This window comes from Accipiter gentilis, chromosome 10, assembly GCF_929443795.1.
Source record: "Accipiter gentilis chromosome 10, bAccGen1.1, whole genome shotgun sequence".
NCBI classification, from domain to species: domain Eukaryota; kingdom Metazoa; phylum Chordata; class Aves; order Accipitriformes; family Accipitridae; genus Astur; species Astur gentilis.
The window spans coordinates 22,853,102-23,133,632 of record NC_064889.1 but is presented as its reverse complement, the minus strand read 5'-3'; the positions used below and the strand labels follow the sequence as shown (position 1 = coordinate 23,133,632).

The 280,531-nt window shown below is 47.3% G+C and overlaps 12 protein-coding genes across 27 annotated transcripts in view; 6 read left to right on the top strand and 6 right to left on the bottom strand.

Annotated features, from left to right (window-relative positions):
- IGDCC3 (immunoglobulin superfamily DCC subclass member 3) overlaps window positions 1-99,673 on the top strand; it is a 106,181-nt gene extending 6,508 nt beyond the window's left edge. Inside the window, exons 2-14 of the mRNA XM_049811576.1 lie at window positions 5,172-5,477; window positions 56,217-56,361; window positions 59,053-59,183; window positions 64,741-64,878; window positions 71,763-71,921; window positions 79,716-79,881; window positions 91,076-91,323; window positions 91,711-91,875; window positions 96,854-97,042; window positions 97,318-97,422; window positions 98,498-98,636; window positions 99,132-99,339; window positions 99,443-99,673. Of these exons, the coding sequence (XP_049667533.1) occupies window positions 5,172-5,477; window positions 56,217-56,361; window positions 59,053-59,183; window positions 64,741-64,878; window positions 71,763-71,921; window positions 79,716-79,881; window positions 91,076-91,323; window positions 91,711-91,875; window positions 96,854-97,042; window positions 97,318-97,422; window positions 98,498-98,636; window positions 99,132-99,339; window positions 99,443-99,607 (2,264 nt within the window). The 3' untranslated portion in view covers window positions 99,608-99,673. The remainder of the gene's footprint in view (window positions 1-5,171; window positions 5,478-56,216; window positions 56,362-59,052; window positions 59,184-64,740; window positions 64,879-71,762; window positions 71,922-79,715; window positions 79,882-91,075; window positions 91,324-91,710; window positions 91,876-96,853; window positions 97,043-97,317; window positions 97,423-98,497; window positions 98,637-99,131; window positions 99,340-99,442) is intronic.
- A 36,562-nt stretch (window positions 99,674-136,235) lies between these two features.
- Window positions 136,236-141,934, top strand: PARP16 (poly(ADP-ribose) polymerase family member 16). Its single transcript, XM_049811580.1, has 6 exons — window positions 136,236-136,532; window positions 137,232-137,369; window positions 138,178-138,384; window positions 139,523-139,694; window positions 140,459-140,600; window positions 141,225-141,934. Exons 1-6 carry the CDS (start codon window positions 136,341-136,343, stop codon window positions 141,367-141,369), a joined length of 996 nt encoding a protein of 331 aa, XP_049667537.1. The 5' UTR covers window positions 136,236-136,340; the 3' UTR covers window positions 141,370-141,934.
- Window positions 141,935-143,267: 1,333 nt separating this feature from the next.
- LOC126043349 (gonadotropin-releasing hormone II receptor-like) lies at window positions 143,268-151,560 on the bottom strand. 3 transcript variants are annotated; one of them, XM_049811578.1, is made up of 4 exons: window positions 151,278-151,560; window positions 149,510-150,022; window positions 148,745-148,946; window positions 143,268-148,472 (listed from the first exon to the last, which is right to left on the bottom strand). In XM_049811578.1, exons 2-4 carry the CDS (start codon window positions 150,014-150,016, stop codon window positions 148,063-148,065), a joined length of 1,119 nt encoding a protein of 372 aa, XP_049667535.1. In that variant the 5' UTR covers window positions 150,017-150,022; window positions 151,278-151,560; the 3' UTR covers window positions 143,268-148,062. The 3 variants fall into 3 exon arrangements, with proteins under 3 accessions (XP_049667535.1, XP_049667536.1, XP_049667534.1); XM_049811579.1 differs by having other exon boundaries at window positions 149,510-150,019; XM_049811577.1 differs by lacking the exon at window positions 151,278-151,560 and having other exon boundaries at window positions 149,510-150,113.
- A 10,327-nt stretch (window positions 151,561-161,887) lies between these two features.
- CILP (cartilage intermediate layer protein) lies at window positions 161,888-173,839 on the top strand. 3 transcript variants are annotated; one of them, XM_049811572.1, is made up of 9 exons: window positions 161,888-161,943; window positions 163,679-163,805; window positions 165,057-165,140; window positions 166,128-166,181; window positions 167,621-167,806; window positions 168,963-169,277; window positions 169,385-169,493; window positions 169,958-170,115; window positions 170,750-173,839. In XM_049811572.1, the coding sequence occupies exons 2-9, from the start codon at window positions 163,745-163,747 to the stop codon at window positions 173,089-173,091; spliced, it is 3,309 nt and encodes a 1,102-aa protein (XP_049667529.1). In that variant the 5' UTR covers window positions 161,888-161,943; window positions 163,679-163,744; the 3' UTR covers window positions 173,092-173,839. The 3 variants fall into 3 exon arrangements, with proteins under 3 accessions (XP_049667529.1, XP_049667532.1, XP_049667531.1); XM_049811574.1 differs by lacking the exon at window positions 161,888-161,943 and adding an exon at window positions 161,987-162,099; XM_049811575.1 differs by lacking the exon at window positions 165,057-165,140.
- Window positions 173,840-180,249: 6,410 nt separating this feature from the next.
- On the bottom strand, window positions 180,250-186,220 carry MTFMT (mitochondrial methionyl-tRNA formyltransferase). The gene is made up of 9 exons (XM_049812585.1): window positions 185,982-186,220; window positions 185,176-185,388; window positions 184,622-184,744; window positions 183,748-183,850; window positions 183,083-183,158; window positions 182,435-182,526; window positions 181,825-181,906; window positions 181,120-181,202; window positions 180,250-180,712 (listed from the first exon to the last, which is right to left on the bottom strand). Exons 1-9 carry the CDS (start codon window positions 186,218-186,220, stop codon window positions 180,512-180,514), a joined length of 1,212 nt encoding a protein of 403 aa, XP_049668542.1. The 3' UTR covers window positions 180,250-180,511.
- Window positions 186,221-190,639: 4,419 nt separating this feature from the next.
- Window positions 190,640-199,602, top strand: SLC51B (solute carrier family 51 subunit beta). 3 transcript variants are annotated; one of them, XM_049811583.1, is made up of 5 exons: window positions 190,640-190,839; window positions 194,512-194,612; window positions 196,456-196,599; window positions 197,446-197,536; window positions 198,373-199,602. In XM_049811583.1, exons 2-5 carry the CDS (start codon window positions 194,573-194,575, stop codon window positions 198,587-198,589), a joined length of 492 nt encoding a protein of 163 aa, XP_049667540.1. In that variant the 5' UTR covers window positions 190,640-190,839; window positions 194,512-194,572; the 3' UTR covers window positions 198,590-199,602. The 3 variants fall into 3 exon arrangements, with proteins under 3 accessions (XP_049667540.1, XP_049667541.1, XP_049667538.1); XM_049811584.1 differs by lacking the exon at window positions 190,640-190,839 and having other exon boundaries at window positions 193,982-194,612; XM_049811581.1 differs by lacking the exons at window positions 190,640-190,839; window positions 194,512-194,612 and adding an exon at window positions 195,409-196,177.
- A 200-nt stretch (window positions 199,603-199,802) lies between these two features.
- On the bottom strand, window positions 199,803-203,433 carry RASL12 (RAS like family 12). Of its 2 annotated transcripts, none has more exons than XM_049812453.1 (6): window positions 203,373-203,433; window positions 202,967-203,083; window positions 202,808-202,864; window positions 201,597-201,670; window positions 201,312-201,502; window positions 199,803-200,485 (listed from the first exon to the last, which is right to left on the bottom strand). In XM_049812453.1, the coding sequence occupies exons 2-6, from the start codon at window positions 203,073-203,075 to the stop codon at window positions 200,059-200,061; spliced, it is 858 nt and encodes a 285-aa protein (XP_049668410.1). In that variant the 5' UTR covers window positions 203,076-203,083; window positions 203,373-203,433; the 3' UTR covers window positions 199,803-200,058. The 2 variants fall into 2 exon arrangements, with proteins under 2 accessions (XP_049668410.1, XP_049668411.1); XM_049812454.1 differs by having other exon boundaries at window positions 199,803-200,443.
- Window positions 203,434-205,535: 2,102 nt separating this feature from the next.
- Window positions 205,536-207,467, top strand: KBTBD13 (kelch repeat and BTB domain containing 13). The gene has a single exon (XM_049812583.1). The coding sequence runs from the start codon at window positions 205,722-205,724 to the stop codon at window positions 207,102-207,104; it is 1,383 nt and encodes a 460-aa protein (XP_049668540.1). The 5' UTR covers window positions 205,536-205,721; the 3' UTR covers window positions 207,105-207,467.
- A 2,563-nt stretch (window positions 207,468-210,030) lies between these two features.
- On the bottom strand, window positions 210,031-228,671 carry LOC126043850 (ubiquitin-associated protein 1-like). 3 transcript variants are annotated; one of them, XM_049812747.1, is made up of 8 exons: window positions 227,887-228,671; window positions 226,728-226,866; window positions 226,172-226,408; window positions 220,330-220,481; window positions 217,747-218,499; window positions 216,290-216,499; window positions 212,073-212,174; window positions 210,031-211,118 (listed from the first exon to the last, which is right to left on the bottom strand). In XM_049812747.1, the coding sequence occupies exons 1-8, from the start codon at window positions 228,655-228,657 to the stop codon at window positions 210,984-210,986; spliced, it is 2,499 nt and encodes an 832-aa protein (XP_049668704.1). In that variant the 5' UTR covers window positions 228,658-228,671; the 3' UTR covers window positions 210,031-210,983. The 3 variants fall into 3 exon arrangements, with proteins under 3 accessions (XP_049668704.1, XP_049668705.1, XP_049668706.1); XM_049812748.1 differs by lacking the exons at window positions 226,172-226,408; window positions 226,728-226,866; window positions 227,887-228,671 and adding an exon at window positions 223,156-223,243; XM_049812749.1 differs by lacking the exons at window positions 226,172-226,408; window positions 226,728-226,866; window positions 227,887-228,671 and adding an exon at window positions 220,884-220,947.
- Window positions 228,672-228,894: 223 nt separating this feature from the next.
- Window positions 228,895-250,939, bottom strand: CLPX (caseinolytic mitochondrial matrix peptidase chaperone subunit X). 2 transcript variants are annotated; one of them, XM_049812152.1, is made up of 14 exons: window positions 250,812-250,939; window positions 246,510-246,670; window positions 244,885-245,002; window positions 239,963-240,117; window positions 238,972-239,131; window positions 237,712-237,753; window positions 236,343-236,519; window positions 235,296-235,460; window positions 234,864-234,952; window positions 234,137-234,301; window positions 232,816-233,115; window positions 232,209-232,301; window positions 231,852-231,958; window positions 228,895-230,704 (listed from the first exon to the last, which is right to left on the bottom strand). In XM_049812152.1, exons 1-14 carry the CDS (start codon window positions 250,879-250,881, stop codon window positions 230,614-230,616), a joined length of 1,893 nt encoding a protein of 630 aa, XP_049668109.1. In that variant the 5' UTR covers window positions 250,882-250,939; the 3' UTR covers window positions 228,895-230,613. The 2 variants fall into 2 exon arrangements, with proteins under 2 accessions (XP_049668109.1, XP_049668110.1); XM_049812153.1 differs by lacking the exon at window positions 237,712-237,753.
- Window positions 250,940-252,573: 1,634 nt separating this feature from the next.
- Window positions 252,574-264,590, top strand: SPG21 (SPG21 abhydrolase domain containing, maspardin). 2 transcript variants are annotated; one of them, XM_049812635.1, is made up of 10 exons: window positions 252,574-252,702; window positions 254,675-254,902; window positions 256,086-256,179; window positions 260,058-260,219; window positions 261,073-261,153; window positions 261,775-261,920; window positions 262,435-262,543; window positions 263,025-263,132; window positions 263,514-263,654; window positions 263,990-264,590. In XM_049812635.1, the coding sequence occupies exons 3-10, from the start codon at window positions 256,117-256,119 to the stop codon at window positions 264,110-264,112; spliced, it is 933 nt and encodes a 310-aa protein (XP_049668592.1). In that variant the 5' UTR covers window positions 252,574-252,702; window positions 254,675-254,902; window positions 256,086-256,116; the 3' UTR covers window positions 264,113-264,590. The 2 variants fall into 2 exon arrangements, with proteins under 2 accessions (XP_049668592.1, XP_049668590.1); XM_049812633.1 differs by lacking the exon at window positions 254,675-254,902.
- Window positions 264,591-264,877: 287 nt separating this feature from the next.
- On the bottom strand, window positions 264,878-278,951 carry ANKDD1A (ankyrin repeat and death domain containing 1A). 5 transcript variants are annotated; one of them, XM_049812907.1, is made up of 15 exons: window positions 278,843-278,951; window positions 276,372-276,475; window positions 275,603-275,701; window positions 274,929-275,027; window positions 274,363-274,467; window positions 273,412-273,510; window positions 272,893-272,991; window positions 271,644-271,742; window positions 271,194-271,292; window positions 270,849-270,947; window positions 269,805-269,903; window positions 268,333-268,428; window positions 266,907-267,108; window positions 266,028-266,159; window positions 264,878-265,788 (listed from the first exon to the last, which is right to left on the bottom strand). In XM_049812907.1, exons 1-15 carry the CDS (start codon window positions 278,874-278,876, stop codon window positions 265,727-265,729), a joined length of 1,527 nt encoding a protein of 508 aa, XP_049668864.1. In that variant the 5' UTR covers window positions 278,877-278,951; the 3' UTR covers window positions 264,878-265,726. The 5 variants fall into 5 exon arrangements, with proteins under 5 accessions (XP_049668864.1, XP_049668862.1, XP_049668863.1 ...); XM_049812905.1 differs by having other exon boundaries at window positions 264,878-266,159; XM_049812906.1 differs by having other exon boundaries at window positions 264,878-266,159; window positions 271,194-271,289.
- Window positions 278,952-280,531: the final 1,580 nt, after the last annotated feature.

Sequence of the window (280,531 nt, the reverse complement as noted above, 5' to 3'; positions counted from 1 at the left end):
TTGCGATGGATGTCACCGCTAATTAGAGCAGTGAGATTAGCTGCTGTATTTTTCAGAAGCACAGGGGGGAAAGCCAAAATTGTGTTTCCCAAATGGAAAAGGACAATGCTAGGGTATGAGCAAGTTCTTTCAAAGCTTTGAACATGAATCACAGTGTCAAGTAAAAAATAATTAAACTTATTTTTTTTTAAATGTACTTCAAAGTGTCTTTTAAGCTTCCCATTAATTTGAAGTTCTTTCTCTCAGCACTAAATAAATCTCTTGGTTCAAAAGCACAAGTGCTAATTGGTTTCTCTGAGTATGCCTGTCTGCTTGATCAATAGGGGAGGTAGTTTTTGTTAAATATTTGCACATATAGTCACATATTGTATTGCTCAGGGAGATGGTAAATGTTTCTCAAAAGGAGACTTGTAGAATGAGGATTCCAATAATTTTCTTGTGGCCTTTATGTCAGAGCTAATAATGCTTCCTCCCTCCATCCATTCGCAGAAAGCAAAGCAATTTTCCCTTGCGCGTTCCTTGGCGCAGCCTGCCGGTGTTGAGACAAATGGTCTGCTCAGCTGCCTGCAATAAACCCGTGCCTCTAACTCAAAACTCAAGCTGCTGTGAGCAGACTTTTACAGTTTCTGCATCAAGCAGAGAGTGGCTGTGAGCCACACTGCCGTGCAGTCCGTACCGGGAGGTACCCGGGACGTTGTGTGGGATGAGCTCAGTTTGGATATGCAGCCAGCCATTGGAGAGGAATGGAGCTTTCAGGCTCCCTGAGTGAATGTGCACGGCCTTGGCGATTTCCTCTCTGTCTCTCATTTAATTGCACTTTTACTGTTTCCATGTGTCTTTGGAGTGTCATTTATTTCCAACTTTGCAGCACCGTTTCTGTGCCTCACTGCTAACTACAATCAGTTATTTATGCTAATGGAGTTGGTTTCCCCTCTTCCCTGTTAACTCCTTGCTTTGTACGTGCTCTCCCTCTTGCCTGTCTGAGCTGACCTCTAGAGCAAACACCAGGAGCCTTTCTGTCCCGCCACAGAGATTCCTCTGTGAGTGTCCCTGTCCCTTTGTTTCTCATCCTGAGCATCCAAGGGAGGCAGGGCTCTGTGTTCAGAGTCCGCCTTCAAGATCTGGAGCCCCACAGTGCCGATCTTGGAAGGTCAAATCACAGTGTCCCTGTTTGAAGCTTGGTCCTTAAGAACCATTTTTAATATGAATAATCCTGTGGTTACAGCGAAATGGATGAAGGGAGGTAGTTAGAAAGGGACGAAGAAGATGTAAGGTGCCCAGTTTCTACCATGCCTTGCACCCAGTTCTCTCTAGACCAGCTGTGCATTGGCCATGTGGCTCTTTGGTTTTGACTGGGATAGACTTAATTTTCTTTCTAGTAGCTGGTATAGTGTTATGTTTTGGATTTAGTATGAGAATAATGTTGATAACACACTGATGGTTTTAGCTGTTGCTAAGTAGTGTTTAGACTAAGTCAAGGATTTTTCAGCTTCTCATGCCCAGCCAGCAAGAAGGCTGGAGGGGCACAAGAAGTTGGGAGGGGACACAGCCAGGGCAGCTGACCCAAACTGGCCAGAGGAATATTCCATACCATGGGACATCATGCCCAGTATATAAACTGGGGGGAGTGGGGCTGGGGGGGGTGGTTCGCTGCTCAGGAACTAACTTGGCATCAGTTGGCAAATGGCGAGCAATTGTATTGTACATGACTTGGTTTGTATATTCCAATTCTTTTATTATTATTGTAATATTATTTTCTTCCTTTCTGTCCTTGTAAACTGTCTTTATCTCAACCCATGAGTTTTACTTTTTTTCGATTCTCTCTCCCATCTCACTGGTTGGGGTGGGGGTAAGTGAGTGGCTGGGTGGTGCTTAGTTGCCAGCTGGGGTTAAACCATGACAGGCTTAGGTTGGGCTGTTTGTGGGCCAGTTTCTCATATCTGTTCCTGATGGTGTGCAGCATCCCAGGGCCTCATTCTTTTTTGAGAAAACCTGCAGGAACATGATGGCCTGTAGAAGCATGGTATTGAGAGGGGTATCCTTCACACCAAGCCCACTCTGTGCCCCCAAATTAAGCCGTGAAGCTGAGGGCCATAGGGAATGGGACTGGCTTCAAGGTGACCTTTGGCTGGAGAAGAGCTTGTGGCTGCTTCCTCAGAGCTTTGTGCATGCCAGGGACCTGCTGTGCTGCAGTGCCATGGTGGTGCAGAAACAGGTCAGCTTGCCAGCTTGCTTCTTGCCGACTGTGCCACCAATGACTTAACCTGTTTGCGAGACTCAGACATTTACCCCATGAAAGACACAAGTCTGTGGTTTTTGCAGAGTGGGATACTGAGGCTCTTGAGGACCAAAGCTCTTTTTTTTAAAGGCAATTTCAGATCTGTCTCTTTAATGATGCAGATAGGCAGCTTTAGGATGTCTAATGTGCCCATGGTGCCAGGGAAAGGCATAGGGACTTTTGAAGAGCAGGAGATGCCTCCCTGCATCTTTCAGCATCTACGTATCTTGGGAGAAGAGGGACTTTTGGCTGAGTTTGCATTGAAAGCCCACGTCAAGTTGAAAGATATAACTTGTCTTCTCCCAAATACTCAGATGGGGTGGGCTTGCTTCTCCCCATGCATCTGGTTAGTCGGTCACCTGGCCCTGAAGCCCCATGAAAGTGTCAGTGGGATTTCTCCAACATTGGAAAAGCATCCCATGATAAAAGCATCCGTTGAGGAGGAATTTGGTTTTTTTCTGGACACTGCGGGGTATTTGTAGGTTATGAACCAGTTGCACACTGTCCACTGCCCAGTGTCACACCTTGAGGCACAGTCCCGCTCTTGACTACAGACTGAGGAGACCCCAGGACCAGCCAGTGTCCGTCCTCACCCCGGCGTGTGTCTGAGGGCACCAGTCCTAATTCTAAGTGTCATCACTTCTGCTGTTTGAGCAGCCTGGAGTTAGGACGCAGACCGAATGTTTATGGAGGTAAACATCATTATCTCCAATCACAGGCCTTAATGATGGTTATTATAATGACAGCTATTGTGGGAAGGGCATGTAATTATGTTGATTCTTTCTTTTATTGTACATATAATAATAAGCTGTTTTATCTAAGAGTACAGTGGAGCTGGGGGAAGATGGGACATTTATTTCATTAGGGATTTTTTCTGATTGCCTGTTAGGCTAAATCCTGAAGTCTTGTTCAATCTTTCTGGAGTCAGAAGTCCCCCTTGGTTCAGTGTCAGGACGTGAGGGTCCTTATCCTACCTAACTCCCCGGAGTGCCCACGCAGGGAATGGGGCCCCAGCATGGTAGGTGCTGTTGAGAATCTGGCCACTTTACAGAAAAATGCAGAGCATTCATCTAATTCCTTAATTTTCACAAAAAAAAGTAATTGATGGGTTTGTGCTGGCTGTAGTCTAACTTGCTGAGAGGACCCCAGGGCTATCTCATAAAAAAGAAGTCACAGTGAGCGATAGATCACTGAGATGGCTGGAGCTAGCCTGACATTTTAAGACTTAATGGGTTAATAAAGTGTGTGTTTTAGGTGTCTGTCACTAAGCAGAGTTTGTCCATTCCCTGCACACACATTCATACCTTGACGGCAGTACCTTTGACCTGCCATGCACTACCCCTGCCTTCTTTGTCTGCTCTGTCCATCTGCCTCGGCTCAGGTTGCACTCAATGTTTATCCCCCATAATCCAATTTAAGTTGCCGTAGAAAGCAATGGGGATTTACAGAAAGAAAGAAAAAAAAAAATCTCTCTGGGTTTTCAGAGCAGAAAAGACAGACTTTTTTCCCCTTCTTTTTCTTTAGGATAACTGCCTCTTCTCATCTCTTTTATTTTTACCACAAATCAACGATCTGCCCTCCACTGTTTTTGAGTCTACTGCAGTGGGATCCTGTCCTTGGTGGGGTCTATATTAGGGACAGACGTTACAAAGACTGTGCTGTGGTTGGTTTTTGCCAAGAGAAGTTGCCTGTGTCTGTCCCAACTCTGCAAGCAGCTGTGGAGTCGGTCCCCCTGAGCCCATGAAAGAGGGGAGAAGCTGTATCGTAGGTTTGAGTAGCTGGAAACCTCCATCCATTGAGGGGGAGGGGGTGTTGCACAAGAAAACTGTTAGAAAGGCTTTTCAGATGAAATTGTAGTTTTCTTACTCTGCTTGAATTTCTTCTCCGTTGCTCTTCTTTAAAATAAAAAATATGCGCCTCCATCCCTGCATTTATACCCTTCAGATATTTATAGGACTCCTGTTTCCTGGTTGCTTTTTGTCTTCCATGTCAGCTGTATTTTGGGCTAATCTTTAAACAATAGCTCTATTTCTGTCATCTTCTGTAGCATCTAATCATGACTGTATGGCAAATTATACCCTCAAAAGGTGTGCTGGACCAAGTGCAGCATAACATGCCAAAGACATAGTGTTTAAGCGTTCTGTTGGCAAAGGAAGTAAATTAGGATGTATCTGTATGATGGGAAGCGAGGGTCTGCCTATTGTTGGTACAAATTCTGCAATAACTTATCTCTCATGGACATCATTTAGCGTAATTGCTTTGCAAGAAACCTTTTGTGTCACTGAGCCAGAACATTGTGCATTTGTATTTTGGTGCTTAACTTCCTCTTCATTAAGGGCTGAATAGCACCATCCTTTGCCTGTTACAGCATGAGAGACACTAAAGAGACAGAAAAGCATGGTGTTACGTGTGAGGGGCAAACAGCCTCCTGGTCTGCCAAGCAGAAGTGTCATGAAGATGCTGGTGGCAATATGGTCTGAATTGGGAGCTGACGAACTCCCTCTTCACCCCCGCCGGCTGTGCTGCAAAGGGGTCTGGGGCATGGTGCAGCCCCCTCTTTGCCTGGTTACATGGGGAGAGGAGCGGATTTCTTGAACTGGTGTAAACTTCTGTTCCTGGGGTGGGAATGGCTGGAGTCTCCAATGGCAGCCTGGAAGGTCTGTACCTGTGTTTGTGCCTTTGGAAACTGCATCCTGAGATTCTGATAGCAAAGCCTTGGGAACCAAAGCATGCCCAAGGGTTTCATGTTTCTCTGAAACACTTGCACCTTGTAGTCCTATCATAGCCCACTCCATCCCAAATGTTTTCATCATCCTGTTAGCTGCTGTAGCAGTTGACTCTTGTTGCTTCTTGTAGACATGCTGCTGACTCTGTCCTTCTCTCTTCATTTTAGATTTTGGCCATTCCTCCGAACTGGCATTCGTTGTGGAGCCTAGCGATGACATAGCTGTGCAGGAGCAACCCTTGATCCTCTACTGCCAGGTGGAGGGCATCCAGCCAATCACCATCACATGGCGGAAAAATGGCGTCATGATCGTGGACAGCGAGAATGCCTTTATGTTGGCCAACGGGTCGCTCTATGTGTCCCGCTTCCAGAGGGTCCGGGGAGATGGGTCCTCGGATGAAGGCGAGTATGATTGCATGGCGCAAAACCACTACGGGCTGGTGGTGAGCCGGAAGGCGAAGATTCAGGCAGCGAGTAAGTACGGGCATCGTCCCACCTGCGCCTCATGGGGCAATGCCACAAGGGGCACTGGCTTTGCCAGGAAGCAGGAGGGCAGTGTGGTGGGTGCTGGGTGTTCAGGGAGGGATGATTAAAGAGGGGGAAGAGAGAAAAGAACCTGGAGCTGCTGTGGGGATCTGGCTGGCATCTAATCTGTGCAGCTGTCCAGGTGTGAAAGGACAGCTAATCAGTTTTCTCAGGGAGAAAACTAAAAGCCACCTTCTAGCAGTAAATTCCCTGTCTTGGAGGGATAAGTTACATTAAAGTCATGTGGTGAAGTAGTCTGTAGTTTATGTATCTCCTGCGGTGGGTTTGGAAGTCCCTTTGCTGTGCAGCATGGCTGGGCTCTCCTTGGCAGGCAGTGCTTCCCAAACCATAGGCAAAGACCTTCTGAAGGTCATGGTTTCTTTCATTTTGTTATTTAAGGCAGGCAGCGTGGAGGCAGCAAGGTCTTATTTACTACCCAGCGTGGCAGTGCCTTTGGGGGCAAGGCTAACAACACCAGACAGATTGTCTGGTGGGGGAGCCCGGAGGAGGAGAGAGATGAAAATGTCAGTGAGGGAATGAAATTTAAAGGTGGGGGAGGAAGAATTACAGAGCAGGCTGTGACTCCAGCCCTACGCAGTACCCAGCTTAGCCCGTTGCATTGCCATGGCCAGAATGGTTGGTCCTGTTGGGTCTCCTGGCATGCAGGCTGCTGAGTTCCCCCTTGACAGCTCTGGTTGCTGGTTTATGTTTGTCCTGGGACCGATGGCAGAGCTGAGGTGTCGTGGTGGTTTCTGTCCCCGTTGTGTTGGTGGCCAGCTTTGCCCACAGACTGTTTGTGGGCTCTGGGGGTGCAGCCACTGATCCTTTCTGCATTCAACCAGAAGTCGCTGTTGGGTGTACTTTATACATGGGTGTGAGGACAGGAGCCTGGTATGGCCCCGAGACCTGGCCGAATGCTGGTTTGTTAAATAAGTTCTGCTGAAGGGTTCTTCGACTTGTTTGGGAGATGGCTACTGCTCTCCTTTCTGTGCAAGCCACTTACTACCCGATTCTGTTGTGTTTGCATATTACACTGTGATTTTTTTGGTGCAAAGCAGCAAAAGTCTATGGCAAAGTCTGGGCCTGAGGTCCCCTGGCTGCAGTCTCCAAACTGGGGGGCCTTTTGGAGCATTGCTGCCCGCTCCCCGCAGCGCAGGGGCCGGCTGGCAGCCCACCAAGGGAACACTCCAGCCCTTGTGTATAACAATTCCTGAGTGCATGAAGTGGCCATCTGCAACCTAGCTTTTCAGTAGTGTAAGAAGTGACATTGTCCAGGAGCCAAGGGCTTTGGGTCTGTGCCAGATTAGCAGCTGGATCTCAAACTTGTCAGTCTTGTGGTGCTAAACCTTGGAGCACTTTTGGTGAACAGCTCTGGCACTTATGAGCTGGGAGCTGGCTGATGCACAAGCACAATGTCAGACTTCTCGGACCTGTAAACAGGAGACATGAGAGCCGGAGGAATTACCTTTGGGATAGTGGATTGTCAATAAACACTGTTATCTTGGCTCCTGCATCAATATGTATGTGATGTGCTGGGTGTCCCTGAATAGCATTTCCTTTTGTACCCATAGTTTCGTGTGAATCAAAATGAAAAAGGGATCGTGTTGAAAATGTTCTGGACTCCCTTCTGGCTTCAGGCTTGGTTTCTTGCCAGCCCTGAGAAGAGGTCTGGGTGAAGCCAGCAGAAAACAGCGGGCACCTGGCCTCAATGCCACAGGTGCCTGTGGATAATGGGAATAAACGGGATGTTGTGAGCAAATGTAACCTGCTGCTCAGGGCGAGGTCCCCCGCCGTGTCTGAACCACAGGGGACTCGGTTTAAAGGTTTAAACGTAGATGAAATCTCCTAAGAATGAATCACAGTTGTACCTTCGAGCCCCCATGTCTCCGGGTGGTTACACACAAGTAGCAGCATTTTTCCTTGCCCCAAGTCCTGATAAGCAAGTCAAACAAAGGAGAAGGGTAATTATCCCCATTTTACAGATGATGGGACCATTGCATGGAAGAAATGGGGGCTGGCTGCCTGGAACGAAAAAAAAAAAACAAGCGCTAAGCAGACTTTTGCAAAGCAGAGTAAATACTGCCGGTGGGTAAAACCTCATCCCAATGCTGATCTCTTCTTCGCTCTGAGCCTGACATCTGAACACAAAAGCAAAGGAGAAATAAAAACCTTTCACAAACAAAAATCTTGAAAGTTGATCAAGGCCGTGCTACTGAGGAATAAAAGGGATCTGACAGACCAGAGCCCCTCGAGAGCTCTGCTGCACTTTTCGCTGTCTTCAAAGGCAGGCTGTTAGTCTCATATCACCGTTACAGACCCTGGCTTTGTATTATTGCTTGGAATATAATCTTCTTGGCTCAGAGGAATGTACATATTTGCATTCAGGAAATGTGGGCTGGATATCATATTTTTATGTTTCAAATTTACTTCAACACTTGGCATTGAGTAAAATTTAACTGGAAGAATATGCTGCTGTCAGCCTCTGTGCTTGTGGCCCCAATGGGCTTGAGATGCATGCAGTTTCCCCACGGAGCAGGCACTTCTTAAAGCCTTCCTCCTAAAAATTGACTCATTAAATTTATTTAACTGAAATTCAGGGGAATTTCTGTATGTCATCATTATTAACCGAAGATACTCTGTGGAGGGAAGTGGACCTTGGCTAGTTTGTGGATTGTCAGGTCAGGTGCTAAACACATTGATAATATTTTTGTAGTGTAACTTTCTTTTGACAAGTACAAGTGTGCAAGAAGCCTATGTGTGACTGAGTTGAGCAGAGGCGCTCGTCATTTCCACCCTCTGCCTAACATGCTGGTTGGAATTTTTTTGGTTGCTGTTTCTGCGTCTGTTCAAACCCTGGTGTGTTAGTTTAAAAGCTTGTGCAGTGCAGCATGTTTCTATAATCTAATCAGGTTATTGAATACAGATATTTTCTTTTTCCTAATGACAGCTTCATAATTTCGCATGACTCCAAGCTGTCTTAATTAAAATCAGTTTTGTAGGCAGAGTGTTCTCAGGAGGCACTGCTTGGCTGTGTCTTCCTGGGTCTCTTTGAGGAGCTGTATTTCCTTTGTGCATGCCAGAAGCTGATGCACGCCTTTGCTGTCTGTGGATGGAGGTATCCTCTGAGCAATAGTAACGGCTAGAGTCCACTCCTTTGGAAGGTGAGCTCCCCAAAACACAGCTGCCTTCCTTCTCATCACCACCCTTTGCTTAACTTGGCCTTACTGATCGTGTTGTCTCATGGCATTTCCAGCCCTTTTTGCCGATGCTGTAATTTGATGGAGCTGCTTCCACATCATCATAAATCACAGCCCGGCCGGTGGAGTAAGACCCATTGATTATATCACTCAATAACAAGCAGTTACCACTAATTGGAAATCACCATCAAACTGGGTATCGGATCAGGCTCTGCACGCATCCAGCCTGAGAGTAGCAATTTTCCCTGTTTGATCTGGTGCTATTAAAAAAAAAAGGAAAGAGCGAAAATAAGTAAATTGTGCAACTTAGAGCCAAAGAGGTTTCCTGAAGTTTGGTGAAATGGACCTGCCCAATATTTGAAGTACTGTGGGACCTGAGAATAGCTCTGGAGAGATCTGAGCTTGTAAAGACGCTTTCCTCATTGTATCTTGCTGCAGAGGGAATGTTTTGTAGCCAAGCATAGCAGCACATATCCCTGTGCCCTTCTCTGCTCCCTTACCCCCTTCCCTTCTGCATCCTGCCCCAAATCCCGCTCCTCTATCCCACTGTGCCTGGCCATCCATTTCACTTACCCTACCGGCAGGAGAGCAGGATTGATAGCTTGGGCAAGGCAGATGTTTTGTCTCTTCTCTGCATTGATCCCTGCGGACAGCAGCAGCAGCTCCTCTTGCCCAGCCTGGGGCCAAGGATGCTCTCCCTGCAAACACGCTGGCCGCTGCAACCTCCAGGCCAAGGGTCTCAAGGTCATCTGCAAAATATGAAAAGGGGTGAGATCTGGTGCATATGCATGCCTGCAAGTTGTTTTCCCTGCCAGGCTGTGCAGTCAGGGGAGGAGATTGGGAATCACGGGGTTTTTAAAGCAGCAAAGATCTTCCCATCGTTTCAGCTCCTCTGCACAGAATATATTCAGGGTTTAACCTGCAGCCCCCTTTCCAGGCTCTGGGGTGGTGGGAAGAGCTGCTGAGCCCAAATAATGGCAGCATTTATAAGAGTGTAGAGACAAGAAGGAAGTCTAAAAGGATTAGGGAGAGACAAAGGGGGCTGATTATTTTATGGGTCACAATACAAGGCATTAGAGTGAGATCACAAAGGGATGTAATTACAAAAGAAGGCCATACTGGGGGGATCAAACCAGGATTAGAGTGGGAAATGTTTTTACACAGTTTTGTTCCACTCATTATGAAGTTAGCATTTTAAATTAAGGTTTAAATAAGGTGGCACCAAAGTTGTCACCAAGGTATTTCCTGGGCAATGCCACTGTTTAGATGCAGATTGTGAGTCTCAGCTCAAAACATGAAGGCAGACCTTAAACACGTGGGTTTGCTGTCAGTTTTTCTTGTGCGCGTACAGTATCTGTATTGTCAGCAGAGCTGTACCTATAGCTTGTGCTTAGATCAATTCAACCTGTCTCCGCAGTTAGAAGTGGGATACTTTTGTGATGACATGTTTTAGTGGTGCAAAACACATGCTGGAAGTAAAGGTATGCTTTTAAAGCAAGTGCCCTGGTGTCGGTTTGCGGCTCTGGAGACATGGTCGCGTTACTCCCAGGAACTTTTGGCTAATGGTCGCTTGCATTTTATTGCAGTTTAACCCCTGCTGTTGCATGCCAACTTTCCTCCATCCACAAATGAGATTTTTTTCTTTTTTCAGTTGTGGCTCTGCTTGCATTTAATGGCCTTTCTTCTCAAATGCTGAGTAGAAAGGCTCGGTCCTGATGTCAGTGATGTTTCTTCATTGTCTATGCTTTGAATGCTTACGGTTCTTGGTAAGCCCAGAGCAAGTTCTGGGCTTGTAGCAGTGGGTCTCAGAGGGGAAAAATACCCATGAGGAATTACTAAAGGAAAAAAAGGAAAGAAAAAGAAATTAAGTAAAGCTAAAAGACCGTGAGAGGTTTCTAGGGGATGGATATGATGGGTGAGTAGGTTATTTCCCTCCATCAGCTCTTTTGGCTGCCTCTAGGACATGACTGGCTCACGTGATGCTGCCTCTAAAATCTGTACTATTGCAGTATTTGGCCCTGTGTGTGCTGCAAAACAAATGTACAAATATAGGAGTCACTGGTGGGAGACCAGAGAGATTTGACTGGGAATTTTAGTATATTTGTGGGATTAAAAGAGTTTGTCACTTACCCACTCACTGCATTTCAGTGTCTGCATATAACAACCAGGATTCATCCTGAGACTTGAGCACATTATAAGACCATATTTCTTTTGGCTGCTCATTTCTTAGCAGTGTGATAGTTATTTAAATATCATCTTGCACTTCTTTGCGAGGCTTCTAACGTGGACGCGCCAACCTTAGCTCTGGCAATGTTATCTCTCATATAGGGGGTTTGCACTGCAGGCAGTAATGTCACTTAGTCATTTATAGAAAGCTCAGGGGAAATATATCAGAAGAATTTCATTAATGGTAGCACTGTTGAGTTATTTGTCTCAATTAACTCTTGGAGCACAGCTGAGGAAGTTCTGACATCCCTGCAGCCTGCACCTGCAGCATGAGGCTGCTCCTGAGTTTGCTGCTTGCTTTTTTAACATGGGGTGATGCTCTGCTGGTACCTGCTTGGGCAGCTCTGTGGAGGCAGCATGGTGCCCAGCCTCACATGCTTTTACGCTGCTTGTCCTTCTGGCTGCTACTTTGCTCCAGCCTCTCCTTGAAGTGTGGGGCCACCCTCCTCTGTTATTTTATTCGGGAGGGCAGGTCTCTGCTACCTTAGTCTTCTGCTTGCAGTCATCACCCCAGGATCTCTTTGATGCTGTCACCTAGAGCAGCTCTTTATCTACTCAGGCTTGTCTCAGCTTAAGGATTTGTAATGCCACTAGTTATACGGTTGTTTTTCCAGCGGGCTGGTGGTGGCATGATGGTTATATGTGGCTCTTGCTCTCATTCTGCCCTATGAGGGTCCCAGCTGGCCAGTAACATCCATGCACCAGCTCTGCCTCAGTTTCCCCTCTCTGAACTCAGGGTAGGTTTACTGTCAGTGCCATCATTTGCACACCCCTGTGAGCACCTTGGTGGGGCAAACTGCTATTTTGTGTTTATTAGGGACCCACGTTAGCTGGGTACAGTGTTTCATTTGCACTGTTGCCTCCCTGCAAGCCTGCCAAGAGGTGATGGGTGCGCAGTGCTGGGGAGAGGCTGGTGCCCAGGTGAGAGGGGCTGCTTTTCTGCTGCCATTCAATGGCAAGACTGTGAGTAGGAATTCATTTTCAGGGGCATTTGACCAGAGCAATCAATTCTCTTGATCTAGCGGGTAATGAGTGAGTTAAAGGAAAGCATTACTGCGTTTGCCTCGAAGCTCTGGTCATGGCTGTAACCCACAGTTACTGAAAACAGCAAAATAAGTAAATAAATAAAAGGGCACAGAAGCAGTAGAGAAAGATACCTGATTGTGTCAGGGTTGTGTCTTTTGTGCTGATCCCTGCCCACAGGAGCCTGCCTGCTATGAGACTGGGATTTGGGTACCTTGTTTTGAATGTTTGTGGCCTTTGGGTGCTGTAGCGAAATGAGGAAGGGCAGACCTCACAAATCCCCTCTTACATGTGAGTCCCTGCACGGGGACCAAAGCTGCTTTCCCAGGGCTGGCAGGATGAGACCTGGGAGAGCTCTTGGCCGGAGCCCCCTGACACCAAGGGATGCTGGATCCTAGCTCCACGCACCGCCTCTTCTGCTCCAGTTTTGGCTCTACCCGCCATCGCAGCCCTGTTGCTGGGAAGGGAGTTTACTCCCACTCCTCCTAGGCACAGCATATGGTTTTCAGAGAGGTTCTTGCTTTAAACCCAATTTTACAGTTGGGTTGACTGAGGCAAAAGGAGGTCAAACGATTCGCCTGAGGTCACTCAATAAGTGGCTCAGATTAAATCTCAACCCACGACGCTGCCCGTTCCCAGCGCTGGCTGTGCTGGCCAGACCAGATGGCCTTCTGAATGCAGCGTCAAGATCCTCGGCTTTTTCTCTACCTCATTGTTCTCCATTGTGGGCTTCTGAATGCAGGACCTTGAAAGTGAGAGTCGTTTGGATTTGCCCAGTCCAAGTTATTCTGTTTAATGACATGCATTTGTAGGAGAGCGTTTAGACACACTGCTTTGCTATGGAGGTTTGAATTTTGCAGAGATTTACCTCTTTGCTTTGATTTTCTGATATTAAAACTCTCTCTACCCCAACCAGCTAAAATTGGTCCCTTACCCTTTCAGGTCCTCCGCTGCTGTCTCACTGGCTGCAGGGCTGCGCTGGCTGCCCAGGTTTGTCCATGGGGCTCTCAGGCCCTGATCCCTGGGATAATTCCCTGCGTTATTTTGCTGCAGTTTCTGCACCACTCTGGTCTGTCTGTGCCGTTTGTGCCTTCTCCCTTACCTTGGTCCTGGGCTTGCACAAGGGCATCAGTGCAGAGTGCTGTTGGACAGATAGTGTTGTGTGTTTGGCTCTGGGAGCCTGTGGGCTCTCGTGTTGGCTCTGGAAACACAGATGGAGATGCTGACATCTCCCTCCTGATTTGGAGTGGTGTCCCATACATCACTCCTGACAGTAGTAGGGGCCACAGACGCAGTTAAAGCAGTACATTGGGTATCGTGAGACAATTTCCATCCCCAGTCTCTAAACCAAGCAGCTGCCTGGAAAAGCATGGCTCCGTAACCTCTTTTGGAAAAGCAGGTGGGCAGATCCTCGGGACTTGCAGAGCAGAGACCATCTGCCCAGGGAGCAGCAATGCTGGGGTAGCTGCTCCTCCCTGCATGCACCCGCCTGCCTGGGGCAGGCTGCGGTCCTTGGGGTGGTGGGGAGTTCTTCTGCACCCGCACAGCCCTCTGCATCCAGCCTCCCACAGGAGGGCCCGCACTCGGGACCACTCACATGCCTCAGTAAGTTGGCACCTCTTGAGCATGCCTTGATTAATGGTGTTTTTTTGTCAGTCCTAAGAGGCCCCCATTATGTCCCTTTGATGCTGCATTTCGCACTTACCACTGTCATTGAGCTCAATGACTAATTTTCACAGGTCATGGGAGAGGGACAATGGATCAGGCCACATTTGGAAGAAACAAATGAAATTTTGCTGCAACTGAGAGCACTAATTAAGAGTAAGGATCAATTTGGGTGTACAAAAGAGATAGTTTTAGGCTGCTGGTGTGTAAATGAGTGGCGGTGTTGCGGTAGCAGAAAAGGCTCAGTGTGTGCATACTTCAGCTGCAGCATTGTACTCCACTGCATTTGATCGATCCTTCTGCACTCATACATCGAGGAAAAACCAAGCGTTTTCCTGCCTGCCCTGCCTAGGAAGGGCAGGAAGAGCAAACTTGATGGATCAAGTAATGGTTGATACCTGTGAGATGTTTTTGGCCAGAAGCAGGAGCTTGTGTTTCTTCAATTGTGTTGCTCATCTTGGAGGGTGGCACTGCAAATTGGCTGGTAGCTTTTGTGTGCAGTGCATTGCATTCACTGCCCATCTCTCTGGGCAGGATGATGCCCATCCTTATCTCAGGCCATAGCTCGCCCTACCAAGGATCGAACTGCTTTGCCAAGACTGCAGAGGAACACTGACTTAGAGGAGGTGTCAAAGAGGGAAGGGGGGACAGTGAACTCTCATCAAGGAGGATGTCATGGATGCAGTAGGAGAGACCAGGAAAAGCCAAAGGTGCGCAAGCTGGGTTCATGGCTTCACTGAGCACTGAAGAAATGTGATTCAGGTTTGCCCAAGCCTTCACGTACAACAAAAAGTCAGAGCTAATGTGTGTTTGGGATGAGCAGGTTACAAATGTCCAGGTCCCAAGGCTGTGCCAGTTCAAACCAGTTTGCAGATCATTTTGGTAAAATCATGTCTATTTTTGGTTGGGTTTGCCTTGGGCAGAAAGGTAGGAGCATCAGCTGGAGCATCCTTTCACCAAGAAGGTTCTCCAGGGCCTGTGGCGTTCCCATGAAGCAAAGGCTAAATGGATTTTAATCCAAGCAGATTTGTGGTACTGAGCAAACCTCCAAAACTATCAGGCGGAAGGGGCAGTACCCTGTTTTCCCTTGTTCCTTGATGTGATTTGCCCATTACCATTTTTTTTTCCCCTGCAGCTCAGCATCTTTCCCAGAGGGCAGTGGGATATTCAGCCTCGGTCCAGGGGTTTGCTCTTGTCCTGAGCTCTATGTGGTGATATTGCCCTGAATGGCCAAGCAATGCAGCTGCATCCCTTGGGTCCCCAGTATGGTGGCTCCATCCAAGGTGAGGGGGCTCTCCAAGACACTTTGTTTGCTTGAAGCAGCATCCGTGTCCAGCTCACCATGGTTTCCCATGGCAATGTAAAGGAGTTGGAGAGAAAGTCCTGAGTGTGTCTTTCATTAGTGATCCTAATGCTCAGGGGGAGAGGAGAGGCAGGACCCCAAGGGGTCAGTTCGAACTCTCTCTCAAAAAAAAAAGGGAGGGAAGAGAGAAGAAAAAGTCTTTGCATGCTGGACTGGCCATTTGAAAGATGACAACAAAAATAATATTTTCTGGTTCTTTTATGGTAGCCAAAGAGAAAACAGCTTCCTTGTCCCTTGGAAAACCCATGGGTGCTCTAGAGCTTTGCGAGGGCTCAGACTCTGCAGGTGCCCAGCACCTCTAAATGACAGGGACTGGTCAACATCCTAACTAGAGGGCTTGGGTGCTAGTCTTAAGGATCAAGACTTGACCGTTTTGGCTGATGCAGCATGGTGTTTGATGCCTTGGGAAGCTCAGCTCCTCTACTGCCATCCTGTGTGACCTTGGGCAACTCTTCTGATGCCCTTATATCTCCAGGAATCGGGGACGGAGGCATTGGTGCTCCCCAGCTTCTCCCTTTGGGGACCCATCGCCTGCAGACTGTCTGCATCAGCCCGGTGTGGGGGGCCCTGACCCCGCTTGAAGCTGTCAGAGCTCATTATCAGCACCAGCAGCTCATTCCCACCACAGCGGGTCTGGGGAGGCTGGTTCTTGGCTGGTTCCCTCCAGGCGTACTGCTCAGCGCTGATTGCTCTGCGGCTAATCGGGGTTGAGGATTTGGGGCACTGAGTGTACCTCACATCGCTGCTGGCTGTTGATTTGCATGAGGCTTGTGGGTCTGGCTTTTCTGAGACCTTTGAGCCTGTACCCAACCATCCAGGAACCAGCCAGAGGGTTCAGAAGTTCTTTTAGGGGAAGACAGAGGTCCCTGCGTTGTGTATTCGTATGCAAAAGCCTGTTGGACAGCCAGCGTGGGTATAGGTACATAGGAGGTGTTTGTGTTTCTGTGCTGGGGAACACGTACAAGCCTTTCTGTTTTAAAGTGTAGTTTGCATACGTTTGAAGCACCTCTGTGATTCATGTTGCTGCGTCCCGCAGGGGAAACAGGATTTGTTCTTGTACAGCTCCCTGCCCAAGGGGAGCCTGCTTAATTTTTCTTTTGCTAACTAGGTTCCCCCAAGAATGAGAGATTACCTGATCTTCCAAAAGCATTTCCAATGTGTGGAGAAGTCTGGATGACTCACAACTTTTAATTAGCTCTCCTGACCGAGGCAAGGATCCCTCCCTTCCTCCCTCCCTCCCTTACACTGAGGTGGTGATTAGAATTACAATGAAGATAATCCAAACTGTATGTGTAGGGTTTTCTGTAAGCGGAGAACAAAGCAGGACATCCATCTGGTGAGTGTGAGCCCATAATACCTTTCTGCTCATTTCTCCAGTGCAACAGGAGCTGCTTGGGACGGAAGCAGGCTCATTATTTTGGAAAGGCTTGCTGACACGCAGAGCAGGGCTGCCTTGTAATCTCTGAGGCACTGAAACCGCTGCTCAGGAAGGAGCATTGCTTTTATTTTTAAGTCTACCTTTGTATTTCTGCTTGTTAAAATCTGCAGCGATGAGGGATACCAACCTCTTCTGAGCCCGCCATTAATTAGTGTATGAATGAGAGATGCCCTTAGTTTTAGTAAGGCCAATCAAAGCTGTAAGGGAGTTTTAAAAGGCACTACCCAGCAGCAGAGCTAAGCCTGTCCTGCGACAAACATCCCAGCAGCAGTGAGGAAATGAATTAGCTGGAAACAACCTCCTTTTCAAGTGATGCTATTTGCCCTCACTTAAAATTTTCTTCTCTGTATTGGACAGATCTCATGCCTCAAAACTTTGGCATCTCTTTACGTCCTGTCTTTGCAGTGGGAGGCTCCCCTTGTGCTGTGGGGTCTGCTTTCCCATGCTGTGCCCTGCAGCAGGCAGGAAAGAGGCAGAGTTTGCAGCAGAGAAATGCGATGTTGGGCCCTCAGCCACAGTGCTACTTGTGCTTTCCGGTCAGCTGGATTTTGCCAGGCTGCTCCAGTGTGGCAAGAGGATGGGTGCATTGCGGCAGGGCTGCCTTGGTGAGAAAGGAACAACAAAAAGCCGTTGTGGAGGAGCAGCCGGCGCTTCGTGCTGCCGCTCGCCGCCATGCCAGCAACGCAACGCATGCTTTGACTCCTGCCATGGCAACAAGTTCATCCTTAGGCCAGTACAACGGTTGGCCGCAGTGTGGCAAGGCGGCCAGGAGCCGGTCCAGCCAGCGGCATCCCCAGAAGGACTCAGTGAGGCAGGAGGGATGGGGTTAGGTTTCATGCCTGCAAGATGCTCTGTCAGCTGCAAAATTCAGGCTTCTAGTTTCCTACCCAAAAAGGACAGAAGAGGCACTGGGTGATCCTTTTGGGATCCTAAGCTGAGCAGCACCGGTGTGCAGAGTCATGATAGCTTTTTCTCTCCAATGCGAATAGCTCGAGAAGCAAGATGGACAGCCCAGATCCAAGGAAAAGTTGGTCAAACACGAGGAATCTGTTCCTCTTATTAGTGCTTCAAGCACTAAAAAAATACCCTCTGCATCTCAGAGCTAGGTGCAGCCTTTGCTTTGAAAGAAATGTCTTTTCAAGCCGGGATCCTGGGTGCTGAACTTGCCCAGCAGCCCTGTGCGAGCCAGGCGTGCCAGTGGGGTGCAGCTGGTGCAGCTCAAAGGGAAAATATGATCAGCTGTTGAATGGCAGAGATTTGAGACATCATGCCAAGGCTTTGTGTTTTGATTTTTTTTCAGTGCATGCTATGAAATTCATAGGTCGAGTATTTCTAGAGAGCCGCTTGGCTTCCTGTAGGAAAAGAGGAAAAAACGTGGAAAATAAATAATGTACTCTATCGGCAGCTTCCAGCATTCAAAACCTGAGTCGAGCTATCTTTCCTCTCCCAAAATCATAACACTTGTTCTGAATTCTTGATATTAAAAAATAACAAATTATTAGTTCCTTTAGGTCATCTATTGACTCTTAGCTGTTATGATACACTTAAGTCATGTTTCTAGCATTTGTGATTTGTGGAGAAAAGAAAGCTTGAAAACATCTCGCTTTTAACATAATGAGAGCTAAGGTTGACAGAACTGCGAAACGCTGAAAGTTGGGGCTTCATGGCATTGCCAGACATCACAAGGTCCTTGATGACATGATGAGAGCTGGGAGAGCTGAATAAACTGATGAGCTTCTTCCATTCTGGTCCCTTGTCATGTAAATAGGCTCCAATCTGCATGTCAGAACTCTTGGGTAATAACATTAAAAATAAGGAAGCAAAAACCCCAAGGTGTGTGTGTTAGCAATCTTTAAACAGGCAAAAAATATGCTTGGAGGAGTTTGGATCAGGTGAGAGGGCTCCTTGTTACTGCTGTGCTTCTAATGCAAAAAGGTAACTGCCGTGGCTTAAAAGAAAGTACTTTAATGCTACATAAATATAATTGCTTCGATGAAATGTCTTTAGCCTCCTGAGGGAAGTTGTAGTCTGGTAAGCCTTTAGATATGAATGGACGACTCTGTAATTGCTATTGTTTCTGAGACACATTAGGAAGGCCTAATGCTGATCACTTCTGGCATGTTATGGAAGCAGCGTAATGGCAGTCCCACGCAGTGTGCAGGGGAAGAGGGTATTAGTATGCATTTTGCAAGATGAAAAACTGACAAACGCTTCAGGACTGGAAGGTTTTTTCCTAATTAGATTGTGGGCTTGTGAATTTTATTCGATCTATTTTTTTTTTTTTTTTTTCTCCTGCTGGTACGCAGAGTGAAAGTATCTAATTCTTTGCAATTTAGGCTTTGGATAATGAGCTTGAAGGCAACATCTCAGAGGAGTGCAGAATTGATGGGTTAGTACATCAGCTCTGGTTAATGCAGTCTCCTGACACTGACAGGGTCCAAACCAGCTGGTTCACAGAAAAGGGCAAGACATGGGTATTGGGAATAAGTATTTTTTATTTTTTTAATACTGATTAGTAAAACATGGGATGTTCTGATACATGGGATGTGCTTCCATCTCTGGATTGGGAGCAGCTATCTTTAAAAATCAGAATCTGGGCTTAGACATAATTTCTAAGAGATATCTTGGGTTGTCTCCTGCTTTTAGATACTGTAGGCATCATGTTTTCCAGCTTTTCTTCATGGCATAGGGGCCAGAAAAGCTAGCAGACTGCTCTGGCACAGTAAGCAACTAGGCAGGAGCTTGAAGACCTTACCCCATCCTAGCAATTCTGGCTTAGGTGGCATTTTTCATGGAAGCTAGTAAAACTAGGGTCCTGAGAGGCAGCAGTGTAGCCAGGAGGATTGGCGCTTCCTTTGGGGTATTGATATAATTCTCGTGCTGTTGGTCAGACACAGGGTTATTCCTTATTTTCTGCTGGGCAATGTTTATAAGTGCTTCTCAGTGCTGTTTGACTGCAGTCTTCTTCCCCGCCAGAGACAGGGGCCTGTTTGCAAAACCAGGGAGGTTTCCAGACCTGGGTGGAAGAATTAAGGCCAGCACTACAGCCGTGTATGACAGGCAACTGAGATCTCCCATTGTCGCAGCACTCACTCATTACAGATTAAACCCTGCATGTGGCTGGATGGTCTGTAGAGGTTAGTCCATCTCCTGTGTCTTACTGGAAGTGGCATTACCTGCCAGCTTTGCCATTGTTTGCTTTGCTTTTCTATTAATGTGCCTTATTTCCACGTCTGTCCTCTCAGAAGTAACATTACTCAGACTAAGCAAGACATAGTCTCTGTTTCCAGAGACTGGTCTGCTGATCCCCAGGGTGTGAACCTGGCCAAGCAAAAGCTGTGGGGTTGCCCATTTTAGCTCTTGCCTCTGTGTGCTGACCTGGACCTTGTCCATGCCATTGGGTGCATGCACAGCCTGACTGCTGGATGTTTCTTCCTTCCATCGGCAGCTCATATACTTTGTCATTGGTGCTCAGAGCTGCAAATCTCTGTTTTTTCCTAGCTTTGTTAGCACTGACTTCTGTTTAGGAGTGGTATCAGTTTGTAGTTATTTTGTTGCTTGATCCTGCAAGAATATCTGTCAGGTAGTAGCCAAAAAGGAGATGAATTTCTGCCCTTGGGTTTCATGGGTGTCCTCTCTAAAATGCTGCTGTCCTCTCACCATCCCATGTGCAGCTCTAGCTTGTTTTCTGAAGTCGGTCCTAAAACGTTTGGGACCTGCTACCCGAAAGGCCTGAGAAGAGAGCCTAGAAAAAGCTCTTCTGGGGACAAAACAGAAGAGATGGGGTTAGGTCCTTTATCATTGCCCTGTCCTTGTGTAGGGACTGATGTAAACGCAGTCCTCATCTTTGCTGCACCATTAGCATTCTATTATGAAACAAAAAGTAATAACTTACTGATGCTTTCCCTTGAATGTTTAGCCTCAAGTGGTACATCTTGGTCTTACTTGGAATTTATTTTCATTCTGGAGATTTTTACTGCCTTCAGAAACTTCACTTAGAAGAGCTGGATTTTATGGCTTTAAACTGTTTGGTTTTAAAGACTGTTTTTTTCCCCGTGGGCTTTTTTTTTTAAGGAAAATGAGGAGTCATGTAATCCTTGACACACAATAGATTGTCCCAGATTAATAACACACTATTTTTCACAGTGAACATGACACTGGCCTGCTGTAATTTAGTCTCCATCCTGGCATGCTCTTAATTAGGATGAACACCTCTGTGAAAACTCCACATATGGCCAGTGCCGGCTTTCATAATAAGCTGCCCCAAAAATGCAAGGAACGAGGGGTAGTGAGTCAATGAAAATCCTGACATAAATTGACTTTTTGTGTCCTGGCAGTGCTTGGCTGAAAGCCAATGACAATAAGAGCCCGGCATGCCAGAATTCACAGGCAAATAACACTTTTCCACTACAGCATCCTTACGAGACACCCTCCCAGCAGCCGTCCTTCCTTCCTGCCACTCATTCGCTTGTGTCCAAAGAGGCTGCCGATGGGGGGGGGGGGAAATGTCTCAGTGTTGTGACGGGGTGCAATGAAAACATGAGTGACAGAGTGACATTTTGACAGCTTGACTTCAGGTTCCTACTGCAAATGTAAATATGTTCATTTGAATCCAATTTACACAACCAGGAGTTTTTAATGGGAAATAAATGGAGGATTGCTTAAAGGTAACTTTTAGGGATTTTTTTTTTTAATCCAGGATATTTGTGGACTTTTTTATGGGTTCAGCTGCAAATTTCCATGATATTGTGGAGGTCAAAGTAGTGTCTGATCCACTTTGCTCCAGTCATGTGTTTTTCCATCAAATTGCTTTGTTTTCTCCGGTTTGATGCTAATTCCCGTCTGAGTCAAGAGACTGCCAGCAATGTAGTTCATTAAATGTACCTATTGAGCAGCTGATAAAATTGAACCACAATCCCATCCTCCTCAAATCAAGGACTCTTAAACAGCCAATAGTCCATTTTATCTGTTTCCTAAGGGGTCTAATCTATTGCTCTTTCTCACTTGAAAACTTGCTGTATTTTCACTGGAGAAAAGTCGCTGAGTGTCTTGTCAGGTGGGAACAAGAATGGCTGAATCACGCTTCGAAGCATGATTTATTTAGACAATCTCGGCACCTTGGGGATTTCTTATTCCTTATTAGTCCTCCTTGTAGTAATTCCTCCCTGAGATTTGGGTGAGTAGTGCTGGAAGATGCAAGCTCTGGTTTGCATTCCTGTTGCAGGAGCAATACACCTGTGGCTCAGTAGAAGGTGGCGTGAGATGACGGCCAAAACGACCTTCTTGTCTTTCTGGGGTCTGATTGCAGTGCTGCTCTGGTGCCTTCCTTCCAGGGTCCCTTCCCTCCTGGCTTTCTCGAAGAGATACTTTTGTCTCTTCCTATCTTCCTTGGAGAAGCTGGATAGCTCCTGATGGCTACAGTATTTCGGGTAACGCAACTTGACCAAAGAGTCTATGGGGACAAGGTGGACCATGGCAAGATATGACAAAAGCGCAGGAAAATGAAGCTTGCTGGAGACCAGACTGTAATCCCAATGTCTGGCATAGCAGAGAGGATGTGAAGCCTGCTGATCCACACAAATGTGGGTCTGAGTGGGCAAACAGACTGGGCTCGGCACCAGTTCCCAAAAGGACCATTTACTTAAGAGGGTTTAAATGATATTACGAAAAATTTCTTCACTGAAAGGGTTGTCAAGCATTGGAACAGGCTGCTGGGGAAGTGGTTGAGTCACCATCCCTGAAGGTATTTAAAAGACATTTAGATGTGGTGCTTAGGGACATGGTTTACTGGTGGACTTGGCAGTGTTAGGCTTACAGTTGGACTTAAAGGTCTTTTCCAACCTAAATGATTCGGTGATTTCCCTGGGCGCTGCAAAATGTTAGGAAAGCACAAGGGGTGCCAACAGAGCTTATAGGAGACTGGCTTTGCATGTAGTTATGTCCTTGGACCAAGCTAGCATACCTGCAAACTGCTTCCCTGTGATTGCCTCCTAGCTGAGAATCTGTCTCTCCTACAGGGAGGACATGGGGAGCTCATGGTTGTGTTAAATCCAGCTTGTCCTTGTGGGGTAGAAAAGAGACTGGAGCTTTCCACTAGTTGTATGTATACACATCATTTATTGTTTGGGTCCTATAGGCTATGTCAGAGTCACCTTGTAGCTGCTGGCCCTCAAATGAGAGGCTTAAACCCTGGGTATTTAAAAAATTTTGAAAACAGATCTGGGTTTTTTAGGTATTTTTGGTTTGGGTTTTTTTTTTTTTTTTCCTGTTCTTTTTTTCCTCCTGAAACCTTTCAGTGCTCCTTGATTTGGAAGTTTTGGAGTCCATGGCAGGAAAGTCTCAAGCAATAACAAAGAAAGTGCTCTGTAATCCAGCCAATTTAGCTCATTCACCACACAGCCTCTCCCCAGCTAATGGGAGTTTATGCATTTCCATTAGCATATGGGGACTGTACAATTCTCCATTCCTGGGTCCTTAACTGGAGTAGATGAGTTATCTTGGCTCAGAGCTAGAAAATCTTTAAGCTTATCCAGAGATACAGAGATCACAGAGACCTTGTAGCTGTAGGTGTTTGACTTGGGCATCTGGCTGCCTTGAGATGTGGAGGTGAGAGATGGGCTCCTAGAAAAGCCCTAGTTTCACACCTGGAGTTTTGTCCCTCTGTCCCTCCAGGGATTTCAGCAGCATGCATCGCTGCAGGTGGATGGAGGATGTCACCCAGGGTTTCTAAGAAGTAGCAGATTGCTTGGTCCTTACACCGAGACCTGTGAACACCCATGATGGATGCTAATTAAGCATCTGCTTCCTTCTCAGTTTTAAGTGAAAGGGTGGCAAGGTAAAGTGACAGTCAGACCTCATTTATCTTAATGAGAAGGGTCAGGAGTTTAATGGAGTTTTGCTTAGTGAGGGTGTTTCAGCCTACCCTGTGTTTGTTTGGGAGATGTCTCTACATTTTGGGTCCACAGGGCTTTTTAGCTTGGGTGATGTGGCTAACTGGGATTTAATGCTGATGTCCTCTGAAGTCTTTCCTAGGGAGATAGGTTTTAGAAGAAATCCAGGAGACTTTCTAGTATGTCTGCTGAGACTTGGTAAATGATTTTGATAATGATATAGTGAATTTTGCAGACAACTTTTCCCTGGCTAGCATGGTGCATGGGGCTGTGTTGCATACATCTCCGAGATGTGTGCTGTGCTAAGCAATAGTCTCTTTGAAGCTCTTTCCTATAACAGTTTAGACATTTAGCCAACGTATTTAGCAGATACCAGCAAAAAATGGGATTGTTTTTACATCCCAGACTCTCACCTTGTAGTTACTGCTTCTGACGTTTGTTTGACAGGATGCTGACGTATTTACATTGTAGCCTTACTGTATATAGACGGAGTAATCAGCCAGTCACTCAGGGCTACATCAACTAGGCAGAAGTAAAGCTCTTCTTACTAGTTCACGTGCAGCACCATGCTGTGTACATAACCTCATTTCTCAAGCCTGTTTCCTAGGTATTGAACACAGACCTGAGCAACACCTACCCCTTAATGGGACAGACCTCCAGCTGGCCTATATCAGCACAGCTCCAGCTGAGAACAGCCCTCTATCTACAAAGGACTATGCCAAGATTAGCCAGGGAGTTCTTGCAGGGCTAGCGAAGCAGGTGAACGCTATCACTGTCATTTTTTCAGAGGGGACACAAAGGAATAGAGGGGTAGGATGAAGCTGAAACAGTTCAGAGCTCTGTTGCAGAGTTGGTGTGGAGCAGGAAAGTCTTCAGTCTCTTGGCGGGGCTGCATGCCCTGCCCAGAGAGGAATTCAGACCTGCTCTGCTGGAGTCATTTGTGCTCATTCAAAGCCAACATCAAAAGGTCCCATATTAATTCGAGGCTTTTAAACACACAGATGGTGATAAAATCATTAATTATTGCACTTAACAAACTTCAGTGATTAAATGCTCTGTGTTTGTGAGTGTCAAGAGCTGGTGAAATCTTTCTGGCACCGTAAGTGAAGAGCAGGGATTTTGCTGGCTGGTGAGGTCAGATGGTGCTGCAAGCAGGCAAGAGCTACCTGCTCTTCAAAGAGGCACGTCTGTGCAAGGGTATAAACTACATTTGGCCCAGAATATTTTCATGTCATGCTTGATGGCCTGCGAGTGGTCTCTGCTCCTGCCTTGCTGCCCAGGTAGGTAGGCAGGGTCATGGCTTTTGGAAGAGGGAAGCTGTGGTGTGAGTATTTTGTGCTGTGGGAGTGTGGAGCACCTTGCCTCATCAAGACAATTGTCTCTGAGGTCTCCTGCAGATAAACCTCTGTTGGCTTCTTGATTTCCAAGGTGTTCAGCAGCTCTAATGGTGTTACTTTTTCTCCATCAAGCACAATGCGGTGGGGCTGGAGTGAGGACCATCCCCTGGGGACGTCTCCCTCCACCCTGGGAGGTGTTGGCTTGAGGCAGAGATATGTTGGCCTGAGCTCTTCCCAAGGTGAGGAATTCTGCAGACAGCTTATAGCTGTTTTTGCAGAACGTGGCCAGTGGGCAGTTAGAGACCCCAGTGGTTATTTTCTGTCCAGCCAGGTCTTGTCACTTATTGCTACCCATGGGGAGAGAATTTTTTCCCCCTTCCTCCAGAGTACGAGATCTCATTGTTCCCAGCACCTGAGGCATGCAAAAACCCCCTTGCCATCCTGGAGGAAGGGTCCAAGGATAGCCATGGCTGATTAGTGAGCCCTGAGCAAAACATGGCCAAAAAGCTCATGCACATTACTGTGCAGGGAGAGAAAGTGGACCCTCCAAAAAGGGTGCAGGTCCTGCCCCAGACCTCAGTGGCTGCAACAACCTCGGTCCTGTGGGCTGCGAGCACCCCATGGGGCTGCAGCATTTGTCCCCAGAGAGAGCCTGTGTTCAGTAGGGCTCTGTGAGAGATGGAATTCGGAGGCTTGAATTGGACCTGGGATAATCGTGCTCTCTGGCTTGGCTTGCATTCAGCATGGGGGGGGGACGACATGTCCCTTGCTGGACTAATGAGACTAGGAGTATGTGACACTTTTGTGACGCCTTCCCAAGCTATTTCCTCCAAGTTTTTAGTGTTAAATTGGATTCCTTCCCCGCCCCCCCCCCCCCCCCCCCCCCCCCCCCCGGTGTTGTTGGGAAACCCATCTGCAGACAGAAGAGTGATGCAGAGATAATGCTACTGGGAGTGGGTCTGTCTTGACTTTATGGCTCTTGCATCTTTCCTTTAGGGTTTCTCTGACTTTTTGCCAGGCATAGATGCATCTCTCTGGGCATTTACCATGGCCCTGCATTAAGTGCTGCCCAGCCCGGCACCTCATTGGTGCCGCTCACCCCACAGCCCTCCCAAGGCTTTGTTGCAAGAGGTGTTCTGGAGCAGATGTCCTAAATGAGCATTTCCCAAGTTCTCACCCCACTAGAGATAGTCTCAAGAGAAACATGCTTCAGTTTTATAATGTAGATGAGCCTCTCTCTTCCCCCCCCCCCCCGCCCACCTCCAGTTTCCAGCCCCAAAAGTAAGCGGTGAATTCTAAGGCTTGAGGGAAGCAACCACACAAAAGCCTATTACAATCCAGTCGCATTGTGCAAGGTGGGGATTTGCAATTTTAAGCGGAGGGAGAGGGAATCGTCATGATAATTACATGTAATACCTAAAGTACCTATAAATACAGCTGTATATTTATATAAAGCCTCTCCCAGCACACGAGTCCCCTGTCTGGCCAGGGTTGCCAGACCACCCTGTCCTGCACAAACAAATGAGTTAGAAAGTCCGAAATTCCATCCCTGCCTTTCGGGGCTTGTCTGGGGAATTCCTGAGTAATGGAGGTTGAATTGGGTCACAAGGGCAACGGGGAATAAATCTTCAAAGGTTAGCTCTGGCATGAAGTCTCCTTTTTTAGGCATGTCAGGGATTCTTTTGTTTTGCTTTGTTTTCCAAAGGCCCCCCCGGCCGAGGAACAATACCTTGCTGGGGCCAAGCCTGGCAGGGCACAGCCCCGCAGCATTGTCCGGGGGGCCAGGGAGGGGGCTGGGGGGAGAAATGACATCTTAAAGAATGGTGCTTCTTCTTATGGACACTTAGTAGATCAGTGTGCATTCAATTAACCCTATAAACCGTGCAAGGTCCAGGGAAAGAGCCTTTCAGGCATTATGGATTGAAAGTATTAAGGGGGGTGGGGGGAGAGCTCTTGGTGAGTCCTGTTTAAATAAAGCCTGTTAGGCAGGAGCGGTGTGGTGGGGGTGAAAAGAAGGGATGGGTTTTTTTCTGAAAATTAAATTCAAGCGCAGTCTCACGTGCTGGCCCGGATTCTTTAAAGAAAGTTAGGAAATCATCGCACAGCTCAGGCTGGGTGTCTTGGTTAGAAAGTGATGTTCGGTCCAGCCATCTTTGGGTCTGCTGGCTTGGGAGCAAAGGGATCCTGTAGACTGTCTTGGGTGCAAAAAACATTTTACAGGAGTATTTTCTTCCCCCTCAAATTTCTGTTCAGCCCTGAATTGTGTCCTAAGGCCTCAGCTATAATAGCCTGTGGGACATCCCCGACCTGCCTAAGTGCATGTTTGATGGTCCTCTGGGTATGAAGACATCTAAATGCTTCTGTGAAGGACCAAACCACTTTGTTTTTTCCAGTTGTATGTCTGACATCTTGCAGGCACACTACAAGACCCTGCCGTGTTTTGAAAATACAATATTTATTCCTATTAATATTTGGAGGACAGTCAAATTTTGTAACTTTTGTGTGCTGGCAACCCTACCCCCACCATCCACCCCAAAATTCCAGTGCCAGTTGGGGCTAAGTAGCTCCTCCTGGATGAGAGCAATATTGTGAGCAGAGAGATGGAAACAGCCAAATTTCTTTCGCTGCATATGGCTAATATTCACCTGGAGAAATCCAACCCATTTGTAGATATTAAACTAGACACAGTAATAAGTTCAGTATGTATTTCAATTTACTTTGCTGCAGATAGATTTAATTTACCAACTGCAGGGTTTTAGATGGAACTGCCTGTATTCCTGCCATTTTATGCGACATTCTGAATATATTATACATAAAGTTGTAAATTAACAGGCCTGTTTCTGATTTGTTGCACATATGACATGGGCGTGCAACTAAATTAACAGTGAAGTCTTAGTGTTGCAGAGTTTAATTATATTTGCAGATGAATTAGCATCTAATTCTTCTATCCCTTCCTTATTGAAGTACACTGGAAATGTTTTTTTCCCCAAAGACATTGGTATTTTGTATTATTTTGAGAGGAGGTCTATGAGATCTGCTGCATTTCCAGCTTATCTTGGAGCTGCAATTTGAATTCACAGCGCAACCGCTCTACATACATCTATGTCTATCGATTGTTGAGTGATAAGTGGCATTTCTGGTGATGCTATTGCTTTCTGGACATGGTATCACCAACAATCCCATAGTGCTAGAATAAACGATGTGTGTCCCTGGGACCCTGCAACACAAGTTGGTTCCTGGCAGGTTGCTATGGTCGTGGGGAGCTGGTGGACTTCACGTGGGCTGCAAGTGCAGGCTCACGACAACACTTTGGAGGTGGCTAAAGCATAGAAATGGCCTCCGCCTTGGAGAAGAAGGAAAAGAAGTAGCTGGGAGTCATGCAAGTGGTTTGAGCTGTCAGTCCTTCAGCTGGGAGAGGCCCACAGTAAAATGGTGGTGGTGGTGCAAGGTGAGATTTTTTTCCTGTGATGATTGTTTATGGAAAGCATCCCTAATCAGGACAGCACCAAGGTGTAGTCTGAAGATCCTTTAAGGCCAGGCTGAGCCTGTTACTTCGCTGTTCTTATGTGGGATGTTTCCCAAACTGGGCTCAGATCAGGCAGTGTCAGCTATATTAATTCAGTCTTGTGAGATAACTCCTAATTGCTGGAGGCACCATCATATTAGCGAGCCAGGAACATGGACTTCTGGAGCTGCTCTGCTGATGGTTGAAAAAGTAAAATGCAGTCTGATTTTGAACAAAACACAGTAAAACAACAGTGAAATGACAGCAGCTATGGTGCTGCTTGCTAGTGAGGTTTGGTGGTGCCTAGTTTGATGTCAAACTAGGAGAGCATCCTCCCATTCTCCCTCTGCTCTGTATTGGTTTCCTAAGGAAATAGCACCTACTTCATCTTGGGAAGAACTCCAGAGCTTGGCAATAACAGCTTTGTACCCTGTGCACCTGAAGATCTGCAAAACTGTTGGGCTTCCTGCAGGAAAAGAGCTGATGCTGCTGGGCCTCATAGTCCTGCCTCAAATTCTTCCTTAAAATGCCCTGTTCCCTCAGAGAACACAGCTACCTCCGGGGCTGGAAACTCGTTGAGAAGATGTGACTGCGGAGAGTGGCATCTGTGTGGGTTCCTGCCAGCACCCTGGGGCCACAGTGTGCCAGGATCCCCCTCCCTGCCATTGCTTCCCCATGTTTGCAGAGGACCTCCATAGCATCAAGACTTCGTTAATACGATCTGTTACTGAAAAAATAAAACCAGCAGCTCTTGTCTCTGCTATCCTTCATAGGCTCCAATCCAACCTCCTTGGAGGAACATGCACAGCTTGGCTTTCCAAGAGGGCTGTAGTACCTGTCTCCTTGGAGTCTCCAGGAAAGACTTTTTCTAGGATCTGAGCCACAAAGTCAACACTTGGTGGCATGACTCTTGGCTGTAAATTGAGTAGGTGCTCTACTGCTCTGCTGGATTGAAGACTCTTTACACAACATCTTTGAAAGCTCCCTCCACCCTTGGCATGTTAGTAGCATCTGTTGACCTTTTTTGAGGAGCAGAGATGAGATAATGGTGTCTTGCTTTATTAGCTCTTTTAAAAATTATTCTGACAAAACTAATGGCTTGCTTTCTCCCTGCATTGTGCTGATTAGCCTTTTACATAGCATTGTGCCCTTCCCTTAATTTAAAAGTAGCTTGTAAGTCAATTGCAGTGCAGATCACATCCTAGGAATAAATACTTCTTCATTCTTGAGTGAATATGGGAGGACTCGGCAAATATGAAGCATCTCTTTTTCTTATTGTCACAAAACTCTGGCATTCCCAAGATTGATTTGTGCTTGCTCGAGGGTGTGCTTTTAGCAGGAACACATTTGGGATATAAAGTGGGAAAGTTTCTCAACAGCTTTTAATTGGAGTTGTTGCTTTTGACGGGGCTACACTAATTTCCAGTGGCTTCAAATGTGGCGGGGGTCAAGGAAGGCTGGTGAAATCCCGGCACCATCCATGGGTGGTGGCAGGTTTGCTGTTGCCTCAGAGGGATAGCCGCAGGTGTGACACTGCTGCATTTTGGGGAAAAATTAGAATTAAACCCAAATGACACCGATCCACACACCGGAGCTGTGTGTATGAACTGGAATTTCAATTTGTGTCTGTCACTGCCTAAAAAAGAAATCTGGGCCGTGATGAGAGTTTGTAAGGGGAAACCGAGCTATTCCCCCCAGAGCTGCTTTCCTAAGCCATGCCTGGTTGCCACTAGCTTCCTGTCTGTTGTTAGTTTTTCTTTTCGAATACGGTTTAGTTTCTGCAGGCCAGTGGCTTTTAATGATTTCCTTTGAGTCCATGCATCCTCTGGAGCAGCCTTCTTCTCCCTTGACATTTGATGTGGGAATGTGTACATCAGTATTGTTACTTAAACAATACCCTTCAGGCACCGATGCTGGGCCCTCAGATAAATCACAGATTAAAATGAAGCAGAATTGCTTGATAAAAAGTCTACAGTGTTCTGGCATGCAGGGAACAAACTGCACAGACTTCAGGTAATGGGAAATTGTGTGTATTATCTGAAGACCCATGTAATTAATGAACAAGAAACCTGTTTACTTTGAAAATAAATGGCAGAGTTACTATAATGCTTTTCTGTTTTGAATGCTGAATGAGTATCTCTGGAGGAATAAAAGCCCTAGCAGCTCTAAGTCACATCTCAACCAGAAAGGCAGTTCGGAAACGGCACTGAGAATCAGAGCTGTTTTGCTTTTATAAAGAATATGAAACCAGCCTTCCTTCTAATAAACACCTCATTTATTTTCTCTCGGCTCCTAAGTGATCTAGTTTGCAAATCGTGGTGCGGACGGAACAATTAGCAGATTCGATTCAGTGCACATTCCATTGCCAAGCAGGAAACAAGCACGCCGGGCATGAATAGCATCAATCTTATTTTCAGGCATGTGCAAGTATCTGGCACTTCAGAGAGCTTTGCAAACAGGCTGTACTTCTGTTTTTACCCTTGCTTTCAGCCTGATCATCCTGCTGCTGTATTCATGTGTATTACACCAGGATCCCAGCTTCCCCCCTTAGAGCTGCTGGAGTGCTGATGGCTTGGTAGGCTTTTACCGTGCTCTGTATTTCATCGCAGCTATTTTCCACGCGTGGAAAAACACGGCCACGCAGGAGTCAGCATTGCAGCGGGGTGCTGGGGAGGGGAGAAGGGGAGAACTGTCCCTTTAACCGTGCAGAGCATGTGGCTGGTTTTAGTTAGAGCTCTTTTAGCAAGTTGTCTCAGCACATCAGGGCCCCACTTTCATCGTGCCTGGCTTTTTTTTTCTTTTCTTTTTTTTTTCCCTTTGAGTCCTAGAAGTCAGAGGCCACGGAGGGGGGGTGACAGAAAGCAGTGACCTCTGCATAAGCGGGGGACCAGATGGCCACTCCTCTTCCTCTGAGCCTTTTCCCCCTGCCCCCAGGGCACAGATCTGTGACCTTCGCTTTAACTGAATGCCCAGACTGTGTGACTGGGGCTTTGACATGCTCTTTAATAGGCATACATTATCCCTCCGTTGCTAAAAGCCCAGAAAACTGGGTTCATTTAGATGGAATTTAAGTAAAACTGTTTGGATTGGTCTTGCTATCCCCTAGCCGCCTCCTGCTAAATTGTTGATCTTGGTGCTAATGAAGGGAAATGCACTCACAGACAGGCTGAGAAGCATTTTATTTTCAAAGCTTTGCAAAACCCAGTGTTTTCTGACGGATGAGGTGTGTGCTCACGGCGTAAGCCTGCTTATGTGCCCACCCACAGCACAAGCAATGCTCTGGTACTCGGACCACGTCAAGCCCTTGCCCTCTGCCACTGGCTTGGGCTCAGTTTTGCTCTAAGGTCTGTCTCTCTCCCAGTTAAAGAAATCTTCTGATGTTAAACAGTGGCAGAACTTGGGATTGTAGCCTCTTGCAGAGTTTGCAGGCACAAGGGGGAGATCTAATCACTAATACTTCAATAATTCTCAGTTCCAACCATAAGCGTTGGTCTGATTTCCAAGTGTGAGCCAAGCTAGAGCATTGCAATGTGGTAGCACCCCATGGTATTGAGCACAGGATCTGTAAGAATGGGCAAAAATTCCCCATGAGGAGGATGGCTAGTGCTAGACCAGCTGAAAATGGAGAAAATACTTTATTCTCTGTGAATTAGAAGTTATTGCATTTTTCTCCAGTACCCCAGTAACTGAGAAGTTCATCTGATATTTCTGTCTGGTCCCGTAGCTGTTATTAGAGGTGGCCAGGCTCTCGTTAAAGCAATTTGCGTAATGGTAGCTGTGCTCTTCAGGAATGTCCTCAGGAGAGACTGGAAATACACTCTTTTCCAGCAGAATGGAAATGCGGAGGTGTGTTTTTCTGCTAATGACCAGAAAACATCTCTGCCGATCAGGCACGGATGGCCTCCAACCTCTGCCAGGCAAGCGGATGCTGAGGGGGGACTTTATTAATGCCTACCATTTCCGAAGGGTTAAGCACATGAAAGTTATTCCAGGAATTTCCTTTCCAGGGCAGACCTAGGGAGGTAGGTATAGGCAAAGGCCAATTCAGCCCTGCTGAAAGTGATGGATGCAATTCTCTTTGAAGTTCCCGGGAGCTGCACTTCCTCACTGCATGGCTGAATTGAATCCAGAGATCTTCAACTGTGAATCCGTAGCCACAAAACACGGTTTTGTGACATCTGCCGTGGTTCACCAGCTACTGAAGGTGGGAAGGGGAGAGCAAAAAACTGCCAGGAATGCTGGTGCGGATGATACCGGAGGTTTTGACTGCTTGCAGCCTGTGTTCCTGTTTTCAATTAAATTAGAAAGTATTTGTGGATGAAGTGACCCATTAGTTGGGTAATAACACTACCTTACCACGCCTGCTTATCGGTATTAGTTATGCACTATAAAACCCATACCAAAGCCCTTGGGGGAATCAATTAAATTGAAGCGGGCAGCTTTGTGTATGTGTGTGATGGAGTTGTCGTGAGATGCGTAGCACATTTGTCCACCAAACTGTTGCAGGTTTGGGCAGACGATATTTCTGAGCTTCCACACCAGCCCTGCCTGTAAGCTGTCAGCATCACACATCTTTGTTGCCTCTACCAATTCCTCACTGAACAGAAGAAACAGGCCATAAATTTGCTGATTATGTGCATTTAGGCAGACTAGCTCCCTTAATGGCCTTTACGATGGTTGCAGCCGCCAGTGATGGAGTTTTTGCATCCCCAGCTTCTAATAGTAGACAGTTGCTTGTTCATGCTGTACATCCCTTTAAATAAATCTGAGCCAATGGTAACTGATTGCCGATATTAAACTGCAGAGGGAGAGATTAAAAATATTTTCCCCGTCTGCTTGGAAAGCTTGGGAGGGCTTTGTTCAAGTTTTGTGGTGTTTTGTGTTTTTTTTAAAGAGGAGAAAGAAATAGAAGAAGACTTTAAGAAATAGTCTCATCTGTCTTCATCAGTGTCGGAGCTGAGAAGCAGGTAAGGGGAACCTAATTTAATGACATATCAAATAGAGAGCTAGCTCTCATCTGATCCTGCTTTGAAACACTGCCCAGGAGTGATCCGTACCCCATCTGCATCAGTAATTAGGCCTTATAAAGTATTTAGACTGGTGGCACAGGGAACTGTGGTGGCCGATTGCCTGGAGAGAGGGCTTGGTTTCGGGTAAAAACTCCCAATGTAGTGATTGAATCTGCTAACATTTCAGCTGGCAAAAAGGAGCCAGAGAAAAGCAGCCTTCTCCTGAGTCTTTCAGGGTCACAGTGCAAGGAAAAATGTGGTGGTGGTTTGCAATGTCCATTAGCGTTGCCGCCCCTGGGGCTGCAAAATGGGCAGTTTCCTCTCGGCTGGCGGCGAGGAGCAGTTGGAGGGGAGAGCCAGAGCGCGGGGCGATGTGGGCCTCCTCCTCCTCCTCACCACGGCCCCTTCACCCCCCGCCGCCAGCCCCCTCCCCGAAGGCAGCGACACCATAGCTGGCTGGGGCTCAGCTCCGAGCATCCTCTCTCTGCTTTGAACCTGAGGAGCCATCACACCTTAAGGTCAGGCGAGGGGCCCCGTTAGCGGGCAGGGGGAGGTGGAGGGAGCAGGATGTCATTTTGTCATTAGCCGGGCTTCAAAGGCAGGCAGGCATTGGGGAGGGGGGAGAGGAGCTGTGGGGTCATGGGGGGCTGTGTGCCCCTTGCCCAGCCTCCCCACGGCCGGCTCACCTGGTGCACAGCTGCTCCGGGAGGAAGGAGCCCAGGGAAAGTAGAGGGATGGAGGAGGGAGTGTGGGGAAAGCCCCATCGCCGATGCCTTTTACCCCTGTAGCCTGCCAAATTCAGTGTGCAGGCTGCAGGCTGGGGGCACAATCTTTAGCGGTGCCGGGATGATGGTGTGAAGCACTGCCTGTGTGTTAGAGCAGCTCTCAGAACTGTAGCCCCCTTGGAGCAGTGCTGCCTAAAATGATTTAATGGAGTCCTGTATGTCTCCTGGAGTGAATTTGGCTTGCTGGGGGTGCTTGTGTTGGAGGCTGGTCACAAGGCTCCATGCCCTTGTGTTCATACATCCTGCTTTGGATAGCCTTAAGCTTTACTGAACCACATCCAACCCCCCAGAATCAGGAGAGTGGGTTAAAAATTACAAGATTGCCAAAGGAGAAGAAAATCTCCCTTATTTTGGGGTTCTGTGAATTTGCGCTCTGGGCCTTGAGGATGCTTTGGGGTCCCCTGTCAAGGGTTTTCTCTGCAGTCATCATGGATGGGTTTGTTTATTGCAATCCAAGCCAAGATCCTCCTGCAGATCCCCATAAGCGGGGTTGGGGAGGAGCACCAGCCGCTATGAGGCTGGAGATCAAAGCACATGTGTTGGCAATACTGGGAGACTTCTGGGATCAGATGGTCTTTGACCTGAGCCTACAAAAGCTGAGTGTCCCGATGCATGGGACATGTTGGGAGGTGATGGAGGAGCTGGGTGATGAGATGAGGGGCAGCAGCTCTGGAAGCAGCCAGGCACTGCATGGAGCAGCATTCGGTGTAACCCAGCCAGAGCCAGCAAAAACATGGCACAGCTCTGCTTCACAAGCTGCTTCCATCCTGCAGCCTGATCAGGCTTGTGTGCTGGTAATTAGGATGTTTGCTGTCACTTCTATGGGCGCGACAATGCATATTCATCAAATATGTAAATTAACACATTAAGCTATTTGCATAAATCTTCTGGATCCGAGAGGATGATGGAGATGAATTGCTGCGAGATCAGCTCTGTAAATGATTCCCTGATAATGCAAGTCGCACTAGGGTCCTGCACACTCTCTGTGGGTGCTCTGGTGATGCAGAGCAGGAACTCGTTTGGGTTAATTAGTGCAAGGAGTCCAGGCATCATTACCTCTGGAGCAGGATTACAGCTGTGTTTGCACAGACAGCTCTCAGGTGGCCTTTCCTCCTGGGGGAGCATGGGTTGGAGGGGTAGGCGGGCAGGTGAAGAGTTATCAATGGAAAGAGCAAAGCTGCCTGTGCACTGGATATGCCAGAGGTCTCCGGTGAACAGTAACACACAAAAGTTTGCTTGGGCTTGCTCTGAGCAGTGAGCTTCCTAACAAGCCCCCAGCACAGCCACCGCCTCCAACACATCTGGTACTACCAAAAGGAAAATACATAAGACCTGTAACCCTTGCCTGCAGTAGCTTAACAATACCTCTGAGTATTGCTTCAAATACATATAATAAGTCTGAACTAATAAAGTAACGAGTTTATGAGCTTTTTAAAGATTTTACTAGATAAATGGAGGGCCTAATAACATGATTCGATTTCTTAATATAAACAACGTATTTGCTGAGGCCTCTTAAAATATTCCTAACTTTAACTGCAGAAAATGCAGCGTATGATTTATATTTCTGGCTGCTGGAAGCTCTGGCTTTCATTATCTGTATACACCGCAAATCCAATTATGTAATATCATTGAGATAAGGCATGTAATGTTTCATGTCTAATTGTTCTAACATGCAAATTCTTTCCGAAGCCAGCGTATGTTAGGATGAAAGGAAGGCAGGGGCCGTGTTTCATGGGTGTGAGTGTAATCAGGCACTCTGCAGGTAGTGGGATGTGTCAACCTGTTTCTGGTTGGGTGCATTGTGCTGCAAGGTCTCTGAGAAGCTCTCCAGGAATCATAAGGTGATGCTAAGCAGGATGCTGAGTTTTGGGTGAATAAAGTGCTGGTTAAATGCAACCAAACAGCAGCCCTTGCCTGGATGGGGAGACCTGTGCATGGCTGCAGAATATTTCACTGACCCAAGCATTGTGATGCTTTTTTTCCCTATGAGGCCCCTACCACGGGGCTTGATAATCCCTGTGCTTCAGTGTGAATGGGACAGCTTGAGTCTACAGCCTCCTTCCCCTCCCCAGCAAACAACTGTGAAACCAGTGTGTGTGCTGAATGTACCCCTGGCAGACAGACTGTGCCTTGCCTGACTGGCAGTCCAAAGCACCTGTTGATTCACTGTATTGGATCCAAATTTCACACTTATTTTCTAGGTGGTTTTCATCCATAGGTAGGAAAGAGACCACAGACCTAAGGAAGATCTGGTACATCTTGTTAAACAGCAGCTTACACTCTTTGCCCCTTCTTTCTGGCCTTGGGTATTATCATTGCTGTCTCTGAACATCTTTGCACATGTGTGTGCTCATCCAAGACTGTGTAGACTTACCTTTTGAGCTGGTTGTGTCCTTTTCCCTTCCCATGATGGGGTCCCATGTGGGCTGCACACCAACATTTCACAGCCAGGGCAAGCGAGAAGGCAGGCAGGGCTGGAAGACACTCAAATCTCCCCTGTTGCATCTTCAGAATGCAACCAAGGAGCACATCCTGACATGGGAAGAGGATCTTGTAAATGGATGTCACATGGGAGACCCTAATCTTCATCCTTGGGACCAGCACAGACACTTACATTAACACTTGCCCACATTAAGTGAGAGGCCTGGTAGCAGCATGCTGTAAATTAGGGGTCTTCATGCAGTCTGCTGATCTTTGGCTTGTGCTCGAGGAGTGCTCGGTTTCTCTGGAAGGGAGTGGAGAGGGGAGGCATATGGGTTGGTGGCTTTTGATGGCTTTGCTTCTTGACCACAGCACAAGGGCACATGCAGATGTGTCAAAAAAATAGCTTTTTTGCTAAGATTTCTATTGCTTATGGTGGAGCTGACTGTGGGAATTTAAAAGAATTTAAGCAAAATGTTGGGTGTTTTTTGGCCTGATCCTCTTGCATGCATGGAATTCTCCTACACTTTGGATGGGAAGTGCAAGCAGAGGTAGCTTCCTCCCTATCAGCTTCTCAGCCTTCTCTTTTCCTTTTGGCCATGCACACTATCCCTGCTGGGTGTTGGTGCTGCAGTGATGTCAGTGACACCATCCAGCCAGTGGTTCTGGTCCTGGTATTTGGCTCATTTGAGGAAGTTTCCCACTAGCTATCTTACAGCTACTGGGCATTGTGCTCTGGACGTGAATAGGTCCCATTCAACCTTGTTTTATTCATCATCAGCAAAGCATGAAATTACAGTGGAAATGCTAATAGATTTCCTAACAACTTAGTATCTACTTGGGCGAAACAGTTATTTGTTGACTAATTAGTAAGTTAATTGTTTTATACTTTATTGAGGTCAGGTTGCTATTTTAATGTAGAGGGAGGTGGTGTGTGCTCTTCTAAACAAGACTCTGCTTTAATGAGCAGTTATTATCATCGGCTGGGCTAAAGAAGTATAGGGAAAGGGTAATGATATCTCCAAAGGGAGCTTTTCCCCAGCTGTTTGCCATGTGCCGAGCCATGATCTGAGCAAACTTGTGGTCCAGGCCAAGCGTAAAATGTACGGGTGTCACATGCGTAGCCTGCAAATGCCTTGGACCTTTTGGCAGGTGAGGTGTGCCCAGTTGGACCTGCAATCGGGTATTTGCTCTTAGCAATGTTCAGGCACGTGCAGAAAGCTCTAGCCTGAAGCTAGAGCACTGGGTGAAATGCCTGTTAGGGGTCTTTGTGCTGACTTCTGCAAACCTTCCAGAAGCAGGGAGGAAAGGGCTGGTGTTGCTCAGAGCCATACCTAGAGTTTGCTGCAGAGCATGGGTGTCCCAAGAAACGGCAGGCCTTTGGAAACCTGACTCTCTCTCATGACATGAACACCTACCTATTCTCCACTTTCCTGCCCACTCTCCCATTTGGAGCCAGAGAGATGAGCTGTCCCTGGGAGCCTGGATGAATCCTGCTGGGGTGCTCAGCTTTCTCTGAGACCATTAACAGGGCAGGCTTCTCAGCTCCCAGAGCTGCTCGCAAGCTTTGGGCATGCTAATTAAAACCATTCCTGACATGAAAAAAAGAGCATTTTGCAGAAAGAAAGAAAAGACCTCTCCTTCCTGGAGTTTATGATTGAATGTATGAGTAACCTGGCCTTGGGTTTCTGGGGCATGAAGTCTTTTCCCTGGCTTGACTTTTGTGATCTAAAAAAAAAAAAAAGTTTCCTGCCCTCCTCCTCAGTAGCTTTCTTCCCCCTCCTTACCCCGTGTTATGGCCAGGAGAGGTTTTCTGGTTTTAGAAACAGTCTTAAACGATATCCATGTGTGGATGAAGGCAGTAGTGGACTGTCAGGGAAGGCTCTTCCAGGGTGGTTAAGCCATATCGCTTTGGATATGTTTTTCCTCTTCCATGTTCTTCCTCTTCATCTTCCTCATTAGGGCTTTGTGGTAATTATCTGCTGTGGCCAACTCTGTCCCTTCTCAGCACAGCCTCAGAGCTGTGATGTGTCAGTGGGTTTGAGCCTCTTCATGCTCATCCTGCTGGGCTTGTCTCCCACTTGGGAAGGGATCATTTATAAAGTATTACTCTGTGTTGGGCAGCATCCCAGGGAAGACCGAGAAAGATTATTGCTTGGAGACAGCCTGTTTTGTGCTGATTCTTTCTCCTTCCAGCTGGAAATATAGTGTGGAAAATACTGATACCTGTTGGGTTTCTTTGTTGTACTCATGATCCTATGCTTTTTTGGAAAACTTGCTGTCATCTTCTGCCTCCAGGTATCTGTAAGCCTGCTCTGTAGTCTCAGCAGTTTTGCGCCTAGACTTACACCAGTTTGGCAATCCTGGAAATGCAGAGATACGGGTCAAAAGAGCTTTGTTTCTGCTGTCACACAGTCTGTCCAGTAACCAGAGCAGTTTATCCTGGCAGCAGCGCCAGCGTGGAAGTGCAGCTGCAGGCAGTGCCAAGATCTGTGGTTGTACAGAGGGATGTGCAGGTAGACTTGTCCATCCCATGGCCAAATTTGCCTGTTTTTTGACTCTTCCCCTAATGTAAAATCAAACTGAAAATGGCAGGACAGCTGCCAGGAAATACAAGCTGGTACCAGACCATTGCAAAAAAAAAAAAAAAAGTCAGACAAAATAGGATTCAAACCAGCCAACAAACCCCATCTTAGTTGCTTTTATTTTTTTAGTTGCCTTTATTTTTTTTTTTTCCTGGAGTGGCCAGATAGCTTTCAAATCTTGGCAGTGGGACTTTTGCTGTGCTGTGCCCAATAAAGCCTTCTGCATGCATTGACTGGCAAGAACAATCCCTGGGCAGCCGGTGAAGGGGAGTATTTTTGCAGCCTGCATCCAAGTGTGACTTCGACGTTTCATGCCACCACCTGAGCTAGGATGGGCTGTGCATACAGATCATGCCGCTCCTTTCCCTGCTTATCCCAGGCTTCTCATTGGGAAAAGGGCCCTTGCTCAGGGGCTGTCAGGGAAGTGGGTTGTAAAAGTTTTATTAGTGAAGGAGAAAGATGTTTCCAGCCTTATTGTTCCTTGGGAAATAAGAAGAGAAAAGACAGATCATGTTTTGCCTCTTTATTAGATTGGAAAATCATCTATAAAGCAGAAGTGTGTTTGAAACCAAGCCCCTGTGTCTCTCATTAATGCTGAGTCAGCAGCAGCCAGCCGGTTGGACAGAGGGTTTGCATGATGGGGGGCTTTGAAGGGGTCCTGTTACAGTGAGATGGGTGCTGGAGAGCCCTGAAGGAGCCAGATGTGAAGCGAGAAGACCAGAACCACCAGCCCGGGCAGTCCTGCACTCAGCCCCTTGCAGTTTCTTGAAGCAATGCAGCCAAGTGCTAATATTCAAGTGTGACAATCCGCAGGCTGGAAAAACTCAGCCTTGGGGGAAACTACCTGCCTGGCGGGTAGATGAGAGCTTGTGCATGCTCAGGGATTGTTGGTAGGACACTGAGCGGTAGCAGTGAACCGTAAAATGTCCTTAAAAGTAGCAAGTCCAAGTAAAGATACTGGGCTTAAAATCTTTCATCATGTTGTACGCCAGGGCTATTAGTCCCCTTCTGTGCTTCCGTCAGGCAGCATGGCAACCAGCAGTGAAGTTTTATCAGATATTAAAACCTGCTTTTGAAATTCCTCCTAAAGCAAAATGCTAAATCAACCTCTTCACGGTGGTGTTTTTTGTTTGGTTGGTTGGTTGGGTTTTTTTCTCTTCTTGTGCTGTTTCCTGCCTGGCAGCTTTACCTTTACTTCCATTTCTCTCTCAATTTCCGTCAGCTCTATCTGTAACCATTTTGTGTTTTATTGAGCATGAATGAATGGTGATGCCTTTTAGATGAATGATATTTTCATCTGAACATGCTTGTTTAATATAAGCCTCTGCTCAGCTGTTATCCTAATGGTGCTTTGTGTTTACCAACAGATTATTTCAACTAGCTTGAATTTGGAGGCAAATTAATTGTGTAGAGAGGTTTTCTCCCATTCTCCTACCCCAGCAAAAAATTCTGCTTCTCTTCTGGTGGGACGTTACGAACATGAAATGCAATTTGGAGGCGGTGTGAGCTGTGTAAGAGCTACAGCATTGCTCCTGGGGCTGAGTGTAACCTACGCTTACCATATGCTACCACCCTCCCCTTCAGGTAAAATGGGGGTGTTTCTGCCTCCCTGCAAATGATAGCAGCTCCACAGAGCAGAGACCATAATCACTCACGCTGCTGCTGTGTGGGTCTCTGTGCATTTGGGAATAAAATTTTCCATCTGTGGGAATAGGTTATGAATCCAAAGTCATTAGAAAGGGTCTGCGTTTACCCTTGGTGCTGTAAGCAGGAGCTCAGCTGTCATGACAATGACGGATCCCCAAATACCTGCTTGTTGCAAGGCATCGCTGCCACCCTGAGAGGTTCCCTGCGCTGTGCAACAGCAGCTGTACCTAGGGATGCTGCAACGTGCCTCAGTTGTTAAAGATTTGTGGGTGTTGTTTGGCCCAAGGTTTGTCACTGCGATTCCCTGGAGGTCTCTGCTGGTTGAATTCACCCTGGAGAGGTATATGGCTATTTTTTGGCACTGGCAATAAGCATGCTGCTGCTTACAGCCATGGCAAAGGCATCCAAAAAGCCAGCGAGGACATCGTTTGCCTCTGTCATGCTGGGGTGCGAGGCAGTGTAGGGGGGACCAGCTGTGGGCAGGAAGCGCTGCTTGCCGCATGGCACATGCTGTAGTGAAACCACAGGAGTGAGAGCTGTCTGGTGTGCTGCGCTTGTGTGATGCTCTTTTGATCATCCCAGGCTCTTCTTTGCCTGCATCTGAATTAACCTTGCTGCCTCTGGTCCTTGGCTTGGGCCACCGCAGAGATGGGTTCCCATCAGTTCTCTGAAGCTGGTGATGGAGGGGAGAAGCAAAATCCCTTCCTGAAGGCTGACTTTTCTGTTTGTGCCCAGATGGAGGGGGCAGACCTTTTTGCATGTTCCAGCCAGAGCTGAGTCCCTTCAGAGAGCTGTGATCTGCATCTTACACCATAGAAACAGCATTAGATACCGATCAGCATATCCAGACATCCCCAGGGTAGCACCCCAGGAATTTTCAGAGGCACGAGTCTCTGCATTGGCCCCAAAGCCCACTGCCATGTTAGGTAAGAGCAGGGGAAGAGGTGGATCTTGTGTCCCCCACAGGTTGGAGATGGGCTCTCCAATACACATTTCCATGCCTGGGGAGTGTTGAGCATCCTTAATCCCCTGTGGCTTGTTCTCTTCTCGCTCCTCATGCAACAGCGTGCAAGAGAAGGGGCTGGAGCTGGACATCGTGTCCTCGACAACATGCTCAGACGACCCATTGCTTCACCAGGACAGCAGGCTCTGGCACCCTTATTCTGTACCATAGTGCTTAGGGAAATCAGATATTCTTGGCAGTAAACGTTCCTTTGGGGCAATGAGTCCTCTGGGGTCCACCCTGCCAAAGTCAGTGGGGTTGCTCCTGGGGAGAGGTACTGCTGTCGAACCTGGCCCCGAGCACTCATATCAACATCTTCATCCCCTTCGCTGCATATGCACAGTGATTTCCTAGCTGATCTGCTCCATTAGGGCATTACAGGAACATTAGTTAATGAGGCTGGTTTTGAGAGCGACGTATCGGGCAGGCGGTGTTAATCTGGGCTGTCCCTACTGCTGCAGGATTTGCATCTGGCTGGTGTTGTGCATCTTGCAGTTGAGGTGCAAGCGCTTGGTAAAAAGGGTTGCGCTTCCAGATCCCCTCGCCAACAATTCATCTTGCAAATGAACAAGGGTGGCTCGCGCCTGCCCCGGCCCCACTTAATACGATGGCTGGTCTGTAACTCAGGGCTGGCATGGGGTTCATGGCACGCTGCAGCCAGCTCACGCCGCTGTCTTTGCCGCCGTTCACCAGCCAAATTTCTCGTGAGCGGGCCACGCATCTGCATTAATTTAGATGGCTTAATGTGGGGAGCTCGTCAGCTTGATTTCCCCTGTGGCTCTGAGAGTCAGCTGGGGCGCCGGGGCCTCCCATTAGCGGTCCAGCCCAGTGCCAGATGGTGGGTGATGGCTTGCGGAGGCTCCAGAGCTGACGTGCCCCATTGTGCGAGAACACAAAAGCAAGCTGGGCTAGATTTTTTTTCTCCCCCCCCTTCTGCTTTCATTTTCCTTCAGCGCTGTCACCCTTACAGCTAATTCCTGGAGCTCTCTTTATTTATTTATTTTGTTTCACAGTGGGGAAGGCTGTGAAGTTGCTGGCGATGTTTTCCACGTGGATGCTCCTGCCTTGTCCCACGCGAGTATCTTACAGACTTTGCTATTTCCCATCTTTTATTCCCCACCTGAATGTGCATGCACACCCACGCAAAATCTCTTCTTGAACAGTTTTGTTGCATAAACAAGTTATTAGGGTACCATAGTGGGTCTCCTGGGGGGCTATTATGTGCCACAAGGTTTTGTTGAGATAGATTTAATCGCTGTCCTGGATATTTCACCTGTCCCAGCAGTTTTTCAGGTCTCTAACAGTCTGTGCTACAATTGCCTGTTTGTTACTGAGTTTTCATCTCCTTTGTTAATACCAGAGAGGTGCCTGTTTTGGGGTGCATGTGTTTTTTCTGATGAAGATGCACATTTCAGTAGAGAGAGGAATGATTCATTAGGCTCGGTACAGGAGAGGCTGAACATCCCTTTGGAGGCCTCCTGAAGATCAGGCTTATGGGGCTTTGGCTCTGATTTCCCCAGTGTGCTGCAAACACTGGGGCAAAGCTCAAGTTCAGAGCTCAAAGTCAGTAAAAATGGCCCCCCTGCAACCCCACTGTTCAGGCGCAGCATTTGACCTCTGCCTGCTCTCTAAAACCCACATCACTTTGTTCCTTGATGTTTTGCATGACTCTAGCCCAGGCAGGTTTCCAGGCAGATTTCCACACTCGTGTGTGCATCCCAAACCCTTAACAAACCTTAATTAAAATGAAATTTCATGATGACAGGGAGCTTATGTGGCTAAATGTTGTTAACCCTGGCATCTGGATGGGGGATGTGGCTGGGAAATGAATGGGGACAGCAAATGCGTGAGCAGGGATGGGGACAGAGGAGTCCCAGGTGCGCAAGGTGAGATCACACTCTCCTGCGGGTGCACCCAGCCGGCAAAGCCAGGGAGCCTTTGCAGAAGGGATGTGGCTGCATCCCTCCTCTGCTTGAGCGTCCAGCCTTTCTTCTAGCTCTTCTTCCTTTAGCAGGAGCTGTGGTGCTGAGCCCTTCTCCAGGCTGGGCATCAGGTGCTGGGTTTCTTTTCAGGATCTCCTCTTGTCTTTTGTCCATGACACTGAATTTTGCTGTCAGGCGTTATTTGGAAGCATGGGTGGGGAGTGATGGGGGGCATAGGGGCTTGGTGCCTTTGCAGAGGGCTTAGCTGATTGTAGCCACAAGCCACAAGCAGGAGAATCTGTGTCTCCTAGTCAGGGGACCGCTGCTTGGGAAGTCTGGCAGCCTGCCCACCCCAACACACCCAAATGAGTTTCAGGGTGCACAAACACATGAAGAAGCACAAATATTTGGGTAAAATATTTGCAAATTCCACAGTAGGAAATAGCACAGGCTCTTCCCATCTCTTCTCCTTCCAGCAAATCAATTGAGTCCCTCCTTGTAGCCCTGTGAGCTAATAGTTATTCCATCGGGGAGCACCCCTTGGGAATTATGCTCTTCAAAGGCTTCCCGAGCCTCACTGCCCTCTCCTCATGGTACCCCCGGCTTCTCGTCATATCCTGTTCCCGTAAATAGTACAAAAGGTCTTTGAGAAGAGAGGAGAGACACCACCTGAGGTTACTGGTGTTTGTCTAATCTGTGATAAAAAAGCAAAAATATCTTAATATCTGAAGTATATATCTGAATGCCTGAGCAAAGTGTTCAAAGCTGAAATTTTGTTTTGCTTGGTTGATCATTTTAAAAATTCGCTGTGGAAAGGACTTGGTTATTTCTTCTTACCGGTAATAGATGCATATATGCTAAACACTGTATTTGGTTGTGAGACAATATGGAGATTGGATGATGGCAGATCACCGATACATCGCTCTCCCATAGGCAAGACAATGTTATCTTTCTACCATATAGAAACCTGCTGTTGTAAACCATGTTATAGGCAGAAACCACACCCAGCAAGTGCAGCCTTGGTGTGGCAGTACGTACAATAAACTGCAGAGCCATATGTCAGCCTTGCAGTAAAACAGTGCATCTCATCTTTCTGATCTCTGTGGTTTTTCTGCCTCAGTGTGACACTCTGGGATGTTTTGGTGCTGGTGGTGATCTCACAGGCAGTGTTGTCCAACTGGCCACCACTGCTTGGTATGTGCTAGTAAGGATGTGCTGAGCTGGGAGCCGCACAGCGGGTGGTGGGAGCGTTGCCTCCTTGACCCACCACTCTTCTGCAACCTGTTTTCAATGAGTCTTCAAAAGTAATGAGTTTAATTTGATAAACTCAGCCCAGGGTGAGGTGTCACTGTGATTTCGGGAGATAAGCCTCCCTGCTTCTTATCAGCAAAAAGCCAGTCCTCCCTGGAGACCTGTGTTTTCTGGAATGTATCCATGCTCTTTGGGTTTGGTGATGGTCTGGTTATAGTGAGAAAGATAAGGATGGCGAGATTTGTGGTTTGTAACTCTGCCATCACTTCCTTCCTCTGTGTGACCATCCTCGACATCCTTCTTATCTTTATCTGTTCTCCTGTGTCCTCACTTGTGTTTGTCTGTCCGCATGCTTCAGGATGGTGATGTGTCTCCCAGTCAAATTTAGGGTGCTGTGGGGTATGCAGGGAGGCGAGAGGACCCACTGTGGTTACAGCAGTGCTTTCGGATGGAGTGGCTGCTTCACGTGGACCTGGTGTGAAATGTAAGCTCTCACCTTGTCGTGGGGATGGCTGTCTGGAGGGACCCTGGCTCACGGAGTCCAGCCTGTGTTACCACCCGAGCTGTGTCATACATGCACATATGTGCACGTGTATGCAATCCACTGCGTATACGCTGACAAGCAATGCTGGGGTACAACCCCAAGTACAACCATCCCAGCAGAGGCGCGGGAAAGGAGTTAACACTCACTGGCTCATGCACAGAAATACAATCCCTGTCTCCTCTGAGCTCCCAGAGAGAAATCGGTGAAAACATCAAACCACACGTCCTGTACAGTGGGGCTGATATGCTGGAGCTATGAACTTTCTCTTTGAGGTGGTAATAGTTTGGCTAGCAGCCAGGAGCGGCAGCCACGAATGGAAAGGGGGACTTCCAGAGATAAGCTATTTTCAGCCAACGGGGCTTCTTGCTGTGAAATAAATAGAAAAAGGACGAGCTCTACGTCTGCGGTCATGTGTCCTGCTTTCGTGGATTTGGCCTATTTTCTGAAGAATGGCTGTAATTCAGCTTGAATTTCCCCTGGATCGCTGCCAGCAAAATAGGAAGCTGTTGCTATTGCCAAGGAGCGAACAGGAATTTATATATGTAACTCAGCCACAGGGATGAGATGACAGCTAACGGCTTAGCCACTGCTAGGAGGAAAAGCAGACCTTGGAGGAAGCTGGATTTTCTCAGTATCACAGTGGTTCAGTCCTTTCTACATCTTTGACATTATCACCTTCAATTGGATCAGGCAACATCGTAACACGGTATCTGTGCTCACCACCAAGGGATGGGAGCAGAGAAGCACTCAGCATTTTGGAAAATCACCTGCATTTGAGTGAAATTCAGTTAAAATGAACAGAAAGGACTTTTAGAGCAGTCCTTTGTAATGCTAACTCTGTGCCCAACTTGCTCTGCATCTGTGCTCGGGTCCTTTGGCCTCTCCTCTCTCCTCCCCATGTGCACAGGGGATGCTGAGTATTTCCCTTGCAATGGTGTGACACAGCTCCTCTGCATCAAGCAATGGAAATCCAGCCTTTCATGATTGTTTTTCTATTTGAATAACTTCTTCAGTCAACGTATGCACCAATTCCACTTCTATTTCATTCCTTAATAAAGAAGGGGGCAGTTTACCATGCTCGGCACAGAGTATAGACGTGGTGAAAGACATACTGTTCTGAAGGATTTAAAGTTAATTTCCGTTGGACAGAGAGACTGTTGTTCGGGTTACTCCCTCTTGAAGGCAGGGCAGCCGCCTTTCTCCTGCGCTGTAGCTGCCTTGGGTCTACAGGGAGCCTTTTCCTTGTGTCTTTGCGCAGCTCTTCCCCTGGCTGGACCCTGTGCTGCTGGGAGGTTTGCAAATCTGTAATGTTTTAGAGTCCAAGGAATACAGCTGGGACTCAAACCTGCTGCCCAGCCCATGCTGTGTCATGGGACATGGCAGAGAGATGTCTCTAGGTACCACGGAGTCCATCATGTCTGACTGCCGGCTCCTTAACAAAAGCCTGAGTCTCTCTCCATGCCATGCTTGGGGTTTTGTTTTTACACACTGCAACACCTCGGACCACCAGATTTGATCAAGAGATGCAGGCCATCATCTTGGAGGCAGTCCTACCTCTTCCAGGCACTCATCCAGCCACTGCTCAAGGGAACACCTCAGTCTGTACAGCTGACACCATGGTACACAGGCAGAATGGGCTGCAGCTCAATTTTCTATGGACTCGGTCATCCCAGCCGTGCAGGAGCAGTGTGACGGCCATGGCTCAGCAGCAGTGGGCACTTGTTATGCTCCCTTGCCCAGGCAAAACTCCCACCACGGCAGGGCTCACCCCACTGCAGCAGAAGGGAAAATGAAGAGTGAATTACCAGCACTGGTGCTGTTCGCTGTCAGCCCGATAAAAATGGCACCTTGCCCAAGTCTTCCATAAATCACAGGTTCCATTCAGAAAGGAGTTTTCTGTGGTAATTAATGAGCCAGTATAAAGACATTAAATGGAGAATGTGTGGTGATAGAACGGCTTGTCATTCACTGAGCCATCTTCCCCCATGTGAATAACCATGAGGGAACAAAGGCCAAACTCCTTATAGACTGAAGTGCACTATCTCTGATAGCTGGGAATGAAGTAATTCTCTGAAAATAACAAAGGCGCAGTGAAATACATTAGTAAACTAATTACAAGAGACCTGGTAAAAACAGATGCTGAAAATTTAAAGCTATTATTGGAATGATTGCTAGCAGAAAAATGGGGGCTGACAACAAAAAATTAAAAAATGCATCTCATTTAAAATTCATTAGCCTGTAAATCAGGACAGCTCCCTTTCTGAAAGCGGGGCTGATGGCATTTCCGTGGGCAGTCATGATGAAAAGCTTCCTTTCCTTCACCTTTCGGAATTCCACCATCACCTCCGGAGATGCCAAAACGAAGTGTGTGCTCGTTGGTGAGCACAAAAAACCAGGAATGGCTGCCGGCTTTGTAGACCGGGAGGTCTGAGCAAGGATGTTTCAACCTAGAGGTGTTGCAAGGCTGTGGCGGGGCAGGAGAACGCCTTGTGCTCGGATAGCTCACTGCCTCTCAGAGCTGATAAAAAGCAGGATTGCTCATCTGCGCTCAATATCAGAAGCAGTTGGCTGCAAACAAAGCGGTCCAGGGCCAAAAATGTCTGCGTGGGAGCTTCCTCTTGTACCATCTCCATCAATATTTGGGAGAGGGATGGAAAACAGTGTTATTGTGCAACAAATCAAAATGGTAACTATGTAATTTGTCTTAATTGCGTGTGTCGGAGTAGGAAAAACACGAGGAGCTCCGGATGGGAATCTGGCAGGAGACACCTGCCTGCTGGCAGCGTGCTGCATGCTTTGCTTTGCCCTCACTGAGCCAACCTCTCCTGGAGGCTGGCGGGACAGCTTGCCCTTCATTTTCTCATTATTTCAGGGGTCTGCAGGGGCACTTGAGTAGGATAAATCATAGGTATTTTGTGAAGAGCAAATGTGTGTTTCAGAGGAAAGCCTGGAAGGCAGTGGGATCCTGAAGAAGCTGTTGCCCGAAGCAGGGTGAGCTGTGGATGCAACAGGAGGGAGCATGTGGAGGGAGCATCTACTTGCAATGCTGGAGAGGAGCCCTGCTTTGGGGTGGGGGAACCTCATGTGATGTTGGTGTTCCTTAAGAAGTCACCCCACAGAAACGCAGGAGCCCTTCATGGTGACCAGTGCCACTGGGCAGGTGTGACAGCAGCCAGTGTTGCCTGGCCAACATCACCCTTGGTGCTGGAGCATTGTAATGATGATGGATAACCTCCTCCTGCACTGCAGATCGCTAGCCCCATATGCAGTCCACCCAAGGAAATTAAGAGTTGTTTATGACATTTAATACTCCCCCTTCCCTCCAGCAGCAGGGCAGCAGGACCACAGGTTTGGCTTCACAAATGGTTGCCTCAGGATACACTAAATGCTGTCATGAGCCAGAGAGCAATTTTGTCTTGAAAAATTACTGCAATAGCACTCCCTGATAAAGGTCTCTCCCAGTGATGCCTCCCTCTTCACCAGAAACTTCTTCTCTCCCTGAAACGAATTTGATATCACTAAAGGGGCTGTTTATTAGTTGATTCCCCTGCAAAACAAGAGGGTGCTGGAAGACAAATAACCACATTGGGCTGTCTGCTGTGCTGCTCTGCATAGCAGGTAATGCAATGGGATGCTGCCGCATGCTCTGAACATGGAAGGAAGTGAGAAATTTGGTCTGTGAGATTGCCAAGATGCATCTTTTGAAGTGATTTATAAGGAGCAGCATTGCCTCGCGGGTAGAGTGTGCCATTGGTACTCAAGGGATGATGTTGGATTTGGGTTGTGACCATGGATGTCACTTTGTGTCCCCTGTGCCTGTCTCTGTAAAATGACCGATAGGTTTATAGGAAAGGTTTGAGGATACTCAGACAGCCCTGGCTGCTCCCTGGCTTCAGAGAGGGCATTTGTGCTGATGCAGCGGGACTCACTGCTCCTTATTTCCAGGCTGGGATGATTTCTGGCTGCAGCCATGTTGCAGGAGGTCTTAGGTCTGAGCAGGCAGCATTTGGGCAGTGCTGCTGCATGAGGGAGAACATGGCGAAGGCCAGCTGCTTTCAGGGGTTTCCTCTGGCATGGGCAGCTCCCCTGGCGCTTTCTGTCCTCCCACGTCAAGATAGCAAGGGTGGTGGGATGTCAGATGTTGGGGGTGCTCCTTGGCATGCTGTACTGGGACAGTGTGGGCGCAGTCTCTCTCCAGAGGGATAGCACTTTGTGAGCTTTATAGAAATGGTGAGATACTTCAGTATAAAACAGCCCTTGCGAGTGTATGGCCCCTCTTTATTTCCATGCAGGGTGCAGAGATTGCATTTATCCAGACAAAAATCTTTCCCACTCATGGGGGAGTGCCCCTGCATCAACAATTGATGGTGTTGTAGTTATTTTTCCAATAAGTGAGCTATAATCAATACCACAAATATACTAAATGTTCTTAGGACTGGGAGACAAGCTTGGAGGCGCGTGTGATTGTGCAGGAGAGGCTGGGTGTGCTGGTGATGGAGAGTGCTTTCAAGGGAGCCTCAGGAAGAAGAGTGGAGCTGCAGCACAGGCGTTCAAAGGTTTTCCAGGTGCCACAATAAAGTCCCTGCAGTGACCTTTGCAGGGATAACCCATCCTGTCCCTCCCAGCCCTGGTCCTTCGCTTGTGCAAGGTGGGTAGAGCAACCAGGGACCCCCCAGCATATTACCTCTGACCCCGGTCTGCGTGCAGTGGAGATGTGTTCATTACTTTCACAGGATATTTATCATCCCTACGCAGAAGCAGCCCCCGTAGGGCCCTGTGCTTTTTTTCCTCTTGCTTCTCAAAGCACCAAAACAAACAGTAAATCATGGGTCGGTAGAGTCTATTGGTGTTGCTCGTTGCAGTGCGGCAGGGAAGTGACCTGAGCTGGATTTGGCTTGCAGTCATTTCACATGTTATGCAAAAAATTAATAAGCCATAGTCCCAGATCAGGCAGCATTTTGCCTCCTGGTGGACTTGAGTCACAAAGTGGTAGACTTTTTTTCCCCCTCCTCTTGTAAAATATCTGTTGCATGTTCCCTCCTGTGGGCAGCTGCTGTGTCCCACTGTGAGGCATTAGCTCGTTTATCTCCCTTTCATCCCTGTCCCAGTGGCTTAGGGCAGAGGGAAAAAAAAACAGTCCAGGTGGAGACTTTGTTCCTCAACCAGAGAAGTCCATCAGATGGGGCGTCATCTCAACCTTGTTTAAGTTATTTCACTCAGCTTTGATTGAGTGTGACAACAACAGAGACATGAGGATGCAAAATGCAGAGGGCAGAGAGCCTGAACCATCTTCCATCCCTGCTCTGAACAGTCATATAGGCTCCAGGTGGAGAAAACCACAGCCAAAACAAAAGAGGAATAAGCACTTGTTTGCAAATATTGCAAATAAAAAGCATGCAGGACTGACTCTCTTTTGCTCTTTGTCTGCCCAGCACAGAGCGAGATGGAGCTTCCTCCCTCTCTCATCTCACCATGTATTTTGGTTCCTCTTAAATGAACTACGTTCCTCCAAAATGTCTTCCTTGCTTCAAACTCTCCTGAGTCTTGCAGCCCATTTTCTTTTGATATCTGAGGCTCAGCATGGACAATAGAGATTTGGGATTTTCACCCCTATGATTAGTGGGCAGGGGCAGAGGGGATTTTCCTCTGTGCTGGGAGAGGCATGGCTGGTCTTTAATATTTCCCTCCCCTTCCAAAGCCAAGAGAAAGGCCATTTTTCTTCCCTTTAGATGTGAGCGAAGGCCCCCGCTCCTGCTACTCCTGGAGAATTAAATAGATAAATGGGCGGCGCTGTTGTTCACGCTTCACTATGCACAAAGCAACTTGCATTCAAAATTGGGCTCATGGCAGTTCAGCAACAACCTCGCACAATAGCATCATTAGACACGCAGGGCCGGCTCGCAGGCACAGAGGCTGCTCTGCAGCTGGAGTAGCCACCGGGCTGTTGTGACATGGGCTTTTTTTATCTTTATAAAAATGCATCTTTAAAAAAAAAAGTAGAGAAAAAAGTTGCGGTGTCTTTTTCTTAAAGACTTGGGAAAGCATCCCTGTTTGAAAGCAGGGGGAGGATAGGAGAGGATGGGATTTGTGGTGTCTGTACGCCCCCCATCTTTTGTGCTGGCTCTTTCTTGCAAGGACATCCACCATTTCCAGAGTATGGAGAGGAGCAAATATGAGACCTGTGTCTGCTAAGCCTTCACCTGATGACGTCCTTGAAAATACTCCCTGGCAGGTTGCTAACTTCGTGGTGAAGGTCTCCTAAGCCAGGAGGGAATGGAAGAGGATGTAATCCCTCTGCTTGCTCTGGAGCAGGGAAAGAGTTTGGGAAGGAGTTGCAGTGCCAAGGAGGATGGGTGCTTAATAAATCTTACGGATACCAAGGGTTGGTTCTGCTGGGGCTGTCAGCCTGATTTGGGAGTGGTTTAGGTTTGGGTTTAATTGGCACAGTGGTCATTGTGTTTTAAAAATGACCCTGACTTCTGCTGACCTGAGGGGAAATTCAGTTTTATTAATAAACTGGAAAATTCAGGGTGAAAATCAGCAGCTGTCACCAGCATCAGGATGGAGCCACTCTTGGAAGGGGTTGGCTCTGCCAATGGCTTGTTCTCTTACACTGGGCAAACCATTTGACTCTCAGACTTCACCTTTATCAGTTGTAACGGAGCTGACAGATCTTGCCCTCCCTGGCAGGGGTCTCTGGGAGCCCAGATACTAGAGGCACGTGTACATTAAGCTCTTGTTCCTTGTACTGTGTCAGCTTTGAGGCATTTTAACCGCGTGCCTGCATTGGTCTGAATTTGACAGGTTGGTGGCAGAAATGTGGAGAAAGGGTCTTTGCTTCTGGACTATCATTTGTGGACTTCCTGGCTTCAGTGGTGGTGAGGGTGCTCAGCTCCTGTCCAGCATCCCCTTGTGTCAGAGCCAACTTGGGTATCTGTTTCCCCATAAGTAATTTAAAAGCAAAAAGCAATGTGATTGCAGAACTAAACTGGGCTTCCCAAATACTCTCCTAACACCAGGCTTGACACTGAACCTTTCAAATCTTCTTCCTCCCCTTGTGCCTGCAGTTCATAATAATGTTTGCGTTTTAATGATTCTAACAGGCCTGGGATTTGCTTTGACATACCAAGTTAATGTTTTCTTTTTCTATATCAAATCTAGGTCAATCTCTGGCTTAGCACTAATGCTGTACTGAGCAAAAAAGGATTGGCCACTAATGGTTTCAATTTAGTTTTTCATTGAGTAAAGAAAATTTCACTCGATACCTATTTTCATTTTTATTCCATTGGCCTTTCCACGGGGCCCATTAGGAAGGAGAGAGTGTTTGCGCTTTGATCAGAGGAGACCCAGCAAATTCATTTGCCAGAACGAATCCTCTGTGAATATGGGTGAGGATAAGAGTTGCTGCTCACCTGCGCTGTGTCCATAGGACGTACCTTCGGGGACTGCATCCCAATGGGGGGTTAGATGGTGGAAGATCCCAAGCATGGGGTTCTCTTTAGGGAAGAGCCTCATCTGTGATCCAACCTCATCCTAGTTGAGGTCCTCCATGATACAACATGGGGGAAGGAGAGATGAAGCACAACTCCTCTGCCTCATGTGTCAGTGTGGCTGTAGACAACTCAATCTGAATCTAGCCTTGGCCAGCACCTTTGGGAGGAGATTACCCATGCCTGCAGTGTGGGAAGGCTGCTAGGATCGTTCCCCATCTGCTGTGTGTCCATTTTGTTTTGTCTTTCCCAGCCTTGTGCTGCTCTGTGTGTACCATGGCCAAAATCCAGGTGTGATGATAAGCAGAAGCACTGAGACACCATGACTTGGAGCATCAATATGGAGCAATGAGTGTGCCTGTGATTTAGGTTGATTTTATGGCTTGATGACTACCCCACACTCACTATGTATGTGGACAGCACCATGATATGCAGGGAGATGGCAGAGGGAAGTTTAATGGGAACAGGGCTGCACTCACCCCATCTGATGACAGCAAAAGGGGCCTGGAGCAGCACCAGTCCCTCTGTTGAGAAGTGGATGCTGCATTGCTGGACAATGGAGACTACGGGCAGATGGATTAGAGGGTGCCTCTCCTCTTAAGAGCTCACTGGTGAATATTGTGATTGCATGTATTTATTTTTAAAATTATTATGGCCATTAGCATAGAAATGAGGTGCAGCTTCCTGGCTGCTGGCCAACCCCACCTGGGCTGGCTGGCATGCATCTCTTCTCTGTGGCGGCTGAAACAATAGCGCCCGGCTGATAACAGGGGTCCTGGCGTTTGCTGCTTGAAAGACAAGTGACAAACAGGAGCAAGCACTCTGCTGTATGAGTTTGTCCCAGTCATTTGGGATGTATATAAAAATCTCACATTGGTCAGCAGAGATTTAGCCACGCTGAGCAATGCCCTGTAAAGCAGTTGTGCTCCTATCCCTCTCTTTCCTTACACCCAGTGATTTATTTCCAAGCTGAAAACATCATCCCAGGTAATCACTCACGTTCAAGTTTTGTTGCTGTTTTACAGGAGATGCTACAAAAGCTTTTGTCTCTGCAACTGTAAATAAACTCGTAAACCTGTTTTAAAAATAGCATTTTGTAGCTCAGTGCATGAATTTTTAATGCATCTTCTGCAAACCAGCTGGTCTTGGCAAGGGTCACAGTATTTCCTAGGCATTTAACATAAAACTGTGCTTCAAAGCCACATTATAGGGTCGCTGAAGAGTAATATTTTACTTAACATCCTCATAACTGAATTATTTATAACTTTCCATGTTTTATTCATGATAAATATTAATACTAGTGTCTTTAAGAGTAGAGGTTATTGCTGCAGTTTTACCTATAAGAGATGATATTATTGAAATAAAGGAATGGCAATGAATTCTGTAGCTAGCAGAGCAAAGTCTGTGCTGGGGCTGTTCTCATTCACACCTCCTTCTTCTTATCAACCCTGTCAGCCACTGAAAAACCTCAGCACTGAGCATCTGTACATTTGAAAGGAATTTTCCTGCAGGCATCTGAATCTGCTTTTCTTTTTTTCATTGTTTTTTTTTTCTTTATTAAAGAGCTTTGTGTCTTTCTCATTAATTCTTGGATTCCTTTCTTGGTGAGAGTTCGTAAGATTTGGTTGCAAGATGCTCACCCTGGCCTAGGTCTTCAAATGGCAGCGTTGAAATACTCTGCAGACTCCCTCGAGCTCTCCTGCCATGGGCACCCCTAAACCTCCCATGTTTTGAAGCATCCCTTGCCACCTTGGAAGGGGAATCACCCCGTGTGGGAGACCTCTCAGCAGCCTTTGGGCTCCTTCCACATGGCTGAGTGCTCTGGGCCACAAGCAGTCTCACTTCAAGGCTAAATCTGTGTGAATTGGGTAAATTGCCATTCCACCACTGGGCTCCATTGCTTACCAGGGAGGATATTTGCATTAGCTTTCATCTTGGGAAGGGAAATATAATTTTGCATGATCTTTCGCTTGTGCTGATGTGTTCTCATCTGGCTGGAGCATTGCACAGCCACCTCCCGGTCCTGCTCTCATCAGTGCATCCCAGTGTGGGGCTGGCTGCCCATCCCAACCTCACGGTTGCCCAACCCTACAACCGTGTGGGGCTGGGGCTTTGCTCTATGTTACTCAATCAGCTTAACAAATCTGCAGTCAGCGGGTTGAGAGCGGTGGTTGCGGGAGCAGTGCGGGTTAATGCAACACATATTTAATGTATGATTGCTAATGGCCATCTCCCATCTGCCTGAGCCCAACTGGAGTTTGCAGATGAATGATTAAGCTGCCCTGACACATAGGCAGCTTGTTCCTTAGCAGAGGTACATTCATTACACTTGACGCATGTAAAAGGGGACAAGGCTTTCTTGCTGGCGAGAAGGGTATTATCGGGCTGGGGTGGCAGAGCAGGGGGCTCTCTTGGAGTTTATATTATATGACAATGTGAGACATCTTACCATGGATGCGGCACTATAAATGAATCATGAGCTAAATAACCACTGGGATGTTTATTAGCTTCAAATATGTTTATTGCAGAGTCAACAGGCAGCACCTTCCAATTAATTAATGGTAATAATTACTGTATTATTTATGTAGCTCTAACAGCATGCCAGAGTCTTTCCACACAGTGGTTATAGCTGTGGCTGTGCTGAAACGGGCTGGTCTGTATTCATCCTGCGTGGGCACACTGAGGTTTTTCCTTTGCTGTTGGGTGGTCCCAACCCCAAAAGCCTCGGTTTGCTGAGCTGCTGAGATATTGGCAGCTGCTTTTTCTATCGGCTGAAGCCTGTTGCTCCGCAGTGTGGGGGTGTGACTGTTCCTTCTGCAGTGCTGGAAGGCAGAGTATGCAATGAGCTGGAGCACCTGTCAAACAGAGATGGAAATCAAGGGCTGTAAGTTTTACTAGGGTATCTGGGAGCTCTTTTGGTCAAGGAATTTAAACAAAATGAGTTTAGGAGTCAAGCTATGCACATCAGAAGTATATTTACAGCAGATAAGACGTTGGCAGCAACAGAAAGGATAGACATCTCTTTTCTGATACAAGCTTGGATTTGAAGCCTGCTGAAGCTGTTAAGAATGACCTCTGATAAGTGTCAGTGCAGCATCTGTGTATCTCGCTGCCCCCATAGACCTTGCTGTGGAGCATGTGGGTCATGGTCCACTGTCTCCTGTCCTGGTTGAGTCAATCAGTTCAATGTGCAGAGGCAGATGTATAGCAAGAGCTTGCCACTAGTCATGTTTCTCCATGCAGGAGGCTAGGCTGCAAACCAGTCTTCCATTCTTGCATTACAGTCCCATTTGCTAGGTCTGGGAAATCGTGGTGTTTCTAGGTCATATGAAGATGTTGGATCACTCTTCACATGTGAATATTTTTGTTTCTCTTTATGTCTTCCAGCAATGTCTGACTTCCACATCCATCCTCAGAATGCAGTGGTGGAGGAAGGTGGTGTAGCGAGATTCCAGTGCCAGATCCACGGCTTGCCTGAGCCGGTCATCCTCTGGCAAAAGAACCGAATGCCTGTCAACACAGACAACGAAAGGTAGGACATGTCCAAGCTAGCTACTGCTGCCCTTTCTCCAGGTGGAAAAAGGTGGCTAGTCTTCTTATTGCTCTCACAGTTGTGCTAGGACACAACTAACCTGGGCTGAGTGTCTTGGCCAGCATTTCTGCCATGGAAGACTCATTCAGTTAATGTTGTGGGTTGTCTGGGCTCCTTCTGGCCAAACACTGTGCAGAAATATTGCATCTCCCAAGACAGCTAGATAAAACCTGCTAGCTGATTTTTGAGGGAGCAAGGGCTTGCATTGACCTTCCCTGCAAAGACCAGCCCTCCTCCAGGTTGACTTTCCAGCATGAAGAGCCCAACCAGCAATCCTAGCAGAGCCAGGCAGCTTTGGCATCCATCATCCCTCCATGGCTCCACTTTGTGCAACTCTTGCCAAGCCACATCCATGACTGAGGGTCTTTCACGTGGGTCTTGAACTCTTGCAAGCACTGAGTTACACGATGGCTTTCCTTCCCAGGTGGACTCCCATGTGTGTGGCAGCAGGGGAGCTCTGCAGAGAGCATCCCACAGTGCCCTGGGCTGGTGTTTCCCATGCAATCATCCTAAAGAGAAACCCCAGCTGCCCCCCTTCTCCAGCCTAGACCTGGGACGGCACGTCCTCGCTTCCTGTGTTTGACAGGCTGCTCCCATTGCGTCGGAAACGTCCCTCATCATGCTTTGATCCTCCAAGCAGCGGTGGGGCCCGGCGGAGGACAGGTGGCAGGAAACACGTGCTCCGTGCCGGCAGCCTCCGGTGGTCCCAGCTGTGGCTCAGGAGCCGCATAGCCGATGGTGGGAGACAATCGGTCGCAGCACACCTCAATCGTGAATTGACATCCGTGCATTGGGAATAGGCGAAACCAGGAAGCTGTAAATATTTTCCTGAAAGCCCCTATTCTTAAAAATGTCAGTTGTGCAGCAGAACGTGGTTGGGCTCTTTGGAGGCAGGAGAAAACACAAGGGCTGGAACAATGCCTGACCTTTTCAGCGTTACAGTGAACTTACAGTAGAAGGACCCAAGAGGCCCAACCCTGCTGTGGAAAACTGCAACTGTCAGGTTTTGTTTTTCCTTGTGTTTTTCATCTGAGTTTTTTTTAGCCCAGCACAGGGTTGATTCGTTAAACTTGATCTCCTCTGAAGGCTCCTTGCTCACACAAGTGCTAAACTGGGGATGTGGTGGAGCTGGGCAACTGGTCCAAGGTGGTATCAGTAGAAGTAAGGGATGCAGAACTGGGCCTGATGCCTTGTGTGCCTCCCAATGAGACATTGCAGGACAGGTGAAGTTTCTTTGAAGTCCCTCATGCATTATTGCCAGTTGAGCCCAGGGTCACAGGTGTGGAGATAGTTGGAGATGTGGCAGGGATTTGAGTGTGACTAGGACTTCTATCCTCTAAGACTGAGGAGCCAAGAGTTTTGTCCAATGCAGAGAGCCCCAAGCCGTACTCATCCCCACTGCTTCTCCACCAGGGAAGGGAGCTTGCCCAAGCCCGGGAGAATGTGGACTAGGAGCAGTTTCCCTATGTTTAGTGTCCTGATTTTGGCTTTTTGTAGGAGTAAAGTTATGGGGAAGGTTTTTATTGTCAGCTCAGTAGATTAATCTCTGACACCAATGGGCCTGGGTTATGAGGGTTGCTTCTCTAACTGAATTGGATTTCTGCATTAATCATGCTTTGTGCATTTCTGCGTATAAAGTGTATATAAATTTGTATGCCGAGTCTTGCACTTGGAGGCTTTGAAGGCAGAATAATAGCTTTGGAATTGAATCTCCTAATGCTGTGGGCAGATTGTTAACAAAAATGAAAGCTTCTTCTGGTATAATTCATCCAAAACAATGGGCATTTTAAAGTCCCAGAGAGATTGCAATCAACTTCGGGACGTGTAAAACTGATTGCTGTCATACTGCCACTGACGCCGAGCTGCGGGTTTGGAAACCAGCTCAGGGAGCAGGTTATAGGCACTTAACCATATGCTGATATGGAAAAAGATATTGTTCATCTTCCAGACGGAAATGGATTATTAACACATCATAGTGTAATGACTTACTACCAGCCAATTTAAACACATGGTTGCCAAGCAACCTGCAATGTATGTATACAAATATCTGTGTATGCAAGCACGATTTAAATGCAGATATGTTTTAAATATATAAAATATTTATTGATATTTATGTATGCCCACTCAGTATCTATTTTAAATGTGCTTTTCCATGCATTTGAGGTTTTAAGGTCATGTGGATTTGAGTCCTGGACCTGGGAGTGTGGAGCACACACTTCCCCTGATGCTTGTCCATGGTCACTGTGCTTCAGCTGATGAGTGATAACTCCCATGTCAGCTGTGTTCAAATGCAAATGCACTACGAAAGCTTTTCCACAGGTTAAATAGGAAGCATCTACTTTGTAGCCTTCCAGCAATAGTCATCCTTTCACAAGGATGCATCAGAAGATAAAGAAAGGGAACATGGGCCCTATAAAAGAAGACCAGAGGCTCAAGTATCCAAAAAAATAAAGCAGTGATGCAGGGGTAAGCATGGGCGCAGCCTGCCAGGGGCTGCATCTCCTAGGTGGTGTTGATGCCTCTGCACCAGGATGCAGGGAGCCAGCCTGCCTCACCTGGATGGGTGTGTAACCTGCTTTCACATCATGTCCTGCTTTGCAAGTTTTTGTTTCTGCTTTTCTCTTCCCACAGGTACACGCTGCTTCCCAAGGGGGTCCTCCAGATTACAGGACTGAGGGCAGAAGACAGTGGGATTTTTCACTGTGTGGCTACCAATATTGCTAACGTGAAGTTCAGCCGGGAGGCCAGACTCACTGTGTCAGGTTAGTACCAGTAAATGCTCTCCTGACTGTCTTTCTGTCTTCTTCCCACTGCTGGTCTGGCCCACGACTGTTTAAGAGAGCTTTAGGCTAACAGCACCGAGAAGCATCCCTCTGTCCAGCCATAGCACCTTCCTTGTTCTGGATTGTTATTAGTTCCTGCCAGATCAGTCTGTTTGATAGCAGATAAATCTGTCTCTTTGCCTGTAAATTAGTGCCAGTTTCTGGGTAGAGGGAAGACGGTGAGAAAATGAGTTACAGCAGCTTTACAATAAATAAATTCTTTTGGAAATGTAGAAGATTCATCATTTCCTTATGAGACCTGCCCACTCTGGAAGTAATTGCAGCACACAGGGTGATCAATTATTTATCTAATAGGGAAATTATGTTCTGTAGGCTGTTAGCATTGCATTGTGACTGAAGCAGGCTAACCTTTCTTTGGAAGATGAGAAGGAGAAGCCCTGAGCACCCCAGGCTGAATTTTGACTTGGTTCTCCATCCACATTTGAAGTCAGTGGCTGAAACAGGTTTTCACCTCTGAAAGCTCCAGCTGAAGAAATTACAAAGCCCTATGGTCTCCTCTCCAGAAAAAGGGGCCAAAATCACATACTTACTGTTTGATTTCAAGCTGCCGGAGGTAGGATATGATGAAGCTATAAGGGCAAACCAAAGCAACCCACATCCACTCTTTGCATGTGCACAAGTTTGGTCTGTTTGTGAAAGCACACAAAATGGCATGTGGAAGTGACGACCTCAGGCACAGTGAAGGAAGGATTAGGGTGCAAATACACTATCACTTTTCCATAGCTGTGCTGCCCTTCACTGACCTGCCCATTGCTCATCCTCCATTAGCTGTCCAGGTGGGACCCAAGCTGATTTCTTGGAGCCCCTTTGAGCAATAACTCATCGGCCAATTTCTTAACCTGATGTTAGATTGTCACCTTCTAGTTAGGCTTTCTTTGTTTGTCAGGCTTTTTAATTTAAAACACTTTTAGCTTCAGAAGTCTCCCTTGATGTTTCAGTAGCTGCTCCTAGTATGAAGGAAGTGGGATGTATTAAGTCAAATCATCCAACACAGCCTGATCAAGAAGCCAGGAGTGAATACCTTTGTGCGCTCTTAGAAATGCCTTTGATATGCTCAACCTACTTGTATGAAAACAGGACAGCTTGCTTCTCCTGGACTTCAGAGCATTTGTGGGTTACCTTCAGAGAAGATAAGAGTGCCAAAGAAGTAGTCACCTGCAAATTGTGGCTATGTCCTGCTGGCAAGGTGGCCTCTGAGATACAGGACTCCATGCAGGTCTGAACCCCCTCTGAGATGCTGGGTACCCACTCTGGTCCCCTGTGACAGCAGTGGTGATGCATCTGTGGGTCTCCAGTAGGGGACCATCCCAGATTCCCTGTGGAAATGGAGATAAGAGGCAAGGGAAGTCTGCACAGGGGTAGTTGGGTGTGTGTTTCTCTTTTAGTTTTTTTTATATGCAGCAAAGGGTCTTTCCCCCTTGAGCTGTGATCCTCCTGTCCATCAGATACACATAATTGCTGGTACCTGGTGGCTGGAGGCTTGCCAGCATATGCTCGTCTCTCACAGCCTGCCTTCACCCTCCAAAAACACCTGCCTGGCCAGTGGTTGTGGAGTAGGAGACATAACGCTTGTATCAAGTAGCAGATTAGCCTCTGCCAACTGTAAAAAAGCAGCGTGTGTGAAATGGGGTGAAGCTGAGGAGAGAGTGATGCTGTGTATATCAACTCTGATGAGGAAGGAAAGCAGGTTAACTGGTTCTGAAAGACTGTGAGCTTTTGATGCCTGTTACTTATCTGTTTTCTTGATCTATGTGAACAGTAGCCACGTGGAGGAAGAAAAGAACAGTAAATTATCAATATGGTGAAGTTCTTTGTGTCAGTTTACCAGTCTGAATTATTATTTCTCACAGGGCAGAAAGCACTAGTTGTTCTCATCTGACCATCCCTCATTTCAGATGGATATTTTCCAGGTTTTCTGTCTGTGAAATGTTTGTGGTTTTTCTCTTCCTTAAAGCAGTCAGATGATGAATACGGGCACCATGTGTAAGTGTCTGCTGAAGGGCTTGGACTGTGCTTCCGTGACTGCATGGCAGCAGAGCTGCTGTAATGGGATGTTTGCATGCTCTCAGTCCATGGAAAACCCATTGCACTGGGTTAAACCTCAGTGAAGAAGGTTTAGGCTCTGTGGTGTTTGCTAAGAGCTCACAAGTATCTGTTAGACCAGGACAGTTGGGTATGTGCTAGCATGTTAACCCTAGGCTTTGGCACACTGGCAAATGCTATGGCGTGCCACAGAGGTAGCACAGGGATGTTGCTTCACTGGTGTGGGGGTTTTATCAATAAATACTGAACTAATGTGAGTGCCGTTGTGCATGTCATTAGGCATGATGGGGTAAGCAGTAATCTTGCAGATCTTTCCATGGCCTCCCTCTTTTGTAGAGGGGTAAAGGCAATGATACTCTCTGCTCTTCATCATGGCAGGAGGGTTCCCTCTTCTCTTAACAGGGCAGCAACTTCAGCCATTGCTTCACCCACAGAGAAGCACTGGGTCTGCCTCACCAGGATGTCCAAACCGAGCCCAGGCTGGGGAAGGAGGAGGGAGAGGAGGGAGATGGGCTCTGGGAGTCTGTGCCCTGCTGGGCATTGCCACAGCCCGGCTGGAGAGGAAGAGGAGGGTGGCTGCTTGTGGGGGACGAAGGACCCTGCTTGCAGCACTTTCCTTCCTCTCCCTGGCAGCGGTGGCAGGGCTGCCAGCAGCGAGCAGCACAGATATGTCTTCCAGTCCTACTGATTGATTATTTTCAAGTGCCTGCTTAGTGGAGATGCTCCTGAGAGGCTGCCTGCATCTCTGCACTGACACCTTTTCAGCACGAGCTGCGGCTCTCTCTGCTGCTGTCCTTTTGATCAAGATCTGACAGCCTGGGCCGGCGACAATCCCATCCCCGCTAGAGTGCCTGCCACTTCCAGCGGTGCCGGGGACCTCCCCATCCTCGCCGTGGTCATTGCTGGCAGAGTCCCTGGGGACCACGTGTATCATTAGAGCCTTTTTCCTTTTCAAAATAAATCCCTGCCGTGTTGCCCTGAACCCTGTTGTGCTCCAGCAGCACTCCCCTACCATGAGTCCCTTGTTTTGTCACTCCTTCCTTCCCAATCCCACATCAAAGAGCTTTTCTCGTTGGGGAAGGAAACCTCCTCCTCAGTGGTCGGCCATGGTCAGCCCCTTTGCATGGTGCTGGTGTCTGACCACTGCATCCCTGCTGGGTCACCATCCCTTCTGGCCCTGGAGCTGGCACTGCCGTGGGCATTGGCTCAGCATCGAGGAGGCAGCAAGGCTGTAAGGGACCATTGCGTGGCCTTTGCAGGGGAAGGTGAGTGGTGGTGGAAATGCCGCTTCCAGAGCAGGGCAAGATTTCGCCAAACTCGGGGAGCTCAGCCCACAACTGAAAACCTGAATGCATATTTAGGAGTCAGAGCATAAATCAAAGGCTGTGATTTTTTTATTTATTTACTTTTTATTGCCCAAATAGAGTGGTTTATAAATTCTGGTTTGGTGTCAGCTCCTGTTTACTGACATTCTTGGGTGACCTTGGACAATTCATTTAATTTCTCTGTGTTTTGAAATATTGAAATCACTATATAATATGATGATAATATTGTATTGTTCTAAGCGTGAACATTTAGTATTGTGATTTAGAACAATAAATCTACATGGGTTTTAAAGGCACTCCGAGGTACTGAGGGGGAAGGTATTGTTTTTCAGATCTCTTGGGGTTAACCAGCCGGTCATATGAATTTATTGCACATTCTGGTTCTCATCAAAAAATCTGCATTTTATGGCTTGCAGTGAAATGCGTTTAGTGAGAAAGTCAGCTCTTAAGTCACACTGACACGGTGATTTTTCTTGGATTTTGCCCATTTAGACACAACCTCTGAGTCGCCTTATGGCTCCGCGTTTAGCCCCTGTAGGAATGATTAACAAACGAGCCGCTCTGATCTGTGCTTGCCCTTGGACCGCTGCAAAATCCCAAACTAATGCCCTGACCTCAGCCCCTGAGCTGCTGTGAAAGGGTAATGCTAAAAAGTGCCGGAATAAAAGAGGTTTTTTTCTTGAGGAAAAGCCCTTGTAGATGGATTTTGGTGGATCACTTCTCTTTGACAAGCTTTTTGGACATCGGGAAGTCCATGTACAGGAGTCAGCGTGGGATGGCCCCTACAGCAAAGCCCGGCGCATGGCAGAGCTCAGCTCCCCAGCCCTCCCTGTGCCCCTCTCCTGCTCAGGGGCAAATGACCACCCAAAATATTTCTCTCTGCAGGTGTACAGAGCATTTTTGCCAGCAACAGCTGTTAGACTGTTGAAATTCCTAAACACTGCTTGACCTCAGCATATCTGGAGTATAACCCAGCTCTTGTTGGAAAAGGGGAGAAGGCTAATGCAGAGATTATCAGTGTTCCTGTTTACTGATGGAGAACTGAGAATATCTACTTTTTTCCCTCCTCTCCTGCTTCCAACAGATGAGAGTGAAGGCTGATGGGACCTTTGGCCCAGGGATAAGGCACTTTTTAGGGACTCAGGAGATGCTGGTTCAGCTGTGGTATACCTGACACAGGATGATGATTTTGTCCCCTGGTCTCCTCCTGTCTGGTGAAATGTGGTTTCTTTTGCTTGTCCTGTGCCTGTCTGGTCTCCAGAGTCCTTGTGCCAGGGCTTGATTTTATTATGGGTCTGTGCATCATCTTGTACAATGGGTTTCATTCTTGGTTGCTGCCACTTGGTGCTACTGTAGTGCAAATAAATGATTAGCAATTGCATCGTGAGCAATGATTGTATCATGATTATATCAGAGCAATGGGATGCATCCTCTCCCTGCACCCAGTTAAACCAGAGTGGGCCAGGACAGGGGTGCTGTAAAAGGCAGGGAAATGACCACCCTGTGGGCTGCAGTCATCAGAGGAGTTTCCTTGAGTTTCCTCTCAAAAAGATGCTCAGCAGGAGTCAGGGACTGGCACCTCCTTCGCTTTCTATGTCCCAGGACAGGACTTTTGGAGCAAAATGACACCAGCAGCAGGAGAGAATGCTCACAGAGAGGCAGATTTAGGCACTGTGGACTGCATGGATTACTTTATGGCTTGAGATGCTGAAAGATAAAGGAACTCCTTCATTTATTTGCATTCCTGTCTGTGCGAGCCATCCTGCAGCTTGTGTCCTCCCTATATACCATGTTTTTCCGGCACATCTGCTCTCTGCAGTTCACAGCGTGGTTCCTTCTTTGTGCTGCCCATATCTGGGTGTTAACTGGGCTGCTTTTGGCTGGGACAGTTGGCTGAGGGGTTTTCCCCAGGAGTGCACACTTAAAACACATTCAGACAATGTGACTGTCACACAAACATTGTGCTCCTTTTGTTTCATGTACATCTCAAATTTATTGATGATTACACCAGCCACATCATTTGTACTTAGAGGATGCATGAAGCCCTTGGTGTTTTCATTAAACAAAAGAGGATCAGATGCGTTTTAACTATGATACTGTCCTTGCAGGCTCCCACTCCACCGTTTACAAGGACCCCATGATTCTCGTTGGTCCAGAGAACCTCACACTGACGGTGCACCAGACTGCTGTGCTGGAGTGCATTGCAACAGGCAATCCCCGACCCATCGTCTCCTGGAGCCGTCTAGGTAAGCCCTGGTGGTGACCAGGATTTCCTCCTCCTCCTCTCTATAACTGTCACCTGGGAAACAGGTAGGTGCCACTGACCATTTTATGCAACAAGTGATTCACCCTTTCCCTTCCCACTGAAGTTGTAGGCTTGAAGTGCTTTGCATCCTCGTGTCTACACTTTGGTTTTTCTTTCTGCCAAGATCCTGTTATTACCTGTTAGAGAAATGGGTTGGTTAAACCTGCAGACATTTCATGAAAGGTGATAATTTTATCTTTCCTCGAGTGACAGCATCTTCTTCAGCTGCATCAAAAACACCACCATTGTTGGCCTAGAGAAGCAAAATCCTACACAAACACATCTTTTGCATAAAACAGACTTGAAAGAAACTCGCTGCCTGTCCAGGGAGTTTTAAAAAAATTTTGAGGGGAAGAGAGTGTTTAAAGTAGCGTGTCTGAAGCTGTGAAAAAACAAACACTTGCTGCTGGGGTCCATGATATTTTTTTAATCAGCATGGAAACCAAAGGCAGTGTCTGATGGCATCATACAAACAAGGAAGGACAAAGTGCTATCTTTCTCCCAGTCTGAAAGCAAGGGTTATTTTAGGTTCTAACTTTGTGATAGTAGCTCAGAAACGATTTTGCTCAGAGCAACACTTCCATTGCCCTACAGAAATCTGAGCAAAGAGCTAATGGCTTTTGGTTTGTCTTCCAGAGCTTGTAACTCCACCTGTGTGCACTGTGGGGTTGTGTTCAGTTAGTATCTCCCAAGCCCTTGTGGTCTGCGAGGTCACATCATTTTGGGGATGCTAATCTCCCCGAGTCCCCCAAGGTGGCTGTGAAGCACAAACAGGGGTAATCTGGCCTCATGCAGCTGTGCTGGATGTGGGACTTCACCCCCATGACTCTCCAAGGGTCAGGGTCCAGCTCGTGGAAAGGGTGACTTCCCACTCCAGAGCCATCTGCCAGGGGACAAGGACACATATCCAGCATCAATTCCACGATTTCTCCATGTTTGCCCTCCTGCTTGCATCCTTTGGTGGCTTGTAAAATCAGCTTGTGTCTGCCACTAGCTGGTTTTTTTTTTCCTCCAGAGCCATAACGGTCAGATTGATGCTTTTTTAAAAATTCCCCAGGTACGCTGTATCACTGTTTTGGTTCTCTTGGACACAAGGCGGCTCTACGTTAGCGCTCCACTATAATAAACTACTTTATAATTGCCTTAATTATAAGTGCTTATTACCTTCTTCAAAACACTTGTCTCTATAGAGCAGTGCAATAATGAAGATGTAGTAGCTTCATGTGATGTTTGTCTGGATGGTCTGAGCTCAGCATTGCCTTCCACCAAAAATAAATACCCTCTCCATGCTGCTTTGCAGCACAGCAGCAGAATTGGAGATATTGAATGGGAAAGAGATAGCGTTATTTTCCCTCCCCTTCAGCAGGAATGTTTCCTGTTCAAAGCATCACAAGATCTTGTTTAGTATTACACCAATCTCAACAGCGATGTGGCGTACAGGCTCTCTGATGAGTTGGTGGGTTTGTCATCTCTTTGTAGCCATTTCGGAAGTGCTTTCATGTCTCCATGTCTGTGTGATCAGGAGAAGGGAGAGGGGTTTATGCTGGACAGGGAGGTCCTCTGAGCATCTGTCATCTGTACATGTGGTTTCCTCCTGTGTAAAGGTAGTCTTCCTGAAGTTCCTCCTACAGAGCTGGTTTAGCTTAGATACCCAGTTAATTTACTCAACTTAGAAAAAAAACCCTTTATCCACTCCCAGAAATAAAAAAATCGTGGCCACAAAATCTTAGAGAGATGCAGCTGCTTTAGCAGTAGGCCTGACTTAATTTAAACAAAAAAAGTCATTTTTATGCGAACATCTTTCTTGCCTGGTTGAAATAAAGAAGAGTCGTGGCATTGCCGTGGTGCCAGCTCTTTGCACAGGGATGCTGCCGTTTTGGAGTGTCTGTCTGAACCCCATTGCTCACAGTTTTGATGTTGTGGCATTTCTTCTATCAGAAAGGAGCGAAAGAACAATTTTGCTTTCACAGCTTTCTCGTGCAGGGGAAAGCAAGCCATAAACAATATTTGCAATTTTTGCTTTGGCTTTGCTAAAGCCTCGGTGGTTTTCAGTGGTAAAGGCATCTATATTTTGCTTGAAGGAAATCATTCAAATTCTGGGCCAGTTTTTGAGTGTCACACAATCAATTTTGAATTTAATTTCCTTGGGAATATGTTGTAGCCCCTGACCACAAACAGAATTCCTGTGTCTCACCGTGCATGAAATGTCAACATTCATTAGAGAGCAGGCTCTGAGAGAAATGTAAAATCATTAAGGGTTTGTTCAGGGAAGATAGGGCTTTTCCTTTCAGAGCTACGCACTTCAGGCTTGGACCTGTATGTGTGCACAAATGAATATCCTGGGCACTTACTGCAAAGCCTTTTGAATGAATGACGATTTTAATGTATCCTTACCCTTTAACTGACAGGCCACTGAGCTGGCCTCCATAAAAGGTACCAAGGCAGAATAATAAACTATTTAGAGAGATACAGAAAAGTGAGGCGAGAAAGAAAAGACAGCGATTATCTGATAGCATTATACAGAAGTTGTCAGAAAGGATCACACAATGGGAAGGAAATTACTAAAGAGGGAGCCATTCAAGAAGTAAACTATACAACAATTGTAGGAGCCAATTAATTGGTAACTTATTGGACACAGAAGCTTGCAATAGGTGGCTGACTGGTTGACAGGAGCACGGTTCCTGTAAGTGTTTAGAAATAATAGAGTAAATTTCACCACTTCACATACTGAATAGTCAACTGTTGCAATGTACTCTAAATATGCTAATCCACAGTGCCCAGTGTCCGCCGGAGCAGGAGACCCATGTGTCTAAAAAGTGGAAGGCTACTATGGCACAATACAAAGAATTCACAAAAGACCTAAATGATCAACATTAGAAAGTTGTTACTTTCTTTCTACTTGCTACTTATAAAAGAAAGGCATTCGTGTTGTTGCATATTCATATTGCCTGGCATGTTTTAACAGGTCTCCGTAATTGGTGCCGGTGTGCCAATCACTTGGTTAGCAGGCGGGAATGGACTCCAGAAAGCATCACATACACCTTGGAAAAATAAATAATGTGGCTCCCAAACCGCAGGCATCTTTCATCCAGCCTTCACCCCAATGGGGAACCTGGAAGCTTCTACTTGTCCATAGCCAGAGTATCTTTTGGGAGCATCTCCCATTTGGAGAACAGTCTCCTTTATTAATGGGTTGCCTGGCTGCTCTTCACAACCAGCTGAACCTCCCCCTTCTGCCCTCATCAACTGAGGATCGACAGAGAGAATCTGTCAGACATTTCCACCCAGACTGGCTTGTTTTCAGCCCTCAAATTTTCTGATTTTGACTTCGTAAAAGGAAGTAGAAGGTCATGTTAAATGAGCAGCAATTTCAAGCCTGTGTGGGTCCTGAGAGCTTTGGGAACTGAGCAACAGTGTTAGCTTTTGCAGTCTTTCAGATCTCCTCCATGGAGAGATGACTTTGTGATGGCAAGTGATGCCAGGAAGGTGTGTTTTCAGGGTTTGGATCCGTTGATCCAAGACACTCTTCAGGTCTCCGTGTAAGGGAAACAGGGTTAAAATAGATAGCAACCTTTGCAAAGCAGGTGTGAGACATCAGTCCCCCTGCACAGCACTTCTGCAAAGTGCTGAGCTTTCAGGATGCAAGGAATTTCTTGTGTAAATACTCTGTATTATTTATACATGTTGTCAGTGTTACTAAGTTGGACTTAATATTAGCTGAAGACCTTCTAACTGAACACAGAATGGCTCAGGTTGAGTGAGGCACAATACAGTAAGAAGGATGGAACAGTCTGGGAAAGTAGAAATATTTCTCTAGAGGCCCTTTTTGGTGCTTTTTGGAAGGGAGGAGTTGAGTAAGAGGCACATAGGATGATCTGGCACAGTGATCTTTTCTGGCTGTTAGAGGTGGCCACAGTCTCTGAAACAAATGGCAGATCTCCTGAGGTTTCTGAGCTGGAGAGCTTTGTTCTTCAGGGAAATGAAGGATGCTTGGTTGACAGGAGATGTTTCTTTAGACCACCACACCTCTAATTAATAGTTGCAGCTAGTGAGATAACTGAGGACATATCGATGCCGGTATTTGGACCCAGCTGCAGGCTGGGTCTTTGCATGCTTAAATTATGTAGCATGTTATAAATAATACAGTAAAACTACTGACATTCAAGTCACATTTCTGTGGTATTTCTTAAGGCAATGATGATATGAAGCATCCAGGTATGGCCACTTTGCATCTTCACTGGTCCCATCCCTCCCTCGAGAGACAGATATTTGATTTTTACGCCTGTTGTAAATATGGACTTCCAAAAGGTCTAATTTAAAAGATGAAATCAAGTTCAATTTGAATTTAATTCAGACCTCTTTACACTTCAGTTCAAATGATGTTTGAAAGGAATGGTTCCTTCTTATTGCTCATTAAATGTGGGACAGGTCATGTTTTACTGTCCTTTTTATGGCTGAGCCATTTACCGCTGCAGTGGCTTGGCCAGCTATGTGATCATTTAATCATTTAATGACATTGTTTTTCTCTCTCTGAAAGACCTGAGCATTTTTCTTTGCAATGCAAATAATGAAGTACTCTGGCATTGCCTGCCTAATGAAGCAAGGAAACCTTTAAGTTTAAAAATTTCCTGAAAAACAATATATAAAGAGCATAGCAGGAGATATGTTTGTGAAGTGCTTTGTAGCTTTCAGTCCATGTTTTGCCGCTGTTTCCTAGCAGGATGCTGCCGTTAATCTGAAATGGGATCCCTCACTTCTATGGCCCAGGCTTGAGAGCTGATGAATGTGCGCTGCTTTCACTAATGCTGCCAGAGACACTTGCTCTCCATCCCATCACATGCCTTTCCATGGGGATCCAAGCACGTGCTGAGCAGCAGGTTGCAAAGTGGCATTTCTGGGTTGATGGTTATTTTGTCCCTCTCCTTGAATGCTGCTTTGCCTTCACATTTTTCCAATCTATCCCAGAACCTGTTGGTTATGAATGGCCCAGATCCTCATAATATTCTTTATTATGCAAAGCATGATATTACAGCTAAAGCATATGATTGCAAGATAACTTTTAACTAGCCCTGCATGCCTGTCTTTGTTGAAGCATGAAGCCTGCCCAAGGTCAGGGATGAGCCAGGTCTCTGTCAGGGGCTGTGTTGTTGTAAAGCAGAGGCTATGAAGGAAATCCTTGGGGATAATGGGGTGTCTCAGGGTGACTGCAGCAACCGCGTGGCAACTTGCATTTCCCGCTGCGCTTTTCATGAAGGTTTCCTATTGCTGGATAACAGCAGAAGCAGCCACTGAAGTGGTTCTCTGCTGTAAATATTGGTAACCAGCCTGAGTCTGAGGTCCTTCAGCACTAAATGTCCTTGGAAACTGTTCTGCCCACTGGATGATGATACATTTTAAAGCAGGTTGAACAGCTATCACCTAGCATCTCTCAGGAGGTGGCCTACAGGAGTGGAGACCAGCTAGAGAATCTCAGGTCTTTCCCCATGACCCACTGCTTCCTACAAAGCAGTTCTGGTTTTATTTGGCTTCTTCCATTTCCTTAGCAAGATTATGGTACAGACCAATATAGCTCCAAGGAGGAATTTTTCAGATTCATTTTTCCTTTTACTAGCCACAACTTTGAAGCACAAGACACAGGCTCTTCTGCTGTTGCGGAGCACACATGTATGGAGGGCTTGTGGCATGGTCAGGTGGGGAGATCACCAGGGCTGGTGCTTGCTTATCCCATTTCTGTAGGTTCTTTAGCCTTCTCCATGAGCAAACACAAGAAAGAAACTGGATTGCCGTTTCCCATCTGATGAAGTGTGCTCCTTTAACTGCTCCTCCAGTAAAACTACACCCCTGCCTTGCCCCTCTGCTCAGACACCCTGACACATGCTAGGACTGATTTAGAGCTGCCTTTGTCAGACAGTGTCTTAAAACACAAACCAATGAAACAATAAAAAGCAATAGCCTGATACTAATGAAACACATTGTAATTAGAGCTGGCTAGGAATTTTCCAGTGAAAACAGACTTTGTTGGGAAAAGGTGAATTCACTGATACTGAACTATTTCACGTTAAGCGCTTCAATTTTGAAGACCTTGTGCTGGAGCCCAGGCATGTTTTTTTGGAAACTTTGCTGCTCTCCAGCCAGCCTGCCTCAGACCCAGCACTCAGGATGGAGGCAGCCCTTTCCAGTTGCTCTTCCAAGCCAGAGCAGCTGAGCAGATCTAACCACCAGCTCAGAGTTTGGCCCCTTGGCCCTGAACTCTTGTGTGTTCAAAAGCTAAGGAATCAAAAATCCAGTGTTCACCTAGTTTCCAAAGCTGCAAAAATCCATCAAGGGTTAGAAGGCAAAAAGGCATAACTTCTGGCTCAGGAAATCACCAAGTCATAAATTGCTGCATCAGGGAAGTACTGCTGTAGGTTGGCTGGTCTCCTCCCCAGAGCACCTCTGCTTGGAGCAGGCTGTTGAGCTGGTTGGATCCCTGATCAGTTCAATGTAAGAAGCTGATGTGATTTAACTCGATTTAACTGTTCTGTTGAAAAGTGTTCTGGGTGCTTCATCTTGATCTGTACGGGTAGCTGAAAGCTTTCACATGTCCTGTGATGATGCCTTGGTTTTCCAAGCAGCACAAAGTGTGGGTTTGGGCAAACACCTGAGGATCCTGTTTTTTTCCAGAAGGCAGTTCTGCTAAGAGCATCAGCTAAAACCCACTGACTTTACCTGGCAAATCCCAGTAACAGAGCTTGGCACCACTCTATAAGTGCTTAGACTGGGCCTCAACGTGGACCTCACTCAAAGGTCCAGCATGTCACTCTTACTCTTTTCCCTTTCTTTCAGACGGCCGACCAATTGGCGTGGAGGGGATCCAGGTGCTGGGGACAGGAAATCTCATGATCTCAGACCTCACCGTGCAGCATTCTGGCATCTATGTATGCGCCGCGAACAAACCCGGCACTCGGGTGCGAAGGACTGCGCAGGGCAGGCTCGTTGTACAAGGTGAGCAAACCCGGGCCTTGGGGAGTGGTGATGCCCACTTCGCTGTGCCCTCTGCACAGGCCCTACATGTCGCCTGGGCGCTGTGATGGGTTGGACAGATGCTGACTTTGCTTCTCTGATGGTATCAGACAAAGGACTTCTTCTCTAGACACATGGTTTTCCAGGTGGGTGTATGTCTCTGTGTCCCACACAGATGAGTGGCAACCAGGTATCAATCAACTGAGGCCTCAGCTGCACGGGTTGCAATGGTTTCCCACCCCATCACAGGCATTTATCTGGCTTAACAGACACCAGTTGTTACTTGTTATCATACTTGTACATCTCCGCAGAAAGCCTGGGCTGAATTAATCAGCCAAATTCATCTCTCACCTCTGCATGGTCCTTAGTGATATGGGGACATGGGCACTGCTCTCATATTGGATCCTTCTGCATGATAGATATCGCTCCTGCAGTGATATCCAGGAGTGGATGTCACTCACAGAGTATTGCTCTCCAACTAAAATGGCACCAGTAAGTCTAAAACCATTGCAAAAAAGTCAGTGAGAATGTTTTCTTTAGCAGTCAACACTGTATCTGAGTCCCTTGCCATGACATGAGCAAAGCACCGTTTGGGGGCCGTGCCCCAGAGATGCAGGTTGCTCCCCTTCCCCATAGCAACTGTCCTGAAATGCCACTTGGAAAGGGTGATTCAGACCAGAGTAGAGGTCAGCACTCAAGAAACCAAACAAGTCCCCTCCACATGCTCCGTGTGACCAGTCTCCATGTGAGGGGAGCCAGGCAAGTATTTCAGAAGGCAAGCCCAGCTGGCAGTGTGCTCTGAATGGCAGTAATCCGCCCCTGATTACAGGCACTCACCTCCTCTTCAAGCTAGTCCACTTAAAGCACCTCGCGCTCTCATCAGTTCACTCATTAACCATTGACTGATGATATCCTGAATCTAAAATTATACACCTCCTGCCGGAGTGAGCTAATTGAACCTTTCATGCTGGTGATGGGGAAAGTGCCCTGCTCCAACCTTGATGCTCACCTGACAGGTCCCGGGAGTCACTGGCGGTGATCTGGCACCACACCGCTTGTGCAGCAGCCGTGGTCCCTGGGTGCTGGCATCCCTTTCCCCCTTTGCCTTGGGAGCAGCAAGGAGCAATGTAGAAAGGGTGCTTATACAGCTGCTCATGCCTCCTGAGTCCCAGGTGCTGATCAGACATGAGAGGAGGTGAAAACTCACTGTTTCTTTTGGCATTGGATTTCTGGGTGAGCAATGCAACGAGGGGGCCTCCCAGCTGACTGGGGATGGGCACACCTATAAGTCCCCTTATTAAGAAACACCAACACAGGCATTAATAACAACCTCACTGTACTGACACAAGTCCTTTAGAGCTGCTGCAGGACAGCTCTGCATGTGGTACATGTAGCAGAGGTCTACCAAACCCAAATGCCAAGCTCATGTCCAGGACGCAGGCAGGCAGACCTGAAAGAAATTACTTGGAAAATCTATGAAGTTGTAAAAATAAAGCTATTGAATACTGTTGACTGCCTCTATTAGCAATTGGATGGGAGGGGAAAAGGTAGCACAACTTCTTGTTGCTACAGATCAGCAGTTTTCAGTCTCTTCGGAGATTTGAGCATTAGCTCCTGAGCAGCTGGTCTAGTGCTGGAGTTCATCTGGGGTAGAATTACTGTGGATCTTCACCCAGGGAACCAAGATGAGAATTTGTCCCTAAAATGGTAGTCACAGGGCCATTGGAGCCCAGCCTTGCTGTGGAATGCTTCTGCATTTAGCATTAGCAGAGAAGTTGGCAGTGGTATGGAGGAGCGTGGCCGCTGCATCCTTGGTGTAGCCCTTAGACATGAGCTGCAGCGTCCAGGACCCCAACCAGTGTTGCCCATCCATAAAATGCTTCATGTTTTTCAGGGGCCTGCCATTTCCCACAGAAGGTAATGGCAGACCCTGGCCAGGCAGCTGGGCTCATCTCAGGTTTGTTCAGTCTCCCTCTGGAAGCAGCTTTTCCTTCCTCTGAATCTCATTTTGCCTAAATTTTCCAGCTGAGAGGTACAAATAATTGCTGTTCAGGTTCGGGAAGAAAACAGCAATAATGACTGACGTGGGAGACTGTGGGTTTTATCTTTGTCAATATGTCAGGGATGCAAATTACATCCGTAAAGAGAATAAAAGCAAAGAGCAGGCTATCAAAAGCCTGGTTGGAGAGGAAGTTAGCACAGGGCTAGGACAATACAGCGTCTTCAAAGCACGCCAGGCCAGGTACTTGCTGCCTTTATGCAGGGGCCCTTGAAGTGCCTGGAGGCACAAATTAACTTGCCCCACGTCTTTTGAAGGAGGCTCAGTTTTATAGGTGGGAAACTGGGGGAGAAAGGGCGATGTTTCCTGTTGTAAGGCAAGGAGTTAGCGGGAGGCTGGGACAGAGACCACGTCCTCCCTCCTGCTGCCAGCGGTGGTCCTCGTCGCCATCCCAGCAGCCACATGGGCAGAGGTGTCCCAGCGCAGGGCTCTGCTCTTGCTCTGGCAGTAATGTCCTTTCCCATTGCAGGCTCTCCTTCAGATCATCTAACGCCATCTTATTATCTTCCTGGGAATTCCTCCTCCCTTCAGAGGAGAAGGCGTCAATCCCCCACTCCCTCCCTTCCTGCCCTCCCCTGGCCATTTAGGCTCCTTTGATCTCTTTTGTAAGGTTCTCACACAAGAAAGTTTCCATTTTCTCTTCAGATCCCGACACAGCCATTTGAATATTGCTTTGTGCTGGGCTGCAAATGAAAGTCTCACGGGGGGAGTTGTCGAAGGGCCGAATGCATCGCCGGCTGAAACGGAGGGTGTGCGTGCGTGTGGTGCAAGGGAAGAGCAGGCTTCGGTGGCAAGGAAAAAAGAAAAAATCAAAGCGCTTTCTCTCTACCTCCTGTGCAATCTTTTGTGCTTTATTATGTGTTTGGTGTCATAACAAACTGATGGGCTGTGAATGGCCAGATGGTCACCAGTGTTCTCCACTCCACGCTTCATTTCCTCCTGAAAGCTATGCAGAAAAATGAGATCCCATCTCATAAATGAGTGCCCATCTTAAGGACATGTTTTTGAAGGCTCTGCTGACAATGACTGCCTTGTTCGCCTTGTTTTCTGCCAGCAGAACCGGGCAGCGCTTCTTGGTCCAGCAGATCCGGGCACCGCTGTGTTTCCTGATGTTTCTTCCATCATTCTTGCTCGCCAGCATTGCAAACCTTGGCTGTGATGTTGAATTCATCAGCAGATGTATTGCAGTTGCTGTGTTTTAGGCTTGGCTCTGTGGTACTTGGTTTGTCCTCGAATTTAGCCCTAAACTCATGCTGCAAAAACAGCTTTGGTACATGCTGCACGCGTCAGTGTGCCCCATGGAGCAGTTCCCTTCCTGCCCATGTTTTCCTTCTCAAGAAAAGCCACCACACAGGGACAGGTGGGCACTTGGATCTCATCCATTGGGATGCTGGAGTGAGCTGGGCTGCCTGAGCCCTCTGGAGCATCCTCCCAGGAGCATGCCAGTAGGTGACATAGGAACACGTCCCACCGCTGCAGAGCTCCAGCCTGCACCTTGCCGGGACAAGAAGTTCATGATACCTACTGAGGGCTGATGGACAGCCTCCATGATGGCCTCCTTGAGTGGTCTCTGCTTGTTTCCCAGCGGACAGTCGCGGGTTCCATCTTTGGCCCCAGCAATCCCACCAGCTCTACAACATAACTATTTAAGTTACTTATGTAAGCATCTGGGCATCCTCTGTAGTCAATGGAGAGAAGCCAAGTGGGCAGCAGTTCTTTTTCTTAAATCTCCTGTCATCCGATGCTGTGCTTGACTGACTTCCCTGTTGATCTCTCTTCTCCTTTATACCCTTATTGTAGGTTCTGGTAGCCTCATTCATGAGGTTTTGTTGTTTCCGTGTTATTCTTCCTTCTCCTCACCCCAGCCTCCCTCCCTCACCCTGCCACTCTGGCTACTTGAGAATTAATGTCAGCTTCATACTGAGGCGCAAAGGGCAAGGATTCGTCTGGCACCGGTGTATCAGCTGTCAGTGCTCCCTGATCCTTAGGACAGCCTTTCTCAGTGAGCTGTCGGGTGCTGCAATAAGCACTGCACTGGAAACTCATGGCAAGGGCAGCGAAGCTTGCTGTTATCTTGCGGGACACACTGGTGGCTGATCACTGCTGAGATGAGATGTCCCTAAAGAGATGGAGCCTGTCCAGGTCTCTTACAACCCACTGTTACGGTGCATCTTCATGCTATCACAGTTTGTTGAACACAGTAAAAGCTACTGAAGCTCTTCATTAATGATTCTGAGAGTGGTATTAAGCGTTATTGCTTTTTGATACCAATGTCACGCCTTTAAATATTCATTAAAACTGCATGATCCCCTCCCTCCCATTAAGTCCTGAATAATCAATGCTCTGGTTTCTTCATACTCCACAAGCCAGGGCTAGATCCTGCCAACTCCTCCTTGCCAGGTTTGAATCCTCTGCTCTTAACAGTGATCTTCATTAATATCTTCGTTAAGATCTTCACAGAGGACTGAGAACTGCTTCCTCTTGCTGCCTGTGTTGGCCTTTTGGCATGTGGTGTGGAAGGGGGAGAGGTGTTCTGGCCAGTGTGCCTCCGTGCAGGGTGAGAGGAGCACTGACAAGGTGCTCTATTAATTATGAATGACAAGGGGAGTAGAGGGCTGGCAGCAGACAGGGCTTGGCTGAAGGCAGGGGATTGCTTCTGCTCCTTTTCCACTAACCCAGGACAGAGGTGGCAAACTCTCAGTTCCTGTCAAAATCATTTGAAAAGGCAGGGAGATGACCTAGGAGGAGGGGAGCAGACGTTCTTCTGCCCAGGAAAGGAGCCATTCACCCCAAGACCATGCACCAGCAGCCATCTCAGGGTACCCTGCCTGGGGATGCTGGTACGAATATTGAGTCGGGTACACCCTGGTCGAGGGTAGCAGAGGGGCATCTCCTTGCAACGACGTCTGTCCCTGTGTTAAGACCCTGGTGGCACCTGGACCACGTCCTTCCTCTGATGCTGTTGGAAGCTGGTGATGGGGACAGGAGGAGCAGGAACAGCGGAAAGGCATCCCATGTCTTGCAGCAAGGGATGCCACTGAGCATGGACAGCTCGGCATAATGGAGGTGGAAGCCATTCAAAGGAGTGGCCGCCAGCTCCCCAGAGAGTTTAAGCAAGTTAAACAGGGGCTGGGGTTTTGATCTGGTTGTGTTTAGCAAGACAGCGAAGAGGAGGGACGGCGGAGGGGAGCAGGGACCCAAGGAACCCGAGGGGCCGCGGTCCTGAATAGCATCGCTGGCACTGAGCCAGCGGCCGCAGCTGCACGTTTGTTACCCCCGAGTCACACGCGACACCGCTCCAATTACTCCCTCTTGACACGGGCTAATAAGGGAGGATAAGGAGAGCCGGCGATTCCAGAAGGGTTACGCCGGATGCTTCTTTCCATATTTAAACTTTGTTTCTGCTGGAACAAACGACGGGTTTGAGATGTGGTGAAGCAGGGGGGAGGCAGAGGCAAAGAGCCAAGTGGCAGGATCTTTAATGAAGCTGCAGCGAGGAACTGGAAGATGGCCGTGCCCTTCCTTGGCATTGTGGGTTTGCACCTGCGAGTATTGCGGGTGCAACTTGTGAGCCCAGATGAAAGCAGGGAGGTGCACAGCCACTTGCAAAATAATTGCTCCTGCAAAACTGCGCCAGCACAAAGCGGGGGGCAGGAGGTTAAGGAAGTCTTGAAAATCAAGTCTCTAATGCTCTCACTGTATGCCACAATGGGACCATTCACTGCAGGGAAGAGGGGTTTTTCCCCCTGTTTATCCATGCTTCCAATTTTTATTGAACCCATCCTGAATTTTATTTTAATTTATAAGTCAAGAGGGGGAAAAATGTAGGAGGGAAATAAAAGGACAAGGGATCGATTGGCACCTGGGGAAGTTTAGCAGGAGGTTCTGGAAATATGTGTCCATTAGGTTGCTGAAATCGGGTTCATTAGTAGGCCTGAGTGCCGATAGAAGTGGCCTGACAATAAACTCTGCCAGCAGATACCTCCTGCCGCTAACATAAGTCAGACCTGCCATGCACCACTTCCCTTTGATTATTAAAAATGAAAGAGGGGGCTCCTTCGAGGTAGAAAGGCTCTTCAGTGAATTTCTGTGTCTTTCTGCTTGCAGGACTTATAATGTGCGTGACTTCGCTCTTACACACAAGTCCCTTTGGCTGCAGTTTGGCCTTGTTACAGAGCAGCGATGCTCTTCCCTTGCATGCGCACAGCTGGGGAAGAGCTTTATCACCCCATGCTCCTGCAGCAAACCCTGAGGGGTATTTTTGGCCATGAACCACAAAGCTCAGCTCTTAAATAACTGCTCCTGCCTGCAGGCTGGCCACCCCTCAACACAGTTTGCTGGATCAGTTTGCTCCCTTCTCCCATCCCAGCATCTCTCCTGGTGGCAGAGCCCACCAACCCCATGCTTGGAAAATGCCAGCGAGTGGCACTGAGCGTGTCTCCCTGGATAATCTTGCTTTTGTCAGAAAAATTTAACACCAGCCATCCATTATGTGATGCTAGTCGGTAAATTCATTACAGGCCCATGCTTCTCATCAGTTTGTCTTCATTGCAGCTGCTGCTGGTTCCACCTGATTTTAGGTTTCAGCACCAACATGGAGTATATTTATCACTTTGCCCTTTGAAGCGTAACTACTTGTATAAACTCACCTATTTGGCAGTGTCTTTCAGGCCCTGCTTTCTGTAGGCTGATATGCTGGTTTATTCTGATAAATTATCTTAAATCTATTTTGAATTGGTGGAAGAGGGGAAATCACTTTCCGTTTAAAAATGTTATTGTTAAAGGTCGAAACATTTGGTTATGAGGTGAGCAGCAGATTCAGGCGTGGTGGAGTCTTCTGCCAGGCTTGGCAGGACCCCAGGGGTCCCAGGCTGCAGATCTGGGGTAGAAAAGGCTTCCCTGTCTATTGCTACTGGGACAGTCTGCAGCGGATCTGATATTTACTGGGGAAAGAACAACCTGACGGATTGCTGTATGCACATCCATACATTTCTTTCCCTTTTCAAGCAGTTTGCTAATGTCATATGGGTCCTTTGGGCAAAGCCAGGGCGTTGCCCTAGCTCTGGCATTGATGAAACAGCAGATCTCCACAACCGCAAATACTATAATTGCTGCATGTAGTTGCAGTCTTCCTTCCTCATCACTCTTCATACTGTCAATATGTGCTGATTTTTGCAACCCTCCATAGTAGAGGGCTTGTTTCTGACAAGGTGATGGCCCTGCATGGTGCCACATGCTATGAAGGGTTATGCACGCTTTCCGTTTTACATGTGTGCAAACAACCGGAGACTGCTGACCTTCCAGCCTGTTCCCCTCAAAGGCAGGATGCATTTTTAAATAACCTTGGTTATCTTGCAGCATTGGGGTTGCTTTCAGTGGGAGACTGGGGAGAGGTGGTTGGGCTTAGACCCTGTTGCTGTTTGCCTGAACCCTGCAGGACTCACCTCGGCTCTCCATACAGCACTGAGATGACCTTCAGGTGCCTTGTATGAAGCCATGACTGCTAGGATGGGCAACCAAATTGCAGCATTGCGTTGATTACGGACACACCATCCAAACCATAGTTATCTGCTGCCTATGCTGTGGGTTGGCCAAGTATTCCATGTTCCCAGACAGACGAGGCTTATGGAAGCCCAAGCTACAAGGTTGCTCTTCATACCAAGATAAAGTGGCATCATCATGACTTTTCTCATCCTGCTTCTCCTTCCTCCTTGCAGCCCCTGCAGAGTTTGTGCAGCATCCCCAGTCCATTTCCAGGCCCGTGGGGACTACCGCCATCTTCACGTGTGTGGCCCAAGGGGAACCCCCCCCCCAGATCACGTGGCTGAGGAATGGGCAGATCCTGGAGACCAGTGACCACATTAAGCTGAAAAATAACAACAGGTAAGTCCTCGTGCACTGGCCGCTGGCACTGCAGCGCGGGGTGGAGGGCAGTGTGAGACACACAGCTGGGTTGTGCCATTTCCTCAGCATCAGTCTGGAGGATTGGCATCACCTACCTGATGGTCCAGAAATAACTGTCCCTGCAGGTGTAGTTCTTGGGCAAAGAGCAAGTTAGCTTGCGCAGGCTTCAGCTTTTGCGCAGATAGCAGATTTGAGGCAGATGGGCGCAGTAAATTTTGGACCAGCTGATGAAGGCTGGCAGAGAGCAGTGGGGTCTGCAGCACGTCCTTGTGAGCCGTGTAAGCCCTGCTTTTGCTGTAGCACCATTGCACTGGGCAATGGCTAACATGCTCGAGGCCAAGAGGGGCATGAGTGATCCCGAGAGACTGCAGCCCTGCTGCTTGAGCACCTTGAGAAGGGAGTGCTTTAGAGCTGGCTCGGCTTCAGCAGGTGAGGTGGGTTTCTGTCACTCATCCCTCTGGCTGATGCAGTGCTCCCTCAACCTGCTTTTGAGGGAGGCTGAGTTAAAAGCCATTATTTTGAACTATCTGGACTCCAGTGGAAAGGGAAGTGAGAAAGATCCTGGCTTGCTTTCCACATTAGCAAAGAGCTAATGTGAAGGCGGTAATGTTCAGAAGCAGATATGTGGATTCAGCTTGGGCTTGCTTTGATAAACTAAAACACTGCTCCAGTCCTACTAGTTGCACTTTGTAGGCTTACATTTCAGCGCTTCGTGCTTTATTGTGCCAGGACATCAGCATTACACTTTGATGATGCAGGAACCCAGCAAAAGTTTGTCTTCAGTCCTGATCATCAGCTGGGTATTTCTGGAAAGACTAAATGTTATCCCTGGAGTTGGCAGGGACCACACTCACTCTGCAGTTGAGGAACCACGCTTTAACCCCTGACCATTGACCTGCCTGAGTGTGCAAATGCAAATACATTTGAAATAATATTTGCGTGGAAGCTGATTTTCACTAAACTTCAGCCTTTTATCTCACTGGGGGAGAGTGTTCTCTCTGAGTACTAAATAACTGCATTTTTGTGCGAGGGGATGGGGATGTTTGTACTGAGGAAATGATATGGTGGGATGCACTTAGTGGGAAAATTACAAGTTGACAACATAGTTTCTATGGAAATAGCATGGAACAGTATACTGAAAAATAATACGACCTGTGTCGTACACCTAAATTATTGGTAGAGATTTGTACTCTCTGGTGTCATATAGCTGCTATCTGTACTAACAAATGCGTCTCATGAATGCAACTACCCAACATCGCTGGAGGGTCCAGACCTTCAGTTTAGACTGTTGGGAAATGCTGTGCGGGCACCATGGCTTGTTCCTCAGGAGATAACAGCAGTTTTATTTTTCTAAGTTTCTCTATAATACGGCTTTTTGTTTTGAGGTTGGAGGCTTTTTTAGAGCTTTGTTATGTGGAGGAGGGAAGGATGTGAGTTGCAAGAAGGATAAGGTGTGAGTTGTAATAAAATCAATCAGTGGAGGTTTTCTCTGAGCTGGAAGTTTTTAGAGCTTCAGGGAACTTTGTGTGTGCACACAGAGACACCACTCAATCCAGGCTCATGGTCTTCTAGTTCATTGCATGGGTTTCTGAGGCATGTCTGCCCTTACGATATGAACAGAGCAGAAATGGGAGAAGGGAAATTAATGCATCCCCTTTTATTGGCCAGGAAGCAAAGTCAGAAGTGACCAAACACTTTACAAATGGTCATTAAATCCATGACAAAACTCACACTGAGTCCAGCTCTGCATCTCGCGCAGATTTCTTGCCTGTGAAATCATTCCTCTTCACTGTTTGAGGAAGGTAAAAGTAGGGTCTTTGGTCATGGTCATGTCTCCTGGCCAGGTTCCTGTGGCTGGAGCTGCACTACACGTGCATGTGAACTGCGACTTGGCGAACATAGCTGTAATCGTTTTCTTATGGCAATCATTTAAGGCAATTTAGCGTCAGCCTTTTCCACTGCAAGTTAAATGATCAGATTACATTGCATCTGGCACAGGCTGGAAGAGCTCAGCCAGTTACTGGGGCTCAGCTGACACGTGGCATCTTCTCAAGCTATAGTAACATGATTGTAAAGCTGAGCCCTAAGGCCATTGTACTCGATGATGTTGAACTTTTGGCTTTTTTTTGCGCTAGTCTTGGTCTATTCTGACCCCCAACTTCAGGCAAGTGGCCATGCCTGGTGGTTTGCAAAGCTATCAGTCTGAAAAATGCCCTCGCTGGTACAGCAGGGCTGGGTGCTCCATGAATTGGAGGAAACAGATCAATGGCTGGTTTTTTTCCTGAGCTTTTTCAAGGTGTCCTTTGTTTCATTCTCATGGGCATGACTAAGTGCTGTAAGCCATTTAGTTCCAGGCAGAATCAGTCTGTAATTATGCCTTGGATTTATCAGTCTATTGCACTTGGAAAATATTTGTCTGTGTAACGATGGATCTTGAATCTACTAGTAATGAAGCTACTAAACTGCACTATGAGCTTTTTAATTAGATTACATGGTTTCCTAGAAAATTCATTTGGATTAAACTCTGCTTAATATGGCAATAAAGGTCTGAATGCCCCCAAAGGGTTTTTTAGAAAAAAGAGTAAATCATCCCAAATCATATCATGTGCTAATTGATTGCAAAATGTATCATTATGAGCAACTTCATTCTTGTAAACGACCACAGCTAGAAGTAAGGTCCAGACCTGCAGAACACGGTGCGTTCAAGATGCCACTCTGCTCCTGCAAACTTGAGGCATCACTCCTGTGGGCAGCAGCATGTCTGCACAAGCCCACAGCCGATAGGAAGATCTGTCCATCAAACTGTTGCTTCACAAAATTATGAAGGGCCCTTTGGCATCTCTGTCACCCCATGCTGTCTCTCATGTGCAGTAACTGCAAACCCAAGGAGAGCAAAACCCTCAAAGTCAGGGGACGTCAGAAACCCATCATCATTGAGATGGGACAGCAGCTTCAGGACTGGATTCACTGCAGGTTGGATGCGGCTGCTGGTACAACATCAGATGATCACTTGCTAAGCAACTTCCAGTCTTTAAGCACAGTAAAATAAGCCTCACAGGCTGCGTCCAATAAATACCTCTTCCCTTGCGGTCCCTCAGATGTGAATTCTCATCACCTGATGTGTTGACAGTTTCTGGGCACATTAGCATTAAAGATCAGCCTTCTGCTGTGCCCTCTCCAGAGGTGGTTGTTATGTTTTGAAAATGCCAGCTGTGTGGGAACAAAATATCCAATCGATGATTAGCAAAAATCAAAAGCAGTTCTGGGATAGCGGATAATTGTTAATGAAAAATGCATGAAGGCTCAGGCGTAGGGAATTGTGGGGTTTTCCATTAAAAGCTGTGAATAAAAATCACTGAAGGAGCTGACGATGGGGCTGCCTTGCCATGCAGTTCCTGGGTTGGGGATGGAGCCGATAGCTGTTGGGGTGATGCTGCACTGAAGTATGCTCTCGGATGGAGAAGCTGACGGAGTCTTTTTTACCTCGGTGGAGCTGTCCCTGTGTCCAGCAGCCGCACAGTCTGTCCCTCTTTGTTGATCAGAGATGCCATTTTGCCCATATTGTTCCTGGGGTGATTCAGATCGATCATGATCCAAATGCCTGGGAGGTGTAATGGGCACTTCCAGCAAAATTCCCAGCTGGCATCACCAGCCTGGCCCAAAAGCAGTCATATTGCTGCAGGAGGAAGGGGCGGTTACTGGCCGAGTTAATCATGGGCTTGTGTAAAATCATGCTTTCTAGGTTATTACTTCAAAATTTACAAGGAAGCATGAAATAGTACCCGAATTACGGTTCTGAAAGGTTTATTGCTTTTCTTCCTTTGACCCAATCAGGTTCAGGGGGGTAATTTTCAGCCTAGAAGTATATCACACTATGGGGTTTATATTGCCATAATAGCAAGGAACAAAGGCCAACATCTTCAGAGAAGGCAGGCTCTAAATATTGATTTTCCAAGAAGATTTTATTTACAAAATGGTAATTAAGGGACTTCATTTATTCCACCGGAAAAAGGCTTCGTTAGAACCTGGGCTCAGGTGGCGTTTGCTCTCCTCAGTGACCTTTGCTTATGAACTGTCTCTTTTTTTAAATTCTTCTTCACTGGTTTGCACTTGTTTTAGTGCTCTGGGAATGACTCACTTCAAGGGCCGTGAATGTTCAAGGTTCATCAGGGAAAATACTCCTCCGTAAATAAACTTAAGGACAACTTTGCTTTTCTTGCACTTGTCATGCTGCTTAATCCTGGCACAGATACAGAGTGACCTTGAAGCGCAAACACCTAAGCACTTGGGACCAGTGTCATTGGAAACTAGAGCCTGTCATTCACAAAGTGGCTTTTTTTCTATAAAACCCATGTTAGCTGGGTGCGGAGAGATGCAGATGGGTTTGTGCATCCCTTCATGGTGCACACACCCCACAAACTCTTGAATTTGTAGGGATTTGGACACCTTAGAAGGGAGGACAGGCAAGCCTACAGGTTATTTATGCAATGAGTTTGAAGACCGTTGGTGATTATGGGAAGGGTACCATATAGCAAATCATATTTCCATTCCTGGAAGCCTGACAAATAAGTACTTGGGGGACTGGGATGTGAACCAGCTGCTCCTGATTTAAGAATAATTTATGCATTTGACTTTGTTTGGAAGACACTTGGAAATGTCCTTTGCAAGGACGGTCTCTGCACAAGTGTCCAAAGCCCTGCTAAACAGCGGGGCATCAGCATGATCCTACCTTCCCTGCACTGAGCAGGGATCCCGTGCTGGGACCACGCAGCTGTATCCCATGAAAGGGATCTGCAGCAGCCCCGGAGCAGCTGATGGCAATGGGCATCAGTCTCTCCTGCTCATGTGGCTGCGATTATTTTGCTACCAAGTTGCCCGTGTAATTTTTCTCTGTGTGCTGCTCTGCTGAGCTGCTCTTGAAGTACATCACCAGTTCAGGGTTTTAAGTGTTTCTTCAAACTGTTGCATACAGCAAAATACATCTGCAGACCAAGGTCCTTATACAGGAGCCTTCAAGGCAGGACAGAGCCCATCACGGAGAAGCCCAAAATCAGCCTTCCCTGGATTAAGCTAGCTCTTTTTCCTCTCCAACACCTGTGCCCCTTGCTGGGAAAAAGATTTGACGGGCTTTCCATTTAGCAGCAGATAGCTCTCCCAGCTGTCTGCATTAGCAGTCCTACCAACATAGGCATCTGCCCTCCCTTCCAGTAGCTTTTCCTGAGATCCCTTGTGCTTGCCTGTGATCCTGCAGATACAAAGACTTTTCTGCTCCCTCCCTGGGACAGGATTTGGTTAAATCTGTGATTGCACTCTCTGACTCGTGAGGACACGTTGAGTGGCAGCCAACGTGTTCACCAGATAACCAGCAAGTCTTGTAACACGGAGCAGCTGGCTCTGGCTGCTGTCTCCTGCCTGTGACAGGGTGCACTTCCCAGCTCTGCAGGGATGGGAGGACACAGCTCCACCACTGTCAGTGCAGTTGGACCTTCCTGCCTTGGATGTGAGGGAACAGACCTCTGAAAAGTCCTTTAATTATACATGGGAAATTGGAGCCACTCACTTGCTGAAGGTCTTCTGCATGGAGCTCAGTGCTCTGCTGGGAGGTGCCCCAAGCCAGGGCTGCATTGCACCACCTGGGAAGGATCAGACCACCTCTGATGTGGACCAGAACTGAACCAAGGGACCCAGAGCCTCCAATGCTAGAGACTTTGGTGTCAGGTTGGATTGTGGAGCTGAGCCTGCCACTGCTTGTCCCCAGTGTGGCACCTGAGCAGTGGCAAGTTCCCAGAAGGGCTCAGCACATGTCGTGTCAGCACAGGGCTAACGCAGGTGTCATGAAGCCAGCAAAGAAGGGTCAGCATTTCAGGATGAAGTGGTGCCACTGCTGTGCCTCCTGTAGCAAATGTGACGCTGCTTACAATGTCCCATTTGCAGAAAACACACCATACAGCCAAATTGCCATCCTGATGGACTACGTCCTCTCCCAGGGGTGTGAGAAGCAGCAGCATCTCTAACCAGCTTTGCAGGCTGAGTGTCTGCTGGCCCTTTCATCTGGCACAGGTGGGGAGGGTGGGGTGGTTCCCCATGGCACCATGCGCCCCACTGGGACCATCAGCATCCCTCCAGAAACTGCGCTCGGGTGAGTCTGTAACCACAGAGTCAGGCTGGGATCCTGGCCAGCGGGCTGCAGTACCTGCTAAATATAAACCAGTTTGTATGGAAAGGGTTCCTTCTCCTGCCTAACATGACCCAATTTCACCTAGGAAGCCCTGCATATTTAATTTCTGGAGGTGTAAGAACATGCTCATAGAGGGCTGGGGACGATATGCAGTGTCCCTCTGGGCTGCTGAGTGTCACACTTCAAGTTTTGCACCTTATTCTCAGCCTGTACGAGGCAACTTTCAAAACACAGGACATTTCTGCAAAGCTGCCAACAACCAGCACTGGAGGGGAAAAAAGCTCCTTTCCAGTGCTGTACCGGCCGGCAGCCCAGGAGTAGTTCATTTGGCACAGTGCGGCACAATATGACCCATAACAAATGGAGGCAGAGCGAGGCATGGGGACAGGGCATCTGAATGTGGCGCTGGTGGCTTTCTGTAGCTGCTGGCACTTAAAATGCTCTCCCTGCTAGCCACAGCCTGCTCTCTGCATTAATTTCATCACACTCCCCCTTTTGTGTGCCTGTGTGCGCGCGCATGCTGATATCCTTCCAGATGGGCCCCTCTTCTTCTTTGTGCTGCTGAATCGATGAAGAGGCTTCCTTCAGTTCTCAGACTTTTTCAGAGGAGCCTTTGGAAAGCCGATCTCCGGTCACTGGCCCAGACCCCTGACCCGAGCCAGATCAGTCATCCTGATTGCCTATGAACTGGGAAGACAGCTTGGGAATACCATGGCTTTCGAGTAGCGGAGGCCTCTCATTTCAGCTCAGCCGGGTGTGAATCTGCAGCAGCTCTTCTCCCCACTTCCATCAATGCCTGTCAGGGCATTGTGTGGAGATGTGATGGAGCCCTCGGCTCGCTGAGCGGCTTTGGTGACCAGCAGAAAGCCTTCTGGCATCTCGCCTTGTCTGACGTGCTCGCGGCACTGCCAGTCTGGCACTCGCGGGAAAGTTTTCCAACAGCAGATGTCCCAAAGTGACAGATTTTTTTCCTGTTGACAGGAAGAAATAAAAGGACGCTGCATATTTCAGATGGCTGACGTGCAGAGACGCTCTGCGCCTCCTTGCACGGCAACTACATATTTTCCTTTTGTCTGAGCTTCCTTAAGAAGAAGACGAAAAGCAGCAAAACCTGGGAAAGCTGCTGGACTGAACACTGACCCTGCCTCGCTGCATCCTCCGCATCCCTGGGGGGTGATGCAGTGGGCAAAGGCAGGAAGAATTTGTCAATAGTTAAGATGAAAATAGATGCACAGCAGAGGCATCAGCTGGGATGACGCTGGGGTTCATGTAACTCACTACCAGCTCCTGCCCTCCTCATTGCTGTTACCAGCATGCTTCAGAGCTCATGCCGGGGCTTGCAGGGAGCTTGGCAGCCTCCTTTAGAGGCCTGTGGGTGTTAGAAGGACTGACAGAAAGAGAGAAAACCCTTATTCTCATGAAGCTGATGTTTAGATGCTGGACATGATGCTCACCAACTTCTCCACACTCAGTTTCTGCTCCCTACCCAGCTTTATAGGCATAACCAAAAATCCAGGTGTTTTATTGAGCCCGTTGCCTGTGCATCATTGCAGGTAACGTGGTAATGTCCTTAGGTAATGGATGGCCAAGGCTCTTACTGCCTTTGGCACAGTACGTCCCAGCATAGCCTTGTAAATCTCAATGAAAATTACCTTTCCAAAGCAAGACGCCAGTTTCTGGTTACTTGCCATGTCCACTTTGTGGAAATTTATTTTATTTATTTCTTCTGACTTGACTGTGCATGACAGTGTTACTGGCCACCCTGGGACCTCTGCAGAGAGGCAGCTGGGATGTCCATGGCTCTGCCCAGCTCTGGCTCCCAGTGGCCAAGTGCTGTCCTGCTCCAGGACCACTGGCATCCAGCACATCATGTGTCACATGAGAGGAGCTTTGCTCACCCCCTCAGTCCTCCCAGGAGAGAGATGACTTTGGCCCCAGCATCCTGCTGTTGCCATCAGGCTCCTTGCGCTGCTTTCCAACCAGGGTCCCTTCTTCCCTCCTCCACATCTTTTCCTCTCTCCATGTAAAGCAAATAAATACACTTGGAGGCAGCGGAGCCTAAATACTTCTTGTTGTTCCTGGGCTGCTTTGTGCTTGGAAAGCTTAAAGCTGCTCTCGACTTGTATGCCAGCCCAGCCTGGCTGCTCAGATGCACAGCGGCCACGTGGAAATAATCCCTGCATTGATGGGGCAGAAGGAAGCACTGCTGCTCCTTCCACACATCTGCTTTGTGCAGAGCTGCAAGTACAGCTTTTGGATGGCGTGATCCTGCCTTCTGCCATCTGTCCTCACAGGAATCAGCCCTTGTTGACACAGTTGAGCCACACATCGGGTCCTTCCTCCCCATGCCCCTCTCCCAGCTCTGCCTTTCTCCTCCCATTTAATCAGATACATTGAGCCCGTGGCTATGAGAGGAGCTTAGGGCTGATTCTTTAAAATCACCATATCAGCTGAAACCATCACATTTGATATTCCATTTACAATGTTTCCAAGGAAACAAAGGCACAGGACATAAATAGATGACTGTTAAACATTTGCTCACTCACCATGGCCCCAATAATTTGCAAGGCAGAAATATGAATGTTAAATAAACAGCAATAATAAATTTTAATATAGGAAGACCAATATTTTGCTGCAATTAGAAGAAGCATTCATTCCGACATACAGACAGGCAGTGGCAGGCTATTCATCATTTCCACTTTCCATGTACAATTTTTCATTTACATAAAAGGCAGCTTTGATTATGACCCCCAAAAAGCCATGAAGTGCCCATTGTATCAGCAGGGGTGCTTGGGATTTACTCGTGTGCAGTCAAGTCCCAAGTCCACCTGGAATTCACCACAGGAGAAGAAAATAATTTATTTCTTCCTAGAAGCAAGCAGAGGGTATGGATTTGGTTAGGTTCGGGTCATTTCTTACAGAAAAATAGCAACCAAAAAGCTCATGCAAGTTTTGGTGTAAGCCAATGAGATGATGCTGAAGCTTGGAGGCATCATGGTCTCCCAAGTATTCATGCCAAGCCAGAAGCAAACCACAGTTCAAATTAACTGGGCAGGACTGGAAATACAGATGCACAAAGAGGGATTAATCCAGAGTGCTGTACATATGGGTGATGCTCTAAAGTGGAAGGGGAGGCAGTGGTGAGCGGTGTTTTATTGACACAAATTGAATCACATTGTTCCAGACTTGATTTTTGAGGAAGGGAGCAAGCCCTGGAGAGAGCAGAGTTTTCACTGATGGGTCCCTGTTTGTGAACAAATGGCATTAAGAAAAGCTGTTTTGCACACTGAATGGCAAGATACAGCTAATGTGTTGCACAATGATTTCTGAGTCAATATTTGCTGGTGTTGTGTCGTGGTTTAACCCCAGCCAGCAACCAAGCACCACGCAGCCGCTTACTCACTCCCCCCCATCCAGTGGGATGGGGGAGGAAATCGGGAAAAAAAAAAGCAAAACTCCTGGGTTGAGATAAGAACGATTTAATAGAACAGAAGAGAAGAAACTAATAATGATAATGATAACACTAATAAAATGACAACAGTAGTAATAAAAGGATTGGAATGTACAAATGATGCGCAGGGCAATAGCTCACCACCCGCCGACCGACACCCAGTTAGTCCCCGAGCGGCGATCCCCCACCCCAACTTCCCAGTTCCTACACTAGATGGGACGTCCCATGGTATGGAATACACCGTTGGCCAGTTTGGGTCAGGTGCCTTGGTTGTGTCCTGTGCCAACTTCTTATGCCCTGGCTGGGCATGAGAAGCTGGAAAATCCTTGACTTTAGTCTAAACACTACTGAGCAACAACTGAAAACATCAGTGTTATCAACATTCTTCGCATGCTGAACTCAAAACATAGCACTGCACCAGCTACTAGGAAGACAGTTAACTCTATTCCAGCTGAAACCAGGACATGTTGTTTTAAAGATATTGGGCAGTGCAACCCTTGGGCTGGCCCTGAACTTGCTCCTGTTGTACACAACCATTGCTGGACAGTCATGCAGCTCAGAAAGGGCCTTCAGTTCAGATGCTACACGTACAAGAACTCTGGTTGTCCCTGTGTCCACCAAGCCACTAAACACCCCTCCCAGAGGTGGTGCAGAGATGGGCACCATGCTCAGGAACACACTCATTTGGGAAGCTGGTACAGCACTGGCTTATCCCCCCTCATTTAGGGATGTTTTCCATCAGGGTAGCCAGTGCCTGTCCTTATCTTGGAGGCTGAAAACAGCATCTAAGCCTGGTTTGGAGGCCCCTGAGAGCTGGCTGGAAGAAGTGTTCTGGCTGCTACCCTGGGAGAGCAAGCTTTGATGCACCAGCATCAAAAACACGCTCAGAGGTTTTGCACACAAAACCTGCAACTTGCTTGTAAGCTCTGGCTTTTCGCTTGTGGTGCTCGTGTTTCTGAAGATGCAGAAGCAGGAGCTGAGGCTGTAACCCTGCTGGATAAGTCAGCTAATCCCAATGTTACCCTAAGACTGCTCTAATGTGCTATAATGCAATTAGAGCATCACCAGAGGGCTTTCTGGCTGTGCTTGATTAGATTTAGCTTACCAACTGCGTGTGGTGCCTGGATGGGTCTCACTGGTGTATACTGGAACTAAGCCAGTTAAAGCTGGTGTGGGTGTATGGATGCACTTGCCACAGAGCTATCTCTGTAGCGTGGCTGGGATCTTCCTGAATTCAGGGCTTCAGATCCTGCCATTCCCCATCCCACCCTGTGTCCCCACCTGGCTGTACTTGAACCACAGACTCTGCAAGTTGAGACAGAGACAATCTGCCCAGTCACAGAATCTAGGGAATGATGCATCCACCTCCTGGGCTTTTCCTTCCCGAAAAGCCCACAGCTTCCTGGAAGCTTTCTGTGGAAATAGAGGCACATGGGATGCCCTGCCATCAGAGGCAGCACAGGGGCCATGGCATGGCTAGAGGGGAGGGATGTCTGCTGCAGAGCGCTCAGTGAGATGCTTGTCCCTCTCATGTACCCATGCAGCACTCTCTCCATCTACGGGATCAACCAGGCGGATGAAGCCATCTACCAGTGCATCGCCGAGAACAGTGCTGGCTCCACGCAAGCCAGCGCTCGCCTGACAGTCCTGTGGGCAGATGGGCTGCCCGGTCCTCCACAGAGCGTGAAGGCTGAGACAGTCTCTGCAACCACCATCCAGGTGTCTTGGGAAGAGCCTCTGCAGAACACCAAGGAGATCATTGGCTATGTGCTGCACATTCGGAAAGCTGCAGGTACGGTGCTCTACCCGCTGCCCAAAGCATCCTCAGCCTTCACATAATTCAGCAACGCGGCCCACTGGATAAAACCAGGTCTGAAATCCCAGGCAGTAGACAGTGCTGCCACACATGTTCTCCATCATCTATCTCCATGTTTCTGAAAGACAGAGATGAGGCAATAATGCTGATGTAAATACCAAAGGGTGGGGAGGGTGAAGCTGCGTGTTCAGATCTTGCTGCCCACTTAGGTCTCTGGCAAAGCGCACAGAAATGTAAGCAGAAAAGGATGTGGGCAGATATATAACCACCTTAGGGACCAAAATTACTGCTTGCAACATCTGTTCAGTCTCTTTACCTCTTGAAGCCTAACGCTGCTCTGTTCTCTCTTTCTTTGCACTTCAGATCCTGTAGAGATGGAGTATCAGGAGGCTGTTAGCAAGAGCACCTTTCAGCAGCTAGTGACTGATTTAGAGCCCTCGACCAGCTATAGCTTTTATATAAAGGCTTACACCTCCCGGGGTGCCAGCAAAGCCTCAGAAGTCACAGTGGTGAGCACGCTGGGAGAAGGTAAGGAACGCTTTGCGCTTGGACCATCAGATGCTGAAACCCGCTGTGCATAGCAGCAGCGCCGGTCACCCCGATACCCACTTCGGAGCGCTTTGGCACATAGCCTGTGGTGTTGATGCTCCTTGTTCCTGCTTCTCCTCATGCTCTGGGATATTGTGTAAAATTCACTTGTATCGTTACATGGGGGTCGACTGATTGCCTTAAAAGCGGCATTGCCTCTCACAGCTGATGTTGTAGCAGGGGGTGAGTGCAAGTCTGGCTGGTCTTGTGCATTGCAGCTGCTCTGGGTTCTTCCTAAACTGCTTGCTAAATGCAGACTTCCTGCTCACGCGGTGTCTCAGCATCCTCCAGCAGCTCTGGTACGTGCAGCTCTTACTTGATCGGTGCCACACTTTTTTAAATTTGATTTTTTTCTGCTCTACCCTGGAGAAATCACACTAGAGCTGAGCTGTCCTGACGTATAAATCCCTGTCTTGGAGCAGCCTTCTGTTTCAGTGGGAAGTTAGGGCAATCTCCAAGGCTTTTTCTCTGACTTGGCCTCCCAGATGTGGCCACCAGTTAGCTTCCTCAGTAAGAAAGTGGGTGCTCTAATGCAGGATCCTTGCACACAGACACCAGACAGAAACCACAGCCCCAGTGTGATCTATCAGCCAGCATTTTAGGAATGTTTTTGTAGAGACTCATGTACCTCTCTGGCACCTCTGAATCCTGGCTTGTCTCACATATGGAGCCTAATTTCTTAGGAGCATTGCAACATTCTCATGAACACTCAGTAATTATGAATTTGCAGCAGAGAGGGCCTTGGGTGTGAGGATGTTATTTAGGATCACATGAAAGAGTGTGTTGACTTCCAGGTGGGGGATCCAGTTCTTATTCCGTTTTCAGCCCTTGCAGATGTTTACTACAGCATTTAAGCAACAACACCAATAAATCCTCACCTTGCCGGGTTGTTACCCAGTGAGTTTATTTTTCTTGGTACTATGCAGGGAATCGGTCACCCTTGGAGTTTGTTTTCCTTTCCAATTTAGAGGCAGAAGGATGGACTAAGGCAAAACTTGAAACTCCTTGACCCAATGCTCTGAGTTCAGCTACTGGAGCTAGAAGCCAGCTATGCTTCATAGAGCTTCGTGTTTCTGCAGAAGTCTGGGTCAAGCTAGAGAGGACTTTTTGTCATCATTACCTTCAATCACAACAGAAATAGTTAGGTATCTGGTAATGGGATCATAAATTTCCTGGCGCTCTGAAGTTTCAAGGCATCACTGTCCTGCTCTGCCATCCTTTAAAAAAGGCTTGTCCTCTGTGACAAACTCCAGCATTTAGCTCCATGCTTAGGATGGACAAGCTGGCCTGGTTAAGATCACTCAACCCCAGCTTGCGTTTGCCTTGTAGGAAGAAAAAGAGAGATTTAAAAGCCCCAGTTCTGGTTTGATTTATTTGCTTTGCTTCACTCGGGTGCCTGTTGCCTTCTGCCCACAGAGGAGAAAGCGGGTCAGAGCCAGAATCCAGTGGCTTTTGACACCAAGTTAAGGTTTCACTGCCGATTTGCCTCTTCTCACAGCCAAGCCATTTCACACCATGCCTTCCCGTGGTGCACTGGAGAGCTGTGACTCCCCCGGGCTCGGGGTGCTAACAGCCTCGGAAAGGGATGGCATTTCCCTGACACACCGTGTCTCGGTTTTACCATCCTGGCTCAGTGAAACGCGCGCGAGATGTGCACAGCGATGTGCACAAAGCCCTGTGGTGGCAGGGCCCTCCGTGTCACCACGCTGCCGTGTCCTGCCGTGCATGGAAAGGACACGGTGGGTGAATCTGGCAGCCAGGGACGGCTTGGCAGAGCCGGGCCAGCGCTTGTCGGAGTGGCCAGCCAGAGATGCTGCCAGGCAGAGACTGGCCTGAGTGACCGTGTTATACTGGAGTTGTCTGGAGTAGGAATATGGTGAAGGTACTGAGGAGCAGGGCTGCTTTCAGCTCGGGGAGGTCAGCTTTTCAGGGCTAGGAATATGCTGAGAGTGCATTTGCCTGAAGTCTCCAATGCTTTCTAGAAGAGTGATGCTCCTTCCTTTGTGCCAGTGATAATTTTAGATCGAAAGTAGAAGGGAAGATGCCATAGAGAAACCACGCAAGTGAACCTTGTCCTCCATAAACCTCCCTCACTAGGAAGGTCCTCCTGTCTCCTCGCTGTCGTTCTCCTTTACGCCGTTTCACAAATGCCATGGTATTTTAAATCTCAAACTCTCTCCACTTCATTAAGCAGCACACACTCCTTGTTCTTGTCTTTTAATGCTTTTTAGGGTTTTCTCCAGGACTTTTTGACATTTCTCTAGGATGAAGACTGTTCCTTTAGTCATCTTCGGCTAAAGACGCCTTCAAGAAGAAAGTTGAAATGACCTGGGGAAAATTCCAAACAGCACGGAAGAGGAAAACAAGTATCCCAGCCCTTAGCATGAGGGAGATGCCTCACTTACAGTAGATCCATATTATGTCTTATATATACTTCTGTGAAGCACTTATACACTGGTGTGTGTACATATATTTATACACACACGCAGATATACTCCATCTGTATACACTTATTTGTGTAATAACATTATAAACGTCACATGCATTCTGCGAGTGCATACATATAATCAATATTATACATATATATACTCAAAGTTTGAATAAACACTATATATTCCATACTTTGAAGGAGAGATATTCTTGTGGTTTTTATTAAATGTAAGGCTCTGCAACCATAAAATAAAGCCAACTCTTCACAAATCAGGATGGCCCACATCAGTGTTTCTTTGTCCATGGGATAATGCGATTTCCCTTTCTGTGGCGTTTTCACCCATGATTTGGAAAATGATGCTTTAAGCAAGAGTCCAACTTCTCAGAGGGGGGATCCAGACTATTTCCTAATTTTGCCCTTAAGGGAATTGGGAGAATTAGAAAAAAAAGAGTATTTAATTGGATTGCAAAAATATGCAGCCTTGGGAAGAATGGTACGTTCTGGTATAAACAGAATTTACTTTGTGTTTTGCACCCAGAAAATGCTGAGCACAACCTTCCCATCAATGAAATGCATATCAGAATAAATACTAGTGAGAAGATGTACTTCAACCCATTTTTTTCCCATTGGCAGCACTCAGGCAGGTTGGGATCTCATTAGCCTGACCCAGGACAGCTGCTCTCTGAGTCTTTCCTCCTGAATCCTGAGATGCTCACCAGTCAGCAGGGACTTGTTCCTCTCCCCAGGCTTGTTTGGAGGGCATCAGGCAAAGCCCCAGCAACCTGAAGGAGGGCATCCCTTTGAGAAGAGACAGCGTTGCCCAGACCCTCCTGCTCACCAGGAGAGATGTCGTCCCTTCTCCTAAATCTCCTCGTGGGAAAGCTTGAGCTCTCAGTGCCTGGGAAAAGGCAAACCGTTGCGCTGTGCGGTTTTGCTTTTACTATTAAATTGGGGAAATGCCCTTTTTAGCTCTTGTCAGTCTTAGATTGACATGGCCACATTTCATCTGCTTCTCACCGTCGCTCACTAAATGGCTGTGCTGAACTCTCTGCCAAAGGCTGGGTTTGCACTGCTCAACCTTTAGAGACCCTTTGTGGAAAAAGAAGACAAAAAGCAGCATTGGTCCAATGCAAGCCTAGAAATCCTTATATTTGGGAACTTCTAAGCTTGTAATCATGTGGGATTGGAAAAATAGCTCCTGGAGGCTGCTGGAGAAGCAGGGCTGTTCTGCTCGGTGCTTTTGCTGCAGGGTTTAGCTGAGCGTGCTGCCTGGTACAGCAGTGCCCAAAAACCCTTCCCCCTCCCAGTGCTGGAGCAGAGCCCTGGGCAGGGCAGAGCCTGCAGCGCCTGGTGCTTTGCACCTTCTGGATGGTACCAAAGGCTGGGGAACTCATGGGAGCATTTGCCCTGGGGGTGTTTTGTGGAAATGAGGTGAAAAAAAATCATCAGTGAAATGTCCTGCTGAGACACATCTCTGCGTTGGTATGATCAGTGTATGAGAAAGGGAGGGAGAGGGGAAGGAAGAGGCTTGGGGGAAATGTGGTCCTGCGTGCCTCAGCGCTGCACAGCGCTCCAGGGCAGGGTTTGGTGCAGAACCAGCTTTGGAAAACCGAGATACCTGTATCACAAGAAAATTGGCTTTGGTTTGCAAATCTTTGCCTCTCAGCCCAAGGTGATGGGGCTGCTTTTTGGGGACCTGGGGAGGGAATGTCTGTGACCCCCCTGCTGCAGCACACCCTGAGAACGAGGGCAGGGTTTTGGGGCATTGACTGGAGCAAAAGGTGTCCTGGTGGACTTTGAATCAGGCCTTGGTGACAACGGGCAGCAGCAGGGACATCTTCCCAGCTAAATCCCCACACGCCCTTAAGGCCAGGTAAGTGCCTGCCTACCAAAACAAGCCAGCCACAGCTGTGCAGGGATCTCGGGCTGCTCAGGTATTTAGGGCTGTTAATAAAGATGCCCCAGTTCTCTCCTAAGTCCCCAGCACAGAATCACAAACCTCCCTCCTAAAGCCGACAGGGAGAGCAAGCTCCTGCGCACCCTGCAAGCCAGTGCAGGTACCTAGCACACTTTTAAGACGGATGTCTCCAGCTCCATCCCTTCTGGTTCCTTCCTCCTTGGGGGATTAATCACTCTGAAAGGTCCTTGCTACCCTCAGGGCAAGGGCAAAAAAGTGGAATTTGGGAATGCATTGCCAAAGTCGCTGCATTCCTGCCCTGACCCGACAGGGCTGAGCATCAGATTGCAACCAGAGTGTAAAAGTAACCTCTGCTTGCTGAACCAAGCAGAGGAAACCCTTGGAAACTCCTGCAGCTCCCTGAAAAAGTTCAAAGCTGTTAAACCAGGATCTGGTCTGATCTGATTTTTCTCAATCTCATCTAGCATGTTCTTTGGTGCAGTGACCACAGGGAAAGGCTGCTGGGGAATTTCTCATCATGCAGACTAAAAAAGCACATGCAACCCACTGTCTTTCTCTCTCTGTTTCAGTCCCAGCCATGCCATCCCTCTTTATTAAAGTCATTAACAGCACCGCTGTCCAGGCTATGTGGGAGCCCTCCATCAAACTGGGCCAGCACGAAGGCTTCAAGCTGTATTACCGCAAGGTCCACCTCTCCCAGTACACAGGTCCGGTGCTACTGCCCAGCAACGTAACAGCATACAACATCACCCACCTGGGTGAGTATGGTGACAGCTTGATCCATGTCCCCTCCTGACCCCGGGAGGGTCTGTCATGATTAGCAGGAGAGAGCTCAGATGTGTTGCACAGCCACTAAATGAGAGATGCTGCAGCTCTCCCCCAGGTGTTTGGGGTGCTTTCCCAGTAACAGGTACTTGTTTGCAGCACCTTGTGTGTATTTGGTAAGATGTCCGTTTCCTAAATAAGCATCGCTTGGGGAGATAATGCTAATGATTAAACCCGAAATGCCCTTCTTGTGTCTCCTTCGAAACAGATGCGTCAGTGGTGTATGAAGTCAAGCTCCTCGCCTATAACCAGCACGGGGATGGAAATTCAACTGTCCGCTTCGTGTCCTTGAGGGAAACTGTGGAGAGGACAGGTGAGATGGGACATCAGTCTCGCTAGTGGTTTTTGAAAACTGCTTTGCAGGAAGGTGGTGAGGCCAGACACCTCCCCCAGACAGCCATGGCTCTTCCCCCCATCTCACCTTCAGCCACTCATTTGTTTTCAGCATCACAAATAGTGATGAAGCAAAGCTCTGCGGGGCCAGGACCACCTGGTGCTGGTAGGGGTGGCTTCTCTGCCACGTGGTTTCACCAGCCCCATTGGCCAGTCCAGCCCGGTGACTTTTTTTTTTACTAAGGGGGAGAAGACAAACCAAATGCTCCCGTAATTGCCAGTTTTGGCACCTAAGCTCAAGCCAGAGGTGAGGTCATGAATGTGAACAAACCCCCATGCAAAAGCTAAGAGCTGCCATCCTCGAGTGAGACATGGTGCACTGAGCATCTCCGCTCTCCTGGATATTTTGACCTTCACTGGTGCCAGAAAGGGAGGACACATGGCTTTGGAAAGGAGAAGAGCTGCAGAGCATGAGCACTGCAGTATGTGGCAGAAAAGGGGAAATCTCTAGAGGGAATGTCTAACTGATCACACCTTTCATATTCATCTACGTGTAAAAAACATCCTGCTGCTCTTGGAAGCCTTTTAAGCCTTCCAGTGGGAATATCTTCAAGAGATAGTTATTACTCCTCTGTCTGTGTTGGAGTAAATACTAATCTCATTGGGATCTGCCTACTCAGTGCTTTCCATCAGGTATCAGCATGCTCTGGCGTAGTGGCTGCCTCTCACCTCCCATCTCAGACACAGGGTTTTGCAAAAAATTCACATCAGAGCCTTTTTCATTCATTAATTGTGACTAATAAGAGCAGCCCAGGTAATGGGGCTGGCTCTCTACGGACCTTCCAGTCCTATGCTTGCTGTGACTGCCTTCCTGCAGTACGGGGAGCAGCTTTTGCAGGCAGTGACCCTACTGAGCCCCCACCCTGGTCTCCTCTTCCCCCTACACAGCTCCCAGCACCACCCAGGCTCTGACTTTTGCTCTGGGCTCCCCAAAAGCTGGAGGAGCAGTAGGAAACCAGCACCGCTGACCCCCTTCTCCCCCCTTCTTCTAGCAGTGCTGAATCCCCCTTGCGACTGCATGAAGGATGAGCAGAACAATAAAACCTCCACGACAGGCATCATCATTGGGATCCACATCGGTGTCACCTGCATCATATTCTGCGTTCTCTTCCTCATGTTTGGGTACAGAGGAAGGTAGGGGTTGCTCGCGCCGCTGCTCATGAGGGGCAATGGTCCCTAACGCCATGTGGGTATCCCCACGAGGGTCTCGCAACCCCAATGAGATGATGGGCTGTTTCCCACGCACATCTATCTCAGGACGCACATCCCGCGGCGTGCAATTGCGCAGCCTGGCTCCCGTGAACACCGGGTGCTGTTTGCAGCATGGCTCCTGCCTCCCTCCCAGGCACGGAGACCCAGCAGGCTTCTCCGAATACACCCCATCAGCTCCGGTCCCCATTGAGGGACCTGGTACTTCCTGGGAGCATCGCTATTTCTGCTCTGGCAAGCCTTGACCTTGTCTGTAAAGCAAAAGCCCTTTCATGGCGGGGGGAAGAGACGTGACTTTATAGGAGAGATTTAAGGAGTGAAGGAACGTAGGACAGGGATAAGGCAGTCTCAGGCTTGGGGGAAGGAAGGGGGGGAAGGCACCAGCTTTGCTCACCCTCAGGCTCCATCTCTATTTTTCAGGCTGCTGATGTGCAAAAATGTGCAGGAGCAGCTGTCAACCCCGCAGATCCCCAGGAGCCAGCGGAGTGCCGCAGGCCTTGTACTGAACGGGGCCGCTCGCAGGGACAGGGATGACCGGGACTTGAATGGAAAGCAGCTGGATATGAACGAGCTGGAGAGGTTATTCCCAGCATCCCCATCCCAGGAGCCGCAGGATAAGGGAATAACGGTAAGTCCGGCAGGATGGGAGCACACCTGGGAAATGCAGACACGGCTGCATGACTAAGAGCATCGATGACCTGTCACTGCATTGCCCCCTTCTCTCTCTCCAGTCGGCACATAGCCCACCGGCCACCCACGACGACACCCAGATATCCACACTCCCTCTGGATGAGTTCAGCATCATCGAGGAGCAGCCAGACCCCCTCCCAAAAAGCCCCCGCGGTGGCAGCCCCTCTGCTCTGGCTCCCGACCATGGTCCCGCCAATGAAGGATAAAACTGCCAAGACTCAAACCCTCTTGTAGGAGTTACCAGAAACCAAACCCACGGCTGGTGATGTCTTTACAACGAGTCGTCAATCTCAGGTCAATTGAAGATTTCTACGGTCTGATTGTTATTTTTTTGTTTTGCTTTATTTTTTTATATATATATATATATATAAAAAATATATATATGTATACAGCCTTTTGGAAACTCTGTGAAGTTTATCTTTCTGACCTCTCTCAGGCATCTCGGTGTGTTTCTTCCGATGATGGCTTTAGTGAGATTGGTCACGATGAATTTTCCCTGCAGCTGCTAAGTTAAAGACTCCTTGGCAGAGTTTGGCAAACTCTCCTGCCTCTGACAGACTGGGGATACGGTGGAGCCTCCTCTTGGCATCCCAGACTTTTTCCTGATCAGCAGCTTTAGGAATACTTTTTGAATCTATTTTTTATTTCCAGAAGACTGGATTCGGAGAAATCCTTCTAACTTGACTCCAAAAATAGAGGCCCGGGAAGGCTGTCTCTCCATGGATTTGAAGATTTTGTACACTTTTGCTATTTCTCAGGATACTTTTTTTGCTGATTGACTCTAAATAGTATGAAAAAAAGAAAAAAAAAAAAGAGTGTGTGTGTGTCAAAGGATGCCTGCCTGAGGGCTACTGAAAGACTTGGACAGACAACCCGAGTGAACTCAGAACCTACCTCAACCGGAATGAATGTCTTCTGGGAAGCAGAAATACCTGTGTCTTCCTTCACGTTCAAAAAACAAGTAGCATAGCACTTGGTCAGTACAAGCTTGGTCCTACCTCAGCAGTCACGCTCTGTACCTGCCGCCTTGGTGGTTTTGTTGTTGTTGTTCCCCTGTAAAGCACTTCCAAACCTTTGAAAGCAATGTTCTACCTCAAGCATGATAGAAACTTGTGTGTGCGTGTGTGTGTGTGTGTGTGTGTCCCCTCTCCTCTCTCCCAATTCCTGCCTCTCCCACCCAGCCCTGCATAAACCAAGATGCTTCACTAGTGTTATGAGCTTTACTTTTAGGCATGTAGCGGGGCTCTGGTGTGATTTGTAGAGATTTGTATCGTGGGGGGTTTTTTTACTTTAAAGATTGTTGGGGCCGTCACAGACTCACGGCTCAATGCCCTGTGCTTCGCCGGCACTGTTGCTCTTGCAGGGCTGATTTGGGCACTGGTGGTGGCTGCCTCGGTCCATCCTGGTTGTATTTAGGATGAAACGGGGCGCGCAGGGTGCTTGGATGCCAGTGCGGGGGCTAGGGCACCCTCCTGCCCCATCAGCATGCTGCTCCCCAAGGCTGATTCCCAGCAGGATGATTCATGGCATGTGCCAGCATGAGCCGCATAGCACACCCCTGGGAGGTGGGAACCTGGATGTCACTGTCTTGTCCTTTCAAAGCCCACCCTGCCGTCAGGAGCTGCTACAAGGCAACTCTGATACAGCACTTCCAAAACCCCTTGAGATATTACTGAGCTGCTCCCAGCTCCAGTGTATTTCCAGCTAGCAGGAGATTGTCCAAAGGATGAGCTGGGCCGAAATGGGCTCGCTTCCCTGGGAGGGACGAGGCGAGGAGGGCTCCTGGGCAGTGATGCAGAGCGGGGCCCTGCGCCGAAGGATGCTGGGGGCTGCCGGCAGCTGCCCCTTCCCCGTGCCCAGGGTGGGCAGAGGAGCTCCCGACACCAAAGAGAAGGTTTGTGCATGACCCCCCCCCCCCTCCAGGGACCAACCACCAACCTGCCACCATGGTTTTTGGATTGTCCTGGTACGGTGCAGCCTTGTGAGTCAGTGTGTGACCGGCATCGTCCGTGAGGCGAGATGGGGGCACGCATGGGGGATAGGGACGTTGGCCAGCCGGTGCCAGAGGGCAGCCCTTTTTCCTGCCACGTGGATTGTTTAAAACTGGGTGAATGTGAAGGTTTGAACTCTTTGTATAGGTGGTGGCAAATCAAACATCACTGTATTTGCAAGGACAAGTGAAAGGAATCAGGAAAGGAAATGAGTTTAAGTTTAAAAAAAGTAATAATTTTATTTTTTTAAGTGGTACCAGTGGGAGAGTCCCTTCTGTCAGAAACATCCCCCATCACTTTCCCATTTGGCAATGGGATGCTACCGATAATTGTGTAAATAAGACAATATACAGGACGATAATGCAAATATCTCTTCCCCTGTGCTCTGTCGTGGTGCTGGGCTGGGTTAGCTGTGAGCAGGACTCTGTCCTTCCAGACTAAATCATCTAGCTTGGCCCAAGCAGATGTAATGGCATTGATCTCGAGAGCGAGGAGCTCTTGAGGCTTGGTGTTCGTAGCCCTCTCCCATTAAAATTCCTCCTCCTGTAGACATCTTGCAGAACAGAAAAAATGTGAAGGGTTAACCTTACATATTAAACCCCCAAATAGCCTCTCTCCACTCCACCAAAGAGGCTAAGTGGGCCGTCAGACCAATTCCTGCTCAAACATACCATGAGGGGAAGCTCCCTCCTGTACGATGCTGGACCTGGAGACAGCCTGGGAAGGGACTGTGGGGGAACAGTGCTGGTGGGACCATGCAAGACCGGTAGCCCAGCCCAGCCCATTGTGGGAGCCGGAGGATGCCGGGGCTTGGAAAGGGCAGGAGGGAGGAGGAGATAGCAAACGGCTCGAGTTATAACCTCATATCAAAGAAATCCCAATCTCCTCCTGCCATCCCGCTCTTGTTCCAGCCCAGCTTTTCTTTTTATTGTGGTTTTTTTGGTGTGTGTAACGCTGACGTTCACATTGAATAAGTACTGTTGCCAAAGTGAACACAGAATTTAGACTAGCTTTCAGCTCAGACTTCCTGGAGCTGTGAACATGCTATTAATTTAATATCATATTATTGTGATATTGTAATAGTAACAAGTATTTGTCACTACTTCCTTTTATTAAAGGGAAATGCTGTGCCATTTGACTAGTTAAAATACAATAGTATGTCAAGAATAGAGCTTTTCCGTTTTTTTTTTTTTAATTATGCAGAAATGTGATGGCTTAAACCAATGCAGACTATGTGTCGGTTTGAGACAGTTGAAGATGGATGTAAATCTTTAAAGACTATTTTTTAGATGTTTAGCTTTTCCTCTTTTTTGGGGTTTCTTTTCTGCTCTTGTCAATCTGTACTGTTGGGACCTAACATAGATGGTTGTGGCACGTCAGCCTCCTAAGTCTGGAGATCCAGCAGGAGGACGTGGTCTTCCCTGAGTTACCCAAGCCTCCCGAGTCCACAAAACTGGGCAAAAAAATACTTGAAATGGGACATTCTGGCTTTGTGCTGTGGAGTACCTCTAGCTGCCACTTAGCTGGAGAAGCCAAAAGTAACAGCCCCTCCTGCCATTCATTGATGCTTAAGCCGGGCGGGAGGCAAGGCTGTGCCGACCAAACTTGGGAAAACACCACCTGGAGTATGTCTGGCCTTTAATCTGTAAAACAAGAAGGAAAAAAGAACAAAAAAAAAGAGCTTGTGTTTGGTTTCAGCATGGGGCACAGCTTCAAGTCTGTACTTGGTTCATCCAAACTGCTGCCCTCTGTTTGAAGGAAACCACTGGATTTTTATTCTGTGCTTGGGCTGCAGTTCTACTTGGGTAGAGAAGTTGTACTTGGGTAGACATGTTGTACTCGGGTAGACATGTTGTACTTGGGTAGACGCGTTGTGCTTGGGTAGACATAGGACTGCAGGTCCCCATGTGCTGCTGGTGGTTTGGATTCATTTTTACAAACGCCCCTCCCAGGTATTCTGTGCGGACATACCTGTTTTTATGGAATCAGAGGCTTCTTCAGAGGAATCGCCTTCAGGCTTGGGCCTGGCTGTTGGTTGAGCAGGAGCATTGCTGCTCTGGGAGTGTGTCCCTGTGCCACGGGCAGCCATTGTGGCAGCGTCCCAGGAGGGGTGAGTCCTCCTGAGCCTCGAGGCAAAGCTCTGCTGTGTCCACAGTACGAACCCACTGGCCACCAAAACCACCAGCTGGGGCCAGAAATGGGACAGGGTGTGCGGACGTGGGGCTATGCCATAACAAAGGGGTCTGGGCATCGTTTTATCTACCTGGACCAGAGGGCTGAACCAGCCGGACTGTCCCAGGGGTTGTTACTGGTGCGTTGCACCCATCCTCGCCTGCCCACCAGAGATCAGCTAAAGGCAGGTGCTCCTTTTGTCCTGATAATTCATTTATACACCTCAAACATTTCAGCAACAGCTTGCCAGATTTCTTTCTTCTTTTATTTCCCACCCTTTTCTTGATGGGAGGAATTAGAGAGTTTTCTTCTGGAGATAAAACTGCTGGATAATGGGCAGGTGTTGGATCTGGTGCAAGCCACTGGCGAGCGCCTGTGTTTGGGGCAGGAAGCTCATCCTTTAGTATTTTTCCAAGCAAATGATTCCACTAATTCAACTCACTGCCTTTTCTGGGCAGATCCCAAAAACCTCTTGCTTTTCTGGCTGTGGTGAGATGAAATTACAGCAAGGAATAAAGTACCCAAAAGCTGATTTTTTTTTTTTTTTTTTTTTTTTTTTTTGTAACCCATAATGGGCACAACCTATTCTTGGAGCTCTCAAGTTTACCAGAGATGGCTGCTACCTCAGGGATAGTATCCACATTGTCTTTAGTTGAACAGGGAATAGTTTTATGCTGTGACAGGGTATTTTCACACTGTTGGATTCAGGTATTTATTTGTCTACCGTATCTTTCTTCTTCCTTGTTTTGTAAAGATGCTGATATATTTAAGTGCTGGACCAGTTTGGGAATTTTAAAGCTTCCACCCAAAATTATACCAAGGGTCTGTACATTTTAACTTGGCAATAGAAGAGGAGAGAAGCTACAAAGCTTTGTGGCTTCTGGATGGTGAAGGGAAGGTTTTTGCTGCCCGTGGGGGTGTTCCTCTGGGATAACCATCCCACGGCATTTGGGGGGGGGGGGTGTCAGTGCAGTGTCTGAGCCCTCTCTGAGCTGACTGACAGCACTTAAGTCTGGGAAGATCGGTTAAAAAAAAGGAAATTAAAAGCTTATGAAAACAAACAGCAGCGGTGTGGAGGGAGCCAGTTAGTTACTTCATCTGTGCAAACAGTATTTGGAAATCTATCCCTCCCCATGCTGCACCACTGAAGGCAGATTAAAGATCCTATCTAGCAACTTGATGCCTGATCATTTACTTCCCTCACCCACCAAATTAAAAAAAGGGAAAGAAAAGGAAAGGAAAGGTGTTTGGGCTGGAGCTGCAAGCAGGGAGATGGTTACGTGGGAAGCACCAGCATCCCCAGCCGAAACCGCTGCTGGTGCAGGGCCACGGCACTGAAACCCACCGTACTACTGGAAATCAGTGAAACAGATCCAGGTTTCCGAGAGCAGAGTCTGAGCTTCAGCATCAGGTAACAAGAAGGGACGGGGCTGGTGCAAAGCCCAGCAAGTTGGGAAAAAGCCTGATTTCATGGGGCTTTGGATCAGGGTCTTACTTACAAGGCAAAGAGGGATTTTTACTTTGATCCTATTTCCATCATTTAAACTTGCAATATCTTTACGTTTGTAATAAAGTAATAATAAAGATGATGCTAAACCTTTGTCCCAGTCCTCTTCGGGAATCAACTGTTAAGAGTAATATTAAAAACCCAAATTGCAAAGCACTTTTCTACTGTTTATTTTCTACCTTTCTTACTTTGAACTGTCTTGATATTTGAAATCCCACTGATCCTACGATTGTTAGCTCTGTATAAAAAAAATAATTATAAAATAAAACCCAGTTTTTTTGTAGTTTGCTCTGTTTAGATTTTAGCCTGTGGCTACTTGTACAAGAAAAATAAAGCTAGAATAAAAGAGCTCGAGTGGTTCAGCCAGAGTGGTGCTTTCTTCGTGCTGCAGTACATGCATGGCTGCAGCGTGGGGATTGTGCAGAGCGGCTCAGGGCACTGCCACTTCATGCAGAGGACTGCTGAATTTAGCTCCTCTCAAAGAGCAGCTTCCAAAATGCAGTTTTTAAGGGCTGAAGAGGGGGTTGGTTTTTTTGCTTCTTTGTTCATAAACTTCAGGCTAAGCCATCAGCAGAGGCACACTGAAGTGGCGGGGCTGCCGAAGGCTCTTTGGCAGCTGGGGAGGAGGTTGAGATGAAGACTTCCAGAATCACGGTATGACACCTTGTGCTTGGAGGTGCAAATTAATTTCCAATTAATCTTGGCTTTTGCTCAGGTATTGTTGCCATCTGCTTTTCCCACTGCCTTGGGCGCTAACAGAGCATCACTTTACTTGGTGGCTCTTTGCAGAAACCCCGATTAAAACCATGCTCTGGCCTTTTCCAGCCCAGCTGCAAACTGGTCTGCAATGGCTGAGGTGGGAAGGGGCATCCCCAGGAGCGGGCAAAGCCGAGCTGCGGGCACAAATCTCGGATCTCAGGCAGAGTCATTAAGCCCAACATCGGCATCTCTGCAAGGTACCGATGAGCTGGGTATGAAGCCCAAAGCCTAGTGACACAGCAGCATCCATGGGACTGATGGAGAAGGTGCCCCAAAATGGGGGCTGTGAACCATGGGCCACCCTCTTGCAAGTGTCCCATGTGCTGCAGCGCTGCATGGAGAAAGGACGGTGTTGATGCTGGTTCAGAGCTAGGTCCGTTTTCTTTATTCCACATGAAGAGATGGCTGGTACAGGGCTAATAGTGATTTTTTGGGGGGCCCCAATTGATCCTGAGGAGGATACAGACACAACCCTGCAGGGACTGAAGGAGCCTGGCCAACTCACACCAGCCAGAAATCCAACCCGGTTACGATATCCTTTATTTTCGGACTGTTTCAGCCACGTTCTCAGGTGTTACCTGCACAGCGGCAGGGAAGGGAGCTGGAGACGATGCCCCTCCATGCAGCCCAAGCTGCAGGACCTGGCTGCCCAGCTGACCATAAGCATCAATTCACCACCAAAACTGAAATATTGCAATGCCTTTGGCCTTCTCCAAGTCCTTTTAGGTTTTTTCTCGTTTGACTTGCACCACCCACAGCCAGAAAGTCCCTCCCAAGGGCAGCAGCCACCAGCCACTTTAGAAGTGACACGAGCTGCAGACAAGCCCTTCTTTCACCGATGAGTTTGCCATGTCTCTACCCACACCGCTGGCATCCTAAGCCATGAGGCGAGTCCCCCGTGCACTCCAGGCGATGGGCTTTTAACGAAAGCCAGCATGTACCCCGCAATAAAACCTAAACACCCAATGCTCAAGCAAACCGTGCATCCCAAGGGATGCTAGAAGCTGATGCAGTTGATGCTTTGAGCATCTTAACAGCAACAGAAATACCTTCAGCCCCCCCTAAAAGCTCGCCTAAGCACGCAGAGGGATTTGATGCTGTGTGGGGGATGCAGAGGCAATTAGCTGCTGCCGAAAGTAATTAACTGCCTTGCAAGCAAGGACCAGTGCATGGGACTCCTCCGGAGAAGCCAGCATCTCCCTGGTGTTTGTGGCAAAGCAAAACCCAATCCCAGCAGCCCCAGGACAGGTTGCTTTGGGAAAACACCATTTATTGATGAGTTGGCCAGAGGAACAGCCCCATCCTCTCCTCCTGCTGCTGCTCTCGATGCCAAAGGACAGTCAAAGTGAAGGGCTGCGGGGAATAAATGAGTGAGACTGAGCCCAGCAACACTTTCTAAAGAGGGTTTCAATAAGTGGGTAAGTGAAGAGTTGCTTCAAACAACTCCCCAAAGCTCTCGAAACTCCTAAATTGCAGCATGGACTGTCTAAATATATACTTCATAATAAATACAAGCATAAAAACTGAATTTATTTCCCAGAGGCAATGCAAGAGGTGAAAAAAAGATCAGAGTTGGCTCACTTGGGGGATTTTCATGTAAGTTCAGTGGAATATGGTACTTCAGATAGCAGCTGAGGAGTCAAGGTATTGTATAAAGCTCGTGGCTTTCATTAAAGAAGGACTTTCCCTGCCTTCATGGCAATAATAAAAAAAAAGGTTTGACAATATTAATCTAAAGTCTTAGAAACTAAGGAGATAGAAAACCCTAAGCAATATGTTTAAATCGCTTTGATTTTTGGCTGTTGGAAATAGCAGTAGTCTCAAAAAATCCCCCTACCTCAGTGTTCAAGACTCATCTTTAATAAAAGAAATCTCCTTTTGAAAGTGCACATTCAAAATTCTGCTGCAAACATCTCATATCAACTCTTCAGCTCCAGAAATACTAAAAAAAATTGACTTGGATATTTTCAGCTCCGAACACCAGGTTCCTGCCTCGAGTATTGCTGTAGAAGATGTTACTGCTAATGTCCTAGTTATAACCCTGCCAACACAGGGAGAATTTATAATATCCCATAAAGCCCTAACTATCTGAAAGGTCATTTTAGCACTAATACCACTCGGGCATCACCGTTTCATTTGCTGACACTTTTACGAAGCCATGCTTAATTCCAGCACGGCTGCTGTAAAACCTTTATAGCGACAGCCTCTGCCTCGAAAAATAATCTTTAAAAATCAAGTGCTGGAACATCTTCATCAGCAGGTTCAGGCAGCCCTGAAAGGCTGCACTCACTCTCAGTGCAGGGTCCCCCAAAAACGGGGGCTAGGCACCCCGACCCACTGCAGATCTGATTTGGGGAGGGGTTAATTCTCAAATCAGGGTCTCCAGCCCCATTATTCACGGCTCCATCAGAGCCCACCAAGACTCCCTGCCTTGGCTAAATTAAAAGTCACCTAATTTCATACAAAACTATCAAACCCTCGTCTTGCCCAGAAAGCCATTTCCTTAGCGCTAAAATAGCTAAATTAGTCTTGCTCGGCGTTATAAAGGAGCTTGTCTTGTTTATTGAGCGATAAATATAAAGGTACAGTAACTAAATTCATCAGTCCCTAAACACAGCCGCTGGGAACGGCCATTTCCACCATCCAATCTATGACTGCATGAATATTTCAGAGTCCTCTTTCCCTTGGGTGCTCGCCTTATCTCTGGAGCCTGGATATTATTTTCTGCTTTTCAGCTTTTTGGATGTATTGGAGGAAATGTCATTATTTGGACCTGGGTGGATTACAGTTGACTTTCCTAAGCCAATTTATATTGGCAAGCTGCTGTTTTTAAAAACCCCTATAAATCACTCCTATGAATTTTAATAATATAATGTGGTTTCAAACATGCTCCCTTAATACGTGACACACTATTACAGCCGGCAATAGCACCTCAGGTCGCGAACTCCGTTTTACCACCACCTTCGGCGAGCGCCGTGGGGAGACGAGCGATGCCTTGGCCTGTATTATGGAAATACCCACTCCTGCCCCAAATAGCTTTTTGCGGGGATTGCGATTTAACAGCATGCAGAAAGCACACTTCTGCTCACGCTGCCCCGCTGCATTTGATGATATCTGTCTACCCAAAGCATAAAAGGCAGAATTAAATCTTAAGTGCATGAAACCCTCATCTAGGGGCTTACCTAGGGCATTTGAAGCACTGGAGGAAAGGAACAGGGCTGCTGGGATTCAGCCCTGGTCCCCTCGCCTGCACTGAGCAATTGCAAACTCATCACAGCTGCCCACCCGTCACAAAGGGTTGTCTCTCTGAGGATGGGTCTGAAAGCACCCTGCTGTGGGGGGGCACCAGCATGGCTCCCCACCGAGGGTGCCCTCCAGCCCACCACCACCTGTCTGACCCCATCCTCCCCCAGGGACGACGGGTGCTCTCCCAGCCCCGCATCACCCTGTGAGTCTCAAACCCTCCTTAAGACAGCTCTCGAGACAGCCCCCATCCCTCTGCTAGGTGTCGGGTACTGGCCACAACACGGTCACCCCAGGCAATAATACGTTTGAAGCCATTTAACCCATTTCTTTATCTGAAAGTTTGTTTGGAAGATCAGGAATTTCGTCCCTCCTTGCCAAGACCCCGTTCCCAAGGCAGAGGCAGGATCCAATGCTTGGGGTGAGACCTTAAAAGATGGTGGTGCAGAAATCACTGAGATTATTTTCTGTATTTCCCTTAATAAAGGGAACTCTGGATGTGTGTCCAGAGTGTGATCCCAAACTGGGATTTGCTGCTCTAAATGTTCCAGAAACTCTCCCATGCTGGGAGACAAGGCCAGACTTCCTGCTCACCTCTTGACTTACTTTGACGAGCCCTGTCCTCGTCTTGTGCAAATCATATTAACTTTTTTCCCATCCCTGTTGCAACAACCCCACGGTGTCTACCAGCTCTCAAGGGGTGCCCGTGTGGTGGGGAGTGGTCTCCTGGTCAGAAGAAAAAGGGCTAAGAGGGATGGGGAGTAAAATCCAGGGCAGAAAGGAGACCTTGGGAGACCTTCTTCAAGGAACCAGGCCATGGAGCATCTCCTGTGGTCCCTTTGGAGGAGCTGATGGTGGGGTTTGATGTCCCAACGGTGGCACCAGTGACGTCCCCACCAGAGGGGTGATTTTGCTTGTCCACGTTCCCTGGTTTTAGTTGCACAGGACCAAAATATAAAAATATAATACACACACCTGCAGGGAAGAGGATCATTAAGGGATGGACTAATTGCAGGGGAAAAAAGTAATGAGCCAGACTTCGCTTTTTGGCTTCCGAAGGCAGCGAGGGCTCCCCAGCACAGGATGCAGCAGAACAGGGGCAAAGGTGTGCAGGCACCTCCCCAGACCTTGCTACTGCTTGCTTGGCTGCAGCTGGCATTGCTGAGCCTCAAAGCAATTGCTGGTTTAATTTTCTCTAGAGAAGAAAAAATAGCCAGTTTGTGCAGAGACCATACAAGCTTTTCAAAGGCTTTCACTGTGATGATTTACCCTGAAATGTTGTCACGTTCATCATTAACCTATTTTTTCCCTTTTCTGTAACTTAACCTGCGACAAGCCGACATTGTAAGTGCTTGATTTTCCAAGAATAAATTACAGTTTCATAAATGGTATTTTGCTTCGCTGCTCAATTTGCAAGTGAAATGATGCCAATTGCTTTGTTCACAGGATTTTATCCAGCATGAACAATACCATCCTTGAGATTATTATTTTTTTTAACCCTCAAGTTATTTTTGTATCCTATATAACAGGAATACACAGAAAAGTACACGACAGCCCACATGTTTTTGCATTATGGACTAACCATGAGCAGATACAAGGGCACACATGCCTATAAAACCCCACGTACGCAATCTAGAAATGTCACACACAGAGCAATCCACTTCCTAAAGAGAAAATAATCCTTTAGATTAGAAATATTTACAGTTGCCGCACGCTGGTTTTGAGATCGCCCCGAGTGACTTTTTACATGCGTGATTTGTGATTTATTATTTGGGAAACCAGCCCCCCCGCTTCTCCCAGGGACCCCCAGGTTGCCCTATGGACCCCCCGACTGCCCCACGGACCAGCATAGCCCCGATGGCATCTCCAGCATACGAGGTTGCTCAACGCCATTGAAAACAATGCTGTTTTCACAGCAGTTTATTCTTTTCTCTTTTTTTGGCCATCATTATAAAATGATGAGAAAAAGGAAAAAAATCATCTTCCCAGCTATTTACATTTTTAAAATGGGGAGGGGTCGTCCCTGCTGGGGAGGCAGGGCTCTGTCCAGGGACAGCCAGGACACCCTGGACGTGGGGCCAGGCAGGTTGCGACATGCCACCGTTAAACCTGGTAAATCTTCTCATCACAGGAGGAGACCCCAGGAAAGGTTTTTGCTTTCCCCTCTGAAAATGGATGTTTCAAGACAGTCCCAGACCCTCGAGGGCTTTGGGTTTCTTCCAATGCTGAACAAGAACAAACTTCCAACCCAACAGCCCATCACAAAACAGAAGTGTCACCTTTTGGCTAGTCCCACGAGGCGATGCCAAAATCCCAGCAAAATGAAACATTCACAGCCAGACAAAGTGCAAATTGGAAGAAAGGAAAAAAGCGGGTTCGTGCAATCCCAGCGCAAATCCGTCCTCCCCGCCTTTGCGCATCTTAGTGGGCAGAGACTGATTTTATCAGACATCAGAGAATTCGCACCGAAGTCTTTGACCCTAGACCCTGGGGATGCCCAGCATCCCTGCTAAGGACATCACTAGATTTTTACTGATGTGTAATGAGGAAAACAAGATTAAAATTTAAATTTAAAATAAATGAGGGGCTACCCACTGCAGGTACCAGGAGGATGGGTCCCTCCCAATGCTGTTTCACCATGCACAGGGCTGCTGGCCATGAGCTACAGGCTACATGGGGCCAGGCTGCTAATGGCTTTAAGCGGCTGCTAATTGATCTGTGCAGTCACTGTAATTACGGATCTGGATATGGTGGTAAAACACTGGCAGAGCATTAACCGCTGCTGGAGGAGAAATCCAAATCATGGGTTAATTGACCTTCGGGCAGCTGGCACTGAAAGCCCTGCATGGCCCTGTCACCCATCGCTGAGGATATTCCATCATGCTCAGAAAAAGACAAGGTTTTCTGTGGAAACATGCTGATTTCAGGAATATTTGCTGGGAGGAATAGTGGCCGCTTTGCTCTTTCTATCTATTTCTTTGCATTTTGCCTTCAAACCCAGGCTGAGCCATTGCACAGTTCCCTGACTTTGCCCACGCTGCACTGGACCGCCACGGCAGTCCCTAATAAAAAGGTAGCCAATGGAAAGCACTGGGTATCTTTGCAATTAATTAATTAGACTTAATGACAACCTCCAGCAGCATCAGTGCCTGCAGCCAAGTGTTGCAGGGTGTTGTATGAGCCACCACGAAGAGCTGCATTGTGTGTGCAACAGGGACCTGCTCTGCAAAATGAGTGCAACTCATTTAATTATCCTAATTAAAGCATGCATTGGTAGATAATTCTCATGGTGAGGGACTGCACGGGGCTGAGGGGGAGCAGGCTTAGCCCCCAGCTCCTGCCCGTGGCCGCAGGCTCCCAGCAAGAGCCAGAGGATGGAGAGGGGAACAAGCAAGGGAAGGAGAGGGAGTTTGGTTCTGGGACAGCACTCAAAGTGACAAGATGTAGGAAGATGACACTGTTTCTCAATAACCTCCTAAACTTCATTAATACTTCTGTCACAGTGTGGACGTGCTGCTTTAATTAAAACGAATGGTACATGACAGAGTGGGGAGGAGAGGTGCAATAATGCCATTATTTCTCCATGCTTGCACCTCCCCGGACTTCATCCTTGAGGAGCAGGGCAGGGCGTGCAGGGGACTGGGGTGCTGGCACCCATCCTGCTGGGACCGGGGCGGGGGGGGGGGGGCTGTCTGAGCACCCAAAGGTCCCCTGACCTGCTGCCTCCTGTCAGGGTCTTGGTGCCAAAAGCAAGGATAGTCGAGGCTCCGTGGTTGCTGATCCCCTCCAGACCCTGTGCCGCTGCTACGGCAAAGCCTCTGGGGCCACAAGGGTCCATGTGCCACATCCATGCAGGGACACGCTGAGGGCAAGGAGGTCCCTGGGGTCGGGAAAAGCATCCAGCAAAGAGATGAACCCTTCTCTCCCACAATCAGCAGCCCCGAGCAACAGACAGGTACCGAATGATGGCCAATGAATGGGCTTGCTAAAATGCCTCATCTGCAGAGGCTCTTCCTCCCCCCTCCCACACCTCTCCCTGCCTCCATCCAACACCATTCCCAAAAGACTAAACACCTTTGGTTTCCATGGCAGCCTGATTTTCAATGAGCATCCTTCAAGTCCTAACCAGAAAGAAAGTGTTTCATTAATGCATACAGGACACACTGGCATCTCCCCGGGGCAAAAGTATCCTTCCCCCGCAAACTAGCACCTTCTGCCCATGTGTTTTTTTATTTTAGTGGATTGATGGGAGCCAGCAGCCTTCGCTCCTGCCAGAGCCGCGGGAAGCGGCTGGCCAGGCACTGCCTCTCACTCCCAGGGATGGAGTTTGCTTGTTGCCAGGAGAGGGAATTGGGCTGCTTTTTCTTGGAGTAGATTAAATAAATAAAGCACTGTTCAGCATCAGGAGGAGGCACGCAGAGGCTTCTCTCCAGAGTGGCTGCCTCCCCTCCTTTGGGCAGGGGACAGTGACACCTCCCCAGCTGTCCCCTCCCAAGCTGTCCTGGATACAAATCACCTCATTTCATTTTGCCTCTTACCATCCAGGCTCTGCTTCTTGTCTCCCAATTAACATAAGCCCAGCAGTTTGCACACTCGTGGTTTGCCATTTCTTTCAGGTTTAACCCCATTTAGTGGCTCTGCTGGGCAGAGGATGCCTGGACCTGGGGAACGGGAAACTAATGAACCCACAGATTTGAAGCACGGCACTTCAGTCCTGCAGGATTTTATCAGAAAGTGCCAATCTAAGAGCCAAAGGACTTTCCTCACCAGCCCCGTGGTGTCCAGGGCAGGGCAAAGCGTTAAGTTTTTGCTATGTAATGTGCAAATTAAGTAACCATTAAGCAGAAGCAGGGAAATTTTTTTGCAGAGGATGCCTGGGAGAGGATGCGGAGGACACACTGATGCAGAGCAACCCAGCGCTTCACTAGCCTGGGACCCTTCAAAGATTTCTTAAAAGACTCCAGGTCACATCGCAGCCTTGGCCCTGGCTTTTCACAGCCTGGGGGATAATTGCTGTCCAGCCGTGACGTACCCTTTCACTGACCCCACCGAGGTCCCAGCCACCCTCCAGGATTTGGCAAAGACGATATATGGCTAGAACTCAGGAGACTCCTAAAAGCAGGTCACACTGAAACAATAAAGCTTTGTCGGAGGCAAAGAGGGAACGAAGACGCGGTCAGCCCCGAACGCTGCCGCGGGACTTACTACCCGCAGATGGGCCGGTGGCTGCGGATGATGCACCGAGCATCGCCCCAGGGCAGCCCAGGGAATGGGGAGCTGGGAAAGTCTCCCCGCAGTAGGGACACTCGGTTTGGTTTTCTGCTTGCATGTGCAGCAACATCTTTAGCTGCAGCAGAGGCTTCTCTCCAGAGGTCTTAGGTGGGGAAGGAATGGGTCCAACACTTGGCTGATGTTCCCTGCCTGGACTCATTCCCCCTCCTGCTGGGATGCCTAAATCTGGAGCTACCAGAGATGAGCTGAGCCCCAATGCAGGGTTTGGTCCCCAGGGAGGTTTGCTCTCCTTCGCCACATCACCCCACCACAGGGTGAGCCTGGCCATGTGGATCCAAGTGTCTCAAAGGGACCTGGACCTCAGTCCTCCATCACTGAAAGGAAAGAGGGACACTGCCATGCCAGAAGGATGTATTTAGCAGATGTATTTATCCCAGAGGTTAGGAAAGAGCCATAGGGACATGATGAAGAGCTCATCCAGACACCAGGGCGTGGGTCAAAGAGCATCAAAGGTAAATGCAGGTAAAGATGCTGCATAGGATACAGTTGAGATGATAGGAGATATTATTTTGTAGCAAGGCAAGTTAATTTTAGTGTATAATGACTGCCTGCCTTAGCAGCTCCTCCACTTTTCTGCTTTTGAGAGGACACACAATTCTTCATTAAGACTCAAAAGCTTCAAGCACCAAGAAACTCCCCAACACATTTTCACTTGCCCAGTGCCAGTAATGCCACCTGCACTGCATGGGACTTTTTGACAGAGAAAAGCATATTTTCGTAATCCTGCAAAAACAGTGCAGTTTTCATAGCTGAATTTCAGACCAGCCTTGCAGACTTTCAGACCAGCATTGCTCTGCCAGGCCAGACACATTTCTAGGGCACAGGATAGCTCACAAGTGCTTGCAGCAAAGCCTCTGGCCCTTGCATGAGGCAGCTCTCTGCCCGGATAGAAAAACCATTAATGTTCCCAAGAGCAGAAACACATTGGAAGCCGGTAACATCATTAAATGAATATTCATAAATTATTTTGCTACATAACCAATATTAATATCACACCTTCCACCTTCAAAAGCCCATCGCAGGCATGGATTCATTAAGACCCCAGACTTCCAGAAAAGACCACTTGCAGACTTTTGGTTACATTTAAACTCGGCGACTTTATTAAACACTAGCAATATATTTATTTTAATAGAGTACAAAGCCTGGATTTGGCCACCCTAAAACACCACTCGGAGCGCCGAATCTCTGAATAACCCGATCAAACAAAGCTAATGTGTGCAATATATCTTGGGTGAGTAATATACAGCCACATTTCCTGCTCCATTTACCCAGTTTTAACTACACCTGACCTACTCTTATCCTAATAGAAAACGGCTGCTCTTCTCATTGCCCCGTCCTCCACACATGTTTTTCTGATAATGGCCAAACCTAAATCACTTCCCTTTCTCCTAAGTGCTGGGCACCAGCTGTCTTGTGACATTTAACTACAAGAAGTCCTTTTGCAGGACCTCCAGGTTAGTTCCTGGGGTTCTGGACCCCCGTCCCTGTGTCCTGTCTCCATCCTGCATCCGGGCATCGGATCTAAGGCATTAGGCTCAGTGCCAGGTCCTGCATTTGGACCACAACAACCTCATGCAATGCAACAGGCTTAGGGAAGAGTAGCTGGGAAGCTGCCTGGTGGAAAAGGACTTGGGGGTGTTGGTGAACAGCCAGCTGAATACGAGCCAGCAGTGTGCCCAGGTGGCCAAGAAGGCCAACAGCATCCTGGCCTGTATCAGAAACCGTGTGGCCAGCAGGAGCAGGGAAGGGATCGTCCCCCTGTACTCGGCACTGGTGAGGCCGCACCTCGAGTGCTGTGTTCAGTTTTGGGCCCCTCACTACAAGACGGACACTGAGGTGCTGGAGCGTGTCCAGAGAAGAGCAGTGAAGCTGGTGAAGGGTCTAGAGAGCAAGTGCTACAAGGAGTAGCTGAGGGAACTGGGGTTGTTTAGCCTGGAGAAAAGGCGGCTGAGGGGAGACCTTATTGCTCTCTACCCGAAAGGAGGTTGTAGCCAGGTGGGGGTCAGTCTCTTCTCCCAAGTAACAAGCAATGGGACAAGAGGAAATGGCCTCAAGTTGCACCAGGGGAGGTTTAGATTGGGTATTAGGAAAAATTTCTTCACCGAAAGGGTTGTCAAGCATTGGAACAGGCTGCCCAGGGACGTGGTTGAGTCACCATCCCTGGAGGTATTTAAAAGACACGTAGATGTGGTGCTTAGGGACATGGTTTAGTGGTGGACTTGGCAGTGCTAGGTTAACAGTTGGACTCAATGATCTTAAAGTTCTTTTCCAACCTAAATGTTTCTATGGTTCTATGACCCCAGCTCCATAGAATTTCCCTGCTTGGCCTCACCCAGGAGGTACATGGAGGAAAACCTGGGAAATGCACCAGTTCTTGCTGCCGCTGGCTTTGCAAGCCAACATCTTGCTGCATCAGCAAGGCTGATGCTCGCAAGCGTGCATGCTGCATCAGTTCACGGTGGGGTGAAAGGTTGCCCCAAACCTGGGAGCATCACCCCACAGAGCAGGTTCAGTTTTGGCAGTGAAAAAAATCAGGGAAAAAATGTGCTTCCAACAGTGGTTTTCTCCCCATGGAGCTTAATTCGTAGTGATCCATCGAGGTGGATTTAAAGCTTCCTGAGCAGCATGCTTAAATGGCCAGTTTGACCAGAAATGTGCTTGATTCACAAGCGCTGGCTGCATTTCTCCAGTGCTGAGAAATCACAGCTATATTTCATTATTGTTACTAATTGCTATAAAGTATTATGGGGAGGTGATGGCACAGGCAGAAAGAAATATATACCATTTGCAGTATATTGACCCTGGAGAAAATTTCCCAAGCTTGCTTAGGGGTGCAGAAATTGGTGCTTGGTGCAAATAAATGAGCAAAAGCATTTTCTGAAGGAATTAGCACATGGCACAAGCAAATTGCAGCAATTGTCTCTCTCCTTTCTAAGTGCTGAATTGCCTCTATAATTCCCCATCATTTAGTTGCATAATTCTTGCACAAATAAACCGACAATTTGCATATGCACAGAAAAGAAATTATAGAAACACGAGGAAAGAAGTTATATTTTTCCTGCTCAAGCTGGAAATAAATATGCATTGCTTGCTGCCTAAGCTGTGTTTGGCCCAGCTTGGAAATAAAAATTTAGGAAACCCTTTAATTTTCGATAATAAATACATATCAGAGGATGAAAAAAATAATTTGTGGCATACGCAAGCCTATAGTTTCTGGGCTGTTACATCGTGAAGTGCGATGGCTGCAGCAGCAGAGCCGTGCGTGCGTGCAGAGGATGCAGCGTTACAGGCGATGCTGATGCTCTTTGTGAGTGTGGCCAAGGGACACAGCTTGCCAACGGGGTAGCACAGCCCCATGGCTGATGGGAAGAACAATGCTGCGGAGCGCGGATGCCTCTGGTGTGGTTTGATCCAGCCCTTACTGAAATAAATAGAGAGGTTTTGGGGGAAGCAAATGTCTCTCGAAGGCAACAGCCCTTTATGAATCATCTTGATTTTCAGTCCATGAAATGCCTATTCGTTGCAATTTCTATGGAGGACTCCGAGGTCTTCACTACTACAGAAGGCCTAGAGTCAAGCCCAGAAGTAATTAAATTATATCTCTAAATCATTGAGCCATAACGCACTGGCTGGCCTTAGACCCCACGGGTGGAAGAAGGCACCAGCGGGCAGCAGGCAGTAGGAGCGACTCCAGTAGTCCGACTGTTTGTCATGGTGGTGGAAGCTTCCCAGAGGAGCAAAATAGCTGTTTCCGATTAACTCCCCGTGTGACTGATCTCATTCTGGAATAAGAGGGTGTTATTCCAAAACACCATAATCCTCTTCCAAATGACTTAATCGCATTTGGAATAATGTGCTTTTCTTCCAAAACATTCATATAGGGAAAAAATCAGGGGTGAAAAAAATCAATCAGAAACAGCCGTTTGGAATAATATCTCATGCAGAAGAGCTCTCAGTGGGGACGTGTGATACTGCACTGGTTTACAAAGATTTAATAAATCACTATTGGCAGTAATTCCTGCAGGCTGGGAGAGCGGCGCGACCAAGAGGCACGTGGCATCTCCTCATTCCTCCCTTTATCTCCAAAGCTATGGGGCTCCAAAGCAATCCTGCTATAGATATTTTTTAGCACTGGTGCTTCAAGCACCCACCCATGTTCCTCCTGGTCCCTATGGACTATATAATGTGGCACCTCTCCATGCCACATGGCTGGAGTGTAGCCGCAAACCTGTTGCTCAGGGATATGTCAGTCAGGCCAAGTTAGAAAGCTAAAAGAAGTTGACATTTTAGCCTTGGAGGTGAAATTAATTATGCTTCTTTAAAGTAAAAGGTCTTTGGAGAGTGGGAGAGAGAGGGAAAATTCAATTTAAACCAATAGATCTTTACCAAAGCTGCTCGTTAGCAGTTTCAGGTGGTATAATAACACCACTGTTGTGTGCAGAATAAACATCCCATTTATCTGTCTGGTCTGGAAGGGCACTGCTGGAGCGACGTTCATTGCCCTGCTCAGACTGTGGTGGTAGCAGGTTTGGCCAGAGCTGCAGGGGCTGCATTGCAGTCGAAAGGGTTGTCTAAGCTCCAGGGCACTGGTGGAAAACTGGAGGAAGACTTTATTTCATCAAGGGGTCATCCTGTGTCATCTCCTGCAACAGGTCCTCTTGGTTTCACCGCCATGGACCAAAGCGGCGTTTCATTTAACCTTCCCTCTCCCCAAAATCCAATTGTCAGCTGTGGCAGTGCCACCCAGGAAGACCCAGACTGCATCTCCTTTGCATCTCCCACACTGCTGGGGCAGGAAGGGCATCGCGTCAAGGAGGAGGAACAAGCAGCGACCCAGGATGAAAGGACAAGCTCTCACATCTTTCATCCATTAACTAATCATTCCTCCTCCATGACACATGCGCCGATTCATCATACATGATCAATATCTTCCTTGAGGCCCCAGGATGATGAACGTCTCTGCTGATATTCAAAAGACCTTGAGAGAACAGGGGCAGCTCCCCCAGGCACAGGTCAAAAAGCCAAGACTAAAACGCTATGTAAGATGATACGTGGTCCCAAGATCTCTCCATAAGGCACAGAGAAATATTTTTGGCTAGAAAGCTTCTCCAGCAGCATGAGGGAAGATTTTTAGATCATGCAGAGGCTGAAAGCTGATGCTGGACCAAGAGGACCTGGATTTTGTGTGCAAGGCTGGAGCAAAAAGCCGTGACATCAGCCTGCAAAAGGGCAATGTGATTTCCCGTCCCATGCTCTTGCTCTGGGCTTAGGATCATCCCACAGCATCGTATTGAGTGCAGCTAGAGATGGAGTCAGACATGGTGACCTCCATTCTCCTGTGTTCATATAGACCATGAGTCCCATGCGCTCCTGCATGGCTCTTCGCTTGGGTGCAGTCCCTTGCTCAATCCTATGCCTGGCCTAAGGTCATATAATGAGACTGTGGCAGGGTAAGGGCAAACTCTCAGCCTCTCCAAACCACCGTGCTAACATTCATCTCACCAACCCAGCAGGACCCAGGGGCTGCCCTCCTGCGGGAGGAATTTCTGTCTTCAGCCACGGCTCTCCCCTCTGCCCGTTTCCAGCAATGTCAGCAGGAAAATAAAACCCAGTCCCTCTCCATATGCAATGCAAACAAGGCTCAGCACCACAGGCTGCCCGTGGACTACGATGCATAGGGCTTACTTTTCTCAGAAAGGGGAAAAATAAAAGCTAACTTAACCAGCATCCCCACTTTCAGACTCTGGAGAAAGTGAAACCCAACCCTTTAAGACTGCTGTTTGTCCTGCAAAGCTCGACATTTTGCCCCCAAAATGATAATTGAAAGAAATGTTGAGAACCAGGAAAGCTCCTACAGTAATTGTTTGTGTGATTTAGGTTAAAAATAATTGCTGTCCAGGCTTATCTGCCTGACATAAGTAATTAGATAACAAAGTACTTATAAGCTGTCATTTCCTATGAGCATGTTTTAACATGGCCTTTATAATTTGACCTTTATATCTGCAGCAGCTTCATCTGCTCCTTGCTCCTGTGATGGATTTATTTTTGAAGATCGGACACAAGCTTGCCAGTCCTCAGGCTAGGATGCTGCACAGGAGACATGTTACAGACCCAGTGGTTTCTGCAGCGAGGAGGAGAGATCATTCTCCCAGCTGCTCATGCCTCCAATGGTGACAGACGTGCCAGACCCAGACCCTGCTGCAGATCCACCAAAATTAATCTACAGGGTTAAACTGGGGGCTGCAGGTTAAACAGGGAAATTACTGATGGGCACTACAAAAGGTTGGGCAGTGTAGAACTGGTGGGACACGGCAACACACCACTGGAAGGGAAGGGGCCTCATTATATGATAATATATTCATATATCTCATAAATTCATACTTTTCCCCCAAAGTATTCATACTTTTCCCCAAAAAACTGGAGAAGCCTGAAGATCCCTTCTTGTACATCTCAAAGAGCAGGAGGTGTGCTTCACAACATGTGGGGGAAGCACATCCCTGCCCCCCCAACGCCTGGAGGAGGCCAAAACCAAAATGCCGAGAAGGAAAAAGACCCAAGAGACTTAGATCACCGTCACTATTTTCAGACATGAAAACAGCTACAGGGAGACACTGATGCCCAGGCACAACAAACCCTACAGATGCATAGCAGGGTCTGGAGTCCTTCACCGCTGAACAGCTCTGAGTAAATAAAAAAAACAGGACAACAGACTACTTTCTTCCCTTTTTTATGAATCCCAGACTTGGGTAGGCTCCCTCTTCCCATTGACATCCCTTGAGAAGCAATTTGACTTTGCTGGAGTTGTCAGATTTCTAAAATAAGAGATTTCATTTTTACACCTCACTCAATATTTTTTATCAAATCTTCCTTCCTTTTAAAAAACATTTTCAAACTCTCCTCAAGACTGATGGATTTGTTTTTCTTTTATTGTCATAACTTCCTTAACAACATAAAGACCCTACATTTGAAGAGTAAGCAGGGATTGCTAAAAAGATAGAGTTTGCATTTATTGCAGTGATGTCTGGGAGGCTGCTGCCAAGACAGTATTTCTTTGCATCTTAAAAATCTACATGTTGACCACAAGGTATGAACCTGCTATGGGAAACCAGTCAACACATTGCCATTTTCAGATTCGGTACTCAAAATTAAGTTCTCTATTTATTTGTTGTGCCACTAAGAAGCAGCACAAAAAGATTAAAACAAGCCCCCTCCAGTTAAAAAGTAAACCACAGGAAAAACCTGGGCTAAACCCCACACCACCACCATGCAAAGGGCTCCAAGGCTTTCATGTCTGAGGAGGTGTAGTAATGCAAAATATTGTGATTAATAATAAACTCCTGACTTAAGCAGGGTACAAAACTGCACTTCAAGGAAATGTGGATCCTAATAACCTTTTCTGGTTCCCTGGAGCCTGACCTCTACCGTGTATTATTAAGCTTCCTCTCTGCAAGGCTCCTCTTTAATCCCAGGCATAGGAAAACGTGGGTATCTTTAAAGACAGAGGTGGCTTTTATCTGAGTTAGGGATGTTTGTTATCGATTTTATTTATTCACAGGAAATCAGCACCGCTGTGTCACTACATTTTTCTACAAGAAAAAAAAAGGCAACATGTTATCAACTCAAGAGCAAGAAGGCCACCAAGCACCCATCAAGGCAGCAATCCTTTTTCCTCACAAACCAAGAAGTCGACCAAAGATGACAACATTTGCACACGCAGTTTTTGATGGCCGATGACGTTGCCCCCAGGTATGTGACAGGCACCAAGCAGCCTTGTCCCAGCCATGCTCAGCATCTCCGCACGGTCTTGGCTAAATGTGCTTTGCATCAGGCTCCTCTGATAGGAGTCAGAGCACCAGCTCGACTCCCACCAAGGTTCACCTCCCAGTTTGGCCACTGAAATGCTTTTCATGGGGTTTGCCGTGGCACCCCTGGGTCCTGCTTTTGGTCTGCACCCGACAAGGCAAGGGTAAGGATTTCACTGCTCCTGTTTGGGTGGATGGTGCTGGCGCGCATGGTTGGGACAGCTGCACTGGGTGCATAGAGCTGGGGGGGGGGAAGGGAGGGGAGGGGGCACAGACCAAGCTACCCATGTCATGAGCTGTGGAGGGCTCAGCGTTGGCCAGGTTCCTGGTTTTCACATTTCCTCAGCCATAATAAGCAGCAAATATTCCCTCTACAGCCCCTTGCCAAAGCAGAGCTTCCCAGGGTGGTTTAGAGGGCCTGAAACATTAGGTCTTACAGTGGCTTTAATGTTTGCAGAGCCATTATGCATCTCCAAGGATGGAAATCTCTATTTTATGGAATGTGAAAGCTTTACAGAGCTCTGTCCCTCTCTTCATGCAGATAAAATCAGACACTGAGGTCAGAGTTATTTTGGGAGAAGGACACATAGACTAAGAGGTCTTCTTCTTTAGGGGACCAGGCTGAAAATCCTGGAAGCTGACAGCCAGGTGCTCCTTCTGGTGAGACTCCCCAAATGATGAAGCAGAACAATAAAGCTAACCTCACCTCCGGCTAGCAATGGTGGGAGCTCTCCTGCCCAGCTCCTCTAGCACTCTACACCTTTGGTATATGTGGAAAATCCAAGCGAGCAATTCGTCTGATTGAAAAGATGCGATATCACCCATTCAACCAGCCTTTCCACCAAGTGCTGCCTTCCTACCACATCTCGTGCAAGCCCGCGATGTATTTGCCATGGTTGCCTGCTGGTAGCTCAAGGTGGATTTGATGAGCTGAGAAGGACCATCAGTCCCATATAAAAGCCAGGGCTGTGTTAGATCTTCAATTGCTTTCAGAAGTAGTACAGACGGAAACAGCTGCTGCAAAACAGAGCTGTTTCCCATCAGGTAGACAAAGCTAAGGGTCTCTTCCGAGACTGCCAGGAGTTTGTTTCATCTGCGAGTTTGTCTCTTTTCAGGGGAGGCAGAATAGCTCTTAATAGGATTTCAGGACTGGTTTATCTATCAAGGACAAAATCCCACAATGAGACAACATCACAGAGAGATTATCCTGTGTTCTCTGAAGGAGAGATCACAAGATTATCCCACAACGCTTGTTTACGTTGAGCTAATGACAGATAATTGGTAACCCCCTTTGCATAGCTGGGTGACTGACCCAGTGAGTGCTCGGAAAGTAGAAAAGCAGCAGCATTTCCAAAGGGAAGGAATCCAAGGTCTGACGTGGACTCAATCTGAAAGAAAAACTTCTGGAAAGGATCAGGGCAAGGCCATGAATTTATGAAGTAGTTGTTTGGCTGACTCTAATTTTTAAAGCATTATTATCCTTTTAGCGGGGCTGTCGGGTAGATGGAAGCCAGAGCTGGCGTGATGAAGAGCAGCTGAATAGTGATTTGCAGCAATTCCTCCCTTCCACACTTTTTTTGCAGATTGGGAAGCCAAATTGCTTGTAAACAGCTTACTGCAGCCCAAAATGCTGCAAAAGGGGAAATTTCTGGGCTAGGGGTGTGAGGAATGAAGAGGGAGAATGAAAAAAAGAAGAGAAACACCAATGTTAAGTCCTGAGATCCACTGGCATTTGAAAGCACAAAGCCAGGCAGAAGATGACGGGAACATTTGCTTCAAATCCTTGGAGATTCCTTCTAGACTGACCTAAATGGGGCAAACCAAAGAGCCATTTCTGCAGGTTTAAATGCACTCCTTGTGCCCTTGCAGCAAATCCTCACCTTGCTCACAGCTGTATCATCTGCATTTCTCCTGCATTACGTTCGTGCAAAAGCAGCTCAGTCAGATGCTGCATCTCTCTAACCTTCCAGTTACTCATCTGCCACCTTCCAAGTAATGCAATCAAAACAATCCAGCTAAAAGCATTTCATCTGGCCTAGACTGACATGAATTGTTTCTAATAAAACTAAAGCTCTGTGGGACAACTAATGGGTGCTTATTAGTACAGGCAATGGACTATTCAATCAACCATATAGGGAAACTAATGGGGATTGATGGCCAAAATACAAGATGAGGACTTACCTCTTTAAATAAATAGCTGATGGGCTGGTGATCGGATTAATCTTAGGTTTCTATGGGGAAAGTTTATACCTAGCTAATAAAGAGAAAAACAAAACGTGTGGAAAATAGCATCACCGGGTCCCTGGAGGTTTTAATGTTATTGCCTTTGCAGCCGTGGCAGCAGGTGGGTTTCCAGAGACACCCATCTTTCCAAACAGCACTGGTTTGGGAGCGGGTTAGCAGGTGGTGTCTCCCAGATGATGTAAAAAATTCACAGAGCAGCTGGAAAACCTCTCCTAGCTATTCTAGGTCTCTGACCGTTCTTTTCATCTTCACTTGCAACAGTCCCAGGAGTCACTACCGCAACCTTTGCATGGGAAGCATGAGCAGCAGGTGCTGGAGATGTGCTGGCACACAGCATGCTGCAAGGGCAGCCTGGGGAAGGCAAGGTTTAGCCTTGCTTCATTTCAGAAGTCAAAGCCTGATGGGAGCAGTCTGGAAGTGGGGCAATACCCCCTGTCCAGGCAGCACTTTTAATTTGCTTTCTGTACTGCGGTAGTTTGCCCCAGACCTCGGAGCTTGGTTGATTCCCTTCAACTCAGACAGCCCACATCTAACCTGGAGAGTCCCTGAGCACAAAGGAGGCTGCAAAGCACACCAGGAACACCCTGCATGCCTCTCTACTGCTTTATTCTTCTCTGAACATCACCCTCATCTTCCTCTGGGGAGAGGGTTCAGGTCTGGATGAACCTTTGCACTCACTCAGTATGGCCCCTTTTTTTTAACCACCTTGCAGACAGTCCTAACTCTCCCTGCTTCATCTCTTCCCTTCAGCAAAGGTTTCCCAAGATTTTTCCAAACCCCAAGATTTTTCTACCTTTGCCCTCAAGCTGATAGAGGAATGGAGTGATTTGCAGAGCTGAAGGAAGGGCATGTGCACCTCTGGGGCTTCCAAGTCACTCTTCCCTGCAGCAAACCATTCCTTGATCTCCACCCTCCCATTTCCTTCCCTTTGAAAGGCCTCTGACCGGATCACAGATGGCAATTCCTATGTGACAGATCCTAATGTCATTATTGACGACAGACCAGATGTCCAGGGAGGCATATTGCTCGTTTTAATCCAAAATTCATCAAGAGCCTCACCTTTGTAGTTTAGGGTGAGTGTAAAGGTATCTTCATGGGAAGGGGGGCACACACATTTTTTTTCCCTCTCGCCTCATTTTTCCTTTTCCTTTGAGGAGGGAAGAGCTTCACACAGCATGGTCGGGAGAGACTAAACCTGACACCAAAGGGCTCCTGTTCTGAACAGCAGTGTCATTAAAATGCTACAAAAATCTCTCTTGAACTTTACAAGGACATGGGAAGGGATATGTTCTATGTGATAGCGTATGTATGAGCCTCAAGCTGTTATAGCATGCTGGCCCTGCTCATTGCTGCATCTTAGGTACCTAATTCCTAGTCAAGAGAAAGAAATAATTCCTATTTTGGGTTATGGAGCAATCCTGACTTCTAATGTATCAATTTTTCTCCCAGTACTCGACAATATCTGACCGCTCTCAGTTGGATGTAAATCAGATCTAACACTCATAGACACTGATTATGCCAGTGCAAAACTGCTCAGAGAGAGACCTAATCTATGCAATCACCCAGCATGTTTTTTCTTCTTTAAATCACACAAATGCAGTTGTTGTGAAAGTGCAGACTACTGACCTGTCTCATTTTGTCTTCACCTGTCACCTAAACACTGCATATCCTTCCTATAGATTAAGTGCCGTGTAGCTCTCCTTCTATAGGGCATGGCAGTTGGATACAAAGGAAACTACACAGGATCAGCCATAAGTGGGAGATGCGGTGCAGATGGCAGCGAGTTTGCACCAGGTAAAAAAAAACACAGGTGACTTGTTTCCGCTAATATTTTAAAGCAAGAGCTCTCATGCTCGTTATCTCTCTTGGAGACAGGGAAAAAATCCCAACAGCCTTTGTGGCAGTGAAGACAAAGCTTTGCTCCGTGGGAGACGTCCTATATGGCATAATGTATGCCAGGAGCAATCCTGTTGTTTTATGGGCCCGGTTAGTGTGAAGTGTAAAACAGGCTTGGGGCTGAAGCTGCATTATTCATGGGGGAGCGTAAATATTTCAGTGTGAGGCTGAGGTGGGGAACAACATAACAATAGTGTATTGTCCTTTTTCTTCCTCTAAAATCATTGTTTGTGTTTAAGAAGGCAAGAGGGGAATATTCTTTTCCTTTAAACATAATGCCATGCACTGACACATCCCAGGGAAAAAGCAGGATAACAGCGGGGCAAACCCCACGGCCTCTCCGAGGGGGAGGGAAGCATCCCATCACATCCCTGCTCCCAAGGAAGTATTAGTCCTGTCTTTAGAAGAGAAACAACTCAGTGCCTGGCATTTATTTTTGGAGATGATTCCTCGGTTGTGCTGTGCTTGACGGGGACAAATCAGCAGGTGGGTGTACAGACCAGGAAAGTTTCCTGCAGTTTTCCCCCTCTGAAGAGCAGACTTCTTTCCATGCCACTCTCCGGTAACTCTCCAGTGCACGACTTATTTGATCAGAGGCAATGGCCGGTTCGCAGTAGGGCAGTGGAAAGCTGCGTTATAACCCCAAGTTGCAATATTTGGGGTCGTGTGGTCACAGCAGCAAAGGGAAGAGGCAGGGGAGCAGGCAATGCTGCCTGCCCCAGCCCAGCCGACTGGAGCTGCCTGCTCGGTCCCTCTGTGCAGATGCACTGCTGCCATCAGCCGGCAAATGGAAACCAGCACAGGGCACGATCCCCTCCCTGGTACAAGAAAAGCTAAAGCAGGCACAACTCACACCAAACTCTCCTTCTGCTGTTTTCACTCCGAAGAAGCACCCTCGGGTGCAAAAAAAGAGCAACGCAGCAGATGGGATGTTCAGACGCAGGGGAAGGCTGGACCTCTCGGAGCAAAAGTTGCCTTTAAGTGCCTCTTTATCCTCTCCAACGCCACAGAGCCAAGAATTGCAGAAGCTTAAGGGTGGAGTGAGGGTGTGGACAGGCCTCTCTGGGTCCTGGGTTGGGTATTTTGGAGCTTAGCAGAAGTGGGATTGCTCGAGCAGCTCCCTACATACTGTTCATGCCGTGCTGAAGTTGCACCAGAGATATACACCCCATTCAATACAGAGATTAAACAGTCCTGAGAAGCAAGAAGATTCATCCATCATCATCATCAGTTCATGGACCTTGCTTTTAGATGTTTTTTTTTTACATCATTCACATTGTAATTTCCAGTTCCTCTCCTCTGCCACCTCCTGCTAAGGTCCCCAGGACCCCACTGCCCCCAGGAGCTGGCTGCACCGAGCTGCCTCTTGCACAGGCTCGTGCCACGTGAAATTGCGTCTCTGCAGCGGTTCCCTGACCTCCTGCTGGGCAGATTGCTGCCGATCTCACAGCTCATTGCCTGCCCTCACCTCTAAAGCAAAAGGCTTTGTAGCCTTCCTGCCATACACATCAGTCATATGCTGGTTTGAATCATGAAAAAATGTATAAAAGAGGATGACAGGTGTTTAAAAGGGAAGCAAAAACTGACCGCAAAAATGCTACAGGCAGAGGCTTAATGTTTCCCAAGCTAGAGCCCAGTCATTTCTAGGTAGTGGTGTGTGACCAGTTCCATCTCCACATCCCACCCCGTGCCCAAGGGGGGCTCTGGGCACACTCAGGCAGGAGGTGCAGAGGGGAGGACTGGGGGCTTGAGCCCACCTGCCCACTGTGCCACCCCACTGCCCAGTGTGGGCTGGCACCTCCAGCCAACAGTGCTCCTTGCGCTGGCCAGTCAGCAAAAGGGCACACCTGCCACCACTGACTGCATCGAGACCTTCAGCTCCAAATGGAGGCAGTCCAGACTGCTCTTCTGGGCTCAAACCCCCATTTTTTTAGGTGGGCAGTCCCCTAGCAGACAGCCTGGGTCTTGCTATTTATCCCTGCAGCTCTTAGTCTGGCGCTGAGAGTCTTGTGTAGAGTGAGGTTTGGCCAAACTTCAGATAACTAGTTATTTCAGATAACATGATTTTGGCCAGAGCTACATGAGATTCCAGACCTTTCTCACTTCTGTTTCCCCTCCTGCAAAACACCCCACAAAGATAAGCCTTGGCAGCTATCTCTTGTACGAGATAAAACAGAACCAGCTCCCCAGATCTGACACAGCTGAAGTGCAACAAAATCCCTGTTTCTGCTCTTTTTGGAAGCATCAGAAAGAAACTCAAGTGGCTTCCCCAACAGTGCGAAACCCCGAGCTTTTCAGTTCTCACATTTAATGTCTGCTTCTCTCCCATGTTCATTCTCAACACAGATTGAGGTTCATAGCCAGAAATTCAGATTTCATAGCCAGAAAACCTTACAATAGTCCACTGTAAGTGCCTGCTGTGAGCTCAGTTTATTTGTGACCTGTTACATGTGCTGTGCTTCCCACGTGGAGTTATTTGCATTCAGCCACTTCCAAAATGAAGCTGAACAACTCTTCCTTTGGAATCAACCCTTGGAAGGTGGGGAGACATAAGGCCCCAAATATTTCTGAGATAACAGCCCTTTCTGATTTGTGTCAGGGTCATGGAAAAACAATACTTTAAAAAAAAATACCCTGGGGTTTTACGCAACATCCTCTGTTTAGGGTGTTGGGCAGTGCCACACTTGGAGGATGGGCAGTGTGGCCATAAGCCCCCTTTGCAGCCCCCAGCCCTGGACCTGCAAAGCTGCATTTCCCATATGGACACCTGGACCATCCAGGGTTTCCTGGGCATAGACAAGTCCTTGCCACATCTCTTTGCCTCGGCTGCAGCAGGAGCAGGTGATGGAACAGTATTTATGGTTATCCGCATATGTTGCCAACAGTAGGCTGGAGGGGCAAGTTAGGCAACCTTCAAAGCAGCTTTGTGTTGCTGGACACTGCAAGCCGTTTTTATCAGACGTCACCTTGTGCCGTAGCGTGGCCATACTAGACTAAAGCGCGATGTATGGAGCAGCCTGTCTTTTGCCAACGAAGCAGTCAGAAGAGCACTTTTTTCCAGGAGATGTTGCTGCCTCCAGGCCAACTGGTGCATGACCCCACAGGTCTCTTCCTGCAGCACTGATACAACTACTTTGAAGACATCTCTTTTGTTTAGATTACCTGATAAGTAACAGGCACAGCTCAATGTTGCCTTTTTGAGAAGCTGGAGGAGAATAGAGAGATTGCAGCGCAGGGCTGGGCACGACCTGCACGCACCCCATGCCAGAGCACTCAGCTTCCTCCAGCAAGAGCGTTCCCAAGGGCCAAATCCTGATGCAGCCTCTGTGCTGCCCTGGGGATGCCCACACTGGCTGGCTAGGCACAGGATCATATCATTTATCTCCTTGGAAATGCTGCAAAGCTCTCATTTGGGAACAAGGGAAGAAGCAATAGGTTCCTCCTTCATTGCTGGGTTTTGTGGTGGGTGACAGCGGCCGGGCGGCCCTGCAGACCCATGCTCTCCCTGTGCTCACCACACAGGTGCAGCACAGACATCGGGGGTGCTGCCATACCCAGCTCCTGCCAAAGCTGACCCGAAGGCTTGCTCCTGACCTGGCTTGGATTGGAGCCTGTGACCTAGAGATGAACTGCTCTATATCCCATATCCAGTCTCCCACTGAGTTTATTTTCTAATGTGGCAGATCAAAGACTGCTGTAAGGAGCAAATCTATCAAAGGCTCAGCACCCTAAGATAGATCCAGCTCGCTTTTATGTTTACTTTTAACAAGCATACTCCTTCCTATTGTTCAGCAATTGCTTTAAAATGGATAATTATCAGATTTCCCTATTAATGGGAAAAATCAGGCAATCATAAATCTTAAAACCTGCTACTATCTGCACACTGCATGTATCACATTAGGGAAAAACCAATCTGTGGAGCAAAGCTATTACCGAGTGACCATGTCTTGGCTCAGCAGCTGGTTTTAATTTCAGCAAGAGATCCCCTCTGCTTCCCAGCAATGCCACCAGCCCTGCTCTTCCCACCACTTCTCTGTAAGCACTGCAAAACTCCAGCGTCAGCCTCGCACATCACACGCTCCAGCAATTCAAATCAGGAGAACCTATGCATCTGAGACAATGAATGCCAGCTCATTACTGCGTCTGCCTTGCCCTTCTAGATGCTGTAAGCCCAGCTCTCCTTACACTTTTTTAGCCAAAACTATACTTGCTTTAGTGAAGTTGTTCCTCAGTTTCACCCAAATAACTGAAAAGGGTTTCTCTGGCTGCCTGATCATAGGCATAAGCCATCAGACACACCTGGAAAAGCTGCCATCTAGTAGGAATTAACTGACAGCACTTTGTATCCTCTGACGTGTTTGGAAGAAGTGAAAACCTCCTTTATTTCCCCTATATAGTGACCTACACAAAGCTGGACATGGACTTAAATGACTGGTGGACACACCACCTTCCAAGTCCTGATATCTTCCTTGTTGCACAAAGAGCAAAAGAATAAGGGAACATGGGCCAGAAGATAAGGGTCAGTCTTGTGGTTAAAGCAGCAGACTGGCATTCAGGAAATTCGAGGTGAGATTCTGGCCCTCTCCCCCAAAACTGTTGGAATCAACTGTAGCCTTGAGGACTGAGTTTTGCTACAGGTTATGAGTGGCTTTGGGTAAATTACTTAACCAACCTCATTTCCCACTCCCCATGCTAGCTGGGATACTTGTGCCCATTATGCTGCGATGTTGCATGAATTATCTCATGTAACTCACATGTAACAATTAAATATGGTCCTGCTTTTAGATTAGAGCTACAATAATTGAGAGCTGAGCACATTTTGTTTTGATTTTCTTACGACTATATGAATTCACTGACAAATGACAGAGAAATACGATTCATCATATTCCTATGAGTATTTCCAAAACAGTTCTTACTTTTATCTGGGCAATTGGAAAAATGTTAAAGGCAAGACTATTTTACCCAGCTGACTTAAGAAGGTTGCTTTATTCCACATTTCTGTTTTCAATAAATACCTCAGGACAAAAACATCCCCTGCAGCATATACACGCAAAGGACAAAAAGGCGTTAAATCCTAAGGGGAGGGGGGGAGAGGGGGAAGAGATAAATAGTTTACTTCTATTATCTTTACCATATGTTCTATTCCAACTGGATACACATAAACAGCATGTAATCTTCAAGCTCAGCTTTAGACTCTTTGAAGTGACCTGACCATACTACTGATTTATTTCAGACTAACCTTTCTCTTTGAACCCTAGGTCAAGGTTAATTCTATAATAAAACATACCTTATACAGCTGGCTTTTCCAGTGGTGCTAGCAAGTAACGAACCCCTCAGTCATAAGCATTTGTTTCACTGAGTGTAGTATTGTATTTCTATTTTCCCTTCCCTGTATTAATTTCCTTCACAGACCCTAGTTAAGGGGAAAAAAATCTCTTTTCCGGTCCATGAGATCAATTTTAAACACACTGGAATTAAATGAAGACATTTAAGCCACATTTCTTTGCTGAAATGCATGCACTAACACCAGAAACTATTTTTATTACAGTCTATGTTAAATAATCAGATCTTCAATTTCATAAGGAGCCATACAGCTACGTTATTCAAACTCCCCCACTGGCAATGACCCTTTCAGAACCTTTTACAAAATCATCTTTGCACTGAATCATATAGCAAACCACTAAGGATAGCTTTTCTATCGAGGAAAATAAAATTGGAAAAGGGAAATATATTTGAAGGGCACTTCTCTCAAAAAAAAAAAAAAAAGCGCTCCTTGCAAGTGCCCCCAGCCAGTTTTGCCTGCCTGTAGGTATCGAAGGGTAGAAGCACTCCAAGCAGGGGTAGAAAAGTGCACAAGCTACCTCAGCGGTCTGGGATGCAGTCATGAGGAGATGCTGAGGTGCATGCCATATTGTTCAAAGGCTGCTCATCGGGTTGTTTTTAAGAGGACTGGAAAGATGCTTTTGAATATCAGCCTCCAGCCCACAGCACATACTCGCAGAAGTTAATTAAAAAGCAGCGACGCACAAGCTAAAGCAGCAGCTGTTAAGTATTTCTTCTGACTCCAAAGCCTGTTAGAGCTGTCGGGGAGGGATGAGATAAAATCTTCTGGGTTTGGGGCTTCCATGAGGCACAGGCTGGAAGACCTTACCTGCCATAGCTAACATGAGGGAGGAATTGTGCTTCCCCTCCAAATGAATGATGACTTTATCCTGGCTTATCCTCACACATTTTGCAGGCCCAAGTCTACAGTGGGTTGATGTTCAGCATCACCAGCACACAAAGGTGCATCGCCCTTAAAACTAGCACCAAAAGCTTTCAGTACTTCATCTCTGGCTTAGTGGGCGCTTTGTAAAACGGGGTTTTAGTCCAGTGTTAGATGAGTTTGACCAGACAGCACTCTCAGTCAGCATCAATACAGCAAACTTGTTATCTCATCAATATCTGTCACTGCCTAACACAGCTGAGCTTGCCGTAATGGGAGCACCATCCATTTGAAATCCCAAAGGTAGGCATCGGTTTTGGATCAATGCTCTCAGAATCTCCATTAACCATTATGATGCCAGTGATGTTTTAGATCTGTTCTGGGTTAATTTCTTCATGCTAGGACAAGTCAACAAAAGGCCTTCGTTTGTTTGAGACTCTCTTATAGTGAGAGAGTGGTGGCACGGTGAGCCCAGCATCTCCAGAATTGACATGGTTCCAAGGCAACACTTTTGCCTCCAGCTCCCCCATCCCATTTCAGCATGCTGTCCTTCTCTTCTAGCTTCTCCTCAGGTGCTACTGCCTGTCCCCGCTCCTTCATCACAAGCCAGGAAGCCCCATTCGCCACAGCAGAGCCCCAGCTGGCAGTGCCGTATGTGTCCTGCCCTCTGCACCATGCTCTGCCCCAAAATCACAGCCCTGGGCATGCTGTGGGATAAAAGCTACAGCATGCTGCCCGTCACATCAAAGTCCTGATTGGGAGACCAACACACCTTTTGCTAAATGAAGTGTCTTTGCCCATCAGGGGTATCAGGAGCAGTACTCTTCATCCCTTGTCTACCACAATAAGTAGTATTTTAAATGAGGGCACTGGAGTTACACCAATTCAAGACCTCAAAATAGCAATGTAAAATTCCACTCAGATGTGTTGACATATCTCTACCATTTTCTAATATTGTTCTTTAATGGGCACCAAAAATTATTACATCTAATGATTTAATAGTGAATGAAATCAGCCAATTAGCGGACTGATTTTCAAAGGGAACACACAGAACAATTTAATGTAATGCAAGATAATAAAAATGTCCCAAGCCGAATCACTGAATGATGTTGCTAACAGCCTGTCAGAGATATCAGATATTTACAGCAGAATAAGGCACCACATCAGATAAAGTAAAATACATCCTCTCAAGGATATAGAAATACGGAAAGGAATCTCTCCGGCTGCATTTCAAGTCTGGGTAATTTCCATAACTCCTGAGAAAAAGCTTTGTGTGGTGCCAGACCTCTCCTCAAAAGTCACACATCCACGCTGCTGGTGTGCGGGAGACCCTCTGGACCAAGCACAGGGTGGCTGCTACCTGGTCTAAGAAAGCCAACAGCAAAAAATACAACAGGAATTGAAAATGTGCTCGTCATGACACTCAAGACAAACCTCTATCAGTGTGAGAAGTTCTGCAAAGACCAGGCAAAATCTAGATTTCAAGGTTTCATCCAAAACCTGCACAATAATAGTCCATTACCAGTATGTCAAGAAGGAAAAAATAGCATGGACCTCACAGGACAGATAATGTTTTAAAGATAAAAACATGTATAGATATCTAGTAAATTGGGTAACCTAAACCAAAGGTACCTTTAAAATCATTTTGACTACATGTTGCCATTAAATATGTCAGACCTAAGCAAGTATTATTTGTGCTGTCCTAGAATTGATGGCTTCATATTGCAGGCTTTTTCATGCAGCTGTTATTGAAAGACGCATTTTTGATAAAATGGTAAAAAGCAAGTAAACAAACCTATAACTCAATTCAATTTATGTACGTCATTGTGAAATCATTTTCAATTTAATGTAACTGTGCACAATCTACATCTATCTGGTTCTATCCAGAATTACGAAACGTCCTTATACTCCCGAGCCATTCAAGTGGGTGATTAAGAATATGAGCTCTGCACTTAGGAATGAAGTTCCCATTTTGTTTGCTTTAATACCAGTTTGCCCTTAGACAGTATTTAATACAGCTGGTGTTCCTGTTCACTATAAGTAAGGCTGCAAATTGCAGCTCCAGCAATCTCTGGAGATCCAGTTGTGAGATGAAAGCCCAGTAACAGGTATCCACAAGTGACCTTAACATTGTTCCAAGCATCTGCAATAGTCTACATGTGCAGCACCTATATCAGTTACTCCATGGATATGTGCAACACCCCTCCTGAATGAGGAAACCAAGAAAGATGTGAGAAGACATCTAATATGGCTATACATTTCCAAAATTGGTCAAAGTAACTTGCACTCAGGAGAGCAACAGAGTTTGGGCTGAGGAGACTTCCATTCTGCCAATGGTGGCTTCTAACACATCTTGGAACTGGAGAGATGCTTCACAGCACTAACACTGTGCCAGTATTTCAGAGAGGAAGACTGAGCCCCAGTCTCAAGCAATGTCGTGAATGCAAGCTGGTGAAACCACTGGTAAGAGGTTCAATTAAAAAGTAAACTCCTACCGCTTAATTCTGCAAGACCAGCCTGCAGGAGATGACTCAAACAAAGCTGGATTCATTCTTCGAGGCTACAAGCTTGGATGATAAAGGGAACTGCTAAGGAGTAACGGCATCTACATGCTTTTGACTTACTATCATGTAAGTCCGTTAAACTCAGAGCTACATAAACCCAAACTTTACACAAAAAGCAGTCTCCCTGGATGACCGTTCCGACTAACCAGCGCTGCTGTTTCACATGAACGGAACGCCCAAGCTGGGAGTTCGCATCTGCTGTGCCCCAGCAGCCGAAGACGAGGGCCTGGGACCCTCCCGGCCCTGTGCAGGGGACAGGGCACAAGCTGTCTGACAGGGCCACCGTGCAACTCGCATCCCAGCATGCTGCCGCCGTCCCCTGCCTCGAGGTCACGACGCACTGGTGGTGTGGGTGCAAAGGGCTGGGCTCCCCCTCCACCTCCCTGCCCCACGGGCCACGGACCCGTCCCGGTCTTCTGCTGAGGGGAAGGCGCCATTTCCCCCCTGCACCCTCTCCAGGTCTCTACCTGAGGGAAAAGCGCCATTTCCCCCCTGTACCCTCTCCAGGTCTCTACCTGAGGGAAAAGCGCCATTTCCCCCCTGTACCTTCTCCAGGTCTCTACCTGAGGGAAAAGCGCCATTTCCCCCCTGTACCTTCTCCAGGTCTCTACCTGAGGGAAAAGCGCCATTTCCCCCCTGTACCCTCTCCAGGTCTCTACCTGAGGGAAAAGCGCCATTTCCCCCCTGTACCCTCTCCAGGTCTCTACCTGAGGGAAAAGCGCCATTTCCCCCCTGTACCCTCTCCAGGTCTCTACCTGAGGGAAAAGCGCCATTTCCCCCCTGTACCCTCTCCAGGTCTCTACCTGAGGGAAAAGCGCCATTTCCCCCCTGTACCCTCTCCAGGTCTCTACCTGAGGGAAAAGCGCCATTTCCCCCCTGTACCCTCTCCAGGTCTCTACCTGAGGGAAAGGCGCCATCTCCCCCCACCCCGTTCCCGTCTCCAGATCTCTACCTGAGAGGAAGGCGCCATTCCGCACCCCCGCCCCGGTCTCTTCCCGAGGGGAAGGCGCCGCTCCCCCAAGCCTCCCTCCTCCCCGTCCCCGAGGAACGGGAACAACCGCCGCCGTTGCAGCCCCAGCAGCGCGGCCGTGCAGGGCAGGAGAGCGCCGGAGCGGCGCGGGGCGGGGAAAAGCGGCCGCACGGCGGCGGGGCGGAGCGGCGGGGCCAGGCCGAGGCCGCGGCGGCGAGGCGGAAGGGGCGACGCCGGCCGGGCGGGAGCTCTCGCCTTCCCGGAGCGGCCGCCGCTCGGCAGCCCCCGCCGGGCATGCCACCGCCCGGCCCCGGCCCCGGCGAGGCGGCCTCCCGCGTCAGGGAGGCGGCGGGGAGGGACCCGCTGGCCGCCGACCTGCGGTGCAGCCTCTTCGCCGCCGCGCTGCAGAGCTACAAGCGGGACTCGGCGCTGAGGCCCTTCCCGGGCCGCTACGCGGGCGGCGACACCAAGGACTTCGAGGGGCTGGTGAGTGCCAGTGCCCCCGGCCCGAGGGTGTATATCCGAACCGGGAATGGGGTGTTCTGCCTCTGGAGTGAGGAAGCGGCCTTGTGAAAGGGCTAGGTAGATGGGGGAGCCCAGGCCGAACGTGCCTGGGCTGTTCTGGGGGAGACGTGAGGTTGTACAACCTCTGAGGTGAGGGCAGCAGCGCCTCGGGGTTACGAATAAAGCCGAATGAATTGTTTATCCGGTCACGGAATCCAGGTTTTAAGGTACATTTGGGATTCTGACCAATAGACCCACACGTGAAAACTTCCAGATCCCGTGCTGGGATACAGGGCGTTTTAAGAGCTTGCCCTATCTGAAATTCAGATCAATTTTGAAGGGTTTGTATTTTACACGGCCTGAACAGGCCCTCTGTGTTTATCCCACTGCAGATCCTGTATTGTGACAGGTGGTTTTCTTTCAGGAGCTTGCCTGATTATTCTTGTGTGTACCTTATAGATATTCTTGGTAAACACAAATATTTTATGACTTGTCTGGTATTTGTTGTTAGGATGAGTGACAAACTTTCCCACAAACTGAATACAATTGTTTATATGTCAGAACAGAAACTGCTTTTCAGTTTATAACTTATTAGGTTGAAATATTGTTTTCTTTTCACTAGAGGTCTCTCTTTAATCATAATGAAAATAAGGAGCTTGTACTAAATGCTTGTCTTGTTAGCTTGCAGATACCAACGCTCTACCAAGCCTGAAAGAACTTATGGAGTCTGCTCCAAACACAGAGAAAAGGACCTGGGATTTGTTTAGTTGGATTTTGTCATCTAAGGTCTTCATGATACAAAGTACTAAGAAACAGGAGGTAAGTTTTGAATTCTGAAAGTCTTGATTAGAATTTGTCTTTTAAGGCAAACTTGCACTTCAGAGATTATTTCCTCCTGCTGGAAGTTAGTTGGTTATTGTGACAGCTTGACAGTTCAACATGAATGCATTTTTTTCTGTATATAGAGAGGGTTGTTTGCTATGTTTTTTAAATAAAATTTTCAGGAACACTGGTTGGAAGAAAGTTATCACTGTCAGTAGTTGATGATGGACAGTGATTGTAGTTGGTTACTCCTATTAACGTAGCATGTACACATGCATGTTCTAGACCAAGATAGTCCAACTCGAGTGTCATGGACCTAGGTCCTGCTTCTCACTGAGAAAGCCAACTTTGTACTTCTGCATACTGCCCCAAAAATGGAAAGGTTGAGAGCCACTGAGGTACTTTTGTAACAGGGATCAAAGTAGTTTGAGAGATTAGTAGCAAGATGAAAACAACTTCTGTTTTCACTTTTTTTGCCTCTTCCAAGATCAGCTGATGAATATATCGTCTTAGTAGCCAAAGTAGAATTGTGATATTGCCCTTACATCATCAGTTAATTCATAATCACAATTCAGGGTTTTTTTTCTGGAAAGAAGAATTAAGATTTATCTTTGATAGCAAGAAACCGTCAAAATTTTTACTGTCCGCTTACTCCTTCTGAATTGTGATAGTATTGAATTCTAACACAGAAAGCATAATCAAAACACATAAGGCAACGTGAAAGACTAAGGCACGGTAGGCAAAATTTCCAGTGAGTAATCTAAAGCACATATACCAACACTCATATTCCTTCCTGTTTTTTAAGTACGAGAAGATCCAAGAACTCACAGGCATGTCTGGGGCTGTGGTTCCTGCTCCGGACTACCTCTTTGAGATCGTGTATTGCGATCAAATGAATACCAAGTTTGCTGAGACCAAGGGAGAGCGGGACCTCATCTATGCCTTCCACGGGAGCCGCCTCGAGAACTTCCATTCCATACTGCACAACGGCCTGCACTGCCATTTGAACAGGGTGAGGCTCCTGGTGTTGGCACCATCTTCTGTTGGTCACTTGCAGCTAGTGACACTTTTTAAAAATAGGCCCAAATTCCTTTAGGGATATGAAATGTGCTGATGATCTTATATTGCTGTTTTCACTTCACTGTAGGCCTTTGTGGTTGGTTGTGTTGGATTTTCTAGTGCAGCCTGAAGGTAAAAACTGGAAACGGCACAAACCCCTTTTCTCTGGTGTGATGAATTATGGCTATCCTTTGCTTCTTTGTAAGGAAGTGTAACACCTCTGACTGGCCTATCTGACAGCCTGCAGCTGGAAAGTGCCTGTGCGTAGAGGAGGATAGTGGCCCAGACAATGTAGGGAGTCTCTCTTTCTGCCTGGCCTCAAGTTTAGATCAACTAAGTTTTAGGTGCTATTTGCAAATGGAGCCTTCTTTAAATGGCCTGGTTAAGGGAGACATCCCATAGGATTTGCATCTCTTCTGATTTGCACGGAAAGGCAGTTGGGACTCCTGGCTTTTTGTGTCATTCGTAACGCAGCTTTACGCAGCAGCTGCTTAACCTTCCAGTCAATCTGGACTATGTTTTTCCCCCATGTTCCTTATAACTAATGGCTTATCAGGTACATTGGACTTACTGGATTAATAATTTTAGCCAGTGTGGCAAATCCTGTGATTCAAAGTTATTAAAACACTCAATATTTGAAAGGAATTCACAACTGAGAAGTAATTCCGTCTTTTCTAGTAAAGCGTGGATTTAAGTGCAAGTAAAGCATTGCCTTGTTTGTGGAGGTTGGATTATTTGAATGATGGCAGTCTCAATAAATCAGTGAAATGCCTCTAACAGCAGTACAGTCATGTTGATATAAAATACTTATGCTGGCAAACTAAATCCAAATCCGGGAAGGCATGAATCTGTCCACACCAAGGGCTGTGCCAAGCAGTTAATTTGAGGGATGGGAGAGGGCAGCTGCCCCACCCCGAGGAAGTTGTGCCAGGACAAAAACAGTGCATGGACCAGGCCCAACACAGGTCAGAAAAGCCTTTCTTAATTTACCTTCAGAAAGAGAACTGCCAGTCTGAAAGTAATGAACACTTTGTATGTTTTTTATAGTTTGCATCTACAGGATTTTAGGATATATTTCTGCTCCGTTTCAGACGTCCCTGTTTGGTGAAGGTACCTATCTTACCAGTGACCTGAGTCTGGCTCTCCTTTATAGCCCGCATGGTCTTGGTTGGCAACGAAGTGCGTTGGGCTCTATCCTTAGCTGCGTAGCTGTTTGCGAGATCATTGACCACCCAGATGTAAAATGTCAGGTGAAAAAGAAAGGTGAGTCTATTGCGGTAATAACTATGTGTAGTTCACCTCTTTCTTAGCACTTCTCATATTTCAGCTCTGTGCGTATATGCTGTCATATAAACAGTGCAGTATATGGAGCGTGGATATGCTTCAGCAGAAACTGGCTACAGGCTCATTTTCTGATTGACCCCTCAGCAAATGCACAACAGCCTTGTTGTCTGTGAAGCTTCTCTTAAAATAGTATATTTAAGGGGTAGAAAATATTTTGGTGGCATCACCTAGTTTCAGTAGCATGATAAAATCATGTTCCATAATGCCTGATCATGTCACCTGTGATGGTGGAACAGAAGCATCACAAATATATCAGTAACTAGCTTTATTAGATGTCTAGGAAGCCTCTGCTCAGATTGTCCTTCTCCTTTGATTGCTTCCTGCTTACAGGGCTCAATCAGTCCTTCAATGTTGTTTTTCTTTCCCTGTTAATATTAGCAGGTCCTCAAGCACTGCATGGGAGACCCGCCTCCTTATCATCCTGGTCTGGGCCATAATGCCATCCATACCAAGGATGACTGGGAGCGGTATAGCCTCAAGCAAACTTTTCAGTCTATTCTTGGATGCTCAGGGATTCAGGGGAATACCAAGAGTAGGTCTTTGGTTATCTCATTCCCACTCTTGGGGGTGGAGGGGGGGGTGGCGGGGGGTGTTGGTTGTTTGCTTTTTTACAGTTACTTGAAGTGCATCTTTTTTTGCTTTTCCGTTCCCCCAAAGACCTCTTCTTTTCTCTTGCCATTCAGATTCAAAAGAAATAGACAGAAAAAGAGCAAGAGTGAAAAACAGCGAAGGGGGTGATGTACCACAGAAATACTTCGTTGTCACAAATAATCAGCTTTTACGAGTTAAATACTTACTAGTATATTCACAGAAACAGCATAGGAGGTAAGAGTTCAGCTATCTAGATTGATGAGCGTGCTATAACAGCCAGATAAACACATCTCATGATTGAAAAACAACAGAAAACAAGCAAGAAAGATATGCTGCACTGCCAGAATTTGGTTTTAGCCTATTTCCTGTGGAAGTAAGGCTTACACCATCATGTTGTCTCTGTCTCAGTCTTTGAGACTCCCAGTCTCAGCTAAATATGTTTTTTTCACCAGACATGTAAGCACTTAGTATCTTTGAGAGCTCTAATAATCTGTTTGTGGCAGGAAACAAAGGGTAAAACTGATGACTGCAGCTCTTAAAACTAGAGCAGTTTTAACCCTGCCGTTATCTGTCCTAAGTGGCAGCATTCACCCAGCTAGTCAACATGGGTGTACAGGCTAGACAGTTACAGCTCCAAACCACAGAGAAAGATACGAGCATGGGGAGAAAGGACTGGATTGTACATGGAGACTTAGCAAAAAGGGGTGGGGAATCAGGCTTTGTTAGTTACAGAAATTGTGGGACAACTGTCTGGTTTTATTGCATTAGCTTAACAATTTAAAATAACAAAACCTAAGACACTGTTTGCCAAGGTATTTGTGCATCTCTGACAGAATTCATGTATTTTTCCCTTTTCAGGCCTTCTAGTCAATCTTCCTGGTTTTACACCCACCGTTTTGCCGTAATGATGATGCTGTACCTACTGCTGCTAATAGTGATAGGGGCCAGCAACTCGCCAGCCTTTGTCTACTACTGGCACAGAATGTTTGACTCGGAGAGATGAATTGCCGGAGATGATAAACTGTTATTTTCACCACGTGCCTTAATAATAGCCAATCTGCAATGCACTGCATCTGTTCCAGAGCTCTGGAAATAAAGGTGCCTGGAGCTTTCCAGTTCTGTCACCAATATATTATCCTCATGGCAACTTTCCATTTATTATTATTTCTGTGTTCCTGTGATTCATGAGGATGCCCAGTACAGCTGAAAAGGATCACAATGGTGCAGCTTAGCATGAACCAATTGTTAAGGGTCCAGGGGAAAAAGTTATTTAAAATTAATGAAAACTAAGCATGGAAACACTCAGGTGTTAACTATTTTCTGTCAAACAGGTATGTTTGTACAAGTTGCAAAGGAAGATTTTTCTGTATCTTAGGCAAAGCAACCTGTAGGGAGTCTTACCAGTTTGTTTTCAGAAACTGAATTTAGTGATGTTTAGCATGTATCAATGCAGATGGGATCACTTCTAAAACTAACTTTGACTTTGGCTAGGAATTTTTATATTTGAGCACAGTGATTGTAAGAAAACAACAAGAAATAAAACAGCAGCCAAAATGGAACAAGTTAAATGGTTTCTAGTATGGTTTTTTCCCCACCCCATAAAACATCTATAAGGTTTGTGCTCTCAGCCATGATCTGTCTTGTCCTTGGTTAGTGTGCAGATCAGACAAACTCAGGCCCTTCAGCATACTGAATAAGGATTATTCCTATCAAATTGCCTTCCGCTTGTATTTTCTGCACCAAGAAGAGGGAGGGTGAAGGGTTCCACTTATGCTGCCACCTAACAGGCTTTTGGGAGTTGGGGCTGCCTGGATTTTGGGATCTGGTTCAACATTTTTACCCGTATTGAATTGTTTTCAACCTCCCTTTATGAACAAATGGACTAACTAACAGTAACTTGCCAACTATTTCCTGAAACAGTTGTAAGAAATGGAGTAAAATGGCAGCAGAAGTGGTAGGGTTGTGTCTTATGTCTGTGAACATTTGTAGGACAGCTAACTTCATGTAGGCTCCACTTAGGCCTCCACGTGACAACCTGTGCACAATACTACATGTCTGTAAGATAGACTGGCCGCACTAAGTTCTCACAAAGAGGTGGAGTTTTCTATGGCCAGAACTGTGGCTGTTAATGCTGTTTGCAAAGTGCTTTGGCTTAATGCTGGTGTGTAAAACCTCAGTATCTATGTCCTGGTTTTGGCTAGGATAGAGTTAATTTTCTTTCTAGTAGCTGGTGTAGTGTTACATTTTGGATTCAGCAGAGAAGAATGATCTTGAAGAAGGGCATTTTGGGGGTTTGTTTGAAAACACACATTTAGTTGTGCAACATAAACAAGGCAACACTCTCCCCTTCCTCTCCAAGTCCTTTGCATTGCTGTTGTTACAAAGCAACCTACAACTACCTGAAACTTAAAAAGGAGCAAAGGACTGTCCTCTGATTAGTGGCTGGGCATCGCATAAACCTGATGAAGAGCCCAGGGATTGTAGGCAAAGAAAAGCTAGATATGTGCCACAGTTCAAGCTTGCTGTGTAGCTTTTAGTAATAGACTTGATAAATGCAGGTTTTCATTGCACAGTGAACCCTAACCACAAAAAAAAACCACAAAAAAACCCCACCTCATCACATATTTCCAGCAAATGAGTCTATGATTACTACCTTACTCATTAAATATTTCAAAGAAAATCTCTTCTTTCTCTGATGTTGTTCTGGTACCTAATTGCCAGAAATAATGACCTGGTAATCAGGTTTTCTAACTCAAGGCTGAGAGCAAGTTCATTTACAGCAGCCTGTCTTCTTGGTGGATGGAGCTAGAAGCATTTATTCCAGTTAATTTTGCTGCCAGAACAAATTTATTTATTCACCATACAGCTTGCAAAACAAGAACATTATAATCCAATTCCCCATTGCCTTTTACAGTCCGTTAATAATGCTCACTGTTAAAAGCATATTGCGTTACCTCAGCCCAAGAAATGTACATGCTAATTATAGCGTTGATTTGCAATTAAAATATACATAAACTAAAAATTTATTGCACAACAGACTCAACTACTTTATAGTAGTTTACTCCTTGATATTCCAATTCAGAAACTTGGGGTTTGAGACATGCATGGGGTTTTTGGGAATGTTTGCCCATTTTTGGTCCACCTCATCATGTTACATATAGTGTTGGGCCATATATGTGTCAGTTTAGGGTAAAACCAGCCAGAAAACCTAGACATATTTGATGCTATCTAAAGGGTATTGTGTTGTTAAAAGGCTTGTATGTCTGCAAACGAAACTTCTTTCGGAACAGATGGGCTATTGGGGGCCCTTTGGAAGAGGAGGAGGTTAGGCAGCAGTTGGGGGCTGGCTGGCTGTTTGTACTGCAGGGAAATGCACAAACCTGGAGTCCACGAGTCAGACTAAAGAAACAGATGGGGAGGAACGCAGCAGGGTTTTGAGGTTCTCTTCTTAGGGTTTCTTTGCATAGGAAAGTTTCTGAAGAGTAAGCAAAAGGAATGAATGCATAGCGACTGTTCAGCACTATCTCCTAATGTCTGCCTGGGCTTTATTTTGCCTTTAAGCCATTCAGCTGAGCTCTCTTCCCAAGTGTGGGGCAATAGCATCCGTGTAGGGAGCTAGTTCCCAAGCTGATCTTCTACACCAGCTGCTCCAGGCTATAGCCCCAGAGAGAAAAGTGTTGCAGGGGCTCTCACGGCAGATGCACGCAGTCCAGCACTGCAATTAAATCAGCAGGTATCAAAGGAAAAAAATCAGCTTTTTCTGCTTTGAACAGTTTAAATAGACCCAGAAGAAAGAGGTGGCTGCAGGTGGGGTCTGAGTCCTGATGGACATCTCAAGTGCCCCTCAGGACGTCTCAAGTGCTCCTTGCAGGGCTCGTAGCCCCATCCCTCATGCTCCCAGGCATGCAGGGATGCAGGGCACAGCCTCCTCGGTGCTTCAGCTTGACATCTGTGGAGCGAGATAACGCTGTCCTCAAAGGCAATGGGAGAATAAATACATTTAAGGTGCTCAGATTCTACCTTAGCAGGCCAGCAAAATACTTAATATCCTACTCCCACGCTTGTTTTCTGTGCTCCCTGCTGATTCCAGCATGTGTTTCCCACCGTGGCGAGATGCAGTCAGCTGGATTAATGCAAGTATTGTGCTGAGTAACTAACAATATTATGAATTAACCCAAAGTTTGCATTAACCTCTTAAGCCACTTGCCTGGCTCTTTGAACATGCACAGTACTATAAAAATGCTAATGGAGAATGAATCAGAATTTCCTCCCAAACAAAGGACCGCTGTGTCTGAAGTGGGCAGCCCAGGGTGAGGTCGAGGAGTTGTAAAATACAGAGCTACCTGTGCTTATTAATATGTTCGTTGCATTACTGTGGTGAATATTAAGGAACTGTTACTGAGTCAGACAAAACTGATCCTGCTGTGACTGCAAGGAGAAGCATGGCAGCTGGTGTTTCCCAGGGGGAATAGGCAGATTTTGGGGAAGTGGGAGAATTTGCCTTCCATAAGGGGAAATAGATTATATATATAAAAATATAAGGTTTTTTAATATATATAGATATTTTATATAGATATGTGGAGAGATCTCATGAGCCAGCTGAGGAGGGTGGGTGCTGTCGGAGACCAGGAGTTTGAGACAATGTGGGGGGAGAGGGAACCACCACAGAAAGCAGGACCATCCACAGGGCAGGGAGGAGCAAGGCTCCAGTTTTCCCACTCCTGATGAGTGATGCAAAAAATCTTTTTCTTTCTAAAGTACAAACTGATTAAGAACTGCAGAATCAGAAATGTGGGGACATCCAAACCAGGCCCGGGCTTCAGTCCACCTCCGACAGGACCCAGACCCAGGTCGATCCCCAGTGACCCAGAAAACACCTGTCCCAGGTCCCCTGCGGAGGAGCTGCCCACCTCCTCACTCCCCCTTCCTGCATACGTTGGGCACACGGCTTGGCAGCATGCTTTTCTAGTGATATTTTCCTTCTATTATGAAAGCTGTCGCTTTGGGCACCTTGCCCACACTCCAGGCTTCCCAAAATGTCAGCACCAGCCACAGGAGGGAAGGTATCAAGAGGCAGGCAGAAGAAGCAGTGCTGGAGTGCCTGCAAGCATCCCAGGGGATGTGCCGTGCTTCCCCCAAGGACCAAGGTACGTCTCCTTGCCAGCATCCCAATTTTCCTACTCTTCACCTAAAACCAAACCTGCTTCTGCCCTCTCACTGTGCCTGTGGGGTGTAAAGGTGGTGGGTCCCACCCACAAGGGAAAAAGTGCTTCTTGCTCCTGGGAGAAGGTCCTTGAGCTCTCCTGCTGCTGAGGAAGAGAGGACAAGTGGCCTTAAGTGCGTGAACAACACTGGACCTGTTCTCTCTCACTCAGCAGAAAGCAGATGAGGAGAGTTTTCAGGAGATTAAAGACACGTTCCTGCTTATTTGAGGCTTGCCAGAAAACCAACACACCTTCAAGTTCTACCTCCCATTAGCAATCATCAGTAATATAAACAGAGAGACCAAATGAGTGTCTGGTGAATAAATTAGCTTCCCCTACCGCAAGTCATTCCCGTCACCTTACAAGAAACTCTTTTTTGCACCAGTCAAGCCAAGCCAGCCTGGCAGCAGCAAGCCCTGCTCCCGTTAGTGTTGCGTAATTAACCTTGAGCAAAAAGTGCCCAGGAAAGCCAAATGGCAATTACGCATCTCATTGGAGTTTGGATCCTTCCTAAAGGGCTCACACTAATCCCCACCAGTTGGTCTGGGCTCCTGCAGCTCTAATTGATTTTTTTTCTCCTTGAGCAGCATGTTTAGCATAAATGATAGTTAGCATGGGGAAAGGCAAGCGTTCAACACCTGTGTACAGCTCAGCATCACCCTGAGCACCATGGCTTCCCGTATCCTCATCGCCCAGACTCAGCCAACCTGCAAAGACTACTTACCACCCCCCTGAGTTTTAATAATTTGTTAGTTGGGTCAATGGGAAACCAGTGCAGATCCTTTCCACCGATGGGGATCCATCCCCTCTTGGAGACAGGGGCAAGAAAGCCCCCTTGGTGCCCAAAGGGGATTTGCTTTCTTGGAGGGAGACATCTCCCAGCTTCCCTACACATGCAACCACAGCAAGTCAAGACCTGTTTTTAAAACAAAGCTCTTTCATCTTGATAAAGTCCAGATGCTCATTCAAAGTTACAGTGGCCACAAAAATGCTCAGGGAACTCCCTCCTGCCAAGTCCAGAGCTCCTAATCTGGCCAAAGATTTCACAAAAGCAAAAAAACCAAACCCCAACAACCTCACCTGGCTCAAAACTAAATTTCTCTTCAAAAGCTAAAAATGCGTTTAATAACAATCAGTAGAGAACAAACAAAGAAATAATCCACAATTTCTAATTAAACAGAAAGGAACAACACAGTTGAATAAACCCATCTCTTCAACCCACACCCAGAGAAGAGGCCTCCACCCTTCACAAGCAACTTCTGGCACCTTGGTGAAAAGCAAAAAGTCCATTTTACTCACCATGGCTCAGCTGATCCCTCCAAAAGCCTCCCTTGCTCATGCAGTGCAGCCAAAGACCATCACCACCTACCTGGCATCCATAGGTGCTGATGGGCCCCTCCACCCACAGGTGCTTCCCATCACCTTCCTCATTGGGACATCCCAGGCATCACCTGCAGGGTGGATGCACCCACTCTGCTCAGGGCAGAGACGGGGTGCTGGCATTGGGTCAAGCACTTAGGGCGAAGCAAATATGGGGACAGCTCAGCGCGTGGTCTGTGACCTGCCAGCTCGTGCCCTGGGATATGGGGACAGAGACGGTCAAGAGGGGCTGGGCAGCGTTGGGTCTGGTTCTCACTCTCTGGTTACCCCAAATACTGTCTCTCCTGGTCAGCCCTGTGTTCCAGAGAGGTGCTGTGTAAGGATGTGTCTGTACCACCCCCTGCATGCCAGAGCAAGGCAGTAGGGACTGTTTTCCTTTCTGGCTGTCTCAAAAGAGAGAAGGAATCCCATCCCATCTCACTGTGGTTCTTCACACACCTCTTGCCTGAGCCCCTCTATCCCCGCAGCACCTCCTCGCTCCCCACCATGCCCAGGGGGACTAGTGCCCCTGCATTAGTCACTCCCCAAAGATTTGTATCCTTCCCAGGCCTTGACACACAGCTGTGGGAGAATCAGACAGGCTCTGAGCCAGGAGATCCGAAATTTTCAGAGAGCTTTTCCTACGATGGGTGGAGAAAATGGGAGTAAAAGTCTTTGATAGCACCTTTGCAGCCTCTCAGGGTGACACCACTTAGCGCTGTGCATCCATGCAGCCCCGCACCTGGGTGTAGGTGCAAAGGGCACTTGAAGACTGGCCATCCCACTGGACATGGCCCTGGACCACAGAGGAGATGGCATGTCTCCTCCCGGGGGTTGATGCTGGAAGGGTGGCAGATGCTTGATCCCAGAATCAGGGCTAGAGCATGCATAGAGTACAAAAAGGATGGTTTTCTAGTTATTATGGGGCTGCCAAAATATGGAGGAATGACCATAAATACTCCTAAATGTTTTTCACCCTGAGTACAGGCAGGAGATGCTTTCCCGGTTTGTGGCCAGAGAGCCTCACCCAATAAAGCTGGTAGCAAACCTCCTTACAACGGTCTCCAGAATGATCCTATGGGACAAAGCAGCCCCCAAAGCTGTGCCTCCCATCTCCTTTTGGGTACATCTCTTCAGCAGACCGTGTTGACAGTTGTCCCATTGGAGCCCCCTGATACCACCCCACCATTTACAGCACCATCCTTGATGTTCTTCTCTGAGACTGAGACAGGTTGGTGTTTCTCGTGCCTGGTAATGGCTGTTTCAATGCCCCTGAGACACAACTGCACGTCCTCCCGAAAAGAGGGGGTGTACAGTCCATAAATGACAGGGTCGGTGCATGTGTGCAGCAAGCCAAAGAGAAAGAAGCTGTGGTTGACATACTCTGGCATCTTCTGGATCATGGCTGGCTGGAACCAGTACCACAAGCCCAGGAGGTAGTATGGGGTCCAACAGATGATGAAGGTGGCAACAATCACTATGGTCATCTTGAGAGTCTTCATACGCGCCTTGGAGACGTGGTCGTTTTGATTTCTTATCAAACCTGCCAGGGAGAGTCAAAAGGGTAGCTGGAGATGGCAGAAAACCAGAACATAATCATCCATAACTGTGCTTCTGCCAGAGAGGGGAGACCATCTCATGGTCTGGCCCGTGGTCCACAGGAAGCAGAAGACAGCAAAGAGGGGGGTCAAGAAGACTGTGTCAAGCACCTCAGTTGAATTACCCTTCAAAGGGCAGATATCCAAAAACGCTCCAGGCTGGAGCAGGGGCAGTCATAAAGTCATGGTGAACACTAAAGGTCTGGGACCTGCTTACCTTTGTTGATCTTTAGCTGCTTACTGATCTCCCAAATGATCCGGATGTAGCAAACAATCATGACGCTCAGGGGGGTGATGTAGAGGGTGGTGAAAGTGAACATGTTGTAGACAATTTCCTCCCAGTGTGCTCGGAAGCTCCCGTGAGTAACACACTGGGTGAAGTTCCCTCCCGGGACCGTGTGCAGGTGAAAGAGGAAAAGCTGAAATGGAGAACGCAATAATAACTTAAAAAGGCTTTGGAACAGGGCACCACATCCTACAGATGCTCCTGGCTGTGCATGGAGAGCACCTCCTTGCTGCTGTTGTACTGGGAGAGGTGCTCTAGGCACCTAACTCATGGGTATGGCCAGGATGGATGGGATCTACCATCCATGAAATCCCATTTTTTGGCCATACCTCATGTTATTCTGGTCAGGAAAGGCTTGGGTTTGTCTTAGTCCACTCCAATGTGTTTTGCAGTGGTCCAGTGATGCATTTTTAGGAGAGGATAGCCATGTGCGTGCAAATTATAGTGGACACAATTTTTTCCAGCCCGTAACGTAACACGCTGATGGCATTGCAATGAATGGGTGCTATGAGGAAGGTGCAAAGCAGCACTGAGCACCCAACACAGCGAAAGCACTGCTTCGCTCAGCAAAACCAAGCTGGGGGTGGTGGACCCCATGGATTGGGATGGACTTGTGGGGGCTGCCAGCATGGAGAAACCCTGCTGCAAAACCACCCCAGCCTGGGCAAACCATGTGAGGAAGGCACCGAGCCCTACCTGGGGCGAAGCCAGGAGCACGCTGCTGGCCCAGGCGGCGCGGAGCAGGAGCCCATTGCGGCGGCGAGCACGGGAGAAGGGGTGGAGGACGGCCGCATGCCGGTCCAGGCTGATGACCACCAGCACCAGGGCGGCCGCGTACATGGCAAAGAGCTTGAGGAAGTTGAAGAACTTGCAGGAGAGGTCCCCGCCATACCACTGCACTGTCACATTCCATGCAGCATCCAAGGGCATCACTGCCACCGTCACTAGCAGGTCAGCCAGTGCCAGGCTGAGGATCAGTGGCCGCACGTGGGACTTCCTCCTCTTCCTCAGCAGGCTGCCGAGCACCGCCACATTGCTACCCACCGCCAGCAAGAAGAAGATGGCTGTGACGATCACGCGGACCCTCGCTGCCTGCGTGAACTGGGGCTCGACCCAGTGCTCGGGGCAGCCAGAGGCTGAGACATTGGCATCCCCCTCCGTGGCAGGGTGGTGGGGAGATGCAGGGAGCTGCTCGTCACTCATTCCCTGCTGAAACGCAAGCGGCAAAGTGAACATCCTCTTAGCCACTGTGTCGTGTGCTGCAGCTTCAATATAAGGAGAAATGGGGAGATGGTGGGATCTGCACCAGAGGCACCAGCAGCAACGTGCCTGTCCCTGCCTGTCCCCTCCACGTTGCTCATTTTGCCAAGCCACCGTGCCTCCTGGTTGCGGTGACACTGCCCGGCTGCCCTCTTTGGCTAACCCCTGCCGTAGCTATAGCGATTGCTCACACAGACATATATTTTTAGCTCTTCGCGAGTCAGTTGAGCAGCTGGGAAGCGGGACCAGTGGCCAGGACCACAGGACAAGCCGCTGCCTGCCAGTGCCTGGCTGGGAATGGGTTGCACAGGAGCTGGCTGAGCCTGTGCTGGGGCAGCCATGCTCAGTCCAAGGACTCATCCCTTCCAAAGGGGCTTTGCAAGCAGGGCTCAGATTTTTAGAAACCTTACGGCACTTTCCATTAGTGTGTTAAACCCTAATGATCCACCTCCATCTCCAGCACCAGATCCGGGGCTGTGGGTGGGAGAACCTGGGGGTGGCCAGGAGGCTGTCAGCCCCACGCTGTCCGGGGGCTGACAGCAGCTCTTGCGAGAGGATCACCATGGCATTTAGGAGCCTGGACCTTCCCAGGACCCAGGCAGCACCAGCTCAACACCTCTGTCCCTTTGCCTTCGGGAGGCAAAGCAGGAGGAGGAGGTGAAGGTAGAAACACACCCATGTAGGAGATGGCTAGGGGTGATGAGCAGCGTGGTGGTCCCCCATGGCTTGATTTAATTGCCCTTTTTGCCTGAGCACAACCAGCCTGGGGACAACTCATATTTCAAGGGCAAATACTTCCAACTCTTGGGGACACGAGCTGTTAATAGTCCCAGCCATAGGTAGGGTATGTCACTTACCATTTCAAGCACCTTCTGGTTTGCTGATACCAAAATAAAGCATTCCCCACCTTTGCACAAATAACACAAGCAGCAGAGATCCAGTCTGTCTCCCTAGCTCTGCAGGATGGAGATGCCGACACCTTGCAGCAAGCCGCCCTCCTCCAGCCCCACCACCTGCACCCCAAGCCCCTGAGAGCGAGCCCCGTTACTGCCTTCACCCTCCTCCCTCCCCAAAGACAAACCCAACAAGCAAGCAGCAAAGAGAAAAAGCAATTTAAAAGTACTCAGCTGCTTGCTGGCTGTCTGGGAGAAACAAGGGAAAACCCATGTCGAGGTCTGGATTTGTCCAGCTGATGGGAACGTACCTGACATACGCATGCCCGGACACCGACTAAAGATGCTCCTTGTCTTTCCCCACAGGTCTCCCACCGCCGCGGTGCCAAGTCAGGATGCTCCAGTGCGTCTTTGCATCACATTCCTGCAACAAACCCCTTGAAGCAGCAAAATTTCCCCTTGCTGGCAGCTAAGCCAGGAGCTACGCTGTTTTTAGCCCAAGCGTATGCAGGCATCTGGACATGGCAACGCTGATGCAAACATCCCCTGCACCGGCAAACCAGAAGCGGGACACGCGGAGGTGGACAGCCACAGGCAGCCCGGCTCAGGCAGTTGCGGGTGTTTCACCCCTGGGCGGGGGCCGGTACCTCTGCACTTGTGGGCTTAATGAGCTGCCCGATTTCAGGCTTAATGAGCAAGCAGCAGGGATGATGACAAAGCCACCGTATTGCAAGAAATGGCCAAAATTCAAGATGTTGTGGCCAAATGTGGCCCCATCAAGGATAAGTGCCAACACTCCCTGCATTGGATTTCTATAAATACAGGAAAATGAGTTAATTATCCCTGGAGTTAGTGATGAACGTCCCGTTGCTCAGACAACCAGGAGACTCGCAGCATGCACAGACACACACACACACGCCCCAGCAATACTCCTGGACCACACATGTCTGTGAGAGCATCATGGATGAACACAGGTACGTGCCTGGACTGGAAATGCGGTAAGGAGGGAATTAATAAGGAGAAACTTAGGTCATTTTGCCATTTTAATGAATACACAGTTTCTTCTGCACTCTATCAGGTCCCACCTTGTTCTTTTTGTATTTCTTTCAGCATAACGCAGTGAGAGCTCAACGTGCGGTGCGAAACCCTGGGATGGACAGAGAGCCCACAAGGGCTTAAAAAATACGATGTTCAATGCAAGGGCAGGGAGGGAAACCAAGGACACCCTGCTCCTCTGACCAGTGAAAGTAAAAGAGCTGTGGGGATGACAGAGGGCCAGCCCCAAGCCCTGCTGGGGCCAGCGCCGGCACGCACGCTCCCAGGGGCATCGCAGGGATTTTAATTACATGCAAGCAAACCTTCACATCCCCCAGTCTATTAAATTAAGAAGTACAGGGCTTACAGCAGGACTGCAGCTGAGCTGGTGCCAGGCTGGCAGTGGTGGCTCCGCATTGCTCCCCAAGAGGATGAGGTTCACTTTCTGGGACAGGAGGGTTTCCATCCTAAAACATATTCCCACTTATTTTTGGGAGGAAATGCCTGAGCTCCAAGGCAGGGGTTGCACTGTCTGTGAGGCTGCTCTCCTTGCAGGAGTCCTGGGCACAGCAAAAAAGGAAGATTTTTTTCCCCTTTGTGGGCTTAAGAGTCAAATTGTGTGGCAGAGAGACCAGCTCCTGAGACCCAAGAGATGCTGCAGCTGCTGGACCATGTCAGCCCTTGAGGCATCACAGTCCATCAGTCCCCTAAACCCTCCGTTGCACTTATTTAACCGCTGAAGGAGACCAGGCTGGAAACTCTGCTCAGAGCCACAGAGGGCAATTTATGAATTCAAAGTGCTTTACATCCGAAGGAAAAGAGAAAAGCAGACCCACCCCTGGCACTGCCAGCCCTCCACCCAAAATGAGGTCTCACAAGCTGAGAGTGAAGGGACATTGTCCTGCCAAGACCCAGTTTCAAAGCTGTTTAACAACTGGCATCAACGACATCCCTCCGGAGGGGAATAGCAGCCACCCCAGTCCTGCCAGAGCCTGGCTGAAACCCCAAAGCCACTGTGGGCAGAGCGGGAGGGCAGGAGCTCAGCAAGCACGAGCCACCCCTGCCACGCAGAAGGGGACGTCCCCATCACCTCCTTACCTGGTGAGTGCATTGCCTGCCGGTGCCGCAGGAATGAGCCTGGTCCCTGGGGGAAAAAAAAGCACAGAAACCACAAAGAAGTTGGGTGGAAGCCCATTTATTATAGCAGCTGCCTCATTCTTGCATTAGCCTCCTGGTTAAAGCTGAGATTAATTTGGCCCCACATGCTCATCCTTATTTTTCCTTTCATTTAGATCTTTGCACCTGCACTAAAGCAATTAAACAGCAAGTCAGGAATGTATTCCCTGTTTGTCCTCCTTCCCGGCTGGCTGCCTTTTTGTCTAGAAATGTCCTTTCCGTCCCCGACTGTATGATGCAAGAGAGGGACAGGATTTTTCTTGAGAACTGTAAGCCTCACTCATGCCACAACAAAGCCTTTGGTCCTTGCTCAGAGAGGATTTTTTTAGCATGCCATCATGCAGAAATGTCCTGGGCATGCATTAGCAATAAGTCTTCTTTTAAGGGTGGGGTCCCTTACTAAAATGACTATTTTCCTCCAGCATTTGCACAGTAACCCCCTTGTGTTTTCTTTTTTTTTTTTTTTGCTTGTCTCCTCAAAGGTCAGCTTGGATGTTGTCTGCTCAGCAGCCTTCAGCTGAATCTCTGAACACTGGTTTAACAATCAGAGGGTTTTGGTCCCCAGGATTAGGAAACAGTGCTGGCAGGCAGGGCTTGTTTCCATACAACCCGACTCGGCTCTTTCCGAAATCCCCTCCTTTTGGGATGTTGCCCCAGTACATCCCTGGAGCTGCAGCCCAGCGCTGGGTCACAGGGAGTCAGACCATCTCCAGGCATCCCCAAACAGGACTTTTCTCTTTGAATCCATACAGATCATCCAGGGATGCCCGAGAAACCAGAGACCAGAAAGCCACACCAGGTAGTACAGCCCCAGTGGCAATTTTTGCACGAGCGGACCTTTAACAAAAATGCAAGTGCTGTATTTTTCCTTCGGACTTCCTGTATAAATTGGGATCTCATGCAGGGAAAGCAGCACAGGATATAATTTCTATTAACTTAGTGCAAACGCGGGGCAGGGAACCTGCTGCTGTTTATCCTAATAAATCACCGCTGGGGTCTTGGCTTCACAAAAAAGAGAAAAACTTGTCTTTCACCTCTGAGAGAAACTCCTGCTGCTGGGCTTTATGGGGAGGTAATGATTGCTCTTCTTTGAGTAGAGCCATCTACAGCAGCACTCATCACCTGCTCCCTCACCCCCAGCACCCTCACCCCAAGCAGGTGCTTCTGCTGTGCTGGCTGTCAAAAATTCCCCTTTTCACAGAAAGCACTCGTGATTTCAGAGTTTTTAGTGCTGATTTTTTTTTCCTCCAATTCTTCTTCTCCTCCTCCAAACCTTGAATTGTCTCAGGAGCAGCTCATCCAAGGAAATTTTTGTCTCATACTGGACTCGAAACAGAAAGTCTAGTCAGGGACATCTGACATGCAGTGTTTTTGTGAGTAAATACCAGCGTCCATGAAGTCATTTCCCGGGGTTAGAAATGAGCTCACCTCTGGAACAGCTTCTCTTCTTACCCAAAGTTCACAAGTCAAGTGGTTGTGAAGCTCCCAGTTTTCAACCTTCTCATTAAAAAAACAGCACTGGGGCTGCATGCAGTGCGGTGCTGCCTCTGACTGTATGCCACGGATCTGTCCGTAGTGGGGCATCACCCTAAATTCGCTGAAACCTCTGCAGCAACAGGCAGAGGACCAAAGCGCAGCAGTCACTGGGGATAAACCAACATCTCATTCCGCTTGCTCACCCGGCCCTGGCTGCTCTGCCAAGCCTGCCAAGAGGGACGATAATTGCTGTCCCTTGTGGGGATAATCTGGGTCATCCCGTCCCCCTCCTAAAAGTCCTTGTTTAAAGCAGAGGGAAGGATCTCTCCTGCCCGCTGGGCTCGATATCTTGGTACATTGTGTCTTTGGACTGTTTCTTGGTGAAATAACACACTGTTTCTGATTTGGCTTCATATATTGAAGCCTCACTGGAGACCTCACTGATAAAAGCCCTTCTCCAGGTGGTACCATGCCATTGGACTGCAGTGCTGAGAAAAACATGCACTCGATGCTCAAACCCGCTGCAATTCCCATCTTTTAATACCCTGGCTGGTGCTCCTGGTGTTGCTGAGCCCAGCACATCATGCTGGACGTCCAAGTCACGGACCCAGCCAGGATGGTGTAAAGGACAAGGACCCCACGGGCAGGGGAGCCCAGGTGTCCCAAGCATCATTCCCAGAGGTTTCCCAAACTTACATCTGTCCACATGGAGCGGCAAATCTCCGTGGTCTTTCCTCCGTCTTTCGCCAGAAGATCTTAACCACAGCAAAATCCCCGTTCCCCATCTCTAAAATAGACCAGAGATAAGGGTGAATTTATCACCCTAGACCAGACCCTGAGGTCAAGCTCTGGAAAATGTGGTGGTCTTTGGTGCCGAGCCCGGTCTGCTCACCACCAAACAATAAAACCTGGATGCGTTCATCTCCGCTCCACCCACGGTTCATCTTTCCCACAGCAGCTTTGCTTCCTTGCCCTGGAAACCCCAGCCAGGGGGATTTATTTGGGAAGTCTCACCCAGGACCCCGGTCCCATGATGCTCCTGTCCCCAGTAAACCAGGAAAATCACCCATGGGGTCGATGGAGGGACTGTGGGTCCCCTTCGGCTCTGGCACGCACCGACCCAGCCAGGGCTTTCACCGCCCTAACTGGGTATTTTTCTTGAGCTGGAAGAAATTATGAAATCCCAATATTTTCATTGTGACTAACCCATGGATGTGAACAATTTTGCCCTTGTTTTTGGATGGGTTTTAGTTGCTCTCCTTGTCTTTGCCTTTCGTGCCCTCTTTGATCCTCCGCTTTTTTTTACTCCCAGTGGGACCTGCCCATTGCATTGCTCCAAACATCAAATATCTTCCTCTCTCCATGCTTCCAAAATGGACTGTGTTCCCCAAGGTCATATTTCAGTGCTCCCTTTGGATGCTCCTTCCCAAACATGGGCCAGATTCAAGGGTTAGTTTCTTCCATTTCACTGGGGGAGAGGTGAGATGTGGGGAAAGCTGAAAGCCCCATGGGACCCTTGGTAGTGTTACCTAGAGCTTGCAGGAGCGAGAAGCAGAGAAAACCTCCCCTCGCACCTCTTTCCCCTGCACTTTGTATCTCCAAGCAGTTTTTGAGGCTTTAAAACACCCTTGGATGAGCTTTATGCAGGACATGACTGCTTTTATGAAAGGATCAGTGGCTCACTGGGGAGAGACGCCATTAATGCTGAATTAAATGAGCTGGAGGAATATAATTTCTGCTCCACCACCCTGTTTTTACCCTCCTGCAAGAAGCCTGCTCCTGACTGAGCACTGGGACTGCAGGACCCTGGTGTTCCTTGGGATAAGCATTGGTGCTGACCTCTCCCCGCAGCCAGATTTGGCTTCCTGGGGAGATGTTTCTGGGAGGCAGCACTTGATCCGATGCCGGGAGCATTGCACAGATTTTCTCTCGGGAAGGGCTTATCTCCCGTCCTGCCTTCCCAACCTGCTGCCAGTGGTGGTTTTCATCTCAGCCAGTCCAAGGTGCTCACACTGGGAGGCTACCAGCCCTTCCCTCCAGCAGCGCTTGGCCCCCACTGAACAACTCTGCCTGCGCTGCCAGCAAACGCACATTTACCCTCCGGCGAAAACTGATATGGCCACGACTGTCTCAGGGGGAATCCCAGCAGTGCTGGAATTAGCTCGGCAGAGACTGGTTTTTCCAAGCATGCCCTCGGCACGATGCATGAGGTCGTGAGATATATCGTGGCTCTGGTCGCCCCCGTGACCACAGGCGCTCTGGGAAGGGGAGGTGTTTCCACATCCTCTTTTGCCAGCACGGATGCTGGCAAACTCTCTCAGAGCCGAAACTGGAAGGCAGATGGGCCCCAATTACCCCAGCTCCACATTGCTCAGTGCAATAATTCACCTGAAATAAATTCACGCATGGTTCAAGGAGTCCCTGCCATCTGCCCGGATCCATCCCTTGCATGTTTTCTGCCCATCCCAAGTAGAGGCTCATCCACACACTGAAAAGCACTTTTTAACCTGATGCTCCACTTTCATTGCCATCACCATTGCCTCTGGTCCAGCTTACACAGGCTATACCTCTCCCAAGTGCTGCCGATGCAATCCCTGCAGAGCAGGAGGGAGACAAACCATGCCCAAGCCCTCCCCTGCACACTCACAAGTCATGCAAGATTTTGCTGGTTTTTAGGAAAAACTGGCTGGTGCTTTGCTGGTGTGAATCAGGTGCAAACCTGCCCACCTCAACCTGGTTTATAGCAAGAAAATCGAGGAGGAAAAGGCACAATGAGACCAGGGACTGCCATCCCACAGGTGGGAGGCTGCCCTCCCTGCCAGCATGGAAGCACAGCCTGGAGTGCATCCGAGCCCGAAGCTAATGCTCGTAAATAAGAACAATACATTAAGGATTTCTTCAGGAGCAATTAGTTGCCCAAAGCAACGTGTGCTTCGACACAGGATGGTCTTTGTCCACCAAACCCTGTCCAGAGCTAAAGCAAACAGCCAGTGGGCTATGGGTTGGAGCTCTGCTCCTGCTCTTCCTCCATGGTTTAAATGTCCCCATTGAGGTGCTGCCCTGGCTGCGTTCCCGTTGCACCCGTTCGTGTCCTGCGATGGCATTTCCATCACCAATCCAACATTATGCAATAACTCAGGTCCTGCTGTTAGCCTGCACCTGCTGGCAGGATGTTCCCAGCAAATATTGGTGTCGTACTGGCACGTGGCACCGTGATGCTGCCCTGCAAGTGTCCTCGAGGAGTTAATGCTCCAGGCAGAGTGCAGGGAGAGGCTAGGATGAGCATTACTCATGGAGGGCTCAAAAATAATGGCCTTTTCCATCTCACAGAGAGTTTCTAAATGAGCCAGAATACTTATCTTAATTTCCCCAGCTCAGCAATGTAATTAAAAGGGGATTGATTCACTTTTGAGACACTTCTGGTGCTCTCATAGCATCTCCCATTAGTGCTCTTCTGAACTGTGACGTGGTAGGAGAGATGGCAGGGATGGACACGGCGTCCAGCAGGGGAATCCCAGGGCTTGACAGTCCAGGATATCCCAGTGACCAGCGAACCCATCTCCAGGTGACGTGGGGCTGTATGTGTGTAGCAGGGATGCAGGTAACAGTCCCTGGGCACTCAGATAACAGCCATACCTTGCAAAAGCACTAGGAAAAGTCCTTTTCCTTGACAGATGTAATCACAGAGCAGGGGGCACCCCCACTTTTACATGCCAGGGGCGTCAGTCAGGTTGCGCTGGTGCCAGCAGTCATTTGGAGGCTCACCCTGTGGCTGGCCCCCACGAGCAGCACAGCCACAGCCACTTGCTTTCCCCCAGCTCCCGGCTCTTTCACTGCTCCAGAAAAAGCCTTCCCGACCTCCAGAGCTAAAATCAGCCTTTCCCTGGCTCCTGGCTTTCATGGCATCTCCCCTCTGCGGTGCGTTTTGCATCTGTTTCATAAATGATGTATGTGGAGCCGAGCACCACTCAGCCATGGTTGAGGCTCTAGCTCCTAAGTAAATGCTGCCAGGGAGGAAAGGTCCACTCACTCCTTTTCTCCCAGACACAGCCTGTAAGTCCTCATCCACACAATAAAAACAAACTCCAGTAGTTCATTTTTTGGGCTCTTTTCCAAAGCTTTTAGGCAGCTGGAGTACGATTTTGTGCTGATGAAGCGGTGGAGGAGGGCTTAAGTGAAACAATATTGTGGTGGCTGCGAGGTTTGCTGGTGGTTCAGAGCTCAGAGTGAACTCCGGGGACCCGCCACATCTCCAAGTTCTCCTACAAAGCATGGAAATTGCCAGTCCAGCTCCTGGGATAGCAAAACAGGATTTAAAAAACAACATTAGCCACCCCTGGAGCATGGCTGGAGAAGTGCTGGGAGCCAAGTGCTTAATGAAATCCCAGCTCCCAGCTCACCCTCCTAAACCATGCAAACTTCCCCAAAGTGTTTGGGATGGAACAAAGTCATCAATCAGTTATTTTAATTCCCATCTCCGTAAACAGGAGCAAACGCAGAAACATGCAGCAGGGGAAAATAACCGTCAGCTCTCTTCAGTGGAGCGAAGAGGGTGCAAGGAGGGAGGACGGGGGCAGCCGGCGGGGACCTGAGCACAGCATCGGCCCCAAAGGGCACTTCATGGACCCCATAGGGTATTTCATAAACCCTGTAGGATATTTCATGGAACCCACAGAGCATCTAACAGATCCCACAGCCTGTAAATCCCATGCGCAGCCCTGGGAGCAGTCCCACCGTCCCTGCCGCTCTCCCAGCGCAGTCCAGTTGGCTTTTGGTGATGGTCACTCTGCCGATGCACGTCGGAAAGGGTGGGAGGCACAAATAGCTGGTATGAGCATCACTAGCTGGTTTTCCTCTGGATTTATTAGAGGGACACAAGAAGAGTGATGGAGACAACTATGAAGGAGCATGGAGGGGAGTTGCTGTTGCACTATCCGCTGTCATATTCCTCTTTACACTGCCCCAGCCTTGGCACTGGTGGGGGGCAGCATTAAGCATGGCAGCGTTCACATAAATACATTATGGCTTTGTAATTACATACTGGTGATGAAAGAATGGAAAAATCCCATGACAGGCGGGCAGGGCCCCTGGGGTTAATCTGGGAGGGGAATGTGTCCGTGGGGCTGTGGCTCTGCTGCACCAATTCTTTCATTGGGAAACACCAGCCCTGGACAGCTGAACCCACAGCCAGAAAGATAAGAGCGGTTTGGTGTAGGATGCATCCTTCCCTGCTGGCCACAGCTCCTACAGCCCTGCAGAGTGACCGCCCTGGGCACGGGGCAGCACCCCACTTGTCCCCTCCACCCCACGGGTCAGGACATCATCCATCTCAGGCGGATGGAAAGCAGCTGAGCATCTCCCGGAGCCACGGTGCAGCTGGTGGTGCTCAGTGCTGGAAATATCTGGGGCTCTGCTCGTGCTGCTCCATCCAATGTCAGCCACATGCTGGAGCTGCAGCGAGGGATGGCCAAGCCAAGAGAGATTGCACAACTGGACTTTTCTAGAGACTTGGTTTTTGCATGAACTTATGTGTCCCAGACCCACTCCTGAAGCCGCACACGTGGCTCCTGAGCTTGTCTTGCAGGTACCATGCTGGAGAGGAGACACCCATCCTAAGAAGGAGACACCTGTGCTAAAGAGGCCGCAAAATCCCATGCAGAAGCACCTGCAGCTGCACTGGGCTAGAGCTATCACTTGGTTTCCATAACATAAAGAATAACATTTTTTTCCTTTTGCAGAACAGCATGTTTCCTTATCCCACAGTGTGGCCCATGGAAATCGATGCCAGCATGTGCCAAGCAGCCAGCGGGACTGGAGCTGCCTGCCGAGGCATCAGTGCTGTGCTAGAGACGGGCCGGCCACAGCAGGAGGTAGGTGCCATCCGGGGAAGATTAATTCCTTGCTCTCAGTCTCGGCACCTTTCCCACATCTAGTCCTCATCACGGAGGGGAAACGCAGCTGAACTCTGTGTTTATCTCGCAGGTCTGGGGCCTCCAGCTCACCAGGCACTCCTTGCCCACCGGACAAACATTCTGCCACTTTTTGGCACATCCCAGGTGTTTTTTCCTTTTCCCTCGTAAACATAAACGGGAGCTGGTGCAGGCCACCACCAATTATTTTTTATGTGACATCTTGATCTATGTTCCTCTTGCACCGCTCCCTCTGGCAGCAGGGCCGGCAAGGATTACTAAGAGGCAGCCCAGGACACCGCTGGCACATCCCACACGCTGCTGGCTGCCCTGACGCCTGTCCCCAGCCTTCAGAGATGCCTCCCACTATGTAAAGCACACGCTTTCGCACCAGGCTCCTGCAGCAAACTAGCAGCACAGCCCCACAGTGCCCGGGACTGCATGCACGGGTGGTACTCGCTCGCACATGGCCGCACGCATTGTGCAACACCTAGGAGCCCTGAGCCAGGACCGGCTGCTGTGGGCTACATGGGAGAAACGTGGCTGCAGAGGGAGGAAAGACCTGGGGGGGTTGAAGCCGGCCTGGGGCAGGTGGGGAGCTCTCGTTAGAGGTCGTTGCTAGATCCCCCCATGGCTCGAGCGAGACACAGTCACATTTATTTGCAAGGATGGTTCTGCCTCTGCAGCTCTATGCTACCCCAGGTGTCCAAACCAACCCATCTGGCTTTGTCCCACATCCTCGCATCCCCACACCATCCTCGTTTGACCCCTACTAGAGCCAGCGCAGGGGCAGAGGCAAGCGGGCAGCGTGGGCAGTGCCAGCAGCGTATGCAGCACAGGGGACAGTGCCCAGCCGAGCCCTGCCCCACACCCACGAAACGTGGGAACCCCACGGACAATGCTGGGTAGGCACCATGTTTGTCCCAGACCAGGCAAAAGCCAAAAAAGCATCCCCAAAACTCATTGCACTGTGTGCCTGTATGCTGTACCTCTATCTTCAACACTCAGCAGCATCTATTTTGGATCCAGACCCAGGGCGAACCCCTAACAGTGACGGTGCTGTGCCTGAATACGGTGCCCACACCAGGACGTGGTACCCCCACCATGCCCTGCCCCACCGCCCACAGCACCCTGCCATGCCATGGCATCGCCGCCAGCCCCGGCGGCTGCTGTTTCGCTGAGGGTTTGTGTTTACCATCACCTTGCTAAGGGATTATTCAGCCTGCGGTTTCCTCGCTCGTCCGATCTGTTTTTGCTCGGCGGCCGGTGGCTCGCTGCCATCCCCTAAGCAACACGCCGGGCTATATAAGCGACCTCGCTGCCTCGGCTGCGGGGAGGCTCGCGCACAGGCCAGCTCGGCGGCAGCGCAGGGGAGGTTTCGGTAAGCTGCAATTCTTTCTCCTCTTCCCAACTGGCTACAAATCCCTTAACCCGCAGCTGACAAGCCCTCGCCTCGCCCCCGGACCACAGCTCGACTGGCGGCTCTGTGGCGAGAGGACAAGACACTCCTTAATTGTGGATTTTATGTTTTTTGTAGGTAAGAGCAAAATAAAAACCCCAACCCTGCTAAGTTTTTCCCCTTTGTTGCAGCTAGCGGTTATATAATCTTGCTGTGTTATTAAGGCGGTGTAATTAAGAGTGGCTGTGATTGAGGGCAAGGTGGAAAATAATTGATGGGCAGACGAAGGCACAGAAGCTGCGGGCTGGAAAACATCAGTCGGGATGCGGTTCTCTGCATCCCACTTCTCCCCTCCTCATCCCAGCTAATAGGTTTGGGACAGGGTTATGGGGATGGCTGGAGCAGGGGGTTCGGGGGGGAGACAGTAGTTTGCTCACACAAGGCTGTTTGATCTCCCGCGGCTCCGTTCCACGCCGGCTCCCCCAGCCCCCTGCCAGAAAGGGGACGCCAGCGATGCCAAACCCTCCCCACCACTGGGATCTGGCCACTTCAATCCCCCCTTTCCCAGCATTGCATGTCCCAGGGAAAGAGGGATGCATCCCGTTCCAAACCCAGCGCCGAACAAGTCGCAGACAGCTCCCAAAATAGCCGCTGAGTGGGAAACAGTCTTTCAGCCTGGATTAATTTTTCCTGGTTATTGTCTGGCTGCAAGTTCACAACCCCGCCATAAGCCCACAAAACACCACTCATGTGTTGCTTGTTATTTTTGCTTGACTGGGATTTGCTGAGCCATAATCAAAGTATTTCCTAGTCCCACATTCCCCGGTCTCAGAGGAGATGGTTAATACCGCTTACAAATAACAGGGTGTTCTCACTGCAGGCTGTTCTTTGTCAGCCTCCTTTTGTGGGTAAACTGAGGCACTGAAAGGCCGAGTCAAAATTTTCACCCCCCAAGTTCATTAATTTTAGGTGCATAAAATAAAGCACCTGGAATTCCAGCTAGTGTCACTCAAGATAACACCAGTTCCATGGGTACCTTCAGAAATCAAATACCCAAATGTTTGACACTGCAGGGCTAATGGACTCACTTAAAACAAAATCTGAATTTGCTGAGCTGGGGAAGAACAACACAAAGCCTCAGTCCCTCATCTCTGTGTGCAGAAAAAGGAAAATATTTGGCTTCTTGCTCACATTTGCAGTGAAGACTTGGCTTGTGCATGGGGTTTTCCGCTTTCAGAGGCGCTCAGGAGCCTTTCCCCTCCCCACGCTCCCACAATGTACTGGGATAAGATGCTGTTGTTGCACTAAGCCCAGTTTGCAGGCAGAGGAATGGAGGCATGAAGATGTTCCTGTTCATGTTGGGGGCAGAGCAGGGTGCCGGGAGGGCCTGTGGAGCCCCATGGGCTGTGAGACCATCCCTGCAGAAGCATTTAAGCTGTTAAAAGGCACTTTAAAGAGATGTCATTACAAAACAGAGCTCTGCAGAATAGATTTGGGCTCAGATGTGATGGCGAGAAGTGGAGGGGATGTGAGTGCAGATGGGGAGCCACTGCTGCTCCCTGTTGGGGGGTAAGTGGGGGGCTTCTGGGGGTTGATGGGTGGGCAGGGGCTATAAGCGGCCCCACAGCATGTTTTGGACTGATTCAGCCTGGGAGAAGTTCCCTGAAAGCAGCGGGTCCCCAGGCGAGCCTTGACACAGCCAGGCTTGTTTCCACAGGTGTGGGGAAGGTGTGGGACAGCTGCAGATACTCCAAGAAGCCCCCAGTCACCTCTGGAGACAACGATGGTCACCACAAAAGCATGGATCATCCTCATCCTCCTCCTGGGAGCCACATCCGTTTTAGGTGAAGGTTAAATGTTTCTATTCCTGTCTTTGTGCTGTCCCCTGCCCGCGGGCATGCTGGCATGAAGGCATGTCTGCCGGCGGCCGCTGAGCCAGCAGACACGGGCTCGACATTGATGCCGGGTGCTGCTGTGGGTCAGCACAGGGTTCATCCAGCCAAACGACTTCTAGATGAGAGCTGGTGTCCATCCTGCCCACAGAGCAGGGGCAAGGCCCGTCTGCAAGCCAGCCAGCCCCTGGTCGACCAGGGATGAGCCCCCCCTGCCCACCAGATGTGCTGGGACCTTTCCTGCCTGCCAACCCCGAGACCCTGCGGTGCCCAGCCCGCACCCCGGCTCCCATCCCAGCTCCCCTCTGCTCTGAGCAGACCCACCCTGGCCAGTACCTCATCTATCACCCGAGCACGAACCAAGTCCAGTCTCTGAGCTGAGCCCTTGGGAAGAAGCAACGTGGCTCTTCTCCAGGAGAAGATGTGCGAGGTAACAGGATCTGTCTGCTGCTGGCTCTGGCAGGTCACACATACCAAAGCGCTGAGCGATAAGCAACTTGCCCCTCTGCTCCAGAGGGTCTTGCAGAGAAAACCTGTTTGCAGGCTCTTTGGATTTGTTTTCAGAGGCTATAGAGGAATTTTGCCCCCAAGTACTCTGGCCACATGCCTGGTGATAAAACCAGGGAGAGTCAATTTGTCACTAGGGAGGTGCTGAACCCCTGAGAGCTGGGCACAGGCGACAGCCAGTGCTGGGCAGCTTCGGGCTTAGCTTCCCAGTTTAAATGGGACTGGTCCGAGCAAGCACCCCAGGAACCAGCCACAACCACAAGCTCCCTTTGGGCATGCAAGCAGCAAGCAATTGCAGAAACCAGTCCATGCCCCATAGTGACAACCAACCTTATTCACCTCGGGTTCATTTCTCCCTGGACAGAGAGAGGCAGGATATATTTTATATCTCCAGCTATAAAAAGATGATTTGATCTGAGCTGCTCCAACACAGAAAACACAAAAAAGTTTTTCTTGGGTGATAAGGGAAATGGCAAATTTGCATCACACCTAAGCCGCAGTGATGCTGTGGACCATCTCTGTCACACACTTCACTTGGCAACTCCTGCACTGCATCCCACAGGAGCTCTAACTGGTGGCTCTAACCAGCCACAACCCAAAGGGAAATCTGAAAAACTGAGCCTAAGGAGGCCCAATCCCTTGAATCTAATTAATTTCTTATTAAACTAATTTAATCTCTAATTTATTGACCCTTAGGTCAAAGGTTTCTGAAACCAGCCCTCGGCAGGATCCAGATAGGACAGAAAACCTTCAGCCCGCTGGTAATGCTCAGCTTGGAGAGTAAGTTATTTCCCAGCTCGGGCAGCTTTCCCTCGCCAGGACAAGAGGTGTTTGCATGCATATTATTTTTTTCAGCCTTAATTTACAACTGAACAATACTATTTGAGTAGGTGAGGACATTTAGGCAATGGAATAAATGTTAATCATCTGCAACCTCCTGTAGGGTTTTGGCTATTGCTGACACATGCTTTTGGCTCCTCTCCTGGAAAAGTGAAGGTCAAGTGCGTGACCACAGCCCCTATTCCTGTGGGAGGCACATGTGGGCTGGGAGGGCAAGGAGAGCCCAGGGATGGGCAAACACATGCTCTGACTTGCCCTTCCCCTGCCCAGCCCGTCCCCACACCTGGGACAGTTTGCAACACCATTGCTTTAGAATTAAAGCCTGTGGGGCATTAATTACCTGTAGAACCCACTCTGCTCATTAGTCCCCAGGAGATACCCTGACCCCTCAAGCTTTACTGCCCAGCACTCAGGATTTAAATTCCAGCAGGGACTGAAAGGGCTGGACGTGCTGATGCCATAGCCAAGGGATTAAGGGACTTTCCCGGCCTCCCATCCCACTCCTAGCAGCTCTCTTAGCTGTTGGGGAGAATCAAAGCACTGAAAACATGGACACTCAGAGGTCCCCTCTACCTGCTGAGAGGTATTTTTAAGAAAACTATCAGGAAAATTGTTTTCCCCTCAAAGTGGATGGCATAAGGCAGTGGTGCTGAGGCTGGGGCTCACAGAGCAGGAGCTGACTCCTGCTTCTCTAGGGAGAAATAAAAAAAAATCTTGACGTTTTGACCAATGCAGTTGGAAACTAGAGCGTCTGCCCTTGGCAGCAGTGAGCTGTAAACTCAGTTTTTGCCTCCAGGAGAGGGTGTGCCACACCTGGTCGGGTTGAGCAGCCAGGCTCGGTACAGCCAGGCCAGTGGGAGCGACCGGTGCTCAGCCAGGGAGCAGGCAAAACCTGCCCAAATCACCCCGCATGTCCTCTGCCCGCAGGTACAAGAAGCAGCTCTCACAGGGGAGACCCGACTTTCGCCTACGCCAGACGCAGTACGTTCCTGCCGGCTGGTACCGCGGGGTAGCCCCATCCCTCCCCACGTCCCCGCTGGCACTCAACCCCTCAGCTTCTCCCCTGTCCTCCGCTTTCTGCTTTTTCTGCTGTCGAGGTGCTACCCAGAGCCACATAATGCCATTTTTCCTCTGCAGGACTCCCCTCCTCCTTTCTTATCATCACCAGCCCTGCAGAGTAAGGCAGCCAATCCTAAACAAGCTTAGGATCTTACTAGGACCCCACTTTAATCTGTTACATGTTAAATTTTTGCTTGGGGCAAGTACAGATGGACATTTATCCATGTGCTGCCTGGGACGGGTCCATGTCCCCCAGATTGCTAAATAAGGTCTATGGATGCATCACTTGGGATGCTGAACTTGGAGATGCCGACGTGCCAAGAGATTAAAAAGTCACCCACCTAAGCCAAGTGCTTGCTCCAAACAAGATATGACATTCCCGTGGCTGCTTGCATTCAAATGGTCTTTTCCAGCCACTTGCTTTTGTAAACCAGGGGTTCATTTTTGACCATCACTATTGGAACAGTCCAGCCGTGTGCCTGTCTGCCTTTCTAGGAAATAACCCAACCTGGTTCATTACAAATCAAGTGGAAGAGTAGGTGTGGGAGATGACATGGCACACGTCTCTAAGAAACCTCATTTTTAGAAACTTTAGTCACAGGCACATCCTCGTAAACATTGTTAGAACATTGTCATTTAAAAATAAACCCAAACCACAGACTTGGAGTGGATCTCACCCATTCAAAGCAGCTTAAATTAATACCATCTAGTAGCCCGGTTAAAGAAATTCCTTTCAAAATCTAACCACATATTAAACTCTCTATAAACCCTCTTTGTGTTTTACATATCAGCTGGCCCCTAACATGCTCAGCCTGCTCGGTAGCATCTTAGGCTTCTGTTTTGCACACAGTAAAACTGGTGCTCACAATAGGACACATGCTTCCCCTATAGAGAACATATGTTTAAGTACGGTTAAAGACATTCAACATGATAATATCAACAATTTTACCCTTTTGGGGGGTTTGGGGTTTTTTATTTAACCGCATTTGAAATGCAGGGGAGCGTTGACCCTCAGACAGCATTTAAATGACAATGTGTGTTTGATTTCCTTTAAGCCAAAGTTATTCAACACTAAGCATGAGCTGCATGCACTTTGCTCTCCTCGAGTTTATCTTAATCATCCTGAATTCGGTAGCCTGCATGGAATTAAGTCAGAAGCCTTCAGATGCCTCCTCCTGCTTTATTTGCCAGCTCCCTGAGCATGCTTTGAGTTTGTTTAATCCATGTGGCGTGTAATATCCAAATGCATAGTCTGAGCTCTATAGAAGCTGTATAGAAGCTGCTAAGAAAACAACTGCCCGTTTTCAGGCAGCTGTACGTGTAATGTGCATCTCAGTAACACACCACTGATGTTATTCAAGGTCCACTGGTGCAAGATTCAAAAAAGTTTTTGTCTCCATGGTCGAAATGGAGCGAGTGCTCAGCAACGTGTGGCCAAACCGGTGTGCAGAAGCGTACCAGATCCTGCCTAGCTGAACGCCTCTGGGGCGTGCACTGTAACGAAGCAACTGAGGAAGGGCGGCTCTGCATTGGACATGTTTGCTCAGGTGCTCCTATAACCTCACTTATGGGCAGGGGATGATGTCCTGATCTCACCACTGTGTAGGCATTGTATTCCCTTCACTGACATTTTACCATCTTTCTCTCCCTTCCCAGAATTTCGTGATGCTGGTGCCTTCCCCAGAAGGGCTGGGGAGTACTAAGGGAGAAGAGCATGGGGAGTTTATAGCCAAATAGTAAGATAAGGGGGCAATCCAGATACGGGGAATCGTCAGAGACCCATAAAGATCCTGGGCATATAGGAAAAATCTCATTAATCTTGTTATAACAGCAGCTCTCAAGGTGGAGTCAGCGACTGCAGGCAGCCGCCTCCATGCAATCTCCAGGAAGGGGAAGAGTTGGGAGTATTGAATTGCCACAGCCCCTGCTGAAGGGGCTTGTAATTAATTATATTACTCTTCTAATCCCCTTTTAAACAAATCATTCTGAAAATAGTCTGTTTTCTCCAGGAAAGTTGTTTCAGGTTTTCCCTGATTTCTTGCATTTCCAGCTATAAAAAATTATCAGGTAGCTGCTGTACAGGGATGCTCTGTGATTATAAAAGGAATGAGCTGAGCCCTTGCCTTGGGAAGAGATAGATCGTTATTTAGGATTTATCACTATAGGCAATGAAAATGTTTCAGAATCACTGTATGGGAGATGATTTGTATTTGTTAAATCTGTTGGGTAATGCTCATTTGGCAATTAACCTATGTCCTGCTCAAGCCAGGATAGCACTGAATAAGGGGTGACAGCTTTTAAGATAGACCAAACCCATGACTTTTGGGCATGAGTTGGTAACAGAAACCTACAAAGTTTAAGGCATTTGGATTTGTAATTTTGCCAGGGTTGAGCTAAGAGCTCACATGCTGATCTGGATTCAAATTTCCCCGAAATTCAGCCCTTTGGGGAAGGTAAATAACAGTTCCTAGCTGTAACAATATCCACGTGGCTGCTTTCTACTAATTGTCAGGTTCAAAATGACATCGTCCCAGTGTTTCTAATGCACAGCTGTTGATAATCAGTAAAAATATGGTTTGGATACAATTTATTCCTTATGCAGTATCTGCTTTATTGCATCTAAATTAAAAGCAGACGCGAGACTGTGCCGTGAGCATTACGGGTACTCCAGGTTGCTTTCTGACTTGCCTGCCTCTCCTCCAGCCTGCAACATCACCTGCCCCATGGGCCGAGTCAATGCCGACTGTGATGCCTGCATGTGCGAGGATGCAACCCTGCACGGGAAGGTCTCTCTTGAGGATGGGTCACCCGCTGCCGATGCCCGGGTCTACCTGCAAGCCAAGAAACTCAAGCTGTTGACAACAGCCGACAACAGGGGCATGTTTAGGATCCCAGGGGTTTGTCCCGATGGCAAAAACACACTTAAAATAAAGAAAGCCAAATATGCAACAGCCACTGTCACCGTGCCTGAGAGCAACAGAAGAAACCTGGCGATCCAAGTGCAGCTGCAACGATCAGGTAGTCCCAAAAAGGGGGGGAATGCAGAGGCTTTATGCAGTAATCAGAAATAAACTGTGATTTTAGGTCTGGAAGAGTAATGAGATGGCCATTTCCTCCTCCCGCAGGTAAACCCTACATTTTCAGGAGCCCCGAGGACAAAGCCAGGAGAGTGGGACAGAGCGTATCACTCTGCTGCGATGCCCTTGGGAGCCCAGCCCCTGACCGCTATTTCTGGTAAGGAATTCAAGTTCGATCAGGCAGAAGTCTTAGCTGTCCCACAGATTCAATGTTTCTCTCCTTACCATCTCCACAAAGGTGGGGGTTTTTAGCTATAAAACTGCTAACTATGCCAAGAACCAATTGCTGCAAAAGATGGTTTCCTCGAGATGTGCAGAGCTGGAATTTCTCACAGGTGCAGTAACGTCATGTGCCGAGGGACTTACTGGAAAAACATAGAAATAAGAGTTTGAAAAACCTCAGCAGGCACGACTGGCAGCTCTGCCTGCCTGCCAACTGCCTGGCAGCCACATCTCAGTACTGCCAGGGGATGGGGAATAATTTTTAGGTGATGCCACTGAGGGGAAATTGAGGCAAGAGGTCTGGCAAAATCCACATTGCAGATGCAGGATTTGGCCTTCGCTCTGCTCTGGCCAGGCAGTCAGCCTCTGTCCCCTTAACCATCTGCCTGTTCCTGGCAGGTACCACAATGGCTCACTGCTGGATCCCTCCTTATACAAATATAAAAACAACCTGATTCTGAAGAACCTGAACAGAGACCAGTCTGGGGAGTATTTCTGCAAGGCCAGCAGTGCCGGTGGGTCGGCGAAATCCCAATCTGCCAAGCTTGCTGTCATAGGTAAGAGAAAATGTGCATGATGCTCTCCAAGCAGCTGGGGAGGCGGCAGCGTGCAGAAACCAGAAATTGTGATACATGTGGGAAAGAAAAGTTGCAGGAAAAATATGCGGGTTTTATTTCATGCATCCGTTAGCAGATAAGCTTGCGTGAGCTGGTTATGAACCAGATGCTGTCTACAAACTGGAGCTCTGGATTGCAGGTGACCTGCCAAGCTCAGTCTGCTGTTTTCAGCAGATTTCTCACGGTACTTGCTGCCTGATGTGCATATTCCTGTTTGTTTAGGTTTTTTTAAACCTTGGGACACATTTTAATCTGTCCCTAGCCAAAAAGCCAGGCAGCTGCAGAACATCTAGCAGAGGGTGAGTTAGATGGCAGTGGTGGGTAAGCAGGGGCTGGGACACTCCTGCAAACAGCACTGCTCTTAGTCAGGTACCTAAAGTTAAAGCCGAGCACCTGCTTCACCAAAACAGAGGCCAGATAAATTCAGCTAACCAAAATCCTGCAAAACACCTGTTTTATGGCTGCAAAAACCTCACTGTTATTGGAAGCAATGTTTAGCTCTGAGGGCTTCGGACCACATAGCGATGACTGTACAATTATTTCATGCTGCTCATTAAGAAATCCTATTCAACAGGAAGACAAGAGGCAGCCTGCAACTCCCAACCCCAAAGCCACCTCATCCGACTTCCTCACGACTGCTTCCAAAAAGCAACAAACTCCTTCTACTACGACGTGGGCAAGTGCCCAGCGAAGACCTGTGCTGGGAAGCTGGATAAGGGACTCCGGTGTAAGGATAACATTGCCTACTGCTGTGGCGTGTCCAAGATGGAAACCAGAGACATCTCCTGCAATGGGTACACGCTCCCCACTAAAGTTGTTGTAGAATGCGGCTGCAAAAAATGCACTGAGACCAAAATAACAGTTCGAGGCAGAGCCACAGCAGCAGATAACGGTGAGCCACTGAGGTTTGGCCACATCTACATGGGCAACAAGAGAGTGAGTATGACCGGCTACAAGGGAACCTTCTCCATCCATGTCCCAGCAGACACAGAGAGACTTGTTCTAACTTTTGTCGATCGGCTGCAGAAGTTTGTGAACACAACGAAAGTTCTGCCCTTCAAGGAAAATGGAGGTGCTGTGTTTCACGAGATCAAGCTACTAAGAAAGAAAGCCCCTGTTACGCTGGAATCCACCGAAACCAACGTGATTTCTTTGGGAGAAATGGAAGAAGATGATCCAATTGCCGAATTAGAAATTCCACCCAATGCATTTTATAGGAAAAATGGAGAAGCCTACAGAGGCAAAGTGAAAGCCAGCGTGACATTTCTGGACCCAAGAAACATCTCAACTGCCTCTGTGACACAAAGTGACCTGAACTTTGTAGACGAGGAAGGAGACATATTTCCTCTCCGCACGTATGGCATGTTTTCTGTGGACTTCACTGACGAGCAGGGCACAGAGCCTCTTAATGCAGAAGATGTGAAGGTTCATTTGGATGCTGCTCAGGTCAAGATGCCAGAGCACCTGCAAGAGATGAAGCTTTGGTCCCTGAACCCGGAGACAGGATTGTGGGAGGAAGAAGGGGACTTCAACCTTGAAAAAAGCAGACGGCGCAAAAGGGAGGAGAGAACTTTTTTGGTTGGGAACATGGAGATCAAAGAAAGGCGGCTTTTTAACCTGGATGTCCCAGAGAGCAGACGGTGTTATGTCAAAGTCCGAGCCTACAGAAGCGAGAGATTTCTGCAAAGTGAGCAGATCCAAGGGGTTGTAATTTCTATTATAAACATGGAGCCAGAACCGGGGTTCTCCTCCAACCCCAGAGCATGGGGCCGTTTCGACAGCGTGGTCACTGGTCCCAACGGTGCCTGCGTGCCCGCCTTCTGTGATGAGCAAAACCCTGAGGCCTATGCAGCTTATATATTGGCAAGCATGGGGGGCGAAGAGCTTGAAGCTGTGTCCTCTGCTCCCAAACTCAACCCTAACGCTATTGGGGTCCCACAGCCATATCTCAACAAGCTCAACTACAGGAGAACAGACCACGAGGACTCTAACACTAAGAAAACAGCATTCAGCATTAACATGGCCAAGCCAAGCCCTAATTCCCCAGAAGAGAACAACGGCCCTATTTATGCCTATGAAAACCTAAAAGAATGTGAGGAAGCTCCACACAACGCTGCTCACTTCAGGTTTTACAGGATAGAGGGAGACCGGTACGACTACAACACTGTTCCCTTCAGTGAAGATGACCTCATGAGCTGGACCGATGACTACCTGGCATGGTGGCCCAAACCCATGGAATTTAGGGCCTGCTACATTAAGGTAAAAATAAATGGACCCCAAGAAGTGAACGTAAGATCTCGTAACATGGGTGGGACGCACCCGCGTACCATTGGAAAGCTCTACGGCATCAGGGACGTCCGCAGCATTCGTGACTCAGAGCAGCCAGATGTTTCAGCAGCCTGCCTGGAGTTCAAGTGCAGCGGCATGCTCTTTGACCAAGACCGTGTGGACCGCACGCTTGTGAAAGTGGTCCCACAAGGCAGCTGCCGCCGAGTAAGCGTCAACAGCATGCTCCATGAGTACCTGGTGAACCACCTCCCCATGGCTACAAACAATGACTCCAGCGAGTACACAATGCTGGCACCTCTCGATCCCCTGGGACACAACTACGGCATCTACACCGTCACTGATCAAGACCCAAGGATCGCCAAGGAAATCGCTCTGGGCAGGTGTTTCGATGGCACGTCTGATGGCACCTCCAGAACCATGAAGAGCAACGTTGGCATTGGGTTGACTTTCACCTGTTCGGAGAGGAGCGCAGCGGAACAAAGCATCTTCCAGTCTCAGAGGAACTCGGGCCAGCAGTCCATACTGGTTCTGCCAGGGGAGAGCCCCGCGTACCGAAGGCAGCCAGCAAGCCGCCGAACCACCCAAGGCAGGATCCCGATGAGAGGTCAACGTTCTCCCACATACTAGAGCTGTATAGGAGCCTTAGTAAAGTCGCTCACACTCGATTAAATATAATTTGAAAGAAACACCTACCTGCTAATAACCTAATTCAAAGCTAGTAGGTGTCATTATTTTTGAGACATAATTAAGGTGCACCTTTTTTTTTTTTTTTTTTTCTTTTCACCAGGAAGGAAAGACATGAGGCAAAAATTGGGGGCCAGTAGTGGCAGTGAGTTCATGTCTTATTAAATGCATCCATAAAAATCTTCTTTCTGCCTGACATTAAACAGCTTCATATGATAGCCTAAAGGAAAGACTAAACACCTGATTCAATTAAGTCACATACATAAAACATTCTTCTGTTCTGCATCTGCAGACTTTGCCAGCCCAAGTACCCGTACAGTAGTTGGCAACATGAAAAGGAATAAACTGATTTCCTCATACTGAATTCAACTGCAAGGTTTTGTACTTGAAATGTAAGTATTTTATTTATTTCTAGCTTGTTTTAGAATGACTGTATTCAAGCTAAACTACTGGCAGCTGCATTTCTAAGAACTCACATGCTCAATAGCACAGAGAAGCCATGGGGATTTGTAGGCTCCACATGGATAAAACTACAGTTTTTTTCTTGCTTCTTGCATTATTTGACAAGAAAATCCATGCTCTATTGATAGGGTAGGTTAATAAAAAAAGTAATTTTGTAACTTTGACAATGCTGTGTTGCTTTTGTGTTTGAAATGCTGAAGTAAATAAACCACGTGTAGAGTTGACCAAAGAATAACCTGCAAAATTTCACCTTTCTGTTCACAAACAGCTCACAGCTTTTCCAATGTGAGACTGATCCTGGGTACGGGTGAGGGGTTTGGTGGGTAGCTGGTGCTCGCCCAAGTCCAGGGTTTGGCCACAGCATGCTGTGGTCAGGGAATTTGTCCCTAGCTTGAGATGTGGAGAGTCAGCAACAGTGCTGGCAGAAGTGGAGCAGCAGGTCTGGGCAAGGGATGAACTAAGGAGGCAGAAGCAGAGCTCTCAGAGTGGGACAAGATGTGGTGAAAAGAGGGCTGGGAACTCATGCTTTAAGGATGATAGGAAACCAGGCAATGTAGAGCAGGGCTGGGAGGTGCAGAGACAGGGAGAAGATACACTTCCCTCCATATTCAGCAGCAGCGAGCAGGATGCTGCTGGGTGAGAAGCTGCTCTTAGCTGAAGGTACAGATGGCCACAGAGGGGTCAGACAGACAGTGATCCATCTCCAAGTGACCTATTAAATTGCCCTATCAAACTCCCACTGCTTCTAGAGTGGAATCGAGTACCTTATCAGCACAGAAGATATCTTGTGTTTACACCCACACACTGGCAATAAATTTTTGGGGTGCAGGCAAGCCAGCAAGCCTCCAACACTGAAATTTCCACCAAGAGAGATCACAAAAAGGTGGGCAGTGGTACTAGATGCAAATTGGAATTCAAAATTTGTGGTTAAACCATGACACACATGCTCAAGCACAGATGTCCCTCTCCTACCCGATCCCCTCCTATGGGTATAAAGTCAGCTCTAGGTCTATGGTGTCTTACCTACAGCCCATCAAGGGCATGGGTAATATTTCAATAGCATTTAGCAAGCTTCAGAACAGGTTTTCAGGTCTGACACGGGGCATCATAGGCATTAAATGCAGAGCTGTGCAGGACTGAGTGCCTATGCAGCCTGAATCATGCTTAAAAAGGTAAAAAAAACCTTAATAATCCATGTTTTTATGCAAATTGACAGTTATCAAAGAGAAGCACAAAAGGAAGAGCTGTGGAATACTCTGGCACATCCTCTTCATACCAATGAATTTAGACTCTGTGTTTTCTTTTGTGTCTAGTCTGCTGCAAGGGCTTGGCGCGAGCTGGGGCCAAGGCAGCCAGTGGGGAGCATTAGCTCGGACCTTCCCACAGAGCTCTTGGCTTGTGCTGCAGACTCGCAGAGAAATGTCTCTTCCCTCTGCTCCCCTCCTCCTCTGCCGAGAGCCAGCCAAATCCCGAACTTAGTTTCATCACTTGGAGGGTGAAGTAACACAAATCACTTCTACAGACCAACCCAGGAGATACATGGATGAAAGCAGCCTCGGGATCTGGTCCCTGTGCTGCATGTGGGCTTGCCAGAGCAAAACACAGCAGAGTACAGGGCTCTTCCTTTTGGGGAGAAATGTCTGTTTAACAGGAATGAAATGCTCACAGCCCTACAGCCTGAAATTCTGCCTATCTGTGAAACAGCAAGAAGCTCTCCAAGTTTCCCCAATCTGTCCCCCACTGCAGCTTAACTCCGACTTGGAGGAACAAACTAATCTCTGCACTCACCAACTCCCTGAGCTCTCAGAGGCGGCTGCTGGCAGGGTACATTGGACACAGAGCAAGACAGACGTTTCAAACACGGGTGCTTAAACACTACCAGCAGAAAACAACCTTGGCCCAACAACCACCACTCAGTGCTAACACTCTGTCATTACTGACGAGCCACCATCCCAAATACATTAAGAAAGTCTAGAAGAAAAAGCTACAGCAGGTCCTTGCACCCAGCCCTCACATAAGTTTTATGCTATAGTTCAATGTCAATTCTGACTTCTCCAGCTCCTGAGCACTTGTGTTCATGGTCAGTGTACAGCAGTGTCCTTTCTGCAACCTGAAACTGAACCCACACTCCCAGATATCAAACAAGAGCATCAGCTGGAGGAATGCAGAAAAGCTGCAACTCAGCTCCTCCCTCAGCCTTAGCCTATGGACCACCAACCTTGAGAAACAGGCTGAAGCAGAGGACCTGGCTCCTAAACATCAGGAGGTTTGGGGCTAATGGCAAAGCATCCTCCATTAAGGTCACTTAGTTTCCAGCCCTCAGATAAATCTGGTGACCTATCCCTCCTCCTGTTTTTAAGAAAGGGAAAATACTGCTTCCCAGAAGCTACCACGCTGTCCGCAGTTAGGATAAACAAAAGAAGAGAGATTTTTGTCTAGTCTCAACCTTCAAATTACTCAGGGATTCTGCAATCAACTTTTTAAAAAGACTCAAGTACTCCTGTGATTAGTCACTTATACTTTTTGTTTATTTGTAATTTATTCAGCAGAAAACAGGAATAAAGAGGTTTCCTAGGAAACGGGGGGGGGGGGGGGGGGGAGTAGTAAGGCTTCTGATCATGAAGCAGATGCATCTAACTGCGAGTCACCAGCATCCTAGGAAATATCACTCCCTCTAACATTTATTTGAAATCCAAGATTAAATCATCCCTATCCAACACCAGAGCCCTTCTGGTGCCCAAACGTTTTGTAGTTCTACCAGTAATTTGGCTTCAGTAAGCTTAAACTGAGCTATAGCAGATGCTGGGTCTATGAATACCTCTGCTACTTTCCCCCTCTCGTTCGAGAGGAGGACAGCTGTTTTATTTTGCTAGTATCGCTTTCCAATGGCTAGGGTGGCTGTACTTGACCTCAGCAGTGGTACTGGGGATTGAATCACCAAGTCTATGTTCCAGAGTCAACCCTGACATGCTATTCCACACCTCATCAGTGAATGCCCCATTTTTGTTTTGTCTGTTCTGCAAAAATAATCAGATTTTCATTACCTACCAAGTTAAATCCCTACAGAGCTAGGTGAAAGCAAAGTTTCCAAAAAGACATTTTGGCTAATAGCTGCTTGGGGAACACCAATTCCCTTTAAAGCTTCTCTACCATGCCAAAAATAGCATGCCAAAGATTTGCTCCATAAAAAAAAAATAAATTTATCTTACCCTCTTTTCCTCCATAAAACAACTGGAGTAAAGTTGTGCGTATTCGGAGCTAGGACATTAACTGTTAAGCAACAAAGAACTGTCTAATCTTTGATAACCTCTCGCATAGAGAGCAATTCTGAGAAGCCTTAAAGCAAACTCTGCACAGATCAAAAGATTAAGTTACAAGTATAGATATCCTGGCTACAATATGGCTTAGACATTATTTGGTATTAAACAACTAACTGAAGACCTTTTGTACCATATTTTCACGATCTTCTGCTCAGCTGACCTTGTTTTTCCCCTAAAAGAGATGCAGCGAGCACCATCTACCGGGTTTCTGAGCACATGCCACCTCAAACTCCCCCAAACTCTTCGCTGCTTTATGCTTTAGTTAGAACTGAAATTACTGCCTGTCAGCAACGACTAACAGCAATAGATCTCAAACGAGGCGCAGTCTAAAACTGTCAGCGAGAGATGCACAAATTGCCTTACAGGTTCTCTCTGATGCTAACACCTAACGCAGACACTGCAGGCTGGAAGCTAACATTCCAACTTTATTGCCAGGTGGCTTTAATGCCACCTGGCAATAACATTGCTTCGCTCCATGTCATTTCGGAGATGCAAAGCACAGAAACATAGCTCATCTTTGCTATCAACTTTATGATGCCAGAGCAGATTCCAAAAAGCAAAGGAATTAAAGAACTTTCAAGGAATTTTCCTCAAAAGTCATTCCTAGGAACAAAGCCACTGATTTAACACTTTGGTCATCTAAAAACTTTTAACCTTAAATTGCCTGAACTTCTGATACTGTATGCTTTCTGTGGGAGTCACATCTCACCGTTCATTTTGCTCAGGTCATAATGAACCACAATCCATTTTCCAGTGCCTGGGGACCTGGTATATCAGAAAAGTTGGGTCCACCCACGTTAACAGATGAACTAAATTACTTCACTTCTCCTAAGTCCAAAATTCTTTATCATTTGTGCTTAAAATTATCTATAAATTGTGGTGGTGGTTTTTCTTTTTTTTTTTTTGTATAGTCATTTCTCTGCTAATTCAACTTCCGATACAATCCATGCCTGAGGCCAGACCCTTACCACGCAACTAATTAGTGTCAAAAACATCACTGTCTACAGGGAAGAGGCTTTAGAGAAAATGTTCTTATCCTCAGCAAACATTGAATATTTGAATTCCAATGATACCTATGAGTGCTCTTTAAAAATAACTGATGAAAAAATTCCCAGAAGCTCCAGCAGGGAAAACACAAGGCAAGCAGCCATACAGCTGAGACCAGCGATGTAACAAAACCCAGAAAACCCCCAAACCCACCCACCATCCCCACAAACCCCCACAAAACCCACTCACCCACCCACCATCCCTTCTATTGGCATAAAGTGATAACTAACCTTTCATAGACTGATCTGAACAGAGTAAAACCAACATGACCTCACAACCATTACTTGCAAGTAGTAGGTGGGAGCAAAACACAAAAATACATCATTTGCTTGGAAACAAACTTGACGGTTTCATAACTTCTGCAGCACAAACTGCACCCTTGAGTCTGCGGTCAGAGACAAAAGGAATTCTCCACAGGAGCCTGACTTCCACCTTGCTGTTGTTTCCAGTTTTTGACTCAAATGATTCATATGCTTGGATTTCTTGGACGATTATGTGTTCTGGAAAACCTGTCAGAGGCAGATTAATTGTTGGACCAATGGCAATTAAAGAAAAATACTGCAGCATCTGCTTTAACAGATGCTTCTTCAGAAAACATTTTAATCCATGTCATAAAACACGTTTTTCTGGATTTTTTTGCTTTCATTCAGTGAGTCACACTCAAGCACACCAAGTTCCTGTCACCTTGATATAAGTCCCATGAATTCAACACCTGACTTGAGCTCTAAGTTCCAGACATGACTGCTTGAAAAGACATGAATGCGTTGAAAAGTCTGAGGAGCCAAAAGGACATGTGGAAAAGGATATGCTGACATTTATTGATGAGCATGAGGAAAACAGAACCATTCACACCAAGCCTACTGAACTCCTGCAATTTTTTTTCTGTTGAGGCTTCCAAAATGTCAGTGATAATGCTGTAAATATGAAGCTAACAGAATAGTGCCTCCCCAAGTCTGAATAGCTCCAGGGGCTCTGCTTTTAATTCAGTATTCAGAAGAAGCAGGAATAAGTTGAGCAAATAAAACCAGAGCAGCTCCTCAGAGGCAGCTGGTCTTCGTTTTGCTGTTATCCTCACAGTGCTATGTTACTTCCATGACAAGAAAGTAAGAGTCATTAGTTTGGGGGGTTCTTCACATGAAACACTCCTTCTTATACATGCCATTAACCAAAGGCAGGTTGAAGAAAAGCTTGGATTAGATTAACTACTCCTCATCAGGTAAAAACCTCTTTCATCAGAAGAGACAGTATGACAGTAGAACCTAAGTTTTCTGGATGAATTACACACAAATATTAGTGGGATATATTCTAGGAAAAAGGAGAAGGAAGAGATGGCAATCAATATCATTAAATAGGAAAAGTAAGAAATAGGTCAGAAAAGCTGAAGATATCAAAGAAAAGTATCTACTCAACAAGGTAAATGACAAGTTTATAGATTAGAAAGTTTATAGATTAGAAACAGAATCAGTGAGATTAAAACAAGTCACTTGTATTGAAAAGCAAATACACACAGTAAATTTTTCTTTTCTGAATATAAAGGGAAACAAAATCATGTGCTCATATCATATGCAGGTGACTAAAACCAATCAGTTGGCATTCATGGATGACATTAAAGAGTACCTACCATTTACAGCATTTTCAGAGGCCCAAATAAACATCACAGTCCTAAGAGAACTGGATGAAGAGATCTCAGACTTCATTAGGAATATTCTATTTATTCCTGTTCTAAATCAAAGATTTATTGAAACTGACCTCCAGCACAGTGGAAGTAGACACCTGTAGACTGAGACTACACAAAGAGAATAAGCAGGAAGACACAGGTAATGAAGTAGTTGGCAATGATTTCGCAGGTTGATCAGATGCAATATCAGACTGCTCAAAAAACCCCACCCAGCAAACCATCCTGAAAAAGGCATATGACCAACTGCACACAGCTCCAGCTATGCTATTATATAAAGATGTGGCATCAAATGCCAGTGAGAAATAAGGGATGTTCTATGTTAAGTGTAGTTGACTCTAAGAAAACTATCATGGATGGGAAAAGATTCTCTAGATGTTCCCAGCTAAAGCTTAAGTTATTCATCTCGATGTGGGGATACAAAGGTAGTTTAAAGGTCCACAAGAAAACCAAACAAGATGATCCAAGAGTCTCAACGAACCCTAAACTCCGAGTTACACAGAAGCACAGGATTTTAATATTTCCAGATTAAAGTAACTGTGCACAATTTACGCTTGAAGAAAGTTATACTGAAAGTCCTCAAAAAGAAAGTGAAAATATTGTATAAAATAAATTTATTACTCAATAGGGGAAACGAGCATTTATTCACTATATTCAGAATTCACAGAGAGTCTCTTCCTTGATGGGGGAAAGAGAAATGAGTATCATCAGAAAGCCACAACAAAAACATGCAGATGACAGCAAGATTAAACACTCTGGGAAGAAACTCCTTAACTAAGTTGAAAGTTATAGGTGGACGTTGCAATATTTTATATTACTATTATCATAGAAACATCTTCTTCCACATTTTAAAATACATCTATTGTTTTATATCCTGTGCCAATATTTCCTTCTTTTTCGGAGTCTTTTTTGCTGTGCTAAGTTTGAGTGTTTGAAATCTGCATTCCTCGTGAACTGTTCTGGAGTTCTGCTGGAACCAAGTGTGCATATATCCATTGTAGAAGTCAACTGCTGTAAGCTGCTTCTTTAATATAACTGTTTTGATTCCAACCCAGCCTTCCTAAAAATAAAAACAAGAAAATGGCAGTAAGCTTCTTCCATGTTTTAAAGTTACCTTTAGCTCTCACTAGACTGGCTTACAGAATGCATTTTACTTAATGTCATCATGTTTATATTAGAAGTCAAATTCTCGCTTGCAAGTGAAAAGCCTGGTAGTGGAAATTAAAAGTTCTTCAAGGTAAAAATAAATAGAGTAAAATAATAAATTAGTATTAAAAATAATAAATAATAATGAACAAATTATAATAACATAATAATATGTAAAGAAGAATAAATAAAAATATTGATACTAATCTAAACTATTTCAGTGAATAACAATGGACAATTAAGACAAAATTTACGTGATGCACAAATACTGAAACCCTCATCTTTAGGGCAGTGAATATAAAACAAATGGGAAGAACCTACCTTGCAACGAGCTATCAGTGTTTGTGACGCTCTATGGTATAGTAGTGAACCAGGAACAGCTCCAGAGTCATCTAATATTTGATCTAAAAGCAAAGCAACACTGTCTTGCATTTTTATGACAAGTACAAAAAAGATTGAAACACTTGTCTCTTTGAAGCATGATAATCATCCTGAGTCCCTATTACTGTATTCTATGTTTTAGCTCCCCAAATGAGCAGGGGAGAATCAGAACAGTCTCTCTGGCACTGCTCCCTCTCTGATCCGTAAACTGTCATTAAGCCCTGTGTGCTTTGGCACACCACTCGGCCCACAAGGCTCTCAGACTCACAGACTACTACAGAAAATGGTTTAAGCGATAGCACAAAGGGACAGCTTTCGTCGTGAGAGATCCCCAGACAATGGCATTAGAAGAGGATCTCCTAACTACTTAGAGTATTAAAAACCTCCAGTCTCAGGATTCACAGGACTATACCTGCTGCTCTCGCTCAACAACATCACAAAGCAGGAATGTCCTCAAAACCCATTCTATGCTCACCTTTGGGCACAGAAACTTACTGCACTCTGATCATATACGAGACTGACTTAGTTCTACTGGAGTTTCAGAAAGCAGTACTTAAAGCTATTGTTTAGTAAAATTGTGTACATTCTCCAACTCAATGTTTGACAAGACAGAAAAACTTAACAGATTAATTTAAAAGTAAATACCAGCAAAACCAGGGATATTATCCACTTCTACAAAATCCCGAAGTTTAACAGTGGTACCCTTCCAGAGCGTCTGCAAAGGAAACTGGAAACAGAAGCAGATGACACATTGAGAATATTTTCACAATTTCCAGGCAACTGTCTAGGTTTTTTTTCTTATGCAAGATACCTGTGATAATAACATTAGGGGAAAAATTTAGGTATATGTCCAGATAAGAGACTTTCCTTGCTATATCTAGTTTTCCTTGTTCTTCCTCATCCCATTGACAAGCAAACCATTAGCTGTTTACTGTAGCTGTTTGCACTGTTTACCATCATGCAAAGATGTCATTATAGTGTTCTGAACCCTCTCAAATCCACCAGTGGAAATCTCAGAGCTAAGGAAATAATACAAAACTATTGAGCTGATTTCTCACTTGGGATCAAGTTCATGAAAATTCCTCTCCACATCAGTTCCACCTCTAATGCTATACTATGCTGGGAATTTAAAACACACTCTAGGTTTCAGAGGCTAAAATAACTAAACTCGAGTTTTAGTCATTAGTTAAAATATCTACACCAAACTCAGACATGCTAGAGGACAGAAAAGGGTTAAAAAAATACACTGTCTTACCACACTTCCTATTGCACGATGCAGTTGAATTATTTGTGCAGCCGTTTGCTCTTCCCATATTATACAACTCTTAGCTATAGTTATTTTAGGAGCTGGGGGGGAAAGAAATTAGACAACTTAATATTTTGTTCTGCATCTTACTGCAAACAAATAGCTGTACTATTTTATTCTATTTTAAACCTGATTTTATCCTGACCAATGGCAGGTTTACCGTCTAGCCATAGGAACCCTAGAGAATAACTGGAGAAAAGATTTTGTAAAAACCCCAATCTGGATTATTTATACTTTTTTCTCAGTTGTGCTCTTATTTACCCATTGCACTGCAAACCGATACATATATTTACAAGCACAGCTGTCACTTTTGTCTGCACTACAACCATGAAGAATAACAAACTCACTCAGATTTTGAGACATCACTAGTGATTTTGATATAGTATAGGCAACTGGAAAAAAAAACCATTAACGTGGTAAGTCTGAAGAATTCTGAAGCATTTTTCACTCTGTATGACTTTTTCAAGCCAGAGAAGGCAGTGAAGAGACCATATCGAGGAAGGTATCTAAGAAAAAATATAACCCAGCACAGTAGGAAGAAACTTAGTTTTCCAGCTGATAAAAGAAAAAAATGAACAAGTTACATGGCATACCTACCAAATGTTACTCCTTCTTTTGGTTGCTCTCTTTTATTTTTTAAACTTTCAGGCAAGTTTTTCAAAACTGATATCAGCTGCAAAATTAATTTTTGTACAGAATATTAGCAAAGCTAAGTAGAGTATATTTATTAACAGTAACAGTAAATCCAAGACATACAAATACAGTACTTAATTTTTCATCAGTGAAACCTTGTTAGCTTTTAGAAAATTGGGTCCGTATATCCATAAGACTTGTATCATACGCACAAACACACTAAAGGCATCCTTCACACAGAATCACAATTAAAAAAACAAGTATTCTTTTATGGAATAAAAGATCTCCGCTCTGATATTAATCCTAGAACAGGATGAAAGCTGATTATTAAAGACGGAAAAGCAGATGTTCACTACAATGAAAGAAGAAGCTGCACTGTTTCCATACAAAGCACTTGAGTTCTTCACTGAACAGAAACAGAACAGGAAAGCACAGAACCAACACTGATGGCTTATCACATACTACTCAGCTTTCCTCCCAGCAAGGCAAAGTGCTCACAAACACTAAGTTTCAGATCACTCTCCTCTTAATAGCTGCAGTCAACTCAGAACAAGATTAAAAAGAATTCTGTTTACACATGTTAAAAGCAGGGTACTAATCAGCAGTGACACTAGCTTGCATGACTTTACCATGTTTGCACCCTTCTTTGATAACATCACTTCCAGCTCCTTTGCAGTGCAGTGGGGAGGAACAGGAAACTCTTCTTGCTTAATAATTGGACCTACATCAAATCTGTAAGGCAGAAGAGATACAAGCTTACTAGAGGAGAAGCTATAACTCAGTACCCTTTTTTTCCCCTCTAAAACTTTATTTTTCACACATTATCAAATAATGTTTTGCTCATAATATAACACAGGGAAAAGAATATCAGATATATCATGGCAAACAAGATTAACCCCAGCAAACTGAGATTGATATGAATGCACAATATACAGTTCAGAAGCATAAGATCTCAGAAGAAACAATCTGAAGTATTCAGAAGAAATTTGTTTCGCACTTTCCTGAGATCTATTATCAGACAAGCATCTAAGAAAGAAAAGATATCATAATGCGTTTTGACAAGCCTTTTAAGACATAGTTTGTGCTGAAACCAAAACATATAATCTCTCTCTCATCCCTAGACAGGCAATTGCCTGCCCTCTGTTTCACTTACAGGAGGTTACAGCTGACTGAAGTCTGAAAATCAAATCTTTTCTGTTATGTCATACCAAGCCTATCCATCTAGCTCTGTGACTGTTCTCTGTCTGTTCCCTGTAATAATGCTAAGAATTAGAGAACAGGCTTAGAGTCTAGAGTGCAAATTATGCACTCACTAAAATACTGTATTTGTGGCAAGTCTCATACGGTCAGATGAAACTTTCTAGGTGTTTCAAATTTTAATATTAAACACATACACTAAAAAAATAGCAATTACATAGAATGATTTAAGTGATGTGGTGATGATTTAAAGTCCTGAGACGCAACAGAAGCGGTGAGTTGTTTTGGCAAGCACATCTAACCTACCTTTTTGGTCTTATTTCCATAATTGTCACCCCAGTCACTTTATCACCATGAAGCACTGTGTGGAATATTGGTGCAGGACCACGCCATCGTGGGAGATGGCTGGGATGGACATTCAGCACACCACTGAATTGAAATATTTTAAAGTTAGAAAAGGAACAGTACTTAAAGTTGAACCTATATGTAAATGGGTGTGCAACATTTACTACACTGACGCTTCTTTATGAATTAACTCCTCAGACCTTCTGAAGTGTTACTTGCTTAAATACACATTTAAAGGAAAATTTACACTACATAACGTTCAGTTTCTCAGCAAATACAGAAAGGGAGATGAGAGGAATAAAGGTAAACACACGATGCTGAACATTTGCATAGATCTACATCAACGTGTTAAAGAACAACAGTGAACCTCACAACAACAGAAGTAGGGCTCAGGCTAAGCAGGTGAACCCAGGAAAGAAGTTGACCTCACCTGCTATAAGACACAGGCGCTGACTCAAAAACGGAGTCTAGCTTTGCTAACGAAGCAGCAATAGATGTCCTGTCAAGTCACTTACTATGGGAACTGCAAAATAAGGTCCTCACTTAGGAGACGTCCAAATGATGCCACCACACCCACATCAAACTGCCCCACAGGTCCTGTGTGTGGCCACTCATGAACAGGCAGCTGGAGCTCCCGGGCACAGCTCCTCACAGGCAGGTCCCCAGGCTGGCGGGAGGGCAGGGTCACCACCTCCAGCCTGGACACAAGTGAGTCCTCGCTGGGCTCCCTGGGGTGGACAAGGCATTGAAGGCCTCATGCAGGCAGAGCAAGAGAGAGGTGAAGGCCATGTCGCCTCCACCCCTCGCTATGCCCCTGTGCCCTTCCACATCACCTGCCCCTCCAACTCCTATCCCCTACTTGGCCCCCCAGCCTCCCATCGCTGACCCCAGCCTCCCAACCCCGCCAACCCCGACCTCCTCGCCACCCCCGGCTTCCCCCTTTCAATCCCAGACCCCCCTCGCCCAGCCTCGCGGTCCCCGCCCCTTCTCCGAATCCTGACCCCCCTGTGATCCCTCTTCATCGACCCACTCGTGACGCCACGGTCCCTGTCCCACCCTAAGGTCCCTGTCCCCCCACCCGTTCCCTACCAACCTCTGCCCAAACCATGGCCCCTGCCCCCCCCCCCCTTCCCCCGACCCCAGCTCGTCCCCCAGTGCCCCCTGAACCCCATCACCGGCCCCCATCTCCCATCCCTCGGTGCCCGGCCCTCCCTCACCGCCCCCAGCCCCTCCCACCACAGCCCCTGCCGTCCCCGGTCCCCTCGGCTCGGCTCGGCTCGGCCCGGCCCGGCCCGGCCCCCCCGCCGCCAGCGGGCGGTACCTGACCGCCTCCAGAGCTCGCAGGGCGGTGACGGCGAAGCGGTCGGTGCCGAAGAAGAGGACCCGCCATGGCGGCGACGCCGACGTCCCCGCCCGCCCCGCCGCCCCGCGCGCCGCCTTCACCCCCTCGCGCCAGGCGCGCAGCAGGCGACCCCGCATCCCGGCGCTTCCGGCGGCGGGCGATGACGCACCTAGGCGCGCGGAGCCCGCCTCGGGGCGGGGCGAGGGAGGTGGCGCCATCTTGGTGCGCGGCGGCGGGGAGCGACGGGCGGGGCTGGCCGGCCCGGAGCGGCGCTCCCTCAGGGGCCGAGCTACGCTTCAGGGCAGCGTGCTACCCCGCGGGCAGCGCTTCCCGGGCCCGAGGCGGTAGCGCCCCGCGGAGGGAAGGGCCAGCGGTCTCGGGGAGCGGTGGAGCCAGGCTTCTGCCTCGGCGCCGGTCTCGGCGGCGCACCCCGAGCGCGGCCTCCAGCCCTGGCTTCTGACTCTCCACAGCGTCGGTGCTGTCCGAGCGAGCGTCTCCCGTGGCGGTGGACCCGTAACCCTGGCCCTCATGACCGCGAATTGGCCGCTCTGCCTCGGTGCGAAGATAACGCGGAAAAACGTCAGGGGCAGAAAGGGGTGTTGACACCGCAGCCAGTGATTTGCTGCTGGCTCCAGTGCAGCCTTTGAAAAGCTAGTGCCTGTGTCTGCCTCTGCGGACAGCTTTGTTTTAACAGTGATTGTAATTTAAAGAATGTTTTCTTGTAAACTGGGGTCATAATAACCACTTAAAGAACTGTCTTCTCCCATAACATAAGAATGAAAATATTTTACACTAAGAACATTCTTTTCCCCAATGGGAGGATGGTTTATTTGAGTAGCTTTTCGTTTAATGTAAATTACGTACAGAAATTCCCTATGCATCTAGATCACAGTATGTCCTACAGTCTTTCACACTAGGAATTTCTAAAACATGGAATGTGAGAATCTGGAAACATTTCCTATATGCCAGTGAAAACATGTAAATTACTTGGAAATTGCATGACAGAATTTATGTTGGGCGGGTGCATGAGGGAAGGACCACTCAGGAAAGTGAAATCTTGTGCTGTGCTAAGCAGCTCTGTGTATTCATTCCTTCTCTCACATCTGTTTGCCCATCATGAGGGCTTTCTTCTCTCGGACGTGGCAGATGCCTCCCTCTCCAGCAGTAGAAACAAAGGAAAACTAATGAGAAAGTGCTGTTATAGGTGAAAAAAAAGAGCCAGGCCTTCCTAACTGAGGTGCCTATATTCCTGCACCCTGAGAAAAGGGGAATACGCTACCAAATACTGAGATAATTTCCTAGCTGAGTATCAGTACATAGAAATCAATTGTTCCAGAAAACTTAATTCTCTGTTACTTGGGGATCCCCATGAAAATCCTCAGTTCCGTCGCATACAGGACAATCTTCAATTCCAGCCGCCTCATATCAGGGTGCATAGATGAAATAGCATGGATAAAAAAAAAAAAAAAAAAAAAAAAGATAAAACAAGAGGGTAGCAAGGATGAAGGAATGGCTTCTGTGTGAGAAGAGATTAAAGCAACCAGCATAGCTCATCTTGAAAAGCGGAAATGGGGAGAAGGGCAGGCGGGCAGTCTGTCTTATCAAAAATAGTATGGAGCGGGAAAACAGGGAACAATTAGTCATTGCGCAGTAACTAAGTGATTACAGGCACTTGGGGCTATCAGGCCCCAAGGGAGAGAAAGCAGTGTTCCACACAGCGTGTAATTTGACCGCTTATCTCAGATGCTGAAAAAATTTGACCACATAATATCTCAGATGCTGAAAAATACTCAGGGTTTTCAGAAGCAGACAGTGCAATTGCTGGAAAGCATGCTGGAATGAGATGTCCTGTGTCATGCTGGTGATTACTAGCTGTCTGCGGTCTTGGGTGAAACCCTGGATTTATCACCAGCACTTCAGGAAGGCCAGGGATGTACCAGCCGTGGTCTGGATAGCCCAAATGCCACCCAAAAGCTGGGAATTTGAACCCGGCATCCAGCTGCTGCTCGGTGTTAATTTCCAGGTATTGGATCTCGGCGTGGGAAGTGTTAAACATGTTGGTGGCGCATCTGCACTGTGTGCAGAACTTCACCTGCTGCTCATCAGGGGACCTAAAGCCTGCAGATGGATTCCCAGTTCTGCAAGTAGTTAAGGCTCCTGGAAATACTGAAACTCCATGCTGAGTTTTTGCCAGACTTACACATGAAGTAACTGATGTTTCATTTGCAGTAAGTTTATGAAGTGGACTTAAACTCACTCCAGTATACGTGCTCCCAAGAAATTCATCCTCAGCTCTGATATGACTGTACAGTTCAGATGACAGCTATTATTTAGTATTACACCTTGGACACAATGTACATGTATTTTAACTGAAAATTTATTTCGATGTAAATTTTTCCAGCAGAATGAAAGCAACAATCTGATGGTTTCACCAAAAAAAAAAAAAAAAAAAAAAAGCTCACTTACAAATCTTGCTTTCCTGCTGCATTTGAACTCTGCTTTTGTACATGGGAAAAAAAAGAAACCAACAACCCTGAATGTTTAGTTATTCTGTAACCAGGCACTTCAGGTCAAAGACACAGAAGGGACCAAAAAAGATAAGCAAAATTAAAACACCAAGGTCAGACAAGTTCTTCCTAAGAGTAGTGAAGACAAATCTGAGAAGGAAGCAAAACATAAATCGACGTCCTATCTCCACTTTGCTTCCTAGCCAAAGACACTGAAAGTATCTCCAAGAAGTAAAAAGATATCTCTCGTTAAAGAGTGCCAGTGTTGTCAAGGGAAATATGAAATAAAACACAGCCATTGCTGAAGAGATTGCTCCTGAGTGCATTCACAGTCCTTTGGAGGAGAGGATTGCTGGGCACAAGGGCCAACTCTAACCAGTGGGAAACTGGTTTTATTTCCATGTATCTCATGCTGAGTTGTAAAGGCATCTCAGCCACCTGCCTGCATCCTGCAACTAGTTTTTTGGGGGGTATTGGGCGTGAAATAGGAACTGCTGTGCTGGTGCACTAAGGCTTGTCCCTGACCCATGCCACTGCACCCTGGCGAATGCAGGTAGCCCATCACTTCACCACTGGCTGTGGGACATTGGACTGCAAGGGCTGCAGCAGGCCTTTGCGGATCTCCCGTGTGAGAGGAGCTGTCGGACAGCTCTTCTGCAAACAGACCAAAGGCAGGACAGGACCCAAATAGCCACTGCGGAGCTGCAGAGCTGCCTGTGACTTCCCAGGGGCTGGAGTCACTCTGTCTCCTCTGATCAGGATTCTCCACCTGCTTTCAGAGGCTTCAGTTGAGGGGAATGTGGGTTATACCATCACGCCCAGCTTCCACACAACAGTTGGGGAATTATTATTTTTTTTAATTAAAATATAGATACATAAATCAAGCCATGTAGGAAATCGGGATGAAAAGGGACCTTCTGGGGCTTTGCAGTCACCCTTCTCCAGATACAGCCACCTCTTCACCATGGCTACTGTGTCCATCCCTCTACTCAGAGATTGCACTACAGGGGCCAGGCATTTTCTTCACACCTTCCTTAAAGGCAGTGAGCTAGAGGATTTGGTTGTGTAGCTTGCGAGACTGCTTGCTGGCCTGCCGCTGTACCCTTTCCCTGGCAATGCAAAGGCCACCAGGACACTCTAGAAAAGCATCCCCTAGTGTGATGGCACTTTTAAAATGATCTAATTTGAAATGAGGAGGAAAGACAGCACGATTTACAGTGTGGTGTGATGTCCCGTCTCAGCCTGCCTCCCCCAGCAGAGAGGAGCTCTTTTTCCCTGCAGGATGCGTTTCTGAGTGTGAGCTCCCCATCCCATCCCTGCCAGGCCAATGCTGAACACTGAAACATCTCTAGGGAGTATGCATGTCTGCTGGGTGAAATTTCACAGGGGCAAGCTCTGAATCAAATGTGAGATGGGATTCAAAGGAATAATCGCACTGGAACACGGCTTCAATGCCAAATCACTTTATTTCAAGCTGGAAAACACAGAACAGGATGAACATAAGGATACTGTACCCATCTCCCATTAAGCTTAAACTAACCAGTGCTAGCTGTGTGCTCCAAGCCCACCACTTGAGAGGTGTCTAGCTTGCTTTGTGGTATGCAGCTCCACCCATGGATCAGGTAGTTCAGGGAGGAGGAATCCTCCTTTCTAAAAGTGGCTGGCACAAAAAGTTCATCAGCCTTGGGGCACTGCAAAGCCTCTTAGCAGTCTATTGACTTAGCTGTTACCAGTACCTGTGAAACAGGGATGGCAAAATCTCTGAAGTGTGCTTTGTGCTTTGTCTGGGAAGTCAGTTGCTCTTGTAAGATGCTCTGAGAGCCTTAGAATGACCATTGACTAAAAAAAAAAAGGGGGGGAGGGGGGTGCTAGTATCTGCTTTATCAGGACGTGCTTCCTTTATGCAATGAGGACTGAGCCAGGCAGAGTGAATGTTATCATTTATTTTAACCCTAGGGTAACTTATTACTGAGTGTCATCCTACTTGGCATACTCTTTTAATGCTGATTATGCCGATAGCTTGAGCAAATAAGCTGGAAGTTCCTACAGTTCGTTCTTCGGGAAAAGGTCATTCACCTCATGCTGTAAATGGACCCACTAAAGAGGTGTGTGTTTTTTCAGGGGCTGGAGTGAACCTCATCTGTTGGACTGGCCTTCACACATGACTCAGGAGCAGAATGAATCACCGCTGGTAGCATACCCAGAGTAGGAGGAGAGGCAACCTTGTCACTGTAGTAAGACGTGGATGGGTGCTCAGAGGAGACGGCTCCAGACGGCAGGGCTTGAAGAAGAAATGTAGCTTCTTCTCTGCTGGGAACTGCGTGTTTCTGGTGAGTTAGCAGAGATGAACGGACATTTCCTGGTGCAGTAGCTGTTGGGTTAATTTATAGCTATCTGTAAAGAAAAGCTTATTTCTTTATTTCAGTTAGAAAGCTCGAATCTTTGGAAATTTTAAGCAAAGGCTGCATAACTTATTTAAGGACAGCCTGAGTGGCAGGTGAGAAGCAGGCTGGGATAACTCCTGCATATAAACAGCCTGGAAAGCAATCAAAGGAAAATTTTTAATATAATTCAGATTTGCTCTTTAACTTTTGACTTTACAAAGGTTAAAAAATAGTACAGAGTGCCTTCTTGCTTTGGTATGCTCAATATTAAACATTTTTCTCCTGTTCTTTAATTGAACCCAGTCCTTGATGTACCTTTATAAACTAACCCATCCATTTGTATCTCTGTGGTGTGCCATTGTATATCCTCTATGAATCCCAAAGACAGGGCATCCCACTTTTATAACATATTTGGAACAACTAAGGTATTTTAACACAATCAGTTAAGATAAGATAACCAACACAGAGAGAGCCTGAATGACAAGAGGAGACTTTTACAAAGACTGGGACATTGTAAGTGCATTGCCCCATATTGTGTTGTGAGTAGAGTGTCCAGAGGAACATCATCATCTTAACAGAAGCTGTACTTGATGGTCTTTCCAGAAGACTTTTTTTCCCCATCTTTACTTATATCAATATAACAAGTATCTCAAGACTTCTCATTTTCAGAGTGAGGGCAACATCTGGCTTGGTAAGCAGCCTCAAGTATTCAACCCGATAAAAACCAACATACAAAGCACATGCTGTTTTCCCAGCACAGTGTGCTGTGCCCTGGCTGGAAGGAGTCCATATGCAGCTGGGGACATGCGTGTTCCTACATGGGACAGGCCCTTCGCCGGGTTATTCCGACCTTTAGAGTACTGATCCTTCAGCTCTGCCTTGTGCGTGTGATGGGTCTCAGATCTCCAAGGCCTTCCATCATGAGGAATGATTTTACCATGTAAGTGCTGCGATCAATATGTAGAGCAAAAAGCTGTCATTTGCCATTTTTCTGTATTTTCTTGAGATTTCACTGGATGCCACCAAAGTCCACAGATCGTGGTTTTGAACAGGAGGATTTGGGACAGCATTGGCGAGTGACTCTTTGTTCCTGAAGTACGCACAGCACATAAATTTTGCAGCTTTTGATGTGAAAATCCCATTTGCAAAAAAGAAAGAAATTAGAAAATTGTTCAGGTGTAAATATAAACTCAAAATAACACAGGTAAAATGTTTCCTTGAGAGGTGCTGGCCTCTTTGTTCTTTCTACTTCCTTCCATACAAGTGTAAAATGCACAAGCTTTTCTCATCTGAGCTTCCCGTGTTGTATCCAAGATGGGAAGCAACCTCAGAAGGGTGTTGGGTGTCTTCACAGGGCCGGGAGACCAAAGTCCACAGCTTAGAGTTGTCTAAGGCCCAGATCTAAGGGCTCATCCCCATCCAACAGCAGCCAGAGTGACGGCTGAGATGTGCAGGCAGGGGAGCAATGGAGAAGACATCACCCATGCTCTCTCAGCTTGTTTGGTGGAGCAGTGCTCACCCATGCCAGGATGTGGGCAGTGGGGCAGAGCAGCTGTGTGAGGGAAGCTGGAGGAGATGACTTTAAAAATCTCTCTTTCAGGCTGGAAGATCCAAACACCCCAGAGTATGTCCAGCCCAGTTGTGGGACTCACTATTTCCTTACTGGGGAAGCTGGTGATGCAGGCAGTGTTCTGGATCCTGCTCAGGCTCTCTGCTGGGGTAGATAACTGGCCCGAGAACTCTTTGTTTTGTAGCTTTGATGAATGAAACTTCCAAACTAGTTTGGTCAGTTTGATGTAGATGTAAAAGAACTTTAAAATAACAGGGGTTTCCCTTAAAGTCTTTTACCTAAATTTCCTGTTAACGCACGATAAATATCCATTCTGCTACTGTATTGTACCTGAGAAGATCCAGCCTCCCACGTCTGGAGGAGATTTGGTGGTCACTACTTCATAAAGTAGTACTTCTAGCAGCTTTCTAGCATCCCTGCTGTGCATGGCAGCTTTAGTGAGGACACCAGGAGGTGGCCAACAAGTTATGAAACACCTTAGGAGAAAATCAGCAACATGCATGTCAAATATTCCTGTTCAAGCAAATGATTAGACAGAAACCTTGCACAGCAAGATTTAACACATTCAAATGGCACTTCTTATTAGGGTGTAGCAGACTTGTAACTTGATTTCACTGGCACCAAGACTTTATTTCCTCCTTTCTGAGGAGTGATCCATGTGAATAAGCTAAAGCTTACCTGGATGGTAAGGTAATTGGCATACCTAATGGCAGGGAGCAGCTTTACCCATATCTTCTGAAATACAGAGTTTAAGTGGACCATGTATTTGAGAGTCCTGTCCTCAAAGAATTGCTAACAGGTGGGTTTCTGCCAGCAGGGAGCAAGCCTGCATGCCTGGTTGACTATAAAATGTGAACTTTGAATTGTGAAGACATTGAGAAGGGGGGGTGGGAGGGTGGGAATAGTAGCAATCACTAGGTCTGTAACCGAAAGGACAAATGCTTCCCTGAGGAGTCAGCTGCGGTGTTGTTGACACGCTTGGCACAGTGGAATGTACTCATGAGCAATTTCCAGGGAACAGCTTCAGACAGTGCCAGGCCACACTACAAAGGCAGGTAAGAGTTGAGAGTATCAGACAGTTGTAAAAGTCTAAGTCTTCATATAATAATTAATGGCTTGCGGGGCCAGCTGTCTGAGGGACGCGTGTGTCTTGTGATGTCATTCACCTGTGAGTGACAGTTCAGATGAGGCCAGAGAGCAATGGTGAGCAGTGGGCTGGGGACAGCCAACCTAACCATCTCAAACTGACTCACAGTAAACAGACGGGAACCCTCTGCTCAGGTCAGGTCACACTCCAAAGGAGGCTGAAGAACTGAGTTGGACAAGCAGCCATAAAAGCTGGATTGATGCCACTGACAAATGAGGGACTAAAGGTCAAGGAAGAGCTTTCTTCTCTGAGGAATGGGAGATACCTTTGCCTCCATGACAAGCTGGCTTTTCCTCCTCTTGGAGCTGAGCCCTTCACCTCCTCATCTCCATACCCTTATTCTGCCATCCATGGATTGGCAGCAGGTAGTCACTGTCCACAAAGTATGTATTCTCTAAGGATTGTGACAGGGGAGCACGGTTGGGGAGGGGCTGGCTCTCAGCAGCCGAGTTCGCATCTACATGGGGTCACCTAGGCAAGGGGTCCAACCCCAGGCAGCAGACCCTGTGCCAGAGCCACTCTGCTATCACGTCAATGGCTCCCGGAATCACTGTCTGTCTGCACCCTGTCCTGGCAGCTCAGACTCATGTCTGCAGAAGAAAACAGTGCCACAGCTGCAGGGGTACATCAGATCCCCTCTCTGAACACAGAGCTGGAGCAGGGAGGGGAATCAGCATGAGCACAGAGTAATTTAAAAGATAATCACTCTGCTTTTGTCTCCTTTCATCTACTGTAGATACCGGAGGAGAAACATGCTGGCCTGCTGTCTCTAGTCCCTCTGTGTAATAACTCGTTTAACTTTCAGGGCTCCCACTGATAAAACCAGTGCCACTGTACAATGGGAGCTAGCAGAGGATGCTGCGAGGTTATCCCTCAGCTCTTGTCTCTCTCTCTTTCCCAGTCATCTGCGTGCTGAAGAAACACCAGTGAAGGTGTGATCGACCGCAGCTGCACATACAAATATGAAGTTCTTCTGGATAATCCCATTTTTCCTGCTGCAAGGTAGAGTCTTGGCTTGGAGGATAATGGTGTGGGTGAAATAGGTCACACGTGCTGAGGCTGTGTCTCTTCCCAGGCTCTCACCCACATCAGGCTCAGCAGGGGTTACAACAAGAAGACATGGTCTGCAGGGTGGGGTCATGGTAGCTGGATGTACATGTGCAAGAGTTTCCAGCATTGTTGTGTGACCTTACGAACGCCTCACTGGCTGAGGGCAAACATGTACAGATAGTATTATGGCAAAGGCATGCATTAAAGACCTTAACTTTCTAGAAATATGGTTTCTTCCTCTACATGGACCCATTTTCCTCAGTATACACCAGCAGCAGCCTGGCTCAGCCGTGTGGAAAGTTGCTCCTTAAGCCTGTGCGTACAGCACTGTTGCCTTCTCTTTGACACCAAGGAAGACACCTGACTTACAGAGATTTGATTTTTTTAAACCCAATATCAATGTCTGTTGGGACTATCTGCACCTCCACTGTGCAGAGGGATGTTTCAGCTGACACTGAAGCTTAAAAGGTTAGACAGCCAAACTGGAAAGACCTGAGCCCCAAACCCTTCCCCTTGTGGTTCCCCAGGAATGGAGACATTGGAGACAGTTCTTAGTTCATCCAGCTGGAGCAGGACATCAGGGTGTCTGTCCCCAGAGGGAAAGCAGAAAGCAGCAATGAGGCTCACCAAAGGGTCTGAGCTTCCTCTGCCTCTAGGAGCAACCCAGGAGAGCAGCCTCCCACCTCCCAGAATCAGCAGGAGGGGGCTAAGCATGGGCCAGGCTGCGTGGCGCTGTAGGCTGGCATCGGCCAGCACACCAAGGGGCCCAGCAGAGCTCAAGTCTAGGAGAGGAGCCTACCATCACTTCTTCTCCAGGGAACAGCTACAGATACAGCTTCAAACAGAGCTCAGCATTGGTCGCAAGGGCAAGTCTAGCTGGGCTTCCCAGGACCCACCCAAAAGGATGTGCTTGAGCTATGTTTGCTCCGAAGTGTGGGTTAGGGAAAGCTCAAGCTAGGAGCCCAGCAGCCCTGGCAGAGAGAAGCTGGCCTGGAGACAGTTTGCCTCTTGAATGCCTTTTGCCCTACGCTGATTTCCCAGTTCCAGAATTGGGTGTCATTCCCATCTGCCCTATATACTCTGTGTGTGTATATGTCCTGTGCTTATGGGGTGGCCACACTCACGTGCTGGTTTCTTTGCAAACACTGAAGCTTTTCTGATGAAAAATGCTAAAGTCAAGTTGTGTTTACAAGCCAGCCCAATGAATGGGGATTTATTGCTGGAGGACTGTAATCCAGAGTCAGATTTCTAGAACTGGTCTTGGCAAGGTGATTCTTTGATGAATCATGGCACACAAAGCTGCCTTTCCGTGGTGGGGGCCAACAGAGTGCAGACAAGTCTTTGTGGCAGCTTGGGCTACACAAGCTGGGACTGCTTGAATTCGCTGCTCTCTCCAGGGGGCAGTAGCCAGGGCTACCTGGTGGCAAACAGGAAAGGAGTCGCTCTCGATAAAGTGAGAGGCCTCAAGGCCCAATGGCAAGATGTTGCAGACAGGAGCATGTGCAAGGAGAAAGCAGGTATGTGCCACACACACGCTGCTGGGGAATGTAGAAAGGCACAGTCAGCATTCTGGGGTCTTTCCAACCCTGGGTGCCCCACCATAATGGGATCTGCAGTGTGAGCCAGAAACGCTCTCCATTTCTCAGTGCATGAGATAAGGCTGTGCCCTCACGGCTGCATTCGGCCTGCTTGGAGAGACATGCTGGGCAACCCTGGGAGCCAAGGGGAAGTCCATTTCTAGCCTGAAGTATTGCAGTGAGCAACTGTTGCATTTTTCTGCTCTTTTCTTCCACAGCTGAGGCAGAGCAAGACAGGTACTTCCCTGCAGCCCTTGCCGGCACACACATGTATGACCACACAGCAGGCAATGCGACCCTTATGCTGGGTATAGATCCAGAAGAGCTGGAGGAGCTGCTCTGGTTTTTCCGCAGAGAAGACTGTAAGTCCCATTGACGTTCCTGGGTTGGAAGTTAAAAGAGATAAACAGTCCTTGGCTGTCAACCCTCCTGCCTAATGGACATGCCCTAGGGAATTACCCAAGGAAGTGACTTACCCCAGATACATAAACCCTCAGTCTCACCTCCAGAAGAAGCAGGCCATGGGTGCAGACAGGCATGAGGCTTTGCGGAGATAGTGTCTTCTCCCAAAGAGGGAATCGGCCTCTTTGCAGGCGTAGCCTGCCAAGAGAGCAAAGGTCTGGGATGACCAGTGGTGGAGAGAGCAGATTGAAAGAAACAGGTCAGCGCCCCGAGGATCAAGTTCAAAGTTGCAGAAATGAAGGACAGAACATCCACTGCCATCTGTGCTGCACACCCCAGATGGTGTTCAAAGGCAAAACCTACTTGCCTGAGTGTGGCAGTGGCGAGAAAGGCTACAGAGCAGAGGGGCCCTTCTGGCAGTGATCATGGTGGGATGCTGCAGCTCTCAGCCTTGCTCCCACCCTCGGGCACAGCTGCTTACAGCTCACAGAAAAGGTTGAAAAGCCATGTGTGGCAGATGTGGTCAGCATGAGAGATACAGAGCCTGAGGTGGGGGGGCTGTGAGCAGCAGAAAGCAGTTGTGTAAGTCTCCTGCCCAGGGAGGGAGAGTTGCCTGAGGTTATCCCAAAAAATGTGACGTGGGTGCTCTGCTCTGGGTGGTGAGATGGACACCAGCACTTCTGCCCTCATCCTGCAGCCAAGCCACGGCACTCTGACCTTGGTTATCCTCAGACCATGTGTGGCTGGGCTCTGTGGGTCACACTGCCCTGTGCATGCTAATGCTGTCTCTCTGTGCTTTCCCCCAGCGTCAACGTGGAATTACTCCGTTCTTGCGCTTTCCTTCACGGCCATGATTTTGGGTCTTCTTCTTCTGGCCATTAACATTGTGCGAAACAGGTGAGACAGGAAAATTTGGGGGTCTTTTGGTGTCTGGTGGTGTGCTGAGACCCCCCCAGGCAGATAGACATGGGTTTGGCAGGGCGAGGCAGCATGCTGAGATGCACGGCAGGACAAATCTGAGTGATGGGGAGAAGAGCAAAGACAAACTCCCTTTGAACCGTGCTTCACTTTAAATCCGTGCCTGACTCCCTGCTCTCCTTGTGTGTCACTTGGAACAAGTCACTTCACTTCTCCGGGCCCTGGATCCTGTAAAGCATCTGCAACAGCTCTGCCCAGCCCAACAGGGCAGCTGGGAGGGAAGTGATGTTACACGTGTGGCGTGAGGTGCTCTCCCATAAGTCCAGGGGCACACAGGGGCTCTGGAGCAGGTCTCCCCAGCCTTTCCCCGCCTGTGTTACCACAATGTTCCCCTGGGCTCTACTGCTGCACAACAACCCTGCAGCTGAGAAGCAACTCGCTGTTTTCTACAGGAAGAAAACTTATAGCTGGATCAGAGCTTTCACCTTAAATTAGAGAAAAAGAGCTAACGTTACAAGTCTGCCACACTCTCATTTTAATGATGGCTTGCTGGGTGTTACTGCCTCGCTTTGGGTGATGTGCTGCGCTGCGTGTTCGCCAAGTGTAAAACCCTGCGGCTGTATGTACTCGAACGCTTCAGACCACTTACATGACACAGTGCAGCTGGTGAGGTTTGCCCGTAAGCAGCTAATGTGTTCTCAGGGCCAAGGTGTGAAGAGATGGATGTAACCATCACCAGGAGTAGATACGTGCGCCCAGATGCGGGCTGGGCTCGCTGCTTCACTCCGCATTTCCTTTTTATGCCTTCCCTGCAGGAAAAGGAAGATCCGCATGTATAGAGAAGTAGAAACCATGCAGCAGGCTGAGCTGGAAGCCAAGCAAGCCCTGATGCCTGTGCAGGAATACAGCCCGGCCAAACCAGGAGAGCAGGAGCTTGTGCCCCAGGATCAGAGACCAGGAGAAGTGGTGGTCCAGTGGAAGGACGGAACTGTCACGTCTCTGTACACAGAGAGGTCTGAGGATGCCATGTAACAGCAGCTGAAGTCAAAACATTTAGGCCTTAAGGAATATATCAGAATGTCTTGATTCATAGTGATGGACATTTAAAATTGCAGTTTAACCTGGGGAAACAGAAGAGAGAAGGGAGAGAAAGCAGTAGAACTGCACCAGCAGAGGTGGCTCTGGACTAGACGCAAGCCTGTGCCTCCTCTGTTTCAGCTCCCGGCTGGCTGGTCTTTACCCGCTGCACTTGGCTGCCTCCAGGCTTCTCTCCCCCACCAGCTTTGCCCCCTCCCTCAGATGCTGCCTGCCCCCCCTGCCGCAAACGGGTGGGAGCCAAGCCAGGGTGGGAGGTGGGAGGCGGGAGGCTTCTCCTGCGGTCAGCCAGGGAACGTGCTGTCATGTCCTGTCAGGAAAACAGCTGCACTGAAGCGGAGGCACTTTTATTCTTGTCAGAAATCATCTTTATTAAAATATTTTCCAAAGTGGTTGATCAAAATCCCATATTGAATCTCTCTCGCCATCAGTAAGGTCATATATATATATATATATATATATATGTACAAATATACACATGGATATTTTACTCTGCAGAGTAACTGCAACTCCAGGGAGAAGCTGAACTTTTAACCTGATACAGCAAATGAAACTGAACGCACAGCCCTTGGCCCAGGCTTGGGCACGGGTAGAGCCTGGTCTCCTGTAGGATTCACTTCATGCTCTTCACCAGGCACATGTAGAAGCCATGAAATAGTTTAAGACATTTTTGGAAATACGTCAGTCTTTTAAACAAAGGCTTTTCAGAGTGTGTCCCCGTCAGTGAAGCATCTTCCTGCAAAGCCTTCAAAAAGAAACACTATAGTGTAAAAAGTTGATTAAAAAACCAGCTATTTTGGTATGACTTATTTCAATGCGTGGGAATCACTTTCAGGACACCTGAGGCCTTTAGTCAGCTGAAACAGTATCTGCACCTTTCTCCTTTGGATTAAAAAAAAAAAAAAAAATTCCTCCTACTTATTGCTCGGACAGGGGAGCTGTGAGACAAACGAGATGGGTGCCTCCATGCTTGATTAACAATTAACTCCCCCTTCCCAGCCACCCATCGTTGTGTGCCAGGCGCCAAAGCCGGCTGGGGGGCCCTGGGAACAGCCCTCACCCTCCAGGTGGTGCCCACGATTCCGGCTGCTCTGGGAGCTGCCCGGATAAGCATGGAAAGCCGGGCTGGCCCCTGCTTCAGCAGCACCGAAGCAGGGCTTGGCCATGGGGGATGAGAGCCAGGGTGGGAGCAGGCAGAATGATGCCACAGCCGATCTCGGACTCTCAGCACCCTGTCTGCTCACCAAATTGCCATCACGTGCTTCGCCCTGGCACGGAGACCGGGGCCACCGTCTGCCAGCAGCTGCTGCAATGCCCGTGAGTCTGTCATGGATGGTCTCATCCCTTGCGGAGCCAGGGGACGGGGAGTCGCTCACTGCCCCTTCTACAGCCCGCAGGGATGCGTCCTAAAATATCTTGAAGCCTTTCAGCAAGGTGAGCGTGGGAGCTTTCCTCTTGCTCTGAGCCCGCGAAGACTTGACGGTGACCAGCTTGGCCTGGGCCACCGAGGGGATCTCCTTGTAGTTGACGGTGGAGAGGGTGTTGAAGGTGCAGCTGGCCAAGCCATGGCGGGTGGGCAGGGCGACCGGCATGGCCACCGGCGGGCAGGGACGTTCCTCCGTGATGAAGAGCGGCCGGACAGGCAGGCTCCGCTCTGCCTGGCGCCGCACCTCCCGCACAGCTTCATGGAAGACGTGCTGCACCCCTGCAAAGTCCTGGCATGCCGACACTTCATAGAAGAGACACCCAAACCTGCTCGCCAGCGACATCCCTTCGGCTGCAGGCACCTGCCTGGTGAGAGTGGAGGGGATGGGTGCAGCATCCCTCAGGGTGCTGCACCCACCCGAAAAGGGGAGCAAGGGGTGCAAGCGGGGAGCAATAGACCCCACACCCCGTGCCTGCTTCCTGGCGAGGACGAGGGCAGCACCCGCTTGTCCCCCGTCCTGGGACAAGCAGGGGACACGGTTCCAAAAGGGTTTTGCCTTTCCCGAAATCCCAAAGTAACGGGTTGCACAGGTCCCTGGGGAATCATGCAACTTCCTGTGCTGGGAAGGCTTAGTAGGGATGTGCCAGGGATGCAGGGGGCTGGATGCAATGGCATCGCACTGAGAAGCAGAGAGGAGATGGGGCAGGTCCTCACTGTGGGGAGGGGGAAGCCTCCTGCCAGAATCCGTGCTGGGAGCTTGGGGAGGTTCGGCAATACATGGGGGGGTCCAGCAACGTACGTGACTCAAGGACCCGTGGGACCAACATTCAGCACAGACCCAGAGCAGCACAAAAGGCCAGAAAAACACACCGGGGACAACCAGTCCTGGCAGCGGGAATGGAGTGAGAACGGGCTCCAGGGAATGGGCACATCCAGAAGGGACCAAGGAGCTGGAGCAGGCTCAAGCCGTGCCCAGGGACAGTGACGCTGCCTTACCACACAGCCAAAAAAACATCCCACTGAAAATACTAATGGGCTCAAAATAAACACATCATCCCCCAGGCAGGAGAGCAGGAACCTTGGAGATGTGGGAGGACATGGCAAATACTGACAGGAGTGGAAATAACCACCAAAAAAATGCATATTTGGGTTTTGCATCCCAGCCAGAGGGATGGAGGAGATCTGTGAGCTCTCCCCTCCCAGGAAAAGACAGCCTTGCCCTACGCCCGATACCTGTACTGCTCCATGTCCAGCTTGTTGCCCAGCAGGAGGACGGGGCAGCGGCGCTGGCAGCCCCTCGCGTGCAGGGCGAGGACCTCCAGGTAGCTCTGGCAGCCATCAAAGCTCTTCCTATCATTGATGCTGTAGACAACGAGGAAGGCGCTGGCCCAGCACAGGTAGCGCTCGCAGTTCCCGGGGCCATCCTGGGGGTGAGAGGAGCAGCTGAGCTGTGGTCCAGTCGTGGTCCAGCCTCGGTCCAGCCGGGCGTGTGGCACCAGAGGTGCCCTGGTGCCTCACCTGGTCAGCGGTGTCCATCACCTTCAGCAGCACAGGCTGCTGGTCTACCAGCTCCTCCGAGGTGTACGTGTCCTCTGCAAGGAGAAGGGCAGTTGTGAGGATGGGCTGGGGTGTCCCATCTTCTCCAAAGCCGAGAAAAACCCTGGATGCTTGGGACACCGGGGAGCAACCTCAGCCCTTGTTGAGGCGCACCCTCCACTGATGCCTCCCACCTCGCTCCTTCCTGAGACAATGTTATTTTGCAGGGGCTGGTGATGATGCTGCTGGGCAGGCTCGGCTGGGAGCAGTTATTTCCCCCTACATGCTGCAAGCGTGGGCTCCCATGGGAGAAGGAGGGAGGGGAAGGAGCCCAGCATGGCCATCACTGCGCCTGGGGCTCGGTCCTTATCTAAATGCCACGACCTGGGGAGATAAAGCAAGCTGGAGGCTTGACACTGTTTCCCAATAAATCAGGCAAAAGGAGTACCCCTTTCTTTTGGAAGGAGGGCAAGCAGGGAGAGCTGCTAAGCCGTTTCCCCGGCAGAAAGATGCCTTCTCCCGGCTGGGTCCTAATGGATGTGTTTCGGAAAGGTTTTGACGTGGGAAGATGAAACCACATTCCCAAAAAAGATCTGAGGAGGAAAGGATTTATCCTTCTTTCCTGTGAGTCGCTGAGTTATTAGGGGCTGGAGTTGGTTCCTGGACAAAGTCCGTATCTCCCTAATGTCCCCAATAAATCATTTACGGTTCTTCCCTGCGCCCTGGAGCCAGGCCTAGGAAAATAGTTATTAATTACTCAAAACGAGTGGAAAAAAAATGCCCAGAACCACTGCTGCAAAGCACAGCCCCCGGGGCCACCCGCTCTGCAGCCCCCACTTGCTCCCTCAGCCCTTCCCCTGCCCAGCACCCCCAGGAGCGAGCAGGAGGCATGAGATGCTCCCCAAGGACCCCCAGTAATTCGGCTTTCAGTTTCTCTGGGCTGATGCGAGGAGCCAACATTCTCCCATGGGACATGCCCGCAGAGAGAGCGCTGCTTTCACCTCTGTTTTTACAGGCATGTTTGGGTCAAATCCAGCCCTTCCGTTGTTTTTCATGTAATTTGGGGTGTTGGGGTTTGGTTTTTTTTTCCCTTAAATGCCATATTCGTGGGAAATGCAGGGGATGGGAAGGATGCTCCGTGGGAGCTCATGGGGGACGACCGAGGGGAAACACTCGCAGGGAAAGCGTCTTACCCAAGTTTGGATCATATTCGCTTATGAACCTCTTGGTTAGAAACTTCACGGTCAGGGCTGCAGGAGGTGAAAGAGGTGGGTGAGGCGGGTGTCCCCCCCACGGCACCGGCACCCCCCTGATGCCCGGCCATCCCCGTGGCGGTGGGGCACCCATCTCACCTGACTTGCCAGCCCCTCGGCACCCCAGGATGGCCACGTTGCACTCGGCGAGGGGGCTCTGAGGTGGCCGCTCGCCACCGGCTCGGGGTTTGCCGAACATTGAGGACATCCTCTGTCCTGCAGGAGAGAGAGCAGGGGGGACGTGGGGCACCCGGTGCCGTACTGGATGGGGACCTTCTCGCTGCCTGGCTCCTGGGGTGCCCCAGCCTAGGGGAAAGGGGGGCTCAGCGGCACCGGGGAAGGTGATCCACTCTCCTCCATCCGCATCCTGGAGCCAGGGCGGCCGGCATCACTATCCCGTGCTGACAGCCAGCACTCCACCCAAGCAAAGACAGTGACAGCCCCCCCCCCAGCCTTCTGCCCACCCTTCTCACCCCAGAAAGAGAAAAGAAATGCAACCTCCCACCTTAAAACCTGCTGCTGGAGGAGACGAGAGGCTCGCCGGGGTGTGCGGGCGCCGAGGCCGGGGCCAGGGCTGGGGGAGCAGCAGCCCCTGCGCCGCTGGGGCTGCTGATGAATGAGGCAGGCGGAGGCGAGCACGGCTCCTGCCGCTCAGGCCCCAGCCAAACTCCTTGTAAGGAAAGCTGCCGCGCCGGCGCCGGGCTGGACACGCTGCTTCGGCCACCCCGAGGATGGTCTCCCCGGCAGGGCACGCACTGCCCCCCCCCGCCAGCTCCCGGGGCTTTGGGCAGGGACCCCCAGCCCAAAACCCACCATGCTTCCCGCTCAGCGGCCACCTCGCCGTGTCCCTGGCACATCGCCGAGCCCCCAGCACCTCGCCGTGTCCTCACAGCAAGCAAAAGCCTGGTCCCGCTCCCCTGGCTGAGGCCGGTGCACTCATTACACCTCCTGCAGGCAGGAGCGGCACTCGGGAGCGATGCTGCCTGTGCAGCCACCCTGCCCGCCGCTTGCCCGGCTCCTTCGACTGCGTTTAAGCACAGACATCTGCTGCTGCTGGCAGAGGCTTTGCAGGGGGACAAACCCGCCCCTTTTTCCACCCAAAAGACACGATCCTGAGGGGAAAAGGGGAGCACAGGGAGTACTCACCGCTGCCCGCACCAAGCCATCAGCCGGCACCCAGCAGGCTCCGAGCCCCAGTAGGTGGCGGAGGCTGAAGTCAGCGTTGTCATGGCAATCGCAGCCATTTGGGACGGGGCTCAGCACCCGGGACCACAGGATACGGCCCCTAGGCTGGCCCCGAGGGATTTCTATGGGGGGCCATACCCGGGGCTGGGGGGGTGAAGGCTGCTCCGTGGCCATGCAGGGCTGCTGTGCCGTTGGGATTATTGCCCGTTAATGCAGGCAGGATATTTTTAAACCCTCCCAAAATAGTCTGGGAGTGTGGAAGTCCCTGCAAGCCCCAGGGATGGGGAGGATGGGGAGGGTGGGGAGGATGGGGATCACGCCCCTGTGAGAAGCAGAGCCCTTGAGGGAACCCCAGACCCCCTTTGGACACAGGTCAAGGATGCTTAAAAGCAATCGGAGCTAAATGTGGTATTTTAAGCTGGGTACACATAAGTATCCGTGACAGTTACACAAGTGCAAAGCTCTCACATTCTCCCCTAAACTGAGATTTTGGGGAGGGGAACCTGCTGGGGCCATGATCCTGGGACAATGGCTTTGCTGTCACATGGTGCCCCAGCAGTTCCTGGCTGCTGGGATGAGGGGCTAAGGAGGGAGGAAAAAAATATGCCTTCAGCAGGGTGGGCTGCTTGGGTTAAATTATGCATCAGAAATAAACACCAGCTGCAGGTGGTGATGGGGAGACTCAGGGAGCAGCGGCCTGGGTGAGTGTTGTTGCTGGCCCTCCTTGGCACCCCGTGGCAGAGGTGTAATGGGATTTCTAGCCAGAAGAAGCTGTGAATAGTACACAAACAAGCGATGTGCCACTAATAACACTTTTCTTCACCGTCAACCTCTACATGAGTCACAGGGGGATTGTCTCTGCCCAGAGCTGGGTGTTAACGGGGAGCGGGGCGAGCCTTGTGGCTGGAGGGGACTTTTTTGGCGAGAAGAGGTTGCTGCAGTTCATTTTCCTCACCATGGGATCCCCAGACGAAGCACAGGCTGGTTTATGGCTCCTTGCATGCAGGATGGATGTTGCGCGGGTTGCTCGATGCCTCCTCCCTGGGGAGGGTCGCAAAGGGAACGGCCCCATAAAGGTCTCTCCCTGCCCATGGCCATTTTCAGGGGACAGAAAAGCCCCTTTCCCACGGCCGAGATTTGGACAGCACCGAGATTTGCTGGCATTGGTTACCTCCCTGTGGCTGTAAACCCCACTTTTTAAAGGAAAAAAAATAATAGCGCGGCAACATGCTCTTCCCAGCCATGCAAACGTGTTGTCCTCCCCGGGGTAGGGACCGTCCCTTTAGGGCATCAACAAGGAGGATGCCCGAGAGTGGGGTGAGCAAAACCCATCTCCCCCTGCACAGCACAGCATCTTCCATGGAAGAGCTGTGACAGAGCTGGGTATCTCCGCCGTGGCCCACGCTGGCTGGTGACGCTGGAGCCCTGCCTGTGTTTTGGGTGGGCAGCTGAGCTCGGCAGATGCCTTTGAAAGGCCCTGGTCACGAGCTCAGCTATCTTTAGCTGAAGGTATTTATATTACAAGGCAGTGGCGTGGCGGCCGCCGGGCAGCGCAGCAAAGGCATCAAAGGGTGGTGGAGGCAGGAGGGGGCTGCGCCAGGACACGGCACAGAGGAGCATCGGGTGCTGCCCCACACCCCCCCGAGAGCCACTGAGACCCCGGGTGAGGATGACCCCGGAGGAGGAAGGCTCCCAGACAGGGCCCCTGGAGCGGGTGCGTATCCGGGTGGAGGAGCAGTCGTTTTGGGTGGAGAAGACCTTGCTGGTGGAGAGCAGCGAGTACTTCCGTGCCCTCTTCCGCTCAGGCATGAGGGAGAGCACGCAGGAGGAGATCGGGCTGGGGGAGCTGAGCGCGGCCGGGTTCCTCGCCATGCTGAGGGTGCTGGCGGGTGAGAGGCCCATCCTCAGCAGCGAAGAGACCTTCCAGGCGGTTGAGTGTGCCGCCTTCCTGCAGGTGAAGCCCTTGGCCAAGTACTTGATCCACTCCATCAACTCTGACAACTGCATCCTGCTATATCAAGCCGCTGCCATATTCGGTCTCCTGGACCTTTTCCACTGCGCTGCGCTCTACATTAGGGACAGCTACACCGAGCTGGAGGACTACCTGGACTGCCTCTCCACTGACCTGCTGGCCTATGTGGAAGCCCTCCTACCCAGCACCTTTGTGGCAGTGGGAGCCCACACCCCAACCTTCGAGTTCTTGGAGGACCTCTCCAGGACCATCTGCTACCTGGATGAGGAGACCAACACATGGAGGACCCTCTCCTGCCTGCCGCTGAGTGCCAGCACATTCCTAGCCGGCATGGCAACCATGGATAACAAGATCTACATTGTGGGCGGCGTCTATGGGGCCAGCAAGCAGGTGGTGGAGAGCAGCTTCTGCTACGATGCTGACGCCAACACCTGGAGCGAGTTCCCCAGCCCTCATCAGCTGCGCTACGACGTCAGACTGGTGGGCCACGAGGGCTACCTCTACGCCATCGGTGGGGAGTATGAGAAGATCTCACTGAAGTCTGTGGAGAGGTACGATGTGGCGTCCAGCACCTGGACGTTTGTCTCAGACCTGCCGCAGCCGAGCACGGCGGCACCCTGCGCCCAAGCCATGGGGCAGATCTTTGTTTGCTTGTGGAAGCCACTGGACACCACCGTCATCTATGAGTATGAAACCCAGCAAGACGCGTGGCTTCCCGTCACCGAACTCAAGCGGCACCAGAGCTATGGGCACTGCATGGTGGCCCACCGTGACAACCTCTACGTCATGCGCAACGGCCCCTCGGATGACTTCTTGCGTTGTGTCATCGACTGCTTCAACTTGACATCGCGGCAATGGACCGCCCTGCCCGGGCAGTTCCTGAACAGCAAAGGAGCCCTCTTCACCGCTGTCATCAGGGGTGACACCGTCTACACTGTCAACAAGATGCTCACCCTCCTCTACTCTGTGGAAGAGGAGACCTGGAGGCTCAAGAAGGAGCGGGCAGGTTTCCCACGCAGCGGCTCCCTGCAGACCTTCCTCTTGCGGCTGCCGAGGCGTGACCACGATGTCGCAACGTAGGTGGCCCCTGTCCCGTGTTGGGATGCTCTCCTTGCATGTGGCCTCAGCTCTGCACCCGCCAGTCCCCCGGGCTCCTCTCCTCCTCCGCAGAGCCTTGCCCAGTTCCAGGAATGTGTGACGTTGGACCTTGGAGGTGACACTAGACCTTGCCAGACGGAAAGGGGCTGCAGGCAGCTGCTGCCTGCCTCTGCCTGCGCTGCACAGGCTGTGCGCAAAGTCCTACCAGACGTGGGCTCACGAGCCAACTGCACACAGGGCTTCGTGGCTTCCTCAGGGGACAGGTACCAAAGAAACGCAAACACAGGTTATATTTATTTTGACCACACTCTGAAGGTGTGCAGCATCCCACCTCCTCTCTGCTCTGATGGGAAATCATTCATTATATCCTGGAATTAAAAGGAAAGCTATAAAAAACCCTGTGGTTTTCATTACTCTTGGGTTTGTTTTTTTTATTTTCCCCCACTTCTGAAGGAAAATACCTCCTAACGGGGATCCACGTCAAGGCTTGCTCCTACCCGCTGAATGCTTTTTCAGCTGCGGCTCCATTTCAGAGCTGTACGTGGGAGCGCAGTTCCCACACAGCCCTGTGCTCCCCGGGGAGATCTTCATGGCTGCTGCTGGCCACAGCAGGGTCCTGGGAGGAGGGAAGGTGGGGGGGTGAAGGAAAGCATCTCCTGGGCACCGGTTGCTTAATGCGCTGAGGGGTTTCTGGGACCTGGGAACCATCTGTCACCCCCCAAATGCATTAGCTAGATATTGTCTCCTCCAGGCTTGTCTGCCAAGCCCCAGCAGAGACCCAACAGGGTGGCAAGTGCTGGCACTCATCAGAGGCTCTTGGCTCATCTGAGCCAAGACAGGGTCTTTTTAGGACATGGCAAACCTCGGAAAACAGAGGGTGCAAAAAGGGAAGGAAGGGAGAAAGCGCCACCATTGCATGGCAATGTCAGGCTTGCAGAGTTCTTCTCCATTAGCAGAGCTGCATTACGAGACGAGCTGTTCTCATGAGATACCACCACCCGGTATCGAAGGTTGATAGCCCTCAACACCAGCTCTGGGGATGGTTGGACAATGCAGAGCTCCCCTTCGCGACTGCGCTGCTGGGAGACCTGTGGGGACCAGGACAGCAGTAAACCCAGACTATGGCTCAGCCGGTTCCTGCCCATGGTGCAGGCTTCAGGCTGCCTGTGCCATCCTGGCCGAGGCAGAGCGGAAGGGAATACCAGCTGGGATGCCTCAAATACTTCCGCTGCTGACCCTTGCCAAGTTCTCAGCATTTTCAAAACAGTTACCACATTTGAGAAAAAAACCCCCACACAACACAACCACAAACAAAAACAAACAAGAAAACCCCAGCTCGCATCCGTACCCAGTTTAAAACCCTCTTGATGAGCCTTGTCCCCACGTGCCCTCTGCCACCAGCCCAGGCCACCACCCCACTGTCACCCCCAGGATGGGGACCGCAGCTGGTGGAGGTGCTGGTCTGATGGTGGCCTGGGGGAGGCAGGGGACGCTGGAGCGGCATTACTATCCTCAGGCGGACCGTTAGCAGAAAGCCCATCAAGTCAAATCTTTGTTCCCTTCCTAGACGAAGCCAATTAACATTTCACGCCGTCTTCTCCTAACTGAAAGCAGCACATAGAAGCACACTGCTTTAAAACCATTTTAAGTTGAACAAACAGCTTAAACCCTCCATTAAAATAAAGCTAAAATAACTCTGTTACTAAAATATTTATGACAGGCTCCTGTGGCTAACCCAGGACAGCTGAACTTGGCAGGGTCTCGCCTCCCCTCCAGCTCCAACACCACCAAGCGATACAACCTCTCTCCTCACCTTCACACGCTGTTTGTTTGACAGTTCAGGACTTTACAAAGATATTTGCCAACAAAATCCAAAAGGTTTTAAGATTTTTAAGTGTAGCACCGGGGGGAAAGAACAGGTCTTGGCAGGCACTGTTTGAGTATGGCATGGATGCTCCCAAGAGAGGAGTAGTTTGTTGCATCCATGAATCCGGACCACAATACAGAAAGTAATACAAGATAATTTTAGGTGCACAGGGAGGAAAAAAGATACAGCTCTTACCTCTGCAAGCAGGGGGAAAAAATGATGAGCCCGGACCAAGCAAATCTCTAACGAGAGCAAGAGGCTGCTCAGCCTTTGCACGGTGAGTGGGCACAACACTGCAAGTGTGCTTCGCTCCACCAGAATTTAGCCCTCGCTGTTACACATTACTGGCACCAGCACGGCACCGTTATCTTCCCCTTTCAATCTTCATGGTGTTTACTCCGCCAAAGATTACAGTTCGAGGCGAAGCGATCTATCTAATCACAGTTTAACCTTTTGCAAGTTTCTTTTTTAAGGTGACATCATCTTGGCAAGGATGAATGTAACGACAAGCTGTCTGTAGAATGGACTTGCCTTATAAGGGCCGTATCAAAAATAAAAGCTTGTATAACCAAGGGAAAGCTAGAGGAAAAACAGGGCTGGGAGCTCCAAGAAGAGCCTGTGAGCTCCCCACGAATATCTCCCTTGGCCATACAAGGTGCCATTAAAGAAGAGCAGGTATAAAGCATCCTTGGGTATGGATGGGTCAAATCCCCTAAAACCTGGATGCCAAGTTTCCTTGTTGCATCCAGGCAAGGATGAAGGCAGCCATGGAGGGCTGTACCCTCCTGATGGTGTTTGGCACCTATCTAGAGATACAGGGAGAAGGGACATGGTGTTTTAATTCGATGGCAGTACGTTGGGCTGGGAGATCGTTTGGAAGGATACAATGGAAAAATGGTAGTAATGCAACTAATTAAGGATTTTCTCTGCTAGGTTGTGCCAGTTGGCATTTTCACAGGAAAAGACACAAATACATTTCAGAAGAACCCCTCCAACCATCTTTACTCAAAGAAATTGCATCTGTATCTAATTCACAGGAAAATAATACACTTTTATGTGAAAACACTGTCCACTGTTCCACTGCCAAGCCAAGAGACACATCCTGTAAGGTAATCTGTATCTCCTGTTCTCCGTACTTTAGTTACATACAAAAATTCCCCTGGGCATCTAGATTTTCCTGATCCTGACGCTCGTGCTTAACATCATTTGGAGCCACTGGTCTCCACAGTTTAGGGAAGCATCCCCTGAATTTTCCTGATTTCCTGAAGGGCAGTTCCCTGTCTCTCTGTTCGGATTTCATGAAATTACCTGGGCACAAACCCTCGCATAAGCCATTTTTCATTGCACTGGATAAACTTCATGTATTTCTAGAGCAAGGGCAGCCTGTTTTCTTTCCTCACCCTCACTGAATTGTGTATTTTTCTCAGGTTTCTCGTTTAAAAGGAGAGGCTAATGTGATCAGACTGGATTTCAATTACAGTATTCAACCATGACTAAGTCAGCTGAGACTCTTCCCAAGCAAGGACCAACAAATGCAGAAGCCTTCAGTTTTTATGAAAATGATCTCTTCTGTTGATTTATATAATCTTTTAAGAATCCATATTTGATTGTAGTTGAAAACGTGACACCCATCACCCCAGGTGGAGGGAGAAAACTGTGATTTGGGTTTTGCAAAATCTAAGCCAAAGGCGGTTTGGATCTTATTGCATCTAATCTAAACAGCTGAGATGATCAAGGGTGGAGATGCGCGGGTGAAGAGAGAAACACTCGTGCTGTAAAGCCTTTGCCTTAGTACAGTGACAAACATGCTTACGATGGGTGTCCGTAAAATGAGAGAAGACACCAAGCCGGTGCTTTGAAGGTTTATGCCCAGTGAGCCGTGCTGCGCGGGGTGGGGATGGAGCAGCAGAAGGGTAAGTGCTTGCTGACCCACCCAAGTCCTTCGGTGGTCTGGTTTGGAGAGAGGAAGCTGTGACTGGGGTCCAGGATGCTGGTCACTGGGTTTTCATCACCAGCTCTTCCAGTGCCTTCTCCCTCTGATTCCCACAAAGCAAAAGAACTTCTTTGATTTCATTTTGCTGGAAACCCATATCGTTAAACTGAGCTAACAAATGCAAAAATTCAGCTGCCTGGAGGAAGAAGGAAGAGAAAGGAGTGATGTTATCACGGGGTTTTAAGGACGCATTTATTGTAGAGTTGCAGCAGAAACAGCATTGGGTGACGAGGCTGCAGCCAGACAACCTGGCCGGGTTGTATTACCGCTGAAGGGCACTCCGACAGCAGAGCGAGGGCACACATACCACTGCTAGCATTTAAAAGTGTGCCTCTACATCAACTTTTAAAATAAGAACTATTTAATAAAGTCAGCCTCTAGCTTCACTTATTCCTTATAAAGTTTAATATGAATTCCATGCAAGTGTTTGCCTGTGTTATAAAGAGACCTGGAAAAGGCACTGAGTGCAAGCTGGAATTAATTTGTCCTGCTTCCCCCCTCGCTCAGGCTGGGCCCCAGCACCACAACATCTCCTGGAGCCACGTCCTCAATAAATAACCCCCTGCCTGATACCGAGACCCGGGCGCCCTCCCGCTGCCACAGCTCTAGCGAGCGGTGAGCCGGCAACCCTACGTGCCGTCGGCATCACGTCAAACACCACCAGCCCAAACTTTAAGCAGTTCTAACCCCCGCCAGGCTCTTCATTACCCCCAGGAGGAGACTGATGGTGGAGACCAACACGCAGCATGCCACCATGGTTCTTCTCCCTGGAGGGTGAATGCAAAGGGGGGGAGCCAGGAGGGAAGTAGCGAGCACGGGTGCCAGTGGGCTCAGGGTGAGGGATTCCCCACGAAGGGGCTGAGCGAGCATCGTGTGTTTGCAGAGCGGCGTGAGAGGATGGATGGGGAAGAGCAATGGAGCAGGTGTCCTTCCCAGGGGGGGTCCTTACGGTGACACTGCCCTGGGGGTCTGCTGCTTGCCGGGAGGCTGCGTGGGGGACAGCGGAGGTGGAGGGGAGCGTGCAGTCTGCTGGAAAAGCAAGCCGGGAGGATACAGCACAAAGGGCTGGGCTCTGCTGCCCTGCTCTGACCTTTTTCTCTGAGTACTGGAACATTTCCATGGCCTCCTCTACCTGGCCTTCCTCGTAGCCCTGCTTCAGCAGCCGGTCGCAGGCACCCAGGTAGCTCAGGAACTGCAGAAGACGACAACTGGGGTTAATCCAACCTCGCAGACACAGGAGAAAATGCATTCAGGAGCCCACCTTGCCGCCTCCCAGGGGCACACTCATGGCAAGGACCTGGGCCACCCTCATCCTGCTGGTTCCCATCTCATGCTCGGCCAGGGAGGTCTGTGAGTCAGCAGGACTCCCACCGGAGAAGACAACATCTCTCCCAGGGTGGGAATGAGAACAAGGCAGAGGGAGGATGAGGAGCAAACCAAACATCTGAACCATCTGAGATACAAAGCGATGGCCTCCAGGCTGCGGGGTGAAGCCAAGCCTGTCCCGGTGAGATGCCTACCCTCAGCCGACCCGGCATCCCTTTGATGTGCCGGCGTTCAGGCGCCCAGGGGTTTGCTCCAGAGTCTGAGCACAAAACCCACCCCAGGGGAGACCCATGTGCTGTCATTACTGAAAGTAAACAGTTATTTTTGGCTTTCCTCGTTGTTCTTGGAGTGCTGACAGCGCTATTCCCAGCGGTATCTTTTAAATACCACGAGAATCATTCACTGTCCAAAACCATATGGGACGGCCAATAATAAATGAGCTATACAATAGCAGGGGGAATAAAAACATCCCACGGGTCTCCCCGAAGCCGTGCCATCTTCATCCAAAGAGAAGCTGATTCATATCTCCCCAGATCCACCAGCGCACAGACCTCCACCCTCCGCAGCACTGCCATAGCCAAGGAGAAGGATTCAGTAAAAGACCATAAAACATATGAAAAAGCCAAAAATGTCCCTCAAACACTGAGTTGATCTAGTTTGGCTAAACAGCAGAGTAAGGGTTTTAAGAAATATCAGCCTTAAGGAGCAGCTTATTAACTCAAAAATGAGATAGTCACTCATTATTGGCATTCATAACCTGTTTTTATTTTCCTCGTTACCTTACTAACCAAGAACCCCAGATCACTGCTGTATTTTCTTGCCCTGTTGCGGCAGGGACAGCCGCTCACTGTGCTCACGGCAGAACACAGACAGTCCTGGCAGCCTGTTCAAGCCTAACATGAAAACGGTGCCGTTGTCAACTCAAAGATTTTTATCATTAAAATAATAATATATATATATATATATCCTCAAGACTAAACAAAAACAGGTTTTAAAATACTATGACCTGCTAACCCCCTGGGTCCAGAAGTGACCCCACCACTCACTGGGGAGGAGGAGGAGGAGGTGCCACTGCCCTCTTGAAGCTCCTTCTCCCCTTGTAGCTCTCAAGGAGGCTCCTTATAACACTGAGACGTGAAGTTCCTCCAGTGCAGGCACTCCTAGAGAGCTTGGCTTTATCTGCTACATGGCCAACCCAATAACCTCACCACAAACTGCTCACGTGGGAAGAGACCTCCAGGCTCTGGTAGATCAGTAACCTGCTGATTTATGTCTTCCCTCATTTGCTCCTACTTGATGTTATGTGCAGCAATTCAGCTTTTCATATCAAAGATGAGCATGTGCAGTGACGTAAATAAAATACCTCCTCCGGTGGGTTTTTATCTTCCACGTCCCCATACCACTTTGGCTGACTCCCATCGGAAAGGTCCATCCCCATGAGGTCCCCTGCTTCAGGTGCTTTAGCAACTGGCTGCTTAGGAAGAGCAAAGCCTTACCACCAACCATTTTACTGACCCACCTGGAACACGGGCTATCCACTGCCAGCACAGAAAAAGTCATGAGAAAATACCACCAAAGACCCAAATGACGATTTCATTGTGGAGGAACAGGGTAAACATCTTCCCAGGCTTGCAGCAGGGTTCAAGCCAGGGATGGAGCTGAGCCTCCAGGGACAGAGGCTCTCTGGGCGGACAGGGAGACCCCAGCCAGCACCACGGCAGACAGCCCTGCTCAACTCACCCCTGCAAATGCCACCACCAAGGATGCAACTTCTACAAGCGGCAGGAGAGGCTCAGGGAGCCACTGCTGGTGGGGACGGCTGATGCAAGGCTCATAGGAAGCGCCGAAGATCTAGGTTGTTGCTTGGGTTGAGACAGCAAATTCTTTTGGAGGAGGAAGGGGGCAGGAGCACATTATGGAAGCACAGCTGAACATATATTTTGCTGTATTACTGACGTGTCTAGCAGTCCATGGGAAGAGGCTCCCTGTCCGCACACAGCCAGGAGGTGGCTGGTGCAGTAGGCTGTGTCCCATGGTGAACACTCTGCCCTGGACCGTGTGCTTACAGCTGTTTGGGGAGATAGATGCTGACCAGCTGCAGCCATTTGCTGCTTCTCAGCTCACAGGCACATTGAGAGCTCCACAGATCAACGATGCATTTTTGATTGATCAGGGATCATTGATCAAGATGCAATGATGCATTTTTGGTTTAGCCCTTGCCCATGACATCCTGGGTGATGAACCTCTGGTGCATTGAAGCAACTAACCCTGCTTGAGCCTTCTAGAGAGGCTCTTCCACCAAAATTGAGAAGGCATTGCCTCTTTAAGGCAGCAGACTTGCCTTCTCCACCAGGGTGGGCTGTGCCAGTTTGACTTGACACTGCAAAGAAATCTAGCAATTTTTGGCTACCATCTGGTACTACAATCCATCTTCACAGTTGAAGCTGTCATCGTCACACACTGAAACCCCACGTGACACCAGCAAGCAATGAAGAGCGCCCACAGCTCTTGTTTTTAACTTGAGTTGAAACATATTTTCCAGGAAGGTTTAGCCTAATTTGGTAGATGCACGAAGAGCTAGCCTTTACGTTTTATCTTGGCTGTATTGGGCATAAAGGGAAAAGATGGGAACTGCTGGTGAAGAAGGCATGGGATATAAGGCAGACCTTGTATTTTGGTGCATTAATCTCTTCTCCAAGAGAATGGGAGTCCTGGTGTTTATACAGAAGGGAGCAGACTGTACCCATTTCCATCCTTAGTAAGATGCACTGCTGCTTCATATTGAAGTCAGCAGGTGCTACAAGATACCCTTGCACGGTTCTGTGCAAAGAACGTGGGCTCGGCTCTGCCCATCTCCCTCTGCCTAGATGAGACCTTTATGAACTGAAGAAATAAAGCTTCCCTTCCCACCTCGGCTTGCAGCAACAATCGCCTGAAGCAGCAGCAAGGGTCTGGAGAGGCTGGTCCAGCCGGGGCTGTCTCAGGAGGGAGCCAGAAGCTGCAGGATGACTCAGCCGCAGAGCAGCTTCGTGCACCGACCAGACGGGAAAGAGCTGGCCCACGCAGCCCAGACAGCTCCCCGGGAGCACGGGAAGGAGACTGGCACCCAACAGCGGCTGCTCGGTGCCGTGCCGGCTCACACCTCTGCCCGGGGTCTGCTCCTGCTCCCTGGCATGACAGCCATGTGGACATCCCTCTTGCTAAGCTGCGATCAAGCTCCTTCTCTCTCTGCAAGAGCTACTTGGATAATTTAGGCCTATTAAATCCTCCGCTCAGATGGGCAGGTCCAGCCCCAAGCTTGCCACGCCAGAGGGTCAGAGCCAGCAGCATCCCTCACAGTATGGATGCTCCTAGCCCCCCTGGACCACGGGGGGTTCATCTGGACAAGCAGAGACCTCAGGAATCGGGATGCAGCACAGCGGGCTGTGATGTACTCAGATACCAGGGCTAGGAGGACATTATATGTTAATTATTTTCAATAAATTCCAGGAAAAGAGCTCTGGAACGTAGCCGCAACGCTTACATGGAGTCCCTGCTCCAACATGGGGAACTTGTGTTTTGGAGAGAGCCCAGACAAATCTCCAAGGTATTCGCACAGTCCTGCGCTGACAGGATGAGCCATGGCAATAATCATATGAATCTAACAGCCGGGAAAAAATGATGTGCAAAAAGTTTCCATATACGGGAGCAAAATTTGTACTTCAAAAGGACACCATGCTCCATACAACAGATTGAACAGATAACGTTACCCAGCTGTTATTACTCGCTGAAAAGCTGAGGGCGACTCATTGCTATTTTATTACAGCAAAAGTGCAAACATATGATCTCATGGAAAACCCCGTCAGCTGAGGTCTGATACCAAAGTGGGAAACCCAATGCCATCAGAAGTCCACCCCAAGCAAGACAGCCATCCCTTTCTCCATGAAAATCAAGTTTTTCTTTACCAAGAGCTTTCCGCAGTGCCGTGCCAGCTCCACCAACCTGACTTAAGCTTTGCTTTCCAGTCTTCTGGAGGGTGAGGATGGCTTTGTGGGTGGGGTAGCCCAAAGCTATCACGGGCTCGATGAGGTCTCGCTCCTCTTGGCTCAGCGCTGAGAGCAGGTCAGCTGCCGAATCCGGCTTGGATCTGTGGGAACTGAGAGGTCGCACAGGCGTGGAGGCAGGGGGGAGGCAGGCATAAGGGCTGAGGGACTGCAAGAAAAAAACGGCAGATGGTCTTCTTGCTCCAGCTCATGAAATGATGTTAAATGACCCAGGCTGAAGCAATGCTTTCAAACGCCAGCAGTTACCTTGCTCTCTCCAGAAGAGGAAAATTCCCATACATTGAACAAGCCTCCTCGGGCATCAAAGGAGGCTGGACTTAATTAAATCCAGGCTCAGCTATAGATACAGATCAGAGAAAACAGCGCTCAGGAGGGTTCATGGGGCAAAGGGAGCAAAAGCAACTTCTTTTCCCCAGGAATCCCGGTCATCTCTCCAGCAATAAATGCCATGTTTGTCCTTGACCAGCCAAGCACGAGGCAGTGCTGCCTGCGGACAGGCGATGCAGCAGCCCAGGCAGGAGGATGCTCCCCTGATGCCCTGTTTACGTCTGCGATGTTTATCAGATGTATTTAGGTTTCTGTTACAAAGCCATCTCCAGAAATGACCTTGCACATGCATGTGCTTGCCCGTGATTGAGGCTTTAGCATTCAGCATGATGCATGTGTAACAGCAGCTGGGCAGGGTGGGCAAGGTACAAATACACGTGGGCATGTAATCTTTCCTTAATTAACCTATGTCTAATGCAACTACACATAAATAACCCGGCCATTCATGTGTCTGATGGTTTTAATTGTGGGTTTTCAGTAATTCATCTCCTCAATCTCTCAAGTAGCTGGATGAGATGTGATTTCTTAAAAAACATGGTGTAATTCAGATTTAAGGTGATGGAAAGCAGTACTTACTCCATCACTTCACATCACTGTCTCTATCATTAAATGATTTGTGTTTCTTATAGGACTATGAAGTCCAAAGTTTCCTAGAAAAGACATGATGGCTCTAAGAGGGCATCTCCCCATAAACCCCATTTATATCTGTTAGAGGGGGAAAAACGGAGAGGAAAGAGGGGAAAAAAATATGTCACTTTTTTTTTTAGTGTTTCAGTTGAAAATCAAATAAAATGCCTTGCTTGTTGGGAAAAAAGGGATGTTTTGCTTAGGACAGAGCAAGTAAACGTGCTCCCAGAAAGCTTGCCTTTAAACCCCAGCATAAAAAAGACCCTTTCCTTCACTTCTTATGAAAACTCATCAGCAGTTTTTCATGGGTTTTGCGCTCCCAAAGCCCCATTTCAGTTCCGTTTTGCTGGCCAGACCCCAACAAACAGGACCGATTCGACACCCTCCACCTCCCTCCTGTCTCAGCAACAAGCAAAAGGCTACCAGAAGGAAACACCTCACCGGCACTGTGGGCTTATGCCGTTTGATTGGGGGGATCGGGGCAGCCGTGGCCGGAGGAGCCGGCACCAGGGTCCCCAGGTGGGACACGTCCGGGGCTGGCCCGTACTTGATGCTGCGGCTGGTGCGGGGGTGCTGGGGGAGCGGCCGTGGCACCGGGACCCCTCTGCTCTCCCCGGCGGCTCTGTTCAAAGGATGCACCAAAGCAGCCAGCTTCCTCCTGGCTGCTTCCAGCTCATTCTTCATGTTGTTAAATATCACCATAGATCTTCTCTGCTTGCTCGGGTATGAGCTGGCTGGGTTTTGGCCGCTGTTCTCCGGCGAGGGCTCCAGCAAGCCAGGCGATGTCTTTGGTCGAGTCTGGTAAAAGCCAAGACGTGGAGCCACACCGCTCCCAATGTTTCTCCTCCTGGAAACCTTTTCATCTTTCTCGTTCTCTTCCCAGGAGGTGGAGGAGTACTCATCGTCCTCCGAGTACTCATCCTCCTCGGAGTGCCACGTCTCGCTCTCGGTGTCTGACAAGGCACCTCTGCCCTTGGGGTGCCCATAGCTGTCATCGGCAGCGCTCAGGCTGACGCAGCGCCGCACTGCCCCGTCCCGCAGTCTCCCCCCGTAGCTGTCGGCAGGGTCCACCAGCAGCAACCAGCACGGCGGAGCTGTGGGGACAACTTCGGAGGTGACCCGATGCCGGGAGGTTTGCTGCTGAGAGGCCACCTCAACCCAGTAAAGGACTTTTCTTTCCAGCGAGAAGTCGTGCTGTGGAAGAGCAAGAAGCAGCTGGTGAGGGCATCTGAAACCAGACCACGTGGCACGGAGCAAATCAGGTGCTTCACGAGGGCACCTTAAGAGCTGCATCCTTCCCATATTGGTTCCTACTTCCCTGAGCATCAGGGCTGGCTGCGGGCACTAGGGCTGTAGGATTGGGCACTGCCAGCATCATCCCCAGAGGGAATCCCCAAATTTATACTTGAAAAAAATCAGGCTGCAAAGTTATTACTATTTTGAGTTGGATCTACAATTCTTTTGATAGGTGTTTTATGCTTAGAGGTGGTTTTGTGTCAGTTCAGCTGCTGCGGAAGGGGACAGCACCCGTTAGTGGTGCCTGGCAGAGCCACCGCTGGCACAGGGGCTCGGGAGCCACCAAGGGGGGAGATGGCACCTTGGGCAGAGGCAGGACCAGCCGTGAGTATCTCCGGTGGCACTGGGGGCTTGGCCAGTCCCAGAACAGAGACATCGTTTCCACGTAGTCTGGCTTAAAATATAAGCGTGTTTGAGACTGAAATCTGAGGGTTTTCCTGGAACAAACAAGCCTTGCCCGTCCCAGAGCTCTCCAAACAAGGTCTCCTCCGGACAGGCAGGCAAGTACATTCACAGCCCAGGAATGCTGTTTTTACTGCTCCCTGCCATGGACCCAAACCAGCCTCCCTGAGGAAAACACCACCACGTGCCTTGACAAGGATCAGCCTGGACCACCGGCGGAATCGCTCGGCCTCGGTGGGGAGCACCAACCTGTCCCTGACCAGGGGCAAACCTGGGGCTCGGGGCTTTCCAGGATAGGACGTGGTGGTGGACCACCTCAGCTGGTCCATGGGGATGCAGACCATCGCCTGCCTCTACACAGGTGACAAAAAAAATGCGTGCATTAAAATTTCCTTTGGAGAAATTGCTTAAAATGAACAACACAGCAACTCTTCATGTTAAACACGTCCTGTGGATTTGGGAGGTGTCATTTTGGTGGGAGGGATGACCAAGGCTGAACCAGCGAAAAGCCAGATGTGGGGTTTACTGCTGGTTCACCCATCACCAGGAGCCATCAGAGGCTGTTTGGGATCGCCCAGATCGCCTTCTTCCCATGAAGTGCACTGACCCCATCTACGGGTAAGACTACTTAAGGCTGAAGAAGCAAAGTATTTCTGAAATCGTCTTCGACTGGAGCTGGGCTAGCACTGCCCATAAGCCCGGAGAGCCAACTCCACACCTTCAGAGCAACTGTACAGGGAAAGGCTTCCTACCCCCTTCCAGAGCACAGACAGCTTCTTCAAATTGCTGTGCCAGGGTTTAAAATTGGTGACAAAGCTGTTAGAGCAACAGGTGTAGATTCAAAAGCAGTTTAGGACTGAGCAATGTGGAAGATCACAAAGCGCCACAGGATATTTTTAATATATATACACGTATTTTATACATATATATATATATATATGTTGCCAGCACAGGTAGTGTTGCCTGCTTACATCTCTGTTAGATTTATTAATAAATATTATTAATAAATGAGATGGTGATGATTCCAGAGTAGGAAACAATTCCAGAGCAGAGCCTGAAGTTTGTCCTCCTATCCCAGAAAGACCTAACCCAACCCTCCTGCTTGGATGGGATTAAAAAAAACGGTTTGGGGTTGCCAAACCTATCCCTTCCTCACTCCCACCCACCACAAATTGTCATCACCTCCTTCCCCTCCTGCAAACCACCCAATTAAGAGGAGAGGTTTCCCTCCCCATCTTTCACAAGAAAAGGCAAATGCCACTGACATCCCTTCGAGCATCCCACCAGAAGCAAATCCGGGCGCAAATGCAAGCAGAGGCAACTCACCATGGTGCTCATGAGGATGTCCGCGCAGTCGGGGAGCTCAATGGCCGGGGCAGTGATTAAAGTGTTTTCTCCCCCTGAGTCGCTGTCAAGGCTCCTGGCCATCCGGAAGGGAACTTCATCCAGGTAGCTCATCGCCACTGTCTGATTTCTTGCTGCCAGAGGAAGGGAAGAAACAAAACTGTAACAGGCAGGACTAGCACCTTTTAAGTTGTGTGGAAGGAGAGAAAGGTGAGCTACTTCAAGTGACACCGGTAAAAGGAACGCAGCCCTTAGAGATGCTGCCAGCCAAGTGAAAACCACTGTGTGCAATACCCAGATTTGCAAACTCTTCATTACTGATACCGGGAAGATTGGTCTGAGCTAACCTTTGCTTTTCTGAGCTTTAGCCAGCAGGACCTGACCAAGCTTACAGCTTCATTTGGCAGAGATCCCGAGCGTTTTTTCTCCTCCGTTTCCACCTCCGTGCATGACCCGCTGCTTCCCATCCCTCCTCTCGCCTCTCCTTCTCCCTCCACTGCCCATCACATGCTCCCTTTCCCAAGCTGGGGACAGACCGAGCACTTTTTCCAGTTACAGAGGCAGAAACCGCAGCCACGGAGGACACCTCGCAGGTCTCCTCTCTCTGTGTGACACAAGAGCAGCCGTGGTCACGGAGCTCAGGCATTCAGCCACGTGCCGCTAAGCCATCACACGGAGGCAGCCCGGGGGACCTGGGGCGAGGGCATCCCCTCCAGTGCCGCAGCAGCTTACTGAGAGCCAGACAAGGAGGCTGGTGCGTCAGGCAAGCTTCGGCATTAGAGGGATGTCGAACGAGCCATTTTAAGGCCAGATTAGCTTTTAAGAACCACGTATTCATTTTAAGTGGGGTGATGTTTTTAGATCAGGAATAGCAGGGGAGACTAAAATTTCTGAGAAACTGGGAATGGTGGCATGGAAAATATTACTGCAATAACATAGCCATCGGCTCTGTAAAAATGTCTCAATTTAGTAAAAAGCCACTACTTGCTGCATGAAGCCTCGAGTCCCCAGCTTCTCGGTGAGGACAGCATGCAAAATAATTTCTTTTATATACTGTCAACTTGCAAGAGTTGATGCTCAGCCTTCCACCGAGTTCTGGTACCTGCAGCGTGTGCCTGTTCATCCCAAAGTCCTCAGCAGTCACCCTCAAGACAAACAGTAAATACTTGGTGCGACACCCTGAGTGCTTTTACCAATTTATTTTTTTCCTTTAAAAAGGAATTGCTTTTATAACAATGAGGATAAACACTCCACAAACAGAAAATAAGCAGATGAATGTATACAAGGAAGAAAAAGCTGCCTGTTTATTGCAAAAGTAAGGGTCTATAATGGGGAATGGCATTCAAGGTCATTTATTACATTAGCAAAGGACTAACGAACCGCCTCTAGACCACAAAGGAAGAGCAACGCGCACAATCACTCAGTTCAGCTCAGTTGCTCTTATCAGAATTACAAAAGTCGTCCTTCGCCTGCTTACGCCAGGAGCCTTTAATACCCAGGGCTGTAGCGCAGGCAGAGCCCCTAACCAGCTTGGCAGCTCCCGCACATGTACGGCTGCTAACACGCGACAAGGACAACGTGTTGGGCATCTGCACGGAGCCAGGCCATCTGCTCCCCAGCCTAAGAGGGCTCCACGTAAGTTACAAACCACATCAGCAGTGACGAAGACAACACGTGAAAAGATCTGTAAGTGAAGCCACCTTACCCCAGCTTTCTCCCACTCCTCCGCGTGTCCGTGCAGCCCCTGCCTGTGAGAGGGACGGACCCTCCTGGCAGCTTATGCTGTAAATCAACTCTTCCTGAAAGCTGTTGGCCTGGTTTCAGATGGGATAGAGTTTATTTTCTTCCTAGTAGCTGGTATAGTGTTATGGTTTGGATTTAGTATGGGAATAATGTTGAGCGAGCAGCGGCATGGTGCTTAGTTGCTGGCTAGGGTTAAACCACGACAGCTGTGCAGTACAGAGGTGCAAAGGAAAAGAGTATCTCGTCGCCTGTCACCTAGAATGGCTTCACTTGGTTTTAAATGCCACTTAAAGGGATGGAGACGGGCAGTGAATGCATCTGAAACCACGATGAAGAAAATACGGAGAGATTATGGTACTGCATCCCACTGTATTTCACTGCATAAATACTGTGCTCTAAGGCTCCCACAAGTGTTAATTCCCCAAAACACTATTCAGAAAAAAAGGACATTGGGGTGAGCAGCGATGATGATGAAAAATGCTACTAGACAAGACTTAAAGAGGGTCAGTCATAAACACCAATTTGCACCAGAAAGCAACTCCTACAGGGGTTCTGAGCTCATCGGCTTCACACCAGCCCTGCCTGCTTTCACATCAAAGATACAGGCTGGCAAACAAACAAATTTGTATCCGGAGGAGGATGTGCCTTAGATCCATGAGAAACCTGAACTGTACCGGGACCAGGGAAGGAATAGGATGCAAACGAGTCTCGGAAACTCATAGCTGACCTTTTTCTTCTGGGCTATAGTAATCTTTTAAAACATAAAAATAGTAGGAAATACTATACTCTGACAAATTTGCATCTTAAATATGAATACACAAGGGTTTTTTAAGAATTAATACCCTGTCTCCATGTATTCTACAAGATTCTAAACAGTCCTCTTCCATCTGTAGCTTCAACATCTCACTAAAAATATAAAACATTTTAACGCAGATGTCATTAGACAAGAGCAAATTATGTACAACAAACCACAGAAAGCTTGAGGGATTGAAAGACACCTAAATGTGCATCATCCACTGGCATTTTCAAGTCCTATTTTTATTAATAATATGAAGTTATCCTTACCGTCTGATGAAATCATGGAGCTCTTCTTGCACAGCAGGGAGAACAGCGGTGCTTCTACGCTTCCTGCTTACCTACTGCTTGGTTCTTTAAATTTTTGCAGTGTCAGACAAGCATCTGACTTTGACAGTTTTAGGATTATCGTAGCTTAAGCAGTTAGCCTGTCCCATCACACGTGCTGATGGGATAAGGAGCCTAACTATTTAAGCAGAGCATTCTCCGGTCACTAAGCTTCCCGAACTGAAAATGTTGTTTCTGCAATTGTTTTTATGCTATTTCAACTTCGGCTTTTTCATCAGGTAAGACTCCCCAGGATCTGACCCAGCCATAGCTCTTGGAGTAACAAGATGCTAGAGGTGACAGTAGGGATGGGAGGATGTATGGACATGCAAATCAGAACCCCTGCCTCAGAGGACTTCACAGTAATCTGTATTTTGGCGTGCTACAGGCAGGCAATAGACACGTCAGCAAGAACTGCAAACTTCCGCACACAGATTAATTCTAACTCTGTCAAAAATTACTAGTTATGTGCTCTTACTAACAGAAATCAATGCAAAGCTTCAGCCCAAGAACTATTCACAACATTATATATAAAGGCCCAAGTGTTGAATTTAGGCAATTACGTTGCCTCCTCCATGAATTACACAATGTTGTGATGCAAGGAGGCAAGGAATTGGAGAGATTAAATCCATTCCCACACATTAGGTCTAAGCAAGAGTAACAACTGCAGCTCTGGGAAGACGCCACGACAATCTGCGTAGACCAGCAAATGCCCAAACCCATACGGCCCATCACTGCTTCAGCCAAACTGTCCAGAACATGGAAGGCCTTGAAATCAGATGCCTCTGTCACCTTGTAGGAGGGAGAAGTTCCTTCACACAAACCTTTTGCCAGCAATTCTCTCCACACTGCAGTCGTATTTGATGCCAAGTACTACAAGTCTCTCCCTGGGAGTAAAAACACTTCCAACAAAAAAATTTCCATTTTTTCTCTATTTATTCTGTACAAAAAACAACTTACAAAATAAATCTGCATTTTTAAATCAAATACTATATACATACTCCATCCCTGTACAAAAATAGCTATATAGGCAAAACCAAGTACAGTAGGTTAGACTTCAGGTTTTGTTTTTTTTCCAGCAGGCTTATTCATCAAATTTATATATGTTCACATGGCTGTCTGACCTATTTCACCACAACTGGGAATTTTTTCCATGTTGTGGTACCAGTTTTAGTCCACAAAAGTAGAATGTCAACAGCTCCTTTAATCAACCTTGAAAAACCCTGTCTTGTTTGTACTTCAGAATTTGTTTAAACTTGCAGTAGGTTTGTTTCTACACACAAAAATACAGGAACTATTTTGACAGTAATGCCTGACATGCTTCATTTAAGAAGAAAAACATGTTTACTAATTATCTCATTTATTTTTTAAACTTCTTGATATCTGGAGATTTCATCATCTGGATTTAGGCTTATAAAGATAAAAGCCACTAAAAATAGGATGTTAATACTGGCACAAATACCCTCATCAGCAATGTTTCTTTATTAAGATTGAGATGCGTTAACAAAACTCGCAGCGGGACTGTAGGCCACAAGCAAGCCAGCTTTGGGCTTGCTCAGGTATTTCCCTGCAGAGTCAGATGGCAAAACCAGTTCTTGCGCTTTTCTTCAAGACACTCCAGTACCTGGCTACCAAAACAGAGGATGAGACTTCCTCCTCAGACCCTCTCAAGTTTACATGCGCAATTATAATGAAACATTCCTCCAACATTAAAATAATTTATTACTAAATTATCTGACAGCAGTGGCCCAAGCGTCATTTGTGGGGAGACTCGGAAGAACCCATCCTGGAGGGATGCAGCTTCCTTCGGGGTGATCAGCTGGCACCAAGTACTGATCCCATTCATGCCTTTAACAGAGAAAGCATTGTTTGAGAGGAGAGCTGGTATGACTTTGGTAGTAAGACTTATTATATACCCACAGAGGTATTTTTCCATACTGATCAATACACAAACCACTTTAAATTGTACTCTGAAACTTGTTTTTCAAAACATAAATGTGAAAATTATATGTACTATTCCATTAAACAGAATGGTTATGCACGGAAGTGCACTCTGCCTCACACGGGCATCTGTTGGATACAACTCTTACCAAGCTTGATCCTTAGCTGAAAAAAACCAGGACAATTCACTGCATAACCTTATTTGGAAGTTAGTGAACCAAAAGGGACCATAATTTTACAATCTCGACAAACAATACTTGTCATCTTTGATAATAAAATAAAGACTTTCTTTGGGTTTACCTGATCTGGATTAGAGCTGCTACAGAATGCTCAGCTTGTAAGTAATACTCTCTGAAGGGCTGCAATAGGTGGGCTAGAGGAAATTCATCTGTTAAAACACCAACACAGAAATCGTTCAATAAACCAGAGAGACCTTTGGTTTTAGAAAGTCTTAGAAACCCCAAATTTGCCAACTCATTTGCTACTCCCTAGCTGTAACTTGAAATCACTTCCCTAGGTAATACATTAAGGACATGTTTTGCACGTCTCCTCATCCTTACCAGAACTGTCAGAGGCAAGTCAAGGCCAGCAAAACTTTTCCTGCCTCCATCATCTAAACAAAGGGAACATATGGACACTGAATCTTTACAGATTACCCGAGTGGCACTTACCAAATCACCAGACTAAAGCATCTGTTGGGTGCTGGAAGTCTTCAATCTATTCTGTTTATTCTCGCTTCAGCTTAATCTACAACCTCTTCTTGCAAAACATTATGAAATTGGCTTGTGATATACTGCAGTCCACACTGAAGAGCTAAACTATTCTTCTAACATTACATGTGTTAACAGCACACTACGTTTATGCCATCTTTTCCTCAGACCACAAATTACTCCAGTGGATGATTTCTTTCTCAACTATTTTTGTGCCTGCATTTTAAACCCAGTGCCTATGAGATGGGTGTGTGTGTGTGTGTGTGTGTGTGTAAAAATAACTGTTAAGTATGGCATGCAGAATTTACCTGGATCTCCAAACAGCTTGGAATCAATTTCAAGTTTCTGCTGTAGTAGTTTTTCCCTTTCCTTCTTCTGTTTCTTTTCCATTTCTCTCTTCCTTTCCTCCTCCTGTTCTCCCTCCAACATAACTCTTAATGCTCTCTCCTCAGCTTCATACAGCTCTGTGCGATTTTTCAGCAACGTTTTGAGACTCTCCACCTGATTTTCAAATGCTTCGTCTGCTGAGGGGGGTGGACAAACACCTAAAAAGAAAGAAAATTAACTTTAAATTTTCAGATTCAGAAGGGGCTGTGTTATCAGCCTTGAGAGCGGAGCTGGCAAAATCTCAGAGGAACATGAGCTTAACCTTGCTAACAACTATCTTACTGGAATAATTCTTCTATCAAGAAAGAGCTTAGAAACGTAGGAACACTACCACTGTATTCAGCGTTTTATAACTAAAATCACTAATAAAGAAACTGCTTTTTCAAGCTGCACCTTGCTAGTTGGCACAGGGGGTGCACATCATCTTATTTCCTGTGTGCACAATTTAAAACGTTTGGTAAAAATCTCGTAATTAACCTTTCCTGCCAGCAGCCTCTTTTCTCAGTTTCCGAAGCTTTTCTAATGCGCGCAGGATGTCCACCATCCTCTTCGTGTCCGCTTGTTTCTTCCGTACTTCAGATAAGACACTGTCTGCAGCAGCCTTAAGTTCTTGTTCCTATGAAAGAAAGAAAAAAACGAGACACTATGGGTGAAATATGCCAGGCAGACAAGAATGAAATGGTACCTTCAAAAAGATTAACGAAACGCTGGAGATCAGAATAACTTCCTAGTAACAGAGCCGTTGCAAGTTAAGTCAACCATCCAACCTTGCCTTTCTGTGAAAAAGCTAAGACATGATAGACTTCAGCAAACAAAAAAAAGAATGCTGAGCGACTCACAAATTTGGGCCAAATGGGTAATGAATTCATAAGGCCTGATAACCTTTAACCACAGGAAGTTAGGAAAAACATTAACAATAAACATAAACCATCCTGACTCTACAGCTCAGCAATTGAAGACCATTAACATGCCACAGTCTGAACACAAAACCTTTCCCAACAGTTGCTCTGTACCATCCCAGCGGCAGACCTAGCACCAGCCGAAGGGTTGCTCTTTAGCCAACAGCCAGCACAAAGATGCCCACAGCACTTCCCAGCAAGCCCAGTTTGAGGTTGGTTGGTTTTTTTTGCCTTGGAGCCGTTTTACTTCCCAGTGAGACCCAAAAGCTTGCAAACAAGCTTTACAAGTATGAAGCCAGCAGGCAAGGCTTATGGTTACCGAAATGGCGCTGACCACCGTAGGGCGGCTGTGAACAGCCTGGCGCAGGCTGGGGCCAGCGAGGAAGACCTCCACGCACAACCGAGAGTTGAGAAACCTTTCCGTCCCAGCTGCTAAGGCCTAGGACACAAGCGTGGCAAGGCTGAGATGCCCACCAAGGCTTTTAAGGAAGAAGCAGGGCTGCAGGCCCCGCGAGCAGCGTGTCTCCAAGCAAGCCGAACCCGTGCAGCACCCAGGTGGCACCTACTGAACCGCAGGCGGCCGCAGCCAGGGGCCGGGCAGGCACAGCCCGCCGCGAGCCCCGTTACCGGCAGGTCTCCCCCGGCTCCGCCACGCTGCCGCCCGGCGCCCCAGAGGGCGTCCCCGGGAAGCCACACCGCAGCCGGGGCAGGCAGGATCGGGCCGCTCGGGGCCGTACCCGGTTCTTCTCCTCCACCTCCTGGATGCACTTGGCTCTCCACTGGTCGATCTTGGCCTCCCGCTCGGCGGCCCGGGCCGCCTCCTCCTCCTTGGCCGCCTTGGCTTCTTGCTTCCTCCGCTGCAGGCGCAGCCTCCTCTTCCTCGCCCTCTCGGCCTTCCTCCGCAGGGCCTCCCGGTAGCCGGGCTCCCTCAGGGGCCGCACGACCTCCCGCAGCTCCCGCCGCGCCTCCTCCGCCTCCTCCCGCGCCTGGGCCCAACCCGCCTCGTCCCCCTCGGCCTCCCGCCGCCGCAGGGTCCGGCAGAGCGAGGCCAGCCGCGCCACCCGCCCCAGCGCTTCCACCGCCAGCGCCCGGGCGCTGCTGGGGCTGGCGGCGGCGGGCGGCGGCGGCGGCGGCGGCGGGGGGGGAGCGGCCCGGCGCCGGCCCAGGAACTGCGACAGCCACAGCTCGTCCTGCTGCCGCTGCGCCGCCGCCGCCTCCTCCTCAGCCAGCGGCCGCGGCGGGAACGGAGGAGCCGCCGGGAAGTAGGGGCCGCCGCCCGGAGGGAAGCGCGGCCCCGCTTCGCCCTCAGGCCCGGCCGGTGGCGGCGGCGGCAGCGGCGGTAGGAGGAAAGGCGGGGGCGCCGCCGCCGCCACCGCGAAGGGCCCCGGGCGGGCGGCGGGGCCGGGGAAGGGCGCGGCGGGCGGCGGGAAGGGCCCCGCCGGCGGCGGGAAGGCGCGGAACGGCGGCGGCGGCGGGAAGCGCCCGCCGAAGGGCGGCGGCTGCGCCATGCTGCCGGCCTCGGCCCAGCGCCGCCCGCGCCGCAGCGCCCCCTGGCGGCCGGGAGGGCCCCTCCCCCGCCCTTGGAAGGGCCCCCGCCCCCCCCCCCGCAGCATCTTTTTTCTTTCCCGTAGGTCCTCTTAAAAAAAAAAAACCCACAACCAAACAAAAACCCGAAGAGCCATAAAATTTAAAGTTGCTGGGGATGACGCCAGGGATGACAACTCTCCGCTGCTTGAGTATTCGCTTTTGTTTTATTCAAACGCCAGAGGTGAAGTACAAACTGTAGTTACACGGCATTTTGTTTCCTTAAAAACAGTTCTGGGTTACATAATTCCAAACAACTTTCAAAACTAAGTTGTTGAAGAGTTTCGCCTAAAATGTTTTTTCAATCCATTTAAAAAAGGATTTGAATTAAAGGATTCAGAATTAAAAGCAGTTTTATTTTTTTCACTCTACAAAAAGGAAAGTGAGGATGCAGTTACAGATAGTTCACCACAGATTCCCATTCTGAGGGGACTAAGCTTCTCCTAGAAATATCCTCTACTCCGAAGGCAGCTTGTTCTGAACCATTAGTGGGTCATTTAACCTGAAAAAAACTGAAATCCTAAGGGAAGTATCTGTTGCATCTGGCTACAACTGCATGTCACGCTGCTTCTTGGTAAGAACACAAGTATTACATAAAATTTACATGACAAAAATTAACAACAACAATAGTGTCAACACCTCTGCAGTGTCCCTTCCTGTCCTAAAACATCCACTAGACTGAAAGAAAATGGGGTCAGTAAAACTTAAGTCCACGTATCACCGAAAGACAAAAAGTTGTAAGCAACAATTTTAATTCCTGAAACAAATCAAAAACATACAGGTCCTTTAGTGTTTTTACAAAGACTTTCCTAAAGGGTTGAATTAATCGTGATGTAGAACAGAAGAGGGAGGATTGTTTTGCTGTGAGACTAAAAATCAAAGACAAAACCACAAGATGCAATACTAGCATTTGAGCTCATAACTTAAAAAGCACTGTGTCATGTGAACAATCACTACTGATTACATCAAAAATATTACACATTTACTTCTTTCATCTCTTAACATTATAAGATAGGTTGGGCAAATACCTGGCACCAAAAAATTGATGCATGATAGTTCCAATACGTTAAACAAAATGTACTATATTAGAACATTAATATTTAAAAATTTATGTCAACTTCTCATCCAAATTCAGATGGCTTACTGCTTCCTAGAAATCCTGTTCACCCTTCTGGAAAAATGAGCAAATTGCTGACTTCACCTTCTTTCACAGTATTCAAGGTGACTGGAACTTACTCCTAATGGAGAGGTGAAGGAAAGGCTATTACTTAAAATTGCATTCAAATTACTGTGACAAACTAGTGCCACATTTTTGCAGAATCTCCCAGCAGTGTCAGAGTATGTCCCAAGTTTTTCCAAAATCCTGTTGGAAGGGCTTCCTCCCCCACCAATGTAACAAGTCACTCCAGCACCCATCCGGTTTCAAACACCAGCAGAAATCAAACACTGACCTGAACGTAACCCCCTGTGAGTCACATGAGGAGCTAATAGTTTATTCACCCTCTACTAATTATAAATCTTGATTTCCCATTTGTAGAGTAACATTATTGTCAAATCTAACTATCGGCAGCACCTGCATTGCTGTTTTAGTTTCTAGAAAGAGCAATCCAGGTGCTGCTATATTTGCTATACATTTTAATTGAACAAGTGTAATATACAATTCGTATTTGAACATTATGCCATCCAAGTCCACACAATGTCCATCAAATAAATCAATGTGATGTTGCAATAAAATAACACAATCTGATTTATCTAATAAAGTTCCTCATCACGTATCATATCCGAGATAGATCCGATGCCTTCAGTATCAGGCTGAAGCCAGAGGCAATCATAAGGAAATAACCAAGTGCGCTTTATGCAGGTGAGCATTCTGACAGTCTTTAATGGTTTGCAGCATCTGCTTGTCGAGGCCAGCCTTCTTCCTCAACGCCAGAGTCATATTCTTCTTCAGATGAATCTTTAGTGGGAGCCCTATAATTAAAACAAACTGATCAGATACTTTAGAAATTGAGGAAAAGAACAGAGACCGTTTCCATAGCTTCTGGTAAACATGCCACCTGCAAAGCACCCCAATGACAAATGCTCTGACAAGCACCCATCTGCTAAACAACCTTCTGATCTGAAAATGGTGCTGTGCAGATTTACACTACTGCCAGTATGCAGTCTCATTACTGAAAATCAAAAGGCTATTGAATTCAGTTAAGTCATTTGATTTAATCAGTAAATTTAATATTTCCAGCAAACATGAATGCAGGTGCTCTATAAAATCACTTAAAGAAACCATCAGTGTAAGCACAGTACTTTCCACTCCAACCATCCATCCCCTTTGAAACAGTAGGTATGCTGAGCCAAGCTTCAGCACAGACACAGATGAATACAAAGCACGTACCTCAGTGGACAAAGTCACTCAGAAAAGCTGTCAGGGGTAGAAACCAAGGCAGAGTTCCTAAATTTCAGACCTGTGTTGTTAACCTGACCCCTTCCCTTTTGACTCCATCCTTGTTCACCAAGATTATTTTTTTTAAATCCGAATTTGCCCAGTGCTTTCAGCATTCCACCACATCATTACCATAATACAAACTTTACAACATTAAATTGATTATTTTAACAAGAGTTCAGTAAATCAATAGATGTGCCTTTGTGGCTCTCCACTGCTCCAAGAGCAATGGAGAAGAAAACTGCAGCAGCCTGGAGCTTGCATTAAAAAAAAAAAACAAAACACCTCAGTGGTAGAAAGTAGAAGGAGGAAGGAAAAAGTTCCATTTCAGAAATTTCAGTACAGTCACAATTAAAATTCAGATTTTTACTGTTAACTTACGATGCTTATAATTTACTTCTATTTCTACAGGTACACACACACACACACACACACAAGGCTTAAAGTAACTTCATATATAAGTTTATTTTTAGTTTTCTATTTAAAAACTGAAGTGATACAAACCCAAAGTCTCTAGGACAGAATAGGCACTAGTTCAGCTGCGTACAGTATACAGAGAATCAGATCCTTTTCAGGCTGTGTGCATGGTTTTGTGTTTATACACTTGTTCCTACAGCAACCATTAGAATACCTGTCTAGCTGCGTTACTCGTCTGTTCTGATACTTCCATTATGGTTTTACCTAATGTATCCTGGCTCTTTTTTGCCTTCTACAACATCTTTGTCAACTTCCACGCATACAATATCAGAATTGGGCACTTCAAACATGGGCTCCAGCAACAGCTTTTCCTACAAGAAAACAGAGGGAAAAAATATTTCTGTGTGCCCTCTTCTACATAACAATATGGTTAGCAAGTGATTTTCAGAGCTAGAGTTTTCTTGGAAGAGCTCTGAATACCCGCAGTTTTAGAAAGAGACTTACTGTATCCATATAAGACCCAGAACTAAGTGAGGTTTTGACTGAAAATTGTCACCATTAGGTCCATACACACAAACGCAGGTAGCTTCATTCACTCAATATGAGACTTAGTTTACTCACCATTATAGATCGAAGACCTCTTGCACCAGTTTTTCTGTCCAGGGCCAGTCTGGCTATAGCCTTCAATGCATCTTCAGTTACATTTAATTCACACTACGAAGAGAAAAATGTTAAGTTTAGTTAATTATTTCATTTATAACTTAACAGTGTGTTGAGTGGGACAGCACAAACATTACTGAAAATAACAAACAGTAGCTATTTACTTGTTACCAACCAGAAGACTTAACATTTAAGCTACGTACATAAAGCTTCAGCTACAGTTTATATTTGCCTAACGTTACCAGTTTTGACTATGTCCCTTTACGTACAACTAATAAAAGTACGTCTACAGTACATGAAGTGGCTCTTGATGTCTATTAAGCAAGGTCATGGATGTTCATTTGAATGTTAACATGAAGAGCAACTCAACCATTTCCAGATTACTTACCTCACAAGGACAGTTATCCCATCTAAACCAGTCAGGTTTTAATGAGTTAGCTTACTTTTTTTTCAGAGTGGGGAGGTGCACATGTGGGAGGAAGAAGTGATTTAAATTGACATTTTGGATCACTTTAACATTGTATTTATAAACAAGAATATTGAAGAATAGTCAAATAAAAATTCAAACCTTATCCATGCTGAATAGTGCCTGGTATTGAGGAACGACAGCATTTCGTGGCTCAGTAAGAATCCGTACAAGGGTTTTCTCATCTAGGCTGTGCAGCGGAACCACAACAGGCAAACGTCCCACAAACTCAGGAATCATGCCAAATTCAATGAGATCTCTGGCTTCCACGTGACGCAGCAAGCGATCCTTTTCTTCTATATCTTCATGTGGATCAGACTCTCCGCTTATATTTGCAAGATCAGCTGCTGCTGCAGCCCTTCTGCCTTTTCCCATATTAGATGGTGTCCCAAATCCTAGATACTGCAAAACAAACATGTTACACTTACAGAACTATCATAGTTAAGTTCTCTTTATGTAACTAAATCACATGCCACATGCATAAAAAAACATCTGGAGTGACTGATTATGTCATTACATATTAATTCAAGCTCAAGAAATTACTTATAGTAAAATTGGACACCTTGGCACGCCATGAATTTGTTATAACATTTAATACCTTCAGTAAGGTATCAACACATCAGACTGAATAAGAGTAAGTTTTTCTTAAAATAAAAAAAAGGTTAGTAATGTCCTGATAAGTTTGCAAATACCAGCAACACTAAAAAGGGCTCTTAAGAAGTGAAGCAAATGCACACAAGAATGCTTGCATGAAAAGCTACATTAATTATCATAAACAGTAATTTGGATTTCAGTCACTCCCTGTTAGAAACAGGGTGCACATTTTGTCAGAAAGCTGCAGTCAGAGCAAGTCTGCCCCAGACATTAATACACAAAACAGCGAACTGCATGACTAGGTACTTAGGATGATGATAGCTTTTAGCACCATTTGCTCAAACTATTAGAGTATCAACAGTAAACTTTTGGATATCAGAAGAAAAAAAGCTTTTTCTCAGTTTCATACTTGGTACGCTGCAAATGAAAGAATCCTATTACAACTGCTAGAACTGTTTCACATATTCTGTTTTTAAGAAAAGTAGGACATGACAATAATGTAAAAAGTTTACCTCTTAAGTATGGACAGCAAGTCCTCTACCAACAGCTTTCAACCTTCTTTTCCCCCCTATTTTTCTCCTACTTGCATATGCCAAAAATTTCTCTGGCAGTAGAGACCACTGCAAGCTACTTAAGCTTACTAACAATAGGCTTGTTCTTTGCTACCTTCTTAGGCTTAACCTCAGTTTCCCAGATAACAGATGGAAAACTGCTGCTCTACAAACAAACTTAGTGGGTTTACAAATACAGCAAAACCTTTAGGAGTCAGTACTATGAGCAGTAATCAAGATAATAATTTCTCCATTCAAATACAGCCTGATGCACTCACTTTTTCATTTTTCCTCCTGCTGATAATTCTGTCAAGGCCATTAAAAGCACCAGAAGCTACAAAGAGGATGTTTGTTGTGTCAACTTGCACTGTTTCTCCACGTAGTTTACGAGAATTCTTTTCTGGAACATTTACTATTGTGCCTTCTAGTAATTTTAACAAGCCCTAAGAAGGAAAGAAGAAATAAGCAATATAAAATTCCACTGTGTAGCATCATATAAGATGACACACCATATTGTGCTTACTTTCACAGATGTATTTACATTATTTAATCCCTTATGCCTTTATAATAAGTGTATAAAGAAATCGGTTTTCCATACAAGACAAACAATCCCATTCAATGATAGACAAAAATCTTTCTTTAATGTGACTCCCATGCACATTATGAGCTGCACTTGGTAACAAGTTGCTTTAATAGTTTTGTCAAAATGGAAAATGTTATCTATTCTTGCCTACATTACGCAATTTTCTATCTGAATGCTGCAAGGACGTTTTTCAATTAAAATGTTTCTATGAAGCAGTCCTGAGTTGCTTTTGAGTTTTGGGGGTGGGTTTTTTTTGGAATGAAGAAAGTAAAGAGGAAAGATTAGGGTTTCAAAGGTTAGTAATTAAGGAACTGAAGAACTATGACTCTATACACTCCCGTGCTATTTGACATGATAGGATGATATGTAGACTTGATGGGCTGTTTGCTTACAAAGTGAAATTACTCCACAGAAGTACTTACTTGTTGAACACCTTCTCCTCCAACATCCCGTAACTGATGAATACCAGGAACGCTGCCAATCTTATCCACTTCATCCAGAAAAACAATTCCTGCAGTTATAGAAAATGGATTTAAGGAAGACTCCACTTTTTAAGAGAAGCAAGAACTTACAGGGAAGAATATAATTCAAGACAGCAGCAGTCTGTTCTACTTCCATACTGTAGGTTGCAAAAATGTATGCGATCTTGTCCAACTATGGACAAGAACAAAAACTACAAGATATGCTTAGAGCTCTTTTCAGGTTTATTATTTCTGATTTAAAGTGTTAAAATTCAGGTACATGCAACAGGACTATAAATTACAGAAATACTGGTGGTCTCAAAGTTTAGAGCACTTAGGCGAGATTAACAGTGTCTATGAATGAACTTCAGGAAACATATTGTAAAAGTCTACCTTGCTGAGCTTTTTCTACATTGTAGTTGGCATCTTGCAGAAGTTTTGCAATGACAGATTCAATGTCTTCACCAACATAGCCAGCTTGAGTCAAGGTAGTACAATCACAGATAGCAAAAGGTACATCTAGGCATTTAGCTAGCGTCTGAGCCAGCAAGGTTTTACCTGATGAAATAAAACCTGTATGTTACAACTTCCATACATTTCTTTAGAGCACACAAAACCAAATATTTACTATATGATCATCATTACTGTCCTTAGACATTTTGAATGATGCCAGCATGTTCATATATTCATATAAGAATAATTTCCAAGGAAGCCAGTTTTCATAAACAGTGTTTTTTACATTGGCAAGCTGTATTTCTGAATTAGACTAATACTATGCATTTGAGGCAGCTTGAAATGTATATAGTATGTTACACAATGTAAAAAACAGAATACAGGTACTTGCACAGATTAAAGATTAAATAAATCCGCAGCGCTTTGCAGACACTTGGGGTACAATGCAAAGTCCAATTGCTCCTGCTTTGAAGTTTGGGAGAAACAGAATTAAAATATTATTTAGTGAATGTTCTTCCAAAAAGTCTGAAAAATGCTATCACTTCAGCACAAACACTCCCACTTCTTATGAACATACAAATATAATTTCTCTTTTAACCCCCCTGCAACAGATCTGTCCCAGAGGTGAAACAACACTTTCTAACTGCAGCATCTCAGCTTGCCATCTAAAGCAGAGAAACTTTAAACGCATTTTATTTCAGCTTAGTGAAAGTTACATCTTTTCATCAGTCAGTAAATATAGGCAATTTTTTAAAAAAAAAAACCACACAAAAACCACAAAGAAAACCACATGAATAGACCTCATTCCTTTTCAAGGCCATTTAGCTCAGCTTGTTACCATGGCATGAAAGTACAAAAATCCCAGTTTGGAATTCACAGTTCAGCTTTTTATACACCAAATTGGAATAATCACAAGAGAGGAAAATCACTCATTAACAATCAATTCTAAGGAAAATCTGACACCTATAAAAACATGCAGCTGTATACCTGATCCAGTTGGTCCAAGCAGCAAAATATTACTTTTTTCAAGTTTTATGTCATCGTTGGGTGAATCTAACACTTCTCCTCCCCGTTTCTCCTGAGGTATCTGCTGGTTCATTTGTTGCTGCATCGATGCTCCTAAAGCATTACCGTGTGGACTGATTCCAGCAATCTGCAATAGTTCTGAAGAGAACAATAATAGTACTGTTTGAGCACTAACAAGGTCTGCCATTACCTTAAATACATAATAAAAGCTTGGTTGTTCTGTTTTGTTCTGCAAACCTATAATTCTATCTGTACAGAAGTTTACAGATAGGACTGCAACAGACACATGGCACAATTATTACAAAAACGAGTTCCAATCGTATTTTTGCACAAGCATATATTTTTCATATATGAAAAGAATTTCCAGTGGTACAGTGGATTATCTAAAAATATTCCTCTACACTAAAAAACATGAGAAATTTTCAGTCCTTACAAATTAACTCATTTTATCTGTAGTTTTTTTCTGATTTTTTTTTTTTTTAGCACAAGAGGAAATAAACCCAAACTGTTGATCTCTATGATGAAAAAGTACAGGAACTGTACATACAGTACAGTACAACAGGAATTGTTACATACCGTAACAATTACAAAAGCAATGCACAGGTCTACTCTCAAGATTTAAAGACCTGTCTTAGTTCAGTTGTTACAGGTTTTGACTCTACACATGGATATGGAGACTCAGCTGGATTTTCTTTTTTCAGAGCACTAGTTTTAATTGGCTTGCAGGGTGCAATTCTGAAGATTAAGAAAATGGTTTGAAGAGGTGTAACTGGGCATACAAATTGATCTACACTAGTCTAAGGAAAAAGTTCAATAGCCAGGAGAGTTCCAGTGGACTGAAAATAAACATAACTGACATCAACTGGGGGGGGAAGGCATTCCGAGGTTCAAGGTGACAGTGCCTTTTAAGAGGACAAATACCCTGCAGAAAACAGTTGCATAACTTCCTTTACTATCTACCTCATTATATTCTGTTTGGCATTACTAATATAATCACACCTCAGATCCAAGTAAAAAAAAAAAAAAAAAAAAAAAATTCAATTTCACTCAGTCTACTGAGAACAATTCTAAGGACACATAATTATTTAACCAACTTCATAAAAGGTATTTTTACAATTTACCTGCTTTCCACCTAGAACTAGACAGAGTCTCAAATCCTAGTCACCTTTGTTAAAAATGCACTCAATGCCATCAATTAAATTTACTTGCAGAAGAAAAGCAAGCAGGATTTTACCCAGCATTTCAAATGAGCAGTCACTAAAGACTATTCTACATTAACATCAAAAGAGTAGATATTGCAGAGGAGGACATGAGGAGAGAGTTCACTTACTTGTAAATCTGTACTCATCCTCCCGTCTTCTGATTTCTAATTCTAAGAGAGAGGATGAAAACAGTAATAAAAAGTAAGTTTATAAAAGCTTATAAATTCTCCACCTCTTGCCCTCTTCTGAATAAATCTCATCACTGTATATGAATCTATTTCTAACAAGAAATCCCCACATGAATTAGTATTTATTGCTGTCAAAATTAACCCCAAACCCAACTTGCATGCTTATAAAAATGACAGCAAGCTTTCTACTACTTAAAACAATAACAGTCTATTAACTCTGATTAGATTTTCATTTTTAAGCCACTTACAGAAGGGGAAAAAATGCTATAATATAACTTTGTTTTGAAAAGTCTTCCTTAAACTCTCACATTTATATCCGAGTGTTACAACATAAGATTACATATATTTCAAAATACTACCCATTATAAATGTTCACTGCCAGTCCCTCTGGGTGGGTGTGCACCATTTTATCTTCCTGTGGATGGTTAGAAACTTCTCTGTGCCAGGTACACAACTGCTCTCCTACCATTACCAGAAAAGTGCTACTAATGCTTTCCCCTCAGTTAAAATACTTCTTTACATAAATTCAAAAAAACAAAGATTCTGTTTGCTTAGCATACTATTTATTGCAAAACAGAACAAAACACCTTAAAAAAAATAAATCAAGGTACGTTTTGAATCAGACACAGTAACTTAATCCTACTTCCAAAAATAAATTAGATCAACATAGCTACACACTTACTCAGTAGCAAGAGTACTGCCAAAAGTAACTCCATCTACACCTGCTAGATATGGAACAATACTATGGTGACCAACAGATGCTGCCAACAGCAGCAAGTGAGGTTAGAAAGCTAGCTATTCATCAAATTCACTACACAAAATATTGTCTTCATGATCTACGTTGTTGCTTGCAGATTAAGCAACAGATTTACCGTTAAGCAGTAAATGAGATTAGAAAGAAAGCTTTAGGAGGCTCACTTTATGAAGTTAAAAGAAAATACCTAATAACATGCGTCAGTAAAAAATGCTAACCATGTAATAACAGGAGGCCATACCCATGGCATCATAAACCCTCGATTACTTTTAAATAAATCACAGAAGTTTGCATACAGTGAACATTAAATGTAATAGAAATTCTTTTAGCTCATTCCAATTACAGAACATCCAGTGTCAAGGTAAAATCCATCTCAGGTTTCTTACATTAGAGCCCTGAAATGGTAAGTTTTATTTGACTAGAAAAATACCAAACATAATACAAACCTCTCGGTGTTAAAGAATTCTGCTTTTCAACTTCTGCTTGTTGTCTCAGGTTAGCTGGGATATTATTGTAGATTCTCTTGTAATGATTGTACACAGCAACTGAAAGCACCTTCTTGGCAAAACACTGACCAACAACATATTTGTCGAGGTAGTTATAAATCTGAAAAATAACTCAATTTTAATAATACTTCTAAACCACCCTGCAGCAAAAAATAGTATATTGTGCCAAAGATGGACTTTGGTCCAAACCAACCATTACAGAACTGAGAAACAGAAACCCAACGTCTAAAATAAAAAACATATTCCTGTTGATAAGTTTACTTAAAAACATGGCACTTAATCATATTGTGTCTGTCGGTTCTTCCCTACTAATATTTAAATCCATTCTTATTTTCACCCAAATTTGTAAAAGGAACAGAAATTTCAAGAATATTTAATGTCTTACAAGAGGACTGACTATCCGGGAGCCACACGCAGCTTCAGAAATCATTACAGTCCACTAGGAACTGAGAAAAACAATAAGCTCCCTCACTATTTGGGAAAGGGAAACCAAATAAGATGGGTCACAGCCACAAGCTAATCAGCCACAGTTCTTGCCCAGAAACAAGACAAATAAAAGGTTCTGCAGCTACAGAAGAAAGCTGCTAATGTAAGGGTGCAGAATATGAGGCCACAGCAGGAAATAAAAGATACTACAGTTGGTGAGGGTTGAAGTTAGCCTCAGGGTCACAAGATAAAAATGAAGGTACTGGACTTCAGTCACAACACAAAGGCAGAGGAAAATAAGCCCAACTACTTTTATTGGATCTACTTGTTCACTTTATCAGTGCTCTGCTGGGTCACATAGCTCTCAAAGGTTTAATCCTGAGCTGACTGTCTTGTTTGTTGCTCTGTCAAAGTAGACCATTACACACCTGATGCAGATTAAGAAGTAAAGCATTTCACCATGCTGTAATACAAGGAAATAATGTGGTGAAATTAAGAACCATACCTTTTTCGGTGGAGGCGGTGGCTTCTGCTGGAATGCCAATTTCACAGCTTCTGCTGCTGACTCGGGCTCTTTAATGATGCTCTTTTTTGTGTCTGCCTCTGACAGTACAACAAAAAAATGGTGACACTTTTCACACTTCACAAAGCGGGTGGAAGCTGCAGAAAAAGTAAAACAAAATGGCAACAGGAATTGCTTAGACAGCACTCAATCAACTGCCCAAGTTTGTCATATACAGGACAAGCACCTGTAAGACAGCATAGACACCTCCGTGTTTACACAACTCTTCTCCTTTGTTCACCTTAGAAGCTTTAAAAGCAATTAGTGGACTATGAAATTTGACACAGAGGAAATGCAATTTGTCCAAAAAGTCTCAACGCAGGGTAGCAACCAAACAAGGGATTAAAAAGCAAAAATCTATTTCATACTTATTCAGTAGTACTACACTCAGAAGAGGGAATTTGGCATCTCAGAGTGATGCAAAACTAATGAGGGCTTCTAACTATGCAGGAATTGTTCCTAACTCTCAAACTAGCAGGCAAAAAAAAAAAAAAGAAAAAAGTCATTTGGGACAGACTACTCTAAAGTGTGGGGAAGCAATCTACAATATCAAGGATAGCATGCAGCAAGTTCAGGAGAGGACAGCTCTGGCAGCTCCCAGTCTGCATCCCACTGGCTGTGGAACAACACTATGGAGCATGTTCAAGTCACCTAAGCCCAGGACACAGAGCACAGAGGTCACACAAAGGCCTCCTCCCAACAAGAGCCAGCAGTGGTATGCAACAGATGATCAGGACTTTGATGTTTTGCAAGATCGTTTGCTTATTTATTTTTACTGTCAAGAGTAGAACAAATTTCTTTCAAATTCCAAAAGCCAAACCCTCCTACAGCTGACTTTGTGAACTATGTCTCAAGAAATCATGCTATCTACAAAGACTGGTTTCAAAAGCCTGAAAACTAGAACTTGCACTACTTTTTTTTTCTCCTTTGGAAAAGCGAAGTTGAAATAATCAAAAATAGACAGTAGAGAAGAATAAATTTGTAATTCAAAATAGATCTTTTCTGACCGTACTACTATGCTATTAAATGCAAATCATGTGCAACAGGACTGATTTAAAGTAAATATATTAGTAAATGTATTAAATTAAAAGCAAAGTAAATGTAGCAAAACAACCACATGAAAAACTTCAATGTCAAAACTTCTGAAATCATAAGAAGTTTTTAGAAAATGGCTTGAACACTGTAGTACCACCTGATTTTAGTAACAGCCTCTAGCAACAAACAAGCTGCTTATTTATAACTTGTTGTTGCCTCCCATAGAGCTGGCATCAGCAAAAGAGGAGTAGGTGGGTTTTTACTTTAATATTAAACACACGTTATGACTGGATAAGTATGACCAGCAGATTACTTTAAGAATGTAGCACATAATACTGTGACCATCACAGCTTTATTAACTCTAGTCCAAAGAAAAATTTGTGTAACAGCTGGAAAGTTCTCCTGGCAACAGTCCAAATTACTGTTATCTGCCTGATGGGAATAAAATGGAGAACGACTTGCCTGCACCCCTCTTATATAATTGTTATTTACCAACAATACTGTAGGGCAAAACCCTCAAACTTTCTCCCAATGCCCACTCAAAACACCTCTGATATTATTAATGACTACAGTGTCATGAGGCTATTGCCCTTCCTTATGCAATGCTAATAGTTGGCTTTATTAGGATGAAAGAGCCACGAGAATACTTGCCCCCTTTATAGATCCATGGGAATAGTTAAAAAAAAATAGAAAATAAAAAGCAGGCTATTAAGAATACTATTGTGCATCTCTAAAACATCATTCAGTGAAAAAATTATTGTGCAGAGTAAGCTTTTATCAATTACTTCAAGCAGCACAGAGGAAAGTTCTTAGAGATCTTCCTCATTTCAGCAAGACCAATAGGGACCATGGTTACAGAGAAACTTTGATGTATGGGGTGCCTTGAGGAGGAGACTCAGTTACCAAAACACAGCTGTGAAACTGGCCAGTTTCTATCATCTACACAGCAATCTGGAAAAAAAGTATCAATACAAGTTTTAACAGAACAAAAAATTTTGAGAAGTTTGCTCTGAAATACAGGGATACCAAGTTTAAGCACCGCTATCTCCCTAAGACTGAGCATTCAAAATTGCAAACAACTTTGCTATTCTTAAATACTGGCATGGTTTTATATGTTCTTTTAGCAAACACAAAAGCACAGAGGCAAAGAGCCTTCACGTCAAATTACCTCACTGTCATTAAAATGTCTGCAAATATTTACAGTGGGGTAAAATGTAAGTCAAGTGTTGTTTTTGATTCAGGCAACATTACCACAGAGGCTGCATTTGCAAAGAGATTTCTAAAGTCCATAAGAGCTGACCTTGCCAAAGAGAAAGGTCAGGTTTTTACAATACATACAGGAAGCCAAAACCACCGGAGGATTAATCTTAAAAATACTTGTAGCTTTGAGATAATGGGCTACTGTTAAACCGCTGTAAGGTAAAAAGACATCAAGAGAAAGAGAACAGGGAAGCTTCTTGCCTATTAAGTATGTACAGTAGCAGGAAGTCTTGCTTTGGAGGATGGGAGCTAACCTGATGGCAGCAGGTGGAGACAGTAAAAGCAGTGCCTAGATAAGGCTTCTTATGTCAATCAGCTTTATAGCTATTGGATTTCACTCTACATCTGAGGCTCACATCTTATTTCACTGATCACAAACCTCTCCTTACAGATTCTCACAACGCAAAACAATACAGGAAGTGCTGAGAAAGTGTGTCAAAGCAAAATTCCTTTTGGTTTGCATCGTATTCTTCCTTAACAGGAAAGCCACTGCCAAGCATATCCTTGTGCAGGATTTCCAGATACAAAGAGAAGCCCCCTTAAAAAATAACTCCACTGGACAACCAGCTTTTTTTTCTTATTAGTTTTTGTTTTCTTTTTTAAAATAATTTTTAAGATAATTAGCTCTTCCATTTTCCAGCTGCTTTATATTCTACAGTTTGGCTTGGAAGCAGTGTGCTCAAACTAACAGACTAAAACAGAAAGACACAGGTCCAGAGAAAACTTGACCACGACTCACAGGAATTTCTGAGAAATTAGAGCAATTACAATCATTGGTTTAATTTTTAAGTTACCAATTAACAGAAAACTGACAGCTGTTCTCAAGATGAACAAAAAGGTCTGCTCTACTCCATTATCTGGTGACACTGTACTTAGTTTAAACTAGTAACAGACTTCATTTAAAAGCTGTACAACCCTAAAGCCTCAGAGTAGAACATGCAAGGATAAGAAAAGTAGATACATTCAATTATTCACAAGAAGACTTCCTCATGTTTTGACTTTCAAGCTTCTAACAAATCTGTCCAGCTGCAACACTGATTTTACAAGTACAAAGTGGGTTTCCAGTCCCAAGCTGTTTACAGTACCTGTGCCATTCTGATGCCGCAACTCAAGTGCGGTATCACTACTTGCGAATTTGAGATTGCGTATACCAGACATTTTCTCCCATAACGTTAGTATGAATGAATTCTCTTCCTATGAAAGTTTTCAAGCATGCTTAAAGATTCCTAGAGACACTGACAATATACTAAATCACATCTCTGCCTTCCAGGGATACACAGTGATTGTTCTACTCTGGGGCAATGCTTGAATGGTATTTCCAGATAAAACCACAAACTCCAGTAACAAGGGGAGCAAACACACCAGTGACATGAGAGTGCTTCAAAATGTCTCTGTCTACTCATAAATCATCTCATAAGAATATAAATGAGGTTAAAAATCCTTCCGCTGTTTTCAACCACACCTAGTCCATGGAGAGGCCAACATATTGACCACCACACAGGTTGTATTTCTAGTTCCATCAACTAGTGCCAGATTTTACAGAAAACTTTGTTGCCTATAGTTTCAAACAGCAACAAAAAAAGTTTAATATTTCTGGGAAAAAACAGTAGCTGAGGACTGATCCTTTTATCTAACATAAATACTGTTATTATAGAATTGTCTTGTGATTCATGATGTTTGATCATTTTTATTAAATATTATATGAGTAGCAACAAATAATAGCACATCTGCTCACTATCTTCACCAACTGCAATATTAACAACTGTTGAACAAGTTTAAGCTGACCTTGTCTTAAGCTTCTCAGTGCACATGTCTGATTATGACTTGATACTTCCTCCCTGAGCCCTAACAATGAGTATTTGCTTTCTAACAACTATTTTCTAGGCTGGTCTCATTAGCACTGAAATAAGGATAAACATCTTCAAGTCTGATAGAGCCTAAAGCATAACTGGCATTAATTTGGACTGTACTTCAAAAAAAGTAGCTATTGCTGCTGGACACCAGGCATCAGACACATTTTGGATTTTCTATTTGGACTTTTCAGTCTCCTATTTGGAATGTATTATGGAGCTGACTTCACCACAGAAGACCATTCTAGTAAGCCATCTGTCATATACTAACTCGTCAGCTGGATAAGCACTTTGGCTAAACTACATGCAGGATTAAAGTTTTATTATTTAGTAAACAAAGGACAGACATTACAAACATACACATATATAAGTATATATTTATATAATGGACAAAAAGAATCATCAGTAGTTAAATGGTATTGTTTATGTGAGCATCTCTTCCACTGCATAAAATGTAACAAACTATTTTAAAACTGCGTATTCACAGTTGCAGTCTGAATTCCACCACCATATTCGGCTCCACCACACATCATAGGAAATGACACAAATGTATCCAGAGAAACAATACATGCTTATGCCAACGTGGCCAAACTAAGCATAAGAAAATTTTTGACATTGCATAATTAGGTAGGCTAAAACTTAGCTATCAGGCCTACGTTAGATCACAAATATAGTCACTTCAGTGTCTATTTAAAAAATAAAGTATTCATTAAAACTTACACACAAAGGTCTCCACGTGTGTGCACAAGTCACCACACTTTGGGCAGCGCAGCTGGTTCCCTCCTTTCCCAGAGCTTCCAGAGCTTGTCTTTTTACCACCCCCCTCACCGACAGACTTCTAAAAAAAGATTTCCAGACAATTAGCCCCAAACAATGGAGCTGTTACATTAGGCATTTAGCAGCGTGTTTATGGAATCCAGTAATGCGAATATTGCAATAGCTGAATGACAAAATAACTATTGTCAGGATTTTTTAAAGGCTTTGAAAACTTAGAACAACATGATATAAACATTTGGAAGTGTACACACATCTGCATTTCCCACGTCTACCAATTTTGGATGCCCACGGAAGATGCATCCCAGATCCACATTAGAACTGCTTCACTGGAACTAGAACAATAACAAGCTAAACTGCATCAAGAATGTTTTAATAGTATATTTCAATGTAATTTATTTTAACACCAAAGAAGAAAACAAATCATACTTATAGAGTAATTTCATTATCGCAACTTTGTTGATTCTAAGGGTTTCTGAAGCCACAAGTCTTCTCACATCCTTGACAGATGTAGCTATGCTGGCAGATGGCTATAGGGTAGATATGGCCTATAAAACAAGCATCTCTTTTTATCTTTTTATCTTTTTTTTATCTTTTACTTCTAAGGCAGAGTTCCCTGAGACCTACTTGTCTTTTTCCATGTTACCTTGCTTAGTGGTGTTCAAGGTTAACATTTTTTAAAACTCTATCCATTCTATGCCTTCATACTTTGATTAATAATAAAAGCTATTATATTTTAGGAAACAGCAAAGATCTCTCTTCCCTTTTCTAAGGCAGTTCCCCATTTTTTTAAAACCTTGCTTGCCTAGTCATTTCTCCTCATAACCCCTCTCAAGAAAAAGACTATTAAAATTCTTTTATCTTCCTTCTTTATTTTTTAAAAAAGTTTAATCTGAATCTTCAGAACACACCTGTGTCATCTGGACAGTACCTCAGATGTTACAACATGCCATACTAAGGCAAAGTTATTGCCTGTGAACTCTCAAAATCTTATTTGCTGACTAAAGAGCAGTTTTATTCTCAGGTAATCATTTAACTGAAGAAGCTGTTTATTAACTATAATTACAGAGAAAGACTAGGATGAAAATAGATTACAATTTACTGACAAGAATAAAGCTAGTCTCCTCACAAACTTGTCTTGCTTAATACAACTACCAAAATAGTGCTGCAAACAAAAACACTTTAAAATGTACTCCCTTTAAAAAGCCTACTTGGACATAGCAGGCTTTTGAACGAGAATAGTTCTGACTACTACTCTTTCCTGAGATCCTGAAACCTGTTGTGGATTTATAACATTTTACTAAGTTTTCAAGTGTCCCTTTATGCTAGGCAAAAAGATTTATAAAACTGGGAAAAAAACTATAGGATGTTTATAAGGTTTGTCTGCTAACATATTCACAATACCATTTTTTTCTTCTTCACTGTCAGTTGTAGCAATTTGAAGGATCAGAAATGTCAAGAGTTAGCAAAAATTTCAAGAAGATTCTAATTTTAAGTAAGGAAAAAAATACTAAAAATATTTAAGAAATATTTTATATAAACTACTGAAAAACCTAATGCGTGGAGATTACCTTGCTTCCATCTCCAGAACCCTCCTTGTTTGCACCGTCCTTTGAAGCAAAATAGGCTGGTGTTTCCGAAAAGTTTCTAAGAGGAATCCGTCTTAGGGAACAAGTTTCAAAAGTCCCAAGTTTTCCTAAAACAGGGATGCGTGTACGACCACAAGTAATACCTAAAAAAAATGAAAACATGAAAATTAAACATTAAAAATATTCTAGTTCTAATCCCAGTGCCACCAAATGCCAGAATTTATTTACATTAAATGGAGCTCAAAGGTTTCAGCAACAGAACATCCAAATTCCAGTTATCCAAAATAAATTCTCTTTACCACCTTAATGTTCATCTCATTAAAAACTGCCTGGATCATCCAAAAATGACCCAAAAGTAACTCCAGGTCCTTTAGCGTCAGATAATTGAGAGTCCCATTGTGTCATGAAATAAGGAACATCCCAGTTATGAAATTGATCCTCAGAATGATAAATACAATCAACATTCAGCACTTATTGTAAAATATTTCAAACCCTGAAGTAAAAGAAAGACCTTTGAAGCATCTTCTTATTACACAAAAATTACCAAAGAACTGTCTCAAACTCACAGACTGCACATCTGGATTTGGCTTTCACTTGTGATCTCTACTCAAAACTGGTTTCCAGGAATTTGAGGTACTGCTTGACAAAAAAAGTTCTCCTGAGGAAAACTGAAAGGTAGTGTTATATTTGGCATGTGCTGACAGACAGGCACAAGTCAATTCAGCATAATCTTAACTTTGTTGAAATAGCTTATTGCCAACATGAAAAAAACCCTCACTGAGAAACTAAACAGCCTTTTCCTCCTCTTGCAACAGCGGGTAGGATTACATTTCATGGCTAGGTATGATGTGAATCAACATATGTCGTGCTTGTGATTGCAACATCTCTCAACATAGGCAAGAGCCTGGAATACATATCTCGCTTCTCTATTGCATTTAAAGTGGCAAATTTCTCACTTGCTCTCTGGTTTTGATAAGAGCTCTGTCACTTGCCAACAGAAGAGCTATATAGCAACAATAACAACTAAAAACTTGCTGACAATATATGGGTTTACTGTTGGAAAGATGAGAGAATCCTATAGTAAACTCCAAAAACTCTTCTGAAAAAAAAGAATAAAAACCATAAGAATGGTAAGAGAAGTACAGTTGATTTGCTTTGAAAGAGATAACAATGACAACTAATATCTGGAATCTTAGTTGAAAGATGACATTTAAGAAGAAAAGCATTATGGATCAGCCTAAATTTACCAGGAGAACTCTCACAGGCTTCTGCAAAGTCACAACCAAGAAGACAGTGTCAAATGAGATTTGAAGTTGTTTTATTAACTTGCATGCTGCTTAAGATTCCTGAACTTGAAGATGATTTGCAGTTATTTTTAACATGATTAAAAATGTAATCTTTTAGAAATCTGTAATAGCATTATTTCTGTCCATAAACGTGAGGGAGGAATAACTATCAATGTGCTCACCAATTTTAAATTCCTCTGCTGAGTGTCACTGCAACACAGCAAGACACCTTAAGATTACATAGGATAAACTATGAAAATAGCCCCGTAAACTTAAAAATGCTGGCTCACTTTCACAAGCAGTTGCATTCTTTCAATTGAATCTGCAGAGAACTCTGAAGACTATGTGCGCCAAGTGCACTTGTCAGCAGAGAATAAGATGTGGTGAGCATTTACAATGCAATAGCTGTTCGGCATTAATTCCCTGTCTTGGGGGCTTATTCCTCATAGCTGGTTCCTTTACCGAGATTTGTTTTCCCACTTCTAAAGGCAATTGAGAAAAGACCCCTTAACAAAACAAAAAACCCATCTCGCCTCCCCTGAACAAAACTCGAAGTTACACAACCTTCCTGCAATACAGGAAGATTCGGCCTGGGGAGAAAGGATGAAGCACTAATACATTTTACTTCTCAGCTCAAGCATTTTACCACTAAGCACTACACATGGACTAAAGATCACTGATTTTAATTCAGAGCACACCTGTGACACAGAATATGTACTGAAAACTGCATTGGATGAAGTATGACACCATAAACAGTGTCAAGTATTGAGCTGGTTAAGTGCCATGTTACAGAGCATACCCGTCTATTGATCAGAAATGCAGCAGCTGTGGGGCATTTGACAGGACACTGGCAGCAGATCTAGGCTAGCCAGCAGCATTACACCCACATTGTAACGCTTTTGTTGCTGTTAAATTCACTCTCACAAAAGTCTTAGCTGGCCAGCCTTTTGGGAACATTAAACTCACACTGCTACACGTGCTGAACTCTAAAGGGTGTAGATAGGCTAAACTAGAAAGAAAAGAAAATAATATCCTATTACTGCTACATCAGCTTGTGGCTAAATAGGAAAAGCCTTGTGCCTGCACTTATCATGAGGTCTGAGTGATAATTTTTTGGACAAAATATCATTTTACAATTAAAGAATGAAGCAGTAAAAGTTATCGCAACTATTTTCTTGCATAAATAAGCCCAGAGGCAGATTTTTGGGAGAAATCAACATTCCAGCCCAAAGCCTAGCAACTTCCACTGAATGATCCAGATACTGATAAATGTTCAAATATGCAACAGCTGGCTAGCACAGCAGTATTTGCTCACACACACAACTAGCAGTCAGGGCTTGGGTGTTTTTTTTCAAACAGTAAACTTAAAAGACATCTACCTAACATAAGAATGTTGGTAGCAGCAATGGCATCTATCCAGGGTGTTCAGATTAGTGTGTTAAGACATAATGGGAGGCTCCTTTACACCTTATTAACCTTTAATTGATACTCGAGGAAAGAAATACTGACTTTTGGGCCAAGCTTCAAATATCTTGGAAGAATCTATTGCCCAAGGAAATGACAGGGAGACTGTGACAAGACAATTCTCTGTCACACACAACACTTGATCAACTAGTCTTATCCGTGCACTCTGAATACTCTCAAGTTTGTACCAACCAGCAATAATAGCAAACAAAGTACCTGGCAGAAGACATAATCCATTACAATAACAAAAATGCACCAAAATAAGATTTATTTTTTTTTTTAAGAACTTTCATGGAAAGCTGATGTGTAAATAATCTTATTACTCTGTATCTGTGTTTTAGTCTCATTTATTCTTTTACACATCACTTTTAAACCTTAGTTCTGACAAAACAATACAATTTTTTTTAAAAAAAAACGATAATCCTAAAGTTAATTCAGAATGTTACTTGCTTTAAAGTTTATTGCTTCAGTGGGTTTACACAAGGCCAGACAGGCTGAAGTTGAAAGTACTGGTTTAAGCCTTTCAGCACGTGACATCAAGAGATGTAAACGTAAAGTCAACTGCAATGAGTTAACTCACCTCTCAAAGGTAATAAATCATCTCAGGCTATTGCTGAGGGTACAATCATTCAAAACCCTGTCGCAAATATGGCAGCAGTAGAGATTTTCAGCAGAATTTGGGAGTGGTCTGCCTTTCACTAAAAGCAGCAGGCAGTATGTCAACTTCACTACCCACAAGAGCACCATGAAAAGGACAAAAGTAGCAAAAAAGTAACAGCCTCCCTCCCCTTCAACTTCCAGTAAGTGGTTTGCACAGTCTCACCCTTCTACCAAGTTGGAAATAATAACTTTTTTCTAACTGAGCCCAAGTCTTTATGAGAAATATTTCAAGTTTCGGTTGTAAAAAAGGCAGGCTTTTAATCAGTCAGCTAATTAGGCTCATTAACTAGCACTACAGGGTAACGCACACTGGACGACTGCTGCTGAAAGTCACTTCTGTTGAAATAAGCTCCGTTCTCGCATTACATCTCCCGAAAGGTATATCAATGCGGGCTAATTATCCAGAAATTCACACCATGTAATACTGCCCTTAATCCTGACGCGCCACCGGCCGTCCCCTCACACCACCCAGGGTGACACTAGCAAAAGATTAATGGGGGGGGCGGGAAGAAAAGGGCCGAGGCAGCCACCCGCGGCCTAACCGAAGCCCTTATCGCGGCGCTGCAGCACGGAACTCCCCGGGCCGGCCCGTCTCGTCTCGCTGCCGCCGGAGCGCGGCTGCTCCCCGCCGACACCGCTCCGGCACTGACCCGGCGGGCCCCGCTCCCGAGAATCAATCACCGGCAGTGGCGGGGCTGGAGGGGCGCGGAGCGGTGACAGCCGCGCGGCGGCCGGAGGGAACGCCGTTTCCCCTCAGGGAGGCGGCGGGGGAGCGGAAGGGGCCGCCGCGCTCCAGGCCCCGTGAGGGCCCCAGGACGGAGGGGCCCAGCCCCCCCCCAGGGCCGGGCGACGGCGAGAGGAGGACGGCGGTTACCTCTCCGCGCGGAGGGCAGCGTAGAGCCCAGGAGGCGGGCGGCGGCGGCGCAGCTGTGGCAGGCGGACATGGTGCGGCCGCGAGCCCGGCCCGCTCCCCCCCCCCCGCCGCCGACTAGGCCTCGCTGGCGGCGGTACTGCGCGCCCCACCCGCGCCGTAAACACCCCCTCCCCCGCCCGGCGCCGCCTCAGTGACGGTAGCGCGCTGCCGCCCGCGTGGCGTCACCCCGCACACGCCGCGGACTACCGCTCCCAGCAGGCAGCGCGCGGGCGCCTCGCTCGCCGCAGTACCGGCGTCCGCGCGGGGCCTTATGGGAGATGTAGTCCTAGCGGTGGGGGCGGTCGCCGGCCCCGCCGCATTGCACCATGGGAAACGTAGTCCGGACGACGGCGAGACCCCCACAACCCTCCCCTGTACACACGGTATTTCAGGCGATTCCCACCTTTGAGTTCTCCTTCCTAAATTCAACAGGAGAAAAATATTTCCCTTGCATCCCAGAAACAGTTTTCTGAAAACCCTTTCGTGAAAAATCAACCTGAAACGGCAGCTGAAAACTTGAGGCAAAATGAAGCAACTTTGGGACAGAGGTGAAAACGACGCCTTGCGTCACAGGGTGATGTTCAGCCAGGGCACAACATTATGCGTATATATCTATATATAAAACCTAATCAAGCGCATCCTTTAGACGCATCTCATGGAGAATGCACCTACAACCGACAGGTATCTATCGGCCTCTTTCTTTCAACTCACCTCCAACTCCTACTTGTTACATACGACTTAAACAAAGCTAATTGATCCCAACGGTTGTTCAGAGGAACGACTGGGAGACGGGAATACGCCACGGGCCACCCTCCTCATCCACCCTGAGCTGCCCTACAGCAAACGCCATTAGGGCACGTCACCAGCAGCCGCATACAGCAGGAACACTGAAATTTCTGCCAAGCTCTGGATGGATTTTAACCTTTGTAAAAATACAGGTTTAACACCACCACCGACAGCCAGGCACCTGTCAATCTGATTTTAATCTGCACATTAAATCCACCACCATGTTTCCTTTCGGGAGCTTTTTGAGGGAGTTAGGCAGGAATAGCAGGTTAGGCTCAGGGACATACTGACATGCATCAGTAGAAGTGGTTTGTAACTCGCTTTTTAGCATAGCCTTGAATTCAGCTTTTTTAAAAATAAATTTAGTTGGAATAGACCCAGCTGATGAAAAGATCCAGATTTTGTATTAGATGAACAAGCACTGCACAACACCCCGATGAAGAGAGCTGGATAAAACCTACTATATTAAAAGTAAGACGCCGACTTGAACACATGCCGTTTCACTCACCAGGGCTTTCACTGAAATCACTCGGGATTTCTCACACATGTAAAAAAAATGGCGCGCTTTCCCGCTGGATGGCAGTGGCAGGTCACAGTGACACCTGAGCCAAGCGGAGCGGCGGCAGAGAGCGGAATAAAACACAACCAGGGAGCTGCCGCGCCTTTTCTAGGTTAAAACCCGATTCTGTGAAGAACCGGCCGAGCAGCGAAACAACGGCAGCAACCGGTTCCTCGGACGCTCCCGCCGCAGGGACGCTAATGGCGGCCGCGGCCCCTCACAGCCTACCGACCAATCACCGCCCCGTCTCGTGGGCACGTGACTTCTACCTCGGTAGCGATGGCGCCAGAACCACTTACTTCCGCCTCGGCAGCAATGGCGGCCGCCCCGCTTTCTGCTCCGCCTGTGCTCCTCCCCCTCGTCACGTGGCCGGCGCGGAAGCAGCACCCGGAAGTAGCGGCCGGCGGCGGGTGCCCCCGCTTGGGTGCACCGGAGGAGGAGGAGGAGGAGAAGGAGAGCGAGAGCGACGGTCCTGCGTCCCTGCCGTCCCCGGGCCCTGCCCAGCCGGTAAGGGCCGAGCAGCGACGGGGGAACGTGGGGGGGTCGTCGCTGTGGAGACAGGCCTTGCCCCTCTCCTCAGGGCCCCGGACTGGGGAGGGGGCTCAGTGGGGCCGGGTGGGCCCTGAGGACGCTGGGAGGTGGGTCTCTCAGGTGCCGAGACAGCAGTACCCCTGGATGAGGCTGTCCCTGAAGGGTCGGGGGGCTATGAGGGGCTGTTGGGCCGGAGGTGGTGGTGGTTGGTTGGGGGGGGGGGGGTTATCACGACCCCTGAGGCGCCCCGGGCTGGGGGCGGCGGGGGGAGATGGGGACTCGGCCGCACGGGAACCCCAAAGCCCAGCCCTGCTCTGGGGGTTCATCTTCCTGGGGGGAGCTCTCAGGGGAAGGGGCCGCCTCAGCCTGTGCTGCGAGGGGGAGAGCCCGGGCTGGGGGTGTTGAGCAGGGTTTTGCCCCCTTCTCCCTGCAAAGCTCTGGCAGCCGGCTGTGGTTGGGGAAGGGAGATAGAGCAGGGGCTGGGGTCAGTGGGAACAGCGCTGGGGAAGAGGGGAAGGCGCGTGCTGCTGTGTCCCAGTTGTCTGTAACTTTTTCTATATTGCTTGCATTTGGCATTCGTAAAGCACCCGTAGCCCTGGCGACTCCCCTGCATCTCCGGGTGTTTGCCTGCAGCCCACATCAGCTCATCTCTGCTGGTGTTGCTGATTCAGGTCTTTTGGCCCGTGGGAGTGGGCACTGCATGGCCAGTGTAGTGGGAGAGAGGCTGCGCAGAGGCCCTGGCTCACAGAGACACAGCACAGGGGAAAGGAGCAAGTTGCCACTCGTCTAATCTACTTTGACAGGGGTTTCCTCTCTAGGGGCAGGATCAAAGTCTTTCTAAATCAATAATGAATGGAGCACGTCACTAGTGTAGTGGGGATAACTCACAAGGACAATATTATCAAGAGCTCTGAACACATCCATAGGTGATTCTTCCTTTAGAGTACTTGTTTTTAAGAGGTTAGAGTTCTTCAAGTTGTTTGGTTTTACTAAAAATGAAACTTGGGTCTTTAGAGGCTGAGTCATGAACAGCATTGGGTTCTTTGTGATTTGAGTTGCCTTTGGTGGCTGGTTCCCTGTTTTGAGTTCATGGTTCAGCTTTTCTATGGCTGGAAGAGCACATAGTTGTTGTTGACGAGAATATTTGTATGTGCAAATTTAATTCTGTGTTTCTGTGCCAAGGAAAAAGCGTATTTTAGTAATAGGACATCAACTTCAGCAAAAAACTTCTATAATCAAAGAAAAACTGTTTACTCGAGCTTTAGAAGTGGGGCAGTCTTTGGGAGTGGTGGTCACAGATGCACTTTTACAAGAAAGGAGCTGGGGAAAATCAGTTCAGGCCTTGGTGGCCAACGGTTTGCTTCCACGAGTGGTAACAGGTGAACGGGGAAGCTCAAAATTTAGGTTTCAGATGAACTTTTAACTTGCTGTGGTGTGAGCTGAGGTACGCTGACAGGACGATGTTCATCTGCATCATGCTATTTCCTTACCTAGTCTAGTGATAGACAGCTTTGTGCTTCCAAGTGATGTGCCAGCCCACAAAAATTAGCTTAACAGTGCTGAAAGACTGAGGTGGCAGAAGAAGAGAGGTGATCACAGCAGGAAGAGATTGCTGACCCTTTATGGCAACCAGAATTATTAGCAGAAAGTCTTCCTTTCCTGTGCCTCTGTCTGTGCGGTGCCCAGCGTAGTGAGGCCCTGACCATGACTTGTCTGTCTTGATCCTGCTGTAATATAATACTCAAAGAGAACGTGTTGGTTTAAGGCATTTGCTGTAATTTGTTTCTGCCATAACTTTGTCACACCATCATTTGGTGAATAGCTTTTTGAAAACTAGTTGTGTGGTTATGGAAAGGAATTAGTAGTCTGAACTACTGTTTCCTTTCTCTAATGACCAGCTGTCCCCCTTAGTCCCATAATGCATCTTTGTGCCTGCTCTGCTTTGCAGATTGTTGGAATAGATACTTTTTACCTCCTGTAATTTTACCTGCTGCCAGACTAAGACCTGCTGCCAGACTTGCCAAAGAGCGGAATAGTTGATGCAAGCGCCAAAACAAAGCTGCACAAAATTGAAACAATGGCCACGCAGCTGAATTTCCTACCTCAAACCCTTGTTGGACATGAGAGGTGTATCACCTGTTCTGTGGAAGATATGTGTTGCCTTGGAATTTAGAAAGTACTTTTCCTTTTAAAATTCATGTTTTCTGTACTTGGAAAATGGCAAATGAAGACTGAAAGATGAGGAATTGTAAATAACTGTTAATCCAGCTATAACCTAATAAGCTAGTTAAGCCTATACACCGGCATCTTTCCTGCAGGGAGAAATGGAGTGACTCGCAGAATATATCAAGGTCTTAATTTATGAAGAATTAAGAAACAAAGCCTATTGATTTATACTTGGCAACTGTTAAGTAGCAAGAGCAAAAGTTGCTTTGTTTTATTATGCTCAGTGCTGTGTGTGAATGCATGAAAATAATCTCCTGAGGCAGTTGGCTTTCAGGGTAAAGCTATTGAGTCTGCAAGCTTCAGAACTGCTTGATACCATCTGCTGTATAAATGGAAGATAATGGTCTCTTGCTGCTTTAAAAAAAGTTAAATCTAGAAGTTACCTAAGTGTTTATTACTAATTAATGGAGTATTAGTAGACACTCATTATGTATGCTTGGACATTCTGACTTCAGAGTGAATTAGTGGCATTCCTGTGTGGACCCAGCTCTGAATCAATTTGTTCTGTATTAACTGGTGTGTTTCAAAGGTATCTTTGTTGGTAACTCCTGACAAGTCAGCTTCTGTGTGGATAGAATTAAAACTTCAGGGCTTTTCTATAAATTAAGCCTTGGATCAGCTGATGTTCCCAATGTGCTTTGGGACTCCTTTGGGTCAGTTATACTGAGGTGGAAGAGCGTGGTCTGAATGCTTAAGCAGTAGGTTTGTGAAATAATGTAAGTCTATTGTCTGAACTGTGGAGTGAATTGTATGAATATTTATTAGATATAAATTTGGAGTGCTTTATAAATTAAAAGCAAACTGAAAATGTGCTTTAGCTTTTTATGCCACTTACAGCCTGCAACACAGTTGTCTTTACAACTGTTACACAGGAATGCTGTTACAAAAGCATCATTTCATAATTAGGCTGGTACAGTAAGGCAGTCAGATGACTGCCTCTTGGGAGAATAATTAAATGGTTTGTGATGAAAACTGAGAAAAAGTAAACTTGGCATGAATCAGAGGTAGTACAATCAACTGATAAGAGTAAAACTCGCCCTGAAAATGCTTTACGTGTAGGGCACAGTTTTGAGTGCTGCCTGAGGTAACACTGTTGTCTTGATTTCTAACTTTGTCTCTCTTTGTTTTTTCAGGCTGACCTAAACTGTGTTTTTTCTAAACATCATGGGAGAGATTAAAGTCTCTCCTGACTATAACTGGTTCAGAAGCACAGTTCCTCTTAAAAAGGTATGTACAGCTGTAATTGACTTGTGGGTGAAATGTCTCCTCTTGCTTTGTAGTGGGGGAGACTAAGCTGTCTGGTTAATGCAGAACAGCTGTGGCTGTGCTAGTGACCTGGCTTATCTCCTGAACTGTTGTCCCACGAGTGTGTGAAAGCATGCTCTTAATCTTCACATGCTTCTCGGAGGTCATTTCTGCATGTGGTGGTGGGGAGCAGAGGCTCGCAGCTGTGAGCCACGGCAGCAGTGTCTGGCATCCTGATGCCAGCCATGCCTGAGGAGGAGACTGAGAAAATAGCATGTGCTGGGGACCATGAGCATGGCCTGTCACGGAGCTGCCTGTGTGCGCTGCGGCCATGCTGCCAGGGCCACCTCCACAGTTCCTACCCATCATCCTCAGGCCGCAGCAGAGTGTCTGAAGGCAACTTCTCGGCAGTTGGGCTGCATGCGGGATTGCTGAGAGTGGAAAGATGCCTTAATCATGATGGAGAAAAACAAATGGTTACTTCTACTGCATGTCCTTTAGATGTCTTCTGCTTAACCACACTGTCTAACCACTTTCTCCTCTCACTTGGATTTCTCTACTTCCTTTCACTGAACCACAAGAGAGTGTTTGAGGTGTGCAGTGCTCCAACTTCTGCTCTCTCTGTGCTGAGTGGCAGAGGGCATGGAGTGCAGTACTAGTATGTAGCTCCTCACCCGGGCTAGCTCTCACGCGTACCCGTGCAGATAAGGCTTGCTGAGGCTGTGGTTACAGACTAATCTGCAGCAGCAGCCCAGGTTCCTGCCAGACTGAAGGATAGTCTTGCCTTTAGACCCCAGCCTGCTGCTCCTGCAGACACAGTCGCTAGTGTAACCATACAAGTCGAGCAGAGTCAGTGACCTTTCTAGCTTAGGGGTGTTTTATAGTTTGATTTGGGGCTAAGCTGACTTCCAGCTGGTTCAGTTCCCTAATCTGATGGCTGTGTGGGTTGCAGGAACACAGGGATGGTGCTGGCAGCAGAGGCAAGAGCAGCATTGCGTCTTTCAACAGCAGGCTGGTTGCAGCTGGGCCACGCAAAAGGGACTGCGTCCCCAAACCTAAGGAGCAACACTTAAATGTGTCTAGCATTATTTCCACTGAGTGGCGTGTAGCTTTCTCTAAGGGCTGTAGGATTTTCGATTCAGGATTTCTCATTCATTTTTGCCCATTTGTGTCTTCTGTAAATAAGAAGGATCTATTGCTGTTGACGATGCGTGCTGTCTAGGCTCTGGCTGTCCAGCTTCTTTCTGTTTCTGGCCAGTACCAGATCTGCTGAGTCTGTTTGTGCCATGCTGTTGCCTCCAAGCAATCCCTCATCAGGTCAGCAAAGCCGGGAGGCAGTATTTCAGTGGAAAGACGTGGGTGCTCTGAGGTGCTGCTTTATGGGGTGCAGTATGGTAAATGAAAGGAGCTGGAGGTTGTGGTTACAACGGAATGCGTTGCTGCTGCTGTGAGGGCTGTGTGATGCTGCAGCTTGCTGCCAGGAGCCACTGCCTTCAGCTGCTGCTGACTAGTCAGGATTTCATAAATGAGGACATGTGTAAGCTGAAGCTGTTGTTGACCTGGTGACCTTCAGACTAGGGAATACCTCACCCTCTTGAGTGATTCAGTTTACTCAAAAGTAAAGTGATGCCACAGTGATGAATGTGAGGTATGAAGAAGGTAGAAATAAACAAACTAATTCTGTTTCTGGAGGGAGAAGGAGAGGGGAAAAAAAAGGCACAATCTGAAGATGTAATTAATCTTTGAAGCAGTCTTTAGGAATACATTTGCTTGTGTTATCCCCCCAAAAGTACAGGCAAAGCACATGCAATACAGAGGAAGGAATGACCAACCATCATTACTGCTGGTGAGCACTTTACTGCTGTCAGATCAACTTCAGGAAGCAGAGCCAGAGCAGTTTGTTTGAAAACAGGCTATGTTCCTCCTGAGAGGAGCAGGAAATGCATGGCTTCATCGCCCTTCCTGCTCTTGTCAGAGATAGGAAGTACAGAACAGAAAAGAACATTTGTAAACTAAGTCTTCAGCCTTGCTTCTGAGCTGCCATTTGCGTACACTGCTTGCTGTCTTAGATAAGTCCTTCCTAGAAGTCTTCAGTGGGGGACACCCTGGCTCTGCTAAACTCAAGGGGAGAAGTTCTGCCCCTTGTTTCAGTGCAGTGCAGATTTTACCCTTTGTGTAAACTGTAGGCATCTTGATTGATTGATCATAAGAAGAAAAGGCTGGTGACCTACCAATCAGCAGTTAACCATGCTGCTGTCTGCATAAGTAGCGCTTAGCCTTGTTTGGGAGCTGGAGTTAAACTACCTGGTGTGTGGCTAGAAATCAAATAGAACAATTGTCTAAACCCATTGATTCATTGTCTGGGCTTGAGGAAAGAAACGTTATCTCTGAGCCTCAGCTCTCTTGATGTGAACTAACTTTGGTTTTGTGATTTCAAGGAGTATGGTTTGGCTTTGGAAATTTTTCTAAAGGTAAACTTTGTAGTAGCCACTGACAGCCACCGTGAAGGGATCCAACATTACTGATGGAATAAGAGCTGAGAACAGCGAGGTCTGGAGCTCTGGAGTTGTGTGCAAAGTGTTGTTTTGGGGGGCTGGGAGGGCTTTTATACAAGGCTTATTTTTAAATCGTTTCAGTGGTCTGAAAGCTCTGGTATGCAATCTTTCTTTTATTTTTGTAGAGACTTTACAAACAGCAGCATCATGTGATTTCTCACATGCTCCCAGAGCCTGAAATACTGGCTTTATTACAAGCAGATTTGTTAGTCAAGCAAATCTGATTTGTGATACACTATTCTTCTCTGATTCCCTGAGCAGCTTAACTGCTGTGATGGGAAAGTGAATTGTGCTTGTATATTGCTGTTCAAAAAGCTATAAAATCTTGATACAGAGGAGATGAATTCCCGCTGGGTGATGCAGACTTTCTCCAGAGGTTTGTGCTTGTTGATCTGGTATGAGCTGCACGCTTTTGCTGGGTTGTGGAGCATTGAAAGAGCATCCTAAATATACAAAACAGTTTGCTGGTAGAACAGGCCCTGTAAAAACAAGTCAGGCTCAGCACTGCTAGAAAAGAAGACCTTTACCTAATTCTTATACTTTTAAAGATACTAATTGTGCTAGGACTTCCAGCTTCTGCCCCGAGATGGGCACTGTATGAGGAACTACTCATTAAGGATAGCAGCTTGTGTGTGAATAATCTGCTTAAGGCAGCTGTGTGTCCTAGGCACTCCAGATGTTCCCGAGATGCTGCCAGATGATGGAAGCATTTTTCTTTCCAGGTCAGCTTTGCAGTGCTGCTTTGGGACTTGTGTACGCGTCTGTTTCTGGCAGCCAGCTATAACTGTTTCAGATCAATAATTTGTGGTGTTAGCTGCTTAATTCAGTAGGCTTGATGTTACAGGTCTGAATACATGCTTTTGTCCAGTGAATGCAAACGTCAATTCTTGTTTAAAAAGCTGCCCCTGGGGGCAGTGCTGGCTCTTCCAGCCTACAGCTATTGCTCTCATATCTTGAACTGACCTCCTGGGTCTCTCCTGGGCCATGGCACAGTGGCTCGTTTCCCAAGGTGCGGTATTCATTATCCAGCTTGTGTCAGGACACACAAAGCATTTGGTCTGACAATGCATGGCTGTGGCTTTTTCCAGCAGTGTTCACACAAACATTGTAATTCCAGTTAGTAAACAGCCTTAGAGAAGAAAGCTATTGTGAAGAAGAGTAAAAGATGGTCTTGTTCAAAGGAGTCTTGAGTATTATAATATTTACTAGATGACAGAAGTTTTGTATAAGCAATCCTGGAAGCTGGATGAAGAACCTCATTTGAATTGTGTGTTTCTTCTCCCTCCTGTGCCTCTGTCTTTCCAGATAATAGTAGATGATGATGACAGTAAAGTCTGGTCGCTGTATGATGCAGGACCTAGGAGTATTCGGTGCCCACTCATATTTCTTCCTCCTGTAAGTGGAACTGCAGATGTGTTTTTCCAGCAAATTTTGGCACTGACTGGATGGGGCTACAGAGTTATTGCTGTGAGTATTCTCAGTTGTGTCAAAGTTAATGTACTTGTGCTTGTTGCTCTAATCAGAGGTTGGATAATGAAGATGAACTTCTTAGTGTTGACTAAGGAGAATCCATAAAAAACCTGATTCTAAGTTGTATTCCAGAGTATGCAGCGTGCAGATCCAGGCTAAAAATCTGCTGTACATTTATGGCAGCATTTAACCAGAGCCTTGTGCATACGCATTATTAATTTCTCAGTCTGTTTTCTCCCTTGTGTGCCTTGGACACCAGTCATCTTTGCCTCCAGCTGGATCTTTGTTAGCCATGAGGCAAGTGTTTGGGTTAGTTCAGGGTTTCTGTGTTTGCCTTAGGGATGGTGCATAATCTGGTTCTTAACCTGCCTAGCTGCAAATGCTAAGTCACTCCTTAAAATCCTAACAGCATGCTGGTTTGTGGCTTTTCAGCTCCTGAATTGAACTGAAACGATTGATTTGTGTAACCATAGTTCTGCTGAACAGTATGGCTTTAGGAGTACTGCTGTTTTTCTAGCAGTGGTTAATGATTTCTGTACCTGCCAACTTGATGTGCTATGGAATCACTGAAGAATCATTCCAGCCTCTCCACCCCCCAATTACAGAATGAAGCAACACTGCACCTTCCCTAACAAACTTGCTCTGCAGTGATTTCAGTTGTGTATTTTTGTGCAAGCAAGGGGGAGGTGTTCACATTCTCTGGCTGTAGGGACCTCGCTGAGGAGCGTGAGCCTCGTGATACAGGAAAGGCAGGTTGCTGTCTTGAAACCTTTAATGTGAGAATTGGTATGACTTTGAAGCAGACAGCTGATGGGTACTGATCAGAGACTGGCTATTTCTTACTTTTTAGTTGCAGTATCCGGTGTACTGGGATCACCTTGAGTTCTGTGATGGATTCAGAAAGCTGTTAGACCACCTTCAGCTGGATAAAGTGAGTGCTCCAAGATGGGGAAATGGACATACGGTTGCAATAAAAACCTGATGTTTGAAAGATTCTCAATTAAGAGCAAGTGTATAAAATAATGGCACAAAAACGTAGCCTATAAATAGAGGCTGTGTTGCAATTTTACATTTGAAACTAGTTTATTTTTGGAGGTGAATACCCTTGAAAATTGTTATACTTGGCCTAAATTCAACTGCTGTTCTAGGCCTATTAAATTGTATTGGTTAACTTCAGTTTTTCATGAGATCCTGTGGAAGTGATCCTTCCTAACTCATGTAGTACAGAACACCACAATAAAGTATCTTGGATTGGAATAGCTATTGAAGACAAAGGGAAATGTTTGATTTTTATTTTTTTTTCTTAAGCTTGATAAGCACACGGAAATTTGAACTGTGATCTGGAAACACTTCTTTCTTTCAGTATTTATCACATATTGTGCATAAAACCAGAAGCTGAATAGAAGAGTGATTCTTTTTAAAAAATAAAAAGGGGGGGTATGGTGACAGGGTAGAACTGGAATGACTTATTTTTTTAATGAAACGTTGTGCTTGGAGGTCATTTATTTCACAAATGTAACATGATCTGGGGGTTTTTTTCCCCTTGAATTAGGTTCACCTTTTTGGAGCTTCTCTGGGAGGCTTTCTGGCTCAAAAATTTGCTGAATACACACACAAATCTCCCAGAGTTCAATCTCTCATCCTATGTAATTCCTTTAGTGACACTTCTATCTTCAATCAGACATGGACAGCGAACAGGTAAGGAAGACTGAGACAAGCAATCAGATTCATAGCATTAATTTTTTTGCAATGAAATATCATGCTGATCTGGTCAGACATGTGTCTAAGCTGTTTCCAGCCTGGGTGAGGGAGGTGCAGGATGGAATAATTGTGACTCTTAAATCCACACCATGAGGAAAATGGAAATTTTCACAATTGGGAGTGTGGAATTTGACAGACGAGTCATTCTGTGATCCTCTGTGGATGCGTGGTTGGATTTAAGAACTCTGCCTGGTTTCTAGCTAAACTGTTTAGAGTAAGAGAACTGTTATTCACCACGTTTAAAATACACTCTTGCGATATAAGACTAACAGCTTCCCAGAGCATTTCAAGCACCTAGCTGCAAGGTTTTCCATCTCTCTGCTCTTGAAGCTTCTTCAGGATTTCATTTGGAGTTAAAGCACAGTGCAAGGAAAAGGAGTGCTTACAACAAAGCATCTTAATGTTGGAGTCCTGGGTGCTTGAAGATTGTTACATCTTCTTTCTGTTTTAGCTTTTGGCTGATGCCTGCTTTTATGCTGAAAAAAATTGTCCTTGGGAATTTTGCGTCTGGTCCTCTAGATCCTGAAATGGCTGATGGGATTGATTTCATGGTGGACAGGGTAGGTGATTGTGTACTCTAATGGCTGTGATGTCAATCTCTGTAGAAGATTTACTTAGCAGGAGGTTGTAGATATTTCTGCTGCTTTCTTCATTTACTTGCCTGGAAGGGAAGAGTAAGGAATGGATCCTTAGAAGGTGTTGACTCTCACAGCCCCAGCAATTTAACTGATGCTGTGACCATCTGCCTTACAGTTCTTTTGTTTATGTAGATCATAAGAGAGGAAGTTAAGCAATTAAGATGGAAAAGGAGAAAGTGCTGGGATCTGTCTGTAGGCCATGCTCTGGAGGCAGAAGCACCTAATGGAACATGTTTTAAACATTTGTCTCATGCAGAGAGATACTAAGTTGGAACTATAATCTTCATCTGAAGTGCAGTCATGTTTCCTTTTAAAACTGACTTTTCTTTGGCTGTATTGTTAATATTACATTAAGTTCCTGCAGTGAAGTATGTTGTTAATCAGTGTTTCTCTCTGCTGAAAGCTGGAGAGTCTGGGCCAGAGCGAGCTCGCTTCAAGACTTACCCTCAACTGCCAGAACTCCTATGTAGAACCTCATAAAATTCGAGACATCCCTGTAACCATTATGGATGTAAGTTAATCTCAACATAATCCTTTTCTTTAAACGCCATTTCCTCCCCTTGGCAGGTGGGACCTGGATATTCTGTTAGCAACTCAGTAAATATTTGCAGCATCTAACTTCATACTTAGATAAGCCATCTACTGGCCAGGCAACACTGTGACTCTTCTGTGTTGAATTATGGATACTCTGCAGTAACACAGCCATATGTTTACGTATCACAATGTTAGCTTTCTAGCTGTTGATGCCTAATGTGTTTGCTTGTTTTCTGTTTCATTAATGCTGTTCCACAGAGAAGCTGAGAATTGCTTCTTGGAGCAGCATATATCCAGTCTGATTTAATAAGCAATATCTGATTAGATTCAGAACTAATTGCTGTGACTTGTTATGTAGGTGTTTGACCAAAGCGCACTTTCAACTGAAGCAAAAGAAGAAATGTATAAGCTTTATCCTAATGCCAGAAGAGCTCATCTCAAAACAGGAGGCAACTTCCCATATCTCTGCAGGAGTGCTGAGGTCAACCTATATATTCAAGTGAGTCTCTGCATTCAAACCCAATCTGCTAACACATATAGCTGGAACAGCAGTAGGAAACTCCTTTTCTGTGCTTGCTCTTAACTTGCCTGTGCTCTGTTTGCTCTGGTTCCCAGATCACTGATACAGAGGGGCAGGGCTGGGAGCAGCCATGTTCATGGATGGGTTGGCTTTGGGGTCTTGGCTATTCCCCGTTTCCTCTGTCTTTTCTCTGAACTCCTGTACTCCAGAGACATGATTTGGCCCTCACAAAAATTACTCCAAAGGAATGTTTCTCTTTTACCAAAACCTTATGCTTCTACACCTGTCTCAGTGTTGTTTTCCATGTCCGACAGATCCATTTACTGCAGTTCCATGGTACCCGGTATGCAGCCATTGATCCCTCCATGGTCAGTGCAGAAGAGCTGGAAGTCCAGAAGATCAGTCTTCACACCAGCAATGAGCAAGAAGAGCAATAGGTTTTGGGGTGTCAGTGAAAATGAGGAATCGGTTTGGTGGTCTTCCTGTGTACAATCAACTGTTCCCACTCTGCCTTTTTCCTTGCATTAGCCGATTATCACTGTGTGATTCCAACAGGATCAATAGTTAGTGAACTACCCGTGGACAGTAACCTCCAGCAGTGTAATGGGATAGAGCTGTTTAATTTTCAGTCTTTGAATTCAAGGAAGCATCTTTGAAGACTACAGTTTTAAAAACAAAGACATTTTTGCTACCAAAGTCTTCACTATCATGTTCTTAAGCAGAACGATATTTCTTTTTATATTTTTCACTCAGCTGTATTATATTGCCACATGTAGATCATGTACTTATAAGCTGACATATATTTTTGTTGAATATTTGGTTTAAAAGATGTTTAAGTGCCAATGTTGCCATCACTTATTTGCTTCATGTGTTGTAAGTTAGTTTCTATTTGAAATAAAGCATTTGAATTTTTAATTTCCTTGCTGTTCAAAAATGGTTTTCAATAAAAGTTCAATTTCAGCAAGTGTCTCTTGTATTGCCTACAAGAGAACAGCAGTGCAGTTTATTGCACTCCTGGTTTGCCTCCATAGACACCTCTAGAAATTAAGAAAATTGGCACCTTCTGCTTGAATTCACCTTGAGCATGGAACAGCTTGAATTACAAGGCTGCACTGGTTTAGCTCCAAGTAAGAATTACGTGGTATTTTTTTAATGAAGAATGACTAAGACATAACTTGCAAATTTAAGGGTAAAATCTGGATTTATTGAAATACATTATTTTCTCCTTGAAACACCATAAAAAATAAATATGAAGTATTACATCACAAATTGGTATTTAAGAAAACTGTATGTCCTTGTCAGAGGCTGTGTAGATAACCCATGACCATTCTTATCTTTTCAAGCTGTAACCTAGGGATTAAAGAAGTTACCTATTTGATTTACAAACATTACAGGTATATTAACATATATTTACAAACAGTATATGTTAATGTTCTCTGAAACTTTTTGTGAAGAGTTGAAACGTTAAACATCGCATCCCTTTAGCCCCCAAAAGGACCAAGTGGTAGCCTTGACTTTTCTTAAATTCCCAGCCTAATATTCTTAAATTCCCACCCTACTAGGGAAGTTATGAACACAGCTGAGACACAAGCAGCAAGACACTTCCTGCCCCCCCCCCCCCAAAAGGTAACTAAAGAACATTTCTGAAAGCAAAGGCTTTCCCCTCAATGACTTAAAAAATTGACAATTAAAAATGTATATACAAAAATGTGATGTAAACGAGTTACAGTAAAATAGTGTCGTATTTCCTGATACTCACAGTATGACAAGTGAGGCTCACTTGCTGAACTCTTACTACAGTACCCAGGCCATACCCAATAGCTGATTAAAATCTCCCTTCTGTGTAAAGAACCATTTTAGACCGTTAGCATTTGCTCATACCCATGTTGTTTCAGACCAAGAAGGAAGCAACAGCAATGCCAGCTGTTTATGACAAGAAGCCCTTAAGTTGCAGCTGCCTTCTGATCAGTAGCAGAGCAAGTGGTTCTGCTGTAGCTCCAAGACAAACTGAGGCTGTACCAGTTGAAGGAACCACTGGTGCCTTCCCAGTGTTACATTGCTATACATTTCCGTGGAGAGGCAGAGTCTGCATTTGCTTTTTTACGAATGCTTTCTGTAAAAGAGAGAATGTTCTGCTGCACAGGAAGTATAAAGCTGTGGCAGGATGGGTTAATTTAGCAAAATAAAAGGAAGAGAAAGAAATTACATGTAATGGAAGCAAGGGGGCAGGGCAGGGTAGCTTCCAGCTTACGTGAATTGGCTTCCCTTAAGTTTTCCTCAATGTATGTTGTGTAACCACAGAATTCAGGTAGTGCTCGCTGTGGATTATTTGAAGGAAGGCAAAAGTATTACCTGCTAAATCTCTTCTTCCAATCCCCACAAGGCCTTCATACAATCCCTTGACTGGATTTTCTCCTGCCGTGATCACGCCATGAAGCCAGATAAGCAACATTCTGTGGCCGTGCTCCCTGTAGCTTTTAGTGCCTGGCAAGATCAAACCACAGCTGAAATCCTGCACTTAACAGTGCACAGCCCTCACAGAGCTAATTTCTGAATTGGGGTTGGACATCCCTGCCTTCCCTTTGGATTTTACTAGGAGGCTCTAAAGTACAGTTTAGCTTAATTCCTGGTTGTGGTGTGATTGCTAGATAAACGTTAAACTTCATGGAGTGGCCATGGATGAGCTTGGGTTTATCAGACAACCTTTCATGGCAACATAGAATTTCTGTCTTTGCACCACAGCTTAGCCCCTTGCTCACATCATGCAAACTACAGGAGTCCTTTCAGTAACCAAACCAGCAGTGATGTGTTCTCAGATGTGATGTGAACTCAGAACCTGCTTCTGCTAACATATCTCTTAAATTCTAAATGGAACTTCACTGCCGCTTTGGTTCAGCTCCTTAAAAGAAAAAATAAAGCCGGCAAGTTTCTTCTGTGCTAGAGAGAAAGAATTTTTCATTTAATTTCTGTAGCAAGGACTAACAAGTCTGGCAGTACCTCAAAAGCAGGAAGCAATGGACCGCTAACTCCCATGCTTGTGTGCTTTACTCACAGACAAATTCCAATGTGTAGATAACTCCACATTCATTAAAAACAGGATTTTTAACCTAATCTTTTGATTGTTTCAAATAAGCCAGCTGGTTTCCTTCATGCTTTGCTGTTACTGCAGACTTACCTCCTACAAACACAACCCAAGTGAAGGAAGGAAAATACCTGAGCAGTGTTTTATACCTGTCCATTGTTGCTCAATGGCCCTAATGTGGGCATCTGTGAATTTCCAGCAGTGTGCCAGCTTCTTCCATTCACCAGGTTTGAGGTACTTGGTAGCTAATCTCCACATTACTGAGCGTATGTGCTGTGTTTCCAGCCTGTGATCTTGCTTAAAGGTCAAGTACTTTGCCACCCAGGAGTCGGAGTCGCTGTTCAGATTGTCCTGCAAAGCCAGAACAGGGGTTTCAGTTGGGATGCTGCAGATGTACCTGTCATCCTGCAGCCTCCCACATCCCCAGCTCTGCAGGTCACTGTGAGTTCATTCTGGCACAGCACATTTTTTTCTATTATTATCTTTATTCTCTTGTTTCACTCTATTCTAATCATGCACATTAACAAACACTGTTAATAGCAGCTTTGCTGTGGAGGCCCAAGAGGATCACAATTTGCATTTCTACAGTGCCTTTTATCTGGGGCTTGTATGCAGAATCAATTACTTAAATCTCCCTGCTCCCCTGCAATACAGGCGCAGCTGCTCAGCCCCCTTTACCTGCCAGACTGCAAAGAGGGTAAATGACTTTCCCTAGAGCTGCGTGGGAAGCCCATGCAAGGGCCTGATATACACAGCATTACTCCTGAAGCTGCGCCTGGGCCACAGGCATATGCCCTCCTTTCCTTCCTTTTCTTTCCCCACTAGAGCACTGTCTTCCCTGGTATGGGAGGATGCCCAAAGTCTTACGAAGACACAAGGGATGCAGTGTTTGGCTGTACTTTCAGCATGCCCTCTGCTCAGATTGGTTTGGGCACAGGCTTGGGGTAGGCAAGGGTTCAGAGGGGGGACTGGGGCTGAGCAGCTGCACCTTGCACACAGGGCCACGGGATGAGAAAGATTGCTGGGACACACTGGGAAACACAGGAGGAACAGCCCCAGCTGTGGGGAGGTTTGAGAAGGAAATCAGTTGTATGACTCAAACAAGAACTGATCACTCTGCTCACAAGAGGTGTCTCCCTTCCACTGTTGAAAAACTCCCCACATCCCATTTGGAAACCCTGGGCCAAGCCTCTTCCTGCTCAGTGCTTCAGTTTCTCCTTCTGGGAGGAGGAACTATTTCACTATAGTGAAATAGGAGTGCTATTCTACTCCTTTCTACAGGGCTTCAGGAGCGGCTGCCAGAGAATCTTTGAAAACCCCTGTTCCCTTCAGCGCAATCTGGTCTTTTTTTAACAACAGAAGTTTTTTTAAATAAGGAAAGCCTCAAGCAGATGTTGTTGGCATGGTGAGGACTTTTGTTTTTCTTACGTAAGGTGATGAAAGTAGAGGTCAGGCTGCCACAGGATGTCCTGTATTTCTTTTCCTTTTGACATCTGGTAATTCAGAGTCTCAATGGAGAGGATAAAGCTACATCTGCCCTGGAAAGCGCAGGGGATGGTGGTGTAAGCTGCTCACCTTTTCCCATTTGTAAAACCGATCAGCTTTGATAATCATGTCCACCAAATTGATGTGATTGCCTCGGGCGGCAACATCCAGAGATGTTTTCCCTTGCTGAAATTAGAAAGGGAAAAATGAGTTGGAAAAGACCTTGCATGCTTAGGAGGTACAATCTCCATGCCCACCCGGCAGTCTGTAGTAGCAGGCAGCGTGGCCTATTGAGCAATGAACCCAGCTGGGATGAAGGACCCCTATTCTCCACCTGTAAACACCTCAGATGTGAGCTAGCTTTGAGCTACTGTGTGCATGGCATGGGGAGTCATTTTGTAGGCTCTGCAGCATTTCCTCTGTTGCTGCAGCGGATCTGCCCGTTTGGCAGGGGTGGTTGGGAAAGCATCCTGTAACCCACAGTCAATGACAGGGTACTTTCAGGCTCTCAGCACCATGGGTGCAGCTGTCAACGGACCAGCTCAGCACTACAATCCAAGGCACTTTACAGCCTTTTGCACAGCAGGTTTGCTGACACATGAAACTGAAGTGATTGATACAACCTCATTAATTTTATAGGCTCCACATATGCATGATTAGAAACAGTCTCCTAGGAGAAGCACAGGCTGATGGGACTATGAAAATGTAACTATGCTCCTTACATGAACGTGATTTTGGATTGGGCCGAGGGTTGCATTCTTATCTAAAAGCATATAGGAGAAAGGAGCAAGATTTTAAAGTGGTATGAAGGAAAGTGAGCCAGCCCAGCCATCAAGCATGCCACTGAGAATGATTCTAGCCTCAGATGTGAGCAGAAACCCAATTTCACACGGGAAAGTGTGAATGTGTTCCCTGTGCTGAGTCTCACTGTGGTTCCACAGACTGCTGGAAGGTGGAAAACATTCACTGCAGCTGAAGGCCATCTCAGCCAGGTGGCTTCGAGTTTGTTTGTCCTTTAACCCACTGCAAACGGCAGACACTATTTTAATCTCTGCCCAAGCCCACTTCAGCATTTTCTGGGTACATACCATGCTTTCAGGCTGCATGGAACTTGCCTGATTCCTCTAGAATTCCTTTCATTGATTTAATTCAAGGGCAAAAGCCCTGGACACTGGTGCCAGATCTATACCAACCAGATACTTTTAACCTATTAAAACATGTGTGCTGTAATTGTTGAGGTATATTATTTATCATTATTTGAGAAGATTTTTTATATTAATGTGCATGATAGCACAAGCAGAAGGAACCAGAACAACTTTGAGAAGAAAAAGTTTGCTCATTGTGTGAACTGTTTTCTACCTTTCTAAAAAAAAGTCACCTCTTTCCTGGAAAACACATCAAAATAACCTACTCAGCAGTGTTTCAAGGCCTCACCCCTGGAAATATCCAGATTTTAATATTATTACTAGCTTTCCTGGAAAATTATGAAAAACAGTGTCAAACACCATCTATATTTTCCCTCCATATCCCCATAGAGTCTATTCAACCATGGAGAGATTTACCTTGTCTGTTAGCTTCAGATTAACTCCTGCAATGAGAATCATCTCAGCAATGTCCTGCCTGCCATGCTCCGCAGCGATGTGGAGTGAGGTCTGCTGCCTCTGCAGAAGGAGAGTGAAAGGACTAAATTTCAGAGAAGCACAAGTGTGAGGCTAGAATGACAGGACAGAACAATACCAGGAGAAAGCGCTGTAAGAATGCTGTCAGCTCTGCCCTCCTTTCCCCTCTATGCCTTTTTAAACTGAGCGCCAAACACCCTCCTACCTCAAACTGGAGTTGGGTTCCTCAGGCTGAGCAGAACTGACCTATACCTGTCCCAGCACCAGCACTAGGAAGCCTCCCTGATAACATTTCAGAAGGAACCTCTTCAGTTCCATAAAGCTCCTTAGGGTCATGTATAGGACTATATTATTTCCTGTTATTTAAACAATTTCTGTCGGTAGATAGTTTGGCCAAGGGAGGAAAGGACCTGTGCCAATTCTTTGTTCCTGGGACACAGGGCTGGGTTAATGTGTATGCATTGTAAAATGTATACACCTTGGGACTGTTTAATGGAAACAACTAAAACACAAAATGTGGCAATTTTATGGTGTCATCAGGAGAGAACACCACTACAAGAATGAACATTAACCAAAACACGGTGAACAAGCTACACAAAGACCCTCATTCACAAAATTACAATTTGGTGAGACAACCAGCTACCTCCAGTCTTGCCTCCCATTCTCAGCCCCCCCATACATTTTGCAGAATATCTTCCAGCCTGAAATTTCTCCCGCCTGCTTCCACCAGGGCGGAGAGAGCCTGACTACAACAATGTTGCTGTGCACAGGTTGCAGGGACATGGCACAGCCCACATGTTAAATGCCATCAAGTGATTACCTCACTGCAACACTCAGAATCATTTCACAGGTTTCATGTTTCCTAAGTTGCACTTCCAGGTTTTCCTCATTTTAAAGCACTCCTCTTTAATCCTGTCCCCAAGGTGATCAAATCCCCATGAAATGGCTTCACATTTCAAAGAAAAAGAACAGGAGCTGCAGTCTTACATTATCTGGAATGTCAAGGTCACACTCTGCATCGATGAAGAGCTTCACCATGGCTGGGAAGTTCTGCAGTACCGCAATGTGTGTCGCTGATGCATTTTGCTGTGGCAAAAAGACCCTGTGATTAGGAAGAGCTTAGCTCATGGCACTGAAAAGACCATACTGTGCCCAGCATGTCTTATTCTATGTCAGCTGCCAGCCTGGACTGGGGGCAGACTGGGGATACTGCCCCATAAGCACAGGCCCCAGAGCAGCACTGGTCCTTGCAGAGCTGCTTAGTGCTCTTTAACAGCTCCACAAGCTGTCTTTGCCTTTTTGTTAGTGATGAGAGTATTGAGCAGGACTTACGTGATTAACAGCATCTATGTGGATTCCTGCATTCATGAGGATCCTGGCTATCTCCTCATAGCCATGAAGTGCTGCGTAATGAAGGCAATTCATCTTCTTCTGAGAGACACATCAGAAGAGATGGGTATTAGTCAGGGCTTCTTCTCAGAGGCTGCAGTTGTTATAGACTATCCACAGAGATCTCTTTGCTTCCCTCTTGCAAGAGCCCCATGCCACCATACTGACAAATTCATAGAGATTGTCGCCACAGCTAAACCAGTCCCAGGCAGCTTCACCCGCCTCTTTGTACAAAGCCATGTGTACTTTCCTCTGGTCTCCCTGTGCTACTTCTTAAGTGCTGGGCTCCACATAGCCTTACCCGATAATGGGTGCCCTCCCTGTGAGGTCACAGGTCTGGGCAAAAGTCCACAAAGTAGTGTTTGGAAATGGAATCACCTCCATGGAGCTAACCTGGGTTTGGGCATTGACATCGGCACCTGCTTCCAAGAGCAGCTTCACACAGTCGCTGTGACCCCCCTCAGCAGCCAGGTGCAGAGCTGTAAGTCCTTCCTGGACAAGGCAAAAAAGGAGACAAGCAGCATTTCTGTAGACAAGGCCAAGACAGAGCAGCATCATGAACAAGCCTCTACCCTGTCTCCTGAATCCATGACATGTTAAAATACCAACTCTGACAGCCAGGGATCTCCAATCAAATGTTAGGAAAATAAAGGACACAGTTATCTGCCACTGACATATCAGAGTGCTGCTCTGTCCTTATGTCACTGGAAACAGCTGGCCCATGGGCCCCAAGACAGACATTGTGTTCACCATCTTTTCTCCCCTTCAGCCCATTAGCAAGCAAAAAAGGATTTCACGTGGACAATGAAGACAAACCATTTTCCTGGAGTAGCCCAGAGAAAGCCATAGGCAGAACTGGAAACCCATGGCCCTCAACCACTGGTTCTCTGTTCTGAGGGCTGCAGCTTATTTCTTTACAAGAAAACAGAAACAAGCAGAATTTCTAAGTGATTTGATCTGGTTTTATTATTGCTCTTTGCACAAAGGGCAGCTCACCTGGTGGAAGAAAAATGCTACCAGAGTTACCACAGAAAGTGGTTTCCCCTTTCTTTCAAATCTTAATCATAATCAAATATACTTTTCTAAGACAGTAATCAAATAAGACTAAAAAGATTGCTCATAAGCTTAATTGGGAGCGTGCCCTGGAGTAAATAACAGCATTACTAAGTCAATATTTGCTATCTAAGTCATTAACTGTGTTCCAGCCACATAATTTTCCAAAGCTGGTCTGTCAAAGGGAGATCTCAAACAGAAGGTCCATATGTTCAGTGACTAAGTCAATATTATAAAGCATAGTGAAGTTTAGTTTAAAACACACTTAATAACCATTTAGGCACTTGATTGTACAAGGGTCAGGGAGAAAAAGGGAGGTTAAATGGAGTGATAAGGTAGGTCAGCAGATACAGCAGGAAGAAAAGGCAACACTTTAGAATTGGATATTGGTCCGAGAAGGATGTTGCCTTTCACTGATACTCTGCAAGTGCAACCTGCATTTACACATGTACACTTTAGATAAAATCAGCTATCTCTAGACCTCTCCTGTCTGTCAATACTGACTATTCAGCCTCATGACTGTGGCAGTATTTCTAGGGAGGGAAAAGATGAAACTGATGTGGTTTTTATTTCATTTAGAAGTACTTACTACATTCTTTTCATCAAGGTCCATTCCAACATCTATAATCTTCTGCAGCACAGAGAGGTGTCCGTTTTTAGCAGCTAAATGCAATGCTGTATTTTCTTCCTGAAAGTAAACATCACTTCATACATATACGTATCACAGGACTGAGTGTTAATACACCACAATCTTGCACAGAGTATATCCAGTGTGACTGAAAAGGAGGTTGTAACCAGTGGCACGAGTCTCAAACAGCCTTCTAATAGGTGCAGCAGGAAAGGAAGAAACCCAGCTACCTTGAACTGGAGCATGGCCCACCAGGCTCGCTGCGTATCCTGTCTAAAAAGTCCTGGAAAGAAATCCAAATGGACTGACATGCAAATGGCTTGCAAGTGGTTAGGGAAGAAAAGCCCTGCCATACCACAGCCATAGTTACAACTACTGACAACTTGCCATCATGAGCCTCATTTGGTATCCTGTTCCCTGACCTTCACATCCTATAATCCTTGGAATTTACCTCCTTCACGTGTGGTTTTATGCCCATACCTTGTCTTTGGCACTGTGAGAACAACCCAGTTGAACTAGGAACTCCACCACCTCCAGCTGCCCATACTCTGCAGCCAGGTGAAATGCTGTCCTGTCCATCTTTAAAAGGAAACAAAGAAATACAGTCCAAGAAAGGCTCAGAGAGCACAAGATTAGATCATCTGCTGCAAGCAATATAATAAAGCCTTGGGTGATAGCCTAGTCCACCAGGGGAAAAAGTGCTGCACTTCAAGAATAGTTATCTTTTATTCTGCTGTTAACTTTTATTCTGCTTTACATTTGGGATGACCCTAAAAAAACAAGGTGAACAGAACTGCCTACTGGGGCTAATAACTCCAAGCACTGCAGTCTTGCCAAACACTGGAATAGAGATCTTTTCAGTGTCTATTTCATATAAATAGAGGATAATAAATGGTTTACTAAAAGCAACTAAGGATAAAAATGGAATTAATATCTAAGACCCCAGTTATCAAGTGAGTCAAAACCCCTTTTGGGGAAAGGCAGATCTCTTGTTGCTTCATTTAACTCCCAAGCACCAGAGTGGGGATCACTCTTGGAACCATGAAGACCACAGAGCAGAAAACAGTGTGCGCTAGCTCCTGTGTGTTCTTACACTGTCTTCAGGAACAGATCAGCCAGTGCTGGAACATGCTCAAGAGGGTTATCCTTGGTTATTACTTACTTACAATACACTATGGAGCATCAGCTGCAAGAGAGGAGGACACTGAAATTCCTGAATTTATTCTGCAAAAGGCTACATTGGGAAGCCCTGGCTGTCGAAGCTTGACCAGAGCCAGAATCCCCATCATCCCTAGGCCCCACTCTGCAGGAGGGCTTCCGGGAGTAACATCTGACTCTGAGTCTCTTCCCAAGATCAAGGGCAACATTCCTGCTAAGCTCAGCAGAGCAAGATCAGACCTTGTGAAACAAAGCAGTGAAGAGCCTTTCTACCTTGTCTGTCTTATCCACACACATGTCCTCCAGGTCCTCCATGATGAACTCCATCACCTGGATGTGTCCCCTCTGAGCTGCACAGTGGAGCAGGTTCCTGCCATTCTGGAGAGAAGATAAAGGACCACTCATTTAACAAGTCCAAGTCTTCAGACAGTCTCCGTTAAGAACCTGTTCCTACTAGCAAAGACCTATTCTATGCCTCCCTGCACCTGTAGGGCTAAACTAGCTTGCGCTGCAGACAGCAAGTTATGACTGAAGTATTAATGCTCATTTTCCCAACCAAGGTCTATTTGAAAATACCTGGACTGCTGATTCACTAAACCCATTTCCCATTTCTGTAACACCTTCCACGTCACCACTGCACAAATGTGAGCTATGAAAGCTGTGTACATCTCAGTAGCTACAATTATTACACCTATTTTAGGAATAAGGCAGAAGTGCAGATGGCAGTCTGCGTAGCAGATGCTGTCACACACAATTACCTTAGCTTACATGTAAGCCTTTCTCCCCCCCCATCATTGTCTAGAGTCATGTGATGGACCCATGTAGGGAGACTTTCTCACCCTGTTGACACAGTTAATCTTGGCCCCAGCATTGACGAGGATCTGCAAGACACGGAGGTGGCCAAACCAGGCAGACAGGAGAAGCGCATTCATTCCAAACTGGGCAGAAGAGAAGAGAGAGACAGCTAAACTGCAGCCACCACCATCCCCACCCTGGATGGAAGCTGCCCTCTAGCTTCATGAAGTTTCCCAAATACTTTTGTTTCTCTCTGGGCTTTTTTTTACTATTACTCCTGCCACAGATGGTTGCAGCAGCTGAGCAGGACCTGCCTCTTGACTGCCGCTTCCCAGGCAATGGTGTGTATTAGCCCAGTTGTTATGGGGACAGAGAACTTGCTGGCTGTCACTGTCTTCCCACAAGCCCCAACAACATGACCAGAAGAAGCCAAGCATCCCCATGCTACACAGAAAACCTCACAGATTCTACCAGCCTACTTCCTGGTCACTGTGCATGCAAGGAAAAGGCCAAAAGACAGAGCACAGGCACATCTGAAAACAAGGCTTGCTCCAGAAAGGCACTGCACCTGCCTCAGCAGGGAGGTCACAACTTCCCAAGCACTGCAATGCATCGTGCCACCCACCCAGTGCAAAGATGCCAGCCCAGCACCCCGTCCCCAGTGCTCCCCCCCCGAGAACACATTTGCAGGACATGCAAGAGAGATTCGCCTTCATACACTGTCTTTGTCATCAACCGGGACATCGTGATCCAGGAGCAGTCTCACAGCATCCACGTTCCCTGCTCCTGCGGCCCAGTGCAGGGCAGTCCGGTCTGTCTGGAAGGGAAGGAAGGCTGATGTATGCAGAGCGCGTGGCTAGCCACCAGCCTTCCTGAAGGCCAAAATCTCCTTTGCCATCCATGGAGCCAGAATTTCTCACACTGTGCCGGGTTTTCTTTGTACATAGCCCTCTGGCTCTTTGCTCTCTTGTCAGGCAGACAGGTACTAGTCACCTTCTACTCAGAAACTGCAGTTCTGGCCTATAATGATAGCACAGGAATGAGAAACATTGCTGACTATGGAATGGACAGATTGAAACAGCAGGGATGGGTGCAATCCCGTATTTCCAGGAACCTACTGGTCAACAAGGGGAGACCTCCACCAGGAACTGAGTTAGTCCCACAGCCTTGGTGTACAGAGATAGCAAAATGAAAGCCTTTCATTGCAGCTGTGTATATCTGGCACACGGGTTCCAAGCGGAACCATAAATTATCACCCTCCCTCAGTGCTTACAACTTTCCAGTCTGGCCAGGATGGCAGTGCTGTGGGTTTCAGTGTGTTGTGAAACTGCTCAGGTGCCACAGGCCCTACTTAGCACTGGGCAGTGTATTTTGAAGCTTTGACCAATTGAGCAGCTAATGAGAAGAGTAGCGTTAAGGAGCTGCAGTTCTGAAAAAACACCCTCAGCACTTCCTGCAGCTTAGAGGTGGAAAAATCCAGGACTTACATTGTTTTTGGCTTTGATGTCAACCCCCCTCCTGATGAGCTCCTCCATCCTGGCTGTGTCATTACGCTTTGCCGCATCATGGAACTCCTTCTCTGAATGAAGCACTGGAGCAGAGACAGAAGAGCAGGCATTAAAATAGTGCTAGCAAGGAGCATGTAGCAGCATGCCCCAACAAACCTCCCCTTCATCTCACTGGACCTGGTGGTTTCAAGGAAGGATGACTGCAGAAGGATTCTTCCAGCAAGAATCCCAGCCCTACAGATGCTGACATGTTTGCTGGATTTGTCTTCTCCCACTATCTCCCCTTCTCCAAGTACCCCTGTGCCACATCAGTGCTCTTCCAGTCCTACCAGCTTCTTTTCTAATTCAGTGTCTTTCTCTGCATGGGCTTGCTTCAGCTGCAAAACCTTTTTGATCCATTAGGTCCATGTCCTCTGGGCATCCTCCAAGGCCCAGAGCCGGTGTGAGGACTCGAGGCAGATGACACAGACCCTTTCTTCCATCCCTCCATTTACATCCCACTGCTATACAAGGAGGCCTTTACACATGGTCCTGCTGTGCTCCTCTGGGCAACCTGAATCAGTCAAGCAGCACAAAACTGCTAGCCTGGCCTGTGATCAGTGTTGCATCTCTTAATAGACTGTGGCATTTCTGGGCATAATTTACCACAAGCGGCAGTATTTGTCCTGTACAGTTAGGCACAATTTAAGGGTGTTTACTTGCCATGCTGGGCCTTGCCCCAGCAATCTTCTCCTTGATCGAACAAACCTTCCTGCCAAGAAACGAGAGCAAGGCTGTGACTGTGGGCCTGCCACAGCCCCACAGGGAGGCTCTCAAGGTTTTTGGCAAGGCTGGTGTCAGTCTTCGTTGGACTCTCTGCCCTAGTGCTTTTGGGGAATTCTTTCGAGAAGTGCTTCACTCAGACCCTCAGCCTGTTGCAGCCCGTTGGAGAGCTGCCTTGAATGCTCTGCTCTATTCTATGTTTCTGCAGATCTCAGGCTGCAGTTTGAGGGTAGCAAGGGCTCCGTGCAACTTCAGTTTGTATCAACATATCAACTAGACGCTAACCACATGCCATACCAAAGGCATCATAACATATTATTGCTCCCGTTCCACCACACTGAGGAGATAAACAGGAGACTTGCTGTCTAAATAGCACTACCCCCTTTCTCTCTGGAGGGCACAGAGGAAAGGCACCCCTACTGTGGACTCTTAGGGCAACAGAGGTATAACCTCATCCTCCCATTTCTGGTCCTCTTGCCTTCAAACAAAAACCTTTAGCTCAAGAAAAACACAAACAACACAAACCTTAACACCAGACAGGATCGTTCAAGAGTGTTGGACCTGCTGCTACAATGAAGGCAGTAGGATTTGGACACTGATCTCTACAGGGTTTTTTGTACTGTATATTCAGACTCTGTTCTCATCTGGTCAGGTGTGTTAACAGGACTGCATTTCCACACTTGCATGGACCCTTCAATTGAGAGGAAATATCAGGAAAACTTGGGAAAAACCTGTGGAGTTTATGTTAATTATTAACACCAATGGCTACACACATAGTACCTCCTTGCAAATGCTTATCTCTGCTCAGTGGAGTAAACCCTATGTTTCAGTTAAGCATATGTCACTGCCCCTGCTCTCCATGTGACAGAAATGCGTTCCTACATTTTATGATCGCACAAAGCATCATTGTCAAGAGATGCCAAACTGCCCCTTATTTATTCTTTCCTCTACCTGTGAAGATGCAGTAACAAACCTTACATTGCTACGGCTGTAGAAGCCGCAATTTATTTATTTTCAGCAACACATGGGAAACCATTCAACAGTGTGAATGTGGATGGAGTCCACACCAGCGAAGCTAGCCCTGTAAATGTAAATGCACTCCTCATCACAGCATGCACCCATGCAACAGCAGCATTTCCGTAGATATTTAGCAGTTTTTCCTTCCCTTTTGAGCTCAGGTTCCAGGGTATTTCATACCTCATGGTACTGAGTATGATCCAGTTATCCCCAACAGTGTGGAAAACAACTGAAGTGACTTACCATCAGTGCAATGCACCAACTCACAGGCCGTTTATTATGCAAGAGATTTTAAAAAGCAGCAAAGGAGATGAAAGGCATGCAAAGAAGTGCGCTGAAACTGTCTGCTGGGCTCTACCCGAGGCAGCAGGACACAGCAACAACCCAGTACGGCCGGGGACTGGTCGGTGAAGGGGGCCAAAACGCCGAAGCGGGGGGCACTGGCGTTACATGCAGCATCTTAGAGACAGAGGATGCTCTGGGGCAAAAGCAGCCTCGACCTCCGCCTAGGTTATACGCCTACTTTGTTTCTGAACGGATCTGTATACGTCTTGTTATTCTTTAAAGCATCTCGGCTCTGCCCAGACCCCCCCAGAGGCCGCGCCCGCCCTCTCCCGCCAGACAACCCCCCCCTCATAGCGCGGCGCCCCCCGCCCCTCGCCCACACTCACGGGTGTCGCCCTCCGACGCCAGGTCGTCCCCCATGCCGCGGCCCGCCGGCCCCGCCAACCCACCGCCCCCGCCTGCGGGCGGGCTGACAGGGGCGGCCCCGCCGCCGCCACCGCCTCAGGGCGGGCTGACAGGGGCGGTCCGGCCGCCTCACGAGCGGGCTGGCAGTCGCCGCCCCACCGTCGCAAAGCGCCTCTTTAACTCTTATTTAAGGGAAGATAAAATAAAACAAAGCCTCTTTAGGACAAACACGGTGTTTGCGGGCCGTTTTGGGATGACTTGAGGGGGGAAATCCGCTACCGCCATTTCAGTCAGGGGGCCGCACGGCTGTTACCAGTGCCACCCTTTACCTCAGCATGGCTTGGCTAAGTGCTGCTATTTGGAGGCTGTCGGTGCTTTAATTCTGTTTTCCAAACTGATGTGGGAGGGGGGGGATTTCTGTTCTGTGGGAAATATGGGGTGGGTTGTTGGGGTTTTTTTCTTGAAAGCAGGGCTCAGGGTTTGGCATTTCCTGGGGATGAGGTGCTCTCATCTACCACACAGCCAGGGCACGGCAGCAGGTGCAGGAGGGGGTTAAAAGCATTCTTCACCCAGAGTTTTAGTTAATTTTGTTTCAGCATCTGGGTCTGGTTTTGTCTTTTATTGCCTTTTCCATTTTGATAGCATGAGTTGGAAGGAACCAGGCAGTGGCTGAGCTGTGGCTGGGGGGAGAATCAGATATGTTTCAGAGAGGTCTGACGTAGGCCAAAAAAAAAAAAAAAAGTCCAAACAGCCAAAAAATTTACAAAACTGGGTTCTTGGTCCTGGCAGTGTTGTCTGCCTCCAGGCTGGCGAGATGCTGCCACCTTGTCACCAAGGACCAGGTAGTGGCTCTTCTGGCAGCAAATCTTTCCTGGAGCTACGTGGGGGCCACTCTTCCTGCTGCAGCCATTTCAGTTCAGCCAGTGCAAGGTCTCTGGTGTAGGTCTGGCCTCCACAGCTCTCTCCCCATATCTAATTTGTCAGGGTAAGTGTGGCACATGAGTACTCCTTACATTCTCTAGCCTTTCCTGTGTTTGTCTTGCCACGGATATGCGGTGACACATTGAGTGATGCCTTGGATTGATTGAGTAAATGGTGTTTGCTGGCCTTCAAATACATAGGAAGGTGGTGCGAGGAGAAAAGAATAACCTGTTCTGCAAACCCAGGATGGGCAGGACAGGGAGGCACGAGCTTAAATCATGGTAGGCAGGACTTTCATTTTTCCTGTGTATGGCTTCCCAGTGGCCAAGACAGCAAAGGGGAGTTGACTGCAGAAAGGGGGGAGGGGGGATTCTTTGCTACTGGTCACAGGATAGAGAGGTGACCTTGCAAGAACCCTTCCAGCCCCTCTACTCTGATTTCCCGACTTAGTCCCTGCAGCATCAGCTTTGCATTCCCTCCCTGTACCATGCTGGCCTGCAGGCCTGTGTCAGACATGGGCCTTGTCATGGGCCCCTCTTTCCTCCTCCTCGGCAGGCCTCTCCCCCTGCCCTCCAGCCGCGCCGTACCGCTTGTTTCGGCTGCGAGCACACGCTGGTCCCAGCGACCACATGAGGGTGCCAGTGCTGTTCACCTGCCACGATTTGCTGCAGTGAGCAAGCAAGGAGCTCTAGGGTGGAGTTGGGGCTGTTCCCTGGGCTCAGGCCAGTTTGGGGGGACCCCCCTGTCCC

What these genes read in the sequence shown, in the direction of transcription:
- CILP (XM_049811572.1), top strand. Translation starts at nt 163,745, where the DNA reads ATGGTCACCACAAAAGCATGGATCATCCTCATCCTCCTCCTGGGAGCC. An exon ending in GGGAGCCACATCCGTTTTAG is followed by an intron (nt 163,806 to 165,056) that starts GTGAAGGTTAAA and finishes ATTGACCCTTAG; the next exon opens with GTCAAAGGTTTCTGAAACCA. An exon ending in TTTCGCCTACGCCAGACGCA is followed by an intron (nt 166,182 to 167,620) that starts GTACGTTCCTGC and finishes ATGTTATTCAAG; the next exon opens with GTCCACTGGTGCAAGATTCA.
- MTFMT (XM_049812585.1), bottom strand. Translation starts at nt 186,220, where the DNA reads ATGGCGCCACCTCCCTCGCCCCGCCCCGAGGCGGGCTCCGCGCGCCTA. An exon ending in ATGGAAATAAGACCAAAAAG is followed by an intron (nt 183,851 to 184,621) that starts GTAGGTTAGATG and finishes TCTGCCTTACAG; the next exon opens with ATTTGATGTAGGTCCAATTA. An exon ending in CACTGATAGCTCGTTGCAAG is followed by an intron (nt 180,713 to 181,119) that starts GTAGGTTCTTCC and finishes TTTTATTTTTAG; the next exon opens with GAAGGCTGGGTTGGAATCAA.
- KBTBD13 (XM_049812583.1), top strand. Translation starts at nt 205,722, where the DNA reads ATGACCCCGGAGGAGGAAGGCTCCCAGACAGGGCCCCTGGAGCGGGTG.
- ANKDD1A (XM_049812905.1), bottom strand. Translation starts at nt 278,876, where the DNA reads ATGGGGGACGACCTGGCGTCGGAGGGCGACACCC. An exon ending in CGGTTGATGACAAAGACAGT is followed by an intron (nt 275,028 to 275,602) that starts GTATGAAGGCGA and finishes TCTTCTGCCCAG; the next exon opens with TTTGGAATGAATGCGCTTCT. An exon ending in CATTGAGCAACAATGGACAG is followed by an intron (nt 266,160 to 266,906) that starts GTATAAAACACT and finishes TGATCTTGCCAG; the next exon opens with GCACTAAAAGCTACAGGGAG.
- LOC126043349 (XM_049811577.1), bottom strand. Translation starts at nt 150,049, where the DNA reads ATGTTCACTTTGCCGCTTGCGTTTCAGCAGGGAATGAGTGACGAGCAG. An exon ending in TGCTCCTGGCTTCGCCCCAG is followed by an intron (nt 148,947 to 149,509) that starts GTAGGGCTCGGT and finishes TCTCCATTTCAG; the next exon opens with CTTTTCCTCTTTCACCTGCA. An exon ending in GCAGCTAAAGATCAACAAAG is followed by an intron (nt 148,473 to 148,744) that starts GTAAGCAGGTCC and finishes TCTCCCTGGCAG; the next exon opens with GTTTGATAAGAAATCAAAAC.
- PARP16 (XM_049811580.1), top strand. Translation starts at nt 136,341, where the DNA reads ATGCCACCGCCCGGCCCCGGCCCCGGCGAGGCGGCCTCCCGCGTCAGG. An exon ending in ATGTCAGGTGAAAAAGAAAG is followed by an intron (nt 139,695 to 140,458) that starts GTGAGTCTATTG and finishes CTTGCCATTCAG; the next exon opens with ATTCAAAAGAAATAGACAGA. An exon ending in TCACAGAAACAGCATAGGAG is followed by an intron (nt 140,601 to 141,224) that starts GTAAGAGTTCAG and finishes TTCCCTTTTCAG; the next exon opens with GCCTTCTAGTCAATCTTCCT.
- LOC126043850 (XM_049812747.1), bottom strand. Translation starts at nt 228,657, where the DNA reads ATGGCGCAGCCGCCGCCCTTCGGCGGGCGCTTCCCGCCGCCGCCGCCG. An exon ending in AGAGGCTGCTGGCAGGAAAG is followed by an intron (nt 226,409 to 226,727) that starts GTTAATTACGAG and finishes CTTTCTTTTTAG; the next exon opens with GTGTTTGTCCACCCCCCTCA. An exon ending in CAAGCTGTTTGGAGATCCAG is followed by an intron (nt 220,482 to 226,171) that starts GTAAATTCTGCA and finishes TTCCTCTGGCAG; the next exon opens with CAAGAAATCAGACAGTGGCG.
- SLC51B (XM_049811581.1), top strand. Translation starts at nt 195,940, where the DNA reads ATGAATCATGGCACACAAAGCTGCCTTTCCGTGGTGGGGGCCAACAGA. An exon ending in GTTTTTCCGCAGAGAAGACT is followed by an intron (nt 196,600 to 197,445) that starts GTAAGTCCCATT and finishes GCTTTCCCCCAG; the next exon opens with CGTCAACGTGGAATTACTCC. An exon ending in ATTAACATTGTGCGAAACAG is followed by an intron (nt 197,537 to 198,372) that starts GTGAGACAGGAA and finishes CCTTCCCTGCAG; the next exon opens with GAAAAGGAAGATCCGCATGT.
- SPG21 (XM_049812633.1), top strand. Translation starts at nt 256,117, where the DNA reads ATGGGAGAGATTAAAGTCTCTCCTGACTATAACTGGTTCAGAAGCACA. An exon ending in GCACAGTTCCTCTTAAAAAG is followed by an intron (nt 256,180 to 260,057) that starts GTATGTACAGCT and finishes CTGTCTTTCCAG; the next exon opens with ATAATAGTAGATGATGATGA. An exon ending in AGGTCAACCTATATATTCAA is followed by an intron (nt 263,655 to 263,989) that starts GTGAGTCTCTGC and finishes CATGTCCGACAG; the next exon opens with ATCCATTTACTGCAGTTCCA.
- CLPX (XM_049812152.1), bottom strand. Translation starts at nt 250,881, where the DNA reads ATGTCCGCCTGCCACAGCTGCGCCGCCGCCGCCCGCCTCCTGGGCTCT. An exon ending in GAATTCTTTAACACCGAGAG is followed by an intron (nt 237,754 to 238,971) that starts GTTTGTATTATG and finishes CCTCTCTCTTAG; the next exon opens with AATTAGAAATCAGAAGACGG. An exon ending in GCAGGAGGAAAAATGAAAAA is followed by an intron (nt 233,116 to 234,136) that starts GTGAGTGCATCA and finishes TTTGTTTTGCAG; the next exon opens with TATCTAGGATTTGGGACACC.
- RASL12 (XM_049812453.1), bottom strand. Translation starts at nt 203,075, where the DNA reads ATGTCCTCAATGTTCGGCAAACCCCGAGCCGGTGGCGAGCGGCCACCT. An exon ending in CCGAGGGGCTGGCAAGTCAG is followed by an intron (nt 202,865 to 202,966) that starts GTGAGATGGGTG and finishes CACCTCCTGCAG; the next exon opens with CCCTGACCGTGAAGTTTCTA. An exon ending in CGAATATGATCCAAACTTGG is followed by an intron (nt 201,671 to 202,807) that starts GTAAGACGCTTT and finishes TTCTCCTTGCAG; the next exon opens with AGGACACGTACACCTCGGAG.